This window comes from Bombina bombina, chromosome 1 (genome assembly GCF_027579735.1).
Source record: "Bombina bombina isolate aBomBom1 chromosome 1, aBomBom1.pri, whole genome shotgun sequence".
NCBI lineage: Eukaryota > Metazoa > Chordata > Amphibia > Anura > Bombinatoridae > Bombina > Bombina bombina.
In genome coordinates this window covers 446943593-447231950 of record NC_069499.1, presented here as the reverse complement: position 1 = coordinate 447231950, position 288358 = coordinate 446943593, and the positions used below count along the sequence as shown (strand labels likewise).

Below are 288358 nucleotides of genomic sequence, written 5' to 3'. Positions count from 1 at the left end.
ACAGTTTAGTGATCTCTCCTCAACCCTCTGATCCCCCAAACAGCTCTTTACCCTACCCCTCATGCTAGTGGTGGCCATCTTAGGTACTGGCAGTAACTAGTTTAAGGTTTTCTATTATAATTATTTTTAATTATTTCATAGTTTATTTTTTTATAGTGTTGTGTTGCCCCCTCCCCCCAAGCGATCATTACTTAAAACATTTTTCTGTTGCGTAGGACCCGTCCCAGAATGTCCACTATCATCTCCTCATTCTCTCTGTAAGGTTTCTGAGACACTTCTCATTCGGACAGATGTGTGAATATTCTACACTTACTCACATTTACACTTCCTGTGTTTCTCAGGTTTTATGTAATTGTTTTAACCACTTAGTAATAGGTTCTCTTTTTGTAGCAAGCTTTCTATGTATTGGGAACTTAACACAATTTATAGATGTTAATGGTAGGAAAGCCCTTTAACAATATATTTAAAAACGTAATTGAAACAATGTTTCATTAATTATGAACAAGATCTTGTCATTTCAATGAGGTCTGTTGGCAACCGGGCACGCTTTATGGATGTCGAGCCTTGTATGTAATTTGCTAAGGCATGAATACCTTAGCTGTAACACAATATTTACTAATTGTAGCCTAGAACACCTGCTGAATTTGAAGCTTAAATGCTTTCCTGTCATGAACAGTTTCATCATGACATAAAAAATAACATAATGCCAACATTTTATTGATACATTTCTAAATATAGCAAGCGTGGTGTAAGTTGTTGCCTTAATGGAGAAATATGAAAGCTAAAACTGAATGCTCATTTTTATCTACAATATTTGTTATGGAGCAGTTTGAACTATTTTATTAAAATATTTTATTTTCTCTCAAACCAAAATGAAAGAAATCTTTTGTACTTAGGTAATCACAGAGGTAAAAGTATATTAATATAACTGTGTTGGTTATGCAAAACTGGGGAATGGGTAACAATAATGGGTTTTTATTTCCCTCTTTTCAACATGCCTTTCATCCCATGGCATATCTTGTCTGTTTACACTGCATTTTCTAATGTTTAAGTTCTTGTGCATGCACAGTATATGGATTAAAAAAACACCATTGTTTTTCAGTTTAATAAGACAATAACATTTCTATACTATAACAATTCATAAATATAATACAATTATTGGATATTTTTTTAATGGCCAGTTTGAAAATTAAAGAAATTTATATCAAATAGTAAAATACACAAATGATCACAATTCTTTAGACAACATATCTAATAATTAGCAACTAAAAATCATCATTAAAGTCTATAAGGATTTTTTTAAGATAAATAATTTTATATTTTTTCTAAACAATTGTTATAAACAATCGCCTAGATTTAGAGTTCTGCGTTAGCCATCCAAACCAGCGTTAGGGGGTCAGGAGTTAAGAGCTTTATGGGCTAACGCCGGTTCATAAAGCTCTTAACTACTGTGCTCTAAAGTACACTAACACCCATAAACTACCTATGTACCGCTAAACCAAGGTCCCCCCACATCGCCGTCACTCTAATACCGCACACCGCCGCAACCTACATTATCCCTATGTACCCCTAATCTGCTGCCCCTAACATCGCCGACCCCTATATTATATTTATTAACCCCTAATCTGCCCCCCCCCCAACGTCGCTGCTACCTACCTACACTTATTAACCCCTAATCTGCCGACCGGACCTCGCCGCCACTATAATAAATGTATTAACCCCTAAACCGCCTCACTCCCGCCTAAAAAACCCTATAATAAATAGTATTAACCCCTAATCTGCCCTCCCTAACATCGCCGACACCTAACTTCAAGTATTAACCCCTAATCTGCCGACCGGACCTCGCCGCTACTCTAATAAATGTATTAACCCCTAAAGCTAAGTCTAACCCTAACACTAACACCCCCCTAAGTTAAATATAATGTTTATCTAACGAAATAAAATAAATCTTATTAAATAAATGAATCCTATTTAAAGCTAAATGCTTACCTGTAAAATAAACCCTAATATAGCTACAATATAACGAATAATTATATTGTAGCTATTTTAAGATTTATATTTATTTTACAGGCAACTTTGTATTTATTTTAACTCGGTACAATAGCTATTAAATAGTTAATAACTATTTAATAGCTACCTAGTTAAAATAATTACAAAATTACCTCTAAAATAAATCCTAACCTAAGTTACAATTAAACCTAACACTACACTATCAATAAATGTATTAACTAAACTATCTACAATTATCTACAATTAAATCAACTAAACTAAATTACAAACCCCCCCCCCACTAAATTACAAAAAAAATTACAAGAATTTTAAACTAATTACATCTACTCTAAGCCCCCTAAAAAATAACAAAGCCCCCCAAAATAAAAAAAATGCCCTACCCTATTCTAAAATAAAAATGTAACAGCTCTTTTACCTTACCAGCCCTTAAAAGGGCCTTTTGCAGGGCATGCCCCAAAGAAAACAGCTCTTTTGCATTTAAATAAACATACAATACCCCCCCAACATTACAACCCACCACCCACATACCCCTAATCTAATCCAAACACCCCTTAAAAAACCTAACACTAAGCCCCTGAAGATCTTCCTACCTTATCTTCACCACGCCGGGTATCACCGATCCGTCCAGAAGAGGCTCCGAAGTCTTCATCCTATCCGGCAAGAAGAGGGTCCGAAGTCTTCATCCTATCCGGCAAGAAGAGGACATCCGGACCGGTAGACAGGCGGCGTCTTCTATCTTCATCCATCCGGCGTGGAGCGGGACCATCTTGAAGCAGCCAACGCGGATCCATCCTCTTTTTCCGGCGACTCCCGACAAATGAAGGTTCCTTTAAGTGACGTCATCCAAGATGGCGTCCCTCGAATTCCAATTGGCTGATAGGATTCTATCAGCCAATCGGAATTAAGGTAGGAAAAATCTGATTGGCTGATTGAATCAGCCAATCAGATTCAAGTTCAATCTGATTGGCTGATTGGATCAGCCAATCAGATTGAGCTCGCAATTCTATTGGCTGATCGGAACAGCCAATAGAATGCGAGCTCAATCTGATTGGCTAATTGGATCAACCAATCGGATTGAACTTGATCAGATTTTTCCTACCTTAATTCCGATTGGCTGATAGAATCCTATCAGCCAATCGGAATTCAAGGGACGCCTTGGAAGAAGAGTCGCCGGAAGAAGAGGATGGATCCGCGTCGGCTGCTTCAAGATGGTCCCGCTCCGCGCCGGATGGATGAAGATAGAAGACGCTGCCTGGATGAACATGTCTACCGGTCCGGATGTCCTCTTCTTGCTGGATAGGATGAAGACTTCGGACCCTCTTCTGGACCTCTTCTTACCGGATAGGATGAAGACTTCGGACCCTCTTCTGGACGGATCGGTGATACCCGGCGTGGTGAAGATAAGGTAGGAAGATCTTCAGGGGCTTAGTGTTAGGTTTTTTAAGGGGTGTTTGGGTTAGATTAGGGGTATGTGGGTGGTGGGTTGTAATGTTGGGGGGGTATTGTATGTTTATTTAAATGCAAAAGATCTGTTTTCTTTGGGGCATGCCCCGCAAAAGGCCCTTTTAAGGGCTGGTAAGGTAATAGAGCTGTTAAATTTTTATTTTAGAATAGGGTACGGCATTTTTTTATTTTGGGGGGCTTTGTTATTTTTTTAGGGGGCTTAGAGTAGGTGTAATTAGTTTAAAATTCTTGTAATCTTTTTTTTATTTTGTAATTTAGTTTAGTTGATTTAATTGTAGATAATTGTAGATAGTTTAGTTAATTAATTTATTGATTGTGTAGTGTTAGGTTTAATTGTAACTTAGGTTAGGATTTATTTTACAGGTAATTTTGTAATTATTTTAACTAGGTAGCTATTAAATAGTTATTAACTATTTAATAGCTATTGTACCTAGTTAAAATAAATACAAAGTTGCCTGTAAAATAAATATAAATCCTAAAATAGCTACAATATAATTATTATTTATATTGTAGCTATATTAGGGTTTATTTTACAGGTAAGTATTTAGCTTTAAATAGGAATACTTTAGTTAATAAGATTTATTTTGTTAGATAAAAATTATATTTAACTTAGGGGGTGTTAGTGTTAGGGTTAGACTTAGCTTTAGGGGTTAATACATTTAAAAGAGTAGCGGCGAGGTCCGGTCGGCAGATTAGGGGCTAATGCTTGAAGTTAGGTGTTGGCGATTTTAGGGAGGGCAGATTAGGGGTTAATACTATTTATTATAGGGTTTTTGAGGCGGGAGTGAAGTGGTTTAGGGGTTAATACATTTATTATAGTGGCGGCGAGGTCCGGTCGGCAGATTAGGGGTTAATAAGTGTAGGTAGGTAGCGGCGATGTTGGGGGGGGCAGATTAGGGGGTAATAAATATAATATAGGGGTCGGTGATGTTAGGGGCAGCAGATTAGGAGTACATAGGGATAATGTAGGTTGCGGCGGTGTCCGGAGCGGCAGATTAGGGGTTAATAATAAAATGCAGGGGTCAGCGATGTCGGGGCGGCAGATTAGGGGTTAATAAGTGTAAGGTTAGGGGTGTTTAGACTCGGGGTACATGTTAGGGTGTTAGGTGCAGACTTAGGAAGTGTTTCCCCATAGGAAACAATGGGGCTGCGTTAGGAGCTGAATGCTGCTTTTTTGCAGGTGTTAGGTTTTTTTTCAGCTCAAACTGCCCCATTGTTTCCTATGGGGATATCGTGCACGAGCACGTTTTTGAAGCTGGCCGCGTCCGTAAGCAACGCTGGTATTTAGAGTTGCAGTGGCGGTAAATATGCCTGTACGCTCCCTTTTTGGAGCCTAACGCAGCCCTTCAGAGAACTCTAAATACCAGCGTTGTTTAAAAGGTGCGGGGAAAAAAAACCACGCGTAGCTAACGCACCCCTTCTAACGCAAAACTCTAAATCTAGGTGAATGTTATGGCCAGATTACAAGTGGCGCGATATATATATAATTTTGCTTGTGCAAACACCGCTCAAAGTAAACTTTTATCGCGGCCGGGTTAGGATGCATATAAGTTGGAAGTAAATTGTTTGATCGTGATCGAAACCCAATGCACACTCACTTCAACTTGCGGATATTGCGACTGCATTAACTTCTTAATCTAGTCTCAGACAGAGTTGAAAGCAGATTTTAAGTGGCTAACAGTGGGTGTAAGAGCCCTTTATTCCTCAATCCTGCATGATAAGGGCCTCTTAGTTATAGCATACTTTATGAGGAGGTATCATGGTCATGATACAGACTATTGTGAATTTGTACTGAGGGTGGTTGATTTTCTTCTGAAGCACAACTATTTTGGGTTTGAGGGGGTTTTCTACCTCCAGATCTGTGGGACTGCAATGGGGGCAAAATTCACCCCCTCCTAAACCAACCTCATTATGGGGTGGTGGGAGCAACACATTTTTGTGGGGGAGGAACCCCTTCGGCTCGGGGATAGTTGTGTAAAGAAGATTTATAGATAACTTGCTATTCATTTGGAGAGGTAAACAGTCAGATTTACCATGGTTTGTACAATACTTGAATATGAATGACATGGGTATTAGTTTCACCTCAGAATGGAACCCAAACAGTATAAACTATTTGGACCTCATGCTTACTGGTATATGTGGGGAAAAAAGTCTCCACAACTGTGTATAGGAAGCCGATTTCAGGCAATACCCTCTTGCATGCTTCAAGTTGCCACCCTAATAGTGTATTCAAAGGTATAGCGAAAGGGCAATTCATCCGCCTGAGAAGAAATTGTTTATATAATGATAACTTTGAAAAAGAATCCTTAAACTTGGCAAATAAATTAGAAGCAAGGGGCTACCACAATAAAATTGTAAATACAGCTGCTAAGGTAGTCGCAAAGTTAAATCGTCAGACTTTACTAAGCCCCAAAACACAGTCCAACTCAAACCAGTACATAAATACATCTAGGGGTGACAATCGATTCTTTGTGACAGACTATTCAGAACAGTACAATGAAATATGCAATATAGTCAAACGTCATTTTTCGATCTTAAAAGCAGATGAAGAGCTTGCAAAGCTATCCCTAAAGGGGTGCAAATTTGCATACAAACGCAACAGAACTATAGGGAACATGGTTGCACCCACTAAACTTCAGCCTACTAGATTATATGAGTCCTCATGGTTAACCTCAAAGGGCATGTACAAATGTCATAATAGTAATTGTGTAGCATACGAAATGGCTGAAATAGGGGAATGGTTTAGATCCTCAACTATGGGACAAACCTACCAAAAGAGAATGTGCCTCAATTGCAGATCTACTTTTGTTATCTATTTGATAACTTGCTTGGAGTGTGACAAACAACATGTAGGATTTACCACACGTGAGGTGGTGAGGTCTAGAATTAGAGAGCATCTGTCCAGCATCAGAATAGGTTCAGCAAGTACCCCGTTAGTGCAACACTTTACACATATACATGACAAAAGTGCAGATACTTTCAGTTGGACATGTATAGGAAGGGTTCTGCCCCCCTCAGAGAAGGAGGCAGAGAAAACCTATTGGCAAGACAAGAGGTCTTCTGGATTTTCAAATTAAAAACCAGATGCCCAAAAGGGCTAAATTGAGATTATGACCTGATTATTTCTGGCAATAATTTTTCTGAATATTGGGCTAGCTCAATATTGGTTATTATGTTCTTTGGTGATTTCCTTACTATTTCCAATGTGTAATACCCATGGTGCACCAGTGGGTATATCTAGACACCCTAATATTTGGGGATAACCACAATTTGTTTTCCCATTATATGGATCAAGGTTTGAAAGATCTCTCTATATAAATATTTAACCTTCTATAAGACAGAAATATTGATGCAATAACGGTCCAACAAGTGTCTCACTTTTGATCCACGAGTTATGAATACATCACCATGTAACTTTGGTGATGTGTCAACTATGATTATATACTTTGTGTGAACTATTTTGGCAGTTAATGTAGATGGGTAGTCCAACGGCTAGATTTAGAGTTTTGTCGGTAACGACCCGCGTAGCTAACGCTGGCTTTTTTTCCCCGCACCTTTTAAATACCGCTGGAATTTAGAGTTCACAGAAGGGCTGCGTTAGGCTCCAAAAAGGGAGCATAGAGCATAATTTACCGCCACTTCAACTCTCAATACCAGCGGCGCTTACGGACGCGGCCAGCTTAAAAAACGTGCTCGTGCACGATTCCCCCATAGGAAACAATGGGGCAGTTTGAGCTGAAAAAAAACCTAACACCTGCAAAAAAGCAGCGTTCAGCTCCTAACGCAGCCCCATTGTTTCCTATGGGGAAACACTTCCTAAGTCTGCACCTAACACCCTAACATGAACCCTGAGTCTAAACACCCCTAACCTTACAATTATTAAGCCCTAATCTGCCGCCCCCGCTATCGCTGACCCCTGCATATTTTTTTAACCCCTAATCTGCCGCTCCGTACACCGCCGCAACCTACGTTATCCCTATGACCCCCTAATCTGCTGCCCCTAACACCGCCGACCCCTATATTATATTTATTAACCCCTAATCTGCCGCCCCCAACGTCGCCTCCACCTACCTACAATTATTAACCCCTAATCTGCCGACCGGACCTCGCCGCTACTCTAATAAATGTATTAACCCTTAAAGCTAAGTCTAACCCTAACCCTAACACCCCCCTAAGTTAAATATAATTTAAATCTAACGAAATAAATTAACTCTTATTAAATAAATTATTCCTATTTAAAGCTAAATACTTACCCGTAAAATAAATCCTAATATAAACAATATGAAGAACTGGGGGAACCTGATAGAAATCTCTGGTTTCACTACCTACAACTCAAATCCAGGGTACAAGAGATATTAGGAAACACAAAGAAAGAACATAACACTATATACGAGTCACTGTGCTTAACTAAAGAATATAAGAGGGGTATGGTTACCTTACTATATCCACTTTTCAACATCAAAGAGAAGGATAAAAAAAACAATAGCATGATAAAATGGGAACAGGACTTAGGTAGATCTTGGTCAGTCGAAACCTGGGCAGAGAATATCCAGAGAGGTCTTAAATTCTCCCCTAATGCTACATTAAAAGAAAATTACCTCAAGGTAATACATAGGTGGTACATTTATCCCAATAGGTGGGCTAAAGCTGAGGACCGTGAACACCGTAAATGCTACAGAGGGTGCGACGAAGCAGGGACATATCTACATATGTGGTGGCATTGTAGTAAGGTTAGGAGAGTATGGGATCGCACCTCACACTATTTAAGCTTAATACTTGAAACTGATATAGCCCTTTCTCCAGAGCAGGCCCTTCTACATTTTCCATTAGAAGGGCATCTAAAGAGGCACTCCAAGTTAGTTAACATGATATGTACTGTTACACGTATGTGCATAGCGAAGTTCTGGAACATAGATGTTCCTACCTTTGAGTATATTGAAAAGAGAATAGAATACCACTATAATATGTCAAATGCCACGGCAGAACTCCTAAATACTAGGGACCGCTTCATTGAAATGTGGGAACCATATATTATGTATGTGGAAGGGACTAGAAGGGTAAGAAGGATTGACACGTAGAAAATCAACGTTGAAGGTGATAATATATAAGAGTGTTTCTTTCTGTTGTGGATAAGATATTATGTTTATTACGATGACAAAGTTATTCGGAGTAAAATACCGACAAATATATGATGAATGTGACTCTTGAACAGACTGAACCTGTAATGTTACTTGTTTGAAGTTTATTTGTAAAATGATATTTTGATTTGAAAATTAATAAAAAATATTTAAACAAAAAAATAAATAAATCCTAATATAGCTACAATATAAATTATAATTATATTGCAGCTATTTTAGGATTAATATTTATTTTACAGGCAACTTTGTATTTATTTTAACCAGGTACAATAGCTATTAAATATTTAATAACTATTTAATAGTTACCTAGTTAAAATAATTACAAATTTACCTGTAAAATAAATCTTAACCTAAATTACAATTAAACCTAACACTACACTAACAATAAATTAATTAAATAAAATACCTACAATTATCTACAATTAAACCTAACACTACACTATCAATAAATTAATTAAATAAATACAATACCTACAAATAAATACAATTAAATAAACTAACTAAAGTACAAAAAATAAAAAAGAACTAAGTTACAAAAATAAAAAAATATTTACAAACATTAGAAAAATATTACAACAATTTTAAGCTAATTACACCTACTCTAAGCCCCCTAATAAAATAACAAAGCCCCCCAAAATAAAAAAATGCCCTACCCTATTCTAAAATAAAAATAGAAAAGCTCTTTTACCTTACCAGCCCTTAAAAGGGCCTTTTGCGGGGCATGCCCCAAAGAATTCAGCTCTTTTGCCTGGAAAAAAAACCCATACAATACCCCCCCAACATTACAACCCACCACGCACATACCCCTAATCTAACCCAAACCCCCCTTAAATAAACCTAACACTAAGCCCCTGAAGATCTTCCTACCTTATCTTCACCACCCCAGGTATCACCAATCAGTCCAGGCTCCGATGTCTTGATCCAAGCCCAAGCGGGAGCTGAAGACGTCCATCCTCCAGCTGAAGAAGTTTATCATCGGGCAGAAGTCTTCATCCTATACGGGCAGAAGAGGTGATCCGGACCGGTAGACATCTTCATCCAAGCGGCATCTTCTATCTTCTTCCATCCGACGACGAGCGGCTCCATCTTCAAGAACTCTGGCGCGGATCCAGCCTCTTCTTCCGACGTCCTAACACAGAAGGAAGGTTCCTTTAAGGGACGTCATCCAAGATGGCGTCCCTTGAATTCCGATTGGCTGATAGGATTCTATCAGCCAATCGGAATTAAGGTAGAAAAAATCTGATTGGCTGATTGAATCAGCCAATCAGATTCAAGTTCAATCCGATTGGCTGATTGGATCAGCCAATCAGATTGAGCTCGCATTCTATTGGCTGATCGGAACAGCCAATAGAATGCGAGCTCAATCTGATTGGCTGATCCAATCAGCCAATCGGATTGAACTTGATTCTGATTGGCTGATTCCATCAGCCAATCAGAATTTTCCTACCTTAATTCCGATTGGCTGATAGAATCCTAACAGCCAATCGGAATTCGAGGGACGCCATCTTGGATGACGTCCCTTAAAGGAACCTTCATTCTGTGTTAGGACGTCGGAAGAAGAGGCTGGATCCGCGCCGGAGGTCTTGAAGATGGAGCCGCTCGTCGTCGGATGGAAGAAGATAGAAGATGCCGCTTGGATGAAGATGTCTACCGGTCCGGATCTCCTCTTCTGCCCGGATAGGATGAAGACTTCTGCCCAATGATGGACTTCTTCAGCCGCCGCTTGGATCAAGACTTCAGCCGGAGGATGGACGTCTTCAGCCCCCGCTTGGGCTTGGATCAAGACTTCAGCCGGAGGATGGACGTCTTCAGCCCCCGCTTGGGCTTGGATCAAGACATCGGAGCCTGGACTGATCGGTGATACCCGGCGTGGTGAAGATAAGGTAGGAAGATCTTCAGGGGCTTAGTGTTAGGTTTATTTAAGGGGGGTTTGGGTTAGATTAGGGATATGTGGGTGGTGGGTTGTAATGTTGGGGGGGTATTGTATGTTTTTTTTTTTCCAGGCAAAAGAGCTGAATTCTTTGGGGCATGCCCCGCAAAAGGCCCTTTTAAGGGCTGGTAAGGTAAAAGAGCTTTTCTATTTTTATTTTAGAATAGGGTAGGGCATTTTTTTATTTTGGGGGGGCTTTGTTATTTTATTAGGGGGCTTAGAGTAGGTGTAATTAGCTTAAAATTGTTGTAATATTTTTAGAATGTTTGTAAATATTTTTTTATTTTTTGTAACTTAGTTCTTTTGTTATTTTTTGTACTTTAGTTAGTTTATTTAATTGTATTTATTTGTAGGTATTGTATTTAATTAATTTATTGATAGTGTAGTGTTAGGTTTAATTGTAGATAATTGTAGGTATTTTATTTAATTAATTTATTGATAGTGTAGTGTTAGGTTTAATTGTAACTTAGGTTAGGATTTATTTTACAGGTAATTTTGTAATTATTTTAACTAGGTAACTATTAAATAGTTATTAACTATTTAATAGCTATTGTACCTGGTTAAAATAAATACAAAGTTGCCTGTAAAATAAATATTAATCCTAAAATAGGGGTTAATAATAGTTGTAGGTAGGTGGAGGCGACGTTGGGGGCGGCAGATTATGTGTTAATAAATATAATATAGGGGTCGGTTAGGGGCAGCAGATTAGGGGTACATAGGGATAACGTAGGTGGCAGCGGTGTGCGGTCGGCAGATTAGGGGTTAAAAATTTTTAATAGAGTGGCGGTGATGTGGGGGGGACCTCGGTTTAGGGGTGCATAGGTAGTTTATGGGTGTTAGTGTACTTTAGAGCACAGTAGTTAAGAGCTTTATGAACCAGCGTTAGCCCAGAAAGCTCTTAACTCCTAGCTTTTTGCTGCGGCTGGAGTTTTGTCGTTAGATTTCTAACGCTCACTTCAGCCAAGACTCTAAATACCAGCGTTAGAAAGATCCCATTGAAAAGATAGGATACGCAAATGGCGTAGGGGGATCTGCGGTATGGAAAAGTTGTGGCTGCAAAGTGAGCATTAGACCCTTTCCTGACTGACTCTAAATACCAGCGGTAGCCCAAAACCAGCATTAGGAGCCTCTAACGCTGGTTTTGACGGCTAACGCCAAACTCTAAATCTAGGCGTAAGTGTGTTAAATCTTTAGAAATCTGTATTAAGGTCACAATAAATATCCCTTCTGAGATCGCTGTTATTTAACCATATCCACCTTTCTGCTAAAGTGTATTTCTCTTTTTGCCGTATTTAAGCAAAGTATCCATTCCCCCACTCCTTTTAATTCATTAGTCTTTGTCTCTATATTTAATAAAGGGACACTGAACCAAATTTTTTTCTTTCATGATTCAGATAGAGCATGCGATTTTAAGCAACTTTCTAATTTACTCCTATTATCAATTTTTCTTCGTTCTCTTGCTATCTTTATTTGAAAAAGAAGGCATCTAAGCTAAGGAGCCAGCCAATTTTTGGTTTAGGATCCTGTACAGCAATTGTTTATTGGTGGGTAAATTTATCCACCAATCAGCAAGAACAAGCCAGGTTGTTCACCAAAAATGGTCCGGCATCTAAACTTACATTCTTGCTTTTCAAATAAAGACACCAAGAGAATGAAGAAAATTTGATAATAGGAGTAAAGGAGAAATTTGCTTAAAATTGCATGCTCTATCTGAATGACGAAAGAAAAAAATTGGGTTCAGTGTCCCTTAAGGTAATTTTAGGGCATTTCTAGCCTGGAGTTAAAGGATAGTATATTCACTAAAGGTGGTATTAGTTAGCAACAAATCACATTATTCCTTTTTCTATATAGAGTAATGAAACTAATTATTTAAACATCTCTAATTTTGGGCATGTAAATTCTAATTGTTATTTTTTTAATGTATACATTCATTATATAAGTATAGTATAAGTCTACATGGGTTTACGTCAATACTGCCTTAAAGGGACAGTCAACAACATCATTTTTGTTGTTTTAAAAGATAGATAATCCCTTAATTACCCATTCCCCAGTTTTGCATAACCAACACAGTTATAATAATACATGTTTTTCCCGTGTGATTACCGTGTATCTAAGCCTCTGCAGACTGCCCCCTTATTTCAGTTATTTTAAAACACTTGCATTTTAGCCAGTGTTCACTCCTCGGTAAATTTACGTGCATGAGCTCAATATTATCTATATAAAACACATTAACTAACGCCCTCTAGTGGTGAAAAACTGTCAAATGCAGAGGCGACCTTCAAGGTCTAAGAAATTAGCATATGAACCTCCTAGGTTTAGCTTTCAACTAAGAATACCAAGAGAACAAAGCAAAATTGGTGATAAAAGTAAATTGGAAAGTTGTTTAAAATGACATACTCTGTCTGAATCATGTACTTTTTTTGGACTTGACTGTCCTTTTAAGCAGAATCGTACCTGCAGGCAATTAATTGTTAACATTAACCAATAGGAGTCAGTCTGTACCTTTAAATGGTGGTTCTATGTTTTTATGTATTATCAGCTTTTGACTACAGCTCTCAGCCAAACGCGTCAGCTGTTCTCTGCTAACACTCCGTTTTTATCCACTGTTTGTTGACTTTTAACAAGTTGGCAATAAAGCATTGAAGATTTTATTATCAACACTGATGCTCCAATCCATCCTTTGTTTTGCTTTAACTTCTTGCCATAGACTTTACTGTTTAAAAAACAAACACTTATCGCTCACACGCTAACCCAACATCGTGTTAGACCAACTGCGCTAAATCCCGAAGGTAGATATGCATATTTTACATTCTAATGTTCTTCACATAGAAGAAAATTTACTTTTTACTTTTACATATATACAGTATATATATATATATATATATATATATAAAATCTATCTGTGATTTTTTTTGCAAAATATGTATCTATACACCTATATATCTACATGAATATTTACAGTGTAGATATATATATATATATATATATATATATACATACACAGAAATAAATATTTAAAATACAAAGAACCTTTTCATCTTAGTGAAGAACAATGAAATGTAAAAACAAATTACATTAAATACATAGTAAAATACATTATTAAATATTAAAAAATATTTTACAAGTTTTAAGGTATTTGAGTGGAAAGGACTCCAAAGTGTATATGTTCATATATGTATATACATGTGTATATATCTGTTTATATATTTATGTATATACTTATATACATATAAACACATAAATACACACACATATATATATATATATATATATATATATATATTCACCCATACACACACATATATATATATATATATATATATTCGTTATAGTCCTTTCAAGTTAAACTCCTTGTCATATACCATATCCCTTTTAACTCTTATAATTTTTTTAAATTAATATTTATATGAATCATTTTGATCAGCAACTGTATATAAGTGTAACACTTTTATTTGATACTTGTGTTTGTAACACTAACTCGACGAGCGCAAATTATGTTTGCACTTGAGTGCATGTTTACTTTCAACTTGTAATAAACGTGCAAGTTAGTGCGTTCGCAATGTTGCTTATTGCTTTAGCGTGCCACTTGTAATCTAGCCCTTAATAGGTACATTGAAAGACTATATTTATACACAGTCAACATAAATACTGAATCTATCTATATATATATATATATATATATATATATACGCATACATACATCAATTAATTTGAGAATAGTCTTTTTCTTATAAATGTAAAAATGTTTACCCAATACAAAAAAACTGTTTAATTTCGATAGCTTAAAGGGACATTATACACTAATTTTTTCTTTGCATAAATGTTTTGTAGATGATCTATTAATATAGCCCATAAAGTTTTTTTTTTTTAAATAAATGTATAGTTTTGCTTATTTTTAAATAACATTGCTCTGATTTTCAGACTCCTAACCAAGTCCCAAAGTTTTATGTGAATACTGTCAGCTACCTTCTCCAGCTTGCTCCTGTTTGTGTAAAGGGTCTTTTCATATGCAAAAGAAGGGGGAGGGGGAGTGTCTTATTTGCCACTTGCAGTGGGCTTTCCAGCTACCTTTTCAACAGAGCCAAAGTGACAGCTTCTAAGTACGTTTTTAAACTGTTTTATACTGGATTTTTATATCAGTATCTGTGCATCTTATTCTTTATAGTAGTGCCTATTACATGCAGTTATATGAAAATTAGTGTATACTGTCCCTTTAACTAATTCAAACAGTCATGCTTATGGATGGGAAAGGCAGAAATTATGCTTTTATAGACTGACTGAAGTCTGGTGTCAAAAGCAGCTTTAAATTATGGTTCTCAAACTAGATTTACCCACGGCTTATAAAATGCAAACATAAATGTATCGTTTTTTTTTTATTTTTTTTTTTTAACTATTGTCTGTGTTTCAGTTTCTTTATTTGAATTCTATTAAATTGACATATTTCTTTGTTCTAGAAGCCATAATACTATCTAAATGTCATCTTCATGCATTGATACTTTCTGAAAGTTCATTTTCACTGTTGCCAGTCAACCACAACAGCATTACAATTTCTTCTTGCTTATTCTTCACACACACACAGCGTGTTATAAGGAATTTTCCATTTGTTTTACATAGTAAATCATTGCTGAAGTTGTCACATGCTAAGGCAATATAAAATAATTGTATTAGGACAAACACCATATGATTTTAATACTAAAACAGTATGAACAGCTGATTATCTGGAACAAAACTGTATAAGATTTAAAGTTGTTTGAAAAAGTTATACCAGGACTGTCCTTTTGATTTGGTAAGAAGCCACACTGCAGTTTTTGTGTTTTTTTACTAAAAGGACAAATAGGCAAATTGTATAAATGCAACAAAATAGAATATAAATCAAATCTATACAGTTTGTGTATGGTAACTGAAGTCCATAAAATTGATAACAAATAACCTATTTAGCTTTATTTTGTGTCAAGAATGGAGGTTATAGATGTGGACGTTGTGTAACATGCAACACATTATTAACGGGATACACTTTCCGTCATCCCAGTAAAACCAAAATGTATAAAATATGACCCAGGCTTACATGTACATCTGCAACTATGTGGTATACTACATCACTTGCCCGTGTTGCCGATATTATATTGGAAAGACATGTACCTCGTTCAGAAAGAGAATGGCAAACCACAAAATTGCCATCCGTGCAGCATTAAAAGAGGGCCACTCTAAACAACTGTTAGTGAGACATTTTTTGCAATATAATTATTCTGTCTCAATGCTTAGGGCAATGCTGATTGATAGAGTCCCCCCAGTGAGAAGGAAGGGTGACAGAGAAAGGGAATTGCTGAAGTGTGAAGCTTAATTGATTTTTAATTGATTTTAAGATTGAATACGTTGGTACCTAATGGGCTAAATATACCGCCCCTTTAGCAAACATAGGCCTAGATTTAGAGTTTGGCGGTAGCCGTGAAAACCAGCGTTAGAGGCTCCTAACGCTGGTTTTAGGCTACCTCCGGTATTTGGAGTCACTCAAAAAAGATCCCCTTACGTCAATTGCGTATCCTATCTTTTCAATGGGATTTTTCTAACTCCGGTATTTAGAGTCGTGTCTTAAGTGAGCATTAGAATTCTAATGACAAAACTCCAGCCGCAGAAAAAAGTCAGTAGTTAAGAGCTTTCTGGGCTAATGCCGGTTCATAAAGCTCTTAACTACTGTACTCTAAAGTACACTAACACCCATAAACTACCTATGTACCCCTAAACCAAGGCCCCCCCACATCGCCGCCACTCGATTAAATTTTTTTAACCCCTAATCTGCCGACCACCACCTACGTTATCCTTATGTACCCCTAATCTGCTGCCCCTAACACCGCCGACCCCTATATTATATTTATTAACCCCTAACCTGCCCCCCACAACGTCGCAGCCAGCTACCTACAATAATTAACCCCTAATCTGCCGACCGCAAAGCGCCGCTACTTAAGTTATACTTATGTACCCCTAATCTGCTGCCCCTAACACCGCCGACCCCTATATTATATTTATTAACCCCTAATCTGCCCCCCTCAACGCCGCCTCCACCTGCCTACACTTATTAACCCCTAATCTGCCGAGCGACCGCACCGCTACTATAATAAAGTTATTAACCCCTAAACCGCCTCACTAACCCTATAATAAATAGTATTAACCCCTAATCTGCCCTCCCTAACATCGCCGACACCTAACTTCAAACATTAACCCCTAATCTGCCGACCGGAGCTCACCGCTATTCTAATAAATGTATTAACCCCTAAAGCTAAGTCTAACCCTAATACTAACACCCCCCTAACTTAAATATAATTTAAATCTAACGAAATTAATTAACTCTTATTAAATCAATTATTCCTATTTAAAGCTAAATACTTACCTGTAAAATAAATCCTAATATAGCTACAATATAAATTATAATTATATTATAGCTATTTTAGGATTAATATTTATTTTACAGGTAACTTTGTATTTATTTTAACCAGGTACAATAGCTATTAAATAGTTAAGAACTATTTAATAGCTAAAATAGTTAAAATAATTACAAAATTACCTGTAAAATAAATCCTACCCTAAGTTACAATTAAACCTAACACTATCATTAAATTAATTAAATAAAATACCTACAATTACCTACAATTAAACCTAACACTACACTATCAATACATTAATTAAATACAATACCTACAAATAACTACAATGAAATAAACTAACTAAAGTACAAAAAATAAAAAAGAACTAAGTTACAAAAAATAAAAAAATATTTACAAACATAAGAAAAATATTACAACAATTTTAAACTAATTACACCTACTCTAAGCCACCTAATAAAATAACAAAGCCCCCCAAAATAAAAAATGCCCTACCCTATTCTAAATTACTAAAGTTCAAAGCACTTTTACCTTACCAGCCCTGAACAGGGCCCTTTGCGGGGCATGCCCCAAGAAGTTCAGCTCTTTTGCCTGTAAAAAAAAAAACATACAATACCCCCCCCAACATTACAACCCACCACCCACATACCCCTAATCTAACCCAAACCCCCCTTAAATAAACCTAACACTAAGCCCCTGAAGATCATCCTACCTTGTCTTCACCTCACCGGGTATCACCGATCAGTCCTGGCTCCAAAATCTTCATCCAACCCAAGCGTGGGCTGGCGATCCATCATCCGGTGGCTGAAGAGGTCCAGAAGAGGCTCCATAGTCTTCATCCTATCCGGGAAGAAGAGTAGATCCGGACCGGCAACCATCATCTTCCAAGCGGCATCTTCTATCTTCATCCGATGAGGACCGGCTCCATCCTGAAGACCTCCACCGCGGACCCATCTTCATCCGGCGACGTCCAACTGAAGAATGACGGTTCCTTTAAGGGACGTCATCCAAGATGGCGTCCCTCGAATTCCGATTGGCTGATAGGATTCTATCAGCCAATCGGAATTAAGGTAGGAATATTCTGATTGGCTGATGGAATCAGCCAATCAGAATCAAGTTAAATCCGATTGGCTGATCCAATCAGCCAATCAGATTGAGCTCGCATTCTATTGGCTGTTCCGATCAGCCAATAGAATGCGAGCTCAATCTGATTGGCTGATTGGATCAGCCAATCGGATTGATCTTGATTCTGATTGGCAGATTCCATCAGCCAATCAGAATATTCCTACCTTAATTCCGATTGGCTGATAGAATCCTATCAGCCAATCGGAATTCGAGGGACGCCATCTTGGATGACGTCCCTTAAAGGAACCGTCATTCTTCAGTTGGACGTCGCCGGATGAAGATGGGTCCGCGGTGGAGGTCTTCAGGATGGAGCCGGTCCTCATCGGATGAAGATAGAAGATGCCGCTTGGAAGATGATGGTTGCCGGTCCGGATCTACTCTTCTTCCCGGATAGGATGAAGACTTTGGAGCCTCTTCTGGACCTCTTCAGCCACCGGATGATGGATCGCCAGCCCCCGCTTGGGTTGGATGATGATTTTGGAGCCTGGACCGATCGGTGAACCTGGTATGGTGAAGACAAGGTAGGATGATCTTCAGGGGCTTAGTGTTAGGTTTATTTAAGGGGGGTTTGGGTTAGATTAGGGGTATGTGGGTGGTGGGTTGTAATGTTGGGGGGGGTATTGTATGTTTTTTTTTACAGGCAAAAGAGCTGAACTTCTTGGGGCATGCCCCGCAAAGGGCCCTGTTCAGGGCTGGTAAGGTAAAAGAGCTTTGAACTTTAGTAATTTAGAATAGGGTAGGGCATTTTTTATTTTGGGGGGCTTTGTTATTTTATTAGGGGGCTTAGAGTAGGTGTAATTAGTTTAAAATTGTTGTAATATTTTTCTTATGTTTGTAAATATTTTTTTATTTTTTGTAACTTAGTTCTTTTTTATTTTTTGTACTTTAGTTAGTTTATTTCATTGTAGTTATTTGTAGGTATTGTATTTAATTAATGTATTGATAGTGTAGTGTTAGGTTTAATTGTAGGTAATTGTAGGTATTTTATTTAATTAATTTAATGATAGTATAGTGTTAGGTTTAATTGTAACTTAGGGTAGGATTTATTTTACAGGTAATTTTGTAATTATTTTAACTATTTTAGCTATTAAATAGTTCTTAACTATTTAATAGCTATTGTACCTGGTTAAAATAAATACAAAATTACCTGTAAAATAAATATTAATCCTAAAATAGCTATAATATAATTATAATTTATATTGTAGCTATATTAGGATTAATTTTACAGGTAAGTATTTAGCTTTAAATAGGAATAATTGATTTAATAAGAGTTAATTAATTTCGTTAGATTTAAATTATATTTAAGTTAGGGGGGTGTTAGTGTTAGGGTTATACTTAGCTTTAGGGGTTAATACATTTATTAGAATAGCGGTGAGCTCCGGTCAGCAGATTAGGGGTTAATAATTGAAGTTAGGTGTCGGCGATGTTAGGGAGGGCAGATTAGGGGTTAATACTATTTATTATAGGGTTAGTGAGGCGGATTAGGGGTTAATAACTTTATTATGATAACGGGGCGGTCCGCTCGGCAGATTAGGGGTTAATAAGTGTAGGCAGGTGGAGGCGACGTTGTGGGGGCAGATTAGGGATTAATAAATATAATATAGGGGTTGGCGGTGTTAGGGGCAGCAGATTAGGGGTACATAAGGATAATGTAAATAGCGGCGGTTTACGGAGCGTCAGATTAGGGGTTAAAAATAATATATGCAGGGGTCAGCGATAGCGGGGGCGGCAGATTAGGGGTTAATAGGCTAGGGGTGTTTAGACTCGGGGTACATGTTAGGGTGTTAGGTGCAGACGTAGGAAGTGTTTCCCCATAGCAAACAATGGGGCTGCGTTAGGAGCTGAACGCGGCTTTTTTGCAGGTGTTAGGTTTTTTTTCAGCTCAAACAGCCCCATTGTTTCCTATGGGGGAATCGTGCATGAGCACGTTTTTGAGGCTGGCCGCGTCCGTAAGCAACTCTGGTATCGAGAGTTGAAGCTGCGTTAAATATGCTCTACGCTCCTTTTTTGGAGCCTAACGCAGCCTTTATGTGGACTCTCAATACCAGAGTTATTTTTATGGTGCGGCCAGAAAAAAGCCAGCGTTAGCTACGCGGGTCGTTACCGACAAAACTCTAAATCTAGCCGATAGTGATGTATATAAGCCTCATTTTGGTCACACTCAGCTAATAGCTGAACTGCTGACATGCCGGAAGAGCGGTGGTGATGCCGTGAGATGGAAACATAGATCTTACTTAACAAGTAAGTTTGCATTACACTTATGCTTTAAGATAGTTTCTTTGCCCTACAAAATTGGTTGATATGTACACGTTTGGGAAGTAAACAGTAACTGTTAACCTGTTTTTCTAGCATTCAGCGATTTAAAGAAACAGTCTAGTCCAAAATAAACTTTCATGATTCAGATAGGGCATGTAAGGGCATGTAATTTTATGATTAAGTGCTCAACTGAGCACGAAACTAGTCAGGGAGTTTGTGTGCCCTGTACTGCCTATATTTTAAATGATGTAATAAAGATTTAATTTTTTTAACTTATTTAGTCAGCCCTTGTTTTCACTCCTTATAGAGCAGCTGCCTGCTCTCTTTCTTCAGTGTTCATTCACGGCTGCACCGGCCGTTTTTTTAGGCAGCTTGCACCCCTGCAGCCTGTGTACATTGGTGTGCTCTGTTTTTTCTCACCGGATCAAGCTAACACTTCTGCTTTTGCAGCGGCTGGATTCTTGGGAAGCATGTAATTTTAAACAACTTTCCAATTTACTTTTATCCCCAATTTTGCTTTGTTCTCTTGGTATTCTTAGCTGAAACCTAAACCTATGTAGGCTCATATGCTAATTTCTTAGACCTTGAAGGCCGCCTCTTATCTGAATGCATTTTGACAGTTTTTTTTACCACTAGAGGGCATTAGTTCATATGTGTCACTTAGATAACATTGTGCTCACACACGTGGAGTTACCTAGGAGTCAGCAATGATTGGCAAAAATGCTAGTTTGTCAAATGAACTGAAAAAGAGGGCAGTGTGCAGAGGCTTAGATACAAGGTAATCACAGAGGTAAAAAGTATATTAATATAACTGTGTTGGTTATGCACAAATGGGGAATGGGTAATAAAGGGATTATCTATCTTTTTAAACAATACAAATTCTAGTGTAGACTGTCCCTTTAATACAATGTGCTACATTTAAGTGAAGTGGATAACAAAATGTATGCTTACCTGATAAATTTCTTTCTTTCCAGATATGGTGAGTCCATGGAGTCCTCAATTACTGATGGGAATATCACTCCTGGCCAGCAGGAGGAGGCAATAAGCACCACAGCAAAGCTGTTAAGCATCATTCCCCTTCCCACAATCCCCAGTCATTCAACCGAAAGAAAAATGAGTGACACAAGGTGTAGAGGTGCCTGAAGTTTAGTAAAAAAAACTGTCTTAACAATACAGGGTGGGCCGTGGACTCACCATATACGGAAAGAAAGAAATTTATCAGGTAAGCATAAATTTTGTTTTCTTTCCTAAGATATGGTGAGTCCATGGAATCCTCAATTACTGATGGGAACCAATACCCAAGCTAAAGGACACGGAGGACTAGGGAGGGACAAGACAGGTATACCTAAACAGAAGGCACCACTGCTTGAAGAACCTTTCTCCCAAAAGAAGCCTCAGCCGAGGCAAAAGTGTCAAATTTATAAAATTTGGAAAAAGTACGCAAAGAAGACCAAGTTGCAGCCTTGCAAATCTGCTCAACAGAAGCTTCATTTTTTAAAGCCCAAGAAGAAGAAACAGCCCTGGTGGAATGAGCTGTAATTCTCTCCGGAGGCTGCTGACCAGCAGTCTCATAAGCCAAACGAATAATACTTCTCAACCAGAAACAAAGAGAAGAAGCAGTAGCTTTCTGACCTTTACATTTCCCAGAAAAACACACAAACAATGCAAAAGACTGACGAAAATCCTTGGTTGCCTGCAAATAAAATTTAAGAGCACGCACGACATGTGTAACAACCGTTCCTTATGAGAAGAAGGATTAGGACACAGAGAAGGAAAAACAATCTCCTGATTAATATTTCTGTCTGACACAACCTTCGGAAGAAAACCAAACTTAGTACGAAAGACTACCTTATCTGCATGAAATATAAGATAAGGCGAATCACACTGCAAAGCTGGAAGTTCAGAAACTCTCCGAGCAGAAGAGATAGCTATAAGAAACAAAACCTTCAACAATGACAACTTAATATCTATGGAATGCATAGGCTCAAACGGAGCCTGTTGCAAAACTTTAAGAACAAGATTAAGGCTCCATGGAGGAGCAACAGATTTAAACACAGGCCTGATCCTGACCAAAGCCTGACAAAAAGACTGCACATCTGGTGCATCAGATAGACGCTTGTGCAGCAAAACAGATAGAGCAAAAATCCGACCCTTCAAAGTACTAACAGATAAACCCTTCTCCAGACCCTCCTGGAGAAAAGCTAAAATTCTAGGAATCCTGACCCTACTCTAAACGAAACCCTTGAATTCACACCAATAAATATATTTACGTCATATCTTATGGTAAATCTTTCTAGTAACAGACTTACGAGCCTGAATCATGGTCTCAATGGCCGACTAAAAAAATCCACGCTTGGATAAAATTAAGCGTTCAATCTCCAGGCAGTCAGCTTCAGAGAAACGAGATTTGAATGAAGAAAAGGACCCTGAAGTAGAAGGTCCTTCCTCAGATGAAGTCTCCACTGTGGTAGAGATGACATTTCCACCAGGTCTGCATACCAGATCCTGCGAGGCCACACAGGAGCTATTAGAATCACAGACACCCTCTCCTGCTTGATACGAGGAATGACTCTCGGAAGGAGAGCAAACAGAGCAAATAGGTATGCCAACCTGAAGCTCCAAGGAACTGCCAGAGCATCTATCAGGAAGGCCTGAGGATCCCTCAACCTCGAACCGTACTTTGGGAGCTTGGCATTCTGATGAGACGCCATCAGATCCAATTCTGGTACTCCCTATTGGATAGTTACCCTGTAAAACACCTCCGAATGGAGTTCCTACTCCCCGGGATGAACCAGTTGTCCACTCCTGGAAAATTTCTCTCTACTCCAAAATGTTGGGTAGAGCAGATTCCTCCTGAGACCAAAGTCCTTGCGCTTTCAAAAAGTCTTAGACTGCTCCCCAGCCCACCAGGCTGGCATCCGTGGTCACAATCACCCATGAGGGTCTCCGGAAACATGTCCCCTGAGACAGATGTTCTTGAGACAACCACCATGGAAGAGAGTCTCTTGTCTTCTGATCTAGAACTATCTTCTGAGACAGATCTGCATAATCCCCATTCCATTGACTGAGCATTCATAACTGTAGAGCTCTCAGATGGAATCGGGCAAAAGGAACTATGTCCATAGAAGCCACCATCAGACCAATTACCTCCATACATTGGGCCACTGATGGCTGTACAGCAGACTGTAGAGATAGGCAAGAGGAAAGAATGAAAGGCAATCTATAATTGTTCCCAGAAAAAAAAAACTTGTGACCTGAACAAGGGAACTTTTTTCCCAAATTCACCTTCCAACTGTGAGCGGGAAAAAAAGACAAGATCTCTGTGTGAGATTTTGCAAGTTGAAAAGATGGCGCCTGTACCAGAATGTCATCCAGATAAGGCGCCACAGCTATTCCCCCGAGACCTAATTACTGCCAATAGAGCCCCCAGGACCTTTGAGAAAATTCTGGGAGCTGTGGCAAGGCCAAAAGTGTCTGTCAAGAAAGGCAAATCTTAGGAATTTGTGATGATCCCTGTGAATGGGAACATGGAGGTACGCATCCTTCAGGTCTATGGTGGTCAAAAACTGACCCTCTTGTACTAAAGGAAGAATAGAACGAATAGTCTCCATTTTGAAGGATGGCACTCTGAGAAACTTGTTTAGACACTTCAGATCTAGATCAGAATAGGCCTGAAAGTTCCCTCTTTTTTTGGGAACCATGAACAGATTGGAATAGAACGCTAGACCCTGTTCTTGTATTGGACTATCACTCCCATAAGGGAAAGGTCCTGTACACATTTCAAGAAGGCCTCTCTCTTTATTTGGTCTGCAGATAATCTTGAGAGGTGAAGCCTGCCTCTTGGAAGAACGGTCTTGAATTCCAGTTTGTAACCCTGGGATACTATGCCCACGGCCCACGGATCTGGCACATCCTGTGTCCATGCTTGAGAAAACAGAGAGAGTCTGCCCCCTACTTGATCTGGTCCCGGATCGGGGGCGAACCCTTCATGCTGACTTAGCTGCGGGCTTCTTGGATTGCTTCCCCTTGTTCCAAGACTGACTGGGTTTCCTTTACCACCAGTGATATCGGAAATAATTTCTGCCAAACCCGGCCCAAAGAAGGTCTTACCCTTGTAAGGAATCGCCAAAAGTTTAGACTTAGAGGAAACATCTGCTGACCATGACTTCAGCCATAATGCTCTGCGTGCCAAAATCACAAAAAAACAGATGATATTTTGGCCCCCAACTTGATTACCTGCAAAGAGGCATCAGTCAAAAAGGAATTGGCTAACTTAAGAGCCTTAATCCTATCTTGTATCTCCTTCAAAGGAATCTCTGCTTGAAGAGACTCAGACAATGCATCAAACCAATAGGCTGCAGCACTTGTCACGGTAGCAATAAACAACGCCGGTTGCCATTGAAGGTCCTGATGAATATACATCTTTTTCAAGTAAGCCTCCAGCTTCTTGTCCATTTGATCCTTGAAAGAGCAACTATCCTCAATAGGAATAGTGGTTCTCTTAGCCAAGGTAGAAATCACCCCTTCCACCTTGGGTACCGTCTGCCATGATTCCTTAATGGAGTCAGCCAACGGAAACATCTTTTTGAATACCGGAGATGGGGAAAAAGGGATTCCAGGTCTCTCCCATTCCTTGGCAATAATCTCCATAGCAAGGTCTGGAACAGAAACACCTCCACAGAGGAGGGAACATCAAAATATCTATTTAATTTACTAGATTTTTTTAGGATTGACAATGACAGGAGTATCAGAGTCGTCCAAAGTAGCTAAAACTTCCTTAAACAAAACACAAAGGTGTTCAAGCTTACATCTGAAGGAAACAACTTCAGCATCAGAAGAAGGAATTATACTATCCGAATCTGAGATCTCACCCTCAGAGGCTACCGAAGTATCTTCCTCTTTAGACTTATGAGAAAGAGCAGTTTGGTTAGCCTGAACTGGATCAGAAACCTTACAATCTGAGTCTTTAACTGATAACGCCTCAGATAAAAATCGACAGCTCCATTGAAGAACTTGATGCGGCAGCACTTCCGTTATTAACTGAGCTGCAAAAAATGAAAGCGCACGAGTAGGGAAAGTTTACCGCCACAGAAAACAGACCCGCCTCCCTAAGCATCATAGAGGTGGTCCCAGCGGCCATTATCCGAAAAGATCAAATTCCCACAAAAATGATCCATGAACATGTCTAAACTGAGACATGTCAAAAGTTATCCAACACATTAACTACACTGAACCATCTAGTTAAAGAGCCTGGGTTATCCCCATACGTTTAACCTCTCAAAGCCCCAGTGCCTGCTTCCTGCCAAATGAACCTGTCTAACAACAGGAGCTTAAGTCCCCAATAAAATGCAGATACCAAATTTAGTGCCAAATTCCTATGTCTTTTATATAAAACAACAAAATGGCACTTACTTGCACCTCAAGCTGTCTGGCAGGAGGACATCTCACCCGGTATGAGAGGATGCCACTCCTCACAGAGACCTGTGAATACAAGAGAGGACAGAGTAAACCTACTCTGGCTTTCAATGTAAGGGCAGCAACCTGTTAGGAAAACGCCGTCAGGCTCACCTCACAAGTTCCTAATTGTTTGAAAGCTACCACAGCCCTACTGAAGAGACGAATGTGGAGTACAGCTATATTAATTGAAGAAAACAAATCATTAACAGACACCTAGCTTTACCTCCTCCTTGCACTGAAGGCAAAGAGAATGACTGGGGATTGTGGGAAAGGGAGTGATACTTAACAGCTTTGCTATGGTGCTCTTTGGCTCCTCCTGCTGGCCAGGAGTAATATTCCCATCAGTCATATCTTAGGAAAGAAAAGTGGGATACAGATAATTTGTTCCTCAATACAAGCAAAATGTAGTGATAAAAGAAATAATGCTCCATTTGTTGATCATTAAGAAACAGTTAGTCCCTAATGTGAAAACTTTTTGATGGTATGTTCTCCTAGGTATGTTTATACGAAACATTTTTAAAAGCAATTTTATACACTATGTATAAAGATATATATATATATATATATATATATATATATATATATATATACACACAGGTTTATGTTTAGGTGATTGGATGTGAACTTAATTATTATTATTGTTATTCACATGGCTAGAGTGGGTCTATTCTTGTTTATTGAAACACTATGTATGTATGTTTAACAGAAGTTGAATTCTTGAAAAGCGGAAATGTCAACACTGAATTTGAATGGATTTGGATTTTTTAAATAAAACAAATACTTTTTATCACAAGACCTAAGAGTGCCCTTCAGTTGTTCAGTTTCATGTATTTGGAATAAGGATGCACCCGGGCTAAGAGTTGAAGGAACTGGAGTGGGTGCATGGCTATATATAATCTAATCAATTAATCAATCAATCTATATATATGACACATATTAATTGTCAAAAAACTCATGTTAAAGTTAGAGTTTAAGTTTTCTATGAAATGTTAAAAAGCAAGGAAATTCCTTAATTAAACTGCCTACACTCCCCTTTGGAAGCTTTGCATGACATAATCGATGACATTACACATGACCTCGTTGATGACATTATCAACATCATTAGTGACATCACCTATAATATATAGTATAATCTGCACCATGTAAGATCATTCTCCCTCACTCCCTCCCTCTCAATCTAACTAACCCTCACATGCCAGCTTCTGTTCATCCTTTTAGTCCACCCTCCTCAAACACAACCATCTCCTCAACCTATCTTCTCACCTCCGGTCAGGTTTTTTTTCCCTGCTTTGTTTGCCATGTGCTGATGGCAGCCATTTTACTCACCTCTCTTGCGGACTCTGGTGCATAGTGTGTGATGCTGCTCATTTCCTGCATGCCCTTTTATGGCCAGACTGGTGTACATCATCCATGTGAGACAGGTTGCAGTCTCGGAATTGTGATGTCATTATTATTTAAAGAGCCTCTGTTCAGTATGATTTTTTCCCTTGCGTTGTCTCAGACCTGTTTGTGAGAGTTCCAGTTCCTGTGTATTACCTGGCTGTCTGATGTCCCTCCTGGTTCCTGATCCCTGGCTTGCTCCTGACTCTGCTGTTCTCCTTGTTCCTGATTCCGGCTCGTCTGACTATTCGCTTTGGCTCCTGACTCGGCTCGTCTGACTACCTGCTCTGGTTTTGACTCCTGGCTTGTTATTTGACCTGTGGACTTTTTATTATTTTTTGCTATTAATAAAGGTGTGATTATTTTTGCACTTCTCGTCTCAGTCTGATTCCTGGCACCCTGACATTACGCAAGGGTCATGAATCCTGATGGTGCTAATAATGCACCTTTACCTACCATCATTTCCAGGATGGATGAACAGGATCACCGCTTGGATCAATTTGCACTAGCCCTGCAAACCCTGCTGACTCGCACTGCACATTTGGACCAAAGTGTTTTGCAAGTTATGGCTGCTCCTGTTTCCACTGCTGCACCTAGTCCTACCAGGAGCATGTCCGGTTCTGCACCTCTACCTCAGCAATATGGAGGTGATCCTATTCAGTGCAGAGGGTTTTTGAACCAGGTGGGCATTTACTTTGAGATGTTACCTCAGGCGTTTCCCTCTGACAGAGCTAAGGTGGGATTTCTCATCTCGTTACTCTCTGACACAGCTCTTGCCTGGGCTAATCCCTTGTGGGAGACTAATAAACCTGTGATTTCAAATTACCCTGAATTTGTGGCCTCCTTTCGAAGGGTATTTCATGTTCCAGCTCGCTCCTCCTCTGCTGCTAAACGACTCATGTCCAGGTACGAGATCTATTGCTCAGTATGCCATTGAGTTCCATATACTTGCCGCAGAGGTAGGTTGAAACAATAAAGCCCTTGTTGCCACCTTCTTTCATGGGCTCTCTGATGCGATTAAAGAAAAAGTTCCTGCCAGAGATTTACCAGAGGATCTCGAGGCTTTGGTGTCTTTTTTGATCCTAATTGACATCAAACTCAGAGAGAGGCCCTCTTTAAAGGAGCGCTTGTGGAAGCCTCCTGTTCCGTTGTCTCCTACGTGTTTATTCCCACTTATGCCTCCCTCTCCTTCCATGCCACCTGGTCCCGAGTCACCAAGTACTGCTGAGCCGATGCAGTTGAGATTCACGCATCTCTCCGCAGTGGAGAGGGCCTTAAAGAGGAGGGAGGGGCTCTGCCTCTATTGTGGGTTACAGGGCCACCTTTTGAAGTCTTGTCCTACACGGCCGGAAAAACTATCACACCTAAGGTCCTGTCAGGGGCAGACCTTGGGTGGTTTATCCTCGTCCCCGGAAACGCTAAAGGAGAAACCTTTGGTCACGGTTGTCCTTTCCTGGGTGGACTCCTCCATAGTCACCCAGGCTCTTGTTGACTCCGGTGCTGCGGGCTATTTCATTGACAGTGCTTTTGTATCAAAGCACTCCATTCCTGTTTTGCCTCGGTCCATTCCGCTTGCTATTGAGGCCATTGATGGCAGGCCCCTTCAGCCTGCACTTGTTACTAACGAGACCGCTCCATTATCCATAGCTGTTAGGGATCTCCATTTTGAAACCCTCCAGTTCCAGGTGATAAATTCTCTGCATTTTCCAGTTGTTCTGGGTTATCCCTGGCTCCAAAAGCACAATCCCAATTTCGACTGGCACAGGTCCAAATTTTGTTGTGGTCTCCGCAATGTATTTCCACTTGTCTTTGGAAACCAGTTAAAGTCTTGTGCACTTCTTCGGTATCTCAATTGCCAGAGGAGTACCGAGAGTTCCTAGACGTTTTTGACAAGGTGTGTGCCGGTACGTTGCCTCCTCACCGGTCTTACGATTGTGCCATAGACCTGCAACCCAGAGCCATTCCTCCTCAGGGCCGGGTTTAACCTCTGTCTGTTGCGGAGAATTGTGCTATGGAGGAGTATGTTGCAGATACTCTGTCACTGGGGATAATCCGCAAATCCTGATTTCCTGCAGGGGCTGGCTTCTTCTTTGTGAACAAAAAAGGTGGCAAGTTAAGACCATGCATCGATTATAGGGGTCTTAATCGTCTTACCATTAAGAATGCTTACCCTATTCCACTCATTACGGAACTCTTTGACCGCCTCAAGGGCGCTATGGTCTTTCCTAAACTTGATTTGAGAGGAGCGTACAATCTTGTTAGGATCAAGGAGGGCCACGAATGGAAAACATCATTTCTCACCAGGAGCGCGCATTATGAGTATCTTGTAATGCCCTTTGGCCTATGTAATGCTCCTGCTGTTTTCTAGGAATTAATTAATGATGTCCTACAAGATATGTTGCAACAGTGTGTTGTGGTGTATTAAGACAACATCTTCATACACTCACCCACGCTTGAAGCTCATCGTTCTGATGTTACATGGGTTCTTCAGAGACTACGTGAGAACGGCCTGTTTTGTAAACTCAAGAAATGTGCGTTCCATCAGACTCAAGTAACCTTCCTAGGTTATGTTATCTCCGTTGCAGGGTTCTCCATGGATCCTGACAAGTTGTCTGCTGTTCTGCAGTGGCCTCACCCAGTTGGTCTTCGGTCTATTCAACGTTTTATGAGATCCAGCTTTCCTTCTCCTTTGCATATCACCCTCAATCCAATGGGGCTGCGGAACGGTCTAATACAAGCTCTGGAACAGTTCCTCTGTTGCTATGTCTCAGATCACCACAATAATTGGTCTGAACTGTTACCTTGGGCAGAGTTTGCTCGTAATAGTGCTATTAATGCTTTCTCCAAGTTATCCCCGTTCATGGCGAATTATGCGTTTCAACCATCCTTGTTGCCCGATTCATTCATGTCTCAGGGTATTCCGGCTTTGGAGGAGCATCTCCAGCAACTCCACGTGGGTGCAAATTCAGGATTGCCTTCATCGTTCTATGCAGCGCCAAATGTTCCAGACTGATCGTAAGCGTCTGCCCGTGCCTTCCTACCAGATTGGTGACAGGGTTTGCCTGTCCTCCCGCAACTTGAACCTTTGTGTGCCTTCCAATAAACTGGCTCCCCGTTATGTTGGTCCTTTTCGAATACTGCGTCGGGTCAATCCAGTGGCCTACGCTCTTGACCTTCCTCCTGCAATGCGCATCTCCAATGTTTTTCATGTCTCCCTCTTGAAACCATTGGTTTGTAATCGGTTTACCACTGTGTTGCCTCGTCCCCGTCCTATCTTTGTTGACAACCATGAAGAATATGAGGTCAGCAGCATTATTGACTCTCGTATGTCCAGGGGACACGTACAGTGTTTGGTTCACTGGAGGGGTTACGGTCCGGAGGAGCGTTCATGGGTTCTCTCCTCTGATGTTCATGCTCCCGCCCTCCTCCGTACCTTCCATGCCAGTTTCCCCAATAAGCCTTTTGTCCTCCCGCGGGGGAGGGGTCGTTGAGGGGAGGGTACTGTCAGGGTTTTTTCCCTGCTTTGTTTGCCATGTGCTGCTGGCAGCCATTTTACTCACCTCTCTTGCTGACTCTGGTGCATAGTGTGTGATGCTGCTCATTTCCTGCATGCCCTTTTATGGCCAGACTGGTGTACATCATCCATGTGAGACAGGTTGCAGTCTCAGAATTTTTATGTCATCACTTATTATTTAAAGGGCCTCTGTTCAGTGTGCTTTGCCCTTGCATTGTCTCAGACCTGTTTGTGAGAGTTACAGTTCCTGTGTATTACCTGGCTGTCTGACGTCCCTCCTGGTTCCTGATCCCTGGCTTGTTCCTGACTCTGCTGTTCTCCTTGTTCCGGCTCGTCTGACTACTCACTTTGGCTCCTGACTCGTCTCGTCTGACTATTCGCTTTGGCTCCTGACTGGGCTTGTCTGACTACCTGCTCTGGTTTTGACTCCTGGCTTGTTATTTGACTTGTGGACTTTTCATTATTTTTTGCTATTGATAAAGGTGTGATTATTTTTGCACTTCTCATCTCAGTCTGATTCCTGGCACCCTGACACCTACCTCATATTGACTGTCCTCACACTCTCACGCAGCTTCCAGTTCACTTTTTTTTAAATATATGCTGTAAAATAAGAATGCTTTAAAAAATAGAAACATTAATAGTTTGTTTTTTTTATCAAATAACAAAATACAAAGTGATTGAACAGAAGAAAAGTCTAAATCAAATCAATATTTTGAGTGACTACTCTTTGCCTTCAAAACAGCATTAATTCTTCTAGGTACACTTGCACGGTCAGGGATTTTGTAGGCATATAGTCAAGTGAATGATTAAACAATTATACCAAACAGGTGCTAAAGGTCATCAATTTAATATGTAGGTTGAAACACAATCCTTAACTGAAATAGAAACAGCTGTGTAAGGAGGACAAAAACTGGGCGAGGTACAGCCATACTCTGCGAACAAGGTAAGGTTGCAGAAGACAGTTTAATGTCAAAACTCATGCACAATAAAAAGTCTGAGAACAAGACACAAGGTCTAGGCAGAAATTTCAAAGCAGACAAGGGTTTCAAAATGTGCTGTTCTACTGAAGAAGCACGAAGAAAAGTGCAAAGATAAGGACCGTAGATGTCTTGGTTGACCAATCAAAATGCAAAAGATGAAATAAATATCATGCCTCCCTTTGTAAGCGTAAAGGAGTCCTGGAATTGATGTTATGGCCCCCATAGAGCCCTGATCTCAACATAATCGTGTCTGTGTGATATTACATGAAGAGAAAGAAGCAACTTAGCCTGCATAAATCCATATAACAACTGTGGTTAGATCTCCAAGATGTTTGGAAGAACCTACCTGACGAGTTAATTAAAAAACAAAACAAAAAAAACGGTGTGAAAGTGTACCTAGAATTAATGCTATTTTGAAGGCAGATATTAATTTGATTTTTCTTCTGTTCACTCACTTTGCATTTTGTTAATTGATAAAAATAAGTTATTAAAATTTATTTTTTTGAAAGCATTTACTTTACAGTATTTTTTCACACCTGCCTAAAACATTTGCACAGTACTGTATCTATAATTTTCAATAGTGATGATGATGTCATCAATAATGTAATGTGTAGTGTCATCATATTATCATTGATGATGTCATGCAAAGCTCCCAATGGAGAAGTGGGGCAGTTTAATTTAGGAATTGACTTGCTTTTAAATTTGATAGAAAACAAACTCTGGCTTTAACGTTTTTGTCAATTAATTTCCTTATTTTTCTTGAAGAAATTAAAAAAATAAATTTTTATGCTTATTATTATTATTATTATCGGTTATTTGTAGAGCGCCAACAGATTCCGCAGCGCTATAAACAAAGGGGGAGTACAACAAAACAATTATATGGTAGAGGGCCCTGCCAAGATTTGCACTGTTGTAGTCATCTCTTAAGAAGGTGATCCACAAACAGCTGGACTATTAGGCTTACATGCTAAGAGGGTTCAGGGGATTGCAGTGGAGGAGAGGAACTGGTATTAGGAAAGGTTAGCATAGGTTGTATGCGTCCCTGAACAGTAGAGTCTTTAGGGAGCACTTGAAGCTTTTAAAACTAGAAGAGAGTCTTATGGAGCGAGGCAGAGAGTTCCACAAGATGGGAGCCAGTCTGGAGAAGTCCTGTAAACGGGAGTGTGATGAGGTGACAAGAGAGGAGGAGAGTAGGAGGTCATGAGCAGAGCGAAGGGGACGGGAGGGAGAGTATCTGGAGACAAGGTCTGAGATGTAGGGGGGAGCAGTGCAGTTGAGTGCTTTGTATGTCAGAGTGAGGGTTTTGTGTTTGATCCTAGAGGCAAGAGGAAGCCAGTGAAGGGATTGGCAGAGAGGCGCAGCAGATGAAGAGCGACGTGTAAGGAAGATGAGTCTGGCAGAGGCATTTATTATGGATTGTAAAGGAGCTAGGCGGCAGGTGGGGAGACCAGAGAGGACAGAGTTGCAGTAATCAAGGCGGGAAAGAATAAGAGAGTGGATTAAAATCTTAGTTGTGTCTTGTGTAAGGAAGTGTCTAATTTTAGAGATGTTTTTAAGGTGAAAGCGGCAGGCTTTAGCCAATGACTGAATGTGAGGAGTGAAGGAAAGATCTGAGTCGAATGTGACCCCGAGACATCGGGCGTGCGGGGTAGGGGTGATGATGGAGTTGTCGACAGTTATAGAGATATTGGGGGTGGAGATTTTGGAAGAAGGGGGGAAAATGAGGAGCTCAGTTTTGGAGAGATTTAGCTTGAGGTAGTGAGAGGACATCCAGGAAGAGATGTGAGAAAGACAGTTAGTGACACGGGTTAGCAAGGAAGGAGATAGTTCTGGTGCAGAGAAGTAGATTTGGGTGTCATCGGCATACAAATGATATTGGAAACCGTGGGACTTAATTAGGGAACCTAGTGATGACGTATAGATAGAGAAGAGAAGGGGACCGAGGACAGAGCCCTGCTTACCTGATAAATTTATTTCTCTTGTGGTGTATCCAGTCCACATGTTCATCCATTACTTGTGGGATATTCTCCTTCCCAACAGGAAGCTGCAAGAGGACACCCACAGCAGAGCTGTCTATATAGCTCCTCCCCTAACTGCCACCCCCAGTCATTCGACCAAAGACAAGCAAGAAAAAAAGGAGAAACTATAGGGTGCAGTGGTGACTGTAGTTTAAAGATAAAAAACACCTGCCTTAAAATGAGAGGGCGGGCCGTGGACTGGGGGTTCACGGGTTCATCCATTACTTCTGGGATACCAATACCAAAGCTTTAGGACACGGATGAAGGGAGGGACAATGCAGGAAACTAAACGGAAGGCACCACTGCCTGTAAGACCTTTCTCCCAAAAATAGCCTCCGAAGAAGCAAAAGTATCAATTTATAGAATTTAGAAAAGGTATGAAGCGAAGACCAAGTCGCCGCCTTACAAATCTGTTCAACAGAGGCCTCATGTTTAAAAGCCCATGTGGAAGCTACTGCTCTAGTAGAATGAGCTGTAATTCTTTCAGGAGGCTGCTGGCCAGCAGTCTCATAAGCTAAGCAAATTTTGCTTCTTAGCCAAAACGAAAGAGAAGTTGCCGAAGCCTTTTGGCCTCTCCTCTGTCCAGAGTAGACAACAAACAAAGCAGATGTTTGATGAAAATCTTTTGTAGCTTGTAAATAAAACTTTAAAGCACGAACCACATCAAGATTGTGTAATAGACGTTCCTTCTTTGAAAAAGGATTAAGACATAGGGAAGGAACAACAATCTCCTGATTGAAATTCTTATTAGATACCACCTTAGGCAGAAACCCAGGTTTGGTACGTAACACTACCTTATCTGCATGGAAAATCAGATAAGGGGAATCACACTGTAAAGCAGATAACTCCGAAACTCTTCGAGCCGAAGAGATAGCTACTAAAAATAGAACTTTCCAAGATAAAAGCTTAAAGGGACAGTAAACCTTAAAATTAATGATATATAATTCTGCACATAGTGCAGAATTATATAACATTATATTAGCCAACCATTATTTAACATAATATTGCCTTTTTTATTTTTAGCAAAAAACGCTGCTTTACAGACCCGCTCTCTGGGCTCTGCTGAGCGGGTCTGTTTTTTTTCCTCAGCGCATCGGGCCAGCTGTATAGTCACAGCCCGGCCCGACCACGCCATAAGACTAAGTGCAGCTCGCTCCCGCTCTGTCTGACAGCAGGAGTGAGCTGCACTTAGTCTTATGGCACGGTCGGGCCGGGCTGTGACTATACAGCTGGCCCGATGCACGGAGGAAAAAGCAGAGCCCAGAGAGCGGGTCTGTAAAACAGCGTTTTTTGCTAAAAATAAAAAGGCAATATTATGTTAAATAATGGTTGGCTAATATAATGTTATATAATTCTGCACTATGTGCAGAATTATATAACATTAATTTTAAGGTTTACTGACCCTTTAATATCTATGGAATGCAAAGGTTCAAACGGAACCCCTTGAAGAACTTTAAGAACTAAATTTAAACTCCATGGCGGAGCAACAGGTTTAAACACAGGCTTGATTCTAACTAAAGCCTGACAAAACGCCTGAACGTCTGGAACCTCAGCCAGACGTTTGTGCAAAAGAATAGACAGAGCAGAAATCTGTCCCTTTAAGGAACTAGCTGACAATCCCTTCTCCAATCCTTCTTGGAGAAAAGATAATATCCTAGGAATCCTGACCTTACTCCATGAGTAACCCTTGGATTCACACCAATGAAGATATTTACACCATATCTTATGATAGATTTTCCTGGTGACAGACTTTCAAGCCTGAATTAAGGTATCAATGACTGATTCGGAAAAACCACGCTTTGATAGAATCAAGCGTTCAATCTCCAAGCAGTCAGACGTGGAGAAATTAGATTTGGATGTTTGAAGGAACCTTGAAGTAGAAGGTCCTGCCTTAGCGGCAGAGTCCATGGTGGAAAGGATGACATGTCCACCAGATCTGAATACCAAGTCCTGCGTGGCCACGCAGGGGCTATCAAGATCACCGAAGCTCTCTCCTGCTTGATCTTGGTAATCAGACGAGGGAGCAGAGGAAACAGTGGAAACACATAAGCCAGGCTGAAGGACCAGGGCGCTGCTAGAGCATCTATCAGCGCTGCCTTGGGATCCCTGGACCTGGACCCGTAACAAGGAAGCTTGGCATTCTGACGAGACGCCATGAGATCCAGTTCTGGTTTGCCCCAAAGTTGGATCAACTGGGCAAATACCTCCGGATGGAGCTCCCACTCCCCCGGATGAAAAGTCTGCTGACTTAGAAAATCCGCCTCCCAGTTCTCTACTCCTGGGATATGGATAGCTGAGAGATGGCAAGAGTGAACCTCTGCCCATAGAATTATCTTTGAAACCTCCAACATTGCCAGGGGCTCCTTGTTCCCCCCTGATGGTTGATATAGGCTACAGTCGTGATGTTGTCCGACTGAAATCTGATGAACCTGACCGCAGCTAGCTGAGGCCAAGCCTGAAGAGCATTGAATATCGCTCTTAGTTCCAGAATGTTTATCGTAAGGAGGGCCTCCTCCTGAGTCCATGAACCCTGAGCCTTCAGGGAGTTCCAGACTGCACCCCAGCCCAGAAGGCTGGCATCTGTCGTTACTATAGTCCATTCTGGCCTGCGGAAACTCATTCCCTTGGACAGATGGACCTAAGATAGCCACCAGAGAAGAGAATCCCTCGTCTCTTGATCCAGATTTAGTAGAGGGGACAAATCTGTGTAATCCCCATTCCACTGATTGAGCATGCAAAGTTGCAGTGGTCTGAGATGTAGGCGGGCAAACGGAACTATGTCCATTGCCACTACCATTAATCCGATTACCTCCATACACTGAGCCACTGACGGACGAGAAATGGAATAAAGAGCACGGCAGGAAGTTAGAAGTTTTGACAACCTGACCTCTGTCAGATAAATCTTCATTTCTACTGAATCTATCAGAGTTCCTAGGAAGGAAACTCTTGTGAGAGGTGAGAGAGAACTCTTTCCTTCATTCACCTTCCACCCGTGAGACCTTAGGAATGCCAGAACAATGTCCGTATGGGACCTGGCGATATGAAAAGTTGATGCCTGTATTAGGATGTCGTCGTCTAGGTAAGGGGCTACTGCTATACCCCGCGGTCTTAGAACCGCCAGAAGGGACCCTAAAACCTTCGTAAAGATTCTTGGTGCCGTGGCTAACCCGAAGGGAAGAGCCACAAACTGGTAATGCCTGTCTAGGAAGGCGAACCTGAGAAACTGATGATGATCCCTGTGTATCGGAATATGTAGATAAGCATCCTTTAAATCCACGGTAGTCATATATTGACCCTCCTGGATCATAGGTAGGATGGTTCGAATAGTCTCCATCTTGAAGGATGGGACCCTGAGAAATTTGTTTAGGATCTTGAGATCCAAGATTGGTCTGAAAGTTCCCTCTTTCTTGGGAACTATAAACAGATTTGAATAGAAGCCCAGCCCCTGTTCCTCCTTTGGAACTGGGTGGATCACTCCCATAACTAGTAGGTCTTGAACGCAATGTAAGAATGCCTCTCTCTTTATCTGGTTTGCAGATAATTGTGAGAGATGAAATCTCCCCTTTGGAGATGAAGCTTTGAAATCCAGAAGATATCCCTGGGAAACAATCTCCAGAGCCCAGGGATCCTGGACGTCTCTTGCCCAAGCCTGGGTGAAGAGAGAAAGTCTGCCCCCCACTAGATCCGGTCCCGGATTGGGGGCTACTCCTTCATGCTGTCTTAGAGGCAGCAGCAGGCTTTTTGGCTTGTTTCCCCTTGTTCCAAGCCTGGTTAGGTCTCCAGACTGGCTTGGACTGAGCAAAATTTCCCTCTTGTTTTGTAGAAGAGGAAGATGAAGCTGCGCCACTCTTGAATATTTGAAAGGAATGAAAATTAGTCTGTTTGGTCCTTAACTTGTTGGACCTATCCTGGGGAAGGGCGTGGCCTTTTCCTCCAGTAATATCAGAAATGATCTCTTTCAGTCCAGGCCCAAATAGGGTCTGCCCTTTGAAGGGGATCTTGAAAAGTTTAGACTTTGAAGTGACATCAGCTGACCAGGATTTAAGCCATAGCGCCCTACGTGCCTCAATGGCAAAACCTGAATTTTTAGCCGTTAGCTTGGTTAAATGAAAAACGGCGTCAGAAATAAATGAATTGGCTAACTTAAGAGCTTTAAGCCTGTCAAGGAAATCATCCAACGGGGTCTCTACCTGTAAAGCCTCCTCCAGAGACTCGAACCAGAAAGCCGCTGCAGCAGTGACTGGGGAAATGCATGCAAGAGGCTGGAGAATAAAACCTTGTTGTATAAAGAGGAAACCCTCTAATTTCTTATCCATAGGATCTAGGAAAGCACAACTGTCCTCAACAGGAATAGTTGTACGCTTAGCTAGGGTAGAGACTGCTCCCTCCACCTTAGGGACCGTCTGCCACAAGTCCTGTGTAGCGGAATCTATAGGAAACATTTTCTTAAAAGCAGGAGGGGGAGATAACGGCACACCTGGTCTATCCCATTCCTTAGTAATAATTTCTGAAAACCTCTTAGGGATTGGAAAAACATCAGTGTAAACAGGCACTACAAAGTATTTGTCCATTTTACACAATTTCTCTGGGACTACAATGGTGTCACAGTCATCCAGAGTCGCTAAAACCTCCCTGAGCAACACGCCGAGGTGTTCAATCTTAAATTTAAATGCTGTCATTTCAGAGTCAGACTGAAGTAACGCCTTCCCTGAATCAGAGAAGTCACCCACAGATAGAAGCTCTCCTGCTTCAACTTCTGCACATTGTGAGGGTATATCAGACATAGCTACTAAAGCGTCAGAGAGCTCTGTATTTGTTCTAGCCCCAGAGCTGTCCCGCTTTTCTTGTAACCCTGGCAGTTTGGACAATACCTCTGTGAGGGTAAGATTCATAACTGCCGCCATGTCTTGTAAAGTAAACGCATTGGACGCGCTAGATGTACTTGGCGTCCCTTGAGCGGGAGTTATAGGTTCTGACACGTGGGGAGAGCTAGATGGCATAACCTCCCTTTTGTCAGTCTCAGAAACCTCAGGTGATAAATCTTTAAAAGCCATAATATGGTCTTTATAACTTATAGAAAGGTCAGTGCATTTGGTACACATTCTAAGAGGGGTTTCCACAATGGCTTCTAAACATAATGAACAAGGAGTTTCCTCTATGTCAGACATGTTTAACAGACTAGTAATGAGACCAGCAAGCTTGGAAAACACTTTAATAAATATGAAAAAAGCAATAATAAAAAACGGTACTGTGCCTTTAAGAGAAAAAAACTACCACATAAACTACAAAACAGTGAAAAAAAGTAGTAAACTCTACGAATTTTTTACAGTGTGTATAAGGGACTAAAGCAGCATTGCACCCACTTGCAAATGGATGATTAACCCCTCAGGCCCAAAAACGAATTAGAAAAACATTAAACCTGTTAACAAACAGTCAAACACACTGCCACAGCTCTGCTGTTACTCCTACCTGCCCTTAAAAACAATTTTTGCAGGAACAAAACCCTCCTATAAGCCAGAGGACTCCTTCAGGAAAGCTAGATGTCTCAGACTGAAAATGAAAATAGGCCCCTCCCACCATGCACTCAAAGTCAGAGGGCCTTAAAAAAGTACTCCTAGGAGTAATCTAACAAGCCATGTGGAAACTAGGCCCCAAATAAAGATTTATCACCCTCAGAGAAAAAACGTTTTTATTTATAAATCATGCAAACGTTTTTACACTAAGTAATATAGGTTTTAACATGAATATTATCCCTTTCTGCAAGCATGATCCCAGTTGTTGTTAAATCACTGTATCAGGCTTACCTTAAATATACCAGGCACTGTCAGCATTTTCTAGACCTTATCATCTCTCTAGAAAAAAATATACTGAACATATTATGTGTGAGAACAGCAATGGACCTTAGTTACAAACCGCTAAGATCATCAAACCTCCAGGCAGAAGTCTTCTTCCAATTTCTGCCTGAGAGTAAAAACAGTACAACGCCGGTACCGTTTAAAAATAACAAACTTTTGATTGAAGGTAAAAACTACACTAAGTCACCACATCTCTCTTGATACTTCCTTTCTTGTCGAGAGCTGCAAGAGAATGACTGGGGGTGGCAGTTAGGGGAGGAGCTATATAGACAGCTCTGCTGGGGGTGTCCTCTTGCAGCTTCCTGTTGGGAAGGAGAATATCCCACAAGTAATGGATGAACCCGTGGACTGGATACACCTTTACAAGAGAAATATATAATGATATAGGTTTTAGAAAAAAAAAGACTGTTTAAAGGGACACAACACCAAAATAAATTATTTTGTATTTCAGACAGAGCATACAAAATAAAAAAAATAAAAAGGTTTCTTATTTACCTCTATTATCAAATTTAGGGATAGACCAATATATCGGAGCGGGCAATTATTAGGGCCGATATTTGGAATTTCTGAAATATTGGTATCAGACAGAAACTTACCGATATTACTGATATGGAGCAAATCAAAAGATATTTAGCTCTGCGTACTTCAGGGAAACTATGTAGTTTTAAGTGATACCAATCATCACACAAATCATCTATAGTACATATAAGCTGGACATAGCATAGCATCTAATAATAAATAGCACTGATAACAGAGTCCAAGCCCAGGTGTTCCTGGAAGCTTAGTTACCAACTACCATTCCACCAATGGCAGGCCTGTAGATGGACTTCCATAAACAAACATATCTGATTTGTGAAATGGAAAATGTGATCTTTAAGTGGCACTTAAAGCTACATATTTTCCCTGAAGTACACAGAGCTAAATTACTTTTGATTTGCTCATAGGGGTCAGCAATACATAAAATCAATCTGCTTGCTAATTGCTGTCACAAATAGAATATTATTTGTTTCATTCTGAAAAAGTTTACACATATGCCCATAAGTGACATAATAAAGAAACTTATAGTCCACTCCTCTGTACCAAGGAAGGTATTTGCAATCCAGTAAATATATGAGCATATTAAAAATTAAAGCAAATAAATAAATCTAGCACTGATATTCCAGCATGTCCTTTCTTTCTCTGTCAAGTGGCAGTATATATATATATATATATATATATATATATATACTTTACTTTTAACCCTTATCTGTAAAGTATACCAAGTGAGCGTGTTTTTAGTGAAGTGGCAGCAATATATGAAAAAAAGCAGAAGCTGTTTATCTACTTAACTGGGAGTACTGAAGAAATCGTGTAGTTTCTAGCTTTGCAGTAGTGATTTAAAGCTATTTAAAGCTAGAGCTATCACATATACGGCGCCGGCAGTTGCTAAAGTGCCGTAAGTCTGGCAAACTAGCGATGTCCAGAAATCAGCGTAAGTAAAAATTTCTGGAGTCACCAGTGACTTACGGCACTTTAGAAACTGCCGCCGCCTAAAAAACTAACTAAAATATTAAATCTCCCGTTACTGTCTAACACGCCTCCCAAAAATAGCCCGACACGTATACCCCTCTATCCGCAATCCCCCCTCTCACTCCTAACAATAAATGTATTAACCCCTAAACCGCCGCTCCCAGACCCCGCTGCCACCTATATTATATGTATTACCCCCTAATCTAATCCCCCTACACCGCCACCACCTATATTATATGTATTACCCCCTAATCTGACCCCCTCACACCGCCGCCACCTATATTAAATTTATTAAACCCTAATCTGAGCCCCCTACACTGCCGCCACCTATTTTAAATATATTAACCCCTAATCTAATCCCCCTACACCGCCGCCACCTATTTTAAATATATTAACCCCTAATATGATCCCCCTGAGTAAAGAACCCTTCTGAGCGCTACTATAATAAAGTTATTAACCCCTAATCCGCATCACTAACCCTATAATAAATAGTATTAACCCCTAATCTGCCCTTCCTAACATCGCCGACACCTAACTTCAAACATTAACCCCTAATCTGCCGACCGGAGCTCACCGCTACTATAATAAATGTATTAACCCCTAAAGCTAAGTCTAACCCTAACACTAACACCCCCCTAAGTTAAATATAATTTTAAACTAACAAAATTAATTAACTCTTATTAAATAAATTATTCCTATTTAAAGCTAAATACTTACCTGTAAAATAAATCCTAAAATAGCTACAATATAAATTATAATTACATTGTAGCTATTTTAGGATTAATATTTATTTTACATGCAACTTTGTAATTATTTTAACCAGGTACAATAGCTATTAAATAGTTAAGAACTATTTAATAGTTACCTAGTTAAAATAATAACAAAATTACCTGTAAAATAAATCCTAACCTAAGTTACAATTAAACCTAACACTACACTATCAATAAATTAATTAAATAAAATACCTATAATTATCTACAATTAAACCTACCACTACACTATCAATAAATAAATTAAATACCTACAAATAACTACAATGAAATAAACTATCTAAAGTATAAAAAATAAAATAGAACTAAGTTACAAAAAATAAAAAAATATTTACAAACATAAGAAAAATATTACAACAATTTTAAACTAATTACACCTACTCTAAGCCCCCTAATAAAATAACAAAGACCCCCAAAATAACAAAATGCCCTACCCTATTCTAAATTACTACATTTCAAAGCTCTTTTACCTTACCAGCCCTGAACAGGGCCCTTTGCGGGGCATGCCCCAAGAAATTCAGCTCTTTTGCCTGTAAAAAAAACAATACAATACCCCCCCCCCCAACATTACAACCCACCACCCACATACCCCTAATCTAACCCAAACCCCCCTTAAATAAACCTAACACTAAGCCCCTGAAGATCTTCCTACCTTGTCTTCACCCTACCAGGTTCACCGATCCGTCCTGAAGAGCTCCTCCGATGTCCTGATCCAAGCCCAAGCGGGGGCTGAAGAGGTCCATGATCCGGCTGAAGTCTTCATCCAAGCGGGAGCTGAAGAGGTCCATGATCCGGATGAAGTCTTCATCCAAGCGGGAGCTGAAGAGGTCCATGATCCGGATGAAGTCTTCTATCAACGGCATCTTCAATCTTCTTTCTTCCGGATCCATCTTGCAGACCTCTGACGCGGAACATCCTCTTCTCCCGACGCCTACTAGCCGAATGACGGTTCCTTTAAGGGACGTCATCCAAGATGGCGTCCCTTTAATTCCGATTGGCTGATAGGATTCTATCAGCCAATCGGAATTAAGGTAGGAATATTCTGATTGGCTGATGGAATCAGCCAATCAGAATCAAGTTCAATCCGATTGGCTGATTCGATCAGCCAATCAGATTGAGCTTGCATTCTATTGGCTGTTCCGATCAGCCAATAGAATGCGAGCTCAATCTGATTGGCTGATTGGATCAGCCAATCGGATTGATCTTGATTCTGATTGGCTGATTCCATCAGCCAATCAGAATATTCCTACCTTAATTCCGATTGGCTGATAGAATCCTATGAGCCAATCAGAATTCGAGGGACGCCATCTTGGATGACGTCCCTTAAAGGAACCGTCATTCAGCTAGTAGGCGTTGGGAGAAGAGGATGTTCCACGTCGGAGGTCTGCAAGATGGATCCGGAAGAAAGAAGATTGAAGATGCCGTTGATAGAAGACTTCATCCGGATCATGGACCTCTTCAGCTCCCGCTTGGATGAAGACTTCATCCGGATCATGGACCTCTTCAGCTCCCGCTTGGATGAAGACTTCAGCCGGATCATGGACCTCTTCAGCCCCCCGCTTGGGCTTGGATCAGGACATCGGAGGAGCTCTTCAGGACGGATCGGTGAACCTGGTAGGGTGAAGACAAGGTAGGAAGATCTTCAGGGGCTTAGTGTTAGGTTTATTTAAAGGGGGTTTGGGTTAGATTAGGGGTATGTGGGTGGTGGGTTGTAATGTTGGGGGGGGGTATTGTATGTTTTTTTTTACAGGCAAATAAGCTGAATTTCTTGGGGCATGCCCCGCAAAGGGCCCTGTTCAGGGCTGGTAAGGTAAAAGAGCTTTGAAATGTAGTAATTTAGAATAGGGTAGGGCATTTTGTTATTTTGGGGCTCTTTGTTATTTTATTAGGGGGCTTAGAGTAGGTGTAATTAGTTTAAAATTGTTGTAATATTTTTCTTATGTTTGTATATATTTTTTTATTTTTTGTAACTTAGTTCTTTTTTATTTTTTGTACTTTAGATAGTTTATTTCATTGTAGTTATTTGTAGGTATTTAATTTATTTATTGATAGTGTAGTGGTAGGTTTAATTGTAGATAATTATAGGTATTTTATTTAATTAATTTATTGATAGTGTAGTGTTAGGTTTAATTGTAACTTAGGTTAGGATTTATTTTACAGGTAATTTTGTTATTATTTTAACTAGGTAACTATTAAATAGTTCTTAACTATTTAATAGCTATTGTACCTGGTTAAAATAATTACAAAGTTGCACGTAAAATAAATATTAATCCTAAAATAGCTACAATGTAATTATAATTTATATTGTAGCTATATTAGGATTTATTTTACAGGTAAGTATTTAGCTTTAAATAGGAATAATTTATTTAATAAGAGTTAATTAATTTCGTTAGATTAAAATTATATTTAACTTAGGGGGGTGTTAGTGTTAGGGTTAGACTTAGCTTTAGGGGTTAATACATTTATTAGAATAGCGGTGAGCTCCGGTTGGCAGATTAGGGGTTAATAATTGAAGTTAGGTGTTAGCAATGTTAGGGAGGGCAGATTAGGGGTTAATACTATTTATTATAGGGTTAGTGAGGCGGATTAGGGGTTAATAACTTTATTATAGTAGCGGTGCGGTCCGCTCGGCAGATTAGGGGTTAATAAGTGTAGGCAGGTGGAGGCGACGTTGTGGGGGGCAGATTAGGGGTTAATAAATATAATATAGGGGTCGGCGGTGTTAGGGGCAGCAGATTAGGGGTACATAGCTATAATGTAGGTGGCGGCGCTTTGCGGTCGGCAGATTAGGGGTTAATTATTGTAGGTAGCTGGCGGCGACGTTGTGGGGGGCAGATTAGGGGTTAATAAATATAATACAGGGGTCGGCGGTGTTAGGGGCAGCAGATTAGGGGTACATAAGTATAACGTAGGTGGCGGTCGGCAGATTAGGGGTTAAAAAAATTTAATCGAGTGGCGGCGATGTGGGGGGGGGGCCTCAGTTTAGGGGTACATAGGTAGTTTATGGGTGTTAGTGTACTTTAGAGTACAGTAGTTAAGAGCTTTATGAACCGGCGTTAGCCCAGAAAGCTCTTAACTACTGACTTTTTTCCTGCGGCTGGAGTTTTGTCGTTAGATGTCTAACGCTCACTTCAGACACGACTCTAAATACCGGAGTTAGAAAGATCCCATTGAAAAGATAGGATACGCAATTGACGTAAGGGGATCTGCGGTATGGAAAAGTTGCGGCTGAAAAGTGAGCGTTAGACCCTATTTTGAGTGACTCCAAATACCGGAGTTAGCCTAAAACCAGCGTTAGGAGCCTCTAACGCTGGTTTTCACGGCTAACGCCAAACTCCAAATCTAGGCCTTAGGGTTTATTTTATAGGTAAGTATTTAGTTTTAAATAGGAATAATTTAGTTAATATTAATATTATTTAGATTTATTTCAATAATAATTAAGTTAGGGGGAGTTAGGGTTAGACTTAGGTTTAGGGGTTAATATATTTAAAATAGGTGGCGGCGGTGTAGGGGGCTCATATTAGGGGGTAATACATATAATATAGGTGGTGGCGGAGTCCGGGAGCGGCGGTTTAGGGGTTAAACACTTTATTATGTATTGCGGTGGGGGATTGCGGCTGACAGGTAGATAGACATTGCGCATGTGTTAGGTTTTAGGTGTTATTTTGAAGGTAGTTTAGGGAGTTACGGGGCTCCAATACTCAGCGTAAGGCTTACTACGCCTGCATTGTGTGGCGAGGTGAAAATTGAGTAAGATTTCTCCATTTTCACCAGGTAAGTCCTTACGCTGTATATTGGATACCAAACTGCGCGAGTTTGGTATATCACTCTATGGACCAAAAAACTACGGCCGAAGGGTGAAATATTCGAGCGTAACTTCTATGTTACGCCGTATATAGGATACCAAACCAGCGCAAAATTTGGCGTCGCCGGCTTTTGCGGGCGACGCTGCATATCAGATCGGGCCCTTTATTTTTACCAGTTGTTTACTTTTAATGTTTAAAATTTTAATAGTGATATAAGGTAATTTAGGAAGTTCTCTTCTAATATGCAAACCAGGTGCAAACAAAAGTGCAAATAAATTAGTACTGTTGTGTCCGGGACTTACCCCAAGGGAGCATGACCGCCCCCGGAATTTGTATATGCCGTGCAGTGCCTCAGACAGGAGTTCTATGCAGCCGGGGGACCTCCGTGGTCAAACCAAAAGCAAATCGCTGGGCTAACAGCTCAAAACCAGCCGGCAATGAAGAAAATCTCCAACAGCACTTCAGGCTGTTCACAGGTGCACTGGGGCATCCGTCGTGACGTAGCGGGATCTCCGGTCAGGGGGCGGTGCTCTTTCTTCACCCGGGCTTCACAACAGGTAGATCTAATGTACAGGGGCTTAAAGCTGATCCAAAACTGGTGCAGATATAAGCAATCACAAAAGAGAGGTAGGATCCAGCTTGATGCAAATAAAATCCATGTTTATTGGCAAAGTTAAAATGCCAAGGCAGGCTAAATGAACAGCAAACAGTGATAGCAAGCAAATCGGGTGTGTGAGCGTGACACCAAGGCTTACATGTTTCGGCACTCAGCCGTAATCATAGCCATAGGTGTCATGCAGGTGAATGCAAGTTTAAAAAATCAGTGTTACAGTGTGATTGGATAAAAACAATAAATACAAAACACGCCCACACACCAGGTAAGAAAAAACTTAACCCTTAGTACCCTGGACCTGTTACAGCAGGAGTACACACATTAATGAGTATATACATGCAATCGCTAAATGTTTAATGGAAATATATCCTAATGTGTATTATAAACTATAATTCAAGAAAAGAAAAAACATATGATTTGGTAAAAAGAAAACTTAGCGAACATACTGAAAGGAGAATATTTAGCTATAATAACCTTAGTGCTGTCTATGATAAATCCATTCAGTATGACAAATGTATGGAGAATATACCACATTTATATAAAACATAATGATGCAATGTACACCAGATGGATTAATGTTAGTCAAGGATATTTAGCCAACATGTGCATATTGGTTGATTAGTGGTAAAATCTTACCTGAAAAACATATATAATATAAAATACAATATGTATGTAGAAAAACTATATGCACATGTGTGACCAATATCCAGACCTGTGAATATGAACCCGCTGTTTGGAGAAGAATATAAGAATCCCTTAAGGGAGGATCATATAGGACGGAATTCACCCACAATGCTTGGTTCACTATTCAGCAAGCACTAAAGCAAAATGTATATAGACTAAATATATCAAATCGACATTATAGAAGTGTATTATCAATTGTTGGCTAGAGATATACTCCCATTACAGAGTAATATCTCAAAAAGGGTATAACACTTAAAAGAAGCGAATACATACTTATATACATAAACATATATGTACACATATATACAGATACATATACATGTATATATACATACACATACATACATATGGGACAGTCTAGTATGTAGCCACATATCAATGCACATTTAAGTGTATTTAAAGGAGAAGGTTCAGAAAATATATTGGAATATCGGAGAGAGTTATAGCAAAATGGATAATTCCTACAGTAGAATGTGATTTGAAGAAAATGTGTAAATGATCAGTGTTGGTTATCACTGATCATTCCCAGAAATTAATCAAATTGTATCTTGAGTTTAAACCCAAAGGTAGTCTGGTTTTGAGGGTGTATATCCAATACACCTCCCTTTTGGCAAGTATGTTTTCAAGGTTGCCACCTCTCTTGGGCACCTTGGCTTGTTCTATTGCCGCCCATTTAAAGGAATTCAAACTGCTGTGATGTTTGGTGGAAAAATGTTGAACAAGTGGTGTGCTTGATGTATCCTTTGTAATAGTCGAGAAATGTTCTCTAATGCGGGAATTTATATCCCTTGAGGTTAACCCTACATATTGAATATTGCATAAGGTACATGTAATAATATATATGACGTTAGTGCTCTGGCAATTTAGACAGGTTTTGATTGGGTATGTCTGTCCCGTTATTGCTGAAGTGAATTCTTTAGTAACCCAAACAAAATCGCAGGGTTTACATTTTTTGTGGCCACATTTAAACATGCCCAGATGTTGTAACCATGAGCTAGTGTAACAAGAGGTCTGTTTTAATTCTGTGGGAGACAGAATAGATGCCAATGTGGGGCTTTTCTTGTATGAACACCTAACACCTTGTTTTACAGTTTCAACCAACTTATCATCGGCTGCCAGTAACGGGAAATGTTTCCTGACTATGTTACAGATTTGGGGGTATTGTGTACTGAAGGTAGTCACAAAATGTATACCTTGGAAGTCTCTGTGTGTATTTCTGGGTTTATCCACCAAAAGTGTGTCCATATCCAGTAGGTCAACAGCTAATCTAGCCTGTCTAATATGTCCACGGGTATATTTTCTCTCTTTTAGTCTCTTCTCCAGACAACCTGCCTCCTGCACGTAATCCTCCGTGTTGCTGCAATTCCTTTTAAGTCTTGTGAACTGGCCTTTTGCAAAAGCATATGACGTATTTTTTGGATGGCAACTGGAGGCGTGCAGGAGGGTGTTGCCAGAGATAGGTTTTCGGTACACTTTTGATACAATTTTGCCACTTCTCTCTCCTGTAAGGCATAAGTCTAAATAGTTAATAGAGTAATTATCAGTGGTGTATGTGAAACTTAAGTTCAAATTATTTTTATTGATCATGTCAATGAAGTTCATAATGTCTGCTGGAGGACCTGACCAGATAAGAAGGAGATCGTCGATATAACGTTTAAAGAAACAAATGTGTGATCTAAATGGGTTGCTATGGTCAAAGATGTTTTCTAGCTCCCATTTGCCAAGGAATAGATTCGCATAGGAGGGGGCATATTTCGCCCCCATGGCTGTACCACATCTTTGCACATAGTATTTCCCTTCAAAAGTAAAAAAATTGTGAGTCAATAAGAACTCAAGAATTCTTAGAATATAGTTTTGAAAATCCAATGTATATTCTGTATGTGTTGTCAAAAAATAAACTTGCATTCACCTGTATGACACCTATGGCTATGATTACGGCTGAGTGCCGAAACATGTAAGCCTTGGTGTCACGCTCACACACCCGATTTGCTTGCTATCACTGTTTGCTGTTCATTTAGCCTGCCTTGGCGTTTTAACTTTGCCAATAAACATGGATTTTATTTGCATCAAGCTGGATCCTACCTCTCTTCTGTGATTGCTTATATCTGCACCAGTTTTGGATCAGCTTTAAGCCCCTGTACATTAGATCTACATGTTGTGAAGCCCGGGTGAAGAAAGAGCACCGCCCCCTGACCGGAGATCCCGCTACGTCACGACGGATGCCCCAGTGCACCTGTGAACAGCCTGAAGCGCTGTTGGAGATTTTCTTCATTGCCGGCTGGTTTGGAGCTGTTAGCCCACCGATTTGCTTTTGGTTTGACCACGGAGGTCCCCCGGCTGCATAGAACTCCTGTCTGAGGCACTGCACGGCATATACAAATTCCGGGGGCAGTCATGCTCCCTTGGGGTAAGTCCCGGACACAACAGTACTAATTTATTTGCACTTTTGTTTGCACCTGGTTTGCATATTAGAAGAGAACTTCCTAAATTACCTTATATCACTGTTATTTGGGTATTACTGGTGATACCCAGGGAAACTCTTTGCTGCTATTAACTAATACAGGGGCTTTTCTCTATATATTGAGCATCCATTTGGCAAGGAACATTTAACCATTAATATAATGGAAGAAACAGCACAACAATATTTTTCCCTGAGACCTGCTACGGCACGTAGTAACTTTTACACAGAATGTGAAAAAATATTTTCTGAAGATAAGGGGACACTCTCACTTAGCACTTTATTTGATACAGTGGAGACTTTGTTATTTAAGGAGACCAAAGCACAGTGGGACATTTGGACATTTCAATCATATCTCAAAGCCCAAATGATCCCAAGAGGATTAAGGATCTTTAAATTCCCTACTTTTGATGTTGATACAACGGACATTGAGTTTGTTGATAAATGGAATGCAGTACTATCTGAATGTTCATGTCAATTAATGCTGTTATTAATACAATATAGAACTCAGCAACTTAATGAAATTAAACAAGAGATAGATACCCTTCAGATAGAGTTAAACAACCACAGTGTTGACCCAGATTTTGCCAAATTTGATAAAATATTACAAGAGTCTTTGGCCCGTGGTAAGCAAGTTATAATGGAAAACAAACATATCAAGTTTATCCGTGATAAGACTGATTATCAGAAAAATTCAGTATATATTTGGAACAAAAAACAACGTTCCAACTATAGAAGAAGCTTACCACAGAACAAAAACAAAAACCACAGGGGTAACCGCAGGCATAGAAGGGGTAACCAAAAAAAAGTCAGCTTTTCTGATAGCGATACAGACAGATCGTCTGATGAATATACATCAGGTGGTGAAATAGACAGAGTAACCCAGATTAACACTATCTCCAATACACAACAAGGTATTCTAAAGGCTCCCATTGTCTCTAACACTTCTAACATCTCTAACATTCCCGTTGTACCCAATTTTATAGCCACAAGTTCAGCACCTCAAGTAGTGAAATCTAAAGATAAAAACATTGTCTCTAAATATATCTCTACTAATAGTTCAGATGAACAAATGAGTACATATGCTGCAAACACAGGAGCACATGAAATGTCATTATTGAATCAGGTTTTTCCCATGGACCCTCCACCACAGGGTATAGGGGGGAGTCAGGCCAACAGCCAAGAGAGATATCCAGTACGGGGCAACCGCACGCAGACCAAATACAAATAAATAGTGTGGTAAATCTATCTTCAGCTACACTGACTAAAGACCAAATAGATGTACTTTCTTTAGGTTTGGGTTTTGCACCTACTACAAACTTTGATATCTTTCAGACACTTATAGATATTAACAAATTCATCAGGAATATTACATTAAAGAAATATTTAGCAGATACCCCACAGGAGACAATCACTTTAGAACCAGATAGTCTCCATACTACATCTATTACAGGTATAAACACCTTTTCAGAAACTTGTGACCTTATATCCCTTCAAAATTTGGCTATTGAGAGCAACACAGTATCAGGAACACTCAATAGGGCATACTCATTTAAAAATAAATCTACTTTTTACCCGATACAAAACAGAGGGCCAATAATAGAGACATTTCATGCACGAGTAGAATCTGATTTGCAGAAACTTAAGGAGACCACTGAACAAACAACTCAAAATTTGACCAAAAGACAGACAGAGGCACTTAGGTCATTACAACAAAGATCAGACCTAGTAATCCGTCCATCGGATAAGGGAGGTACTGTTGTAGTACTTGATAGGAAGGATTACATATCAGAGGCACTCAGACAATTAAATATCCCCACAGATTATTCGATCTTACCCAGAAATCCAACTAATGAGTACAAGAAGCTACTATTTGATATTTTAGATGACGGTGTTGAACACGGTTTCTTAGATGAAAATACAGCAGACTACCCTTATGTTAAGTACCCTAGAACCCCAGTCTTCCATATGTTCCCTAAGGTTCATAAGTCTCTCACTAACGTACAAGGCTGCCCAATAGTCAGCGGTATTGATTCTATTTTTGAAAGGTTGTCCCAGTGGTTGGATGCCATCTTGCAGCCATTGGTTAACCAACTACCTTCATACACGAGAGATTCAAAGCATATACTGAATCTTTTAACCAATATAAACTGGCAAACCAACTGGGATGGGGCCTCCCAAGTATTAAGTATTATAACTGGGCGGCTCTAGCTAGATATAACTTAGAATGGTTAACGGGTATAGAAAAATATACCAATATGGAAATTGAGCAAGCAATGATTAAACCTATGGCAACTGCTTATCTGGTACATGCAGATATGGCCGAAATCCCTAAAGAAATTAAAAGCCATATTATATTTCGAGATTCATTGATAATATGTAAATTAATGAGTAGAACATTAGGGGTGAATTATAAGTACACCCGATATCTACCAATTAATGGTAATCTTAAATTTCAAAGGGGAAATGCTTATCCATTCAGGAATTGGGGGCAACAGGGAATCAGTAAAATTGGGGACATACTACATAGTCATAATAATAAGATCTATTCGAGTCAAGAGATATATGAAAAAAAGCTAAAAGCGATAATTACATCTATTACCATCAGATAAAAACATATATAAAAAAAGTACAGAGAAATTCAAAAAATAACTGCTGTAAAAATCAATTAACTGATTTATGTGAGAACTATGAGAAAGGGAACTATAAAATGACCTTTATTTATAATAAACTAGTAAATATGTCTTCTGAGAGAAATTGTAATAAAATTATAGAGGGAAATAACTGGGGGTTAGATAAAGACAATTTAAAGGAACAACTAATATATAGCATAAAACTAGCAAAACAAACCACCAAGGCGAGTGAGCTAAGAGAATCCCAGTATAGAATAATACACAAAGACTACATAACAGTGACTAAAAGACATAAATGGTCGAAGGGAGAGCTGCCACTATGCCCAAAATGCTCATTTCCATCCCCAGACTTGACACATTATTTTTGGAACTGCCCAAAGATTAACCAATATTGGAATCAGATAGCATTCTGGATCTCGAAAACAATTGGCTTTGACTATAAAATAGATCAACAAACAATTTTCCTTTTACACAACCCTAGGCTTGAGAAGAGAAAACTTAAACTATATATAGCTATGGTGATATTATTAGCAAGAAATTTAATTGCAAAATTGTGGATAGAGAAAAAATCCCTGGGGATTGCCACTCTTAAGAACAAAGTTTGGCAGCAATTAGTAATAGAAAAGTTTGATGTATTTGGTGATACAAAGAATAGGAAGGTGGCATTCCTAAATAAATGGGATATTTATATAAAAAGCCTTAATAGGGAAACGCAAAACCAAATATATGAAGGGTTAGTTTAGAAGGAGAAGAAGGGAGAAGAAAAATAGAGAGTTGTAAAGTACAAGCTGAGACCCCAGCTGACTCCCCACCAATAGGGAGGACCTGAGAATAACGGTTGCATAGAGTTCTATTTGTTCATTAGATGCCTTTTTTTTCTTTTTCCTCTTTTATTAGTATATTCAACAAGCCCTAGAAAATATGATTGTATAGTTTCGTACTAAAACCGAGCTCACCTTATTACACTATGAAAAAATTATCATTCTGAGTATATGTATTTTTTATGAAAATGTATTGTTTGTGAATAAACCAATAAAGATAATTAAAAAAAAAATAAAAAAATAAATAAACTGGCAAACCAACTACCATTGGCTTTCGGTTGATGTGGTTTCTTTATATTCTAGGATTCCACACAACAGGGGTATCGAAGCTGTAAGATATTTTTTGACAACACATACAGAATATACATTGGATTTTCAAAACTATATTCTAAGAGTTCTTGAGTTCTTATTGACTCACAATTTTTTTACTTTTGAAGGGAAATACTATGTGCAAAGATGTGGTACAGCCATGGGGGCGAAATATGCCCCCTCCTATGCGAATCTATTCCTTGGCAAATGGGAGCTAGAAAACATCTTTGACCATAGCAACCCATTTAGATCACACATTTGTTTCTTTAAATGTTATATCGACGATCTCCTTCTTATCTGGTCAGGTCCTCCAGCAGACATTATGAACTTCATTAACATGATCAATAAAAATAATTTGAACTTAAGTTTCACATACACCACTGATAATTACTCTATTAACTATTTAGACTTATGCCTTACAGGAGAGAGAAGTGGCAAAATTGTATCAAAAGTGTACCGAAAACCTATCTCGGGCAACACCCTCCTGCACGCCTCCAGTTGCCATCCAAAAAATACATCATATGCTGTTGCAAAAGGCCAGTTCACAAGGCTTAAAAGGAATTGCAGCAACACGGAGGATTACGTGCAGGAGGCAGGTTGTCTGGAGAAGAGACTAAAAGAGAGAAAATACACCCGTGGACATATTAGACAGGCTAGATTAGCTGTTGACCAACTGGATAGGGACACACTTTTGGTGGATAAACCCAGAAATACACACAGAGACTTCCAAGGTATACATTTTGTGACTACCTTCAGTACACAATACCCCCAAATCTATAACATAGTCAGGAAACATTTCCCGTTACTGGCAGCCGATGATAAGTTGGTTGAAACTGTAAAACAAGGTGTTAGGTGTTCATACAAGAAAAGCCCCACATTGGCATCTATTCTGTCTCCCACAGAATTAAAACATACCTCTTGTTACACTAGCTCATGGTTATAACATCTGGGCATGTTTAAATGTGGCCACAAAAAATGTAAACCCTGCGATTTTGTTTGGGTTACTAAAGAATTCACTTCAGCAATAACGGGACAGACATACCCAATCAAAACCTGTCTAAATTGCCAGAGCACTAACTTCATATATATTATTACATGTACCTTATGCAATATTCAATATGTAGGGTTAACCTCAAGGGATATAAATTCCCGCATTAGAGAACATTTCTCGACTATTACAAAGGGTACATCAAGCACACCACTTGTTCAACATTTTTCCACCAAACATCACAGCAGTTTGAATTCCTTTAAATGGGCGGCAATAGAACAAGCCAAGGTGCCCAAGAGAGGTGGCAACCTTGAAAACATACTTGCCAAAAGGGAGGTGTATTGGATATACACCCTCAAAACCAGACTACCTTTGGGTTTAAACTCAAGATACGATTTGATTAATTTCTGGGAATGATCAGTGATAACCAACACTGATCATTTACACATTTTCTTCAAATCACATTCTACTGTAGGAATTATCCATTTTGCTATAACTCTCTCCGATATTCCAATATATATTCTGAACCTTCTCCTTTAAATACACTTAAATGTGCATTGATATGTGGCTACATACTAGACTGTCCCATATGTATGTATGTGTATGTATATATACATGTATATGTATATATGTGTATATATATATGTTTATGTATATATGTATGTATTCGCTTCTTTTAAGTGTTATACCCTTTTTGAGATATTACTCTGTAATGGGAGTATATCTCTAGCCAACAATTGATAATACACTTCGATAATGTCGATTTGATATATTTAGTCTATATACATTTTGCTTTAGTGCTTGCTGAATAGTGAACCAAGCATTGTGGGTGAATTCCGTCCTATATGATCCTCCCTTAAGGGATTCTTATATTCTTCTCCAAACAGCGGGTTCATATTCACAGGTCTGGATATTGGTCACACATGTGCATACAGTTTTTCTACATACATATTGTATTTTATATTATATATGTTTTTCAGGTAAGATTTTACCACTAATCAACCAATATGCACATGTTGACTAAATATCCTTGACTAACATTAATCCATCTGGTGTACATTGCATCATTATGTTTTATATAAATGTGGTATATTCTCCATACATTTGTCATACTGAATGGATTTATCATAGACAGCACTAAGGTTATTATAGCTAAATATTCTCCTTTCAGTGTTTTTATCCAATCACACTGTAACACTGATTTTTTAAACTTGCATTCACCTGCATGACACCTATGGCTATGATTACGGCTGAGTGACGAAACATGTAAGCCTTGGTGTCACGCTCACACACCCGATTTGCTTGCTATCACTGTTTGCTGTTCATTTAGCCTGCCTTGGCGTTTTAACTTTGCCAATAAACATGGATTTTATTTGCATCAAGCTGGATCCTACCTCTCTTTTGTGATTGCTTATATCTGCACCAGTTTTGGATAAGCTTTAAGCCCCTGTACATTAGATCTACCTGCTGTGAAGCCCGGGTAAAGAAAGAGCACCGCCCCCCTGACCGGAGATCCCGCTACGTAACGACGGACGCCCCAGTGCACCTGCGAACAGCCTGAAGCGCTGTTGGAGATTTTCTTAATTGCCGGCTGGTTTGGGGCTGTTAGCCCACCGGTTTGCTTTCGGTTTGACCACGGAGGTCCCCCGGCTGCATAGAACTCCTGTCTGAGGCACTGCACAGCATATACAAATTCCGGGGGCGGTCATGCTCCCTTGGGGTAAGTCCCGGACACAACAGTACTAATTTATTTGCACTTTTGTTTGCACCTGGTTTGCATATTAGAATTGAACTTCCTAAATTACCTTATATCACTGTTATTTGGGTATTACTGGTGATACCCAGGGAAACTCTTTGCTGCTATTAACTAATACAGGGGATTTTCTCTATATATTGAGCATCCATTTGGCAAGGAACCTTTAACCATTAATATAATGGAAGAAACAGCACAACAATATTTTTCCCTGAGACCTGCTACGGCACGTAGTAACTTTTCCACAGAATGTGAAAAAATATTTTCTGAAGATAAGGGGACACTCTCACTTAGCACTTTATTTGATACAGTGGAGACTTTGTTATTTAAGAAGACCAAAGCACAATGGGACATTTGGACATTTCAATCATATCTCAAAGCCCAAATGATCCCAAGAGGATTAAGGATCTTTAAATTCCCTACTTTTGATGTTGATACAACGGACATTGAGTTTGTTGATAAATGGAATGCAGTACTATCTGAATGTTCATGCCAATTAATGCTGTTATTAATACAATATAGAACTCAGCAACTTAATGAAACTAAACAAGAGATAGATACCCTTCAGATAGAGTTAAACAACCGCAGTGTTGACCCAGATTTTGCCAAATTTGATAAAATATTACAAGAGTCTTTGGCCCGTGGTAAGCAAGTTATAATGGAAAACAAACATATCAAGTTTATCCGTGATAAGACTGATTATCAGAAAAATTCAGTATATATTTGGAACAAAAAACAACGTTCCAACTATAGAAGAAGCTTACCACAGAACAAAAACAAAAACCACAGGGGTAACCGCAGACATAGAAGGGGTAACCAAAAACAGGTCAGCTTTTCTGATAGCGATACAGACAGATCGACTGATGAATATACATCAGGTGGTGAAATAGACAGAGTAACCCAGATTAACACTATCTCCAATACACAACAAGGTATTTTAAAGGCTCCCATTGTCTCTAACACTTCTAACATCTCTAACATTCCCGTTGTACCCAATTTTATAGCCACAAGTTCAGCACCTCAAGTAGTGAAATCTAAAGATAAAAACATTGTCTCTAAATATATCTCTACTAATAGTTCAGATGAACAAATGAGTACATATGCTGCAAACACAGGAGCACATGAAATGTCATTATTGAATCAGGTTTTTCCCATGGACCCTCCACCACAGGGTATAGGGGGGAGTCAGGCCAACAGCCAAGAGAGATATCCAGTACGGGGCAACCGCACACAGACCAAATACAAATAAATAGTGTGGTAAATCTATGTTCAGCTACACTGACTAAAGACCAAATAGATGTACTTTCTTTAGGTTTGGGTTTTGCACCTACTACAAACTTTGATATCTTTCAGACACTTACAGATATTAACAAATTCGTCAGGAATATTACATTAAAGAAATATTTTGCAGATACCCCACAGGAGACAATCACTTTAGAACCAGATAGTCTCCATACTACATCTATTACAGGTATAAACCCCTTTTCAGAAACTTGTGACCTTATATCCCTTCAAAATTTGGCTATTGAGAGCAACACAGTATCAGGAACACTCAATAGGGCATACTCATTTAAAAATAAATCTACTTTTTACCCGATACAAAACAGAGGGCCAATAATAGAGACATTTCATGCACGAGTAGAATCTGATTTGCAGACACTTAAGGAGACCACTGAACAAACAACTAAAAATTTGACCAAAAGACAGACAGAGGCACTTAGGTCATTACAACAAAGATCAGACCTAGTAATCCGTCCATCGGATAAGGGAGGTACTGTTGTAGTACTTGATAGGAAGGATTACATATCAGAGGCACTCAGACAATTAAATATCCCCACAGATTATTCGATCTTACCCAGAAATCCAACTAATGAGTACAAGAAGCTACTATTTGATATCTTAGATGACGGTGTTGAACACGGTTTCTTAGATGAAAATACAGCAGACTATCTTTATGTTAAGTACCCTAGAACCCCAGTCTTCCATATGTTCCCTAAGGTTCATAAGTCTCTCACTAACGTACAAGGCCGCCCAATAGTCAGCGGTATTGATTCTATTTTTGAAAGGTTGTCCCAGTGGTTGGATGCCATCTTGCAGCCATTGGTTAACCAACTACCTTCATACACAAGAGATTCAAAGCATATACTGAATCTTTTAACCAATATAAACTGGCAAACCAACTACCATTGGCTTTCGGTTGATGTGGTTTCTTTATATTCTAGGATTCCACACAACAGGGGTATCGAAGCTGTAAGATATTTTTTGACAACACATACAGAATATACATTGGATTTTCAAAACTATATTCTAAGAATTCTTGAGTTCTTATTGACTCACAATTGTTTTACTTTTGAAGGGAAATACTATGTGCAAAGATGTGGTACAGCCATGGGGGCGAAATATGCCCCCTCCTATGCGAATCTATTCCTTGGCAAATGGGAGCTAGAAAACATCTTTGACCATAGCAACCCATTTAGATCACACATTTGTTTCTTTAAACGTTATATCGACGATCTCCTTCTTATCTGGTCAGGTCCTCCAACAGACATTATGAACTTCATTCACATGATCAATAAAAATAATTTGAACTTAAGTTTCACATACACCACTGATAATTACTCTATTAACTATTTAGACTTATGCCTTACAGGAGAGAGAAGTGGCAAAATTGTATCAAAAGTGTTCTGAAAACCTATCTCCTGATCTTACTCCATGAGTAGCCTTTGGATTCGCACCAAAAAAGATATTTAAGCCATATCTTATGATAGATCTTCCTGGTGACAGGCTTTCGAGCCTGAATCAAGGTATCTATGACCGACTCAGAGAAACCCTGCTTTGATAAAATCAAGCGTTCAATCTCCAAGCAGTCAGTTGCAGAGAAATTAGATTTGGATGCTTGAATGAACCTTGAATCAAAAGGTCCCGTCTCAGAGTCCATGGTGGCAGAGATGACATGTCCACCAGGTCTGCATACCAAGTCCTGCGTGGCCACGCAGGCGCTATCAAAATCACTGAAGCTCTCTCCTGTTTGATTCTGGCAATCAGACACAGAAGGAGAGGGAATGGTGGAAACACATAAGCCAGGTTGAACGACCAGGGTACTGCTAGAGCATCTATCAGTACTGCCTGAGGATCCCTTGACCTGGGTTCGGACGAGACGCCATCAGATCCAATTGTGGTATGCCCCATAGCTGAACCAGTTGAGCAAACACCTCCGGATGGAGCTCCCACTCCCCCGGATGAAAAGTCTGACGACTTAGAAAATCTGCCTCCCAGTTCTCCACCACTGGGATATAGATCGCCGATAGATGGTAAGAGTGAATCTCTGCCCATCGGATTATCCTGGAAACTTCTATCATCGCCAAGGAACTCCTTGTTCCCCCCTGATGATTGATATAAGTTACAGTCGTGATGTTGTCCGACTGAAACCTGATGAATCCGGCTGAAGCCAGCTGAGGCCATGCCGGAAGAGCATTGAATATCGCTCTTAATTCCAGAATATTTATCGGTAGGAGGGTCTCCTCCTGAGTCCGCAAACCATGTGCTTTCAGTGAATTCCAGACTGCACCCCAGCCCAGTAGGCTGGCGTCCGTCATCACAATAACCCACGCTGGCCTGCGGAAACACATTCCCCTGGACAGGTGATCCTGTGACAACCACCAAAGAAGAGCGTCTCTGGTCTCTTGATCCAGATTTATCTGGGGAGATAAATCTGCATGATCCCCATTCCACTGTTTGAGCATGCATAGTTGCAGTGGTCTGAGATGCAAGCGAGCAAACGGAACTATGTCCATTGCCGCTACCATCCGATTACCTCCATACACTGAGCCACTGACGGCCGAGGAATGGAATGAAGAGCTCAGCAGGTGGTTAAAATCTTTGATTTCCTGACCTCCGTCAGAAATATTTTCATGTCCACTGAATCTATCAGAGTTCCCTGGAATGGAACTCTTGTGAGAGGAATAAGAGAACTCTTTTTCATGTTCACCTTCCACCCATGAGATCTTAGAAAGGCCAACACTAAGTCCGTGTGAGACTTGGCAAGTTGGAAAGTCAACGCTTGAATTAAGATGTCGTCTAGATAAGGCGCCACTGCTATGCCCCTCGGCCTTAGGACCGCCAGAAGGGACCCTAGCACCTTTGTGAAGATTCTTGGCGCCGTCGCCAACCCGAAGGGAAGAGCCACAAACTGGTAATGTCTGTCCAGAAAGGCATACCTGAGGAACTGGTGATGATCTTTGTGGATAGGAATGTGTAGATATGCATCCTTTAGATCCACGGTAGTCATATATTGACCCTCCTGGATCATTGGTAAAATAGTCCGAATGGTCTCCATCTTGAAGGATGGAACTCTAAGGAATTGGTTTAGGATCTTGAAAGCTAGAATTGGTCTGAAGGTTTTGGGAACCACAAACAAATTGGAGTAGAAACTTTGCCCCTGTTCTGTTTTCCGAACTGGGCAGATCACTCCCATGGTAAAAAGGTCTTCTACACAGCGTAAGAACGCCTCTCTTTTTGTCTGGTTTACAGATAATTGAGAAAGATGGAACCACCCCCTTGGAGGAGAGTAGCTAAAACCTCCCAGAGCAATCTTTGAAATCTAGGAGATACCCCTGGGTTACAATTTCTACGGCCCAGGAGTCCTGAACGTCTCTTGCCCAGGCCTGAGTAAAGAGAGAAAGTCTGTCCCCTACTTGATCCGGTCCCGGATCGGGGGCTACCCCTTCATGCTGTCTTAGTGGCAGCAGCAGGCTTTTTGGCCTGTTTACCCTTGTTCCAAGCCTGGTTAGGTCTCCAGGTTGGCTTGGATTGAGCAAAGTTCCCCTCTTGCTTTGCAGCAGGGGAAGAGGAAGCGGGACCACCCTTGAAGTTTCGAAAGGAACGAAAATTATTTTGTTTGGTCCTTGTCTTATTTGACTTATCTTGAGGAAGGGCATGACCCTTCCCTTCAGTGATGTCTGAAATTATCTCTTTCAGTGCAGGCCCGAATAGGGTCTTACCTTTGAAAGGGATGGTCAAAAGCTTAGATTTAGATGACACATCAGCTGACCAGGACTTAAGCCATAACGCTCTTTGCGCTAAAATGGCAAAACCCGAATTCTTTGCCGCTAACTTAGCAAGATAAAAAGCGGCGTCTGTAATAAAAGAATTAGCCAACTTAAGGGCCTTAATTCTGTCCAAAATATCATCTAGTGGGGTCTCCATCTGAAGAGCCTCTTCTAGAGCCTCAAACCAACAAGCAGCTGCAGTGGTTACCGGAACAATGCATGCTATAGGTTGAAGAAGAAAACCCTGATGAAAAAAAAATTTCTTTAGGAGACCCACTAACTTTTTATCCATAAGATCAATGAAAGCACAACTGTCTTCAATAGGTATAGTTGTACGCTTAGCCAGAGTAGAAATAGCTCCCTCCACCTTAGGGACCATCTGCCATGAGTCCTTTATGGTGTCAGAAATGGGGAACATGTTCTTAAAAACAGGAGGGGGAGCGAACGGAATACCTGGTCTATCCCACTCCTTAGTAACAATGTCCGAAATCCTCTTAGGGACCGGAAAAACATCAGTGTAAACAGGAACCTCTAAATATTTGTCCATTTTACACAATTTCTCTGGAACAACAATAGGGTCACAATCATCCAGAGTAGCTAAAACCTCCCAGAGCAATAAACAGAGGTGCTCCAGCTTAAAATGTAAATGCCGGGGGGGGGTGTCCAAGCAGCGGCTGGGAACAGTCGCAAGTTTCAGGAGCTCCGGGTGATATGACAATAATCCGCCGATTATAGGTCAGAACTTACAGCATCCACATGTAAAGAGAGTGAAATAGTAATTTATCTGCTATAGCCTGCTGTGTCTATGACCCCGGGGCTGAAACCGGACAAAAGAGACCTGCAGCGGCGGCAAACTTGCAGGTAGCGCTCCCCCCTGGATCTCCGGGGTGATTTGCTGGAGTTGGTCACCTACTATAGCAAAAGCTACTTTCTCGAATCCTCACAACCTTTTTTATTTTTATTTATTGAAGAAAGCATTTAATACCAAAAGGAATACCGGCATTCAAGAGATACCAGTCACAAAAAACCCATAATGGAGAACAGTAAGCCTTGCAGTATGGCGGAAGATTGTTTTGCCAAGCTAGAAGCCATGCTGCAGGCTTTAATCGACAAAGCTCCCTCCGAGCAGGAATTACTGCTTCTTATCGATAGAGCAAAAGGAACTGACCATGTAGCACTAACGGATCTGCCGACTATAGTACAGGAGGCTGAAACGGCCCAGCAGCATGGTGAACCTGACCTAATCTATACATCTATGAAGGGGAATGCTACTTACTATAATAAGATTATATTGATGCCTGCACAACTGCAAGTCAATAACAAGCATGGGACACCTGTGATCGGACTTGAAACTAGAGATGGAAGTGAACTTTTATGGCTGATATCGGAACCTATGTGGCGGGAAAATTATGGGCGCCTATCCAAAATGGAGTTCATCTCCCGTTACAGCCAGCAGACAATCATCGGCGCCACCATGCTGCGGGATTACAGGGATGAGCAAGGACCCAGCTCTCCCCAGCAACAGAAGCAAGGACGCTTTGAGACAACGAGATTAATTATACCTGATAACTTGCTCCCAATAAATAACCTAGGTGGTGCTCCGGACCCCGCACTCTGTGAAGGAACACTTGGCAAACAGCCTAGCATTATGTCGGACCTATAAGCAGAGACGGTTCCGAGAATACATCCAGAAATGTATTATGCTGCTCAGGTGAATAGTTGCGCTGGCACTCCACTGCTCACTAAAATGGTGTATACTAGTGTCAATATATCTCCACTGCCACAATACGAAGGGGGCTAGATTTCTTATGACCAATGGTTGGGGTCGGGTAAGCAATGTTTAAAAGAAACTGTTATAGTGTTAATATACCCTCTGTTTTTTATGCTTATGTGTCTCTGTTTTAAAATAATTATCGCAAATGGTTTTGTAGGCATTAGGTTGCATGATAGATTTATGTTATATGATAGCTGTCGTTAAAGTTGACCTCCACAGAAATTGGACCAAATGTATTTTGATATAACACTCCCATTGTTTTCATCTGGAAGGTTCTGCAATGTGTGTAATTTTTGTGCGCTCTTGATGGCTCTAGGTGAGGGATAGGGGGGCCCCCCACTGGGACATTAGTAGTTGCAGAAGGAACATAAATGCAGCACAAAGCTTTGGCTCCGAAGTGATGTGACAAGACTCAGCTGGGATCCTTTTGCGGCCCGCGGCCGGGGGTGCACCTGGGTTCTCAGTAACAAATAATATATATGTAAGGATTGGAGCCAAACACGGTCAGTGCATTTTGGGACAACCACTGAATAGTTATGGTCTAATGAGAAATACCGCTTGGAACTTGGACTCAGTGACAGCACATATTTCTCCCCATGGAAAGTATTAGTAAAATGAATATAAAGCATGCAAAGTAATATGATAAAGGAGGAATATTACCGCCTATGTCTGGAACTTAAGATGCAAAAAATGCCAATTAAATGTTAAAGTGTGAGTTTGGTGATGATAAGGTGATCAGCTCTGGTTTAAGCATCTATATCAACAAAATATGTTATATTTTTTCTTTTCATATGTAACCTCAGATGCAATTTGTCTTTTGTTTGTTTTTTTTTTTTTTTCTATTTTCTTCTTTTGTGTTATTTAAGCTCAATTCAAACCCCTGGCAATTTATAAAGTTAGCATATAAGGTCCAAGAGTGGCCTGCACCAGCATTTTTAGGGGTAGAAAACTGAGGACCAGCACTTGTCATGTATATCAAATGATTCTTGTATTGCCATCTTTATAGATCTTGTACACATTTTTCTATCTATTTTTTTTTCCTCAGTAAAATAAAAAATAAAAAAAATAAAAATAAATAAATGTAAATGCCATCATATCTGAATCTGTCTGAGTGAACATCTTTCCTGAATCAGAAATCTCTCCCTCAGACAGCAAATCCCTCATATCTACCTCAGAACATTGTGAGGGAATAGGGAATATCGGATACGGCTACTAAAGCATCAGAAGGCATTTGTTCTTAACCCAGAGCTACTGCGCTTCCCTTGCAACCCTGGCAGTTTAGATAAAACCTCTGTGAGGGTAGTATTCATAACTGAAGCCATATCTTGCAAGGTGAAAGAATTAGACGCACTAGAAGTACTTGGCGATGCTTGTGCGGGCGTAACTGGTTGTGACACTTGGGGAGAACTAGATGGCGAAACCTGATTTACTTCTGTCTGAGAATCATTTAATGTCAAATTCTAATAAGTCAAAATATGCTGTTTGCAATTTATAGACATATCAGTACAATTGGGACACATTCTTAGAGGGGGTTCCACAAGGGCTTCTAAACAAATTGACCAATGAGTTTCCTCAGTGTCAGACATGTTTAACAGGCTAGTAATGAAGCAAGCAAGCTTGGAAAACACTTTATTTAATGAAAAAAACACAATTTGCAAAAACGGTACTGTACCTTTAAGAGAAAAAAAGGCATACACAAACGGCAAAACAGGTTAAAATTTAACAGTGTACCCACTAAGCCTTAGAAGGATTGCACCACAAGTAAAAAAGCAATAGACCCCCAAATGAAGAAACCGTATTGATAAGTGTCTAAAACCAGTTAAAACCCCCTAAAGCACCTTGTCACAGCTCTGCTGTGGCCCTACCTGCCCTTAGGAAGCGATAATATGGGGTTTAAAGCTTCAATTAGTCCCTCAGAAGACTCTCAGGACCTCAGGAGAAGTTGCTTGCTGCTTGTAAATGTAGGCCCCGCCCACCTCCCTCGATGTTGCTGGGGCCTACACAAAACTAACAAACCTTGCCTGAAAGCCATGTGGGTTATAAACAACCTCAAAGAACCCTCAAGCAAATGTCCCATAAAACAGAAAACGTTACTCCCAGACACAAAAACGTTAGTCCCAAATTCACATAACAAACTGAGTGCCCACAAAAAATTAACCCTTTATGCAAGCTAGTAAAAACCTCTGGTAACACTAGGATTACTGCTTCCCCTTCCCCTAATGGGGACACTGTCAGCCTTTCTGAGATAACACAGTCTCTGCAGAAAATATGACTGAACATACCTCATTGCTGTATAGCAAGAAATCATTGCTCACACTGAAGTTTTCCTGTACTCCTCAGCTCATGTGGGAACAGCAGTGGACCTTAGTTACAAATGCTAAGATCATCATCCTCCAGGCAGAAATCTTCATCTATGTCCTGCCTGAGAGTAAATAGTACAACACCGGTACCACTTAAAAATAACAAACACTTGATTGAAGATAAAATAAAACTAACAGCTTAACACCTCTTTTCTTTAGTCTTCCTGCTTAGAGCCAGCAAAGAGAATGACTGGGGGGTGGAGTTAATTTTAAATTAATAACAAACACTTTTATTATGCAAGACGGGACACTAATACAATATATGAAATAATATATAAGGCTATAGGTTAGCAGGATTGCACTTAATACAAAAGCAAAAGGCAGACCTATATCTGTAAATGTGCTACTTGCATATCCTTACATAAAAGCAATTTTGGCAACAATATACTGCATCACCTGTCATGAAACATAAATGATAAACTAAAACAAGTTTTTACCTTCTGAGAATAATCAAGAATTTAAAAAAAAATACAGGCAGAGAAAGAAGCTCTGGATTAGATTATAATCAAGCCAAAATTCACAGCAACAAGGTTGCTACAACTATTGCTATTAAATTGTGGTTTGAGTCAGAGTGAAATTGTACAATGGATCCATGACACCAAAAAAAAAAAAAAGAGTTAATTGTAGGGTTTCATTGTTATGGACAATAAATTAATATATAGTACATGGCCAATATTGTTTCTTTTGCAAGAATTTTGGGCTGACAAATATGTTCAGCAGAATGCTGAATTTACTATTGTATCAGCTGAGGTAGATATGTTGAATAAAAAATTGTCTGAAAATGAAAATAAGGTTCACTGCCAGGAAAAGACAGAACAGGAGTTGAGGTTTAAAATAAATTACTTAGAATTAGTGCTTTTAAAGATAGATTGACATCCTCTAATCGTGAGAATGATGCTTTAACACATGTTAATAACATGCTTGATAGACGAGTAGTGTATGCTGAAAATGAGTTGGAGAAACTCAAGGAAAGTTAATATAAAATATTTTTAGGCAAATCATGGACATAGCTCCAGAGAAGTTTAAATTAAAAACCTACACTGGTATTTTGCAACTGATTTAAAATAAATGGTTTATTTTTCTTGAAATTAATGATATTGGGGGGACTTCCGGGCAGCGGCCATGCTTGGAAGCAAAATTTTGAGCTGCTCCAGTAGTCCTGCTACATCAAGATAAAATCTCAAACTAGATTCTCCTTCTGGACTTCAATTTGATAGCATTTTGAACTGCAGAGGATTTCCTATTAGCAGAGACTTTTCTTTTCAGGATTGCTGTCTGCTCTCAGAATCCGGAGCTTTTCTTTGAGGTTCAGACCTCAACACAAACCCCCCCAGTGATTTTCCAAGCGGACTTCACTGTCGAGCAGTGACATATGTGCGCTGATCAGTAACAATCTCAGATACCTGCACAAAATTAAACATAGAGATCTACTATGGAGTCTGCTACATATATCTTAAAAGAATTGAGCCGGGTGCTTGAAGGCTACCGAGCCGCACTCGAGGAGAAGCTAAATATGGCGCCCAACCCTCTCAGTACCTGCACCATAGAGAGATTCCTTCAACCAGAACCTATTTGCTTAGAAAGAACGAGAGATGAAGCTTCTCATCCCCAGCGCATTTTGGCTGCTACTAGACATCCCCACACGCTCATGGAAACGAATCCTAAAACCAGAAGTAATTCAGCACAGAGAGAGACCCACGGCTGCCTCGCCGTCAAGGGACGATCTGTTCTTACAGCGGGGTCGGATGCCAGGATTTCTGTATCTACTGAAGCTGCAGCTAACATCTCTGATAGACTGACAAATAATAACTGGCTGCTAATACTTACATTACCTAGTTCAGAAGACGCACCGAGAAGGCGAGACCTCACTGCGAATTTGCTAGATTGCCCACATAAGCTTGGAGACACTGAATGCCTACTGTGACTCAGGTACTGTCCTTCTGTCTCCCCAACGGCCCTGTTTAGAGCTAGACACTACAGCACTGGCTCCTGAAGTAGCCTTGCTACTAACCAAAACTCCCTTTTTCCTCTTGGAACTGAGCTATCTGAGGGATGTCTGGTGCTGGAGATCTGCCCAGCAAGACCGCAATGGAGTGGGCTAACAGACTTCCAAATTCTCCCTCCCGCCCTAGCTTTACAGTTTCACTGTCATGCAAGACGTTTTCTTACCTCATAAGCCTTACATGACTTCAGTTATTTGCTTTCCAGGCTTAGAGTATGTAGCACGGTATGTTTACTAATGGTGCATATAAATACCATTTCCGTGAGGGAACTTTCTATGAAGACTGAGGTCTGAAGCATTAAGTTCACCGCTGAATTTAGGATCTAATGCCTAAGAGGACTGCTACACGTCGCCTGTATTTTCTTTTTCACGTTAACCCATTTTTTTTTTCAGTTAAAAGTTTGCATTAAACTAATATGTTTGTTTTTGCTCTCTTTTGGAAAGTACTATTATATACGGGTAAGTAATAATCCCTGGCATAAGCTCACTTGTGCTGTGGTCATTATTACGCCTATTTAAGTTGTTTTATTGTTTACCTGTAAGTACAGTGCTCTAGTGTCTGCTCATTTGTGTCTTGTATTATATTAGGTCAGTTTAGAGCAGTTTTATTATTATATGCTTGTAAACACTGTTCATAACACCTGCTCATTGATGTCTTGTGCATTACTATGTCTGTCTGGGACACTCTTACTGGTATATAAGTAAGTACTGTTTATTAGCATCTGCTCATGTGTGTGTTGTTTATTTTGTTGTCTAGAATAGGCTAATGATTCTGCTAGCACGTTTCTCCTATTTGGGTTGTGTATTAATGCAAAGTTCAAACTTCCCACAGTTTAGTAGCAAGCACTATAGATATAGGGAAGGCTCTGTAGTATCTAAAATTGATGAACATAAGTGGCCTGGACAGAGATCTAGTGTAGTGTCAGATTTTTACCACTAGAAGGCAGTTTAGATTGTCCCAAAGGCCATATAGGTTTCATATGTTCAGATAGATTAGACAACAAAGTTGATCTTTACTAGGTATAGTAACGAGTGCCCCTTTTTGTCTTACCCCCCAGTTCCCCGTTTTTTAGCTTCTCTATTCTTGATTGCCCATCAATAGTCATTATTTATGATAGGGGGAGCTCATATTGCACCCAATGTTTAGCTTTTCATTGGGGACTTCTACCTATATTAATTTAGAAAACTTGAGGTTTAGACCACCTTATGGCCCATAAGTTTATGATATTTCATTGTCAACTGATATTGCTCAATAGATGCCTCTGAAACTGTATGCTAACAATAACACGTGTACACCACCTTACCGCTAGATGGCTCTGAAATTGTATGCTATCAATAACATGTAACAAGGTATACGCAATAACAAGGTAGATGCACATTAATTTACGCTGTATTTCATTGTATGTGAGCCTATGTTTATGGCACTCTGTATTATCCTGTTCTTAACCTCAATAAAAAATATTTTTTTTAATGATAATGGAAGGATAAAACATGCACAACTTGCCCTTAATAGAGAGCATAGTTACATTAGTAGTTGCTTATTAAGACAATTAGAGAATCCAATAATAATTAGGAATCTTCCACCTTATGATCAGTGGGTACATGATATTGATGGTGATGTTACAGACATAGCTGTTGTAGCTAAATGTCTGTTGTCTGTCTCTCTTGGAAAAAAGACTGCCAGACATTTATTTTTGGTTTTGGATGAGCCAAAATATCAAATGTATATTGGAAATGATTTGTTACATCGCTTTTCTGTTCAAATTGATTTTACCAATCATATTTTATGGTCAAGATTAAAGAGTAACCCTCTAAACTATATGGATGACCTAAAGGTTTTGAGATCTGCTTAACAATTGCCATATGCAATGATTGTACAAGTTCAAAATAAAGTAACTATTCCAGGGGGTGGAAATCAATTCCCTCTTTCTCTAGAAGTTCAAGGCTCTGATAAACATATGTCAAAAGATCCAACAATTGGGCATAACTGTTACTCATATGCCATTGGTCAATATTCACCAGATGCCATTTACCATTTTGGTAAATAATGTGATGCCCCATAGTATATGCTTGGAGAGGAGTACTATAGTGGGGTATGCAATAGATTCTGAGTATTTCACATCTGATCCTACTAATTCTGTTATAGGTCTTATCCCTGAGGGATATTTTAACAGAAAAGCAGTTAGTGGAGCAATGTTTCCATTCCCAACCTGATGGATTGTTCACAGTGCAATCTGTATACCCTTTCAAGGAAAAAGAAGGCATATGTTAGATTACGGAATCTGAGATTATCTTCGATCAAAAACTCTCTGATGAAGAATCAGAAGGGTATATAAAGGAAGAGAAGGGGGTAAATATGATTACTAAAGACTTATCTGTACAGCATGAAAAGACATATGAGATAGCTAAACCTGAATTTTTTTCTGGATTTAATGAAATGGTGGAGAAACAGATTTCTTTGGCAGATGGGTGTTCTAATGAAAGGGAATGCCAGCAATAAAGAGAAATCTTAATGGAATTTCAGGAGATATTTGCCAAAGATTCTTATGACTGTGGTTCAGCAGATCTACATATTCTTAGGATTCAAACTGATCCTAAAGCATCTCCAGTATATGTGAGACAATATTGTCTGCCATTGGCTTCCTATTAATCTTTAGCAGATATTTTTAAGAACTTGGGATCAAGAGGTATTATTAAACCAATACATAGTCCCTTTAATACTCCCATTCTGGGAGTATTGAAACCAAATGGGCAATGGCAGTTGTGTGCTGACTTGAGACAGCTTAATGGGCGTGTGCCTATGACAGGATGGCCAGTCCCATACATAGATCAATGTCTTGCACAGATACAAGGTTCTGAAATCTTTACAACCTTAGACTGTGCACAAGGTTATTGGACTGTCAAGGTGTGTGACCAACCTAAACTTGTATTTTCATTTGGTGGAGAACAGTTTACCTGGGTCAGGATGCCTTTTGGATATATTAATTCAGGACAGGAGTTTGGTATTTTTATGCAGAAGGCTATGCCTGATGCTGCTGAGAGGGGGACATTATGTTATGTGGATGATGTATTAATCAAAAACTCTACTTTTGATGAACAGTTGGAAGAAGTCAGGCATGTACTTAATCAATTGAAAAGGGCAGGTGTAAAACTCTCACTTCAAAAAGCTCAATGGTGTAGAACTAAGGTGAATTTCCTTGGTCATGAAATAACTGCTGATGGTTTGAATCCACAGAAAAAGAAGGTTGAAGCTTTATTGAAAACAAAAAATACAAGAAGTATTAAATAACTAAGAGCCTTCCTAGGTATATCAAATTACTCTAGGAAATGTATTGACCACTATGTTGAAATGACTAAACCTTTGATTAGGCTGTTAAAGAAAGGGGAGCCTTGGACTTGAACAGTAGAACAAGACCAGGCAGTTCAAGAGTTAAAGCTAAGGCTTACTCAAGCCCCTTGTTTAGAATATCCAATAAAGGGAGAACCATTTTACTTGGAGACAGGATATAGAGATCTTACCTTAAGTGTGGTTCTTTATAAGCAATATGATAAACAGAATAAGATCATTGCATATGCAAGTAAGGCCTCATCTCCAGTGGAGATCAAATTTAATGATTGTGAAAAAGCATTGTTTGCAACAGTTTGGGCCTTACAATATTTTCAGAGTTACATCCAAGGAGAAAAAATGATTGTGGACACTGCTCATAAATCTTTACAGTATTTACAGAGTGATAAAATAAAGGCAGGACATCTATCTAACAGTCACATTACATCCTGGACCTTGTCTTTGCAGGGTTGGCCTTTGGAGGGTTCATTATGCGCAGAATAAGAAAAATTATGTTGCACAAGGACTAGCTGAACTCCATGATTGCTCTGAACAGGATATAAAGAAGGAAATTTGTGAGGACGATTATATGGATGATTACATATTCTCACGACATAAGGTTTATGAGGAAATGTATTGTCCACCATTAACTAAGGCAGTGATTTGCAACCTTTTTTTTTGCTGTGACACACTTTTTTACATTAAAAAATCCTGTGGCACACCACCATTCCAACATTTTACAAAATCACACATTGTAGCCTAATACTGTACTGTGCCGTCATGCCATGCCTCCTACAAACTATACATGACATATTGACATTCATTCACAAACAATCATAATGATTGTCTGTGAATGAATGTCAATGTCATGGTTGTAAATGATGCCTGATGAGCCTGTCACATACATCCCAATATTTAAAAATTTGAAAGAGGGACACCCCTGCACTGTTGTCAGTCTTCCGCGGCACACCTGAGGATCTCTCACGGCACACTAGTGTGCCACGGCACACTGGATGAAAAACACTGACCTAAGGTATATGTTGATGGTTGTGCTTTTTATACCACTGAAAATGGTGAAAAGAAACTTGTAGCTAGAGCAGGTATTGTGTGGGGTAGTGATTATCACATACAACCTGTTGGTTATTGTTTGGGCCCTAAAAGTAACCAAATGGCTGAATTAGGTGCTGTGTATAAGGCCATTCAGATGGCAGTAAATCAGGGATTTAAAGAATTTGTCATCATTACAGATACAGATTATGTCCGTAACAGTTTTGTTGAATACCTTCCTGTTTGGAAGCGTAATCAGATGATGTGAGCCCGTAACAAGCCAGTTAAACATGGAAAGATGATACTTGCAATTGATGATATAGTTATCTCTAATGACCTGATTGTCTTTTGGAAGAAGACAAAGGGTCATTCAAAGATGCATGGTATTGACAAAGAAGGAAATGATTTAGCTGATAAAATGGCTAAACAAGGTGCCCTAGAGGGGGAAATATTTGACATTGAACACCTTCTTGGTGTATGTCAAATTGCAGTGGTAACCCGTCAGCAAATAAAGAAGGATCAAGAACTATCTGCAGTGCAATGGAGTCAGGATGCACCTAACGAAGATTTGATTACCAGTCAAAAGGAGGATCTGTTGTGGGTAAATTATATCTTTTTAAGGAGAATCCTACAGTGTATCCAATCCAGGAGAAAAATTGCACTGAAAATGAGGACCTTAGGATCTATAGGAAGACCGTAGGAAGTATAAGGGGCCCATTTATGCTCAAATGGAGTTCGCCAGAAACACCAGTTATGAAGCAGCGGTCTAAAGACATCGCCACAATTTAACCCGATCGAATACGATCGGGTTGATTGACAGAATCTGCAGGGGGCGGCTTTGCACCAGCAGCTCACAAGAGCTGCTGGTGCAATGCTGAATACGGAGAGCGTATTGCTCTACGCATTCAGCGAGATCTGTCGGACCTGATCCGCACTGTCGAACTTTGTTTTCTAATAAAGGTGCCACATATGTCATTTAATGATATTTAGTAATTGAAAACTGTACATAATGTGGGTAATTGGACAAATAATATACATGTCAATTTTTGATATATTCTTTGTAGTTTGGAATTGTGGGTTAACATTTTTATGGAATAAGAATTTAAAGAGGGGAAAATATTCTCCCCTCTTTCATGACACAAAGACTCCATGTTGGGGGGTTTTAAGCCTACTCGTAGCTCGTCTATTATGACATAAAATTTTGTTTTTCTCAGTCTTGCTGACTGAGAAGTTTTTCTATCAATATATTTTTCATTATTCAAGGTAGTTCTGCTCAGTTTACTTGCTTAGGCTCCAGCTTGTCGCTTATTTCAGTGCAATTTATAACCTTGATTATAGCCTAGGAATGTTGGGGTAAACATAAATAAAATAAATATTTTTCTTGAATTTTTATCCTGTATACGAGAGCCATCTACTGTCAGAACAATAATATTTCATCTAATTAATTTTATGTTAATTAATGATTGAATATTATAATGAAAGACTCCTCCTAGAATAGAGAATGGTGATATATAGGGTCTATCCCAATGGGAGGGGGTTCATTTTTCCTGTACTTTGGAACTGGTCACATCATATATGGAGTTGGTAATTTGCTAATCAACTACAGAGGTCCGAGATTGGATATAACTGCTGTCAGGTTCCCTGTCCTTGTATATACCTTTAAATCCTGCATGACCTATCACGTTACCACACCCCCTTTATAACACCTGTAATAGCCTCATTCTTTGCTTAGTAATTTGGTTGACTGCCTGGATAGTTCTGCTGCAGCTAAGCTCCTGGTCTGTGATACTAACTACAATTCCAAGTTTGTATGTTGGATCTTGTATATTTGTATACCTGAAGTTCTTCTGCAATTAACTCTCTCTGCTTTTCACTTGACTAACAGTGCCTCTGCAAGTTTCTCCTAAGCCTGCTTACTACGCATAAAAGTTCTGTGACAAAGGACTGTTTCATTCAACTCTCTCAGGTTTATTTCTCAAGACATGCTGTAAGTGTTTAAACTGGTGCCTTACTCACTGTTTATTTGTCACGCTAACACTTTTCAGTGTGAAGTCCCTGAATCGGCTCTGTGCCGCAACCAGTCTTCTGACGTCAGACGCCATCCTCCCTGCTAAGCAGAGACCGGAAGTGAATTCCACTTCTCTAACTTCGTTTGCCGCAACAGTGAAAGGCTCCGGTAACGAACCTAACTACTTTGAAAGGTACAATTTCCTTCATGTAACAACTACTGTATACAAGTAACGACTTTACAAATATCTAAAGATTTACCTGGATTTCTCTATACGGATTGAATATCTTTTGCTTTGCTTGTATTATTAACATCACTTGCCTCAAACAAGCTTATTGCTTTCCATAAACCGCTATAAGAATTCTACTAATACTTAACATCTTGCTTGACGCTTAAAGAGATTACTGCATTACATCTTCATTGCATAATCAAGTACTGTGCAGCAGGCTTTGTTCTCTGAAGATCTTTTTTCGCTTACACTGTTGACATTAGTATTGTCTTGTCCTAAATTAACCTATCATATTCTGGCATATAGTGACTTGTTCTCCTCTACCTTTATATATCTTATGAAGTTAATAAGATAAGCTGTTTTTTTTTACTTCATTCTTTAATTTGCATTGGCTGTTACTTGGTAAAGCTTAGTCTTACTAAAGTTATATTAATTACACTTGCTGTATTGGTTACTACTTCCACATAGTAGTGATAATCAAATAGTGTATACATATCTACATATTCTCATATAGTAGAGAGTCAGTGGACAACAGTTACAACTGCTGAGGCTGGTTGAGCCTACTCGGACAGACCTACGACTTGACAGCTTGATTCCTGCTTACAAAAGGGGAATTTATTTACTTTGGTGATGTATGAAATTAAGTCATCTTAAATGTTAATGTCATTAAGATTTAAACCTTACATTTATTTAAAATGTCTTTGTCTATTTAATCAGGCAAATTAATTAATTGTTTTATAGCTTTGTGTTTTTCTTTTGATAATTCCTACCACCTGGTCTAATTAGTCGACAATAACGCCAGGTGAATTAGGAATTTGTGATAAATTATTATCTGACGATTTGTCATGATTATTAATTTGCCTGATTCTTTGCAATTACCTTAAAGGGTTTATAATCAAATATTTAGTTCCCATCATCAAGCCAATTTTTGTGTTATTTTGATAATATGATTTGATTATTTTATAGTTTAGTTTCTGCGTTATTCTGTTTTTCTTGCTAGTTATTATGTTATCGCTTTAATTATTATAGGATTGTAGTTTATTTTTTTATATATATTTTGATTGCTTAGGTTACCATTAAATGCTGATTATTTTTCCAATCGAAATCTTTTAATAAAGTTATTTTTTTTTTTATTCATCTGGTGTTGATATAATTGACTGATAGAAACCAAAAGGATTCAGGTTTTGTGTTTATTATCTTTAATCTTTAACAAGTTAAAAGAAAGTGTCTCATTAAAAGTTACACGCATTACTCCTATCACATAATATACTTCTATACATAAAGGTAATATTCATAACACTAAATAGTACCAGAAATTTATCCGTGGCTAGTCATATGTATCGAAAAGTTAAATTATTATTTTTTTTTTCAAATTAAAACCATAAAAATGTGATAGTTGCCACACAAAAACAAGGTTTAAATAGTTATGAAAGAGATTCAAGCAATGTGCAATTAATATAAATGCAGAGAAAAAGTTATCAGGATTAGATAAACATTTAAAAAATCATTGAAGATGACAAAGCAACAATAACCTTCTAACCAACTCACCTGTTGATAATTAGAATTACATTAGCCATAAAAAAATAATAATTCCATATTCTAAAACATCTGCTTTAGTTAGCAAAAATAGCCCTTTAACATGTCTAGACGTTTACCATAGATGGGCTTTCTATTGAATATATCAAGCTCAAATATAAAAGATGTTTAAGAGAAAAGTCCCATATTTGTCATTATTATATTATCTATAGTGGGAGGAAAAACACAAAATAATGTCTAATTCCCAGAAAATAACACTGCATTAAGGCAAAACAGAATGGTTTTTTTTGTTAATATTATTTACACTTGTTTTATCACATCTGTTATAACTTGACACTGAGGTAGAGGTAGATTATCATCCCTTGTGCGAGTATAATAGTAACAGTCTTCAGTAGCACCACCTAGTCCTCAGATTCCTCATCACTTGTTTCATCTGAAGTTCCATCAGAATCTCCAGTATCACTATCATTACTTTCACTGCTCTCTACATCTGAATCTTCACTACTGTCTTCAGAGTCATCACTCTCAGTGCTTAGTTCAGCTTCTACAAAAGAAATCCCATTAAATAAATTATTATTAAATAAGATAAGTAACTCTTGAGACATAAATTGTGATTGTAAAAAAAAATGAAAAGCTTTAAGCAATGGAAGTCCAACTGATTCATATAAACATAATAACAATTAGTTTTTAGAGGATCAATGAAAATCATTTTCAGTAGCATTATTCAGTGTACTGTCAGCAAACATTAGTCCAGCATTCTCTCCAACGCTCCAACACAGCTTCATATACTTTAGATAACTTCATAGGTGTTTTATAAGCTTAGTATCTATGAAGATATTCTATACTATTCATAATAATGGTTTACTTCAGGTCTTAAAAAGCTCTAATTTTTAGAGTGGTATTTTGGATTGAGCTGAATCGCTACACTTAAGCTTCATACTTGTAATTCAAGTGCAATGAGCACTCTAATAGAGCTCCCTGCGTTATCCATTAAATGTATAGAGCCTGCTAAAAACAGAATTTATGCTTACCTGATAAATTACTTTCTCTTGCGGTGTATCCAGTCCACGGATTCATCCTTACTTGTGGGATATTCTCATTCCCTACAGGAAGTGGCAAAGAGAACACACAGCAGAGCTGTCCATATAGCTCCCCCTCTGGCTCCGCCCCCCCCAGTCATTCGACCGACGGTTAGGAGAAACCATAGGGTGCAGTGGTGACTGTAGTTTAAACAATAAATTTTAACCTGACTTAATTGCCAGGGCGGGCCGTGGACTGGATACACCGCAAGAGAAAGTAATTTATCAGGTAAGCATAAATTCTGTTTTCTCTTGCAAGGTGTATCCAGTCCACAGATTCATCCTTACTTGTGGGATACCAATAACAAAGCTTTAGGACACGGATGAAGGGAGGGAACAAGGCAGGTAACCTAAACGGAAGGCACCACTGCTTGCAAAACCTTTCTCCCAAAAATAGCCTCCGAAGAAGCAAAAGTATCGCATTTGTCAAATTTGGCAAAAGTATGCAGTGAAGACCAAGTCGCTGCTTTACAAATCTGTTCAACAGAAGCCTCATTCTTGAAGGCCCAAGTGGAAGCCACAGCTCTGGTGGAATGAGCTGTAATTCGTTCAGGAGGCTGCTGCCCAGCATTCTCATAAGCCAATCGGATGATGCTTTTCAACCAGAATGAAAGAGAGGTAGCAGTCGCTTACTGACCTCTCCTCTTACCAGAATAAACACCAAACAAGGATGATGTTTGTCTGAAATCCTCAGTTGCTTGTAAATAGAATTTCAAAGCACGAACCACATAAAGATTGTGCAAAAGCCGTTCCTTCTTAGAAGCTGGATTAGGGCACAGGGAAGGAACAATGATTTCCTGGTTAATGTTCTTATTCGAAACTTTAGAAAGAAAACCAGGTTTGGTACGCAAAACTACCTTACCTGCATGGAACACCAGATAGGGTGAATTACACTGCAAAGCAGACAATTCTGAAACTCTTCGAGCAGAAGATATAGCTACCAAAAACAAAACTTTCCAAGATAATAACTTAATATCTATGGAATGTAAAGGTTCAAACGGAACCCCTTGAAGAACTGAAAGAACTAAATTTAGACTCCATGGAGGAGCCACAGGTTTATAGACAGGCTTGATTCTAACTAACGCCTGTGCAAACGCCTGAACATCTGGTACTTCTGCCAGACGCTTGTGCAAAAGGATAGACAGAGCTGATATCTGCCCCTTTAAGGAACTAGCTGATAGACCTTTCTCCAATCCTTCTTGGAGAAAAGACAATATCCTTGGAATCCTAACTTTATTCCACGAGTAACCTTTGGATTCACACCAACAAAGATATTTCCACCATATCTTATGGTAAATTTTCCTGGTGACAGGTTTTCTAGCTTGGATCAGAGTATCTATGACTGATTCAGAGAAGCCACGCTTGGATAGAATTAAGCGTTCAATCTCCAAGCAGTCAGCTGCAGAGAAACTAGATTTGGATGCTTGAATGGACCCTGTATTAGAAGATCCTGCCTCATTGGCAGTGTCCATGGTGGAACAGATGACATGTCCACTAGGTCTGCATACCAAGTCCTGCGTGGCCACGCAGGCGCTATCAGAATTACCGAGGCCTTCTCCTGTTTGATTCTGGCTACCAGCCGAGGGAGAAGGGGAAACGGTGGAAAGACATAGGCCAGATTGAAAGACGAAGGCGCTACTAGAGCATCTATCAGAGCCGCCTTGGGGTCCCTGGACCTGGATCCGTAAAGAGGAAGTTTGGTGTTCTGACGGGACGCCATCAGATCCAACTCTGGAATGCCCCAAAGCTGAGTCAGCTGAGCAAATACCTCCGGGTGGAGTTCCCACTCCCCCGGGTGAAAAGTGAAAAGTCTGACGACTTAGGAAATCCGCTTGCCAGTTGTCTACTCCTGGGATATGAATTGCAGATAGGTGGCAAGAGTGATCCTCCGCCCACCTGATTATCTTGGTTACTTCCTTCATCGCTAAGGAACTCTTTGTTCCTCCCTGATGATTGATGTATGCTACAGTCGTGATGTTGTCCGACTGAAACCTGATGAACTTGGCCGCCGCTAGCTGAGGCCAAGCCTGGAGCGTATTGAATATCGCTCTCAGTTCCAAAATGTTTATCGGGAGAAGAGACTCTTCCCGAGACCATAGGCCCTGAGCTTTAAGGGAGTCCCAAACCGCACCCCAGCCCAACAGACTGGCGTCGGTCATTAAGATGATCCACTCCGGTCTGCGGAAGCACATTCCCTGAGACAGGTGATCCTGAGACAACCACCAGAGAAGAGAATCTCTGGTTTTCTGGTCTAATTGGATTTGAGGAGACAAATCTGCATAATCCCCATTCCACTGTTTGAGCATGCACAATTGCAGTGGCCTGAGATGAATTAGAGCAAATGGAACTACGTCCATTGCTGCTACCATTAATCCGATTACCTCCATGTACTGAGCTACAGATGGCTGAGGAATGGAATGAAGAGCTCGGCAAGTGTTTAGAAGCTTTAACTTTCTGACCTCCGTCAGAAATATTTTCATTTCTACCGAGTCTATTAATGTTCCCAGGAAGGGAACCCTTGTGAGTGGGGACAGAGAACTTTTTTTCGGTGTTCACCTTCCACCCGTGAGACGTTAGAAAGGCCAGAACAATATCCGTATGAGCCTTGGCTCTGGGAAAAGACGACGCCTGAATTAAGATGTCGTCCAGATAGGGTGCTACTGCAATGCCCCGCGGTCTTAGTACCGCTAGAAGGGACCCTAGCACCTTTGTGAAAATTCTTGGAGCAGTGGCCAACCCGAAGGGAAGGGCCACGAACTGTTAATGCTTGTCCAGAAAAGCAAACCTTAGGAACTGATGGTGATCTTTGTGGATAGGAATATGAAGGTACGCATCTTTTAGATCCACGGTAGTCATATATTGACCTTCCTGGATCATCGGTAAGATTGTCCGAATGGTCTCCATCTTGAAGGATGGAACTCTGAGGAATTTGTTTAGAATTTTTAGATCCAGGATTGGTCTGAAAGTTCCTTCCTTTTTGGGAACCACAAACAGGTTTGAGTAAAAACCCAGTCCTTGTTCTGTAATTGGAACTGGACATATCACTGCCATCTTGATTAGATCTTTTACACAGCATAAGAACGCCTCTTTCTTTGTCTGGTCTGTAGACAGACGAGAAATGTGGAACCTTCCCCTTGGAGGAAAGTCCTTGAATTCTAGAAGATATCCCTGAGCAACTATCTCTAATGCCCTGGGATCGGGAACATCTCTTGCCCAAGCCTGAGCAAAGAGAGAGAGTCTGCCCCCTACCAGATCCGGTCCCGAATCGGGGGCTACCCCTTCATGCTGTCTTAGTAGCAGCTGCAGACTTCTTGGCCTGTTTACCCTTGTTCCAGCCCTGCAAAGGCTTCCAGGTTGCCTTGGGCTGTGAAGTGTTACCCTCTTGCTTTGTGGTTGCAGAGGTTGAAGCAGGACCGCTCCTGAAGTTGCGAAAGGAACGAAAATTAGCCTTGTTTTTAGCCTTAAAAGGCCTATCTTGCGGGAGGGCATGGCCCTTTCCCCCTGTGATATCCGAAATAATCTCTTTCAACTCTGGCCCGAAAAGGGTCTTTCCCTTGAAAGGGATATTCAGTAACTTGGTTTTAGACGACACATCGGCCGACCATGATTTCAGCCAGAGCGCTCTGCGCGCCATGATGGCAAAGCCAGAATTTTTCGCCGCTAACTTAGCTAATTGCAAAGCGGCATCTGTTATAAAATAATTAGCCAGCTTTAGAGCCTTAATTCTATCCATAATTTCGTCATATGAGGTCTCCGACTGGAGCGACTCCTCCAGCGCCTCAAACCAGAAAGCCGCTGCAGTAGTCACAGGAATAACGCAGGCAATAGGTTGGAGAAGGAAACCTTGTTGAACAAATATTTTCTTTAGTAAACCTTCCAATTTTTTATCCATAGGATCTTTGAAAGCACAACTGTCTTCAATTGGTATGGTTGTGCGCTTGGCAAGTGTTGAAATTGCCCCCTCTACCTTAGGGATCGTCTGCCATGCGTCCCGCCTGGGATCAGTTATAGGGAACATTTTCTTAAAGATAGGGGGGGGGGGGGAACAAAGGGTACACCTGGTCTCTCCCACTCCCTATCCACAATATCCGCCACCCTCTTCGGGATCGGAAACACATCAGTGTATACAGGGACTTCTAGGAATTTGTCAATTTTACACAATTTCTCTGGGACCACCATGGGGTCGCAAACATCCAGCGTAGCTAATACCTCCTTAAGCAGTACGCAGAGGTGTTCCAGCTTAAATTTAAACGCTAAGGAATCTGATTCTGCCCGCTGAGAAACCTTTCCTGTATCAGAAATTTCTCCGTCGGACAGCACATCCCTCACCGCCACTTCAGAGTGTTGTGAGGGTACAACAGATAAACCTTCCAAAGCTTCTGATTGCTCATACTCTGTTCTTAAAACCGAGCTATCATGCTTTTTAGGAAAAACTGGCAGTTTGGATAAAAATGCAGCAAGGGAAATATCCATGACTGCTGCTAGTTGTTGTAATGTAATAGGGGCCAATGCGCTAGAGGTACTAGGCATCGCTTGCGCGGGCGTGACTGGTGTCGACACATGGGGAGAGGAAGGTGGGCTATCCTCGTTACCTTCTGTTAAAGAATCATCTTGGGCTACATTTTTAAGTGAAACAACGTTATCTTTAAAATGCATAGATACATTAGCACACTTAAAACACAAATGTAAAGGGGGTTCCACCATGGCTACTAAACACATAGAGCAACGCCTATCTGTAGGCTCAGACATGTTAAACAGACTTAGACAGCACTCAAAGACTGAAAAATACAATTTGAGAAAAAACGGTACTGTGCCTTTAAATAATAAAAGCGCACACTTTTTTACTAAATGTTCAAAAATGATCTTAATGCTTTGTAATGATTGCACAGCAAATATCAAGTCAATTAACCCCTTAATGCCCGAACCGGAGCAACCTAAAGCTGACAACCGGTTAGCAAACTACAGCACCATGCCACAGCAATCTGCTGTGGCCCTACCTTGCCCCTGGGGATTAGTTTGATGAGAAATAAGCCTCTATGAAGTCCTCAAGAAGTTTTAGGACCCTCCACGTGAAGCTGCATGAAGCTGTCTGCAATATGAAGTGCGCAACTGAGGCGCGAAATTTAGGCCCCATCCCTCTCCACTCCGGAGTTGTGGGGCCTTCAAAACCCTAAATAGGTGTCTAAAATTCTGCCATGTGGAATAAAACCCCAAATAACACTCCAAAAGTGATAAAAACTTGTATAGTGATTATATTTTTACTATAAAATAATCGATTGCCCTTAAACAGTGTCCACCAGTCATTTAGCCCTGTTAAATAAGCCTTCTTTCTATACTGAGTCTCAGAATATGGCTTACCTTCCCCACATGGGGATTCTTGTCAGTCTTCTAGCATTACTAAGTCTTGACTAGAAAAAGATGACTGAACATACCTTATAGCAGTTAAGCCTGCAAACTGTTCCCCCCAACTGAAGTTTTCTGGTACTCCTCAGTCCTACGTGGGAACAGCAGTGGATTTTAGTTACAACATGCTAAAATAATATTCCTCTCAGCAGAATTCTTCATCACTTTCTGCTAGAGAGTAAATAGTACAAACCGGCACTATTTAAAAATAACAAACTTTTGATTGAAAATATAAAAAACTACAAACTAACACCACATTCACTTTACCCTCCCGTGGAGATGCTACTTGTTAGAGCGGCAAAGAGAATGACTGGGGGGGTGGAGCCAGAGGGGGAGCTATATGGACAGCTCTGCTGTGTGTTCTCTTTGCCACTTCCTGTAGGGAATGAGAATATCCCACAAGTAAGGATGAATCTGTGGACTGGATACACCTTGCAAGAGAAAAAGTTTCAGCCATGTTAAAATGCTTTGGTTAAAATGTTTAACAATGCACCTGTAATAACAGATTGTGAGTTTTTCTTTGCAAAAGATAATGAAAGTACCCTGTGTTATAGACTGCGCTACACTAGCTTTCATAATTTATTTTATTTGCTTTTTCTCTATTTTAAAAGGGACATGAAACCCAAAATGTTTCTTTCATTATTTAGAGCATATAGTTCCAATTTATTTCTATTATCAAAATGTGCTTTGTTCTTATGTTAGTCTTTGTTGAAGAGATGTCTAGATAGGTAGTGTACACGTCAGGAGCTCTATGTGACAGGAAATCGTGCTGCCATCTAGTGCTAATGATAATGTAGAACATTTCTTACATTCCTGTTTTCAAAAAAGAATAACTCGAAAACTAAGAAAATTTAATAATAGAAGTAAATTGAAAAGTTGTTTACAATTGTTTGTTCTATCTGAATCATGAAAGACAAATTGGGGTTTTATGTCCCTTTAACTTGGAAAATGTAGAGTTTCCACTCCCCAAAGAGAGGCTGGAATGCATTCTATGCAACACAGAACCCTCCATGTTGTACAGTGACTGCTTGATATGTGCAGGAGCTCATGTATGTCTGTCACTAAATAGCACAGTAAAGAAAGATAAACAACATTCAAAGGCTTTTCAGCCGATGTATCTTGGGGCTGCAAAACAATAGATATTTTTCTAGCAATAGAATAGGATTTAAATGCTTTTAAAACATGTATCATGTATGCAGATATGTTTAAATTCAGTGAACAAAAGTATAATGCTTAAGTAAATGAACTTTAAATTTCCATTTAAGAGACATACGGCTAGATTTAGAGTTTTGTCGGTAAGGACCCGCGTAGCTAACGCCGGCTTTTTTCTGGCCGCACCATAAAAACAACTCTGGTATTGAGAGTCCACATAAAGGCTGCGTTAGGCTCCAAAAAAGGAGCGTAGAGCATATTTAACGCAGCTTCAACTCTCGATACCAGAGTTGCTTACGGACGTGGCCAGCCTCAAAAACGTGCTCGTGCACGATTCCCCCATAGGAAACAATGGGGCTGTTTGAGCTGAAAAAAAACCTAACACCTGCAAAAAAGCCGCGTTCAGCTCCTAACGCAGCCCCATTGTTTGCTATGCGGAAACACTTCCTACGTCTGCACCTAACACTCTAACATGTACCCCGAGTCTAAACACCCCTAACCTTACACTTATTAACCCCTAATCTGCCGCCCCCGCTATCGCTGACCCCTGCATATTATTATTAACCCCTAATCTGCTGCTCCGTAAACCGCCGCTACTTACATTATCCCTATGTACCCCTAATCTGCTGCCCTAACATCGCCGACCCCTATATTATATTTATTAACCCCTAATCTGCCCCCCACAACGTCGCCTCCACCTGCCTACACTTATTAACCCCTAATCTGCCGACCGGACCTGAGCGCTACTATAATAAAGTTATTAACCCCTAATCCGCCTCACTAACCCTATAATAAATAGTATTAACCCCTAATCTGCCCTCCCTAACATCGCCGACACCTAACTTCAATTATTAACCCCTAATCTGCCGACTGGAGCTCACCGCTATTCTAATAAATGTATTAACCCCTAAAGCTAAGTCTAACCCTAACACTAACACCCCCCTAAGTTAAATATAATTTACATCTAACGAAATTAATTATCTCTTATTAAATAAATTATTCCTATTTAAAGCTAAATACTTACCTGTAAAATAAATCCTAATATAGCTACACTATAAATTATAATTATATTATAGCTATTTTAGGATTAATATTTATTTTACAGGTAACTTTGTAATTATTTTAACCAGGTACAATAGCTATTAAATAGTTAATAACTATTTAATAGTTACCTAGTTAAAATAATAACAAAATTACCTGTAAAATAAATCCTAACCTAAGTTACAATTAAACCTAACACTACACTATCATTAAATTAAATATACAATTACCTACAATTAAACCTAACACTACACTATCAATACATTAATTAAATACAATATCTACAAATAACTACAATGAAATAAACTAACTAAAGTACAAAAAATAAAAAAGAACTAAGTTACAAAAAATAAAAAAATATTTACAAACATAAGGAAAATCTTACAACAATTTTAAACTAATTACACCTACTCTAAGCCCCCTAATAAAATAACAAAGCCCCCCAAAATAAAAAATGCCCTACCCTATTCTAAATTACTAAAGTTCAAAGCTCTTTTACCTTACCAGCCCTGAACAGGGCCCTTTGCGGGGCATGCCCCAAGAAGTTCAGCTCTTTTGCCGGGAAAAAAAAACATACAATAACCCCCCCCAACATTACAACCCACCACCCACATACCCCTAATCTAACCCAAACCCCCCTTAAATAAACCTAACACTAAGCCCCTGAAGATCATCCTACCTTGTCTTCACCATACCAGGTTCACCGATCTGTCCTGGCTCCAAAATCTTCATCCAACCCAAGCGGGGGCTGGCAATCCATCTTCCGGCGGCTGAAGAGGTCCAGAAGAGGCTCCAAAGTCTTCATCCTATCCGGGAAGAAGAGTAGATCCGGACCGGTAACCATCATCTTCCAAGCGGCATCTTCTATCTTCATCCGATGAGGACCAGCGCCATCCTGAAGACCTCCACCGCGGACCCATCTTCATCCGGCGACGTCCAACTGAAGAATGACGGTTCCTTTAAGGGACGTCATCCAAGATGGCGTCCCTCGAATTCCGATTGGCTGATAGGATTCTATCAGCCAATCGGAATTAAGGTAGGAATATTCTGATTGGCTGATGGAATCAGCCAATCAGAATCAAGTTCAATCCGATTGGCTGATTGGATCAGCCAATCAGATTGAGCTCGCATTCTATTGGCTGTTCCGATCAGCCAATAGAATGCGAGCTCAATCTGATTGGCTGATTGGATCAGCCAATCGGATTGATCTTGATTCTGATTGGCTGATTCCATCAGCCAATCAGAATATTCCTACCTTAATTCCGATTGGCTGATAGAATCCTATCAGCCAATCGGAATTCGAGGGACGCCATCTTGGATGACGTTCCTTAAAGGAACCGTCATTCTTCAGTTGGACGTCGCCGGATGAAGATGGGTCCGCGGTGGAAGTCTTCAGGATGGAGCCGGTCCTCATCGGATGAAGATAGAAGATGCCGCTTGGAAGATGATGGTTGCCGGTCCGGATCTACTCTTCTTCCCGGATAGGATGAAGACTTTGGAGCCTCTTCTGGACCTCTTCAGCCGCCGGAAGATGGATCGCCAGCCCTCGCTTGGGTTGGATGAAGATTTTGGAGCCAGGATGGATCGGTGAACCTGGTATGGTGAAGACAAGGTAGGATGATCTTCAGGGGCTTAGTGTTAGGTTTATTTAAGGGGGGTTTGGGTTAGATTAGGGGTATGTGGGTGGTGGGTTGTAATGTTGGGGCGGGGGGTATTGTATGTTTTTTTTTACAGGCAAAAGAGCTGAACTTCTTGGGGCATGCCCCGCAAAGGGCCCTGTTCAGGGCTGGTAAGGTAAAAGAGCTTTGAACTTTAGTAATTTAGAATAGGGTAGGGCATTTTTTTATTTTGGGGGGCTTTGTTATTTTATTAGGGGGCTTAGAGTAGGTGTAATTAGTTTAAAATTGTTGTAATATTTTTCTTATGTTTGTAAATATTTTTTTATTTTTTGTAACTTAGTTCTTTTTTATTTTTTGTACTTTAGTTAGTTTATTTCATTGTAGTTATTTGTAGGTATTGTATTTAATTTATTTATTGATAGTGTAGTGTTAGGTTTAATTGTAGGTAATTGTAGATATTTTATTTAATTAATTTATTGATAGTGTAGTGTTAGGTTTAATTGTAACTTAGGTTAGGATTTATTTTACAGGTAAATTTGTAATTATTTTAACTATTTTAGCTATTAAATAGTTCTTAACTATTTAATAGCTATTGTACCTGGTTAAAATAAATACAAAGTTACCTGTAAAATAAATATAAATCCTAAAATAGCTATAATATAATTATAATTTATGTTGTAGCTATATTAGGATTTATTTTACAGGTAAGTATTTAGCTTTAAATAGGAATAATTTATTTAATAAGAGTGAATTAATTTCGTTAGATTAAAATTATATTTAACTTAGGGGGGTGTTAGTGTTAGGGTTAGACTTAGCTTTAGGGGTTAATACATTTATTAGAATAGCGGCGAGATTCGGTCGGTAGATTAGGGGTTAATAATTGAAGTTAGGTGTCGGCGATGTTAGGGAGGGCAGGTTAGGGGTTAATAAATATAATATAGGGGTTGGCGGTGTTAGGGGCAGCAGATTAGGGGTACATAGGGATAATGTAGCTGGTGGCTCTTTGCGGTCGGCAGATTAGGGGTTAATTATTGTAGGTAGGTGGTGGCGGCGACGTTGTGGGGGGCAGGTTAGGGGTTAATAAATATAATATAGGGGTCGGCGATGTTAGGGCAGCAGATTAGGGGTACATAGGGATAATGTAGCTGGCGGCGGCGTGCGGACGGCAGATTAGGGGTTAATAAGTGTAGGTAGCTGGCGGCGACGTTGTGGGGGGCAGATTAGGGGTTAATAAATATAATATAGGGGTCGGCGGTGTTAGGGGCAGCAGATTAGGGGTACATAAGGATAACGTAGGTGGCGGTCGGCAGATTAGGGGTTAAAAAAAATTAATCGAGTTGCGGCGATGTGGGGGGACCTCGGTTTAGGGGTACATAGGTAGTTTATGGGTGTTAGTGTACTTTAGAGTACAGTAGTTAAGAGCTTTATGAACCGGCGTTAGCCCAGAAAGCTCTTAACTACTGACTTTTTTCTGCGGCTGGAGTTTTGTCGTTAGATTTCTAACGCTCACTTCAGACACGACTCTAAATACCGGAGTTAGAAAAATCCCATTGAAAAGATAGGATACGCAATTTACGTAAGGGGATCTGCGGTATGGAAAAGTCGCGGCTGAAAAGTGAGCGTTAGACCCTTTTTTGAGTGACTCCAAATACCGGAGGTAGCCTAAAACCAGCGTTAGGAGCCTCTAACGCTGGTTTTCACGGCTACCGCCCAACTCTAAATCTAGGCCCAAGTGACTTATTCAAAATCAAATGAACCTGCCAATTTGCGCCAAAACTCAACATGATTAACGTCACCTATTACCGGCTGTGTATAGATCCACTCAGCTAAGACAGAACAAAAGCTAGAATAACTTCCATGCCTGTTCATTTTCATTGTCACTCAGGGTGCATACTCTTCTAGCACACTATGGCCTAGATTTGGAGTTCGGCGGTAAAAGGGCTGTTAACGCCACGCGTGTTAATGTCTAACGCACGTCATTGTTTGACTCCGGTATTTAGAGTTAAAATAAGACCATCTAACGATGCTCCTAACGCGTGTATGTCACACGCGTAATACTGCCCGCGTAAGACAGTCTCCCATAGAGATCAATGGGAAAGGCAAAAAATTGCTTTTTTCACCTAACACTCGATCTCGCGAGAATACGTACAGCTCGGTCATATGACGCATACCACATCATGCACAACAATAACACGCCGCAAATGTCACAACAACAATCAATCAACAAAGCACACAAGCATTACACATTCACAAGCGGGGGATGTTTTAATAAAATTTTATACGGGGAATACGCATATACTTTAAGATGCGGAAAATCGCTAAATAACAACAAGGATTAAAAATGATATACATACACTAGAAAAAAGATCGTATTCAATATCACTATATATTATGACAAACATACATATACAACACTTCACAAAGAACACACCATCGCAAAATCACATTTAAAAAGAATACTATTGGACAATGTTAGAGAAAACGACCACTATGACATCATCGCATTCTACACATTCCACAAATACCAACTCAAAATGAGCATGCGCAAATTCACACACCTAATACACATTGCACTAATATTAATTGCTAATAAAGCACACCTGAACACTATTTACAACGCAAATAGGTACATCATTAAACATTTACACAGGGTATATAAGCACCACACAAGCATGGCTTCTTTGACTGTGTTGCTGTTGGGTCTTTGGAGATTGGAGGTTTAAGAATAGAGAGTTTGAGAATTTTTGAGAGTTAGTGTTAGCGTGAGAGAGTCAGTTGGTAGTGTTAGCGTGAGAGAGTGAGTGAGTTAGTGGTAGTTAGTGGGAGTGGGAGAGAGTCTGTTAGTGGGAGCGTGAGTGAGTTAGTGGGAGTTATTAGTGAGAGTTGTTAGTGGGAGCGTCAGTTAGTGGTAGTTATTGAGCGTTAGTGGGAGTGTTTGTTAGTGAGAATTAGAAGTAGTGTGAGTTAGCGAGCGAGTGATTTTTCTGTACACTTAACACATTTACACGCAAACACATTCAATACATACATACACTTATCAATAACACTACATACACTCCATACCCCCTACCCCCTCATACTACACTCCATACCCCATTCCTTGTAGTCCCATTCCCTTTCATCCCATTTACTCTTATCCCATACCCCATACCCATCCCATACCCATCCCCTAGTTACATTTAGTTTACATATCCTCCTTTTAGTCTTATTCTTTTCGTTTATTTAAATACTCCTTACCCTCTTTGTTTTTTACATCCCTCTCACACTTTAAGCACCTTTTTTGTCTTTTTAGTTCTTTATTTTGACCCCCTTTAATTTCATCACACTCACTTTTTGTTTGATTATTTGGGGTTTAGTTTAGGGAAGAGATGGAGGCCAGGCAGGGGACAGGTAGAGGGGGGAGTAGAGGGAGGGGGAGAGGAACAGGGCAGGAAGGGGGGCAGGAAGCGGGGGTGGAAGCGGTGGGTGGACCCAGCCACTTTGTTCAAGATGACCAAGTGGCTGGGCCCAGTGGCGGTCAGAGTAGGGCTTCACAGTCCGGGAAACAGAGGGCATCATCACAGGGGAAGGCCAAGGCGACTAGGGAGGCGAGGTTTTCGATGGAGGAGAAGGAGGCCCTCGTAGAGGCCTATATGGCCAGGCATAGGATGCTGCAGCACCAAAAGACCACCCCGACTGACAGGAGGAGGCTCTGGAACGAGATCAGGAATGCAGTCAATGCAGTGGGTGGCCGGAACCGCGATATGGATTCTATCAAACATCGGTACCGGGACTGTAAACTTGAACTGAAAAAAAAGTTAAGCCTGGAGGCCCGACATGCCGCAGGGACCGGTGGCGGCCCTGCCATTGAAATGGAGTACTGCCGATGGGAGGAAATGTTGCGGCCCAGCATCTCCGAGGTGGAAGTAGTCGGTATCGGAGGAATCGATACCGGGAACCTGCCACTCTCATCTGACGGTAAGCTTATTGAACAATAATTTCACATACAAATGTATTTCAAGGGACACTATACGCAAACATTTACTTTCATGATTGAGGTAGCGAATACAATTTGACAAAACATTCAAATGTACTTATATTACCTAATTTGATTCATTCTTGAGATATATTTTAATGAAGAAATAGCCATGCACACGGTGAAACAATCACAGGAGGCAGCTATATTCAGCTAACAATCAGCATCTTATAAGCATATTTAGATATGCTTTTCAGCAAAGAATATCCAGAGAATTAAGCGAATTAGATAAGAAAAGTACATTCGAAAGTTGATACAAAATGTATGCTTCTAAATCATGAAAGATAAAACATTGGGTTTCATGTGTTAAGGATCAGATTAATGCTATAACGTTGTTTACACGCATTCTATTACTTTGCGGTTACATCAGTATCTAGGCTATAGGTTAGGTGTGCATTTAAACAGACTGAAAAAAAAGCAAAAACATTCACATTGACCACAGATATCACAAACACGGTTTAGAAAAAGCGGAAATAGTATTGATTGTTTGTTAGATTTCAAAGTGGATTAATGATTCTGCATTTGTAATTGTATCGTAAGCTAAGTCATTTAAACCTTTATTTGCAAATATGCTAATATATACATTTTTTTTTTTATTTATTTTTTTTATATACAGAGTCTGGGGACGAGGCAGCACAGCCTCCTGCATCTCCCCGGGATGAGAGTGGTGGTGAGGAATTTCCACTTCGGAGGGAAGAGGCCCCCCGTGACGAACAGCGCACGGGAGATGATGAAGAGGCCCCGGAAGCACAGGAGGAACCCGCGGAACCCGAGGTCCCTCAAAGACCCGCACTCCGCCGTGCACGGGCACCCCGCCGTGCACGGGTTCAACATGCACAACAAGAGGAAATAGCGGAGGTGCGGGTTCTACTGGAGTACATAGACCAGATGCGTACCTCCCGGATAGAAAATATAGAAGGACGACACAGAATACTTGATGGCCAAAATCAGATTATTCAAGGACAAAATGAAATCATCAACATACTGAATCGAATAGAAGAAGGCCAAACAAGAATATTTCAGCTTCATCAAGAAATGTTCACTTTTTTCCGGGAGGCGCATGCTGGTCTACCTCCTGTTGCTGTGCCTCTTGTTGCTGGGCCTCTTGCTGCTGGGCCATCTCCTCCTGCCGGCCCATCTCATCCTCCTCAGCCATCTACTCCTCCTCCTCAGCCATCTACTCCTCCTCAGCCATCTACTCATCCTCCTCAGCCATCTTCTCCTCCTCATCCATCTTCTCCTCCCCAGCCATCTACTCCTCACCTTGGTCGTCCCAGTACTCTTCCTTCCACTCCTCCCACAACAGCTCCAAGGAGGACTCTTCGGAGTCGGCAGTTGCCTCTCCCAGAGCCTCAGCCCCGTGGGAAGAGTGGAAGGAAGAGGAAGTAAGTATTTTTTTCATCTTCACTGCTTTTTTTAATTTAATGTGTAATGGATAGGTATGTGATGATGTGGTTTTCATACACTTGTGGACCACACTCTGTATATAATCGACTTCTATGGGACCGGGTCCATGGAGGCAGATTGTTTGCAGAGTGTGGGTTATAAGTGTGTGAAAACCACATCATCACATACCTATCCTTGTTCATGATATTGATTGGTTTCTGTGATGTGATGTCCAAACTGTTTCCCGAATCGCTAACTAAATTACCATAACAATTTTCCATGATGGCATATTACTGTTTGAATGCCAATAACACAGCTTAAAGGGACAGTCAGAAAATTATTGATTACAAAGAAAACACTGTATTACGCATTATAAAGTTGGAAACAACAAAACATGGAGAAATACATGTGTGACTTATGTGCTTACCCTTGTATCTATGACTATGAAAAATGACCACTTATTTGTTGTTCTGACATAACAACATTTTAGATATCAATGATCAATACATGGTCAATAATATGCTGTATGAGCACAAGGTTTTACATATACAAATGCTATCAAAATGCCCTCTAGTGCTCAAATTGTATAATGATTACAAGCACTCTTCAAGATCGAAGAAATGAGCACACCAACCTCATAAGTTTAGATAGCAAATTTAAATAAACCCAGACAAATGTTCAATTGTTGAGAAACATTTGATATCCTTGATATTACAGAATTGACTTTTAGAATAATGACAAACATTATATATTTTCTAAACTGTCCCTTTAACAACATTACATATGCTAACACATATTTTAAGCTTGTTGGTATATCTACATGTACTTTGTCAAATAAAAAAAATTTGAAATCACATTTATATTGACGTGTTAAATAAAGTCTATTTTCTTTAAGAGACATTATTGTGTTAATATTTTATTGTAAAGACATTTTTATTTAACAATGAATATGGTTTAAAGTCCTTTTAGGAGTGGGGGGGGGGGTGAAAATATGCTAACAATAATATATTTGAAGATTAAACTATGTGGATCTCATACATGATACAAAAAACAACATTTGCATTCAAGGGACAGTATCCTATATTTTTAACATAACTGTATGTAATAGAACAACTGTGCAGAAATGTGTGTAGCAAACAAAAAGATGTTAACAAAGAATATGCTCAACACAATGTACTAAAAACAATACTCTCCTTGTTAAATAAAGTGACCGTTGCCCTTCCTCAGTCTCTCCCCAAGGACTGTATAAGCAATAGACAAAACGAAATGGATGGCGCTGGTCTTGCAGAATGTTAAGTTTCTGATAATAGATAGAAATGGACTTGATGTGCAAGTTAAAATCTGTTGCAATAATGTGCAATATACTCACTCCTTAAGTAACGTGAGTCCTGCTTCTATGGTATATCCCTCTGTAATATGTCCCTCTCCAAAGGCAACAACAGGGAGGTTTTCAACAAAGGGCTGGAAAAGGATTGGAACCTCATCAGCAGTAAAATGAAACTTTAAATTGAAGAAACAAGTAGTAACTTACTTATCCAAAATAGCAAGTCCGGCTCGTCACAGCGAAATGATTGCCAAGTAGTGAGATAAAAAATGTTTTATTGTAGCTCTACGCGTTTCAACGCTTAAGCGTCTTTTTCAAGAGCAATAAAAGACAATAAAAACAAGTAACAGTTTGTATGATGCTGTGACAAAGTAGCCGGCTTTTATACAAATGTATCCATGTTCCAATTTCCTGTCTGTGGCAGGAAATTGGACTCACATAATAGAAACAGAATAAAAAGTACAAATTCCTACTAAATGTTTAGGCCCAACCTTGTTTTTTAAAATGTTGAATCTTTTTATGTCGCTCATTTAACTTTTAAATATTAACTTTATATTAGGTTCGGCATAAACATGAACAATAAGAATAAAAGTGACCAATCAGTGCATTACTTAGCATTTTTATCCAATGAGAAGACAGAGTTAGATAAAGTCCCCATTCGAGTATTTCTTGAATTTCAGTTCCCTTTAAGGTCCGCTTAAAGTTCACGTGCTATTTTTAGCCAATCCCATGATGTTAGAAGATTTTCCGTGGATTTATGACGTCGTATGGGCTCGTTAGTCACGTGTTCTTTCTGACGAATCAGTGAGGACGTTTTTCCTTTGTGGCTTTAACCAAATATTCCGTTATAGGGAATTGCGATTATACATTTCTATGAATAGAAAATAGAACAGCGGCAGTATCCATTCTAAACACCAATACAATTGAAAATTATCTATGACAATTTTATATATAATTTGATAGTATGAGAAATATGTGCAAAGATGTTTTGCGCTGTGCGGACTTTAATGTATGTGAATACATGTGAATGAGAATTTAATTCTAATCACTAAATGGTACTTTCCAAAGTTTTCCTTCTATGAAGGATACTTTTACGGCAACCTTAAATTACATATAACTCAGTAACATCGACATTTATGCAATGGTATATCCAGAAAAATACTTTGCAAACACATTAAAGACTGTATTATCAATTTGAATCGTATGAAAAGGGAATTTAAAAAATTTCTCTTTATATTATTAAACCCTTTGAGGAAATTTAGAGAGGGCAACATTTATCCGTTCAACTCATATAGGGATAAAAAATATAGTGCCTTTATATTTTATCATAACCTTATAGCTTTCCTACGTTAAAAAATGAATGAAAAGAGAAGTTATGTGTGCTAGTTAAAGGTATTTCATATTTTATGTTACCTAATTTAAATATGAATACATTTGTGAAATAGATACAATTTTTATGTAACCTTAATTTTGTGTTATCTAATATAAATGTGCTAAATACATTTAGTATAATAATACCAGTGGCGTGACTAATAAATTGGCTTTCTAAATTGTGTACAATAAGGAAACAAAAATAAAAATAAAATAAAAATAATAATAAAATATTATTAATAAAAATGAAAAATATTGTGTAAACTCAATAAAGTGATATTATATGTGACTAAATAAATTACCTTAACAGTAGTAAATAATTACTTCATATATTAAAAGAATTCTCTATCTCTAATGGAATTAGTTTAAATAAAAGCTGCTATTCGAATATCTTTGTTGAGCCCCCAATGATTGTAAGTTCTTAGTGTGTGAATCCACCATAGTTCCCTCCTGTTTAACTCATCATCCAAATTCCCTCCTCTCCAATGAGTGGTTACCTTTTCTATCCCTATCCATGAAAAATTCTTAAAATCAAATTTGGTGCAAGTGTTGCAATGTGAAGGGACACCATGATCTTCATGCCTCTTATCTATTTTGTTAAGGTGTTCTAAAATACGAGTCTTGAGAAATCTGGTTGTTTGTCCTAAATATTGGATCTGACAATTGCATTGTAATAGATAGATCACGTTCTGAGTCTTACATGTAATAAAATGTTTAATTATATAGGTCTTTCCCGTTACAGAGGAAGTAAAAGTTTTATGGGTTCTTTTTGTGTAATTGCATCCTTTACATTTTCCACAAGTATAGAATCCTTGTAAGTTAGATATACTCAAAGGTGGTTTGGGGGCCATGCCTTTAATTAAAGAAGGGGCCAACTTTTGTTTAAAATTACTACCTCTTCTATATGTGATCTGGGGTTTATTGGGTATGATATTACTTAACAATTCGTCATTCTGTAAAATATGCCAGTGTTTTTTGATTATTTTATTGATTTGATGGTGCCCTGAATTAAAAGTTGTAACAAATCTGGGGAAGGAGGATTGTTGATTTATTGTAGTTTTATTTTTTGCCAAAATTAGATTGCGATCCTGATTTTTAATTAACTGTCTATCTATCTCAAGACTACTTGAAGAGTAGCCTTTTTGTAAAAATCTCTTTTTAAGTAATAATGATTGTTCTTCGTAATCTTCTATTTGATCACAATTTCTCCTGATGCGTTTGAATTGTCCTCTAGGAATAGCCTTTAACCATGATGGGTGGTGTTGACTGTCATGCTGGATGTATGTGTTTGCATCACATTCCTTGAAGTGTGTTTTCGTGTGTATATGTCCATCAACCGTTGTGATGGACAAATCTAAAAAAATAGCTTTGGTGTTATTTATTTCTGGGGTCAAAATAATATTCATATTGTTTTTGTTTAAATCATTAACAAATTGTTGGCAATTTTCTATATTTCCCCTCCAAATGCAGAGGACATCGTCGATGTACCTCCGCCATGTCACCAGGTTCGCCCCAGCCACGTCATTGGACCATACATATAGGTGTTCAAAATGGTCCATGTAAATATTGGCGTAGCTGGGGGCGAACCTGGTGCCCATGGCGGTACCGCAAACTTGTAAATATTGTGAATCATTGAACCAGAAAAAATTGTGAGTTAGCATGAAATCTATAGCTACCAAAATAAAATCTAACATTTTTTCAGATAAATTAGGATCTTGAGTTAGTTTCCATTTGATGGCTGTTAATCCTTTTTGATGGTCTATTATGGAATATAATGATGTAACATCCATGGCAGCCCATAAAAAATCCGGTTTCCATTCTAATTGTTTAATAATGTTGAGTACATTGGTGGTATCTTTTAAATATGATTTTGAATTTTGTGCATAAGGCTGTAAAAAATAATCTATAAATGCAGATAAATTAGAAGTTAATGAATCTATGCCACTAATGATTGGGCGACCTGGGGGTTGTAGAGGATTTTTGTGTAATTTTGGCAAGAAATAAAAAATTGGAGTTTTTGAGTTGGTTTTAAACAAAAAATCATATTCTTTTTCATTGATAACTTCTCTGTCTAAAGCTGTTGTCAATAATTCTTGTAATTCCTGACTGAATTCTTTTTTGGGAGAGTGGTTTAGAATATGATAAGTGTTAGTGTCTGAAAGAATTCTGTTAGCTTCTTGTAAATAAAAGGCTCTATCCATAATGACTACCCCTCCCCCCTTATCGGCTTCCTTTATAACGATGTCCTCTCTCTTGTTAAGTGCTTTTAAAATTTCAGATTCTGTTTTAGATAAATTGTAATGTTTTGGTTGGTGTCTCAAATTTTCTATGTCTTTCATAATTAGTTTCCCAAAGACATCTATACAAGGCCCTTTAAAATGGCTGGGATAGAACTTTGATGGATTTTTAAATTTGCTCCTCGGGTCGCTCTCAGGAGGTGTATAATTTAAAGTTTCTTTTTTAACAAAGAAACGTTTAATAGTTAAATTTCTGATGAATTTCTGGGCGTCTATGAATAATTGAAAAGTATTTACTCCTTGGGTTGGGACAAATTTAAGTCCTTTGGCTAATACCCGTGTTTCTTGTTCACTGATTGGCTGTGATGACAGATTATATATCTTACTTAAAAATGTCTTGTTCTCATGTGTCTTGCCTCCACCTCCCCTTCTCCCCCTGACTGATTTGGTGTTCTTTCTCGTTTTCTTGGGTTGGCTCTGTTGTCCTGATTCCTGAAATGTGGGGTGTATCTTTCTGTTGATGCGGTGGGGCTGTCTTGATTCCTGAACTGTGGGGTATGTCTGTCTACTGGTGTGTTGGGACTGTCCTTCTGTAGAGGGGCAAATCTGTTGTTTTGGGGCCAATGTTGGTTGGTGTGAGATGTTGCTTTGTGTTTGTCCCAATTTTGATTGGATGGAAAAGGGTAAGAATCTTTATGATGTACTCTATTATCATAATTGTATGTATTTCTATTTTCTTGTTTAGCATCGTAATTCCTGTATGAATTGCTGTAAGTATGTCTATTATAGGTTTCCCTATCTCCATTGTGTTGATCATAATTCTGGTCATAATGATTAGACTGTCTGTTTGATCCCTGTTGGGTCCTATAATTAACTCTATTTTTTTCCCATGGTTTATTACCAATATGCTGTTTATCTCCGCTATAGGAGTGTTTATTGTGGGGACCTTTGGAAAAATTATTTTGTATATTAGAATTTTCTTCTTGCATTTGGACATATTGTATGCCTTTATCAAAATCATCTTTGTCCCTGAGATATTTTTTGTATTTGGAGTTCCCAATTTGGTCATCTAATTGTTTGGCATTACTTTTTATTTCTTCAAATTTATCTACACAACGTTTATCTGACAAAAAAGTATCCAATTCATTTTCAAGAGCTATAATTTCTTTCTCTATGTTTTTTAAGCTAATGTCTTGTGATTCGTATAGTAAACTAACCAACTCTGTTGAGCATTTGTGTAATGCAGCATTCCATTTATCTAGAAAAATTTTGTCATTCATACCAAAAGCTGGAATTTTGTAAACTCTTAATCCCCTAGGGACTAGGTTTTCATTTAAATAACGGCTAAGAAAGGTGGTTTCCCACCATTTTTTTGTTTCTTTAACATATAATTTCTCTAGTTTAGATATAATGACTTCCCAGTTGGAAATAGGGTGTGTATTTTCTTTAAAAGCATTATTGTATTTATTTTGTCTTGCCGCTCTCCAGTCATTGAGAGTGTTTTTAGCCATGTGGGAGAAAAATAAATGAACAACTGTGCAGAAATGTGTGTAGCAAACAAAAAGATGTTAACAAAGAATATGCTCAACACAATGTACTAAAAACAATACTCTCCTTGTTAAATAAAGTGACCGCTGCCCTTCCTCAGTCTCTCCCCAAGGACTGTATAAGCAATAGACAAAACGAAATGGATGGCGCTGGTCTTGCAGAATGTTAAGTTTCTGATAATAGATAGAAATGGACTTGATGTGCAAGTTAAAATCTGTTGCAATAATGTGCAATATACTCACTCCTTAAGTAACGTGAGTCCTGCTTCTATGGTATATCCCTCTGTAATATGTCCCTCTCCAAAGGCAACAACAGGGAGGTTTTCAACAAAGGGCTGGAAAAGGATTGGAACCTCATCAGCAGTAAAATGAAACTTTAAATTGAAGAAACAAGTAGTAACTTACTTATCCAAAATAGCAAGTCCGGCTCGTCACAGCGAAATGATTGCCAAGTAGTGAGATAAAAAATGTTTTATTGTAGCTCTACGCGTTTCAACGCTTAAGCGTCTTTTTCAAGAGCAATAAAAGACAATAAAAACAAGTAACAGTTTGTATGATGCTGTGACAAAGTAGCCGGCTTTTATACAAATGTATCCATGTTCCAATTTCCTGTCTGTGGCAGGAAATTGGACTCACATAATAGAAACAGAATAAAAAGTACAAATTCCTACTAAATGTTTAGGCCCAACCTTGTTTTTTAAAATGTTGAATCTTTTTATGTCGCTCATTTAACTTTTAAATATTAACTTTATATTAGGTTCGGCATAAACATGAACAATAAGAATAAAAGTGACCAATCAGTGCATTACTTAGCATTTTTATCCAATGAGAAGACAGAGTTAGATAAAGTCCCCATTCGAGTATTTCTTGAATTTCAGTTCCCTTTAAGGTCCGCTTAAAGTTCACGTGCTTTTTTTAGCCAATCCCATGATGTTAGAAGATTTTCCGTGGATTTATGACGTCGTATGGGCTCGTTAGTCACGTGTTCTTTCTGACGAATCAGTGAGGACGTTTTTCCTTTGTGGCTTTAACCAAATATTCCGTTATAGGGAATTGCGATTATACATTTCTATGAATAGAAAATAGAACAGCGGCAGTATCCATTCTAAACACCAATACAATTGAAAATTATCTATGACAATTTTATATATAATTTGATAGTATGAGAAATATGTGCAAAGATGTTTTGCGCTGTGCGGACTTTAATGTATGTGAATACATGTGAATGAGAATTTAATTCTAATCACTAAATGGTACTTTCCAAAGTTTTCCTTTCATACGATTCAAATTGATAATACAGTCTTTAATGTGTTTGCAAAGTATTTTTCTGGATATACCATTGCATAAATGTCGATGTTACTGAGTTATATGTAATTTAAGGTTGCCGTAAAAGTATCCTTCATAGAAGGAAAACTTTGGAAAGTACCATTTAGTGATTAGAATTAAATTCTCATTCACATGTATTCACATACATTAAAGTCCGCACAGCGCAAAACATCTTTGCACATATTTCTCATACTATCAAATTATATATAAAATTGTCATAGATAATTTTCAATTGTATTGGTGTTTAGAATGGATACTGCCGCTGTTCTATTTTCTATTCATAGAAATGTATAATCGCAATTCCCTATAACGGAATATTTGGTTAAAGCCACAAAGGAAAAACGTCCTCACTGATTCGTCAGAAAGAACACGTGACTAACGAGCCCATACGACGTCATAAATCCACGGAAAATCTTCTAACATCATGGGATTGGCTAAAAATAGCACGTGAACTTTAAGCGGACCTTAAAGGGAACTGAAATTCAAGAAATACTCGAATGGGGACTTTATCTAACTCTGTCTTCTCATTGGATAAAAATGCTAAGTAATGCACTGATTGGTCACTTTTATTCTTATTGTTCATGTTTATGCCGAACCTAATATAAAGTTAATATTTAAAAGTTAAATGAGCGACATAAAAAGATTCAACATTTTAAAAAACAAGGTTGGGCCTAAACATTTAGTAGGAATTTGTACTTTTTATTCTGTTTCTATTATGTGAGTCCAATTTCCTGCCACAGACAGGAAATTGGAACATGGATACATTTGTATAAAAGCCGGCTACTTTGTCACAGCATCATACAAACTGTTACTTGTTTTTATTGTCTTTTATTGCTCTTGAAAAAGACGCTTAAGCGTTGAAACGCGTAGAGCTACAATAAAACATTTTTTATCTCACTACTTGGCAATCATTTCGCTGTGACGAGCCGGACTTGCTATTTTGGATAAGTAAGTTACTACTTGTTTCTTCAATTTAAAGTTTCATTTTACTGCTGATGAGGTTCCAATCCTTTTCCAGCCCTTTGTTGAAAACCTCCCTGTTGTTGCCTTTGGAGAGGGACATATTACAGAGGGATATACCATAGAAGCAGGACTCACGTTACTTAAGGAGTGAGTATATTGCACATTATTGCAACAGATTTTAACTTGCACATCAAGTCCATTTCTATCTATTATCAGAAACTTAACATTCTGCAAGACCAGCGCCATCCATTTCGTTTTGTCTGTATGTAATAGACACTACTACAAACAACAAGATTAACATATACTGATATCAATATTAAAAAGCTTCAAACACTTGAAAATAAAATAGGGTTAGCTATATTGAAAATATAGACGAAACCCCCATTACAACCGTAAAACAACACAATACCCCATGATTAACATATGAAAAGACCCTTTACACAAACTGGAGAAAGCTGGAGAATGTACTCACATGAAACTCAGAGGCTTTGCGAGGAGTAAGAAAATTACTTACATTTTCTTAGAACAGAAGAAAAAATAAACGTATTGGTTAAACAATGGACTATCTAACTAGAGACAAAATCCAAGCTTTTGATTTATAATGTGAGTGTCTAATGAACCTTTAATAAAATATACAACGAAATTACATTTAGAAGAAGTCGGCATCATATATTTAGCATATGATAAAGATAAATGCATATTGATTACTTTATTCAAACACAATAGCGCTTATTTATTAATTAGATATATTCAACATTAAACACAACATTAATTTTTTCAGAAAAAGGAACATATTGTTGACAAACATATTAAACATGGACTGTAGAGATTTGCACTTGCCTAGAAATATCCTATGCATGAAAACATTTTTCTTTCGTTCGTTGATTCAACCAGACATACAGCAAAAGAGAATGTGGTGGTCTTTATCAGCTACGGGTCAACAATGTAACATGATGCAAATAATACATATTCGCAAGCTTTTTAAAATTGGATGCAGTCACAAACGTTTTTAACGTGCACAAATATTGCGGGACTACGTAATCCAATCAGACGTTTTTTTACCTTTACATGTGCCGTCTTAACATGGCGCTTCCTTGATCACGTAAGAACGCCATCCAATGAAAGGCACATTATTGATCACGTAAGAACGCCCAAAAAAAAAGGCGCATCCTTGATCGCGTCAAAACGCAATCCAATAAAAGGCATATTCCTGATCACGTAAGAACGTCAGTCAATACAAGGAATCATTGGACAGCCTGGCAGGTGACGTCTTAAGCAACATGGTGCATCCGAGATCGCTGAAAAACCGCAGACAATACAAGGACTCAGTGACAGCTTGGCATATCACTAAGAAACGTATTTATATTTTAGGAACTAGTATGTGTGTAGATTGCTATCTAGGAATGACAACAAATCCTGAATCATCTTTTCGGACTTGACTGTCCCTTGAACTATAGCTATGGTGTATATCTTTAACATTTAAAAGATACACATGAGAAATACATATGCCATTGATGTTTTAAGATATGTTTGGATTGTTGTTGAATAACAATAGTTATACATGTATTGATTAAACGTGTCATTTATTCAGGTTTAATTATTGTCAGCCTACCTATAGCCATATATGGGAGGAGATGTATTTTGTTAACATATTAGTTAACTAATATTCATCATCTAAATTATTTTCATTACACACAGAGATTTATTTGGTTACACTTTTACACTAATATAGATTTGAAAATGAAATACAGGTGCTGTCAACATTACAATAAGATTGTTTATTAATAAAATTATATGTCTTTGTTCTTGTAAAAAGGACAAAAACGCTTTACAAATGGAAATACATTCATTAACAATTGTGATCAACATCACTTAAAGGGACATTATTTTGTTTTTAAAAAGAGCATACACATAGTCAATACTATTTCAATAAAATGAAGACTTTACAGGGATTATATCATTTTATCAATACTCAGATCATTTGGTAAAGGTGCATCAATTCATGCAGACTTTCTAAATACACACATGGATCTGAACATTTAAATATACATATATACACAAATACCAATCTATATATACATATATAAAGAAATTACTCTGCTAATCATAATCAGGCAATGATAGAGCTAAGAGAAAATAATATAAAGACAAATAATAAGATTACATTGGAGATGTTAATCTTAAAGTCATTTACTATTGTCTTACATATATGATTTCAGTATAACAAATATATTTGGTAGGTCCCTTTAAGGATCAACAACATAAACTAGAGCTTTCAAAAAATAACAGGAAGAATGAGGACAATTATTTGTGAAATAAAATGTATTTTATTAGTATGTAAGAAAACATACACAACGTTTATAAATAATCTTGTAAAAATAAGGAATATATGAGCCATATGACAAGGTAACACAGTGCATCACAGTCCATGAAGAGAGTTGCCAAGGGCCAGCATAGCCCCATTGGAGACATATGACAAGGTAACACAGTGCATCACAGTCCATGAAGAGAGTTGCCAAGGGCCAGCATAGCCCCATTGGAGACATATGACAAGGTAAAAGAGTGCATCACAGTCCATGAAGAGAGTTGCCAAGGGCCAGCATAGCCCCATTGGAGACATATGACAAGGTAACACAGTGCATCACAGTCCATGAAGAGAGTTGCCAAGGGCCAGCATAGCCCCATTGGAGACATATGACAAGGTAACACAGTGCATCACAGTCCATGAAGAGAGTTGCCAAGGGCCAGCATAGCCCCATTGGAGACATATGACAAGGTAACACAGTGCATCACAGTCCATGAAGAGAGTTGCCAAGGGCCAGCATAGCCCCATTGGAGACATATGACAAGGTAAAAGAGTGCATCACAGTCCATGAAGAGAGTTGCCAAGGGCCAGCATAGCCCCATTGGAGACATATGACAAGGTAACACAGTGCATCACAGTCCATGAAGAGAGTTGCCAAGGGCCAGCATAGCCCCATTGGAGACATATGACAAGGTAACACAGTGCATCACAGTCCATGAAGAGAGTTGCCAAGGGCCAGCATAGCCCCATTGGAGACATATGACAAGGTAACACAGTGCATCACAGTCCATGAAGAGAGTTGCCAAGGGCCAGCATAGCCCCATTGGAGACATATGACAAGGTAACACAGTGCATCACAGTCCATGAAGAGAGTTGCCAAGGGCCAGCATAGCCCCATTGGAGACATATGACAAGGTAACACAGTGCATCACAGTCCATGAAGAGAGTTGCCAAGGGCCAGCATAGCCCCATTGGAGACATATGACAAGGTAAAAGAGTGCAACAGGCACAACAATAAACAGAAAAAAAGGCCAAATGGCAACACTAACAATAAAAATTCAACATGTGGACGGAGGATTCTTATCTGCCACCATGGAGCATATCCAGATCCTCCACTTACTGGTCATCCTCTTCATTGTCCTGTGCATGTCCAGCTCCAGATTCAGGCCTTGAACGTAATCGCATAATTTCACGCAGAGTCAAGTCCTGAACCCGGAGCTGGGCCTGCATGGTGTCGTTCATCCCTCTCAGGACAGCTGCGTTCCTCAACACGGCCTGCTCTACTCTTGCTATCCCTTCTAGCATGAGCCATGCTGAGTCACAGCCTAAAATAAAATAAAATTAAATATTAAGGATAATTACACAACAGACTAAAAATTTTTAATACATACATTGTCATCATAAAGACAAATAATTATTTACATTAATTAGTTTACATTTATTCTTTACACATGAATTAGGTTATTCAGACAGACAGAAATCATTAAAGGGACATGTTACTCAAACATGTTGTCCCCTTTAATTGGTTTTAGATGATCCACTTATACAGCTTGAGTGTATCAAATCTTGTTAAAGGATTTACATTGTACTTACATCAGAAATTTACAAATTAAATTTAGACTGTGGTAGGCACACCTATCCTTAAACATTTTTTCATTGAGGACAAGCTGTGTAAACATAGCAACCAGAAGAAATTACATTCCCACTGGGTTAGACAAGAGATAATGTATCCACATTTGTACATAACATTTTGGATCCAAGTAGTGGTGTTTGGTATATGTAGCGATATCCAATTAAAGGGACACTGAACCTAAATATTTAATGGACTCATTCAGATAGAGCATGACATGACAAATCTTTATAAATTACACATATTCATTATATGTTTTAATTCTCAAGCTATATTTTGAAAGCAAGAATGTTGCTTTTTATGGAAGCCAATATTTTTTTATCAACTTTGTTTGTGCATGCTGGTTGATGGATACATTCATCCAACAATAAAGAAATGATGGCCAGATTTATTTTATTGTTTAAACTAATTATAGGAATTACTTTTTTTAAAAAAATATATCAAGAGAATGACGAATAATTAATAAGAGTATTAAATTATAAATTTGATTAACATTGCATGCTGGATTAGAATCACAATTTAACAAATTTAACTTCACTGTACCTTTAAGTATCTTATAAAGTGTATTTAGAATGATACTTACAGCTGTGCCTGGGAAGGACAATCTGACACCCAGGACAATGAAGGTTGAGACAGGGGGGAGGGATGGGATTGGCTTGGGGAGGGATGTGAATGGCTTGGGGAGGGGTGAGCTGCCGCTCCGGGGTAGGCCGTACAGCTGGGGAGTGGTGAGTTTGGGTCTGGGCAGCTGTACGGGCCAGAATACGGGGAGAGCGGCGAAGGGGGGTGTATGGGCGTTTTTTGGGAGGGACAGGATATGAAATATGGGAAGGGCTGGCAGTGGTCTGGGCATGGTCATGAGTTTGGTCATGGGAAGGGCTCTGGGTCTGTGCAGGGGTGTGGCCATGGTCATGGGTGTGTGCATGGGGAGGGGTCTGTGACTGGGCAGGGGCGGAAACCAGATGACCAGAAGTGGTGGATCCATCTGAAAATGTAAAGAAAATATATTAACATCTCATACATCCTGACATCAAATCAACGCATTTCAAATTGATTATGTTTTCAATATACTTCGAAGTGTGTTTGAATTTTTAAACAATTCTGAAATGAGGATATGGTATGTATATAGGCACTCAGATGAATATCAATGACTGTCTGTACAATTTGAACCTTATTATTGTGTTTTGGCATGGAATATGCATGTGACATAATGATGGCATGAATTATAAATTTTTAAAAATTAATATACAAGCAGAATTTCATGCTGCCTGATATAGAAAGGGGGCAGTAGTGTATTTGAACAGACAAATAATATTCCTTTTTAAAGGGCAAAAGCTGTAGACTTTTAATGTCTTCAATAAAATGATTTCAAAAAAAGAAACATGTTGGAAACATGATAGATATATTTCACATACCATCAGACTCCAAGGCAGCCTCTTCCTCCTCCGTCCCACATGTGACAGCAATCTCTGTAAAACATAACATGTTGTGTACACGTTAAGATCAGATATTATAACATATGTTACTGTTGCTCAAATACGCACATCAATGTTGCATTAAAGATATACACACACAAAGTTATGATTTACATCATTTTGATGGAGCATACAAATGACAATAGATTTGTTATTGTCAATGAATATTAATTTTAATGTATTGTTTGTATTAATGTTAAATTCATAAAAGCATAGTACATAGAACATTTAAGATTTCTCATGTGTGTATCACTTGATGACTGTTGTCAAAAAATCTAATGGAAACAAACATATGTTATACATCTTATGAATAACAAATGTGTAGACTAATAAAGTAGAAATTATTAATCGTTCAATATGAAAAATAAATTAATATATAATCAGAAGATAAATATTTTGAATTTTTATAATGTTATGCTTCATCAGAATCATGATCATAATATTGATTAGCAATACACCTTCAATTACATATAAATGAGTCAATGGACTTACCAGGAGACCGCAAAGGCGTCTCTATGTCACTGCTGGATTCCTGTGGGCTCACCACACCAACTCTCTCTATGAATGATATAGATATATATTATTAAACACATTTGGGATATCACTAAATCACATCTGTCTAGAATTTTAACATTAATCAACTTTAAAATGTGAAGAATAGAGCAGTCATTACACCAGAAAATGCTTGATTGAATCAAGGGGATTCTGTAAAAATATCTGTATTGAACATATGTTTAATGTCAGACTACATTAGACATCAAAATCATCTCAGATGCTGCTATTGCATATCTAAATATACCCAATGATCAATGTTCTTAACCCTTTAAGGACACGGCTTTCACTTTGCTCAATTGTTTTATGACGGAATAATTCCGTCATATGTCCTTAAGAAGTTACAAGAATACACACAAACCACATATTGAGTAGCATCTGTTGACAAATCTAAACAAACACATGTGTCACATCGAGCCATTTTTGCAATGTACAGTAATCTTGTTTAGGACACAACACATATTTATCACAATACAAAACAAAATTGATTATTACAAATATGTAATCATGGTGCTGTTAGAGTATGCAGATATCTATAAAGTAACTCCAACAGAGAATGTGATTTATATATCAATAGTTTTTAATAAAAAGAATGTAAAGATGAATGAATCTATTTTGTCTTAAAGGGACACTGACATGATTAATTTAAATAATTGATTTCTATGTTCAAACTGTAAAAAATGATTTAACATTGACTCCTATTATAATTAGAATGTTGCTCGATATTAATCTTAAAGGCAGATAAGGAATATTGGATTCAATAAATATTGTTTGTTGAAGGTATCCACCAATCATCAATAAAAACCCAGGTTGGTCAACCAAAATTTAGATGCACATAAACGTACTTTCTTTATTTTACAATACATTTAGCAATAGAATATGTCACATATGATGATAGTATTATATTTTTATGTTTATTAATATTGCATACTGTATCTGAATGACAATATTAATAAGTGTAGCTCAGTATCCCTTTAATGTAAAATTAAATTGATTCCACAATGTTGTTGTTAATGAATTATCTACTCCATATGTTGATGTCATGAATGGTATTGAGCATGCAATTAAAATGTAATATGTTATTTAAGGATATCCGAATAATTATTTAATTTTCATCTATTAAATAGACATTACATATAAATATTGAACAATGTGTATTTAGTATGTAATGTTCAGTCCATGTTTCTAAGACAAATGTCAATTAAAAAGAGACATACCATACTGTGACAAGCCCTGGCTTGAGGATCCAGCAGCCACATCCATATCTGTAATATATTAAATGAGGATTGCATATCATTAATACTAATCATGCCATGTTTAAAAAATTTACATTAATAACAAATCAATTGAAAAATATTAATCCTTTGGTAGTCCCATGAGTTAATAGTTTCCTCAATTAAATTAATTAAAAATATATCCTGGACTCTTATTTTCAATCAGTTGTGTTGTTTACTGTATCTTTAAGAATATCTGCTTGTTATTACATAATCATCAATTGATGGCCATATGTTATAATTGTTTTGTATTATTCGTTTTTTATTAGCTATAATATTGAAAATAAGAATACTGTATTCTTCACTAATCTAAGAATTCCCATTTAATTTTTAACAACATGTATAAAGCAATGCCACTTTCCGCAAACCCATGTTAACGTGGATGAGAAATGCCATTTTCGCGATCATTGCGCAATGATTCCAAGCGGAATTACGCATCCGTCATTTGAACAACATGTATAAAGCAATGCCACTTTCCGCAAACCCATGTTAACGTGGATGAGAAATGCCATTTTCGCGATCATTGCGCAATGATTCCAAGCGGAATTACGCATCCGTCATTTCACCAATATGTATAAAGCAATGCCACTTTCCGCAAACCCATGTTAACGTGGATGAGAAATTACATTTCCGCTCTGTGACGCATATTCTGTAGAGCGCAAGAAACATCATTCCTATTTCATGTGTCAATAATCTAAAATCAGATATCTAAACATCATATGTAGTGTATGTTGTGAGATCTGTATAGGTTTAGTATCTGACTATATACACATATTTTGATTATAAAAAAAAAAAAAATATATATTATATGAAGTTGGATAATTACCTGGTTCAGATTCTCTATCATCTCCTCCCAGGCCACCGGACGGAGAAGCATCTGCCCTGTCCCCCGCGTCAGGACTTTCAGATCCCGTAGCTGGGAGGGAAGAAGAGGAGGCCGAGGATGGCGAGGATCTAAATCTTTTGGGGACCCGGAGATTGAGGAGCTCGCATAAAGTCACCTCATAAGGGAGTAGGTACAGTTTCCGCGGGGCCTTTCTTTGGCCCCCTCTTTTACGGGCTTGTACCCAGTCCCTTATGAGGTTTACTTTTTTCGATAAACGCAACCTCATATCTCCGAATCTCCTCATGATCTGATCCTGGGTCCTCTGGACGTCACACACCAATCTAACCGCATTGGTGATAGACTCCCAGAGGGCCTTCTTAACAGGCGCATCTGTTGAACTCCTCTTGTTCCCAAACAGCTGGGGATAAAAGTCCTTGACGGCGTGGACCAGTGCAGCGCTCTCCTCCTTGGTGAACCTGGGAACTGACATGCCTGCTGGGTTGTATAATTATAATAATAATAATATATATTGCCTGCAGGCATTAGAGAACTGACAAAGATGGCAACGTGTAATGGACTTTTATATGGTGAAGTAAACATGAGATGCACCATGGGACAATTTATCTGTACATCTGATTGGATAAAAGTTTGAAATATTGTTATAATGTCTGTGAGACCATCCTGACTCAAGTTGTGTTTGTGTGATGAACTCTGATTGGCCGTTCCTTAATGTTTCATATCTTAGTAACTTCCTTACACATACCGCTTGGTGGTGCTGTTACTTCATTTTTCATGTAGACTTATTTGTAACTCATGGGCCTGTCATGCGGATATGTGTGACGCAGATTTAATATCCGTGATCCGTTAAATATTAATTATTAAATACTCTTTAAAATCTAATACTGTCACATTATTAATGTTGTCGACATTTCTCGGTTTAATAACGGTCTGTTTCTTTAATACAAATACACATTTCATATTGTATGTCTTTATTGTTCTTTAAATACATTTATTGTGAAGTATTGACATTGCTCTATTAAATGTCTTTATAATGCACATTGATTGTGTGCTATTGCGTGACATTAGACTCTAATGTTTAAAGATGCTAATCTGGTGTTTCAAGATGCGTTTCCCACGCAATATTTATTAATGTTAAAATTCAGTTTAGAATGTCAGTAACTTGGATAATCTGTTTATAAATATTAAACTACAGCTTTGTTATTCGCAAATAAACCTCGAGCTTGTATTTGTCTGAAGTGCTCATATATGTTATTGTGCAATGGCGTCTTTAGTTTTAAAGAGACATTACAAACAATTGTATCAAATGATCTGTAGAGATAGAAGATTGTTTAGACTTTAAAATGTGAATCATTTTCCATTAGTATTTATATATCCTCAACAGAAGAAATTTAAATGCACATGGTTGAGACAATCACATAAGGCATCTCTGTGCATCCACCAATCTTCATCTACTGAGCCGATCTCGATATGCTTTTCAAGCAAAGTATGTCAAGATAGCAAGATAAGTAAATACACTCTTTAAATCTCTTAAAGGGACACTGTCCAAACAAATTTAGCATTGGTGATTGAGCATGAAATGTTAATCAACTTTATTCTTTAATCAGATTATCAAATGTTAACAGTTATCTTGTTATGTTTCTTTGCAAATCAATAATGATATTTTATATTACGGACAATTGTTTTATAAAAACATGGGTTGTCCTTGACGATTGTTGCATCAATTATTCCAAACAATCAAGTTCTGTCCAGAGTACTGAAGCAAATAAATTAGCTATTTACTGCCTTATTTTTAAAGTAATGATAGCAACATCACAATGAGCATTCATAATATGAGACAAGTTTTAAAGTTGATTCCAATAGAATACTCATTCAGAATGTATAAATCATTAATTTTTTAACTGTCTACCTTTAAGTATATTTTGAGTTCATGTCCCTTTAAATAAACATTTCACAATAATGCTTAAAATATCATAAACCTAGGCACCTTCCTTTTGCTAAATGAGTCTAACATATGAGTAAAGCAAATTTAGATTAAATTCTAGATTGTTTTACACACTGACTGAAATATATTTATTAAATGAGGTCTTTTTTAGCCTTCAGCGTAGAGGGACATTAAGCTATATGTTATGTATGCATTTTGTATAATATTCTTATATTTGAACAACTTAATATGTTTTGTTATTCTATCATTATATTGTAATTATATATATTCTTGGATTAAATACATCTCTACATAGGCTATTTTGATGCTGATTGTTGTTTGCATATAGATGCCTTATATCATTGACTAAGATATGTGCATTGTTTTTTTTATTTTAATAAGTATATTTAAAGACTGAATGTAATTCTATAGTACTTTCTAAATATGTTTAAATTCTTGTATGATATTTTTAAAAATCTATACAAAATATATTTTGTGAATGTCCCTTTAAGGACCCAAACATTTTGTATTTTTATTTAACATTGACAAAATAAACAAAAGGGGAATTTACATTCTATATAGATATTTGATGTCTAACCCAAGAGGTAAGATTGTAATAAATACATAATATTACTAAGTATAGTTAAATGACTCCACTAGAAAATTACATAGATTAACCTGGCATCCAATAACTAATTTTTAAAAAATATCAAGTTAAATGACCTACCATTTATAAATGTAATAATTTAAATAATTTTTCAATTAATTTTTTGAGATACCTAAGGAAGATACATGATCTTATACAATTATTTTTACATTCAACAACACTGTCACTTTCATGTAATTGAACCACTTCACCTTATTAAATGTTAAAAAAATAAAAATTTTACTACATATCCTAAATAATTTTAATATATACATTTTCAATATAAAAGCATTGAAGAATCTGACTCCCCAATTAATGTTATAAAATATATTTTTATATTCTCGGAAGCATTTTATTTTCTAATATTAATGCATTATTTTATCTTATGCATGTGCTTGTCAAATAGCCAACTACCAGTCATGGGAGTCCAAGTTTGATTTATTTACAGATTATATTGATATTTAGTAGAATCTGTTCAAAATAATGTATTTAATAATAAAATGTTTAGTATTAACATGTCAAAATATATTTAATAGAAAAAAATTAAATATTCCTGGAAGTCATCAGATGCCAATCTGAAATGAAAAATAATAAAAATGGAACAAAGTTAATACACACGTTGTCAAATATTCATAAAATACATTTAAAATCATATGGTGTCTATGCTCTAACTTTGATCAACATTTTTTAAAGATAATCATTAAATTGATTTAAAATTAATGAAATACATACACCATTATATTGTTGATTAAAAATTCTATTTAAATATCCAAAATTCAAATTATACATAATAATGTATATCACATTTCAACAATATATGTATGCTGAACATAAATCTGATATTTCATGTCCATTCAAATACCTCTATATCAACTATAATATGTATTCCTTTTTCTGATTGTGATCCCTAAATATCTAATGATGAAATAAGTATGACTAATGTATGTAAGCTAACAATAATCAACATTCTTCATGTGATTCTTAACTAGCATGCACCAACCTGGATAATGCATGGTCTTTGAAAGTCAATTCAGGGGTAAACAGTTGATCTTCAATAGGTGTCTTATTCATCAGTTCATTAAATAGAGGACTGGGAAATACCATCTACAAAATAGAAAATCATCTAAGTGTCTCCAATAGGATGTCTCCACAGCCTTATTCTATCAAATAGTTTGCACTTACCATGTGAACATGTCTTTGTATGGTTTTCAAGGTCAGCAGAATTGAAAGATAATGCCAGACATGATCCCATTGGTATACTTCAATTTAAATCTTGGCTTTTTCCCCACTGTCATTCTGGGCAATCTTGACTGTCAGGCTTCAAATTGTTCCCTTTCAGTCTTTAGATTAAGTCATCTCCCTAATGTAATAAATTTAAAAAAAAAAATTCATACAAGTGTGTGAATCAGTTCTGTACCCCTCTCCCACCCCCCATTTCATAATAAATATCTGTCACTAGCTTACTAAGCCTGTGTATGAACCTGTGTTATTTTCTATCAAGTGTGAAGATGAGTCATATTGAGCATAAAAAACCTCTGTGTGACATTGAACCATAGTCATTCTAGAGTATCCCTTTCTGATTATGTACATTTTAAGTAATGTGTAAACAAAAATCTATTTTTTAAAATGTATGCCATATGATGTATTTGTGTACAAATCATGCCAGCAACAGTCCATACATTTCTACTTACCATCTGATGTCCTCTTTAAAAACCAGGTGGCAAAGACTCGCTATAGGACCCAATGCCCAGAGCATCACCTATATTATGAAAATTATAAATTATTCTAACATTTGATCAATACTAACATGTTTGCACAATTCTCTACTTGTCATTTCCCTAGAGTTCACATCTATTGAAAATACTACAGTCTAACTTCTATTCTTTACCGTCTAAAGTGGCGGTTGATGACGTCTGCTCTGACATCAAGTCCCTCGTCCTGGAATTCCCCCTCTAGAACAGGATCATCCTCCTCATCTCTGAGGAGGTCTCTGTCCACCGGGACGGCCTGCAGCATCCCAGCCCGCTGTGCAATATTATGCAGGACGCTACAGGCTACAACGATCTTCGCCACCTTCTTTGGGTTGTACTGGAGTGCTCCTCCAGAACGGTCCAGGCACCTGAATCTCATCTTCAGGAGCCCGAACATCCTTTCAACCACCGCCCTGGTTCTCTTATGAGCCCTATTGTAGCGCTCCTCAGACACATCAGTCGGGCTACGCAAGGGGGTAATGAGCCAAGGCCGGCTCATGTACCCAGAATCACCTATAAATTTTGAACAGAACATAATTCAAACAGAATACTTAAACTAGTATATTGTTGTATAAATTTTTTTAGTTAAAAACCATAATCCATATTAAAACTTGTCAGAAACATCCAAAAAATAAAATTTCTATATTATTCTGTATCTTCCCATTTCAGCTAAGACATGCTACATATGCGTATTGTTCTGAAAACAAACCTTGTGTAAAATGCTAACTACATGGTTACATTGCATTCTCTATCTGAACACTTAAGGTAAGACATGCTACATATCTGCATTTAAATAAAAATAGACATTAGCAGAAAGAGACAATGACAGGGTTAAATTGCATGAGATAATAGCTTCCCATTTCAGCTAAGACATGCTACATATGCGTATTGTTCTGAAAACAAACCTTGTGTAAAATGCTAACTACATGGTTACATTGCATTCTCTATCTGAACACTTAAGGTAAGACATGCTACATATCTGCATTTAAATAAAAATAGACATTAGCAGAAAGAGACAATGACAGGGTTAAATTGCATGAGATAATAGCTTCCCATTTCAGCTAAGACATGCTACATATGCGTATTGTTCTGAAAACAAACCTTGTGTAAAATGCTAACTACATGGTTACATTGCATTCTCTATCTGAACACTTAAGGTAAGACATGCTACATATCTGCATTTAAATAAAAATAGACATTAGCAGAAAGAGACAATGACAGGGTTAAATTGCATGAGATAATAGCTTCCCATTTCAGCTAAGACATGCTACATATGCGTATTGTTCTGAAAACAAACCTTGTGTAAAATGCTAACTACATGGTTACATTGCATTCTCTATCTGAACACTTAAGGTAAGACATGTTACATATCTGCATTTAAATAAAAATAGACATTAGCAGAAAGAGACAATGACAGGGTTAAATTGCATGAGATAATAGCTTCCCATTTCAGCTAAGACATGCTACATATGCGTATTGTTCTGAAAACAAACCTTGTGTAAAATGCTAACTACATGGTTACATTGCATTCTCTATCTGAACACTTAAGGTAAGACATGCTACATATCTGCATTTAAATAAAAATAGACATTAGCAGAAAGAGACAATGACAGGGTTAAATTGCATGAGATAATAGCTTCCCATTTCAGCTAAGACATGCTACATATGCGTATTGTTCTGAAAAACAGAATTTATGTTTACCTGATAAATTACTTTCTCCAACGGTGTGTCCGGTCCACGGCGTCATCCTTACTTGTGGGATATTCTCTTCCCCAACAGGAAATGGCAAAGAGCCCAGCAAAGCTGGTCACATGATCCCTCCTAGGCTCCGCCTACCCCAGTCATTCGACCGACGTTAAGGAGGAATATTTGCATAGGAGAAACCATATGATACCGTGGTGACTGTAGTTAAAGAAAATAAATCATCAGACCTGATTAAAAAACCAGGGCGGGCCGTGGACCGGACACACCGTTGGAGAAAGTAATTTATCAGGTAAACATAAATTCTGTTTTCTCCAACATAGGTGTGTCCGGTCCACGGCGTCATCCTTACTTGTGGGAACCAATACCAAAGCTTTAGGACACGGATGAAGGGAGGGAGCAAATCAGGTCACCTAAATGGAAGGCACCACGGCTTGCAAAACCTTTCTCCCAAAAAATAGCCTCAGAAGAAGCAAAAGTATCAAACTTGTAAAATTTGGTAAAAGTGTGCAGTGAAGACCAAGTCGCTGCCCTACATATCTGATCAACAGAAGCCTCGTTCTTGAAGGCCCATGTGGAAGCCACAGCCCTAGTGGAATGAGCTGTGATTCTTTCAGGAGGCTGCCGTCCGGCAGTCTCGTAAGCCAATCTGATGATGCTTTTAATCCAAAAAGAGAGAGAGGTAGAAGTTGCTTTTTGACCTCTCCTGTTACCAGAATAAACAACAAACAAGGAAGATGTTTGTCTAAAATCCTTTGTAGCATCTAAATAGAATTTTAGAGCGCGAACAACATCCAAATTGTGCAACAAACGTTCCTTCTTCGAAACTGGTTTCGGACCCAAAGAAGGCACGACTATCTCCTGGTTAATGTTTTTGTTAGAAACAACTTTTGGAAGAAAACCAGGTTTAGTACGTAAAACCACCTTATCTGCATGGAACACCAGATAAGGAGGAGAACACTGCAGAGCAGATAATTCTGAAACTCTTCTAGCGGAAGAAATTGCAGCCAAAAACAAAACTTTCCAAGATAATAACTTAATATCAACGGAATGTAAGGGTTCAAACGGAACCCCCTGAAGAACTGAAAGAACTAAGTTGAGACTCCAAGGAGGAGTCAAAGGTTTGTAAACAGGCTTGATTCTAACCAGAGCCTGAACAAAGGCTTGAACATCTGGCACAGCTGCCAGCTCTTTGTGAAGTAACACAGACAAGGCAGAAATCTGTCCCTTCAAGGAACTTGCAGATAATCCTTTCTCCAATCCTTCTTGAAGAAAGGATAGAATCCTAGGAATCTTTACCTTGTCCCAAGGGAATCCTTTAGATTCACACCAACAGATACATTTTTTCCATATTTTGTGGTAAATTTTTCTAGTTACAGGCTTTCTGGCCTGAACAAGAGTATCAATAACAGAATCTGAGAACCCTCGCTTTGATAAGATCAAGCGTTCAATCTCCAAGCAGTCAGCTGGAGTAGGACCAGATTCGGATGTTCGAACGGACCTTGAACAAGAAGGTCTCGTCTCAAAGGTAGCTTCCATGGTGAAGCCGATGACATATTCACCAGATCTGCCTACCAAGTCCTGCGTGGTTACGCAGGAGCTATCAAGATCACCTACGCCCTCTCCTGATTGATCCTGGCTACCAGCCTGGGGATGAGAGGAAACGGCGGGAATACATAAGCTAGGTTGAAGGTCCAAGGTGCTACTAGTGCATCTACTAGAGTCGCCTTGGGATCCCTGGATCTGGACCCGTAGCAAGGAACCTTGAAGTTCTGACGAGAGGCCATCAGATCCATGTCTGGAATGCCCCACAGTTGAGTGATTTGGGCAAAGATTTCCGGATGGAGTTCCCACACCCCCGGATGCAATGTCTGACGAATCAGAAAATCCGCTTCCCAAGTTTCCACTCCTGGGATGTGGATTGCAGACAGGTGGCAGGAGCGAGTCTCCGCCCATTGAATGATTTTGGTCACTTCTTCCATCGCCAGGGAACTCCTTGTTCCCCCCTGATGGTTGATGTACGCAACAGTCGTCATGTTGTCTGATTGAAACCGTATGAACTTGGCCCTCGCTAGCTGAGGCCAAGCCTTGAGAGCATTGAATATCGCTCTCAGTTCCAGAATATTTATCGGTAGAAGAGATTCTTCCCGAGACCAAAGACCCTGAGCTTTCAGGGATCCCCAGACCGCGCCCCAGCCCATCAGACTGGCGTCGGTCGTGACAATGACCCACTCTGGTCTGCGGGAGGTCACCCCTAGCGACAGGTTGTCCAGGGACAGCCACCAACGGAGTGAGTCTCTGGTCCTCTGATTTACTTGTATCTTCGGAGACAAGTCTGTATAGTCCCCATTCCACTGACTGAGCATACACAATTGAAATGGTCTTAGATGAATGCGCGCAAAAGGCACTATGTCCATTGCCGCTACCATCAAACCTATCACTTCCATGCACTGTGCTATGGAAGGAAGAGGAACGGAAGGAAGTATCCGACAAGAGTTTAGAAGTTTTGTTTTTCTGGTCTCTGTCAGAAAAATCCTCATTTCTAAGGAGTCTATTATTGTTCCCAAGAAGGGAACTCTTGTCGACGGAGATAGAGAACTCTTTTCCACGTTCACTTACCATCCGTGAGATCTGAGAAAGGCCAGGACTATGTCCGTGTGAGCCTTTGCTTGAGGAAGGGACGACGCTTGAATCAGAATGTCGTCCAAGTAAGGTACTACAGCAATGCCCCTTGGTCTTAGCACCGCCAGAAGGGACCCTAGTACCTTTGTGAAAATCCTTGGAACAGTGGCTAATCCGAAAGGAAGCGCCACGAACTGGTAATGCTTGTCCAGGAATGCGAACCTTAGGAACCGATGATGTTCCTTGTGGACAGGAATATGTAGATACGCATCCTTTAAATCCACCGTGGTCAAGAATTGACCTTTCTGGATGGAAGGATTGTTCGAATGGTTTCCATTTTGACGATGGAACCTTGAGAAACTTGTTTAGGATCTTGAGATCTAAGATTGGTCTGAACGTTCCCTCTTTTTTGGGAACTACGAACAGATTGGAGTAGAACCCCATCCCTCGTTCTTTTAATGGAACAGGATGAATCACTTCCAGAAGATAACCTTGGAAGACTATTTCTAGCGCCCAAGGATCCAGAACATCTCTTGCCCAAGCCTGAGTGAAGAGAGAGAGTCTGCCCCCCACCAAATCCGGTCCCGGATCGGGGGCCCGCATCTCATGCTGTCTTGGGAGCAGTGGCAGGTTTCTTGGCCTGCTTTCCTTTGTTCCAGCCTTGCCTTGGTCTCCAGGCTGGATTGGCTTGAGAAGTATTACCCTCCTGCTTAGAGGACGTAGCACTTGGGGCTGGTCCGCTTCTGCGAAAGGGACGAAAATTAGGTTTATTTTTGGCCTTGAAAGACCTATTCTGAGGAAGGGCGTGGCCCTTGCCCCCAGTGATATCAGAGATAAACTCTTTCAAGTCAGGGCCAAACAGTGTTTTCCCCTTGAAAGGAATGTCAAACAATTTGTTCTTGGAAGACGCATCCGCTGACCAAGATTTTAACCAAAGCGCTCTGCGCGCCACAATAGCAAACCCAGAATTTTTCGCCGCTAACCTAGCCAATTGCAAGGTGGCGTCTAGGGTGAAAGAATTAGCCAATTTAAGAGCACGAATTCTGTCCATAATCTCCTCATAAGAAGAAGAATTACTAATAATCGCCTTTTCTAGCTCATCGCACCAGAAACACGCGGCTGTAGTGACAGGGACAATGCATGCAATTGGTTGTAGAAGGTAACCTTGCTGAACAAACATCTTTTTTAGCAAACCTTCTAATTTTTTATCCATAGGATCTTGGAAAGCACAACTATCTTCTATGGGTATAGTGGTGCGCTTGTTTAGAGTAGAAACCGCCCCCTCGACCTTGGGGACTGTCTGCCATAAGTCCTTTCTGGGGTCGACTATAGGAAACAATTTTTTAAATATGGGGGGAGGTACGAAAGGTACACCGGGCCTGTCCCATTCTTTATTAACAATGTACGCCACCCGCTTGAGTATAGGAAAAGCTTCGGGGGGCCCCGGGGCCTCTAGGAACTTGTCCATTTTACATAGTGTTTCTGGAATGACCAGATAATCACAATCATCCAAATTGGATAACACCTCCTTAAGCAGAGCGCGGAGATGTTCCAACTTAAATTTAAAAGTAATCACATCAGGTTCAGCTTGTTGAGAAATTTTTCCTGAATCTGACATTTCTCCCTCAGACAAAACCTCCCTGGCCCCCTCAGACTGGTGTAGGGGCCCTTCAGAAACAATATCATCAGCGGCCTCATGCTCTTCAGTATTTTCTAAAACAGAGCAGTCGCGCTTTCGCTGATAAGTGGGCATATTGGCTAAAATGTTTTTGATAGAATTATCCATTACAGCCGTTAATTGTTGCATAGTAAGGAGTATTGGCGCGCTAGATGTACTAGGGGCCTCCTGTATGGGCAAAACTGGTGTAGACGAAGGAGGGGATGATGCAGTACCATGCTTACTCCCCTCACTTGAGGAATCATCTTGGGCATCATTTTTACTAAATTTATTATGACATAAATCACATCTATTTAAATGAGAAGGAACCTTGGCTTCCCCACAGTCAGAACACAATCTATCTGGTAGTTCAGACATGTTAAACAGGCATAAACTTGATAACAAAGCACAAAAAACGTTTTAAAATAAAACCGTTACTGTCACTTTAAATTTTAAACTGAACACACTTTATTACTGCAATTGCGAAAAAGTATGAAGGAATTGTTCAAAATTCACCAAAATTTCACCACAGTGTCTTAAAGCCTTAAAAGTATTGCACACCAAATTTGGAAGCTTTAACCCTTAAAATAACGGAACCGGAGCCGTTTTTATATTTAACCCCTTTACAGTCCCTGGAATCTGCTTTGCTGAGACCCAACCAAGCCCAAAGGGGAATACGATACCAAATAATGCCTTCAGAAAGACTTTTCTATGTATCAGAGCTCCACACACATGCAGCTGCATGTCATGCTGTTCTCAAAAACAAGTGCGCCATACCGGCGCGAAAATGAGGCTCTGACTATGATTAGGGAAAGCCCCAATAGAATAAAGTGTCTAAAACAGTGCCTGCCGATATTATTTTACAAAAAATACCCAGATTAAATGATTCCTCAAGGCTAAATATGTGTAAATATGATCGATTTAGCCCAGAAAATGTCTACAGTCTTAATAAGCCCTTGTGAAGCCCTTATTTACTGTGTGAATAAAAATGGCTTACCGGATCCCATAGGGAAAATGACAGCTTCCAGCATTACATCGTCTTGTTAGAATGTGTCATACCTCAAGCAGCAAAAGACTGCTCACTGTTCCCCCAACTGAAGTTAATTCCTCTCAACAGTTCTGTGTGGAACAGCCATGGATTTTAGTAACGGTTGCTAAAATCATTTTCCTCATACAAACAGAAATCTTCATCTCTTTTCTGTTTCAGAGTAAATAGTACATACCAGCACTATTTTAAAATAACAAACTCTTGATTGAATAATAAAAACTACAGTTAAACACTAAAAAACTCTAAGCCATCTCCGTGGAGATGTTGCCTGTACAACGGCAAAGAGAATGACTGGGGTAGGCGGAGCCTAGGAGGGATCATGTGACCAGCTTTGCTGGGCTCTTTGCCATTTCCTGTTGGGGAAGAGAATATCCCACAAGTAAGGATGACGCCGTGGACCGGACACACCTATGTTGGAGAAACAAACCTTGTGTAAAATGCTAACTACATGGTTACATTGCATTCTCTATCTGAACACTTAAGGTAAGACATGCTACATATCTGCATTTAAATAAAAATAGACATTAGCAGAAAGAGACAATGACAGGGTTAAATTGCATGAGATAATAGCTTCCCATTTCAGCTAAGACATGCTACATATGCGTATTGTTCTGAAAACAAACCTTGTGTAAAATGCTAACTACATGGTTACATTGCATTCTCTATCTGAACACTTAAGGTAAGACATGCTACATATCTGCATTTAAATAAAAATAGACATTAGCAGAAAGAGACAATGACAGGGTTAAATTGCATGAGATAATAGCTTCCCATTTCAGCTAAGACATGCTACATATGCGTATTGTTCTGAAAACAAACCTTGTGTAAAATGCTAACTACATGGTTACATTGCATTCTCTATCTGAACACTTAAGGTAAGACATGCTACATATCTGCATTTAAATAAAAATAGACATTAGCAGAAAGAGACAATGACAGGGTTAAATTGCATGAGATAATAGCTTCCCATTTCAGCTAAGACATGCTACATATGCGTATTGTTCTGAAAACAAACCTTGTGTAAAATGCTAACTACATGGTTACATTGCATTCTCTATCTGAACACTTAAGGTAAGACATGCTACATATCTGCATTTAAATAAAAATAGACATTAGCAGAAAGAGACAATGACAGGGTTAAATTGCATGAGATAATAGCTTCCCATTTCAGCTAAGACATGCTACATATGCGTATTGTTCTGAAAACAAACCTTGTGTAAAATGCTAACTACATGGTTACATTGCATTCTCTATCTGAACACTTAAGGTAAGACATGCTACATATCTGCATTTAAATAAAAATAGACATTAGCGTCGGTAAATAACAAATGGTTAAATTTAATCCTATAGCTGAACATGACGCTAACAGTTAAAAAATACAGGGCCAATTGTCAACATTATTAACCATGTTGAGCACAAATACTCACCAACGAGATAACCAGGGGGCATTTGTCTTTCCTCAAACTGGCTCCACAGGGACGACAGAGAGAGGATGCGGGCATCATGACAAGCCCCTCCAAAATTCGCATACACATGCATAATCCTCATCCGTGCGTCACAAACATACTGCACGTTGAGGCTATGAAAATGTTTGCGATTTCTGAAGGGCAAGTCATCAATTGGAGCACGCAGCGCAATGTGGGTACAATCTATGGCTCCCAAGACATTGGGCAATTGAGCAATATCAAAGAATTCCCGCTTCAGGCGCCTCCAATCACCATCATTCTGTGGGAATCCTATGTATTGCTTACTGATACGTACCATGGCGTCCAGAAAGTTATCAAACACCACAGAGAATGTACCTTGAGCCAGGCCATGCATGTACAGTTGTCCGGATTGAAAACTCCCGGAGGCCAGGACGTATAGACAGCTTAGCATCTTACTCATGGGGGGAACAGCAGTCCTTATTTGTATACGTGGCTCCAAATGAGGTTTAAGAAGATCGTAAAGGCCAATGAGCTGTTCGCGATCGAGCCGATACTTATCAAAAACCTCAAAGTCGCTCATGTTTTCCAAGGTGGGTCTCACCCTGTAGACACGAGGACCTCGAACCAGACGACCCCTTCGTCTCGGTCTGAGCCGCCGAGGCTGCCTGATTCGACCAACAGCTAGTTCGCCAATAGCAGCACCAGCAGTGTCTACCATGTCATCGTCATCCATCTTTCAAAACAGCGTAACAAGGTATGCACTTGATCTGATGTGGATCACAAGTGATGCTTTGGCCATGTTGTTTGGGGGATTTATAGTACGATTAGTCCAATGGCATTGAGTTTGTAATGATTGCTGATTGTATTCACTTGTTTGTATGTGAGCGGCGCAAATGCTTTCAAAGTGGGCGTTGTATTTTTTTGGCTGAAATGTTGTTTTCCGCAAATAAATCTCAATGTGAAAGTGTCAAATATCACACATACAGTGCATGTTTGTAATGTTTGTTCATATGCGTAATCAATATTTCTTAAACGCGATCTTATAGTAACAAGCACACGTCCAGGCTAACATGAATGAAAGTGCATAGTTGTGTATAATGTGCATCGAATGTGATCGATCAATGTTGCTGCAACATTGTTTGTAAACGATAAAGTAACATCTGCCATCTGTAGTATTGTATATCTAAGTGATTGCCGAGCAGTCAATATTGTATGCGTCCCTTTAAAATCGCAATAATAATTCCGAACTTCCCGTCTGCCATCTGTAGTATTGTATATATAAGTAATTGCCGAGCTGTCAATATTGTATGCGTCCCTTTAAAATCGCAATAATAATTCCGAACTTCCCGTCTGCCATCTGTAGTATTGTATATATAAGTGATTGCCGAGATGTCAATATTGTATGCGTCCCTTTAAAATCGCAATAATAATTCAGAACTTCCGGCTGTCATCTGTAGTATTGTATATATAAGTGATTGCCGAGATGTCAATATTGTATGCGTCCCTTTAAAATCGCAATAATAATTCCGAACTTCCCGTCTGCCATCTGTAGTATTGTATATATAAGTGATTGCCGAGCTGTCAATATTGTATGCGTCCCATTAAAATGGCACTAATACTGAATAACTTCCGGCTGTCATCTGTAGTATTATATATATAAGTGATTGCCGAGCTGTCAATATTGTATGCGTCCCATTAAAATGGCACTAATACTGAATAACTTCCGGCTGTCATCTGTAGTATTGTATATATAAGTGATTGCCGAGCTGTCAATATTGTATGCGTCCCATTAAAATCGCAATAATACTGAATCACTTCCGGCTGTCATCTGTAGTATTGTATATATAAGTGATTTGCGATCTGACAATATTTCTTAATTGTCCCATTGAAATCTCCATAATAATGCTGTTCAAAAGTGTGGTTTACGTATATGTTGTATTGTAGTATTGAGTGTTAAAGTTCCTAAAGGGGCGGTACAGTGGTGAATCTGTGATGTGTATGGTTGAATCTTCTAATGACGTCATGATATTATTAACCTGCCTATGTAGTTGTGAAATCCTCATTGTGTTGTTGTATTGTGCTACATTGTTATTGTGTGCTGAATAAAATCTAAATGTGTGCTTTGTGGTTGCGTGATGGGTGATGCGTGTTATGTACATGTACGTATATATTGTGATTGTGTCCCACATATGCTGACTTGTATATAGCGGTCTGGCATTGTTGTTCCTTCCCATAAAGGGACATCTGTAATCTGGTGTATGATGTTTTTTTTGTAGGTAATTTCTAATGGTTTATTGTGATGGAATCATGATGTTAAAAGTACAGTAAAATCCATATGTTGTGTTTTGTGATTCCTGTAGAGAATGTAATGTGTTTTTCCCCCATCATTTGAATGCACATGTATGAGTGAATGTTAAAAGTAATATATGTGCATCCATGAGTGATTATGTGTTAAGCCTATGTAAATATGCAGTTGCTGCAAGCATATGAGTTGAATAACTGAAATGCAATAATAAAGGTAAATGAGAGGTGTTTCCCATTGTGTAGTGTTTGTGAATCCAGAAATGTGTATTGAATTTTATTTTAATTTTAAATGTAATTTTATTGAAATAATAATGTGTTACTAGTGATGTGGATTTGTAGTTGATGTAATCTAAAAGTGTGAAACAAATTTATGGTGTTGTGAATATTTAATAATTAAAAACCATAAGTCCACCATAGGGAAATAGTCATTTCTTGATCTATTTATCATAGCTGTGTCTAACGCATGAAATCATGTATTTTCTAGCGCTGGTATTTGGAGTTTTTCAGTCTACGCTATTTGCGTGCGTTAGGGAAATGAGGGTTTCGCGTGCACGAGCACGTCTTCCCAATAGAAGTCAATGGAGGCTCTAAAGATTTCTAATTTTTTTTTCTAAGACTGGTTTTCCTCGTAAAGTGAGTGACGTCATGAGCTTGTGTGAAAAAGTCACTAAATCGTGTTCTTTTTGTAATAAATAAATATTTTGTGTATGTCATGTGGTGTATATTGTTTGTATGCATTGATGAGTGTATGTTTGTGATAATGTTATTAGTTAGATGTAGGTATATGAGGGTCTTTTCCCGTATGTCCATGTAAGTCAATGGGAAAATGGATTTTTGTGGATTTATTTCAAACACCCGAGATCTCGCAACTTTAATCCTTTGTATTTTACCGAAAACAAAATAAATATGAAAAATAAAGATAGTGTAGTGTTTGTATGAGTGTAAGTGTACTTTGTGTAATATTTTTTTTGTGATTCGTGGATGTTGTTTTTGTCGGTATATGTTTACTACTGGGTCTGAGGTGGCGGTAGAAAGGTGAGCGTTAGGTGTATTTTGAGTCGCGGTAAATAAACTCTAAATACCGGAGTGCGTAAGAAACCAGCGTTAGGAGCCTCTAACGCTGGTTTTCACGGCTAACGCCGAACTCCAAATCTAGGCCTATGCCTTTTCACAGAGAAAAAAATATCCTGTAGTATATCAGTCTGATCCTGCCCAATGACAGTCCAGTGCTGAACTACCAGCCAATTCTTCTCTGAACAAGAGAAACAACAACCCCAGACGATCGTTTCGGCTTTCTGTGGGCCTCTTCAGTGAGGTGCAGTTGCATCTCTCTAAGAGCATGTGTGCAAGGAGTCCACGTCTGGTTTCCCCCATTACTCTTAGGGAGACCTAAGAGCAATTTGCATAAATAAAATAAAGAGAGAGAGAGAGACGCACTCAGCTAAAACAGAACAAAAGCTAGAATAACTTCCATGCCTGTTTATTTTCATTGACACTCAGGGTGCACACTCTTTTAGCACACTATGCCTTTTCACAGAGAAAAATTATCCTGTAGCATATCAGTCTGACCCTGCCCAATGCCAGTCCAGCACCAAAATACCAGGCAATTCTTCTCTGAACAAGAAAAACCACAACAACTCCAGACGATCATTTCGGCCTTCTGTGGGCCTCTTCAGTGAGGTGCAGTTGCATCTCTAAGGGCATGTGCAGATTGCTCTTGGGTCTCCCTAAGAGTAATGGGGGAAACCAGACGTGGACTCCTTGCACACATGCCCTTAGAGAGATGCAACTGTACCTTACTGACGAGGCCGAAACAATCATCTGGGGTTGTTGTTTCTCTTGTTCAGAGAAGAATTGCCTGATATTTCCACGTTGGACTGTCATTGGGCAGGGTAAGACTGATATGCTACAGGATATTTTTTCCCTGTGAAAAGGCATAGTGTGCTAAAAGAGTATGCACCCTGAGTGGCAGTGATTGGATATAAAATTTTGCCAGAGATTGGGATTGTTTTGTGGGGTTCTTTTCACAAGCTACCTTTAATAATTAAAGGGACAGTCTAGGCCAAGATAAACGTTCATGATTCAGATAGGGCATGTAATTTTAAACAATTTTCCAATTTACTGTTATCACCAATTTTGCTTTGTTCTCTTGGTATTCTTAGTTGAAAGCTTAACCTAGGAGGTTCATATGCTAATTTCTTAGACCTTGAAGCCCACCTCTTTCAGATTGCATTTTAACAGTTTTTCACCACTAGAGGGTGTTAGTTCACATATTTCATATAGATAACACTGTGCTCGTGCACGTGAAGTTATCTGGGAGCAGGCACTGATTGGCTAGACTGCAAGTCTGTCAAAAGAACTGAAAAAAGGGGCAGTTTGCAGAGGCTTAGATACAAGATAATCACAGAGGTTAAAAGTATATTATTATAACTGTGCTGGTTATGCAAAACTGGGAAATGGTTAATAAAGGGATTATCTATCTTTTAAAACAATAAAAATTCTGGTGTAGACTGTCCCTTTAAGGTTTTTCTCCGGCTCCGGTAACTGATGTAATGCAGCCTCTGTCACAGTTGTTTAAGCCAATCAGAGCCTCACCATGGGCCCCATGTAAAGTATTGACAGCACGCTCCCGTGCTTGTAACTCTGACTGCAAGAAGAACGCTGTTTGCGCATCAGAAATTCTGTGACAGAGGCTGCATTACAGCAGTTACAGGAGAAAAACCTTAATTATTAAAGGTAAATTGGACTTTTTAATGCTAAAATCAGATCAATATGCTAGTTAGCACAGGAGCTTTCGTTATATATGTGACTTTATGCTGGAGAATTTACCATCACTTTAACTCTCATATCAGTTTTGTGGCAATACAATCTACACTATAAACACATATCTTGTTCTCACATATGCACGTTTGGAGTTCTTCATCTGGAAGCGCTGTTCAAACAAAAAACAATAACCAAGATTTCTATGTAACTTTCTCACTGAGGTGAAAGTGAGAAAATCAGAACAGCAGCACCTGAGAATACCTTATATAGCATTGATTTTATTTTTAGTAAAGTTAGGTGCAATTTCAACAACCAGTTTCTCAAAAAATATATAAAAAAATGTATATAAGAATCATGAAGACACAGCTCCTTCTTTTGCAAACATTATGTGTTTATTCCAAAGTTTTGGCCTCCATAAGGGGGTTATGGGAAATGTCTGTAACAAAGGCCCAAATAGGGGCGGAAACGTTGGAATAAAACACACACGGCTAGATTTAGAGTTTGGCGGTAGCCATCAAAACCAGCGTTAGGGGGTCCTAACGCTGGTTTTTACCGCCCGCTGGTATTTAGAGTCAGTCAGGAAAGGGTCTAATGCTCACTTTCCAGCCGCAACTTTTCATTACCGCAGATCCCCTTACGTCAATTGCGTATCCTCTCCAGCCGCAGAAAAAACCCAGAAGTTAAGAGCATTTTGGGATAACGCCGGTTCATAAAGCTCTTAACTACTGTGCTCTAAAGTACACTAACACCCATAAACTACCTATGTACCCCTAAACCGAGGTCCCCCCACATCGCCGCCACTCTATTAAAGTTTTTTAACCCCTAATCTGCCGACCGCACACCGCCGCCAGCTGCGTTATACTTATGTACCCCTAATCTGCTGCCCCTAACATTGCCGACCCCTATATTATATTTATTAACCCCTAATCTGCCCCCCTTAAAGTCGCCGACACCTACCTACACTTATTAACCTCTAATCTGCCGACCGGACCTCACCGCTACTATAATAAATGTATTAACCCCTAAAGCTAAGTCTAACCCTAACACCCCCCCTAAGTTAAATATAATTTAAATCTAACGAAATAAATTAACTCTTATTAAATAAATTATTCCTATTTAAAGCTAAATACTTACCTGTAAAATAAACCCTAATATAGCTACAATATAAATTATAATTATATTGTAGCTATTTTAGGATTAATATTTATTTTACAGGCAACTTTGTAATTATATTAACCAGGTACAATAGCTATTAAATAGTTAATAACTATTTAATAGCTACCTAGTTAAAATAATTACAAAATTACCTGTAAAATAAATCCTAACCTAAGTTACAATTAAATCTAACACTACACTAGCAATAAATTAATTAAATAAATACCTACAATTATCTACAATTAAACCTAACACTACACTATCAATTAATTAATTAAATAAAATACCTACAATTAAATACAATTAAATAAACTAACTAAAGTACAAAAAATAAAAAAGAACTAAGTTACAAAAAAATAAAAAAATATTTACAAACATTATAAAAAATATTACAACAATTTTAAACTAATTACACCTACTCTAAGCCCCCTAATAAAATAACAAAGCCCCCCAAAATAAAAAAATGCCCTACCCTATTCTAAAATTAAAATAGAAAAGCTCTTTTAGCTTACCAGCCCTTAAAAGGGCCCTTTGCGGGGCATGCCCCAAAGAATTCAGCTCTTTTGCCTGGAAAAAAAACCTACAATACCCCCCCAACATTACAACCCACCACCCACATACCCCTAATCTAACCCAAACCCCCCTTAAATAAACCTAACACTAAGCCCCTGAAGATCTTCCTACCTTATCTTCACCACGCTGGGTATCAGCGATCCGTCCAGGCTCCGATGTCTTGATCCAAGCCCAAGCGGGGGGCGGAAGACATCCATCCTCCGGCTGAAGTCTTGATCCAAGCGGGCAGAAGAGGACAACCGGACCGGCAAACATCTTCATCCAAGCGGCATCTTCTACGTTCTTCCATCCGATGACGACAGGCTGATCTTCAAGACCTCCAGCGCGGATCCATCCTCTTCTTCCGATGACTAGACGACGAATGAAGGTTCCTTTAAGGGACGTCATCCAAGATGGCGTCCCTCGAATTCCGATTGGCTGATAGGATTCTATCAGGCAATCGGAATTAAGGTAGGAAAATTCAATCGGAATTCGAGGAACGCCATCTTGGATGATGTCCCTTAAAGGAACCGTCATTCGTCGGGAAGTCGTCGGTGAAGATGGATGTTCCACGTCGGCGGGATGAACTACATGGATCCGGAAGAAAGAAGATTGAAGATGCTGCTTGATAGAAGACTTCAGTCGGATCATGGACCTCTTCAGCTCCCGCTTGGATGAAGACTTCAGCCGGATCATGGACATCTTCAGCCCCTCGCTTGGGCTTGGATCAAGACATCGGAGGCTCTTCTGGATCGATCGGTGAACCCGGCGTGGTGAAGACAAGGTAGGGAGATCTTCAGGGGCTAAGTGTTAGGTTTATTTAAGGGGGGTTTGGGTTAGATTAGGGGTATGTGGGTGGTGGGTTGTAATGTTGGGGGGGGGTTATTGTATGTTTTTTTTTACAGGCAAAAGAGCTGAACTTCTTGTGGCATGCCCCGCAAAGGGCCCTGTTCAGGGCTGGTAAGGTAAAAGAGCTTTTCTATTTTAATTTTAGAATAGGGTAGGACATTTTTTTATTTTGGTGGTCTTTGTTATTTTATTAGGGGGCTTAGAGTAGGTTTAATTAGTTTAAAATTGTTGTAATATTTTTCTAATGTTTGTAAATATTTTTTTATTTTTTGTAACTTAGTTCTTTTTTTATTTTTTGTACTTTAGTTAGTTTATTTCATTGTATTTATTTGTAGGTATTGTATTTAATTAATTTATTGATAGTGTAGTGTTAGGTTTAATTGTAGATAATTGTAGGTATTTTATTTAATTAATTTATTGCTAGTGTAGTGTTAGGTTTAATTGTAACTTAGGTTAGGATTTATTTTACAGGTAATTTTGTAATTATTTTAACTAGGTAACTATTAAATAGTTCTTAACTATTTAATAGCTATTGTACCTGGTTAAAATAATTACAAAGTTGCTTGTAAAATAAATATTAATCCTAAAATAGCTACAATATAATTATAATTTTTATTGTAGCTATATTAGGATTTATTTTACAGGTAAGTATTTAGCTTTAAAGGAATACTTTATCTAATAAGAGTTAATTTATTACGTTAGATTTAAATTATATTTAACTTAGGGGGGTGTTAGTGTTAGACTTAGCTTTAGGGGTTAATACATTTATTAGAGTAGCGGTGAGGTCCGGTCGGCAGATTAGGGGTTAATTATTGTAGGTAGGTGGAGGCGACGTTGGGGGCGGCAGATTAGGGGTTAATAAATATAATATAGGGGTCGGCGGTGTTAGGGGCAGCAGATTAGGGGTACATAGGGATAACGTAGGTTGCGGCGGTGTACGGAGCGGCAAATTAGGGGTTAATAGTATAATGCAGGTGTCAGCGATAGCGGGGGCGGCAGATTAGGGGTTAATAAATATAATATAGGGGTCGGCGGTGTTATGGGCAGCAGAGTAGGGGTACATAGGGATAATGTAGGTTGCGGCAGTGTACGGAGCGGCAGATTAGGGGTTAATAATAATATGCAGGGGTCAGCGATAGCGGGGGCGGCAGATTAGGGGTTAATAAGTGTAAGGTTAGGGGTGTTTAGACTCGGGGTTCATGTTAGGGTGTTAGGTGCAGACTTAGGAAGTGTTTCCCCATAGGAAACAATGGGGCTGCGTTAGGAGCTTAACGCTGCTTTTTTGCAGGTGTTGGGTTTTTTAAAAGGTGCGGGGGAAAAAAAGCATGCGTTAGCTACGCAGGTCGTTACCGACAAAACTCTAAATCTAGCCGACAATGTTTACAAAAGAAGGAGCTGTGTCTTATAAATGTTTGGAATGACTACAGCAGAAAAGTTTGTGAAGGTGTACTGACCCTTTATGGATGTATATATATGTATGTATGTATGTATATATATATATATATATATATATATATACAGGGAGAATTATTAGGCAAGTTGTATTTTTGAGGATTAATTTTATTATTGAACAACAACCATGTTCTCAATGAACCCAAAAAACTCATTAATATCAAAGCTGAATAGTTTTGGAAGTAGTTTTTAGTTTGTTTTTAGTTATAGCTATTTTAGGGGGATATCTGTGTGTGCAGGTGACTATTACTGTGCATAATTATTAGGCAACTTAACAAAAAACAAATATATACCCATTTCAATTATTTATTTTTACCAGTGAAACCAATATAACATCTCAACATTCACAAATATACATTTCTGACATTCAAAAACAAAACAAAAACAAATCAGTGACCAATATAGCCACCTTTCTTTGCAAGGACACTCAAAAAGCCTGCCATCCATGGATTCTGTCAGTGTTTTGATCTGTTCACCATCAACATTGCGTGCAGCAGCAACCACAGCCTCCCAGACACTGTTCAGAGAGGTGTACTGTTTTCCATCCTTGTAAATCTCACATTTGATAATGGACCACAGGTTCTCAATGGGGTTCAGATCAGGTGAACAAGGAGGCCATGTCATTAGATTTTCTTCTTTTATACCCTTTCTTGCCAGCCACGCTGTGGAGTACTTGGACGCGTGTGATGGAGCATTGTCCTGCATGAAAATCATGTTTTTCTTGAAGGATGCAGACTTCTTCCTGTACCACTGCTTAAAGAAGGTGTCTTCCAGAAACTGGCAGTAGGAATGGGAGTTGAGCTTGACTCCATCCTCAACCCGAAAAGGCCCCACAAGCTCATCTTTGATGATACCAGCCCAAACCAGTACTCCACCTCCACCTTGCTGGAGTCTGAGTCGGACTGGCGCTCTCTGCCCTTTACCAATCCAGCCACGGGCCCATCCATCTGGCCCATCAAGACTCACTCTCATTTCATCAGTCCATAAAACCTTAGAAAAATCAGTCTTGAGATATTTCTTGGCCAAGTCTTGACGTTTCAGCTTGTGTGTCTTGTTCAGTGGTGGTCGTCTTTCAGCCTTTCTTACCTTGGCCATGTCTCTGAGTATTGCACACCTTGTGCTTTTGGGCACTCCAGTGATGTTGCAGCTCTGAAATATGGCCAAACTGGTGGCAAGTGGCATCTTGGCAGCTGCATGCTTGACTTTTCTCAGTTCATGGGCAGTTATTTTGCGCCTTGGTTTTTCCACACGCTTCTTGCGACCCTGTTGACTATTTTGAATGAAACGCTTGATTGTTCGATGATCACGCTTCAGAAGCTTTGCAATTTTAAGAGTGCTGCATCCCTCTGCAAGATATCTCACTATTTTTGACTTTTCTGAGCCTGTCAAGTCCTTCTTTTGACCCATTTTGCCAAAGGAAAGGAAGTTGCCTAATAATTATGCACACCTGATATAGGGTGTTGATGTCATTAGACCACACCCCTTCTCATTACAGAGATGCACATCACTTAATATGCTTAATTGGTAGTAGGCTTTCGAGCCTATACAGCTTGGAGTAAGACAACATGCATAAAGAGGATGATGTGGTCAAAATAATAATTTGCCTAATAATTCTGCACTCCCTGTGTATATATATATATATATATATATATATATACACACACACTGTATATACATATATATATATATATATATATATATATATATATATATATATATACAGACTAGCAAGAAATAAGCACTTTCTGGTTTTGTAAAACCAATAGTATATTTAACTAGCGTGTTGTTTCAAAGTATTCACCCCTTCCCTTATATATTAAGGGGCAACCAGAGACGTGGACTCCTTGCTCAATGTGCTTAGAGGAATATGGCTAAAATTCACTTATGAAGCCAAAACAATAGTCTGGGGTTGCTGTGTTACTTGTTCAGAGAGGATTTGCCTGGTATTTCGGCACTGGACTGACCGTAATAGGCGGGATGAGACTGATATACTACAGAAAAGCAGGTGGTAAATCACCATAGAACAGGCTAACAATGTTATTGAACTGGATGTTCGTTCATGTGAGTGCGTTTCTCTGTGTGTATAAATTCAGTAGGTGTTGTTCTCTAGTTTTATCTGCTGTGAGTGGAACTAGACCAATCAATAAGGTGTCATGACCCACAAAAGAGATTCACACCAGCCACCTACTTGGTATTTTGTGTACACCCTGTCTGATGGTCTAATGAAAGTCTGATGTAATTGTAAGTTTAAAATTATGTTAATAGACAATTTTAAGCCAATATATTGTGGTGGTTCCCACCTTTTCACTTATAATGTTTTAGTAAATAGTTATTGAGATGAGGTCAAGGTTCCAGCAAATGGGCAATGGTAACAAACAGATGCTTACAGCAATTAATGAAACTTTGAATATGACTCAGGAACAGGCGTTAGCTAAAAAGATTAAGGAAACAAGTTCAGGTTGTCTGATCTTTTCCACCACATTTAATCCTGAAAAAGAGACCTCATATATTAAGGGAACTTTGGAACATTGTGTCAACAGATACACCAATTGCTGGCTTTAGGAGAGAACATTGTTTGATGGACATGCTTTTATGTCCTGACTTTAAACCCAGCTATATGCAAAAAACATGGTTAAACACCACCAAGTTGGGTTGTTTCTGTTGTAGTGGATGTACAACCATTGGTGGTTTAACCAAGAGTAAATCATTTACACATCCTTGGAGAAATAAAAAGTATGACATTAGATATTGGGTAACATGTACCACTTTGTATATTGTTTATATGCTGCATTGCCCATGTTATAAATTATTTGTGGATAAGACCAAAGATGACTTGCATACTTGGATGGCTAACCACCTGTCTGCTATCTGGGCTGCCATTATATCTGGCGAGCAACCGGGGGCTAGACATTTTGCACAATTTCACCATTCAGTGTTAGATTTGAGGTTTATTATTGACTATAAATTATAGAAAGAGACAAGGTGTATTTATAACCTTGAAACAAAAAGGACTAAATACCCAGTTGAATATCCAGTGTTTTCTATAGGCAACATGATATCTAAAATCTAATTGATATAGCTGGTAGAATATATAAGAATTTTGAGATCTTCTAGGGATTAAGTATTATTTATTTAATAATGAAATAAAGAGATTTATTTCCATATATAAGTTTTGCGAGATAGCTCTATTATAGGTATTAGCCCTTTAAGTTTGATGTGCTAATATGAAATTTGATGGAGGAAACATATGTGCTGGGTTTGAGTGGCTAGATATTATAGATGTTCATATTTGTACTTTGAATGTTTAATATAGCTTACACTAACAGTGATTGAATATATTAAAATAGTTGTATAAGATAGAATATTTACATTTTTCTAGTGCTGTTTTTAGATTACTTTTCACTTTGATTTAGTTTGGCCACCTGGGGCTCCATACTTTGAGGCGCATGCACAGTTGCACACTGGGGACGCTGTGGAGCTCAGGGGTGGGATGCTCTTGACACAAAGGAATGGAGAGCACATAAATATAAGCAAGTAGTTTGTTTTTATTATGTCTGAGGACAGGGGGGACATTATATATACACACAGAAAAAGTCCAGCAGTCACTCACAAGCTCTCAACTAAGATAAAAAGCAGCAATGGAAGAATTAGTTACCGCATCTGGCCAAATGGGAAAAGCCCAGGTACCTCGTCAAGGTTTCTTCCAAATAAACCTGGGTCCCTAAACAGCCACACAATGCAGGCTCACAATCAAACAAATCAGCCAAATAAAGACAAACTTTTTTTACTGAATCTGTGATATTGTCTTTTCATATTGGGAAGGAGCCGGTAACCTGCAATATACACTGTGAGTAGATATTCACCTTTGTATGGTGTATTGTCTGATATTTCAGCACCACTATTTTGCACCTAGAGTTATACAACCGAGAAAGGAAAGGAAGATACCAAAGACTGATACAAGCTGAACCAGCGCCTCCAGCTAGCACAGCTCACAATCAAACAACTGTGAAAAAAACAACTGTGAAAAAATGGAGGGTGCACAGGCTTATGTAATTTCCCCAAACATATACAAAACATGGGTGGGGTCAGCACTCTCAGGCCGGACCGGGTACACATCCTATGACCCTGCAACATGCACAGCCCTGGGTACAAACCAGCACTCTCAGGAAGCTGCACTGTCACCAGAGTCACATAAGCCTGTGCACCCTCCATTTTTTCACAATTGCTTTTTTCACAGTTGTTTGATTGTGAGCCTGCATTGTGTGGTTGTTTAGGGACCCAGGTTTACTTGGAAGAAACCTTGACGAGGTACCTGGGCTTTTCCCATTTGGCCAGATGCGGTAACTAATTATTCCATTGCTGCTTTTTATCTTAGTTGAGAGCTTGTTAGTGAGTGCTGGACTTTTTCTGTGTGTTTATATTAAAATATTTTTTTGTAATTTTCCCTGTTTGGGCCTTGCACCCAGGCCTGACTGGGGTTAACTGCCTGTGACTCTGGTGACAGTGCAGCTTCCTGAGAGTGCTGGTTTGCACCCAGGGCTGTGCATGTTGCAGGGTCATAGGATGTGTACCCGGTCCGGCCTGAGACTGCTGATCCCACCCGTGTTTTAAATATATAAATATATAAATATATAATATGTTAGTACTTGAAATTGTGCAGACTATATTCATTATCATAATTATGTGTAAATAAGTTTTGCATTTTGTAAAAGAAATTGGCAGCAAATCCATAAAATAATATATAATATAATAAAAAAAGAGAGGGGCAATAATTTCTTATAAATAATTTATAAACCCCCAACAACCCCCACCCCCAAAATAAAACCCCCCAACAACCTACCCACACCACCACCAAATTTAAAAGTAAAAAATCAGACAGGACCTGAGCTTAAAAATTCACACTAGTTATGGTAAAAATGTTCCCACTGTCTGCGTACATTTTTAGACACTGAAAGTATAATCTAAGAACATTTGCGTCCATACGCCATAATTATAAGCGGAGTAATTTCTTTGCGTTTCTCTTTGAATAAGCGAAAAAATACACTGACATCAGGCATATGGATTTGTATTTCTAAGCGAAACCATCTTAAAATATGCTGAAAGCCTTTTTGAATAGAGGCAATAGTAATTGTGTATAGAAAGAAGTGGTGCATGTGGAGAGTCTCATATGTACACCTTATTTTTAATTATTGCACTTCGAGTTCTATGTACTTACCTAATTTCAGCACCTGGTCAATAAGAGGAGAAAACTCTTTGGCTTCTGGATTATCTGGTTCATACAGAAGTACTAAAATGTACAAAGATAAGTTTTACAGTGTGTATACATATTACTGTACAAGCAACATTATATGCATTTAAGTATGAGTTTGAGAATTTTCAAAGACAGACTCGCTGATGCTACACAAAAATAGGGGCAAATTAGTCAACACATATAATTACATCAGTTTCTAGGTGCTTTCAACTCCAAGCTAGGCCATAAATCTATTCTCTTCCCGCCAAACCTACACCCTTCTTGATTCATCACAAGCCCATTAAAATCATTTGAAGATTAAAGTAACAGGAATATGAATTATAGAATTTTCACTGCACACAAAGAATATATATCATTAGATCAGTAGAATTTTACAGACAAACTGACACACAATCAAAAAAATGAGAATTTTAGAAAGATACAGTGGAAGAAATGTAATTATGATTTAGGAAACAAATACAGGAAATATCTGATCTGTGTAAGAGATTTCAAAGGGTACAGAAATGAAGGACTCCAGTGTTAAAAACGGTCTAGTAAAAAAAGCTACCATTTACATTAAAGGGACAGTGTACTGTAACATAGTTTTCCCTTTAAATGGACATTGTACTATAAAACTTGTTTCCCCTTAATTTGTTCCCAATGACTTCTTAAACTTACTGCAGTGAATTAAATGCATGAGAAATTGTTTTGTCATATATATTTCTGTATTTTTTTTCCTCTCATTTAGACCATCCACTAAGAAATACCTATTGCAATGGGCTGAGCATCCAAGTTAAGCAGACCTGCTAATGTTATTTATGTTAGCTATTGAGATAGTAATTATGGGGGGGGGGGGTGAATAAACACAAACAGCTATTTCACAAATAAAATCTGTCTCCCTCATATCCCCACTGGGAGATTAATCGGTGCTATCATCTCCTATTTACATAGCTTTTCTATAAAGAAAACATTTGTTACTCATATTTCACTGTAGGTTGGGATGCAACAGGCAAAAGTAGCTGTTTCAAATAACAAACAAAGGCAAAGTAGCTGTTTCAAATAACAAACAAAGGCAAAGTAGCTGTTTGTAGACAATTAAATACACTCCTGCAGGTAAAATGGACCATTGGGAACACATTAAAAGGGGAGAAAATGTTAGAGCACAATGTCCCCTTAATGTGCTTCTAAGGACTTGTTATACCATGTTGCAGAGTATTATTTGTATGGAAAATTTGGTTTATTTTTCACAAAACATAATGTACACGCTAATTTTATAAAGCTTTGGCACTTCCTAGATAGATTTATTAGCTTTACAAGGGATACATCACTAATAAATAATACATACTCATCTGGCAAAGTTTTTGTGCAACTTTAAAATCTTCATCCATCACAGATTTCAGAAACTGTGGGGGATAAAAACATGTTTATATTTTAGAAAACATTTTATTGTTATTGTAAAATTGTTATATTGCACAATACAAATACAATAAATATACATCTCTGACATTGGTGTGATAAATTTAATACACATGATTCAGATAGTGTGTGCTATTAAAATAATGTACTTTATGGCCACTTTGTATGGAGTGTGCACATGAGCACTATGTGGCAGCGGTGTGTGTAGCAAGGTTATAAAGCAAACTTGCGTGTGCACTTCCTTCATCCACACTATGGTAAACTAAAGGCTGTGACACACTGCAAGCGATGCGGCGCGAGGCAAAGCAGCTGCTTCTACACACTGCGCGTCGCTCTGCTTGCAGTGTGTCACAGCCTTAACACTAAGACCTGTGCAAATCCAAGCTTAGTGTGCTGAACTTTCTCAAGAAGAAATATGACTCCAAAAAGAGCCGAATGCTACGAGCAGCCGCCACCTTCTGTATTCAGCTGCCGAATGCACAAGTCTAGTGAAAAGGCCCACCTAAGATGGAGGGTATTCCTTTTAATATTAGAAACTTGTGCAATGTTACCCCATTGAAATACAATTACTCCCATGGAGCATCAAATTTTATCCTATGTATGCAATCATTTTTAAACAAGGAACAAAAAAAAAAAAAACAAAAAAAACCCCACCTTGATAATAAACCTATAGGAGCTGGGGGATTGTGAGTATATTGAACATGTGTATGCAAATTATTATATGTATGTAGCAGTAGCAGACCTGCTCAACAGAGACCCCTGGAGCAAAAAAATGTTTGGCTCCCCTAAAGATAACTCAGTAGAAAGCAACAGTAATACTAATTATATAACATGTACTAATACTTACTTATATAATAAATAATAATATACATGCTCCTCTGTATAATGATTTTGAGGATAGATGCACTTGCAACCTGCACTAATAAAAGGTTCCCCTGAATTAGGACACATTCTGTACATGCCTATTGTATAGACTGGCTGCATTGCACCGCGCCCCAAGCACTTGGGCCCTGTAGCAACTGCACCTGCTACACCAATGGTAGTTATGCCCCTTGTATGTAGTACACTGATAAATACTACAATGTGTGCATTTTGTCTGCATTGCACTATGTAGAATGTGCTTTTTTATTGACAGCTTCTCAATACTTCTACTTTTATAGCAGATGTAAGTTTAAATGACAGCATTTAAAAATGTCTGTTTGATACCTGGTATAAATTATGTTTTTTACTTCTAATATTGCAACCACATTGTAACAAGCATGTTCTATATGAATTACAAGTTTGTTACAGTGTTGTCGCATTATTAAAACATGTTCATTACAGTGTGAATTTACATCGGCTATAAAAGTAGAATTATTGACAAGCTGTCAATACACACATTTTACATAGTGCAAAGCTGAAAAAACACACGGCTAGATTACGAGTTTTTGTCGGTAATGGGTGCTAACAAGCCTCTTTTTCTCAACGCTCACTTAAGACAACGCTGGTATTACGAGTTTTCTGCAAGCCGGCGTTAGCCTCAGAAAAGTGAGTGTTGAGCAAAATTTAGCTCCACATCTCACCTCAATACCAGCGTTGCTTAAATCAGCGGTAAGCTGGCTGAACGTGCTCGTGCACGATATCCCCATAGGAAACAATGGGGCTGAGCTGGCTGAAAAAAAACCTAACACCTGCAAAAAAGCAGTGTTCAGCTCCTAACGCAGCCCCATTGTTTCCTATGGGGAAATACACGTTATGTCTACACCTAACACCCTAACATGAACCCCGAGTCTAAACACCCCTAATCTTACACTTATAAACCCCTAATCTGCCACCCCCTGACATCGTTGCCACCTGCATTATATTATTATCCCTTATTCTGCCGCTCCGGACACCGCCGCCACCTACATTATACTAATGAACCAACAAAATCTACTGCCCCAAACATCAGCGAACCCTACATTATATTTATTAACCCCTAATCTGCCCCCCCCATGTCGCCGCAACTATATTAAATTTATTAACCCCTAATCTGCCCTCCCAACGTCGCTGCAACTATATTAAATTTATTAACCCCTAATCTGCCGCCGCCAACGTCGTCGCCACTATACTAAATGTATTAACCCCTAAACCTAAGTCTAACCCTAACCCCCCTAACTTTAATATAATTTAAATAAAACGAAATAAACTAACTACAATTAAATAAATTATTCCTATTTAAAACTAAATACTTACCTATAAAATAAACCATAAGATAGCTACAATATAACTAATAATTACATTATAGCTTAGGGTTTATTTTTATTTTACAGGCAACTTTGTATTTATTTTAACTAGGTACAATAGTTATTAAATAGATATTAGCTATTTAATAACTACCTAGTTAAAATAAAGACACATTTACCTGTAAAATAAATCCTAACCTAAGTTACAATTACACCTAACACTACACTATAATTAAATTAATTCCCTAAACTACCTACAATTAAATACAATTAAATTAAAGAAACTAAAGTACAAAAAACAACAAACACTAAATTACAGAAAATAAAAAAAGAATTACAATTTTTTTAAACTAATTACACCTAATCTAATCCCCCTAATAAAATAAAAAAGCCCCCCAAAATAATAAAAATCCCTACCCTACACTAAATTACAAATAGCCCTTAAAAGGGCCTTTTGCGGGGCATTGCCCCAAAGTAATCAGCTCTTTTACCTGTAAGAAAAAATATACAATACCCCCCCAACATTAAAACCCACCACCCACACACCCAACCCTACTCTAAAACCCACCCTATCCCTCCTTAATAAAACCTAACACTACCCCCTTGAAGATCACCCTACCTTAAGACGTCTTCACTCAGTCGGGCACAGAAGTGGACCTCCAGAGGGGCAGAAGTCTTCATCCGATCCGGCAAGAAGAGGACATCTAGACCGGCAGAAGTCTTCAGCAATCAGCCAACAGAATTGAGCTTGCATTCTATTGGCCGATTGGATCAGCCAATAGAATGGGAGCTCAATCCTACTGGCTGATTGCATCAGCCAATAGGATTTTTCCTACCTCAATTCCGATTGGCTGATAGGATTCTGGAAGAAGATAGAAGATTCCGCCTGGATGAAGATTTCTGCCGGTCTGGATGTCCTCTTTTTGCCGGATCGGATGAAGACTTCTGCCCCTCTGGAGGTCCACTTCTGTGCCCGGCTGGGTGAAGACGGCTCAAGGTAGGGTGATCTTCAGGGGGTTAGTGTTAGGTTTTATTAAGGGGGGATTGGGTGTTTTTTTTTTAGAGTAGGGTTGGGTGTGTGGTTGGTGGGTTTTAATGTTGGGGGGGTATTGTATTTTTTTTTACATGTAAAAGAGCTGATTACTTTGGGGCAATGCCCCGCAAAGGCCCTTTTAAGGACTATTTTTAATTTAGTGTAGGGTAGGGAATTTTATTATTTTGGGGGGCTTTTTTATTTTATTAGGGGGATTAGATTAGGTGTAATTAGTTTTAAAAATTTTTAATTCTTTTTTTATTTTCTGTAATTTAGTGTTTGTTTTTCGTACTTTAGTTTCTTTAATTTAATTGTATTTAATTGTAGGTAGTTTAGGGAATTAATTTAATGATAGTGTAGTGTTAGGTGCAATTGTAACTTAGGTTAGGATTTATTTTTAATTTTATTATAGTGTGCGATTGGGGGGGGCCTCGGTTTAGGGGTTAATAGGTAGTTTATGGGTGTTAGTGTACTTTTTAGCACTTTAGTTAAGAGCTTTATGTTCCGGCGTTAGCCCATAAAACTCTTAACTACTGACTTTTAAATGTGGTAGGAGTCTTGGAGGTAGAGGGTCTACCGCTCACTTTTTCCAGCGATCGCAATACCGGCGTTAGGCAAATCCCATTAAAAAACATAATTTATGTAAGAACTTACCTGATAAATTCATTTCTTTCATATTAGCAAGAGTCCATGAGCTAGTGACGTATGGGATATACATTCCTACCAGGAGGGGCAAAGTTTCCCAAACCTTAAAATGCCTATAAATACACCCCTCACCACACCCACAATTCAGTTTAACGAATAGCCAAGAAGTGGGGTGATAAGAAAAAAGTGCGAAAGCATATAAAATAAGGAATTGGAATAATTGTGCTTTATACAAAAAAATCATAACCACCACAAAAAAGGGCGGGCCTCATGGACTCTTGCTAATATGAAAGAAATGAATTTATCAGGTAAGTTCTTACATAAATTATGTTTTCTTTCATGTAATTAGCAAGAGTCCATGAGCTAGTGACGTATGGGATAATGACTACCCAAGATGTGGATCTTTCCACACAAGAGTCACTAGAGAGGGAGGGATAAAATAAAGACAGCCAATTCCTGCTGAAAATAATCCACACCCAAAATAAAGTTTAATGAAAAACATAAGCAGAAGATTCAAACTGAAACCACTGCCTGAAGTACTTTTCTACCAAAAACTGCTTCAGCAGAAGAAAACACATCAAAATGGTAGAATTTAGAAAAAGTATGCAAAGAGGACCAAGTTGCTGCTTTGCAAATCTTGATCAATCGAAGCTTCATTCCTAAACGCCCAGGAAGTAGAAACTGACCTAGTAGAATGAACTGTAATCCTTAGAGGCGGAGTTTTACCCGACTCGACATAAGCATGATGAAATAAAGATTTCAACCAAGATGCCAAAGAAATGGCAGAAGCTCTCTGGCCTTTTCTAGAACCGGAAAAGATGACAAATAGACTAGAAGTCTTTCGGAAAGACTTAGTAGCTTAAACATAATAATACAAAGCTCTAACAGCATCCAAAGAACGCAATGATTTCTCCTTAGAATTCATAGGATTAGGACATAATGAAGGAACCACAATTTCTCTACTAAGGTTGTTAGAATTCACAACCTTAGGTAAAAAATTCAAAAGAAGTTCGCAGCACCGCCTTATCCTGATGAAAAATCAGAAAAGGAGACTCACAAGAAAGAGCAGATAATTCAGAGACTTCTGGCAGAAGAGATGGCCAAAAGAAACAAAACTTTCCAAGAAAGTAATATAACGACCAAAGAATGCATGGGTTCAAAAGGAGGAGCTTGAAAAGCCCCCAGAACCAAATTCAAACTCCAAGGAGGAGAAATTGACTTAATAACAGGTTTTATACGAACCAAAGCTTGTACAAAACAATGAAATATCAGGAAGATTAGCAATCCTTCTGTGAAAAAAGAACAGAAAGAGCAGAGATTTGTCCTTTCAAGGAACTTGCGGACAAACCTTTATCTAAACCATCCTGAAGAAACTGAAAAGTTCTCGGTATTCAAAAAGAATGCCAAGAAAAAATGATGAGAAAGACACTAAGAAATATAAGTCTTCCAGACTCTATAATATATCTCTCTAGATACAGATTTACGAGCCTGTCACATAGTATTAATCACAGAGTCAGAGAAACCTTCTTTGACCAAGAATCAAGCGTTCAAACTCCATACCTTAAAATTTAAGGATTTGAGATCCTGATGGAAAAAAGGACCTTGCGACAGAAAGTCTGGTCTTAACGGAAGAGTCCACAGCTGGCAAGAGGCCATCCGGACAAGATCCGCATACCAAAACCTGTGAGGCCATGCTGGAGCTACCAGCAGGACAAACGAGCATTCCTTTAGAATCTTGGAGAATACTCTTGGAAGAAGAACTAGAGGCGGAAAGATATAGGCAGGATGATACTTCCAAGGAAGTGATAATGTATCCACTGCTTCCGCCCGAGGATCCCGGGATCTGGACAGATACCAGGGAAGTTTCTTGTTTAGATGAGAAGCCATCAAATCTATTTCTGGGAGTTCCCACATTTGAACAATCTGAAGAAATACCTCTGGGTGAAGAGACCATTTGCCCGGATGCAACGTTTGGCGACTGAGATAATCCGCTTCCCAATTGACTATACCTGGGATATGAACCGCAGAGATTAGACAGGAGCTGGATTCCGCCCAAACCAAAATTCGAGATACTTCTTTCATAGCCAGAGGACTGTGAGTCCCTCCTTGATGATTGATGTATGCCACAGCTGTGACATTGTCTATCTGAAAACAAATTAACAACTCTCTCTTCAGAAGAGGCCAAGACTGAAGAGCTCTGAAAATTGCACGGAGTTCAAAAATATTGATCGGTAATCTCACCTCCTGAGATTCCCAAACCCCTTGTGCCGTCAGAGACCCCCACACAGCTCCCCAACCTGTAAGACTTGCATCTGTTGAGATTATAGTCCAGGTCGGAAGAACAAAGAAGCCCCCTGAACTAAACGATGGTGAACTGTCCACCATGTCAGAGAGTGTTGTATAATCGGTTTAAAGATATTAATTGAGATATCTTTGTGTAATCCCTGCACCACTGGTTCAGCATACAGAGCTGAAGAGGTCGCATGTGAAAACGAGCAAAGGAGATCGCATCCGATGCGGCAGTCCTAAGACCTAAAATTTCCATGCATAAGGCTACCAAAGGGAATGATTGTGACTGAAGGTTTTGACAAGCTGATATCAATGTTAAACTTCTCTTATCTGACAAGGACAGAGTCATAGACACTGAATCTATCTGGAAACCTAAAAACAGAATTTATGTTTACCTGATAAATTACTTTCTCCAACGGTGTGTCCGGTCCACGGCGTCATCCTTACTTGTGGGATATTCTCTTCCCCAACAGGAAATGGCAAAGAGCCCAGCAAAGCTGGTCACATGATCCCTCCTAGGCTCCGCCTACCCCAGTCATTCGACCGACGTTAAGGAGGAATATTTGCATAGGAGAAACCATATGGTACCGTGGTGACTGTAGTTAAAGAAAATAAAATATCAGACCTGATTAAAAAAACCAGGGCGGGCCGTGGACCGGACACACCGTTGGAGAAAGTAATTTATCAGGTAAACATAAATTCTGTTTTCTCCAACATAGGTGTGTCCGGTCCACGGCGTCATCCTTACTTGTGGGAACCAATACCAAAGCTTTAGGACACGGATGAAGGGAGGGAGCAAATCAGGTCACCTAAATGGAAGGCACCACGGCTTGCAAAACCTTTCTCCCAAAAATAGCCTCAGAAGAAGCAAAAGTATCAAACTTGTAAAATTTGGTAAAAGTGTGCAGTGAAGACCAAGTCGCTGCCCTACATATCTGATCAACAGAAGCCTCGTTCTTGAAGGCCCATGTGGAAGCCACAGCCCTAGTGGAATGAGCTGTGATTCTTTCGGGAGGCTGCCGTCCTGCAGTCTCGTAAGCCAATCTGATGATGCTTTTAATCCAAAAGGAGAGAGAGGTAGAAGTTGCTTTTTGACCTCTCCTTTTACCGGAGTAAACAACAAACAAGGAAGATGTTTGTCTAAAATCCTTTGTAGCATCTAAATAGAATTTTAGAGCGCGAACAACATCCAAATTGTGCAACAAACGTTCCTTCTTTGAAACTGGTTTCGGACACAGAGAAGGTACGATAATCTCCTGGTTAATGTTTTTGTTAGAAACAACTTTTGGAAGAAAACCAGGTTTAGTACGTAAAACCACCTTATCTGCATGGAACACCAGATAAGGAGGAGAACACTGCAGAGCAGATAATTCTGAAACTCTTCTAGCAGAAGAAATTGCAACTAAAAACAAAACTTTCCAAGATAATAACTTAATATCAACGGAATGTAAGGGTTCAAACGGAACCCCCTGAAGAACTGAAAGAACTAAATTGAGACTCCAAGGAGGAGTCAAAGGTTTGTAAACAGGCTTAATTCTAACCAGAGCCTGAACAAAAGCTTGAACATCTGGCACAGCTGCCAGCTTTTTGTGAAGTAACACAGACAAGGCAGAAATCTGTCCCTTCAGGGAACTTGCAGATAATCCTTTTTCTAATCCGTCTTGAAGGAAGGATAAAATCTTAGGAATCTTAACCTTGTCCCAAGGGAATCCTTTAGATTCACACCAACAGATATATTTTTTCCAAATCTTGTGGTAAATCTTTCTAGTTACAGGCTTTCTGGCCTGAACAAGAGTATCAATAACAGAATCTGAGAATCCTCGCTTCGATAGAATCAAGCGTTCAATCTCCAAGCAGTCAGCTGGAGTGAAACCAGATTCGGATGTTCGAACGGACCCTGAACAAGAAGGTCTCGTCTCAAAGGTAGCTTCCAAGGTGGAGCCGATGACATATTCACCAGATCTGCATACCAAGTCCTGCGTGGCCACGCAGGAGCTATCAAGATCACCGACGCCCTCTCCTGATTGATCCTGGCTACCAGCCTGGGGATGAGAGGAAACGGCGGGAACACATAAGCTAGTTTGAAGGTCCAAGGTGCTACTAGTGCATCCACTAGAGCCGCCTTGGGATCCCTGGATCTGGACCCGTAGCAAGGAACTTTGCAGTTCTGACGAGAGGCCATTAGATCCATGTCTGGAATGCCCCACCGCTGGGTGACTTGGGCAAAGATTTCCGGATGGAGTTCCCACTCCCCCGGATGCAATGTCTGACGACTCAGAAAATCCGCTTCCCAATTTTCCACTCCTGGGATGTGGATAGCAGACAGGTGGCAGGAGTGAGACTCCGCCCATAGAATGATTTTGGTCACTTCTTCCATCGCTAGGGAACTCCTTGTTCCCCCCTGATGGTTGATGTACGCAACAGTCGTCATGTTGTCTGATTGAAACCGTATGAACTTGGTCCTCGCTAGCTGAGGCCAAGCCTTGAGAGCATTGAATATCGCTCTCAGCTCCAGAATATTTATCGGTAGAAGAGATTCTTCCCGAGACCAAAGACCCTGAGCTTTCAGGGATCCCCAGACCGCGCCCCAGCCCATCAGACTGGCGTCGGTCGTGACAATGACCCACTCTGGTCTGCGGAACGTCATCCCTTGTGACAGATTGTCCAGGGACAGCCACCAACGGAGTGAGTCTCTGGTCCTCTGATTTACTTGTATCTTCGGAGACAAGTCTGTATAGTCCCCATTCCACTGACTGAGCATGCACAGTTGTAATGGTCTTAGATGAATGCGCGCAAAAGGAACTATGTCCATTGCCGCTACCATCAACCCGATCACTTCCATGCACTGAGCTATGGAAGGAAGAGGAACGGAATGAAGTATCCGACAAGAGTCTAGAAGTTTTGTTTTTCTGGCCTCTGTTAGAAAGATCCTCATTTCTAAGGAGTCTATAATTGTTCCCAAGAAGGGAACCCTTGTTGACGGGGATAGAGAACTCTTTTCCACGTTCACTTTCCAGCCGTGAGATCTGAGAAAGGCCAGGACGATGTCCGTGTGAGCCTTTGCTTGAGGAAGGGACGACGCTTGAATCAGAATGTCGTCCAGGTAAGGTACTACTGCAATGCCCCTTGGTCTTAGCACCGCTAGAAGGGACCCTAGTACCTTTGTGAAAATCCTTGGAGCAGTGGCTAATCCGAAAGGAAGCGCCACGAACTGGTAATGTTTGTCCAGGAATGCGAACCTTAGGAACCGATGATGTTCCTTGTGGATAGGAATATGTAGATACGCATCCTTTAAATCCACCGTGGTCATGAATTGACCTTCCTGGATGGAAGGAAGAATAGTTCGAATGGTTTCCATCTTGAACGATGGAACCTTGAGAAACTTGTTTAAGATCTTGAGATCTAAGATTGGTCTGAACGTTCCCTCTTTTTTGGGAACTATGAACAGATTGGAGTAGAACCCTATCCCTTGTTCTCTTAGTGGAACAGGATGAATCACTCCCATTTTTAACAGGTCTTCTACACAATGTAAGAACGCCTGTCTTTTTATGTGGTCTGAAGACAACTGAGACCTGTGGAACCTCCCCCTTGGGGGAAGTCCCTTGAATTCCAGAAGATAACCCTGGGAGACTATTTCTAGCGCCCAAGGATCCAGAACATCTCTTGCCCAAGCCTGAGCGAAGAGAGAGAGTCTGCCCCCCACCAGATCCGGTCCCGGATCGGGGGCCAATATTTCATGCTGTCTTGGTAGCAGTGGCAGGTTTCTTGGCCTGCTTTCCCTTATTCCAGCCTTGCATTGGTCTCCAAGCTGGCTTGGCTTGAGAAGTATTACCCTCTTGCTTAGAGGACGTAGCACTTTGGGCTGGTCCGTTTTTACGAAAGGGACGAAAATTAGGTCTATTTTTCGCCTTGAAAGGCCGATCCTGAGGAAGGGCGTGGCCCTTACCCCCAGTGATATCAGAGATAATCTCTTTCAAGTCAGGGCCAAACAGCGTTTTCCCCTTGAAAGGAATGTTTAGTAGCTTGTTCTTGGAAGACGCATCAGCCGACCAAGATTTCAACTAAAGTGCTCTGCGCGCCACAATAGCAAACCCAGAATTCTTAGCCGCTAACCTAGCCAATTGCAAAGTGGCGTCTAGGGTGAAAGAATTAGCCAATTTGAGAGCATTGATTCTGTCCATAATCTCCTCATAAGGAGGAGAATCACTATCGAGCGCCTTTATCAGCTCATCAAACCAGAAACATGCGGCTGTAGTGACAGGGACAATGCATGAAATTGGTTGTAGAAGGTAACCCTGCTGAACAAACATCTTTTTAAGCAAACCTTCTAATTTTTTATCCATAGGATCTTTGAAAGCACAACTATCCTCTATGGGTATAGTGGTGCGTTTGTTTAAGTAGAAACCGCTCCCTCGACCTTGGGGACTGTCTGCCATAAGTCCTTTCTGGGGTCGACCATAGGAAACAATTTTTTAAATATGGGGGGAGGGACGAAAGGAATACCGGGCCTTTCCCATTCTTTATTAACAATGTCCGCCACCCGCTTGGGTATAGGAAAAGCTTCTGGGAGCCCCGGCACCTCTAGGAACTTGTCCATTTTACATAGTTTCTCTGGGATGACCAACTTTTCACAATCATCCAGAGTGGATAATACCTCCTTAAGCAGAATGCGGAGATGTTCCAACTTAAATTTAAATGCAATTACATCAGGTTCAGCCTGTTGAGAAATGTTCCCTGAATCAGTAATTTCTCCCTCAGACAAAACCTCCCTGGCCCCCTCAGATTGGGTTAGGGGCCCTTCAGAGATATTAATATCAGCGTCGTCATGCTCTTCAGTAACTAAAACAGAGCAGCCACGCTTACGCTGACAAGGGTTCATTTTGGCTAAAATGTTTTTGACAGAATTATCCATTACAGCCGTTAATTGTTGCATAGTAAGGAGTATTGGCGCGCTAGATGTACTAGGGGCCTCCTGAGTGGGCAAGACTCGTGTAGACGAAGGAGGGAATGATGCAGTACCATGCTTACTCCCCTCACTTGAGGAATCATCTTGGGCATCATTGTCATTATCACATAAATCACATTTATTTAAATGAACAGGAATTCTGGCTTCCCCACATTCAGAACACAGTCTATCTGGTAGTTCAGACATGTTAAACAGGCATAAACTTGATAATAAAGTACAAAAAACGTTTTAAAATAAAACCGTTACTGTCACTTTAAATTTTAAACTGAACACACTTTATTACTGCAATTGCGAAAAAACATGAAGGAATTGTACAAAATTCACCAAATTTTCACCACAGTGTCTTAAAGCCTTAAAAGTATTGCACACCAAATTTGGAAGCTTTAACCCTTAAAATAACGGAACCGTAGCCGTTTTAACACTTTAACCCCTTTACAGTCCCTGGTATCTGCTTTGCTGAGACCCAACCAAACCCAAAGGGGAATACGATACCAAATGACGCCTTCAGAAAGTCTTTTCTAAGTATCAGAGCTCCTCTCACATGCGACTGCATGCCATGCTTCTCAAAAACAAGTGCGCCACACCGGCGCGAAAATGAGGCTCTGCTTATGCTTTGGGAAAGCCCCTAAGAAATAAGGTGTCTAATACAGTGCCTGCCGATATTATAATATCAATATACCCAGATAAAATGATTCCTCAAGGCTAAATATGTGTTAATAATGAATCGATTTAGCCCAGAAAAGTCTACAGTCTTAATAAGCCCTTGTGAAGCCCTTATTTACCATCGTAATAAACATGGCTTACCGGATCCCATAGGGAAAATGACAGCTTCCAGCATTACATCGTCTTGTTAGAATGTGTCATACCTCAAGCAGCAAGAGACTGCACACTGTTCCCCCAACTGAAGTTAATTGCTCTCAACAGTCCTGTGTGGAACAGCCATGGATTTTAGTTACGGTTGCTAAAATCATTTTCCTCATACAAACAGAAATCTTCATCTCTTTTCTGTTTCTGAGTAAATAGTACATACCAGCACTATTTCAAAATAACAAACTCTTGATTGAATAATAAAAACTACAGTTAAACACTAAAAAACTCTAAGCCATCTCCGTGGAGATGTTGCCTGTACAACGGCAAAGAGAATGACTGGGGTAGGCGGAGCCTAGGAGGGATCATGTGACCAGCTTTGCTGGGCTCTTTGCCATTTCCTGTTGGGGAAGAGAATATCCCACAAGTAAGGATGACGCCGTGGACCGGACACACCTATGTTGGAGAAAAGGTTACCCTTGTCTGAGGAAACAATGAACTGATTGGTAAATTGATCCTCCAACCATGATCTTGAAGAAACAACACAAGTCGATTCGTATGAGATTCTGCGAAAATGTGAAGACTGAGCAAGTACCAAGATATCGTCCAAATAAGGAAATACCAAAACCCTGTTCTCTGATTACAGACAGAAGGGCACCGAGAACCTTTGAAAAAAATTCTTGGAGCTGACGCTAGGCCAAACGGTAGAGCCACAAAACTGGTAATGCTTGTCTAAAAAGAGAATCTCAGAAACTAAAAGTGATCTGGATGAATCGGAATATGCAGATATGCATCCTGTAAATCTATTGTAGACATATAATGCCCTTGCTAAACAAAAGGCAGGATAGTCCTACAGTTACCATCTTGAATGTTGGTATGCTTACATAACGATTCAATATAGATAGATCCGGAACTGGTCTGAAGGAATTGACCTTCTTTGGTACAATGAAGAGATAGAATAAAACCCCAGCCCCTGTTCCAGAACTGGAACTGGCATAATTACTCCAGCCAACTCTAGATCTGAAACACATTTCAGAAATGCTGAGCCTTTGCTGTGTTTACTGGGACACGGGAAAGAAAAAAATCTCTTTGCAGGAGGCCTTAACTTGAAGCCAATTCTGTACCTTTCTGAAACAATGTTCTGAAACCAGAGATTGTGAACGGAATTGATCCAAATTTCCTTGAAGAAAACGTAAACTGCCCCATACCAGCTGAGCTGGAATGAGGGCCGCACCGTCATGGGTATTTAGGAGCTGGCTATAGGTTTCTATAAGGCTTGGATATATTCCAAACTGGAAATGGTTTCCAAACTGATACCGCTCCTGAGGATGAAGGATCAGGCTTTTGTTCCTTGTTGTGAGGAAAGGAACGAAAATGATTATTAGACCTAAATTTACCTTAGATTTTTTATCCTTTGGTAAAAAAGTTCCCTTCCCTCCAGTAACAGTTGAGATAATAGAATCCAACTGAAAATCGAATAATTTATTACCCTGGAAAGAAAGGGAAAGCAAAGTTGACTTAGAAGACATATCAGCATTCCAAGTTTTAAGCCATAAAGCTTTTCTAGCTAAAATAGCTAGAGACATATACCTGACATCAACTCTAATGATATCAAAGATGGTATCACAAATAAAATTATTAGCATGTTATAGAATAATAATAATGCTATAAAATTATGATCTGTTACTTGTTGCGCTAAAGCTTCTAACCAAAAAGTTGAAGCTGCAGCAACATCCGCTAAAAATATAGCAGGTCTAAGAAGATTACCTGAACATAAGTAAGCTTTTCTTAGAAAGGATTCAATTTTCCTATCTAAAGGATCCTTAAATGAAGTACTATCTGCCATAGGAATAGTAGTACGTTTAGCAGGAGTAGAGACAGCCCCATTAACCTTAGAGATTTTGTCCCAAAACTCTAATCTGTCAGATGGCACAGGATATAATTGCTTAAACGTTTAGAAGGAGTAAATGAATTACCCAAATTATTCCATTCCCTGGAAATTACTTCAGAAATAGCATCAGGGAGAGAAAACACTTCTGGAATAACTACAGGAGATTTAAAAACCTTATTTAAACGTTTAGATTTAGTATCAAGAGGACCAGAATCCTCTATTTCTAATGCAATTAATACTTCTTTAAGTAAAGAACGAATAAATTCCATCTTGAACAAATACAAAGATTTATCAGCATCAACCTCTGAGACAGAAACCTCTGAACCAGAAGAACCATTATCAGTATCAGAATGATGATGTTCATTTAAAAATTCATCTGAAAAAAGAGAAGTTTTAAAAGACTTTTATGTATACTAGAAGGAGAAATAACAGACATAGCCTTCTTAATGGATTTAAAAAATAAAATCTCTTATGTTATCAGGAACACTCTGAAAATTAGATGTTGACGGAACAGCAACAGGTAATGTAACAGTACTAAAGGAAATTTTATCTGCATTAATAAGTTTGTCATGACATGCAATACAAACAACAGCTGGAGAAACAGATACCAAAAGTTTATAGCAGATACACTTAGCTTGGTAGCTCCAGCACTGGGCAGCGATTTTCCTGAAGTATCTTCTGACTCAGTTGCAACGTGGAACATCTTGCAATATGTAAAAGAAAAAACAACATATAAAGCAAAATTGATCAAATTCCTTAAATGACAGTTTCAGGAATGGGAAAAAATGCCAGTGAACAAGCTTCTAGCAACCAGAAGCAATAAATAATGAGACTTAAATAATGTGGAGACAAAAATGACGCCCATATTTTTTAGCGCCAAAAAAAGACATCCACATTATTTGGCGCCTAAATGCTTTTGGCGCCAAAAATGACGCCACATCCGGAACGCCGACACTTTTGACGCAAAAAAACGTCAAAAAATTACGCAACTTCCGGAGACACGTATGACGCCGGAAACAGAAAAAAAATTTTGCGCCAAAAAAGTCCGCGCCAAGAATGACGCAATAAAATGAAGCATTTTCAGCCCCCGCGAGCCTAACAGCCCACAGGGAAAAAGTCAAATTTTTTAAGGTAAGAAAAAATGATTGAAACAAATGCATTTATCCCAAGTATGAAACTGACTGTCTGAAAATAAGGAATGTTGAACATCCTGAGTCAAGGCAAATAAATGTTTGAATACATATATTTAGAACTTTAAAAAAAGTGCCTAACCATAGCTTAGAGTGTCACAGAAAATAAGCTTACTTACTTACCCCAGGACACTCATCTACATGTTGTAGAAAGCCAAACCAGTACTGAAACGAAAATCAGCAGAGGTAATGGTATATATATAAGAGTATATCGTCGATCTGAAAAGGGAGGTAAGAGATGAATCTCTACGACCGATAACAGAGAACCTATGAAATAGACCCCGTAGAAGGAGATCATTGCATTCAAATAGGCAATACTCTCCTCACATCCCTCTGACATTCACTGCACGCTGAGAGGAAAACCGGGCTCCAACCTGCTGCGGAGCGCATATCAACGTAGAATCTAGCACAAACTTACTTCACCACCTCCATAGGAGGCAAAGTTTGTAAAACTGAATTGTGGGCGTGGTGAGGGGTGTATTTATAGGCATTTTAAGGTTTGGGAAACTTTGCACCTCCTGGTAGGAATGTATATCCCATACGTCACTAGCTCATGGACTCTTGCTAATTACATGAAAGAAAGATAGGATACGCAATTGACGTAAGGGGATTTGTGGTATGCTAAAATTGCGGAAAAAAAGTGAGCGATACACTTGTACCTGCCAGACTCGTAATACCAGCGGGCATTAAAAAAGCAGCATTAGGACCCCTTAACGCTGCTTTTTAACCCTAACGCAAGACTCGTAATCTAGGCGACAGTTTGGTAAAACAATCTTTTATGGAATATTGAAGGGACATTCCAGTCAAAATTGGAATCCACATGAATGTATTTCAGCTTTGAATAGGAGCATTTTTGTAATATACATGTATTAGTAAAAATGTTTCTAATAAAAGCTATAGCCATTTCCAAAGTGTATTCAAGTATGCTTCATGCACCAGCACAGCACTTGCTCAGGAGCTTGTATCATCTGGTAATTGCTGACATGATACAATTAGCATTTTTGATCAGCTGCAGTATTTAAAATGCCGGTGCCCTGAGAATATCTAGCTACTATGCTTCACATGCACATGCAGAGAAAAATGCAAACACTAAAACAGTTACTAAAAGCATTTTTGCCACTACATATATATTGCAACTATGTTTTTATTCAAAGATGTAATTTGTCTATGTGCATTTCAGTTTTGACTGGAATGTCCCTTTAATATCCTATGCACTAAATCTTCTTCTTAAAAACAAAAGAACTTTCCAAAATTTAAAAACAGTTTATTTAAACATCAAAAAAGCTTTACATATATATTATAGTATTAAACAGTATAAAACATATATATCATAAAGTGCAAACACATGTTCTCAGCGCTATCACTAGAGCGCACTGTGGATTTGGCGCTCTTTTAATTTCATTTTACCGGTCGCCATCTAAATGAGGAGCTTTGAGGCGTTTTCTGACTTTTGTTGCCTCTCATCTACACAAGAGGGAACTTGCTAAGGAATCTGTGAGCAGGCTTTGGAAAGGCGAAAACAGTGACCACAGTGGACCCCAGTGGGCTGCAGTAAGAACGAGGGATAGTCAGCTGTGCGCCTATAAGTGCTCAGCCTGCGCTTGTGGCACTTATCAAGTGCTGTGTATCTCGTAAGTAGAACAAGAGTCTGAGAGGGGCAAGTGGTGACACCATTGATACGGCACTATTGCAGTGCTTTTTTCTTTCTTGTATCCCTCCTTATATACTGCGAGAGATCAACAGTGGATATCCTGTCGAGAGGAAGAGACGGAGACCTTTGATAGAGCTGGAGGACAGTCAGCTGTACGACTGAATAGTACAGTCTGCGCTTGTGGCACTTATCAAGTGCTTTTGATTTTGTAAGTAGAACAGAGGGATTTTTGGGGAAGTGCGTGTTACCATTGATGCTGCACTATTGTGGCGCCTTCTTTTTTCTTTTCTTTTACATGTTCAATATGCCCACAATCCTCCAGCTCTAAAAGCTTTATTATTCATGTCCTAGTTTCACTATTGTATTGTAACAAAAGGGTGGGGTTGTATTGCTATTCAATAGTCTAAATAGATGATTTACATTACACCTTCAATGCAGATGGAGATGCTGGTTTTACAATTCTAACAGTGTCAGAAGCAGCACCTCCCACACAGTACAGTAAAGCGCCTCTTTGCGAGACTGCCTTCATACACCAATTTCAGCAATCTATAACATTTCACCAGCAATTTCTATGGCAAGAAGGATCCCTTTTTAAAATAATGCGATCACAAAGCTTTTAGCATCAAGGCCTAACTGGGAGTGCATCTATTAGTGGAGGAGTGTGTGAGAGTAGTAGTATGTGAAGGCAAAGCTGTGGGTGTTCCCGGCTGTCTCTGCTGGAACAATGTCAGTCATATCACAAACCGGTTAAACATATTGCATATTTAAAAATGGTCAGCTGTCATATTTGAATAGCTAAGAAATTATCTCAGGAAATTTGATTTCATACATAGGGCTGGTTGTAGAACAGATTCTGTCCCACAAGCTCCCCTAATATACATTTTTGACATGTGATATTAAAGGGACATAAAACCCACATTTTTTTCTTTCATGATTTAGAAAGCGCATGCAATTGTTAACAACTTTCTAATTTACTTCTATTATCTAATTTGCTTCATTCTCTTGATATCCTTTGCTAAAAAGCAATATCTAGATAGGATTAGTAGCTGCTGATTGGCTGCTGCAAATAGATGCCTTGTGTGATTGGCTCACCCATGTGCATTGCTATTTCTTCAACAAATTATATCTAAAGAATAAAGCAAATTAGATAATAGAAATAAATTGGAATGTTGTTTAAAATGGTATTCTCTATGTGAATCATGAAAGAACATTTTTGGGTTTAATGTCCCTTTATGGTGAAAATAAACTAAATAAATCTCATGGTCACTCCCAAGGAAATAGCAACTATGGGGTTGATCCCAATCTATTGTTTGATAATTATCTGCATGTTAAAGGGACAGTAAATTCAAAATTAAACATCTGTGATTTAGCTAGAACATGCAAGTTTAAACAGCTTACTTCTTTATCAAATTTGATTTGTTCTCTTTGTATCCTTTGTTGAGTGTAAACCTAGGTAAGCAGACAGGAGCACTCTACTGCAGCAGTGTTTGCAAATATTTATAAATATTGTTATAAACATTGTTGCAAACACTGCTTCTAAATGGCTACAGCAAAGTTAACACTACTAAGCTCACTTAGGATTACTCTTTAACAAAGGATATCAAGAGAAATAAGCAATATTGATAACAGAAGTAAATCAGAAAGTTGTTTTAAATGTTCCTGCTCTGTCCCATAGTGCTAAGTTTAATTTTAATGGCTGCCAATGAGCCGTTTTCAATGTGATCACAATCAGCTATTTTTATTGAAGGTACTTTTTTATCATAAAACAACCATATACTTAAAATGTGCCAGTCCTGTTTTGTTGATCACAATTCAAATCATCGATACTTAATGACACAAAACAGGACCATTTTAAATGCATCAAATACCACAGCTATTGGACTTGCTCACACACTAAACAACATTTTTCCACTTATTACGAGTACAACCTCAAATGTTTTATGATGTAACAATGGTTTTGCGCATGATCAAAACAAACCGACATTATCCCCACCATATTGGATGACAACATAACTAAATGCATACAAACATGTTATGCTCCCAGAATTAAATTTAAAAAAACATAAAAAGGCAGATAATGATTTTATGTTGTTTTTGGGAGGTATTAACAGCAGAAGCATTTTAAGATTGTGATCACTATAAAAATCACACAATTGCCCAATATTTAGAAATTGTTATCTGCCTAAACAAGGGCAAGATTCTTATCAACCCCTAAATTAAGAGCTAAATGTTAAAAAACAGACAAGGGACATTAAAAGGGCAGAGGTCAAAAGTGCTGTATGCTCAGTAAGTGCAATTATCATTAAAAAAAAAAAAGACAAATAATGATTTGTTTTAACCGATTTTTAAAACTCTCTCATCCGTTCTACTTAACTAATGATAACAATGAAAGTTGCCATTCCAAAACAAGCCTGGGCCATATTGATATTTCTAGAGCACTGTCTCTCAACTCAGATTTTTTTTCCCTTTGCTACTCAGCTTTTTTATAGACATGTGCTAGAACTGTTTTTGTCCTTTGACATTTATTGTAACTAACCCATCAGTTTTAATGCTTTTTCTGCACTGTACCCACACAGCAGTCAAAAACTAATTTGAAAGCCCCTCTATGAATTGCACAAGTAAAGAGAGAGGTAAACCCCCACATCATGTTTGCTACACATCTTGTGATCACTGATGACATGATGATCATCTAATAAAGAGGTATTTAAACCCATCATTTCAGTGCAAATGTCGAGATCACATTTTACAGCCAAGAATACCCTCAAAAGGCATCTAGTAGACAGAGGATTCCAAATTCTATGGAAATAACCTTCCAAATAAAAATTTGAAACAGGGCAATCCCCTCTTTCGTATGAGAGGTATCGTGTGTGTGTGTGTTTATGGGGTATGCTGTCTTTAAGGGCTAATACACTTATAATAACTGAAGTGTGAGATCTCACATTAGAATTAAAATATTACTTACTGGGGGCACTAGGTGTACCGTATGTGTGTTTGCATATTGTCTGTGTTTGCTTTTTGAACTTGTTTGCATATTTTTCTCTCTCTTATATTAAATAGCATTCATTGTGCTTGCAAATTCATAGGCTTGTTAATTATGGAGTGTAAGAATCAACGTCAAAGACGGTTAGTACAAAAAATATTGTATACGCAAATACTATGTCTCCCAAAAATATAGTGATTTGTATAAGCTGTAACATAGTGAATGTAATGTAAATTAGAAGGTGAGAATTTAATATAAATACTAGGAATCAGACAGGGACGTCTCTAGAAAAGCTTTCTGTTTTAGTGATGGGAGTACAATATGATCCTGGGTACTAAAAGTATTTACATAGCACAAGTGCTATCATTACATTAACATTCAAGGTGCCATTGTGTTAAATCCAAAATAATTTAAAAAAAATTACCTCTGTAATCAGTTCTAAGGGTGCTCCTTCTGCTTCATCATCGCTATCATCTTCTCCACTAGAACCCACTTGTTTGTCTTTGACATGGTTATTTTGCCCTTGTGAGAGAAAAAATAAAGACAAGACACATAAGCAGTTTTAGTCAGAAGGAATGAAGACCCTTGCCTGCCATTCAGTTTACCATTTAAGATACTGTGGGGAAGTCCATAAGATGGGAGTGGGAGGAGGTGATGGCAGAGAGACATACATCAGAATCAGAAAGAGAACTAGGAAAAAAAGGCTTTGTAAGGGTTATAATTTTGAATGTGATCCTAAAGGCTAATGGTACAGAGTATTATAAAAAGGAGGAGAAGGAACTGTGGGCAAGGGAACTAAATCTGATAGAGGCATTTAAGATTAAAACAGTGATGACCTGCTAAGAAATATACCAATTAGAAAAGTGTTTTAAAAGGGACATAAAACCCATTTTTTTCTTTCATGATTCAGATAGAGCATACAATTTTAACAACTGTTAAAGGGACAGTAAACTCAAACATTTTCTTTCATTATTTAGATCAAAAATACCATTTTTAAAAAGTTTCCAATTTACTTCTATTATCAAATTTTCTTCATTTTCTTGTTATTCTTTGTTGAAAAGCTGGGATGTAAGCTCATGAGTGTGCATGTATTCACAACACTATATGGCAGCAGTTTTGCAACAATGTTATACATTAGCAAGAGCACTAGATGGCAGCACTATTTCCTGTGATGTAGTTACCTACCTAGGTATCCCATCAACAAAGAATAACATGAGAAAGAAACAAATTTGATAATAGAAGTAAATTGGGAACTTTTTAAAAATTGTATTTTCTATCTAAATAATGAAAGAAAATGTTTTAGTTTACTGTCCCTTTAACAGTCAAGATCTTACATAAAGATCATATTTCTAAATTGGATGTAATAGGATTTGATGATAACGTGGATATTGGAAAAAGAGAGTTCATGCTGAAGCCTGCAAAGTCATTTTGAAGGGAGGGGATAAGTTGACAGATATATACAGATATGGGTGTTACTAGCATCGAGGTGGGTCTACAACTCTAATAGATTATGAGTTTTAATGAAGAACAGGAGGCACAGGACTGACTCTAGTGGTACACAGACAGTGATAAAGTTAGTATCAAAAAATGAAATGCTGGAGGGGCATTTATAAAAATCTGATTCAAGCCATGACAGTGCCATGAAAGGCTAGGGTGGACAACATTATAGAAAGTAGCAGAAAGGTTGGAAAGAAAATTGACTACTGGCATTAAGCAAGTTGTTTGCCACTTCAGTGAGTGTAGTTTTGACACAGTGTTGTGGTCAAAAACCAGATTGTATCTAAAAAATTAAAAAGGTTATTGACCAGCGCAGAAGATTAACCACGCAAGCAATCAAGATACAAAGGTTCTCCCAAAAAACCTTAGATAAATAAATGTAAAACAGGGTGAGATTTGTATATTAAATGGCACCAGAAAAGGATGCCCTTTATCACCCCTGTTATTCGTACTTTCAATGGAAGTACTAGCTGCTAAGCTACGCGATAATCTTGCCATCACGGGACTTCCCATAAACAATACCCACCATAAATTAGCACTTTATGCCGACGACCTACTATTGACTTTGACTCACCCGACCTCATCTCTCTCTGCGGTGCAGAGCACCCTGGAAGAATTTGGCGTGTGTTCTAATTATCTAGTTAACAAAAATAAATCCGAATTACTCCCCATTAATCTAACCGAAGCGGAGATCCACACACTCAGTACACAGGTGCCATACTCAATACAGAAGTCCTCACTGAAATACTTGGGTATTAACCTAGCAAATAGTACACAGCAGTTACAGGAACTGAATTATGAACCACTCTTAGCAATTATTACCAAAGACACATCGAGGTGGCTAAACAAAAATATTTCCTGGTTGGGTAGGATAGGGGTAGCTAAAATGACTATCCTCCCTAAGATCCTATATGTATTTCAAAGAACTCCCTATACCATTATCTGAAACTTACCTTAACAAATTGCAATCAGTGATGAACTCATACATCTGGAGGAAGAGACCTCCCAGAATAGCTAGGTCCACTCTTTTTCTATCAAAAAAATATGGAGGTCTAGGTGTACCAGATCTGAGGGGATACCGAACAGCTGTCTTTTTACGTAGAATAGTAGACTGGTGCACACTTCCCTCAGTACACGACAAAATATGGTTGACATTGGAACACGACCTGACTAATCAGGCACAACTCGGGGTATACTGCTGGCAACCTAAAGGACACCAGCAGGCCATAACAAAAACGTACCCTATAATTGGGGAGACGTTCTATGTGTGGTCTAAGGTTCTAACCTCGTTTCCACATCTTTCTACAGTCCCCTCTCCCTTGACGACAGTCCTTGCCAACCCTGACTTTATAAGCGGAATGTCGGTTACACCTAGCGTACAGGGCTGCTTGGATAGATTTCTTCCTCTATATACAATACTGGACTCAGACAAACTGATGCCTAGACAGCAATTATCAGACCTAGGAATCACACAATTCACTAACTGGTTCGGATATTTGCAACTTAAGCACTTTGTGCACACCCACAAACTTAGATACCTGACCACTAGAGAACGCTCTCCATTAGAAAGATTATGCACCCTTGATTCGCCACCACCACATGCTATTTCCACCTTATACCAATTATTAATCACACCCTCTGACTTCAAACAAACCTCGACTATACTTTCTTGGCATAAAGAACTCCCTTATACACTCTCGGAAGACGAATGGTACACCATATTTATGCAGACCAGCAAATGCGCACACTCAGCAGCATTATTAGAAACTAACTATAAATTTCTACTTCGCTGGTACCTCACCCCCCATAGACTAAAATATATTTTCCCAGAAGCATCGGATAGATGCTGGAGGAAATGCTCAGGAGAGGGCACGCCTTACCATATCTGGTGGGAATGCCCCAAGGTTCAGAAGTTCTGGACAGAGGTAAACCAGGAGATGAGCAGGATACTGAATCACGATCTTCCCCTAGACCCCTTAGTGTACCTGTTCCATGTCTTACCTAAACTCCCATTTAAACACTACTCATCCCTCCTTCAGTTAGCTATCTGTAGCGCCAAACAAGTACTTCCCAGACTATGGAAATCTGAAGTTACTCCCACTCTTCAGATGTGGAGATCACAAATGGAAACAAACCTGTCACTGGAGAGGTATTTTTATTACACTACAGGTAAACTGGATTTCTATGCAGAAATTATGTTCTTTTGGGAATCATGCCAATGCCCTAGACAGAGGTGATCCTCCCCATATGGATACCCTGGGCTTATACAATAGAAGAGCTTAGCATGGAACTAGTTAGAAAGGGATTTAAAGTTTGGCGCTAGTACAGTAGTGGGAGATGACACCCCTTGACAGTTGAGGGCACAAATGTACCCCTAGGGATGTTTAACATGATTTAGGTTGCTGGGAACAAAATATATGAATAAAGGATGACAACACAGTAGTAATCACCTATACAAAGTATTATGGATACAGACCTTTCGATTTTAATACGGAGTTTATAGATTGTTATATAGGTTTTCACAGACCAGGTGGGAGGAAGAAGTCTTATCATGTTGAAATCTGCATACATATGAGACTCGTTATCACTGGAAAAGGGAAGTAGTCATATGCCCCCCTTTTACGTGTATGTTTTGCATGTATGTTCTATAAAAGTGTCATGGAATCACCGACTGTTAGGCTATATATGAGATAACTCTGCGTCATGCTGAAGTCCTGTTATTGATGTTATTGATGTATTGATATATTGATGTATTGCAATTTTTACTGTACTGTGAAATTTGATATAAATAAAAAGATTGAACTAAATAAAAAAACAAATATATTTAAAAAAAAAAAAAAAACAGGGCGAGATTGATTGCGCAAATGAATGCTTAAGGTGGATAGTATCAGGCAAAAAAAAAAAAAAAAAGTTAAAAAGTCTAGTAGTTAACCTCTTTAGGCCACACACTAAGGTGAAATATCTATGTGTATGGGTTAAAAGTATAACAATTTAATCATACATATAGCTATTAAAAAATTGGTGCTTGAAAAAGAAATTTGAAACGCATCGCTCAGATCTAAACGCTTCCGTAGTGAAGCACACCTGTTTGAATCAGCTCGCATATGGCGTGGCAACGGCTGAATTAAGCCCAATCTGAGGTCTGTTTTTTGTGTTTTAAAAACCTGCCGGCAAGTCTCTACTTTGTTATACATCCTGAAAGCTGGTTCCAGACTGCCGACACAATATTCGAGTGTAATACAGTCGATACAGGACATTTGCTGAGCCGGACAACACTATCTCATGTAACCGGACCATGGTCTCTGAGGGAATACAGTCCTAAAGCGATTGTTTGGACTTGGATATAACCATCTGGTCGAACGGCCATCCCTGTCTACGAACTATATCTCATATGTGATTACAAAGCACTTTGAATCTAAATTTTGAATTTCGTATTTCTTGTAATAGTGTCACTTTTAACAGTATATCGAATTGTATCAATTCATGTTTTAACCTTGTTTGATGTATCTTGTTCGTTGTAATTTTTGATAGTTATATGTATGATTAAATTGTTATACTTTGAAACCCATACACGAAGATATTTCACTTTAGTCTGTGGCCTAAAGAGGTTAACTACTAGACTTTTTTTTTTTTTGCCGGATACTATCCACTTTAAACATTTGTTTGTGCAATCAATTTGACCTTGTTTCACAAAAGCCAGATTGTGCAGCTTTGTGTAGGAAGAGTGAAGAAAGAAAGTCCAAAATACGGTTACAGATTAGCTGTTCAAGTAGAAAGACTGAGCAGTAGTTATTGATAGAGGCAGGGCAAGATTTTACACACACACACATATACATACACACATATATATATATATATATATATATATATATATATATATATATATATATATATATATATATATATATATATATATATATATATATATATATATATTATATATCTATATATCTATCTTACACACACACACATATACATACATATATATATTATATATCTATATATTTATCTTAAAAACACACACACACACACACACATACATATATATATATACATATATATATATATATTATATATCTATATATCTATCTTACACACACACACACACACATATACATACACATATATATATTATATATCTATCTTACACACACACACATGCATACACATATACATACATATATATATATTATATATCTATATATCTATCTTACACACACACGCACACACATATACATACATATATATATATATATTATATATCTATATATCTATCTTACAAACACACACACCGTGGAGCACAGTAAACTCTTTATTTTTCAAAATGTAATATTTTCCTTATTGCTTTCCTAGAGCAGGGCTACCCAAACTACAGCCTGGGGGCCAAATCTGGCTTGCCAAGAGATTTTGTGTGGTCCTCAGCACAACCAAGCAGACATCTGTAATTTAGCAAGCAGTTCCACTGTTCTCATTAAGAATTTAAGCATGTTTACTTTTACTAAATTGTGAACAATTTTAATAAGTATATGCCACTAAATTAATAAATAATAACTCATTTGCAATATAAGTTTAACTGCAAATGTGATAATATCATTTTACTGTTAGGCAATGTCTTTAGCACAAGTGTGACATACCTGCCAACAATTGCATGCTACCTTCTGAAACTGGGAGGCTTAGGCAAAGTGAGGAAAGCAGTGAGTAAATGTATTCCAGGTAGGGGTGAATTTGCTGGTGTCCAGTGGGCATGATTGAGAAAACATTGGGCAGAGTCTGGTTGGGCTTTAGGCTGTTGTTTGGGATAGTCCAGGATTTATCTGCAGGAAGCAGGACATTTCTAGGAAGAAGAAAGCTGTGGAAAGGACAGTAGGGCACAGCACCCAAACTGCAATAATCTTGCAACATGTTGGAATTCTAGTTTGAGTATAACGTAATGCATACCCCAGCCAAATCTTCCATTTGTGATCAGCCATATAAAACAGCCATTAGCAACTGTCCATCCATATACCAAACGTTTGGTCATCTCTGTCCAATAGATATTGTGCTTATCTTGTTTAAACATGCAAGAATAGTTTCACAAGGTATCTTTAGCATGTTTAAACTGATGATAAAGTGTAGCTACTTGAAAATAACATTTATACACTATGCAGTTTCAAAACTAATCACAACCCTATACAATATCTATTGATCTAAAAGCATTAGTGTTAGTTGCTAAGAGAGCGTAAAATAAGCTTATAACTAACAAGCTGGTTACACTGAGCACAAAGTCAGTCTCCTATCACTTACACTATGCAACTCTCAAAGTAATCCAAGGAATTAAATGTGACTGTTCAGTATTTCTGCAATATTTATAAAACTTTTTAAACTCTTTAAACAAGTAAGCTAGAATGTGAGACAGATCATTGAGACTTAGGGTGAGATACTCTTAAAGGGACAGTTTACTCAAAAACAATTTATCCCCTTTAATTTCTTCCCAAATATCCACTTTACCTGCTGGAGTGTATTAAATTGATTACAGGTATTTCCATTACCCTTATATTGGCATTTAAAATAGTTTATTTAGCCTGTGGTATCCCCACCCATTCTGAAAGTTTTGGGGCCTTAAGACAAGCTGTGCAAACACAGCCAGTAGAAGAAATTACACTTCCAGTGGGGTACAGAAGAGATACGGTAATACAATGTAAATTTTCCATTGTTCTCTCCAAAGTATTGGTGATTAGTTTATGGACAGCTATAAGATTAAGAAGCATGTATATGTACAAAAAGTGATAAAGAAATGAGATCTGATTATACCTACAAGCTCAACCCATTTTATTAGGTTGTGGCTTCAAAACACAAAATTAGCTTCTTTATATACACAAATAAACCTTAAAAAGCAAATATCATATTTTATACTCTGCAGCTGTTAAAAAAAGTAATTGGAAACACATTAATGGAAAAACAATGTTATAGTATACTGTCCCTTTAAGCTCTCTGATCTGGTGAGATTATCTAAGAAGTCTTGTCGCTACTGTGAGGTCTCTCAAATACTTTTAGAGGGCAAATGCTAGCTTGGGAGTTGTTTAGTTGTGGATGTGAAGTAGGTACACCTGCATTACATGCCGCCAAGTGTTTGATCATTTGGCCAAAGTGAGCTGTTTCTGGACAAACACCCTCTTCCTATTAGTTTTAAAATTCAAATAATGTGTCCATGGGATATATTGCTCACTAGATGAGAACAACTCCCACAGCTATATTAGTGAACGGGATAGGTTTCCACAAACATAAAAACAATCAATCAATCATTCAATTTTTAGAAAACAAACTGACAGACATAAATGCAGCACATTTTAAAATACTATCTATTATATACAACAAAGAAAATAATTTGCTTTAACATTTGTTTTATCGGACAATAACTACCTTTGTTTGCTGGCAATGATTTACTTGGTATAATACTGGCTTGCAGCTTTTTTGGTGCTCCATTTTCAGTAAGACCCTTAGATGGAATGTTGACTCTAAGAAGAAGAAAAAAGGAAACCAGTTATGAACTTGCTATTTCTTAATCCACATTTCCAGGACTCACTAAATCAGTTTTAAGACTATAACTGCTATTCACCAGTGCTAAAAAACGAATAAATAAAAAAAGATTTACGGGGACATAGAACCGAAGTTTAAAAAGTGCCGACCTTGACATCAGCATAACATTATACATAACTTTGCCATATGTTTAATTAAAAAAATATTATGGATCTGACTTTACTGTAACATCAGTAACACTTCCACAACCCCAATGTTGATCTAGGAACAAGCTCAGAAGCAGATTGATGTGCAGATTGTTATTTCACAAAATGTTTAATGTTCATTTAATTCTTCGGTCGCCAACAAGAGCTGCCACACATTGAAGCCATCATTTATTTCGAATTACTCTAAGAACTGCCATAGTTGGCAGGTTTGTTTACATTTTATTTGCAAATTTGGGGTAAAGCAAATAAATTGGGATTACTTTTAATTAGAAAATGTATATTGCAGTCACAAAATAAGACATTGATATACAAAGGGTCAGAATAAATAAATAATTATAGATAGATACTCTGGCGTTTACCATACTCGCACCCTAATCATGCAATTGCAAGGTAAGGTGCCACTACAGACACTCATATATACAAAAAAAATTTGCAAAAACGCAACACAGCTGTCATTAAATTGAGACATAAATTTGTGTGGGCCCTGCAATCACAAAACGAGTCCACACCATAATATTTGGTTAACCCCTTAAGAGCAAAGCCATTTTTCAATTCTTACCCTTAAGGATCAGGGCTATTTTTACATTTCTGCCATGTTGGTGTTTAGCTGTAATTTTCCTCTTACTCATTTACTGTACCCACACATATTATATACCGTTTTTCTCGCCATTAAATTGACTTTTTAAAGATACCCTTATTTTCATCATATCTTATAATTTACTATAATTTTGTTTTAGAAAATATGATGAAAAAAATGGGGGGAAAAAACACACACTTTTTCTAACTTTGACCCCCAAAATCTGTTACACATCTACAACCACCAAAAAACAACCATGCTAAAAAGTATCTAAATTTTGTCCTGAGTTTAGAAATACCCAATGTTTACATGTTCTTTGCAAGTTATAGTGCAATAAATACAAGTAGCACTTTGCTATTTCCAAACCATTTTTTTTTTTCAAAATTAGCGATAGTTACGTTGTAACACTGATATCTGTCAGGAATCCCTGAATATCCCTTTACATGTATGTAATTTTTTTAAGTAGACAACCCGAAGTATTGATCTAGGCCCATTTTGGTATATTTCATGACACCATTTCAAATGCGATCAAATTAAAAAAAAAAACGCTAACTTTTTCACTAACTTTAGGTTTCTCACTGAAATTATTTACAAACAGCTTGTGCAGCTATGGCACAAATGGTTGTAAATGCTTCTCTGGGATCCCCTTTCTTCAGAAATAGCAGACATATATGGCTTTGGCATTGCTTTTTGGTAATAAGAAGGCCGCTAAATGCCGCTGTGCGCCACACTTGTATTTATGCCCAGCAGTGAAGGGGTTAATTAGGTAGCTTGTAGGGTTAATTTTAACTTTAGTGTAGTAGTATATAACCCAAAGTATTGATCTAGGCCCATTTTGGTATATTTCATGCCACCATTTCACCGCCAAATGCGATCAAATAAAAAAAACTTTCACTTTTTCACTAACTTTAGGTTTTTCACTGAAATTATTTACAAACAGCTTGTGCAATTATGGCACAAATGGTTGTAAATGCTTCTCTGGGATCCCATTTGTTCAGAAAAAGCAGACATATATGGCTTTGGCATTGCTTTTTGGTAATTAGAAGGCTGCTAAATGTAGCTGCGCATCACACTTGTATTATGCCCAGCAGTGACAAGGTTAATTAGGTAGCTTGTAGGGAACTTGAAGGGTTAATTTTAGCTATAGTGTAGAGATCAGTCTCCCACCTGACACATCCCACGCATTGATCCCTCCCTGACCACTCTCAAACAGCTCTCTTGCCTCCCCCACCTAATTATTGTCACTGCCATCTTTAGTACTGGCAGAAAGTCTGCCAGTATAAAAATATATATATATATATATATATATATATATATATATATATATATATATATATTTTTAAAATTATATATTTTCTGCAGTGTAGGATCCCCCCTTACCACCCAACAGCCCTGAGCCCCTCCAAAGAGCTCTCTAACCCTCCCCCCACTAACTTTTTGCCACTATTTTGGGTATTGGCAGCTGTCTGCCAGTACCCACTTTGCAAACAAATTTGGGGTTTTTAAACATAAACCCCACTTTTTCTGTAGTGTAGCAGCCCCCCTCAATACCCAGTCCCCACCCCCTCCCAGATCCAAATATTATTCCCCTTCTCCTCTTCTACAACCACCATCTCCCACCACCCTCTTCCTGACTTTAACAAGATTGTGATTGCGGGCTCGCGTGCACACACGCCCCCTGCACGCACTTCTGCGCGCACCCGGGAGTGATTTTTTGCACTGCTGACCGGAAACTCGCCAGCGACAGGCCGCCCACACGCCTCCCTGCAATGGCTCCAACTCACCAACGATCGGCACAATCGCTGGCCGATGCAGAGGGGGCCACAGAGTGGCTCTCTCTGCTTCGGTGTGCCAAAAAAGGTATTGCAGTGATGCCTCAATATCGAGGCATCACAGCAATACCTTGAAAGTGGCTTGAAGCGGTCAGGATCGCTTCCAGACGCTTTAAACCCTAACGACTTGCAGGGTACGTCGTTGGTCTTTAACGACCAGTTTGGGTATGACGTACCCTGCACAATGTGTGTCATTAAGGGGTTAAAGGGATACTAAACCCATTTTTTTTCCTTTCAATATTCAGATAGAGCATGCAATTTTAAGCTTTCTAATTTACTCCTATTATGAATTTTTATTTGTTCTCTTGCTATCTTTACTTGAAAAGCATTAATTTAAAGCTTAGGAGCCAGCCCGTTTTAGGTCCAGTACCCTGGATAGCGCTTGCTTATTGGTGGCTACATTTAGCTGATTCATTGAATAAAAATGTGGGTATAGTATTAGATAAGTTTGTGTTTTTATCGAACACAATGAAAAAAATAGGCTACTAAGGACACGTGAATGTATCTGAGCTACTGCAAGATCACCATGTTTTTAATTAAATAGCATTCAAATATATTTCCTTTCTCCTGGGCAGTAGCAGAAAACAATCTTAGATATATACTTTAAATTGCTAAGTACCGTGTTAAATAAAATGGACCCCTGATATGATATGGTAATGTCTGCACTTGCTAAGAGTGTAAACTTTTCTTTTTAAGAAGTCACACTGTGATCCTTTGTTTATAGTAAATCTCACTTGTATTTAGACTAAAATGACTATTAAATCAGGTGGAATGCAGAACTGGAAGGTGATGACAGTGTATCTCTATTGCTAAGACAGTCGTTACACTGTGGCATAATGCAATGATTTCTAAACAAATAAAGAAACCATGTAACATCTAAAGGAAGAGAACACATCAAGGAGAACTACCCATAAATTATGTTAGAATAAACCTGTGAAGAAAGGTGGTAAACTAACCAGCTGGTAATGTTATATCCCTTCCAGTCTGCCACTAATGATAGACTTAAAAGGAAAAAACAGATCAATTGTTCCTTGCATTGTGTCCAGTACAGGTTATGCTCCATTGAACAGGAAATAAAGTTGAATAAAGGCATATGAAAACCTGCAAATAAGCAAATGCTATGCAAACAATGTTTCTTTTTTTCAAAAAAGAAGTTATCCGTGTAAAAATTAGATTCAAATAAAAAGGATAGAAGAAACCCTACAAAAAAATGTGTTCTGACATATCATGAACATGATTCTGAGCAGCCCAAAAAAGCAGTAGTTTTCCATAGTGTGACTGAAACAATTATATGCACCTCATCAACAGCCACCTCTAATGATACTTTTATTTACAACTTCCATTACTGTTCCACCCCACATCCCTGAATTAAAAACAAACAGGGCATCAATACTCACTAGCAGAGAAATAATATATTATGGTCCATTAGATAAAGTTAAAGACCATAGGATCTTGCTACAATTTCCGGGTTAATACTCTTGAAACCACTTTAGGACTGACACCTTTAACAGCTAATGACAGCCTGATGAAAGCATCCTGAAAACTTGACATCACTGTTCCTCTCTGTTAGCTGCTATTAAAGCTATCCCTCCTGTATTTGCTTTGTTATTTGTAATCACAAAAAGAATGTATGCGATCATCATATGGATTATATAAAATAAAACTTACCTGAGTTCCTAAGTTACAAACTAAATGTTACATAGAAAAGAATGTTTCATACCGTGAATTTGAGCATTCAGGAGCAATTACCAACTTTTCTGAAATAAAAAAAATAAATAAGTTAACACACAAGCAAAACTGCAGTATTGTGAGATGCTCTTATGCAGTGAGGAGTAATACACTGCATAGAAAGCTACAAGTAAGGTGCTAATGATTTTCTGTCTACTAGCTGATCATTACACAGCTTCTCACTATAAGTATGAGCTGAAATTAGGTAACGGTGAGTAAAAGATCACTTAAGTGTGGTATGGGAACAATATTACGCTTCATCCCAAAGGAACAATGACCACAGCACTAATGACTCAACAAGGTGGAAAACAAAATTCACATTGTAAGACTGAAGTATCAATCAACTGACTAAGAAAAACAAATGAAGCATACACGGTCTGCTCGGTATGATAAATGTGTGAAATGAGCAAGTAATCATTTAGTGCCATGTTTTGCATTTCTGTAGAATAATGGAAATATTACAGTATTCTAAGAAAAACGTCTGATTATTTGAATCTAGAGAATTTGCAGTTTATACCTGATGTGTAGATGTTTATCAGAACTCCACAGTTAATTACTAGTAAACTGTTCATTATAAAGTATTTTTTTAATACTTTGCTGACTGTTGCGGTATCTTTTAGTGGCCTATACACACATATATACATGTAAAGTGATTGCTGACTGGTGTTATACAAAATAAACTGTATTAAAAAAAAAGGAACAATAAGTGTCTAAATTGGTTACAATTAAACAATCATTTGTTATACAATGATTAATATATTACCTTTTGGAGCAAGCATTTGTATTTTTTCATTTTTCTCATCAACTTTGCTCTGCAAAAAGTATAAATTGTAATTTAAAAGCAATTACTTAACCATTAAATATCTGTTAAGCAGAAAGTGATATAGTTATTGTTAAGATTCAAATGCCCCAGAAAAACTATTGATACAGTAGATACATTTAAAAGGAAATGTAAACACCTTGAGAATGTAATATAAAATGTTGATTATGTGCAGTCAAACAAACTTTGCAACATAATTGTATTATTTATTGTGCCCCCTTTTCGTGTAATTTAAAGTAAAAGTAAATCCTAATCCTAGCGTTTTACAAACGCTAGGATTTACTATTGAAATAAATAAAGGGCACTTTCATTCATGAAGTATAAGACACTTCATGTAGAAAGCTCCTTTATTTGATTCAATCGATCGCTGCTCTTAGTTCTTACAGCAGCCCATGGCTAAAAAAATATTTGGCTAAGAGGTGACGTTTTCATTTAGGTTTGTCGAGCTCTGCACTAAAGGGTGAATCGCTGCCTTATATCTACCAAATGTTAAAAACATATTTATTTAAAGGAACAGTCAACACCAGCATTTTTGCTGTTTTAAAAGATAGATAATTCCCCAGTTTTGCATAACCAACACAGTTATAATTGCACACGTTTTACCTCTGTAATTACCTTGTATCTAACCCTCAGCAGACTGCCCCTTTATTTCAGTTGTTTTTACAGACTTGGGCCTCCATTACATATAGAGCGTCGCCGGCAAAAGCCAGCGACGCCGGTTTTTGAGCGTTTTTGGTATCCTATATACAGCGCTGCATATAAATGCGGCACATATATTTTACGTCGCCCGCAATTTTTACTCCCATAAGCTAACATGGGACCACGTCGTAAATCGGTATCCAATATCCAGCGCAAGGACTTACGTGGCGAAAATGAAGAAATCTTACTCTATTTTCACCTCGCCATAAAATGCAGCCGTAGCAAACCTTGAGCTGAGTATGGGAGCACCGTAACTCCCTAAAATGCCTGCAAAAATAAACTAACACCTAACGCATGCGCAATGTCTATCTACCTGTCAACCGCAATCCCCCACCGCAATAACTAATAAAGTGTATTAACCCCTAAACCGCCATAGCCCACAACGCCATAAACCTATTCAAGTATTAACCCCTAAACCGCCATAGCCCACATAGCCTATTAAATGTATTAACCCCTATCCTGCCCCCCACACCGCCGCCACTATATTAAAGTTATTAACCCCTAAACCTAAGTCTAACCCTAACACCCCCATAACTTAAATATTATTTAAAGAAATCTAAATATATTTAATATTATTAACTAAAATATTCCTATTTAAAACTAAATACTTACCTCTAAAATAAACCCTAAGATAGCTACAATATAATTAATAATTACATTGTAGCTATTTTAGGTTTTATTTTTATTTTACAGACAAGTTTGTATTTATTTTAACTATTTAATAACTACCTAGTTAAAATAAGTACAAATTTACCTGTAAAATAAATCCTAACCTAAGTTACAATTACACCTAACACTACACTATCATTAAATAAATTAAATTAATTAACTACAATTAGCTAAAATTAAATACAATTAAATTAAATAAACTAAAGTACCAAAAAAAACACTAAATTACTGAAAATAAAAAAATTACAAGAAGTTTAAACTAATTACACCTAATTTAAGCCCCCTAATAAAATAAAAAAGCCCCCCAAAATAATAAAATTCCCTACCCTATACTAAATTACAAATAGCCCTTAAAAGGGCTTTTTGCGGGGCATTGCCCCAAAGTAATCAGCTCTTTTACCTGTAAAAAAAGAAATACAACCCCCCCAACATTAAAACCGACCATCCACACACCCACCCTACTCTAAAACCCACCCAATCCCCTCTTAATAAAACCTAACACTAACCCTACCTTGAGCCGTCTTCACCCAGCCGGGCCGAAGTCCTCCAAGAAGCCGGGCACAAGTGATCCTCCAAACGGCAGAAGTCTTCATCCGATCGGGGCAGAAGAGGTCCTCCAGACGGCAGAAGTCTTCATCCAAGCGGCATTTTGTATCTTCATCCTTCCGGAGTGGGTCCATCTTGAAGACATCCGACGCGGAGAATCCTCTTCTTCCGACGGCCGACGACTGAATGAAGGTTCCTTTAAGTGACGTCATCCAAGATGGCGTCCCTTGAATTCCGATTGGCTGATAGAATCTTATCAGCCAATCGGAATTAAGGTAGGAAAAAAGGAAATTTATGCTTACCTGATAAATTGATTTCTTCTACGATACGACGAGTCCACGGATTTCATCCTTATTTGTGGGATATTAGCCTACTGCTAACAGGACGTTACAAAGAGCACCACAGCAGAGCTGTATATATAGCTCCTCCCTTCCCTCCACCCCCAGTCATTCGACCGAAGGCTTAGGAAGAGAAAGGAAAAGCTAAAGGTGCAGAGGTGACTGAAGTTGAAAAAAAATAAATATATATATATATATATATATATATATAAAATCTGTCTGAAAAAAGACAGGGAGGGCCGTGGACTCGTATCGTAGAAGAAATAAATTTATCAGGTAAGCATAAATTTACTTTTCTTCTACAAGATACGAGTCCACGGATTTCATCCTTGCTTGTGGGATACAATACCAAAGCTACAGTACACGGATGAAACGGGAGGGACAAGACAGAGACCTAAACGGAAGGCACCACTGCTTGAAGAACCTTTCTCCCAAAAACAGCCTCAGAAGAAGCAAAAGTATAAAGAGACGACCAAGTCGCAGCCTTGCAAATCTGTTGAACAGAAGCATTGTTTTTAAAGGCCCATGTAGAAGCCACAGCCCTAGTAGAATGAGCCGTAATTCTTTCAGGAGGCTGCTGTCCAGCAGTCTCATATGCCAGGCGAATGATACTCTTCAGCCAAAAAGAAAGAGAGGTAGCCGTAGCTTTCTGACCCCTTAGTTTTCCAGAATAAACAATGAATAACATAATTTATGCTTACCTGATAAATTTATTTCTCTTGTAGTGTGTTCAGTCCACGGGTCATCCATTACTTATGGGATATATTCTCCTTCCCAACAGGAAGTTGCAAGAGGATCACCCAAGCAGAGCTGCTATATAGCTCCACCCCTCACATGTCATATCCAGTCATTTGACCGAAACAAGACGAGAAAGGAGAAACTATAGGGTGCAGTGGTGACTGGAGTTTTAATTAAAATTTAGAACTGCCTCAAAAAAAGACAGGGCGGGTCGTGGACTGAACACACTACAAGAGAATTAAATTTATCAGGTAAGCATAAATTATGTTTTCTCTTGTTAAGTGTGTTCAGTCCACGGGTCATCCATTACTTATGGGATACCAATACCAAAGCTAAAGTACACGGATGATGGGAGGGACAAGGCAGGAACATTAAACAGAAGGAACCACTGCCTGTAGAACCTTTCTCCCAAAACCAGCCTCCGAAGAAGCAAAAGTGTCAAATTTGTAAAATTTTGAAAAGGTATGAAGTGAAGACCAAGTTGCAGCCTTGCAAATCTGTTCAACAGAGGCCTCATTCTTAAAGGCCCAGGTGGAAGCCACAGCTCTAGTGGAATGAGCTGTAATTCTTTCAGGGGGCTGCTGTCCAGCAGTCTCATATGCTAAACGTATTATGCTACGAAGCCAAAAAGAGAGAGAGGCGGCCGAAGCCTTTTGACCTCTCCTCTGTCCAGAATAAACGACAAACAGAGAAGAAGTTTGCCGAAAATCCTTAGTTGCCTGTAAGTAGAACTTCAGGGCACGGACTACGTCCAGATTATGCAAAAGACGTTCCTTCTTTGAAGAAGGGTTAGGACATAATGATGGAACAACAATCTCCTGATTGATATTCCTATTAGAAACAACCTTAGGTAAAAATCCAGGTTTAGTACGCAAAACTACCTTGTCTGAATGAAAAATCAGATAAGGAGAATCGCAATGTAAGGCAGATAACTCAGAGACTCTTCGAGCCGAGGAAATAGCCATCAAAAACAGAACTTTCCAAGATAAAAGCTTAATATCAATGGAATGAAGGGGTTCAAACGGAACACCCTGAAGAACTTTAAGAACCAAGTTTAAGCTCCACGGAGGAGCAACAGTTTTAAACACAGGCTTAATCCTAGCCAAAGCCTGAAAAAAAGCCTGAACGTCTGGATTCTCTGCCAGACGTTTGTGTAAAAGAATAGACAGAGCAGAAATCTGTCCCTTTAACGAACTAGCGGATAAACCGTTTTCTAAACCCTCTTGTAGAAAAGACAATATCCTAGGAATCCTAACCTTACTCCATGAGTAACTCTTGGATTCACACCAATGTAAATATTTACGCCATATCTTATGGTAAATTTTTCTGGTAACCGGTTTCCGAGCCTGTATCAATGTATCAATAACCAACTCCGAGAAACCACGCTTTGATAGAATCAAGCGTTCAATCTCCATGCACTCAGAGAAATTAAGGCTTGGATGGTTGAAAGGACCCTGAAGTAGAAGGTCCTGCCTCAGAGGCAGAGACCATGGTGGACAGGACGACATGTCCACTAGGTCTGCATACCAGGTCCTGCGTGGCCACGCAGGCGCTATCAGAATCACCAATGCTCTCTCCCGTTTGATCCTGGCAATCAGACGAGGCAGCAACGGAAACGGTGGGAACACATAAGCCATGTTGAAAATCCAAGGGGCTGCTAGTGCATCTACCAGCACCGCTCCCGGGTCCCTGGACCTGGATCCGTAACAAGGAAGCTTGGCGTTCTGGCAAGAAGCCATGAGATCCAGTTCCGGTTCGCCCCAATGAAGAATCAGTTGAGCAAATACCTCCGGGTGAAGTTCCCACTCCCCTGGGTGAAAGGTCTGGCGGCTTAGAAAGTCTGCCTCCCAGTTCTCCACGCCTGGGATGTAGATCGCTGACAGATGGCAAGAGTGAGACTCTGCCCAGCGAATTATCTTTGAGACTTCTAACATCGCTAGGGAACTCCTGGTTCCCCCTTGATGATTGATGTAAGCCACAGTCGTGATGTTGTCCGACTGAAATCTGATGAACCTCAGTGTTGCTAACTGAGGCCAAGCTAGAAGAGCATTGAATATCGCTCTTAATTCCAGAATGTTTATTGGAAGGAGTTTCTCCTCCTGAGTCCATGATCCCTGATTCCAGACTGCGCCCCAGCCTAGCAGGCTGGCATCTGTTGTTACAATCGTCCAATCTGGTCTGCGAAAAGTCATTCCCTTGGACAGATGAATCCGAGACAACCACCAGAGAAGAGAATCTCTGGTCTCCTGGTCCAGATTTAGTAAAGGGGACAGATCTGAGTAATCCCCATTCCACTGACTCAGCATGCATAATTGCAGCGGTCTGAGATGCAGGCGCGCAAATGGCACTATGTCCATTGCCGCGACCATTAAGCCGATTACTTCCATGCACTGAGCTACTGATGGGCTTGGAATGGAATGAAGGACACGGCAAGCATTTAGGATTTTTGATAACCTGGACTCCGTCAGGTAAATCTTCATCTCTACAGAATCTATAAGAGTCCCTAGAAAGGGAACCCTTGTGAGTGGTAACAGAGAACTCTTTTCCATGTTCACTTTCCACCCATGCGATCTCAGAAATGCTAGAACTATCTCTGTATGAGACTATGAAACTTGACGCTTGTATCAGAATGTCGTCTAAGTACGGAGCCACCGCTATGCCTCGCGGTCTTAGTACCGCCAGAAGCGAGCCCAGAACCTTTGTAAAAATTCTCTGGGCCGTAGCTAACCCGAAGGGAAGAGCTACAAACTGGTAATGCCTGTCTAGAAAGGCAAACCTTAGGTACCGATAATGATCTTTGTGAATCGGTATGTGAAGGTAGGCATCCTTTAAGTCCACTGTGGTCATATACTGACCCTCTTGGATCATGGGTAGGATGGTTCGAATAGTCTCCATTTTGAATGATGGAACTCTTAGGAACTTGTTTAAGATCTTTAGGTCCAAGATTGGTCTGAAGGTTCCCTCTTTCTTGGGAACCACAAACAGATTTGAGTAAAATCCTTGCCCTTGTTCCGTCCGCGGAACTGGGTGGATCACCCCCATTACTAGGAGGTCTTGTACACAGTGAAGAAAAGCCTCTTTCTTTATTTGGTTTGCTGATAACCTTGAAAGATGAAATCTCCCTTGTGGAGGAGAAGCTTTGAAGTCCAGAAGGTATCCCTGAGATATAATCTCCAACGCCCAGGGATCCTGGACATCTCTTGCCCAAGCCTGGGCGAAGAGAGAAAGTCTGCCCCCCACTAGATCCGTTTCCGGATAGGGGGCCCTCTCTTCATGCTGCCTTAGGGGCAGAAGTAGGCTTTCTGGCCTGCTTGCCCTTGTTCCAGGACTGGTTGCTTTTCCAACCCTGTCTGTAACGAGCAGCAGTTCCTTCCTGTTTTGGAGCGGAGAAAGTTGATGCTGCTCCTGCCTTGAAATTACGAAAGGCATGAAAACTAGACCGTTTGGCCTTTGATTTGGCCCTGTCCTGAGGAAGGGTGTGACCCTTACCTCCAGTAATGTCAGCAATAATTTCTTTCAAGCCGGGCCCGAATAAGGTTTGCCCTTTGAAAGGAATATTAAGCAATTTAGATTTAGAGGTTACATCTGCTGACCAGGATTTAAGCCATAGCGCTCTGCGCGCCTGAATGGCGAATCCGAAGTTCTTAGCCGTTAGTTTGGTTAAATGCACAACGGCATCCAAAACAAATGCATTAGCTAGCTTAAGGGCTTTAAGCTTGTTCAAAGTCTCATCCAATGGTGCTGTGCGAATAGCCTCTTCCAGAGACTCAAACCAGAAAGCCGCTGCAGCAGTGACGGGCGCAATGCATGCAAGGGGCTGTAATATAAAACCTTGTTGAACAAACATTTTCTTAAGGTAACCTTCTAATTTTTTATCCATTGGATCTGAGAAAGCACAACTATCCTCCACCGGAATAGTGGTACGCTTGGCTAAAGTAGAAACTGCTCCCTCCACCTTAGGGACCGTCTGCCATAAGTCTCGTGTGGTGGCGTCTATTGGGAACATTTTTCTAAATATCGGAGGAGGGGAAAAAGGCACACCGGGTTTATCCCACTCCTTGTTAATAATCTCTGTAAGCCTTTAAGGTATAGGAAAAACGTCAGTACACACCGGCACCGCATAGTAGTTATCCAGCCTACATAATTTCTCTGGGATTGCAACCGTGTCGCAATCATTCAGAGCCGCTAATACCTCCCCTAGTAATACTCATTACTAGCTTAAATTTAAAATTTGAAATGTCTGAATCCGGTCTCCCTGGATCAGATCCGTCACCCACAGAATGAAGCTCTCCGTCCTCATGTTCTGCAAATTGTGACGCAGTGTCAGACATGGCCCTCATATCATCAGCGCGCTCTGTCCTTAACCCAGAGCTATCGCACTTGCCTCTTAACTCAGGTAAATTAGATAATACTTCTTTCATAACATTAGCCATATCTTGTAAAGTGATTTGTAAGTGCCTTGATGTGCTTGGCGCCACAATCTCACGCACCTCCTGAGCGGGAGGCAAAGGTACTGACACGTGAGGAGAGTTAGGCGGCATAACTTCCCCCTCGTTGTCTGGTGATAATCTCTTTACCGGTAAAGACAGACTTTTATTTAAAGTAACATCAATACAATTGGTACACATATTTCTATTGGGCTCCACATTGGCCTTTAAACATAATGAGCAAGCAGATTCATCTGTGTCAGACATGTTTAAACAGACTAGCAATGAAGCTATCAAGCTTGGAAATTTCTTTCAATAAGTTTACAAGCAATATAAAAAACGCTGCAGCGCTTTTAAAAACACAAAAAAACTGTCACAGTTGAAATAACAACGAACTAATACGGTTATAGCAACCAATTTTAAACAGTAAATGTATGAAATTAGCAGAGGATTGCACCCATTAGCAAAAGGATGATTAACCCCTCAATACCCAAAACGGATAATCAATTTAAGATTTAACGCTTTTCTCACAGTCAAACACACTGTCACAGGTCTGCTGTGACTGATTACCTCCCTCAAAAATGAATTTTGAAGACCCCTGAGCTCTCTGGAGACGTCCTGGATCAAAGAGGAAGAAGCAGGAAGACTGTGTTAGAATTTTAACTGCGCAACAAGGCGCTAAAAAAAGGTCCCTCCCACTCATATCACAACAGTGGGAGACCTGATATAACGGTGTCTATGCAATACGTTAGCCATGTGGAAAAAAATCATGCCCAAAAAGATTTATCACCAAAGTACCTCACAAAACGAATAACATGCCAGAAAACGTTTTAAAAAAAAAAACAACTTTCCAGTGTTATGCAAAGTTATCACTAAGCCTGCTACCAGTCGCTTCTACTGCAGTTAAGGCTCATACATTTATTTCAGTACTAACAGTATTTAAAGTTAAATTCTAGTCCCTAGAAAATAACTCAACTGCGCATACATTTATCAGCCTGATACCAGTCGCTACTACTGCATTAAAGGCTGTACTTACGTCATATGGGTAACAGCAGTGTTTTCATAGTCAATTCCATTCCTAGAAAATATTTTACTGCACATACCTCATTTGCGGGGGACCCCGCATGCTATTCCCTTCTCTGAAAGTACCCCACTCCTCAGAATGTGCGAGAACAGCCAGTGGATCTTAGTTACGTCTGCTAAGATCACAGAAAAAACGCAGGCAGATTCTTCTTCTAAATACTGCCTGAGAGAACAAACAGCACACTCCGGTGCTATTTTAAAATAATAATTGATTGAAGAATGTTACTCCTGTCTCCTCTCACAACCTCCTTTGTTGAGACTTGCAAGAGAATGACTGGATATGACATGTGAGGGGTGGAGCTATATAGCAGCTCTGCTTGGGTGATCCTCTTGCAACTTCCTGTTGGGAAGGAGAATATATCCCATAAGTAATGGATGACCCGTGGACTGAACACACTTAACAAGAGAAAATATATTTTATTGAAAAAAATTACCCCTGCACCTCGCCACAGCTCTGCTGTTGCGCCTACCTGCCACAAGGATACTGCAAAATGACTCAACAATGATCCGGTGAACAGAACACAAGTGTAGGCCCCACCGGAGCTAATGCCTGCTGCTTTCTCAGTCAGAGTACACTGCGCGTCCTAGCAAGCGAAAATAGGACCGGCCCATCATGGACGTCGATCATATCAGACTGTATAACCGCATGGGAAGCGGTTTGCAAAATAAGCCATGTGGTCCCCTAAAAACATTACTGTAACACTGCAGCCATAATGATTATTTGCTATGTAATCAAATAAAAAACGTCAAGCTGCCTCTCCCAGTGTCCTATTGATTATTGTTTCCAGCCCAAATACAAATATAAACACAGGATTTTCAGTAACACCCTTTATGTACAGGTCTACTGCTTACCCCTTCCCTTGCAGGGAAAAATGTCAGCCAATTCTGATATACCAAGTTTCCTCAGAAATAAAAGACTGAACATACCTCAATGCTGCTTGTAGCATGAAACCGTTTTCCACATTGAAGATTTCTCTTGCACTATCTTCAGAACTCTGTGGGAACCAACGTGGATCTTAGTTACAACTGCTAAGATCATCCACCTCAGGACAGAAATCTTCATCTTCAAAGCTCCCTGAGAAAAATAGTACTCACCGGTACCATTTAAAATAAAAAACTTCTTGATTGAAGAATCTAAAACTAACACCTCACTTTACCTCTTCCTATTACTAACACAGGCAAAGAGAATGACTGGGGGTGGAGGGAAGGGAGGAGCTATATATACAGCTCTGCTGTGGTGATCTTTGCCACTTCCTGTTAGCAGGAGATTAATATCCCACAAGTAAGGATGAAATCCGTGGACTCGTCGTATCTTGTAGAAGAAATCGTATTGGCTGATCCAATCAGCCAATCGGATTGAGCTCGCATTCTATTAACTGTTCCAATCAGCCAATAGAATGCGAGCTCAATCCGATTGGCTGATTGGATCAGCCAATAGGATTTTTCCTACCTTAATTCCGATTGGCTGATAGGATTCTATCAGCCAATCGGAATTCAAGGGACACCATCTTGGATGACGTCACTTAAAGGAACCTTCATTCAGTCGTCGGCCGTGTTAGGTTTTATTAAGGGGGAAATGGGTGGGTTTTAGAGTAGGGTTGGGTGTGTGGGTGGTCGGTTTTAATGTTGGGGGGGTTGTATTTCTTTTTTTACAGGTAAAAGAGCTGATTACTTTGGGGCAATGTCCCGCAAAAAGCCCTTTTAAGGAATATTTGTAATTTAGTATAGGGTAGGGAATTTTATTATTTTGGGGGGCTTTTTTATTTTATTAGGGGGCTTAGATTAGGTGTAATTAGTTTAAACTTCTTTTTCTTTTTTCTTTTCAGTAATTTAGTGGGGGGGTTTTGGTACTTTAGTTTATTTAATTTAATTGTATTTAATTTTAGCTAATTGTAGTTAATTAATTTAATTTATTTATTGATATTGTAGTGTTAGGTGTAATTGTAACTTAGGTTAGGATTTATTTTACAGGTACATTTGTACTTATTTTAACTAGGTAGTTATTAAATAGTTAATAACTATTAAATAACTATTGTACCTAGTTAAAATAAATACAAACTTGCCTGTAAAATAAAAATAAATCCTAAAATAGCTACAATGTAATTATTAATTATATTGTAGCTATCTTAGGGTTTATTTTAGAGGTAAGTATTTTGTTTTAAATAGAAATAATTTAGTTAATAATAGTAAATATATTTAGATTTAAATAATATTTAAGTTATGGGGGTGTTAGGGTTAGACTTAGGTTTAGGGGTTAATAACTTTATTATAGTGGCGGCGGTGTGGGGGGGCAGGATAGGGGTTAATACATTTAATAGGCTATGTGGGCAATGGCGGTTTAGGGGTTACTACTAGAATAGGTTTATTGCGTTGTGGGCTATGGCGGTTTAGGGGTTAATACATTTATTAGTAGTACTGAGAGGGGAGGATTGCGGATATAGGGGTATAGGTGTCGGGCTTATTTTTTGGAGGCGTGTTAGACAGTTACGGGAGATTTAAAATTTTCTTTACTTTTCTTAGGCGCCGGCAGTTTCTAAAGTGCCGTAAGTCACTGGCGACTCCAGAAATTTGTACTTACGCTCATTTCTGGACATCGCTAGTTTATCCGACTTACGGCACTTAGGAAATGCCGGCACCCTATATGTAATACCCCGATGTGCGAGGTGAATTACGGGCGAAGCAGGTTTCCACGCTTGCGCCGAAACCTGCGCCGTATATTTGATCGCGCCCTTGCATTTTAGCCAATCAGAGCTGTCTCCATGGTAAATTCACATGCATGAGCTCAATGTTATCTATATGAAACACGTGGACTAATGCCCTCTAGAGGTGAAAAATGATCAAAATGAATTTAGATTAGAGGCAGCCTTCAAGGTCTAAGAAATTAGCATATGAACCTCCTACGTTTAGCTTTCAACTAAGAATGCCAAGAGAACAAAGCAAAATTGGTGATAAAAGTAAACTGGGAAGTTGTTTAAAATTAAATGCCCTATTTGAAACATGAAAGTTTTTTTTGGACACACACAACCACATTGTATGACATGCTCTAATGCACTGCAGTGCCCAAGCAGAAAACGATGAGGGAGCCAACCAAAATTGGTTCTCACTTAAATCAATTAATCACTGGAGGTTTTCTGTACGGAAACTGTAGTCTTTACTGGTTACGAATGTAATCTATGTGTTTAACCACTACAAACAATACAAACTAGGATCAATAATGCAAAAAGATCATGCCCTAATAATTTAGAACATGTATTTTATGCTAAAGCATGTCCCTGTAAGAGCAAATGTGTTCCAATGCTTTGTTTTTAAACTCCTGTGTAGAACCAAGTTTTTTCTGTGATAGCTATCCCAGTGAGCAATAAGATATCTAGGTGTTGGTTTCACTTCCTGTTAGTTTTCCTTTTAACAGCTATTACCACTGCCATGCCAACAAAATATTTTAACAAGTTTAACTGCTTTACAAATACATATTATTAATTATTATTATTAGTATCAAGGAAAGAGTAGAATTCCCTTCATTTACTACTTTCATTCAAATGTATTCCAATTTGGAATGAAATTAAACTCATGTTCTAATATGATGTCTTCAACAATTTAGTTAGAGTTACTAAAATAACATTTGTTAGCAAATTATGGACAATACAATTTTGTATGTTTACTTAAGAAATAAGTTTTGTTTTTAAGATATTTTTTTTTCCCTTTTAGATACAGTATGTGCATAGGTCTATTATATGAGAATTCTGCTTCTAGTGCCATACAGCAAGTTCAAGAGATCTCATTCCCCAGAGTAGAAGTGGACAAAGCATAACTATAATCATGGTATAATAGCGCCACAAAATTACACAAGACAAAAAAGGGAAAGACACTAAAAGGTGATGATCCTGAAATTCTGTATGTGTAGGCTGGTGATTTTATGTACCTATGATCTGTGCATCATTTTGTTGCCATACTGCATCACAGTCAGTAGAACAAAATATTATGCTTTTACATGCGAGCACGATGCACAGCATTCTTCTTATAAGTTTACGAATATTAATACAAAAGTAAAATAATTTTAGCATCTATTTACCTTTATAGTAAACGTTGAGTCTTTAGAATTACACTTTCTACTGGAAAAAAAACAGACATTAATAAGAAATTTAAAAATGTTTAAACTTGTGCACTGGTAATTAGTGGAAAACCCACCCAGAAAAAAAAAGAATTTAATTTGATAAAAAATGCAGCCTTTGGTTTTAATTATGAATGATATGTAATGAATTTCTTAACATATGATTGCAAATTATATTTAATGTGACATCTTATTACAAAATTCTATTTTTAAGCAAATACCCTTCTTCAACTATGTGTTTAACAGCTTCATAAGGGTTAAATACAAAGGTAAAATTGCACTCCTGGAATAGTCATTCTATTCCAGTGATTGGACCATATGCATGCAGCTGTATCCTCATCTGGAGTGGAACAGAACAACACCTTACTATATATGCTAAATATTTTATTTAATAATATTGAGGCTAAATAAGGTTGAAGAGATATAAAAGCTATATGTAAAGTGCTTCATATAGCAATAGAACTCATCCATAAAATATAAGTGATTGCTAACAGATCATCTGATCTATAACTAGAAGTTGCAGCAAATACTGGGTGCTAGAGCGCTATGATGCCTACAAAATGGGCCCTGGGATTATACCTGGGGACAGATGGGAGGATCACAATCGCCCCCCTAAGATTTAGCATAATGTTCCTTTAAGTTACTGAGGGCCCAATGTTCAAAAGCTTGCTGGCATGAACAGAAATCATGCAAAATCTTTGAGAATGATTTTTTTAGACATATTGTAAAGCAGCTGCCTCTTCTTCACATCCAGAGCCTTACATAGCAAGATAATCAACTTCTTAGATCATCTTGCCTGAGCAGATAGCTTTAGATCGCTGGGCCCTGAGTTAGCTGCAAACAAACACACCACAGGTGTGGGTGTTCAGGTCCCATGACAAAAGTTAAGGAGCTACTGAATGTGTTATGGACAACTAAGGGTTAGATCTGTGATGTGAGTGAGTATGTTATACAGCAAGGATTGAGTTTCTTGATTGTCTGAGTGTGTTCCAGAAAATAAAGGTTTAATCATTGGTAGATGTGAGCAGGGCAAACAATAACTAAAAATGACATATACACAGACACACAGGTGTCTGGAAAAAGCAAGTGATTCAAGACTAGTAAGTTATTGCAGAGGATTATTCCTGTGTAATATGGTGCAGGCACACTAGTAACTTTTCTCCAGACTAAAGTGATATATTCCAGCTTTGTATACATACATATATTATATGTGTGTATACACATATACATACATAGTGTTCTCCCCAGGACCTCTTTAGCAGATGCTGATTAAACTGACCCCCAGGCTAAAATTTTAGCCAATATTAAAGGGATACTAAACCCAAATTTTTTTTCTTTAATGATTCAGATAGAGCATGTAATTTTAAGCATCTTTCTAATTTACTCCTATTATAATATTTTCTTTGTTCTCTTGCTATCTTTATTTAAAAAGCCGTAATGTAAAGCTTAGGAGCCGACCCATTTTTGGTTCAGAACCTGGGTTACGCTTCCTTATTGGTGGCTAAATGTAGCCACCAATAAGACAGCTCTACCCAGGATCCTAAGCTTTACATTCCTGCTTTTTAAATATTGCAAGAAAACAAAGAAAATTTGATAATAGGAGTACATTAAAAAGTTGCTTAAAATTGCATGCTCTATCTGAATCATGAAAGAAAAAAATTGGGTTTAGTATCCCTTTAAGCTTTGCGAATATTAAAAATGTTAAATTTGTATTATACAAATTATCATTAAATACATTTATGTTAAATGATGCAATTAATTTGTGCTTTTGGACAGCAGAAAATTATATAATATTAGATAATATTATACTGCCCCCATCGGCTACTTCATAATGCCGCCTGGCTGGCAACATTTTCTGTGGAGAACACTATATATATATTATTGTAAATATAGGTGCCGAGCTGCCCTTTTAAGTTGCGTTGCATGAACATTACTGCGATCTGTCCCTTTAAGATGGTGAGCGTGTGCTAGTTGACCCTTTCAAGGCTATGTGTTTTTTTTGTCTGTCCCTTTAAGACTGTGTGACCAGGTGCTATACTGCCATTTAAGGCCGTGCATTATTTTCTCAGCAGTTTGTACAGTAGGTAATGACAGGGCTGCTTTAAGTGTCTGTGTACAGTAAACAGTTACAAATCTATAAAAACCTGTAGGCTGAGGGTTTGATACAATGGGGCCTATTTATTAATGTGCGAGCAGGCATGATCCGATATTGCAGATCATGTCCGCTGCACATTGATAAATGCCGACAGCATACGCTGTCTGAGCAGGGGGTGTCAATCAACCTGATCGCAATGGATCGGGTTGATTTCCGGCGATGTCTGTCCGCCACCTCAGAGCATACGGAGCTTGATAAATATGCCCCAATGTATCCATGTAGGTGAGCAGAGGTGGCTGGCTGCGGAAAGTCTATGGGGAGAACAGGGGCTTTACACCCCAAAATATGGCTCCCCTTTTTGTTAGTGGAGACACAAACACTGCAGTATTGTTGGTAGCCCTCATCTGAACCCCCAAACCAATTTATGAATTAAAATAGTGCGATATAGCTGAGAAAATAATTTAGAACGCTAAACTCCGATTTTACGATAATTATTTAGGGTCAATTTATCAAAACAATAAAGAAAATACATAAACTGAAGATAACTGTTTATCAGTTTATTACAGTTGTTGAAAACCTTGTATGGCTTTCTATAAAAACAGATCTAGGCAGATTTTATTACATTTGAAAGGTTCATCAACATTCTTATATAAAATGATATACTAAAGTACATATGGGTTAATATATGCTTTCCAGCTGACATACAAAAAAAGAAGTATAAATCTGTATATTACTGAATGTAATTGCAAGCGTTCACCTGTTCATTGCTGGTTTAGCAGTAGAGACCTTCTGGTATTTTCATATATCTCTCCACCTGTGTATATAAAAATAAATAACTAAATCTGTGTGCAAAAAGAAACTATTGAAGCTAAATACGAAACCATCTTAGTTAATTACTTTTATAGTAAGCTTATGCATTTCTCCGATTTAAAAAAATAATGCGAACTAAAAAGTAACATATTTGGAACTTTTTTTTTTGCCAGTTGTATAACGTATTTTTACCTGCAGTTCCAGTTAATCGAAGATAAAATGATCGTGTCCGGGTACCCAAATTAAGTAAGCAAAACTATGTTAAAGTAAAACGATTAAATATATATTTTTTAAAGTTCTTCGAGCAAAGAAGAAATACGCAACTTCCAGTCGTTTCCATGGCAACAGAAGCCTTGGCAGCTGTAGGATGTGACGAAAATTAAGCTCGGCTAGGCACACATAACCATAGATAATGGTTCCGTGATCAACATTTTTTACCATGTGGTTAGAGTTGTTTATTTTAGTTAGTGCGGAGATTTCTTGCTATTTGTTTTTAACCATTTCCCTGACTTACTGAATGGAAATATACTTTTTGTATATTTCCTGAGCGTGAACAAAGTGTAAACCGACGAACTCTTCTAGAATAATTTGTGGAATTGTTCTCGATTAAAAGGTTCATTTTTTACTACGTAGATGCTGGTTTTAGAATATAAACACGCATAACCTTAAAATACAGTTTCAATGCTTAGAAAACATTTATTTTAGTGCACATAAGTGGCAATGCACTGGGAATATACACTTATACAAATATTTTTTTGGGGGAAGAGGACGGTATAGGAGGCATGTTCTGGTAAACAGCTGCCCCTGTGGTTGTTTTCCTGTGTTTAAAAGGGACACTGAACCCACATTTTTCTTTCATGATTCATAGTTTTAACCAACTTTCTAATTTACTCCTATTATAAGTTTTTCTTTGTTCTCTTGATATCTTTATTTGAAAAAGAAAGTCTAGAACCCTGGACAGCACTTGTTTATTGGTGGATGAATTTATCCACCAATCAGCAAGAACAACCCAGGTTGTTCACCAAAAATGGGCCGGCATCTAAACTTACATTCTTGCTTTTCAAATAAAGATACCAACAGAATGAAGAACATTTGCTAATAGGAGAAAATTAGAAAGTTGCTTAAAATTGCATGCTCTATATGAATCACAAAATAAAAAAATTGGGTTCAGTGTCCCTTTAAGTCCCACACCCAAAAAGTAGATGTTAATTTCTCATTTCAGCAATTTTACCAAAGTTTTTTATGCATTCAGCTGCCACATATGGACCTGACTTGCAGAAATAAATCACTGTAAACCTATTAGCTTATTTTTGTGTGTTGAAAAAATCTTTTCAGTTGCCCATTTTTTTTTTACGGTGTCCAGTTCTTTCTGCAGACATGCGCATTTTCTCTGCAATAACATCTCAGATCACAGCATGTTCTGTCTTGGGGGTTGTGTTTATACCAGAGGGTGCTACAGCAGAGTGCTATTGAGTGTGGGAAATTTCATTACAAGGAGTAAAGCATTAGCATTTGAGAGGATTTCTGAGTGTGCACTAAACAGTGTGAGACAGACTTGGCACTTCAGTTTGTACAGTGTGTGCCAGTCAGGCGGCACATCACTTTCATTTGCAGAGTAGGTAGGACTTACTTAGTAAATGTTTTTTTTTATTTGTTCAATTTCAGATGGTAACTTCAGTGTGGTAGTTGTGTGGTGGGGCCAGGGGTCCATAAAAACACATTTTTTAGCAATATGCAGCAGTATATTTATGATTATTTGACACTGCTGTAGATATTCTATATTTGAAAAAAAAAAACATACAGAAATGTTTCCTCCTCAATACAGAAATGGTAGGTGCCCTTTTGGCAGATATGATTTTTTTTTATTTATATGTATATTTTTATTACATTCCAGTTTACTGCCCCTTTATGCAAGGACTTTCCAGATGTCAGGAGGCATTTTATCTAAGATGTATACATCTGCATAAAATGTTATATTTAACACTGTTCAGTTTACACTACAGCTGACTTAATTTTGAAATACATACAAACAAGCCTAAATCCTGCATTTAACCAGATTTTATGGTATGAGACTTAGTGCCACAGCTTATGGTTCTACCAAGACCATATAGAGTACAGTATTTTCAAAATCGATAAGTACAGCTGACAGATGGGAACATTTGTAAACCAGATTTGAAGTGGTATTCTTGGTTAGGGAAAATGGGGGGGGGGGAACCCCAAACATATGTCAACCTTTAAAAAGTACTTTTCTTCATCTACCCATTCTGACAGATCAATAATGTACAATTTTGAATTCACAGAAGTATTTTTGTTTACTCATTTACAAATATGATTCTTTAAAAAGTGATCTCTTAATTTCTGCTATTTTTTTTATCATGCATGTCACACACTGTTGATTTAGGGGATGGCAATGTGCAGAAATGTTAGCTCCTGTGAGTGTTTCTGTGGGTGTCTGTGTTTATGTCTTTGTGCATTTTTTTTTTCTGTGGATCTCTCTCTAAGGATTTGTGTGTCTGTCTTTGTGCATTTTCTTTGGGTGTCTCTGTGAGGGTTTGTGTGTCTGTCTTTGTGCATTTTCTGTGATGTCTCTGTGAGTGTGTGTGTATGTATGTCTTTGTGTGTTTTCTGTGGGTGTCTCTGTGTGTGTATGTCTTTGTGCATTTTCTTTTGGTGTCTCTGTGAGGGTTTGTGTGTCTGTCTTTGTGCATTTTCTGTGGATGTCTCTCTGTGTGTGTGTGTGTGTGTGTATGTCTTTATGTGTTTTCTGTGGGTTTCTGTAAGTGTGTATGTCTGTGTGTTTTCTGAGGCTGTCTCTGTGGGTGTATGTGCAAGTTTGTGTTTGAGTTTGTGTGTGTGTCCATTGTCTGTTCCTTTTTAGGGCATTTTGAATTAATACTGAATATTCACAACTTTCTACAGACCTTGAGACTAATGAGACCTTTCTGGACAATCCACCACTTAACCTTTAAATTATTGTTTAGGCAGTTCAGGGCCCTTCATTTCAGCCACTGCATGCTGTTGTCATCATATAGTTGGCATCTTCCTTGACAAAAAGATAATCAGAATTCCATATTTTGTCTTGTAAATCTCCTTTTTTGACAAAACTTTAGTCTACCTCATTAATTGTCAGTACAATGTAAACAAGTGCTGAGTGTCTGTGTCTGAGTTTCTTTGTGTGTTTCTTTGCGTGTCTGCTAGAGTGTCTATATGTAAATCCTTATGCGTGTCTGTGTGTTTCTGTGTGTGTTTGTTACTACCTTTATAACGTTTCCAAGTTTGACTACACTTAAGAATAAAGTGCATATACGTTTTAGTCACTTGGTCAAAAATTGCACGTCAAAAGGGGGGTGGGGTGGCCCTGATCAATGGTTAAGGGGCCCCAAAATTTCTAGTGGCGGCCCTGACTGTATATCGCCCCTCTGGGTCCTCAACTTAATTTCAACTTAATTTCTTGATCATTTTGTGGCCTGTCTAGCTTATTTCACCTTTTTAATCCTTCTCTTGTTGCAAACCCTCCAATCCTTAAGCATCTGCGACACAGCCCACTCATGGTTCTCTTCCTACCTGTCTAATCATACTTTTAATGTAGACTTCTCTGGGGCATCCTCTATCCCTTTACCACTTTCTGTTGGGATACCAAAAGACTCTGTCCCTGGTCCCCTTCTCTACTCAATTTATACGTTATCCTTAAAGGGATATGAAACACAACATTTTTCTTTCATGATTTAGGTATATTAGTACATCTCAGGAGTGTCCTCCAGATTGTTATTAGGGTTATTAGAATATTAATAAATAATAATAATAATAACAAATTATCACCAGCAATACCTCCAAATAATATAGTAGGATCTCAGCAGAGCACTTCAGTAAAATGTTATATAATCTCTGCAGTGCACTCCAAGATAGCAATATTAGGGATGTTCAGTAATTAATGACTATAAAATTATTATTAAATATTAATATTTAATCCCAAATTATAATAATATTTCCTAAAATCTGATCAGGTAAATTATTAAAACACTGCAACTATATTTATGCAGTAAACAGGATATTAATTATGACCAGATATATATTATTATTATCGGTTATTTGTAGAGCGCCAACAGATTCTGCAGCGCTAATATATATATGATAGATTATTACAATATTAAAATATAATTAAGCTATAGAAATATTTAGATTAATTAATATTCAATTAAACCGTCTGTTACCCTGGATATGGACACAACATTATTTAGAAATGAACCTTAAAAGGGACATTAAACCCAAAATGTTTCTTTCATGATTCAGACAGAGAATACAATTTTAAACAAAATTCCAATTTACTTCTATTATCTAATGTGCTTCATTATTTAGATATCCTTTGTTAAAGAAATAGCAATGCACATGGGTGAGCCAAGCACATGAGGCAAATATGTGCAGCCACCAATCAGAAGCTACTGAGTCTATCTAGATATGCTTTTCAGGAAGGAATATCAAAAGAATGAAGCAAATAGGATAACAGAAGTATATTAAAAAGTTGTCTAAAAACAGAATTTATGCTTACCTGATAAATTACTTTCTCCAACGGTGTGTCCGGTCCACGGCGTCATCCTTACTTGTGGGAATATCTCTTCCCCAACAGGAAATGGCAAAGAGTCCCAGCAAAGCTGGCCATATAGTCCCTCCTAGGCTCCGCCCACCCCAGTCATTCGACCGACGGACAGGAGGAAATATATATAGGAGAAACCATATGGTACCATGGTGACTGTAGTTAGAGAAAATAATTCATCAGACCTGATTAAAAAACCAGGGCGGGCCGTGGACCGGACACACCGTTGGAGAAAGTAATTTATCAGGTAAGCATAAATTCTGTTTTCTCCAACATTGGTGTGTCCGGTCCACGGCGTCATCCTTACTTGTGGGAACCAATACCAAAGCTTTAGGACACGGATGAAGGGAGGGAGCAAATCAGGTTACCTAAACGGAAGGCACCACGGCTTGCAAAACCTTTCTCCCAAAAATAGCCTCTCGTAAGCCAATCGGATGATGCTTTTAAGCCAAAAGGAAAGAGAGGTAGAAGTCGCTTTTTGACCTCTCCTTTTACCAGAATATACGACAAACAGAGAAGATGTTTGTCTGAAATCTTTTGTAGCTTCTAAATAGAATTTTAGAGCAAGGACTACGTCCAAATTGTGTAACAAACGTTCCTTCTTTGAAACTGGATTCGGACACAAAGAAGGTACAACTATCTCCTGGTTAATATTTTTGTTAGAAACAACCTTTGGCTTAGATGAATTCGCGCAAAAGGAACTATGTCCATTGCTGCAACCATCAACCCTACTACTTCCATGCACTGAGCTATGGAAGGACGTGGAACAGAATGAAGAACTTGACAAGCGCTTAGAAGTTTTGACTTTCTGACATCTGTCAGAAAGATCCTCATTTCTAAGGAATCTATTATTGTTCCCAGGAAGGGAACTCTTGTTGACGGAGACAGACAACTTTTTTCTATGTTCACCTTCCATCCGTGAGATCTGAGAAAGGCGAGAACGATGTCTGTATGAGCCTTTGCTTTTGAAAGGGACGACGCTTGTATTAGAATGTCGTCCAAGTATGGTACTACTGCAATGCCCCTCGGTCTTAGAACCGCTAGAAGGGACCCGAGTACCTTTGTGAAAATCCTTGGAGCAGTGGATAATCCGAATGGGAGGGCCACAAACTGGTAATGTTTGTCTAGAAAGGTGAACCTTAGGAACTGATGATGTTCTTTGTGGATAGGAATATGTAGGTACGCATCCTTTAGATCCACGGTAGTCATAAATTGACCTTCCTGGATAGTGGGTAGTATCGTTCGAATGGTTTCCATTTTGAACGATGGTACCCTGAGAAATTTGTTTAGGATCTTTAAATCCAGAATTAGTCTGAAGGTTCCCTCTTTTTTGGGAACTACGAACAGATTTGAGTAAAATCCCATTCCTTGTTCCGTCATTGGAACTGGGTGTATCACTCCCATCTTTAGCAGGTCTTCTACACAATGTAAGAACGCCTGTCTCTTTATTTGGTTTGAGGATAAGTGAGACATGTGGAACCTTCCCCTTGGGGGTAGTTCCTTGAATTCCAGAAGATAACCCTGAGAAACTATTTCTAGCGTCCAGGGATCCTGAACATCTCTTGCCCAAGCCTGAGCAAAGAGAGAGAGTCTGCCCCCCACTAGATCCAGTCCCGGATCGGGGGCTACTCCTTCATGCTGTTTTGTTAGCGGTAGCAGGCTTCTTGGTCTGCTTACCCTTGTTCCAGCCTTGCATCGGTTTCCAGGCTGGTTTGGACTGTGAGGCATTACCCTCTTGCTTAGAGGATGCAGAATTAGAGGCCGGTCCGTTCCTGAAATTATGAAAGGAACGAAAATTAGACTTATTCTTGGCCTTGAAAGGCCTATCTTGTGGGAGGGCGTGGCCCTTTCCCCCAGTGATGTCTGAGATAATCTCTTTCAATTCTGGTCCAAAGAGAGTTTTCCCCTTAAAGGGGATGTTAAGCAATTTTGTCTTGGATGATACATCCGCTGACCAAGACTTTAGCCAAAGCGCTCTGCGCGCCACAATTGCAAACCCTGAATTTTTCGCCGCTAATCTAGCTAATTGCAAAGCAGCATCTAAAATAAAAGAGTTAGCCAACTTAAGTGCGTGAACTCTGTCCATAACCTCCTCATATGGAGTCTCTCTACTGAGCGACTTTTCTAGTTCCTCGAACCAGAACCACGCTGCTGTAGTGACAGGAACAATGCACGAAATGGGTTGTAGAAGGTAACCTTGCTGTACAAAAATCTTTTTAAGCAAACCTTCCAATTTTTTATCCATAGGATCTTTGAAAGCACAACTATCCTCGATAGGAATAGTAGTGAGCTTGTTTAGAGTAGAAACTGCCCCCTCGACCTTAGGGACTGTCTGCCATAAGTCCTTTCTGGGGTCGACCATAGGAAATAATTTCTTAAATATAGGAGGGGGAACAAAAGGTATGCCGGGCTTCTCCCACTCCTTATTCACTATGTCCGCCACCCGCTTGGGTATAGGAAAAGCGTCGGGGTGCACCGGAACCTCTAGGAACTTGTCCATCTTGCATAATTTTTCTGGAATGACCAAGTTGTCACAATCATCCAGAGTAGATAACACCTCCTTAAGCAGTGAGCGGAGATGTTCTAATTTAAATGTCACAACATCAGATTCAGCCTGTTGAGAATTTTTTCCTGAATCTGAAATTTCCCCATCTGACAAAACCTCCCTCACGGCCCCTTCAGATTGGTGTGAGGGTATGACAGAACAATTATCATCAGCGCCCTCCTGCTCTTCAGTGTTTAAAACAGAGCAATCGCACTTTCTCTGATATTCAGGCATTTTGGATAAAATATTTGCTATGGAGTTATCCATTACAGCCGTCAATTGTTGCATGGTAATAAGCATTGGCGCGCTAGAAGTACTAGGGGCCTCCTGCGTGGGCAAAACTGGCGTAGACACAGAAGGAGATGATGTAGAACCATGTCTACTCCCTTCATCTAAGGAATCATCTTGGGCAATTTCATTATCTGTGGCAGTACTGTCCTTACTTTGTTTGGACGCTATGGCACAATTATCACATAATTTTGAAGGGGGAGACACATTGGCTTTCATACATATAGAACATAGCTTATCTGAAGGCACAGACATGTTAAACAGGCTTAAACTTGTCAATAAAGCACAAAAACCGTTTTAAAACAAAACCGTTACTGTCTCTTTAAATTTTAAACAGAGCACACTTTATTACTGAATATGTGAAAATATATGAAGGAATTGTTCAAAAAATTTCACCACAGTGTCTTAAAGCATTAGAAGTATTGCACACCAATTTTCAGAGCTTTAACCCTTAAAATAACGAAACCGGAGCCGGTTACAGATTTAACCCCTATACAGTCCCAGCTACAGCCTTTGCTGTGACTTTACCAAGCCCAGAGGGGAATACGATACCAAATGACGCCTTCTAGGAACTTTTCCAACTACTTTCAGGTCCTCACACATGCATCTGCATGTCTTGCACTCAAAAACAACTGCGCAGTAATGGCGCGAAAATGAGGCTCAGCCTACAACTGGGAAGGCCCTTCCTGACTGGAAAAGGTGTCTAACATAGTGCCTGACGTTAAAAAACGTTCCCCAAGTTTATAAGTGTGAATTATCAGCATAAACATGTATAAAATGTCCAAATAAAGCAATCGATTTAGCCCATAAAAGTGTCTACCAGTTTTATAGCCCATATTAAGCCCTTTATTCTGTTTGAGACTAAGAAAATGGCTTACCGGTCCCCATGAGGGGAAATGACAGCCTTCCAGCATTACACAGTCTTGTTAGAAATATGGCTAGTCATACCTTAAGCAGAAAAGTCTGCTAACTGTTTCCCCCAACTGAAGTTACTTCATCTCAACAGTCCTATGTGGAAACAGCAATCGATTTTAGTTACTGTCTGCTAAAATCATCTTCCTCTCACAAACAGAAATCTTCATCTTTTTCTGTTTCAGAGTAAATAGTACATACCAGCACTATTTTAAAATAACAAACTCTTGATAGTAGAATAAAAAAACTACAACTAAACACCACATACTCTTAACCATCTCTGTGGAGATGTTTACTGTGCAATGGCAAAGAGAATGACTGGGGTGGGCGGAGCCTAGGAGGGACTATATGGCCAGCTTTGCTGGGACTCTTTGCCATTTCCTGTTGGGGAAGAGATATTCCCACAAGTAAGGATGACGCCGTGGACCGGACACACCAATGTTGGAGAAATGGTATTCTCTATCGGAATCATGAAAGAGAAAATTTGGGTTTAATGTCCCTTTAACTCAAAATAAATTAAATATCAAATATCACAATTGAATTTTACTAGAACAATTTATAATTAGCCAATAACATTAATCAAATAAACAATATGGATTATTTAACGTTTGGATAGCAAATATATCCAAATATTACAATAAAATCTTACCAAATCTCAATAAATCTAATAAAATTTCCAGAAAGTATAATTTAACTATCTAGTCCAAAAATAGTCTTCTATAAGTTCAATTTATCAACCACTTTATACACTTTTAATAAATCAATATATTATTATTAAAATAGCAATAAAGTACCAAGCCAATTTTAAATCCAATTTCTAAGATATTTTTCAGTAACTAAAAAGTAACTTCTGAATATTAAATAACAAACCCCTTTTTCGTCAATAGTAAATTTACTTAATGCTAATATAATTATAATCTAGAAAATACTGGTCTATGAAATACTAAATTATAAATATAAGACACACATTTCAATCACAACTTCAGCTATTACACTACTGCTATAAAAAAAAACAAAAAAAAAAAACAGAATTTATGCTTACCTGATAAATTACTTTCTCCAACGGTGTGTCCGGTCCACGGTGTCATCCATTACTTGTGGGATATTCTCCTCCCCCACAGGGAAAGGCAAGGAGAGCACACAGCAAGAGCTGTCCATATAGTCCCTCCCAGGCTCCGCCCCCCCAGTCATTCCACCGAAGGTTAGGAGAAAAAAAGGAGAAACTATAGTGTGCCTTGGTGACTGTAGTGTATAGAGAAAGAAATTCTTCAAACCTGATTAAAAAACCAGGGCGGGCCGTGGACCGGACACACCGTTGGAGAAAGTAATTTATCAGGTAAGCATAAATTCTGTTTTCTCCAACATTGGTGTGTCCGGTCCACGGTGTCATCCATTACTTGTGGGAACCAATACCAAAGCTTTAGGACACGGATGAAGGGAGGGAGCAAATCAGGTTACCTAAACAGAAGGCACCACGGCTTGCAAAACCTCTCTCCCAAAAATAGCCTCCGAAGAAGCAAAAGTATCAAATTTGTAGAATTTGGACAAAGTGTGCAGAGAAGACCAGGTCGCTGCCTTACATATCTGATCAACAGAAGCCTCGTTCTTGAAGGCCCATGTGGAAGCCACAGCCCTAGTAGAGTGAGCTGTGATTCGTTCAGGAGGCTGCCGTCCGGCAGTCTCGTAAGCCAATCGTATAATGCTTTTCAGCCAAAAGGAAAGAGAGGTAACAGTAGCTTTTTTTGACCTCTCCTCTTGCCAGAATAAACTACAAACAGAGAAGACGTTTGTCTGAAATCCTTTGTTGCTTCTAAATAGAACCTTAAAGCACGGACTACATCTAAATTGTGTAACAAGCGTTCCTTCTTTGAAAACTGGATTCGGACACAAAGAAGGAACAACTATTTCCTGGTTAATATTCTTGTTGGAAACAACCTTTGGAAGGAAACCAGGTTTAGTACGCAAAACAACCTTATCTGAATGGAACACCAGATAGGGCGGATTACACTGCAGAGCAGATAATTCAGAAACTCTTCTAGCAGAAGAATAGCAACCAAAAACAGAACTTTCCAAGATAACAACTTGATATCTATGGAATGTAAGGGTTCAAACGGAACCCCTTGAAGAACTGAAAGAACCAAATTTAGACTCCAGGGAGGAGTCAAGGGTCTGTAAACAGGCTTGATCCTGACCAAAGCCTGAACAAAAGCTTGAACATCTGGCACAGCTGCCAGTCGTTTGTGTAACAAGACAGATAAAGCAGAAATCTGTCCTTTTAGAGAACTCGCTGATAATCCCTTATCCAAACCTTCTTGGAGAAAGGAAAGGATCCTAGGAATTTTAATCTTACTCCATGAGAATCCCTTGGATTCACACCAACAGATATATCTTTTCCATATTTTATGGTAATCTTTCTAGTCACAGGTTTTCTGGCTTGTACCAGAGTATCTATCACAGAATCCGAAAACCCACGCTTAGACAAAATCAAGCGTTCAATTTCCAAGCAGTCAGCTGGAGAGAAACTAGATTTGGATGTTCGAATGGACCTTGTACTAGAAGATCCTGTCTCAAAGGTAGCTTCCATGGTGGAGCCGATGACATATTCACCAGGTCTGCATACCAAGTCCTGCGTGGCCACGCAGGAGCTATCAAAATCACCGAGGCCTTCTCCTGTTTGATCCTGGCTACCAGCCTGGGAATGAGAAGGAACGGTGGAAACGCATAAGCTAGGTTGAAAGTCCAAGGCGCCACTAATGCATCCACTAGAGTCGCCTTGGGATCCCTGGATCTGGACCCGTAGCAAGGAACCTTGAATTTCTGACGAGACGCCATCAGATCCATGTCTGGAATGCCCCATAATTGGGTCAACTGGGCAAACACCTCCGGGTGGAGTTCCCACTCCCCCGGATGAAAGGTCTGACGACTCAGATAATCCGCCTCACAGTTTTCCACTCCTGGGATGTGGATCGCAGACAGGTGGTAGGAGTGATCCTCCGCCCATTTGATGATCTTGGTCACCTCTCTCATCGCCAGGGAACTCCTTGTTCCCCCCTGATGGTTGAAGTAAGCAACAGTCGTCATGTTGTCTGATTGGAATCTTATGAATCTGGCCTTTGCTAGTTGAGGCCAAGCCCGAAGAGCATTGAATATCGCTCTCAGTTCCAGGATGTTTATCGGGAGAAGAGACTCTTCCCAAGACCATAGACCCTGAGCTTTCAGGGAATCCCAGACCGCGCCCCAGCCTAATAGACTGGCGTCGGTCGTGACAATGACCCACTCTGGTCTGCGGAAGCTCATTCCCTGGGACAGGTGATTCTATTATTGTTCCCAAGAAAGGGACTCTTGTTGACGGAGATGGGGAACTTTTTTCTATGTTCACCTACCACCCGTGAGATCTGAGAAAGGCTAGAACAATGTCTGTGTGAGCCTTTGTCTTTGAAAGAGACGAAGCTTGAATTAGGATGTCGTCCAAGTAAGGTGCCACTGCAATGCCCCTGGGTCTTAGAACCGCTAGAAGGGACCCGAGCACCTTTGTGAAAATCCTTGGAGCAGTGGCTAGTCCGAATGGGAGAGCCACAATAGGTAATGTTTGTCCAGAAAGGCGAACCTTAGGAACTGATGATGATCTTTGTGGATAGGAATATGCAGATACGCATCCTTTAGATCCACGGTAGTCATAAATTGACCCTCCTGGATTGTAGGTAAAATCGTTCGAATAGTTTCCATTTTGAACGATGGCACTCTGAGAAATTTGTTTAGAATTTTTAAATCCAGAATTGGTCTGAAAGTTCCCTCTTTTTTTGGGAACTACAAACAGATTTGAGTAAAACCCCTGACCTTGTTCCACAGTTGGAACTGGGAGTATCACTCCCATCTTTAACAGGTCTTCTACACAATGCAAGAATGCCTGTCTCTTTACTTGGTTTGAAGATAAGTGAGACATGTGGAACCTTCCCCTTGGGGGTAGTTCCTTGAATTCTAGAAGATAACCCTGAGAGACTATTTCTAGTGCCCAGGGATCCTGAACATCTCTTGCCCAAGCAAAGAGAGAGAGTCTGCCCCCTACTAGATCCGGTTCCGGATCGGGGGCTACCTCTTCATGCTGTCTTGGTAGCAGCAGCAGGTTTCTTGGCCTGTTTACCCTTGTTCCAGCCTTGCATTGATTTCCAAGCTGGTTTAGTCTGGGAAGCGTTACCCTCTTGTCTAGAGGCTGCCGAGTTGGAAGCCGGTCCGTTCCTGAAATTGCGAAAGGAACGAAAATTGGACTTATTCTTAGCCTTGAAAGGTTTATCTTGTGGGAGGGCATGGCCCTTTCCCCCAGTGATGACTGAAATAATCTCTTTCAATTATGGCCCAAAAGGGGTCTTACCTTTGAAAGGGGTATTAAGCAATTTTGTCTTGGAAGATACATCCGCCGACCAAGACTTTAGCCAGAGCGCTCTGCGCGCCACAATTGTAAACCCTGAATTTTTTGCCGCTAACCTCGCTAACTGCAAAGCGGCGTCTAAAATAAAGGAATTAGCTAACTTAAGTGCGTAAATTCTGTCCATGACTTCCTCATACGGAGTCTCCCTACTGAGCGACTTTTCCAGTTCCTCGAACCAGAACCATGCCGCTGTAGTGACAGGAATAATGCACGAAATAGGTTGAAGGAGGTAACCTTGCTGTACAAAAATCTTTTTAAGCAAACCCTCCAATTTTTTATCCATAGGATCTTTGAAAGCACAATTGTCCTCAATAGGAATGGTCGTGCGCTTGGCTAGAGTAGAAAACTCCCCCTCGACCTTAGGGACTGTTTGCCATGTGTCCTTCCTGGGGTCGACCATAGGGAACAATTTCTTAAATATAGGAGGAGGGACAAAAGGTATGCCTGGCTTCTCCCACTCCTTATTCACTATGTCCGCCACCCGTTTAGGTATCGGAAAAGCATCAGGGTGCACCGGGACCTCAAGGAACTGTCCATCTTGCACAATTTTTCTGGGTTGACCAGATTGTCACAATCATCCAGAGTAGATAGCACCTCCTTAAGTAATGCGCGGAGATGCTCTAATTTAAATTTAAATGTCACAACATCAGGTTCTGCCTGCTGAGAAATTCTTCCTGTATCAGAAATTTCCCCATCTGACAAACCCTCCCTCACTGCCACTTCAGATTGGTGTGAGGGTATGACAGAAAAATTATCAGCGCCCTCCTGCTCTACAGTGTTTAAAACAGAGCAATCGCGCTTTCTCTGAAATGCTGGCATTTTGGATAAAATATTAGCTATGGAGTTATCCATTACTGCCGTCAATTACTGCATAGTAACAAGCATTGGCGCGCTAGAAGTACTAGGGGTCGCCTGCGCGGGCATAACTGGTATAGACACAGAAGGAGATGATGTAGAACTATGTCTACTCCCTTCATCTGATGAATCATCTTGGGCAACTTTATTATCTGTGGCAGTACTGTCCTTACTTTGTTTGGACGCTATGGCACAATTATCACACATATTTGAAGGGGGAACCACATTGGCTACCATACATATAGAACATGATCTATCTGAAGGTACAGACATGTTAAACAGGCTTAAACTGGTTAATAAAGCACAAAAACCGTTTTAAAACAAAACCGTTACTGTCTCTTTAAATGTTAAACAGGGCACACTTTATTACTGAATATGTGAAAAACTATGAAGGAATTATCCAATCTTTACCAAATTTTCACCACAGTGTCTTAATACATTCAAAGTATTGCACCCCAAGCTGTTAACCCTTAAAATGTGGAAACCGGAGCCGTTTTTAATTTTAACCCCCTTACAGTCCCAGCCACAGCCTTTGCTGCAACTTCACCAATCCCAGGGGGGTATATGATACCAAATGAAGCCTTCTAGGAACGTTTTTAGTGGATTCCAGACCCTCACACATGCAGCTGCATGTACTGAACTCAAAATTAACTGCACAGTAATGGCGCGAAAATGAGGCTCTGCCTACTACAGAGAAAGGCCCTTCCTGACTGGGAAGGTGTCTCAACAAGTGCCTGGTGCTAAAAACGTTCCCCAATGTTATAAAAGTGTGAAATACAACTTCAAACTGCATATAATACTTAAATAAAGCAAACGATTTAGCCCCTAAAAGTGTCTACCAGTTTATAGCCCATAATAAGCCCTTTATTCTGTTTGAGACTAAGAAAATGGCTTACCGATCCCCATGAGGGGAAATGACAGCCTTCCAGCATTACACAGTCTTGTTAGAAATATGGCTAGTCATACCTTGAGCAGAAGAGTCTGCTAACTGTTTCCCCCAACTGAAGTTACTTCATCTCAACAGTCCTATGTGGAAACAGCAATCGATTTTAGTTACTGTCTGCTAAAATCATCTTCCTCTCACAAACAGAAATCTTCATCTCTTTCTGTTTCAGAGTAAATAGTACATACCAGCACTATTTTAAAATAACAAACTCTTGATAGAAGAATAAAAAACTACAACTAAACACCACAAACTCCTCACCATCCCCGAGGAGATGCTACTTGTTCAGAGCGGCAAGGAGAATGACTGGGGGGGCGGAGCCTGGGAGGGACTATATGGACAGCTCTTGCTGTGTGCTCTCCTTGCCTTTCCCTGTGGGGGAGGAGAATATCCCACAAGTAATGGATGACACCGTGGACCGGACACACCAATGTTGGAGAAACATAATTTATCCAGTCCACGGATCATCCATTACTTGTGGGATATTCTCCTTCCCAACAGGAAGTTGCAAGAGGATCACCCACAGCAGAGCTGCTATATAGCTCCTCCCCTCACTGCCATATCCAGTCATTCGACCGAAAGACGAGAAAGGAGAAACCATAGGGTGCAGTGGTGACTGTAGTTTAATTAAAATTTAGACCTGCCTTAAAAGGACAGGGCGGCCGTGGACTGGATACACTACAAGATAAATAAATTTATCAGGTAAGCATAAATTATGTTTTCTCTTGTTAAGTGTATCCAGTCCACGGATCATCCATTACTTGTGGGATACCAATACCAAAGCTAAAGTACACGGATGATGGGAGGGACAAGGCAGGAACTTAAACAGAAGGAACCACTGCCTGTAGAACCTGTCTCCCAAAAACAGCCTCAGAAGAAGCAAAAGTGTCAAATTTGTAAAATTTTGAAAAGGTGTGAAGCGAAGACCAAGTCGCAGCCTTGCAAATCTGTTCAACAGAGGCCTCATTTTTAAAGGCCCAGGTGGTAGCCACAGCTCTAGTAGAATGAGCTGTAATACTTTCAGGGGGCTGCTGTCCAGCAGTCTCATAGGCTAAGCGTATTATGCTCCGAAGCCAAAAGGAGAGAGAGGTTGCCGAAGCTTTTTGACCTCTCCTCTGTCCAGAGTAAACGACAAACAGGGCAGATGTTTGACAAAAATCTTTAGTAGCCTGTAAGTAAAACTTGATCCAGATTTAGTAGAGGGGACAAATCTGAGTAATCCCCATTCCACTGACTTAGCATGCATAATTGCAGCGGTCTGAGATGCAGGCGCGCAAATGGCACTATGTCCATTGCCGCTACCATTAAGCCGATTACTTCCATGCACTGAGCCACTGACGGGCGTGGAATGGAATGAAGGACACGGCAAGCATTTAGAAGTTTTGATAACCTGGACTCTGTCAGGTAAATTTTCATCTCTACAGAATCTATAAGAGTCCCTAGGAAGGAGACTCTTGTGAGTGGTGATAGGGAACTCTTTTCCACGTTCACTTTCCACCCATGCGACCTCAGAAATGCCAGAACTATCTCTGTATGAAACTTGGCAATTTGAAAGCTTGACGCCTGTATCAGGATGTCGTCTAGATACGGAGCCACCGCTATGCCTCGCGGTCTTAGAACCGCCAGAAGTGAGCCCAGAACTTTTGTAAAAATTCTCGGGGCAGTGGCCAACCCGAAGGGAAGAGCTACAAATTGGTAATGCCTGTCTAGAAAGGCAAACCTTAGGAACTGATGATGATCTTTGTGAATCGGTATGTGAAGGTAGGCATCCTTTAAGTCCACTGTGGTCATGTACTGACCCTCTTGGATCATGGGTAGGATGGTCCGAATAGTTTCCATTTTGCACCTAATTTAATTTTGATGCATATTGCACATTTTCTGTTAATCCAATAAACCTAATTTCACTACTGAAATATTACTGCGTCCTTCAGTTATTTGATAGATCAAAATGAAATTGCTGATTCAAACACCCAATTATTTATAAATGAAAATCATGGAAATTGTCAGGGGTGCCTAAACTTTTGCATACAACTGTATATGCAGCCACCAATCAGCAGCTATAACCTAGGTTCTTTGCTGCTCCTTAGCTTACCTAGCTAAACCTTTCAGCAAAGGGGAAACAAGAAAATGTGTATGCTCTGTCTAAATCATGAATGTCTTATTATGACTTTACTGTTCCTTTAAGTTCCTTAATAAAGTCCCACAGGTCTCAATATAATTTGTTTTCTGATGATACCCAAATCTACCTCTTTGCACCAAACCTATTCCCTTCCTTGCTAGCTTGTCACTAACGGTCTTTCTAATATTTCATCCTGGATATCCTCTCACTACTTTAAGATAAATGCCCCTGCCAGACTAATCTTCCTTGCATGTTGCTCCTGTTCTGCTGCACCTCTCTGCAAGTCCCTTCAATGGCTTCCTCTAACCTCCAGAATAAAACACAAAATCCTAACTCATTCAAGAACGTGTCTCCAGATACTCTCCCTCCCATCCTCCTCTACAAATAACTGATAATAATAATAGATTAGTCTGAAAGGACCTTTCCTGCAGAAAAACTATGTTGTCTTTGAACTCTTTTTTTTTTTTTTTTTTTCTTTATGTAAGAGACAATTCTATTCTTTAAAAATATTTGCATACATTTTACTAGAGTCTTCCCCACTTCCTCTTTTTGGAAGATGTATTACATTGGCAATTGTTCCATCATCTGGAATTACTCCTGTCAGTAATGATTCATTAAATAAATAAGCACAGATCAAATTTCCCTTAAAGGGGCAGTATACACCAATTTTAATTTAGCTGCATGTAGTAGACACTACTATAAAGAATAATATGCAAAGATACTGATATAAATATCCAGTGTAAAACCTTTAAAAAATTTACTTAGAAGCTTACAATTTAACACTGTTAATGAGATAAGCCTGTAACACCCACTGAAAGAACCCCCTTCTCCAGCATATAAAAAGACCCATTATACAAGCAGAAGCAGTCTGAAATTTGTATATATCAGTATACATCTAAAACTTTGGGGCTTGGTAAGGAGTCTGAAAATCGGCACAATGTTATTTAAAAATAAGCAAAACTATACATTTTTATAAAAACAAACCTAAATGGATCATCTACAAAACATTTATGCAAAGAAAAATCTAGTGTATAATGTTCCTTTAAAACCCACAAATTTATTCACATGGTTTTTCTCTTTTATTTTTGATAAATCTATTTATAAATCTATTTATTTTATCTTTTGATAAATCTAATAAATTATATTCCTTTGCAAAACATTCCTTTTGATAAAACAAAAAGGCACGCGAAACCAAATTTGTGGGATGGTCTAGTCGCTCACAATAAATTGAGGTACTTGAGACCCTTCTATTTTTTTGGGGGGCGGGGCTCTGGCAAGACTAAATAAACCCTCTTTTTCTCTATTTATTTGTAAAAAAAAAAAATCAGTAGATGATTTTTAGTATTTTAAGTTTTCTTTTCAAAACAAAAAACAAGTTACCCCTTTAATGAATAAATGAAGGAACAAATGATGGTGCAGCAAAAGATTAGTTCTGTTGTTTGTGTCTGTAAAACTGTTACTTAAATTGATGTTTAAGGGAACATTACAAATCGAGATAGAAATATAAAACTTTGCATAATACTATTTTTATTATTTATTTTCTTCCCCTTTTCTATAATTTAAGTTAGAAAATTGTGCAATTTCCAAATCCCACAAATTTCTATAAGTAATGGGCACTACCATGTTGAAACTGAGTTCTCTCTTATCTAATATCTTCTGCTGATGTAAATTAGGGACATACAAATTGATCTAACAATTGTTAAGTAATGTTAAGGGGATTTTAAACCCCCGACTTCCCAAATGTCCTGATTTGTGCGGAATAATCCTGGATTCTGAGCTCTGTGTTTGCTGTCCTACTGAGGCAGCCATATGTCTCGAGTTACATCATTTTGCTTAGTCACACCCATGTCCACCAACCAGACAGACATTCCCTCCGACTACACAGACACGCCCACTATCCCACATAACATCCACCAGTGACTCTTCCCTCTTTATTCAACCCGATCATAAAATGACGGGGTCCTATTTGACCTCCTGAGTCTCGGAGAGCCCTAATATATAAAAATACTTTAATATCGGTATATTCAAGACAGACATTGTTTGCACTCTTTATCTATGCCTAATTGTCCTCAGTAGAAGGTTACATAAAGGCAGACCTAGACTGGGAATAAAAAGTAGCCCTGGAAAAATGAATAACTAGCCCAATATTCTGTTGAGTCCATAGCATGCACACAGCAGATTTTCCTCAAGAGGATGATTGGGAGACTCCTTCCAATATTTGTTTTCAGAATGTATATAAACTTTGTGAGGAATATGATGCATAACATAATGGATACATTATTTAACAGCGCAAAGTTTGTGAAATAAGGGAAACAACATTATGCATCTAAGTGTGGTATCATAAATCATTATTAATGATTTATGATATGATTATTAAATTATTTTTAAAACATTTATGTTGTACATAGATCTTTAGTAATTCAAGTACTTAAAGGGACATGAAACCCCAAAAAAATCTTTCATGATTCAGATAGAGAATACAATTGTAAAGAACTTTCTAATTTACTTCTATTATCTAATATGTTTCATTCTCCTGGTATCATTTGTTGAAGGAGCAGCTATGCACTAATGGTTTCTAACTGAACACATGGATGAGCCAATCACAATCAATATATATATGCAGCAAATAATCAACAGCTATAACCTAGGTTCACTGCTGCTCCTGAGCTTGCCTAGATAAACCTTTCAGCAAAGGATAACAAGAGAAGGAAGCAAATTTAATGATAGAAGTAAATTGGAAAAAAGTGTTTAAAATTGTATTCTCTATCTGAATCATGAAATAATTTTTTGGGGTTTCATGTCCCTTTAAGGGTTGATAGATACTATGTATATTAAAATGACTTTATTATTGTCTCTTTAAATTTGGCAGTTTCCTTTCACATAGCCCAGGAATAAATTCCTAAGACCCCACTAGAAGTCCCGGACTAGGAGTTAAAGTTGCAAATTACATACTGGGCTTGGCAGTCCATCTTGTTATAAGAATAAGTCAGAACCACAAACTTGTTTTATAATCTGTGCCCAATGATATGAACACATGTATAGATGTCAGAGCTGCCCTAAAATCAGTGCACAAAAAGACCCAACATTATCAAAGCCTTATAATTATGCAAACATTTTTTTTTCTTGGAGTAAACAATGAAAATTTGTTGGTTTCTGAATTCTAAGTGAATGGGCAACCCTAATTTAGTATTTGCACATTTAATCATGTCTGTGAAATCTCAGACCATAATCTCACAGCCAGGATGTCACAGGGGAAAACTCTTCAGTATGCAGATATTTCACCAATAGTTCTTTGTCATCTCATTATGGCTGATGATCTCATTCTAAGATAAGTTTAGGGATTGTGGTTAGGGTTAATGTTGGGGTTACGGTTATGGTTAGGTTTAAGGCTATCCCCTCTCTTGGACGCAAGAGGTTAACAGAAGTTTCCAGCACCACAGTAGTCATGAGGGACTCCTGCACTGATGACATTGCTGCAGCCATAATCAAACCCCATATGCTACAAGCACCTTGTTTCTAAGTATATATTAACCCCTTAAAGGGACATTATACACTCATTTTTTCTTTGCATAAATGTTTTGTAGATGATCTATTTATATAGCCCATAAAGTTTTATTTTTAAATAAATGTATAGCTTTGCTTATTTTTAAATAACATTGTTTTATGTGAATACTGTCAGCTACCTTCTCCAGCTTGCTCCTGTTTGTGTAAATGGTCTTTTCATATGTAAAAGAAGGGGGAGGGGGGGAGTGTCTTATTTCCCACTTGCAGTGGGCTTTCCAGCTGCCTTTTCAACAGAGCCAAACTGACAGCTTCTAAGTAAGTTTTTAAACAGTTTTATACTGGATTTTTATATCAGTATCTGTGCATCTTATTCTTTATAGTAGTGTCTGTTACATGCAGTTATATGAAAATGAGTGTATACTGTTCCTTTAATGACCAGAAGAATTTTGTACTAACTAAAACTTTGGTCCTAGATGTGCTGTATTTATAACAGCTTGCTGATTGACATGACATAATAACACTGAAATCCAGCTTGCTCCCTGTAGAAGTCTAGGTCTTCTAAAAATCTGTTCACAAAGAAGCGATCAGATCTTTAGACAATCTCTATGTTTAAACATGTCAACACGTTTCCTAGAACCCAGAAATATCTGGCGTATATCGAGTTAGAAATTGGAGCTAACCAGTTACATTTACAGTACATTGCTTTCCTAGCCTGTAATATATACTACAATTGGAAGCATTTAATGGGATGTAAAGTGTATTGCTTCCTTAGTATAGATGATAATGCTTAATATTAGCAGGGTTTTATCCGAAGAAAGGGCTATTGAATCTTAGATAAGGGCTATACTAATGTATATTTTAGGTATGATAACAATTTAAAGAATGATTCAGAGGTAATGTTCTGGGATTAGCCAGCTATCTGTTCATACATCACATTCGAAATGTGTAGTCTTTATGTGTTGCACAAATTATTCTCAGTACACATGCAGGCTACAGTACATTAATTAATTCTGTTCTATAGGCATTGTTCCATATTAAAGGGACATGAAACCCAAAAATGTTCTTTCATGATTCAGATACAGCACACAATTTGAAACAACTTTCCAATTGAATTCTGTTTTCTAATTTGCTTTGTTTTCTTGATATTCTTTGTTGAAAAGCATAGCTAGGTAGGTGCAGGAGCTGGGAGCTAGCTGCTGGTTGGTGGCTGCACATATATACCTCTTATCATTGGCTTATCAATGTTTTTCCCCTAGCTCCTAGTAGTGCATTGCTGCTCCTTCATAAAGGATACCAAGATAATGAAGCAAAATTGATAAAAGAAATAAATTGTAAAGTTGTTTAAAATTGTATGCTCTATATGAATGATGAAAACAGAATTTATGCTTACCTGATAAATTACTTTCTCCAACGGTGTGTCCGGTCCACGGCGTCATCCTTACTCGTGGGATATTCTCTTCCCCAACAGGAAATGGCAAAGAGTCCCAGCAAAGCTGGCCATATAGTCCCTCCTAGGCTCCGCCCACCCCAGTCATTCGACCGACGGACAGGAGGAAATATATATAGGAGAAACCATATGGTACCGTGGTGACTGTAGTTAGAGAAAATAATTCATCAGACCTGATTAAAAAACCAGGGCGGGCCGTGGACCGGACACACCGTTGGAGAAAGTAATTTATCAGGTAAGCATAAATTCTGTTTTCTCCAACATTGGTGTGTCCGGTCCACGGCGTCATCCTTACTTGTGGGAACCAATACCAAAGCTTTAGGACACGGATGAAGGGAGGGAGCAAATCAGGTAACCTAAACGGAAGGCACCACAGCTTGCAAAACCTTTCTCCCAAAAATAGCCTCCGAAGAAGCAAAAGTATCAAATTTGTAAAATTTGGCAAAAGTGTGCAGTGAAGACCAAGTCGCTGCCTTACATATCTGGTCAACAGAAGCCTCGTTCTTGAAGGCCCATGTGGAAGCCACAGCCCTAGTGGAGTGAGCTGTGATTCTTTCAGGAGGCTGCCGTCCGGCAGTCTCATAAGCCAATCGGATGATGCTTTTAAGCCAAAAGGAAAGAGAGGTAGAAGTCGCTTTTTGACCTCTCCTTTTACCAGAATAAACAACAAAACAAGGAAGATGTTTGTCTGAAATCTTTTGTAGCCTCTAAATAGAATTTTAGAGCACGGACTACGTCCAAATTGTGTAACAAACGTTCCTTCTTTGAAACTGGATTCGGACATAAAGAAGGTACAACTATCTCCTGGTTAATATTTTTGTTAGAAACACCTTAGGAAGAAAACCAGGCTTAGTACGCAAAACCACCTTATCTGCATGGAACACCAGATAGGGCGGAGAACACTGCAGAGCAGATAACTCTGAAACTCTTCTAGTAGAAGAAATTGCAACCAAAAACAAAACTTTCCAAGATAGTAACTTAATATCTATGGAATGTAAAGGTTCAAACGGAACCCCTTGAAGAACTGAAAGAACTAGATTTAGACTCCAGGGGGGAGTCAAAGGTCTGTAAACAGGCTTGATCCTAACCAGAGCCTGAACAAATGCTTGAACATCTGGCACAGCTGCCAGTCTTTTGTGTAGTAAGACAGATAAAGCAGAGATCTGTCCCTTTAGAGAACTTGCAGATAATCCTTTCTCCAAACCTTCTTGTAGAAAGGAGAGAATCTTAGGAATTTTTATCTTATTCCATGGGAATCCTTTGGATTCACACCAACAGATATATCTTTTCCATATTTTATGGTAAATCTTTCTAGTTACCGGTTTTCTGGCCTGAACCAGAGTATCTATCACAGAATCTGAAAACCCACGCTTTGATAGAATCAAGCGTTCAATCTCCAAGCCGTCAGCTGGAGGGAGACCAGATTTGGATGTTCGAATGGACCCTGAACAAGAAGGTCCTGTCTCAAAGGTAGCTTCCATGGTGGAGCCGATGACATATTCACCAGGTCTGCATACCAAGTCCTGCGTGGCCACGCAGGAGCTATCAAGATCACCGAGGCTACCAGCCTGGGAATGAGAGGAAACGGTGGAAATACATAAGCTAGGTTGAAGGTCCAAGGTGCTACTAGTGCATCTACTAGAGTCGCCTTGGGATCCCTGGATCTGGACCCGTAGCAAGGAACCTTGAAGTTCTGACGAGACGCCATCAGATCCATGTCTGGAATGCCCCATAATTGAGTTATTTGGGCAAAGATCTCCGGATGGAGTTCCCACTCCCCCGGATGGAATGTCTGACGACTCAGAAAATCCGCCTCCCAGTTTTCCACACCTGGGATGTGGATCGCAGACAGGTGGCAGGAGTGATCCTCCGCCCATTGAATTATTTTGGTCACTTCTTTCATCGCCAGGGAACTCCTTGTTCCCCCCTGATGATTGATATACGCAACAGTCGTCATGTTGTCTGATTGGAACCTTATGAATCTGGCCTTTGCTAGCTGAGGCCAAGCCCTGAGAGCATTGAATATCACTCTCAGTTCCAGAATGTTTATCGGGAGAAGAGACTCTTCCCGAGACCATAGACCCTGAGCTTTCAGGGATTCCCAGACCGCGCCCCAGCCCACTAGACTGGCGTCGGTCGTGACAATGACCCACTCTGGTCTGCAGAAGCTCATTCCCTGGGACAGATGGTCCAGGGTCAGCCACCAACGGAGTGAATCTCTGGTCTTCTGATCTACTTGAATCATTGGAGACAAGTCTGTATAGTCCCCATTCCACTGTTTGAGCATGCACAGTTGTAATGGTCTTAGATGAATTCGTGCAAAAGGAACTATGTCCATTGCTGCAACCATCAACCCTACTACTTCCATGCACTGCGCTATGGAAGGACGAGGAACAGAATGAAGCACTTGACAAGAGCTTAGAAGTTTTGATTTTCTGACCTCTGTCAGAAAAATCCTCATTTCTAAGGAATCTATTATTCCCAAGAAGGGAACTCTTGTCGACGGAGACAGAGAACTTTTTTCTATGTTCACCTTCCATCCGTGTGATCTGAGAAAGGCTAGAACGATGTCTGTATGAGCCTTTGCTTTTGACAGGGACGACGCTTGTATTAGAATGTCGTCCAAGTAAGGTACTACTGCAATGCCCCTCGGTCTTAGAACCGCTAGAAGGGACCCTAGCACCTTTGTGAAAATCCTTGGAGCAGTTGCTAACCCGAATGGGAGGGCCACAAACTGGTAATGCTTGTCCAGAAAATCGAACCTTAGGAACTGATGATGTTCTTTGTGGATAGGAATATGTAGGTACGCATCCTTTAGATCCACGGTAGTCATAAATTGACTTTCCTGGATAGTAGGTAGAAATTTGTTTAGGATCTTCAAATCCAAAATTGGTCTGAAAGTTCCCTCTTTTTTGGGAACTACGAACAGATTGGAATAAAATCCCATTCCTTGTTCCTTTATTGGAACTGGGTGTATCACTCCCATCTTTAACAGGTCTTCTACACAATGTAAGAATGCCTGTCTCTTTATTTGGTTTGAGGATAATTGAGATATGTGGAACCTTCCCCTTGGGGGTAGTTCCTTGATTTCCAGGAGATAACCTTGAGAAACTATTTCTAGCGCCCAGGGATCCTGAACATCTCTTGCCCAAGCCTGAGCAAAGAGAGAGAGTCTGCCCCCCACTAGATCCGGTCCCGGATCGGGGGCTACTCCTTCATGCTGTTTTGTTAGCAGCGGCAGGCTTCTTGGCCTGCTTACCCTTGTTCCAGCCTTGCATCGGTTTCCAGGCTGGTTTGGGTTGTGAGGCATTACCCTCTTGCTTAGAGGATGCAGAATTAGAGGCCGGTCCGTTCCTGAAATTGCGAAAGGAACGAAAATTAGACTTATTTTTAGCCTTGAAAGACCTATCTTGTGGAAGGGCGTGGCCCTTTCCCCCAGTGATGTCTGAAATAATCTCTTTCAATTCTGGTCCAAATAGAGTTTTACCTTTGAAAGGGATGGTAAGCAATTTTGTCTTGGATGACACATCCGCTGACCAAGACTTTAGCCAAAGCGCTCTGCGCGCCACGATAGCAAACCCTGAATTTTTCGCCGCTAATCTAGCCAATTGCAAAGCGGCATCTAAAATAAAAGAGTTAGCCAACTTAAGTGCGTGAACTCTGTCCATAACCTCCTCATATGGAGTCTCTCTACTGAGCGACTTTTCTAGTTCCTCGAACCAGAACCACGCTGCTGTAGTGACAGGAACAATGCACGAAATTGGTTGTAGAAGGTAACCTTGCTGTACAAAAATCTTTTTAAGCAAACCTTCCAATTTTTTATCCATAGGATCTTTGAAAGCACAACTATCTTCGATAGGAATAGTAGTGCGTTTGTTTAGAGTAGAAACTGCCCCCTCGACCTTAGGGACTGTCTGCCATAAGTCCTTTCTGGGGTCGACCATAGGAAATAATTTCTTAAATATAGGGGGGGGGGAACAAAAAGGTATGCCGGGCTTTTCCCACTCCTTATTTACTATGTCCGCCACCCGCTTGGGTATAGGAAAAGCGTCCGGGTGCACCGGAACCTCTAGGAACTGTCCATCTTGCATAATTTCTCTGGAATGACCAAGTTGTCACAATCATCCAGAGTAGATAACACCTCCTTAAGCAGTGCGCGGAGATGTTCTAATTTAAATTTAAATGTCACAACATCAGGTTCAGCTTGTTGAGAAATTTTTCCTGAATCTGAAATTTCCCCATCTGACAAAACCTCCCTCATGGCCCCTTCAGATTGGTGTGAGGGTATGACAGAACAATTATCATCAGCGCCCTCCTGCTCTTCAGTGTTTAAAACAGAGCAATCGCGCTTTCTCTGATAAGTAGGCATTTTGGATAAAATATTTGCTATGGAGTTATCCATTACAGCCGTTAATTGTTGCATGGTAATAAGCATTGGCGCACTAGATGTACTAGGGGCCTCCTGCGTGGGCAAAAGTGGTGTAGACACAGTAGGAGATGATGTAGTATCATGTTTACTCCCCTCATCTGAGGAATCATCTTGGGCAATTTCATTATCTGTGGCAGTACTGTCCTTACTTTGTTTGGACGCTATGGCACAATTATCACATAAATTTAAATGGGGAGACACATTGGCTTTCATACATATAGAACATAGCTTATCTGAAGGTACAGACATGTTAAACAGGCTTAAACTAGTCAACAAAGCACAAAAAACGTTTTAAAACAAAACCGTTACTGTCTCTTTAAATTTTAAACAGAAAACACTTTATTACTGAATATGTGAAAAAGTATGAAGGAATTGTTCAAAAATTACCAAATTTCACCACAGTGTCTTAAAGCATTAATAGTATTGCACACCAAATTTCAGAGCTTTAACCCTTAAAATAACGGAACCGGAGCCGTTTATAAATTTAACCCTTATACAGTCCCAGCTATAGTCTTTGCTGAGACCCAACCAAGCCCAGAGGGGAATACGATACCAATTGACGCCTTCTAGAAGCTTTTCCAGCAATTTTTAGATCCTCACACATGCATCTGCATGCCCTGCTCTCAAAAAACAACTGCGCAGTAATGGCGCGAAAATGAGGCTCAGTCTACAACTAGGAAGGCCCCCTGACTGGAAAAGGTGTCTAACACAGTGCCTGCCGTTTAATAAACGTTCCCCAAGTTTATAAATGCAAATTGTCAGCATAAATATGAATAAAATGCCCAAATAAAGCAATCGATTTAGCCCATAAAAATGTCTACCAGTTTTTTAGCCCATAATAAGCCCTTTATTCTGTTTGTTTGACTAAGAAAATGGCTTACCGGTCCCCATGAGGGGAAATGACAGCCTTCCAGCATTACATCGTCTTGTTAGAAATATGGCTAGTCATACCTTAAGCAGAAAAGTCTGCTAACTGCTTCCCCCAACTGAAGTTACTTCATCTCAACAGTCCTATGTGGAAACAGCAATCGATTTTAGTTACTGTCTGCTAAGATCATCTTCCTCTCACAAACAGAAATCTTCATCCTTTTCTGTTTCAGAGTAAATAGTACATACCAGCACTATTTTAAAATAACAAACACTTGATAGAAGAATAAAAACTACATTTAAACACCAAAAAACTCTTAACCATCTCCGTGGAGATGTTGCCTGTGCAACGGCAAAGAGAATGACTGGGGTGGGCGGAGCCTAGGAGGGACTATATGGCCAGCTTTGCTGGGACTCTTTGCCATTTCCTGTTGGGGAAGAGAATATCCCACAAGTAAGGATGACGCCGTGGACCGGACACACCAATGTTGGAGAAAGAACAATTAGAGGTTTCACATCCCTTTAATTTATTTTCTAATGTATGTACCTATAGCAGTTACATAATTTCCCCCCTCAACCAGATTTTAACCCAGAGAATGTTTTTACTCTGAGTAGAAGCATCAAGCAGACAAAAATTGGTCCCGGGCAGGGTTCTGTTTTCCCATTGCTGTAGTGAAGGTAAGGCCCAGGGAGCTGGGTGTTTTGCAGGCCTTTTGTGTGCGTCTGCTTATAGTCAGGGAAGGCCTGATTTTCAGACTGAAAGTCATTACACTGACAATGCTTTACAACCAATTAAAGGGACATGAGGATACAGTTTTAAACAACTTTTTAGTTACTTATGTTATATAATTTGCTTCATTCACTTTATATCCTACATAGCATACATAGGTAGGCTAAGGATCTAGAGCTAGCTGCTAATTGGTGACTGCACTTATATGCCTCTTGTCATTGGCTTACTGATGTGTTTAGCAATCTCCCAGTAGTGCATTGCTGCTCCTTCAAAAACGGATAAAGAAAATTAAGCAAAATTGGTAATAGAATCAAATTGGAAACTTGATTAGAAATTATTGTATATTCTATTTGAGTCATGAAAGAAAAAACTTTCGGCTTTATGTCCCTTTAAAAATGTCATTACAGACTTTCTGGCTGTGTGTGTGTGTGTGTATATATATATATATATATATATATATATATATATATGTGTGTGGTGTGCTTGCGTATGTGTATATGTGGTATGTGGTGTGTGTGTGCGTATGGTGTGTGCATGTGTGGTGTGTGCGTATGAGTGCGTGTATGTGTGGTGTGTGTGCGTATGAGTGTGTGTATGTGTGGTGTGCGTGTGTATGTGTGGTGTGCGTGCGTATGAGTGGTGTGTGTGTGTGCACATGCATGTATGTGTGATGTGCGTTCATCTGCGTGAGTGTATGTGCGGTGTGCATGCGTATGAGTGTGTATGTGTGCGTAGGCGTGTGTGTATGTGTGATGTATGTATGCGTGTGTATGTGCGGTGTGTGCGTGCATATGTGTGTTTGTATGTTTGTGCGTGTATGTTTGGTGTGCGTGTGTATGAGTGGGTGCATGTGTAGGGTGTGTGCGTATGAGTGTGTGTAAAATAAAAAATGGGGGGGGGGGGCAGCTTATCCTTAAAATGCCCGGGCTGCTGGGGCCAGTTGCCATATGATAGGCCTGCTCTACCTCTAGCGCACAAGTGTTGCACAAAGCATTTTTTTTTATATTTTTTTTAACAGTTTAGTAGACTGTAGGAGCCAGCGTAGGACTGTAGAAGCCAGAAGTGGAAAAGATTGCTATACATCGTGTACCCGCTACACTAAAGAACCCCAGACTGACTGACTGAGCTCTAAGCAGTGGCGGTCAGGGCTTTCAGTGCAGTTTCAGTCAGGATCGGTTTAACGATGGGACCACATGGGTCCAACGATGGGACCACATGGGTCCAACGATGGGACCACATGGGTCCAACGATGGGACCACATGGGTCCAAAGATAAAAAACAAACCAGAAATTGTATGCAATTGCATAACGAAACAAGCTTAAAAAAAGTGTATAATCTTTGAGATAGGAAACGTAATCTATAGTCAAACATATTTTATGGCTAATTAATAAATTAATCTATATATTGGAAATGTGTGAGCTTTCTAGTAATTAAAATTTCTTCAAAATTATGCCTCCAGTCTATTTCTAACATACTACCCACTAATTGTCTCATGTATCCTCCACCACCGAGCTGATATTTTATTGCCATATACATTAAAAAAAAAACAAGTAAGGGCAGGGGTAATTAAATATTTTTTCACCAAGACTTTATTTTTTTGCAGTTTCAAAAATACCTAAATATTATACATAAAATGCGTTCAAATGTTTGCAAATTATTCATATATTTCCACAAAAATTGCAACATTTCATAAATTTAAAGAAATGGCACATATGTACACCTATATGAAGTTGGCACCCCATGTTTGTAAAAACTGAATTAAAATATACCATTCGTTTGTGCTGATTTGTGCCACAAAAAACAACGTTTGTGCCGGTTTGGTTTAGGAGATATTGCACATTATTTTTTTATGAAACCCTGCCCACTTTGCACCCCATGTTATGCAATTTTAAAAACAAATATACCATTTGTTTGTGCTGCAAAAACGAACGTTGGTACCAGTTTGGTTTCGGAGATATTACGCATTATATTTTCTGAAACTCCGCCCACTTTGCACCCCATGTTATGCAATTTTAAAAACAAATATACCATTTGTTTGTGCTGCGTTTGTGCTGATTTGTGCAGCAAAAACGAACGTTTGTGCCGTTTTGGTTTCTGAGATATAGTGCATTATTTTTTATGAAACCCTGCCCACTTTGCACCCCATGTTATTCAATTTTAAAAACAAATATACAGATTGTTTGTGCTGTGTTTGCGCTGATTTTTGCCGCAAAAACATAATTTATGCTTACCTGATAAATTCCTTTCTTCTGTAGTGTGATCAGTCCACGGGTCATCATTACTTCTGGGATATTACTCCTCCCCAACAGGAAGTGCAAGAGGATTCACCCAGCAGAGCTGCATATAGCTCCTCCCCTCTACGTCACTCCCAGTCATTCGACCAAGGACCAACGAGAAAGGAAAAGCCAAGGGTGAAGTGGTGACTGGAGTATAAATTAAAAAATATTTACCTGCCTTAAAAACAGGGCGGGCCGTGGACTGATCACACTACAGAAGAAAGGAATTTATCAGGTAAGCATAAATTATGTTTTCTTCTGTTAAGTGTGATCAGTCCACGGGTCATCATTATTTCTGGGATACCAATACCAAAGCAAAAGTACACGGATGACGGGAGGGATAGGCAGGCTCTTTATACAGAAGGAACCACTGCCTGAAGAACCTTTCTCCCAAAAATAGACTCCGATGAAGCAAAAGTGTCAAATTTGTAAAATTTGGAAAAAGTATGAAGCGAAGACCAAGTTGCAGCCTTGCAAATCTGTTCAACAGAGGCCTCATTCTTGAAGGCCCAAGTGGAAGCCACAGCTCTAGTAGAATGAGCTGTAATTCTTTCAGGAGGCTGCTGTCCAGCAGTCTCATAAGCTAAACGAATTATGCTACGAAGCCAAAAAGAAAGAGAGGTAGCGGAAGCTTTTTGACCTCTCCTCTGCCCAGAGTAAATGACAAACAGAGAAGACGTTTGTCGAAATTCCTTAGTTGCCTGTAAGTAAAATTTTAGAGCACGGACTACATCCAGGTTGTGCAGTAGACGTTCCTTCTTTGAAGAAGGATTTGGGCATAAAGAAGGAACAACAATCTCTTGATTGATATTCCTGTTAGTAACTACCTTAGGTAAGAACCCAGGTTTAGTACGCAGGACTACCTTATCCGAATGAAAAATCAAATAAGGAGAATCACAATGTAAGGCTGATAATTCAGAGACTCTTCGAGCTGAGGAAATAGCCATTAAAAATAGAACTTTCCAAGATAACAACTTTATATCAATGGAATGAAGGGGTTCAAACGGAACGCCCTGTAAAACATTAAGAACAAGGTTTAAACTCCATGGTGGAGCAACAGTTTTAAACACAGGCTTAATTCTGGCCAAAGCCTGACAAAAAGCCTGGACGTCAGGAACTTCTGACAGACGTTTGTGTAACAGAATGGACAGAGCTGAGATCTGTCCCTTTAATGAACTAGCAGATAAACCCTTTTCTAAACCTTCTTGTAGAAAAGACAATATCCTAGGAATCCTAACCTTACTCCAAGAGTAACCTTTGGATTCACACCAATATAGGTATTTACGCCATATCTTATGGTAAATCTTTCTGGTAACAGGTTTCCTAGCCTGTATTAAGGTATCAATAACTGACTCAGAAAATCCACGTCTTGATAAAATCAAGCGTTCAATTTCCAAGCAGTCAGCTTCAGAGAAGTTAGATTTTGATGTTTGAAGGGACCCTGTATCAGAAGGTCCTGTTTCAGAGGTAGAGACCAAGGTGGACAGGATGACATGTCCACCAGGTCTGCATACCAAGTCCTGCGTGGCCACGCAGGTGCTATTAGAATCACTGATGCTCTCTCTTCTTTGATTCTGGCAATCAATCGAGGAAGCAACGGGAAGGGTGGAAACACGTAAGCCATCCTGAAGTCCCAAGGTGCTGTCAGAGCATCTATCAGGACTGCTCCTGGATCCCTGGATCTGGACCCGTAACGAGGAAGCTTGGCGTTCTGTCGAGACGCCATGAGATCTATCTCTGGTTTGCCCCAACGTCGAAGTATTTGGGCAAAGACCTCCGGATGAAGTTCCCACTCCCCCGGATGAAAAGTCTGACGACTTAAGAAATCCGCCTCCCAGTTCTCCACTCCCGGGATGTGGATTGCTGACAGGTGGCAAGAGTGAGACTCTGCCCAGCAAATTATCTTTGATACTTCCATCATAGCTAGGGAGCTTCTTGTCCCTCCCTGATGGTTGATGTAAGCTACAGTCGTGATGTTGTCCGACTGAAACCTGATGAACCCCCGAGTTGTCAACTGGGGCCAAGCCAGGAGGGCATTGAGAACTGCTCTCAAGTCCAGAATGTTTATTGGCAGGAGACTCTCCTCCTGACTCCATTGTCCCTGAGCCTTCAGAGAATTCCAGACGGCACCCCAACCTAGAAGGCTGGCGTCTGTTGTTACCATTGTCCAGTCTGGTCTGCTGAATGGCATCCCCCTGGACAGATGTGGCCGAGAAAGCCACCATAGAAGAGAATTTCTGGTCTCTTGATCCAGATTCAGAGAAGGGGATAAGTCTGAGTAATCCCCATTCCACTGACTTAGCATGCACAGTTGCAGTGGTCTGAGGTGTAAGCGTGCAAAGGGTACTATGTCCATTGCCGCTACCATTAAGCCGATTACCTCCATGCATTGAGCCACTGACGGGTGTTGAATGGAATGAAGGGTGCGGCAAGCACTTTGAAGTCTTGTTAGCCTGTCCTCTGTCAGGTAAATATTCATTTCTACAGAATCTATAAGAGTCCCCAGGAAGGGAACTCTTGTGAGTGGAACGAGTGAACTTTTCTTTTCGTTCACCTTCCATCCATGTGACCTTAGAAATGCCAGCACTAACTCTGTATGAGACTTGGCAGTTTGAAAGATTGAAGCTTGTATCAGAATGTCGAGATTCCCCGCGGTCTTAGTACCGCCAGAAGAGCACCCAGAACCTTTGTGAAGATTCTTGGAGCTGTAGCCAATCCGAATGGAAGAGCCACAAACTGGTAATGCCTGTCTAGGAAGGCAAACCTTAGGTACCGATAATGATCTTTGTGAATCGATATGTGAAGGTAAGCATCTTTTAAATCTACAGTGGTCATGTATTGACCCTCTTGGATCATAGGTAAAATTGTCCGAATAGTCTCCATCTTGAACGATGGAACTCTTAGGAATTTGTTTAGGATCTTTAAGTCCAGGATTGGTCTGAAAGTTCCCTCTTTTTTGGGAACCACAAACAGATTTGAGTAAAACCCCTGTCCCTGTTCCGATCGTGGAACTGGATGGATTACTCCCATTAACAAGAGCTCTTGTACGCAGCGTAGAAACGCCTCTTTCTTTGTCTGGATTGTTGACAATCTTGACAGATGAAATCTCTCTCTTGGAGGAGAGTATTTGAAGTCCAGAAGGTATCCCTGAGATATTATCTCTAGCGCCCAGGGATCCTGAACATCTCTTGCCCAAGCCTGGGCGAAGAGAGAAAGTCTGCCCCCCACTAGATCCGATCCCGGATCGGGGGCCCTCAATTCATGCTGTTTTAGGGGCAGCAGCAGGTTTCCTAGTCTGCTTGCCCTTGTTCCAGGACTGGTTAGGTTTCCAGCCTTGTCTGTAGCGAGCAACAGCTCCTTCCTGTTTTGGTGCAGAGGAAGTTGATGCTGCTCCTGCTTTGAAATTACGAAAGGAACGAAAATTAGACTGTCTAGTCTTGGCTTTGGCTTTGTCCTGAGGCAGGGCATGGCCTTTACCTCCTGTAATGACAGCGATAATCTCTTTCAACCCGGGACCGAATAAGGTCTGCCCTTTGAAAGGTATATTAAGCAATTTAGACTTAGAAGTAACATCAGCTGACCAGGATTTTAGCCACAGCGCCCTGCGTGCCTGAATGGCGAATCCTGAATTCTTCGCCGTAAGTTTAGTAAGATGTACTACGGCCTCCGAAATGAATGAATTAGCTAGTTTAAGGACTCTAAGCCTGTCCGTAATGTCGTCCAGAGTAGCTGAACCAATGTTCTCTTCCAGAGACTCAATCCAGAATGCCGCTGCAGCCGTGATCGGCGCAATGCATGCAAGGGGTTGCAATATAAAACCTTGTTGAACAAACATTTTCTTAAGGTAACCCTCTAACTTTTTATCCATTGGATCTGAAAAAGCACAGCTATCCTCCACCGGGATAGTGGTACGCTTAGCTAAGGTAGAAACTGCTCCCTCCACCTTAGGGACTGTTTGCCATAAGTCCCTTGTGGTGGCGTCTATTGGAAACATTTTTCTAAATATCGGAGGGGGTGAGAACGGCACACCGGGTCTATCCCACTCCTTAGTAACAATTTCAGTAAGTCTCTTAGGTATAGGAAAAACCTCAGTACTCGTCGGTACCGCAAAATATTTATCCAACCTACACATTTTCTCTGGTATTGCAACTGTGTTACAATCATTCAGAGCCGCTAACACCTCCCCTAGTAATACACGGAGGTTTTCCAGTTTAAATTTAAAATTTGAAATATCTGAATCCAGTCTGTTTGGATCAGAACCGTCACCCACAGAATGAAGTTCTCCGTCCTCATGTTCTGCCACCTGTGACGCAGTGTCTGACATGGCCCTAATATTATCAGCGCACTCTGTTCTCACCCCAGAGTGATCACGCTTACCTCTTAGTTCTGGTAATTTAGCCAAAACCTCAGTCATAACAGTAGCCATATCCTGTAATGTGATTTGTAATGGCTGCCCAGATGTACTCGGCGCTACAATATCACGCACCTCCCTCTGAGCGGGAGATGTAGGTACTGACACGTGAGGCGAGTTAGTCGGCATAACTCTCCCCTCGTTGTTTGGTGAAATTTGTTCAATTTGTACAGATTGACTTTTATTTAAAGTAGCATCAATACAGTTAGTACATAAATTTCTATTGGGCTCCACTTTGGCATTGCAACAAATGACACAGGTATCATCCTCTGAATCAGACATGTTTAACACACTAGCAAATAAACTTGCAACTTGGAAATACAATTCAATTAGAATAATATTAAAATGTACTGTGCCTTTAAGAAGCACAGAAGATCTATGACAGTTGAAAATTAATAAATTGAAACAGTTATAGCCTCAATCCTTGTAAACAACACAACTTTAGCAAAGGTTTAATCCCATTAGCAAAGATAACAAATTCTGAAAGCAGGAAACAAATTACAGAATAAACGTTTTTTATCTCAGTCAAACTATAATTCTCACAGCTCTGCTGAGAGAAATTACCTCCCTCAAAATAAGTTCTGAAGACCCCTGAGCTCTGTAGAGATGAACCGGATCATGCAGGGAATACAATGAGTTGCTGACTGAAATATTTGATGCATAGAAAAAGCGCCAAAAAACGGCCCCTCCCCCTCACACACAGCAGTGAGGGAGAACAGAAACTGTCAGAAAAACAGATTAAGCAACTGCCAAGTGGAAAAATAGTGCCCAAACATTTATTCACACAGTACCTCAGCAAATGAAAACGATTTTACATTCCAGCAAAAACGTTAAACATAATCTCTAGTTATTAAACAGCTTTATGTATTTCTTACAGTGTAATTCTAGTGAAGTACCATTCCCCAGAATACTGAAGTGTAAAGTATACATACATGACATTATATCGGAATGGCAGGATTTTCTCATCAATTCCATTGTCAGAAAATAAAAACTGCTACATACCTCTATGCAGATTCATCTGCCCGCTGTCCCCTGATCTGAAGTTTACCTCACTCCTCAGATGGCCGAGAACAGCAATATGATCTTAACTACTCCGGCTAAAATCATAGCAAAACTCTGGTAGATTCTTCTTCAAACTCTGCCAGAGAGGTAATAACACACTCCGGTGCTATTTTAAAATAACAAACTTTTGATTGAAGATATAAAACTAAGTATAATCACCATAGTCCTCTCACACATCCTATCTAGTCGTTGGGTGCAAGAGAATGACTGGGAGTGACGTAGAGGGGAGGAGCTATATGCAGCTCTGCTGGGTGAATCCTCTTGCACTTCCTGTTGGGGAGGAGTAATATCCCAGAAGTAATGATGACCCGTGGACTGATCACACTTAACAGAAGAAAACAAACGTTTGTGTCGTGTTGTGTTAAGGGAAATATAGAACATCAGTGATTAAAGGACATTATACACTCATTTTTTCTTTGCATAAATATTTTGTAGATGATCTATTTATATAGCCCATAAAGTTGTTTTAAAAAAAAAAAAAAAAAAAAAACGATAGTTTTTGCTTATTCTTAAATAACATTGCTCTGATTTTGAGACTTCTAACCAAGCCCCAAAGTTTTAGGAGAATACCGAAGTACACCTACTCCACCTTGCTTCTGTTTGTGTAAAGGGTCTTTTCATATGCAAAGGAAGGGGGAGTGTCTGATATTTCCCACTTGCAATGGGTGCTCCAGTAACCTTTTAAACAGAGCTAAACTGGAAGCTTCTAAGTAAGTTTTTAAATGGTTTTATACCGGATTTTTATATCAGTATCTGTGCATCTTATTCTTGTAGTGTCTATTACATGCAGTTAAATGAAAATTGGTGTATACTGTCCCTTTAACACTGCACCAGAAAGGGACAGATTTGTAATGAGGCAGAGTAGGCATGTGCCTACAGGCGCCCTCCATAGAGGGGAGCCGTGCCTAATTGCTGGTGTTCTGTCAATTAATTTGACAGAACACCGGCAACAACAAGGAGGGTGCGCTCTATATAGCACACTATTCAGAGCGCACCTCCTTCTTTTCCATGACCGGTGGCTTCCGTGGGGGCAGAGAGGAACCTCGGTGTAGGCTGCCAATTAATAAGTCTGTCCAGCACAGGCAGGCGTTTCATTGGCACCACGGAAGCCGCCGGTAACAGAAAACAAGGGGGATGTGCTCTGTATAGTGCACTCTGTGCCTATGGGCGCCCGAAATGTAAATCCGGCCCTGGGCATTAAGGGATTAACATGGTAACATACCGGTTTATACGGCATACATGGGGTTATTGAAGAGTAATGGATTGGAAGAAGCCCGAACCATAGCTTAAAGGGCCACTGTAAGTAAATATTTTCTATGCCTGTTACTAACCAACTACCCCAAATACGCTTTTTATCAATAGCATTTCATTAACATATCTCTACCGTATATCAGAAATCTTGTCTGCAAATTTAATTGTTTTCCAAACCCACTCTGTGGGTATCCTTTGCTCTGTACCAATCCGTTTACAATACCTAGGTTTCAAAATGGCGCTTTAAACACAAAGTTATTGGTTTAAGTATTTTGAAGACTCAGTGCTGAAAATAGTGGGCAGGATAACGCGACATCATCGGCGAATAAAAGATATAACTTTTAGAACGTTATGAAACTTCGTTTTGGAGAAAAATATAGGTCAGTAGGTTTTAATTAATGTTTATTAACTTTAATATGTTAGTTGTTTAGCTTAAAAATTATAACAGAAAGTAATCCTTTAAGTTATTTAACTGTAAAGTGAATAAGTAGAAACCCACTACTTAATTGAAAAAGGAAATTTTCAATTAAATTGAAGTAAAACCCTCTTCAATCCCATTAGGCCTAATAAACCTCCTTTAGCCAATTTAACCTCTTTGTTGCCATATTAATCGCCTGTAATGTCATGTTAACCACAGACAGCCCAATATTAACTTGCTTAGATTTAACAAGCGCTTAAAAGCACTCAAGCAAGTTTTCTTACATGTCACTTCTTTTTTAGTCGCTTTTTTTTTTTTTAAACATTTAGGGGGCATTACATCCCTGGCGATGGTGAAAAAATTGTCTCACTAGTTTTCTATGCAGCGCAGCAGTGTAGTTACTCAGCGCAACAGTCTCGTTTCAGCATAACTAGACTGTTGCGCTGAGCAGCTACACTGCTGCGCTGCATAGAAAACTGAAACAGGTTTTTTTTCCAATTGCCAGGGATGTAATCTCCCCCATATGTTCTTGAAGGGACATTAAACCCCATTTTTTTCTTTCATGATTCAGATGAAGAATACCATTTTAAACAATTTTTTGATTTACTTCTATTACTAATTTGCTTAATTCTCTTGATATTCTTTTCTGGAAAGCATATCTAGATATGCTCAGTAGCTTCTGATTGGTAGCTGCACATATTTGCCTCATGTGATTAGCTCACCCATATGCATTGCTATTTCTTTAACAACGGATATTTAAAGAATATTATATAATAGGAGTAAACTGGAATGTTGTTTAAAATTGTATTCTCTGTCTGAATCATAAAAGAAAAAATTGGGGTTTAATGTCCCTTTAAGTATTTTTTTTCTGGTGTGGAAGTCACATCTGTTCTTTTGTATACCCCAAAGTTTTATAATTCTATTTGTACTTACAAACATTTTTAGTGTTATAATACTTTTGAATCAAAAAGTACATGCACACATAATGCACAATATCTCCGAAATCAAACCGGCATAAACGTTCATTTTTGCAGCACAAATCAGCACAAACACAGCACAAACAAATTATATATTTGTTTTTAAAATTGCATAACATGGGGTGTAAAGTGGGCGGAGTTTCACCAAATATAATGCTTAATATCTCCGAAACCAAACCGGCACAAACGTTCATTTTTTGCGGCACAAATCAGCACAAACACAGAACAAACAAATGGTATATTTGTTTTTAAAATTAAATAACATGGGGTGCAAAGTGGGCGGGGTTTCATAAAAAATTATGCGCAATATCTCCTAAACCAAACCGGCACAAACGTTTGTTTTTGCGGCACAAATCAGCACAAACACAGCACAAACAAATGATATATTTGTTTTTAAAATTGCATAACATGGGGTGTAAAGTGGGCGGAGTTTCACCAAACATAATGCTTAATATCTCCGAAACCAAACCAGCACAAACGTTCATTTTTGCGGCACAAATCAGTACAAACACAGAACAAACAAATGGTATATTTGTTTTTAAAATTGCATAACATAGGGTGCAAAGTGGGCGGGATTTCATAAAAAATTATGCGCAATATCTCCTAAACCAAACCCGCACAAACGTTCGTTTTTGCGGCACAAATCAGCACAAACGAATGATATATTTGTTTTTAAAATTGCATAACATGGGGTGCAAAGTGGGTGGGGTGTCATAAAAAATAATGCGCTATATCTCTGAAACCAAACTGGCACAAACGTTAGTTTTTGCAGCACAAATCAGCACAAATGCAGCACAAACAAATGGTATATTTGTTTTTAAAATTGCATAATATGGGGTGCAAAGTGGGCGGGTTTCATAAAAAAATAATGCGCAATATCTCCTAAACCAAACCGGCACAAACGTTCGTTTTTGTGGCACAAATCAATGGTATATTTGTTTTTAAAATTGAATAACATGGTGTGCAAAGTGGGCGGGGTTTTATAAAAAATAATGCGCTATATCTCTGAAACCAAACTGGCACAAACGTTCGTTTTTGCAGCACAAATCAGCACAAATGCAGCACAAACAAATGGTATATTTGTTTTTAAAATTGCATAATATGGGGTGCAAAGTGGGCGGGTTTCATAAAAAAATAATGCGCAATATCTATCTGAAACCAAAACGGCACAAACGTTCATTTTTGCAGCACAAATCAGCACAAACAAATGGTATATTTGTTTTTAAAATTGCATAACATGGGGTGCGATGTAGGCGGAGTTTCAGCAAATATAATGCGCTATATCTCCGAAACCAAACCGGCACAAACGTTCATTTTTGCGGCACAAATCATCACAAACAAATGGTATATTTGTCTTTAAAATTGCATAACATGGGGTGCAAAGTGGGCGGGGTTTCATTAAAAAAAAAAAGCGCAATATCTCCTAAACCAAACTGGCACAAACGTTCGTTTTTGCGGCACAAATCAGCACAAACAAATGGTATATTTTAATTCAGTTTTTACAAACATGGGGTGCCAACTTCACATAGGTCATATGTACACATACATTCATATATGTTATTAATAGAAATATAAGGCAGCTACAAAAGCATTAAATTAAATCCCTTATTTGAAGAAAGACAAAAAAAAGTACACATCACTAGCAACAGAGGGGCTGCTGTCTTTATGTACCATACATAAAATATATATATAAATCCTGAGTCCTCTTAATGCTTATAGATATCTGATCTTTTGTGAACTATTGTATATGTATAAGGGCAGGTTGATTGTGATACTACTTCTGCCCATAATAGCCTCCATGTCAATGTTTGTTTTATCAGGAAGGGGTGAAGGTCCCGAAACGTCACCACCGAATAAACTGATTTGTTGTGTTTAAATCCAGTGAGTGCTTATCTTTGGACTGATTGAATATATTGTTAAGCACCCTGGTCTGAGTTTGGGTTGGCTAGTGAGAGTGCACTTATCTGGAGTCATATATATATATATATATATATATATATATATATATATATATATATATGTATGATCTAGATTGTAAGTTCCCACAGGAATAGGGCACTCAATTCCCCCTGTATTTGTCTGTAAAACTTTGTCTTTTATTGTATTGTTTCTCTGTTGTATAGAGATATATAGTGATATACTAGGCCATGTTTGGCGCCTCTGTGTTTTCTTTTTTTCTTGTTTCTCTGTTGTACTGTTATCCTTGTACCCATGGCCAGTGCTGCAAAATCTGTTGGCGCTTTATAAACAAATAATAATAATAATAATAATAATATATATTCTAAAATAGTTGGGGGGGGCAGCAGTGGCGCTCTGTTAGCAGAGGTGAAAAGTGTCCATCTTTGGCACTTTTAAATGTTGAGAGGTGTGTATATATATATATATATATATATATATATATATACTGTATATATAAAATATTTCAAAGGCTAGGTACAGCACTGTGTATATCCCATCAAACTTTACAAAGTGCCCGTTGATCAGTGGGGTCCTGCAACCCCCCCCCCTGTATATAGAACCAAAAACACAAAGGAGATCCCAGCACTGTTTATCCAAAATTCTTCTAATTTTGGATAAACAGTACTGGGATCTCCTTTGTGTTTTTGGTTCTATATATACTGTAAATAATTTTCTTCACTATTGCCGCACATGGGCTTCTACTTATGAAAAGAAGGTGGGGACACAGTGCTGCAAGCAGGTCCGCTTTTTGGGTGGAGCGAGTGGAACACTGGCCCTGGTCCCGCGCAGTAGGCTGCGCTCATTTACACACTCGCCGGCATTTTTTCAGATCCCACAAGTTATTGGTTGTAATGCAGGTGAAAGCTTTATTTGTGAGAAACTTGTCCAGAGACAAGCTCCTACAAGGTGAGGCTAGAGAAGGAGTGCTGACGGTTTCCTGACTTTAACTGGTGGATTGAGGCTGTGGAAGGTAACAGTTAGTTATTTGTTGTCTGTGAAGTCATATTATTATATCAGAACAGTAAGTTTTAGTGTTTTAGGAATAAACTAGTTGTCAGAAGTAGCCTTTTAAACTGCAAGGGGCATAGGTGTGTTTGCAGTATTTACACAGCAGTCTGGCTTTAAGGATATATGCTTCATTGCAAAGTGATGTGTTCCTTTGGTCCCCTTAATATTGTGGTGTTTGATGAAGCTTATGTGTACATGTGTTTGTGCATATGTGTGGTGTGTGTGCATATGAGTGTGTGTATCTGGTGCATGTGTGGTGTGTGTGTATTTGAGTGTGTGTATGTGTAATGTGTGTGAATATGAGTGTGTATACAAAAAAGTCAGTCCAGGTAACGTTAAAACAGTAGCTTCTTTATTTATCAAACAAGGCAATTATCATCAAAAATAGGAGATAAATTCACACACACTCCCAAAAAGGTGCAAGCAGGGTCGGTCTTACGCGTTTCGACAGTAAAATTTGAGTGGCTATCTGTGGACGTAGTTTCCCTGTATTCTATGATTCCACATGCCTTAGGACTGAAAGCTGTGGAATATTTTCTAAATTTGGAAACTAATTTTGATCCTTACTTTCAAAGCTATATCTTGGAAGTGGTATAATTATTTTATGTTCGAGGGGGAATTCTATTTGCAAAAGAAGGGTACAGCAATGGGGGCACGGTTTGCGCCCTCATATGCAAATCTTTTCATGGGCTGGCTTGAAAGGACCCTTATTACAAATGATAACAACCCATTAAGACAGTCTATTCGCCTCTGTAAGAGGTTTGTAGACAACCTGTTGTTTGTATGGGATGGGGATAAAGAAGGGAAGAATATGTTCCTGACTTATCTTAACAGTAATAAACTGAGTATGAAGTTTACCTCTGAGTGGAGTAAAGAGAAAATAAACTATCTAGATCTTGTGCTATCAGCTGATCTAAAAAACAAAAAAGTAGAAATAGACCTCTATAGAAAGCCCATAGCAGGGAATGCGTTGCTACACGCCAAGAGCAACCATCCCAAACATGTTATAAAAGGTATAATTAAGGGGCAAATGATTCGTACAAAGAGGAACTGTTCACTAAAAGAAAGCTATTATAGAGCTAAATATGAGCTAACAGAAAGGATGGTTCATAGGGGCTATAACTCAAACCAAGTTGTGAATGTAAGCAAAAAAGTAGATCAGATGGAGAGGAAGGATCTACTAATAAACAAAATGTAAGGTTGACTGTAAAGATGATAGGCCTATGTTCATAACTCAATACTCTAACCAATATACTAAAATTTGTGGGATTATTAAAAAATACCTACCATTAATATATGGAGATGAAGTGTTAAAACCTGTGATTGAAAAAGGATGCAAATTTGTATATAGAAAGAGTAAGTCCATTGCTAACATCGTATCACCTAGTGAGCTAACGAAAAAAGATAAAAACAAAAAGGTAGTGCCTGGTTGCAAACAAATGGCACCTATAAATGTGGGAGTAAGAGATGTAGGGTCTGTGGCTTTATAAAAGTGACCAAAAAATGTCAATCCTATGTAACAGGAAAGGAATATGATATAAAGGGATGTATAAAATGTTCTACAGATCATGTTGTATATCTTATTGAGCGTAAAGAGCACAAGAAACAGTATATAGGTATGACCACTAGAGATATAAGAACTCGGATTCGAGAACATCTCATATATTGAAAATTATATTGCATGTTCTGCTCTGGCTGCTCATTTTATTGAGGAACATGATCAGGATATAAAGTCCTTTAGTTGGTCAGCTATTGAGCATATTCCAAAGCCACATAGAGGAGGTGACAGATTAAGCAGATTAAGAGGCCTATTGGATATTAATTTTTAAAACATTGGTGCCATGAGGTTATAACTCTGAACATGATGTCATTAACTGCTGGCTTTAAGTCTGTACATGCATATTTATCTATGCATTCTTTTATAGCATCTAGATCAACAGGTGTTCAGGGGGTCTTTTATATGAATATTATGGAGATACCCATGAGTAAATGTATAGCTTATGCTACAATATGAATGAACGCATTGTCTTTTATTTATATTGATTTATTCTGTAATATGCAAGCTACATTTCTCCATCATTTATTATTAACCCGTTTCTATTGTCCGTTTATATCTAAAGCTCTATTTATATATATATATATATATATGGTTATGATAAATGTGTATGAGCTCTGTTATTATATCACACTTTTTTATTGTTAAAATGTACATTCACTTGCGTTAAATATGTATCCATTCACACTGTTTAAGCACCTAGTGTCAAAGTCCCCTGGTCCGCCCCTGAGAGGTGATTTGAGTAAATAAGATGGGAGGGGTTTACCCTCTTTTTATAAATCGCAGGTGCAAGAGGTTCAGGTATGGTGAGGTCTATGATTAAGGCGTATCTTTACTGCCGAAACGTGTAAGACCGACCCTGCTTGCACCTTTTTGGGAGTGTGTGTGAATTTATCTCCTATTTTTGATGATAATTGCCTTGTTTGATAAATAAAGAAGCTACTGTTTTAACGTTACCTGGACCGAACTTTCTTTTTTGGATTTACCTTTATTTGCGGACTGGGAGGAGTTTGCTATCTGGTTCCAGTTTACCTGAGCGGCGGGGCAAGGAGGCGTGTGAAGCGCTTACAGGAAGAACCAAACTAATCAGCTGAGCACTAATCGGATTGGGCAGCGTCCGCGAATGTGGAAGAGGATAGGAGCAGAAAAGGGAACGGTTCGCTACACAGGGTAAGACCTCTGGTCTGTGTGACCAAAGCTCGCAATAGATAGAAGGCGGGCATAGGAGGCTATCGCTCGGAGAAGCGTGGTGAGTGAACCTGTGTATTCCTTTGCTCTTTTATATATCCTCTGAAGCTGCAATTTGACCTGTTCATTGATTTATCATATGTTGCTGTGTGAAGTGGTTCAATACCTAACATGTGGATTTATTGACCTCCGCTATTTTTGTGCTTTAGGATAAATCGGAGTATAACTATTGTTTTGTATTCAATATGAGTGTATGTGTAATGTGCGTGCATATGAGTGTGTGTATGTGTAATGTGTGTGCATATGAGTGGTGTGTGTGCATATGAGTGTGCGTATGTGTGGTGTGTGTGCATATGAGTGTGTGTATGTGTGGTGTGCGTGCATATGAGTGTGTGTATGTGTGGTGTGCGTGCATATGAGTGTGTGTATGTGTGGTGTGCGTGCATATGAGTGTGTGTATGTGTGGTGTGCGTGCATGCATATGAGTGTGTGTATGTGTAATGTGCGTGCATATGGGTGTGCATATGAGTAATGTGCGTGCATATGAATGTGTGTATGTGTAATGTGTGTACATGAGTGTGTGCATACGAGTGTGTGTACGTGCGGTGTGCATATGAGCGTGTGGGTGTGCATAAGAGTGTGTGTATGTGGTGTGTGTGTGTGGTGTGCGTGCAGTGTGTGTATATGTAGTGTGCATGCATCGGAATGTATCTGTGATGTGTGTGTGTATGGGAGGGACGCTTTGCCTTAAAAGGCCCGGGCCTATTTTTGGTCCCAGTCCAACCCTGACACTGCCCCCTTAAATTTGTGCTGTGGCACACTGGGAAATCTCCTGATGCCTTCTTAGGCCAGTCCGGTCCTGCCTAGGTTTCAATATGACAGTGCCCATTGCTTTATGGAAACTAAAGTACATTATGGAAACTACAACTTTACGCTTATTTCTTCAATATTTAAGCAGTTAATTTAAATTACCTGTATACTATTCTCTGGCTAATCTTTGCTTTTAATTCATCATTATATCTAGATCAACATAAGAAGATAACATTCAATATTGCATATTTCATAATCCAATGTTCTGCATTCTTAGAGATATTTAAATATATATCTGATGGAATTTTGCACAAATATATAGTTATACCTATATATATATATATATATATATATATATATATATATATATATATATATATATATATATATATATATATATATATATATATATATATATATTTCTCTTGTAAGGTGCATCCAGTCCACGGATTCATTCATTACTTTTATTCTCCTTCCCAACAGGAAGCTGCAAGAGGATCACAGCAGAGTTGTCTATATAGCTCGTCCCCTAACTGCCACTACCAGTCATTCTCTTGCAGCTCTCGACAAGAAAGGAAGTATCAAGAGAGATGTGGTGAATTAGTGTAGTTTATCTTCAATCAAAAGTTTGTTATTTTTAAATGGTACCGGCGTTGTACTGTTTTTACCTCAGGCAGAAATTAGAAGAAGAGTTTTGCCTGAGGTTTTTGATGATCTTAGCAGGTTGTAACTAAGGCCCACTGCTGTTCTCAAACATAACTGAAGAGTATGGGAAAACTTCAGCTGGGGGAACGGCCTGCAGAATTAACTGCTCTGAGGTATGTTCAGTATATTTTTTCTAGAGAGATGATAAGGTCTAGAAAATGCTGACAGTGCCTGATATATTTAAGGTAAGCCTGATTGCAGTGATTTAACAAACGACTGGCATCATGCTTGCAGTAAAGGGTAATATTCATGTTACTTGCTCTTATGGCTTAGTATGTAAAACGTTTGCATGATATATAAAGAACGTTTTTTACTGAGGGTGATAAATATTTATTTGGGCCTAGTTTTCCACATGGCTGACTAGATTTCTCCAAGGAGTAGTTATTTATGGCCTTTTCACTTTGAGTGCATGGTGGGAGGGGCCTATTTTAGCGCTCTAATTGCGCAGTCGTTTTTAAATTCTGAGACATCCAGCTTCCCTGAAGGAGTCCCCTGACATATTGGACCTCTGTAAAGGGTTTTTGTGCCTACAAAAGTCGTTTTATGGGAAGGTAGGAGCCACAGTAGAGCTGTGGCAGTTTGCTTGTGACTGTTATAACGGTTTTACCGTTTTTTTGCTTCGTTTTTGAGCCTGAGGGGTTAATCATCCATTTGCAAGTGGGTGCAAAGCTATTTTAGTCTATTATACACACTGTAAAAATTTTGTAGAGTTAAATGCTTTTTTTTCACTGTTTTGCAGTTTTTGTGTTTGTTTTTTTCCTTAAAGGCACAGTACCGTTTTTTATATTCTGATTTTTCACATTAACTAAAGTGTTTTCCAAGCTTGCTGGTCTCATTACTAGTCTGTTAAACATGTCTGACATAGAGGAAACTCCTTGTTCATTATGTTTAGACGCCATTGTGGAACCCCCTCTTAGAATGTGTACCAAATGCACTGATCTTACTATAAGTTATAAAGACCATATTCTGGCTTTAAAAGATTTATCACCAGAGGAAATTGACAAGGGGGAAGTTATGCCGACTAACTCTCCCCACGTGTCAGAGCCTATAACTCCCGCTCAAGGGACGCCAAGTACATCTAGCGTGCCCATTGCATATACTTTACAAGACATGGCAGCAGTTATGAATCATACCCTTACAGAGGTATTGTCCAAACTGCCAGGGTTACAAGGAAAGCGAGACAGCTCTGGGGCTAGAACAAATACAGAGCTCTCTGACGCTTTAGTAGCTATGTCTGATATACCCTCACAATGTGTAGAAGCCGAAGCAGGAGAGCTTCTAAATGTGGGTGATTTTTCTGACTCAGGGAAGACACTTCAACCTGATTCTGATATGTCTACATTTAAATTTAAGCTTGAACACCTCCGCATGTTGCTCAGGGAGGTTTTAGCAACTCTGGATGACTGTGACGCCATTGTAGTCCCAGAGAAATTGTGTAAATTGGATAAATACTATGCAGTGCCTGTTTACACTGATGTTTTTCCAATACCTAAGAGGTTTTCAGAAATTATTACTAAGCAGGTGTACCGTTCTCTCCCCCTCCTGTTTTTAAAAAGACAATTCCTATAGATGCCGCTACACGGGACTTGTGGCAAACGGTCCCTAAGGTGGAGGGAGCAGTCTCTACCCTAGCGAAGCGTACAACTATCCCTGTCGAGGACAGTTGTGCTTTTCTAGATCCAATGGACAAAAAAATTAGAGGGTTACCTTAAGAAAATTTTTATTCAACAAGGTTTTATTCTCCAGCCCCTTGCATGCATTGCCCCTGTCACTGCTGCTGCGGCCTTCTGGTTTGAGTCTCTAGAAGAGGCTCTACAGGTAGAAACCCCATTGGATGATATCCTTGACAAGCTTAAAGCTCTTAAGCTAGCCAATTCATTTGTTTCTGACGCCGTTGTTCATTTAACCAAGCTAACGGCTAAAAACTCAGGTTTTGCTATTCAGGCGCGTAGGGCGCTATAGCTTAAATCCTGGTCAGCTGACGTTACTTCAAAGTCTAAGCTTCTCAACATTCCCTTCAAGGGGCAGACCCTATTCGGGCCTGGACTGAAGGAGATCATTTCTGATATTACTGGAGGAAAAGGTCACGCCATTCCTCAGGATAGGTCCAACAAATTAAGGACCAAACAGACAAATTTTTGTTCCTTTCGAAACTTCAAGAGTGGCGCAGCTTCAACTTCCTCTAATACAAAACAAGAGGGAAATTTTGCCCAGTCCAAGCCGGTCTGGAGACCTAACCAGGCTTGGAACAAAGGAAAGCAGGCCAAAAAACCTGCTGCTGCCTCTAAGACAGCATGAAAGATCAGCCCCCGATCCGGAAACGGATCTAGTAGGGGGCAGACTTTCTATCTTCGCCCAGGCTTGGGCAAGAGATGTCCAGGATCCCTGGGCGTTGGAAATTGTGTCCCAGGGATATCTTCTGGACTTCAAAGCTTCTTCCTCAAAAGGGAGATTTCATCTCTCACCAGGGGCGTATTTAGGTTTTGTGCTGCCCTAGGCACTCAAAATTCTACTGCCCCCCCACCCCCCTCCCCATCCCAGGTTTAAGGCCTTTTTTTAGACATCATATTTTTGGGGCAGGGTGTAAAAAATAAAAATGTATTTTTAAGTAGATGTTCGCCAGGGCTTGCATTCACTCTGGTCACACACACACACACACATATATATATATATATATATATATATATATATATATATATATATATATATAGACATTATTTTGCAAGTCAGATGATTAAAGTGTTTATATCAGAAAAAAATATCCTTCACTGTTTGATAGTTTGTCAGTAGGTAGTTGTTTAACCTTAAACATCTTCTTTGGTGATTGACAGTTATTTAAGCAAAATATCTGCTTGGATAAATATGTAATGAATATACAAACTGGCCTTTAAAAGTACTTAAAAAATACAACAGTAGTTATGATAGGTTTAGGAATTGTATCCTAGGGAATAAAGTCACATAATACAATCATAATAATGTATATACTTGTATTGTTTCTGAATGTATTAAATGCATACAACATATTTTTAGTTGTGTTTTAAGTCACATGGTTGTATAGATTCAGCAATAAATACTTATTCTTTGCATGTATGACAGATAGACAAACAGTAAATGTACAAGTATTTAGTGACTAATCCGTTTAAGTATTTGAATGCCTAATGAAGATGAATTGAAGGGAGAAAGGCATATGCTGTTTCACAGTGGTCACGGTGTAGTGCACACTGCACTGTGTCGTCTGTGTGAGTCTCAATCACCCGGTGGAGCCAGGAAGAATACCGCATTCCCTCTCAGTCCAGGCCAGGCTGCGCAAGTGAGCTCCGCTTCCACTGTCACCACGTCATGCGCACCCACATACAATCCCATAGGATAGCAATAGCCGGGCCCTGGTTGATTTAGCCTCCCGGCCCTCAGTTCAGTAGAGTGGCCCTAGGGACTCAACATTCTGCTGCCCCTTAAAAATCTGCTGCCCTAGGCACCGGCCTTGTTGGCCTATGCCTTAACACGCCTCGACTCTCACAATTATCTGCAAACCAGATAAAGAGAGAGGCATTCTTACATTGTGTTCAAGACCTCCTAGTTATGGGAGTGATCCACCCAGTTACAAAGGAGGAACAGGTGCAAGGCTTCTATTCAAATCTGTTTCTAGTTCCCAAGAAAGAGGGAACATTCAGACCAATCTTAGATCTCAAGATCCTAAACAAATTTCTCAGGGTCCCATCCTTCAAGATGGAGACTATTCGAACCATCCTACCTATGATCCAGGAGGGTCAATATATGACTACCGTGGACTTAAAGGATGCTTATCTTCACATTCCGATAAACAGAGATCATCATCGGTTTCTCAGGTTCGCCTTCCTAAACAGGCATTACCAGTTTGTGGCTCTTCCCTTTGGGTTAGCTACGGCACCAATAATCTTTTTACGAAGGTTCTAGGGTCACTCCTAGCGGTCCTAAGGCCGCGGGGTATAGCAGTAGCCCCTTACCTAGACGACATTCTGATACAGGCGTCGAATTTTCAAATCGCCAGGTCCCATACGGACATTGTTCTGGCATTCCTGAGGTCTCATGGGTGGAAAGTGAACGAAGAAAATAGTTCTCTATCCCCTCTCACAAGAGTTTCCTTCCTAGGAACTCTGATAGATTCTGTAGAAATTAAGATTTACCTGAAAGGGGCCAGGTTGTCAAAACTTCTAAATTCCTGCCGTGTTCTTTTATTCTACTTCTCGCCCTTCAGTGGCTCAGTGTATGGAAGTAATCGGCTTAATGGTAGCGGCAATGGACATAGTGCCGTTTGCCCGCCTACATCTCAGACCGCTGCAACTCTGCATGCTCAGTCAGTGGAATGGGGATTACACAGATTTGTCCCCTCTACTAAATCTGGATCAAGAGACCAGGGATTCTCTTATCTGGTGGCTATCTCAGGGCCATCTGTCCAAGGGTATGACCATTGGCCAGATTGGACAATAGTAACGACAGATGCCAGCCTTTTGGGCTGGGGTGCAGTCTGGAACTCCCTGAAGGCTCAGGGCTCATGGACTCAGGAGGAGGCACTCCTTCCGATAAACATTCTGGAACTAAGAGCGATATTCAATGCTCTTCAGGCTTGGCCTCAGCTAGCTGCGGTCAGGTTCATCAGATTTCAGTCGGACAATATCACAACTGTAGCCTACATCAACCATCAAGGGGGAACAAGGAGTTCCCTAGCAATGTTGGAGCTTTTCAAAAATAATTCTATGGGCAGAGGTTCACTCTTGCCATCTATCAGCTATCCATATCCCATGAGTAGAGAACTGGGAGGCGGATTTTCTAAGTCGGCAGACTTTTCATCTGGGGGTGTGGGAACTCTATCCGGAGGTGTTTGCACAGTTGATTCAACTTTGGGGCAAACCAGAACTGGATCTCATGGCGTCTCGTGATAACGCCAAGCTTCCTTGTTACGGATCCAGGTCCAGGGATCCCAAAGCAGCGCTGATAGATGCTCTAGCAGCGCCTTGGTCCTTCAACCTGGCTTATGTGTTTCCACCGTTTCCTCTGCTCCCTCGTCTGATTGCCAAGATCAAGCAGGAGAGAGCTTTGGTGATTTTGATAGCACCTGCGTGGCCACGCAGGACTTGGTATGCAGATCTGGTGGACATGTCATCCCTTCCACCATGGACTCTACCGCTGAGGCAGGACCTTCTACTTCAGGGTCCTTTCAACCATCCAAATCTAATTTCTCTGCGTCTGACTGCTTTGAGATTGAACGCTTGATTTTATCAAAACGTGGTTTCTCCGAGTCGGTCATTGATACCTTAATTCAGGCTCGAAAGCCTGTCACCAGGAAAATCTATCATAAGATATGGTGTAAATATCTTCATTGGTGTGAATCCAAGGGTTACTCATGGAGTAAGGTCAGGATTCCTAGGATATTATCTTTTCTCCAAGAAGGATTGGAGAAGGGATTGTCAGCTAGTTCCTTAAAGGGACAGATTTCTGCTCTGTCTATTCTTTTGCACAAGCGTCTGGCGGATGTTCCAGACGTTCAGGCGTTTTGTCATACTTTAGTTAGAATTAAGCCTGTGTTTAAACCTGTTGCTCCGCCATGGAATTTAAATTTAGTTCTTAAAGTTCTTCAAGGGGTTCCGTTTGAACCTCTGCATTCCATAGATATCAAGCTTTTATCTTGGAAAGTTCTGTTCTTGGTAGCTATCTCTTCGGCTCGAAGAGTTTCAGGGTTATCTGCCTTACAGTGTGATTCCCCTTATCTGATCTTCCATGCAGATAAGGTAGTTTTGCGTACCGAACCTGGGTTTCTTCCTAAGGTGGTATCTAATAAGAATATCAATCAGGAGATTGTTGTTCCGTCACTGTGTCCTAATCCTTCTTCAAAGAAGGAACGTCTATTACATAATCTTGACGTGGTTCGTGCTTTAAAGTTTTATTTACAAGCTACTAAGGATTTTCGGAAAACATCTGCATTGTTTGTTGTCTACTCTGGACAGAGGAGAGGCCAAAAGGCTTCAGCAACTTCTTTCTTTTTGGTTAAGAAGTATAATCCGCTTAGCTTATGAGACTGCTGGCCAGCAGCCTCCTGAAAGAATTACAGCTCATTCCACTAGAGTGGTGGCTTCCACATGGGCTTTTAAAAACGAGGCTTCTGTTGAACAGATTTGTAAGGCGGCGACTTGGTCTTCGCTTCATACTTTTTCTAAATTCTACAAATTTGATACTTTTGCTTCTTCGGAGGCTATTTTTGGGAGAAAGGTCTTACAGGCAGTGGTGCCTTCCGTTTAAGCGCCTGCCTTGTCCCTCCCTTCATCCGTGTCCTATAGCTTTGGTATTGGTATCCGACAAGTAATGGATGAATCCGTGGACTGGATACACCTTACAAGAGAAAACAAAATTTATGCTTACCTGATAAATTTATTTCTCTTGTGGTGTATCCAGTCCACGGCCCGCCCTGTCATTTTAAGGCAGGTGTTTTTTATTTTTAAACTACAGTCACCACTGCACCCTATAGTTTCTCCTTTCTCTTGCTTGTCTTCGGTCGAATGACTGGTAGTGACAGTTAGGGGAGGAGCTATATAGACAGCTCTGCTGTGGGTGATCCTCTTGCAGCTTCCTGTTGGGAAGGAGAATATCCCACAAGTAATGGATGAATTCGTGGACTGGATACACCACAAGAGAAATAAATTTATCAGGTAAGCATAAATTTTGTTATACACACACACATGATTATATGTAGGTATGAATATATACAGATATATATATATATATATATATATATATATATATATAGGAATATCTATTTAAAAAACAACATATCTATGTAATACAACAAATTCTGCTACGTGCATAACATTAGAATGCATAATATTTACAGTTAATACACAATACAGGTAGCCCTCAGTTTACGCCGGGGTTAGGTTCCAGAAGAAATGGTTGTAAATCAAAACCGTTGTAAATTGAAACCCAGTTTATAATGTAAGTCAATAGGAAGTCAAAGAGTTAGGTTCCAGGCCTCTCTCAAAATTGTCATGAGTAACACCTAATACATTATTTTTAAAGCTTTGAAATGAAGACTTTAAATGCTAAACAGCATTATAAACCTAATAAAATAATCACACAACACAGAATATATAATTAAACTAAGTTAAATGAACAAAAACATTTGCTAAACAGCATTATAAACCTAATAAAATAATCACACAACACAGACTTCACTTGCATTTTTCTGCAAACAGTTCTTTCTATGCATTCCAATCTGGACTGATTTATAGACAGGAAGTTCTTGTTCCTTTGCAAGCTGCTCGATAGCTCAGGTCTGGTTAAACTGATTAATTTCAGCTTGCTTGGCTTTGCTGCAGCACAAGCGGACAGCTCCACCTACTGGCTATTTTAATAAATGCACTGCTTCTCAATGCTTTTCAATAGCAGTCACATGACTGGAAAAAAAGGTTGTTATTCTGAAACGGTGTAAATTGAACCGTTGTAAAACGAGGGCCACCTGTATAACACTTAATTAAAAATGAATATTGCATAAATATGATGTTTCATGTTTTCATCTTCTTGATTGCAAAGGGCTCCAATGCGCGTATTTCTATGTCTATATATGTATACATATGTATTTATGTGTTTATATGTGTATATGTCTGTAAATACATATATACACATATAAATACATATGTACACACATATAAAAATATCTATAGACATACATATAGCTATTTAGACGTGTATGTATGTATCTCTATGTTAAAGTGCTTTGCAGTCCTTTTTTTCTAACACCTGAGACCTCATAGCTTTGAGCCCTTATAACTTTTTATTGCAATTTTTTGTTAAAGTGAATGTAAATTTTGATGCTAAAGTGCCTGGTTTTTAAAAATTCGATTAAAAACAGGGGCACTTTAATTCATCAAAATGTACATTTCACTTGTTGTGAAAAAATACTTACCTTTTAAACTTGACAGCCGCTCCAGCTTCCCCCGGTTGTCGCAAAGCCATTTCTGATGTCAGAAATGATGGATCGGTTATCCTCCAATCATGGCTTCCCCCCCCCTGGGGGAATCAGTGTCTGATTCGAAGCCGTGATTGGAGGAAGCCGGATTCAACATTTTAGACCCAGGAAGAGGCTTTGCGACGGGCGGAGGAAGCTGGAGCGGCTGTCAAGATTAAAAGGTAAGTATTTTTCCACAATACAAGTGAAATGTAAATTTTGATGAATTAAAGTGCCCCAAAACCTGGCACTTTAGCATCAAAATTTACATTCACTTTAATAATTTGTATTAGATAGTGTTATTATACATTTTGCTGTACTTTTAAATGTTTTTTTTTATGTGTTTTGTGACACTTTTTTGACTCTCATAACTTTTAACTAGAGCTCTGAAGTCACGTAATCATTCAAACCTGTCCTCAGGCCTCCCCACCAGGTCAGATTTTACCAGTTACCTTGGATGAGAGCAGGTAAAATAACCATGCTTATTAATCAGCTGATAATTTCGCCTCTGCTATAGTTCAGATATCCTCAAAATCTGGCCTGTTAGAGAGGCCTGAGGACAGGTTTGAAAACCAATGCTCTAGTGTAAATCGCGATTGCGTTCACGCGTTAGTATTTAGTTTCAACTTGTAAAAACGGGCGGAATTTAGCTTGCAAACAAACAGCCTCAAAAACAAGATACTGCTCCACTTATAATCTAGCCCTTAGTGTCTAGCAGACCAAGATTCAGGGGTTTGAAACTAGCTCAATTAGTGAAGGAACATCAAACTTTTGAACTAATTAGAAAACACAGGCAAATTAAATAGAATAGTGTTTAAAATATTGCAAGTTCATTTGTTTATCTGACCTACCTATCTCATAATGATTGAAAAATAAAGCTTTACCCAGCCTTTCATAATAGTTGGTTTAGCGTACATAAGGACTATATAAGATTTTTGATATCCCAATCTATTGCACCTAAACCTGGGTCATTTAACTTTATATTTGTGTTTTAAACTTATGGCAAGATCAGGTTGGGAACAAATTGGAGGCAGTAACCTAAAATGTAAGCATGAGCCTCAATTTTTGTTACTAATTAGATTATATATTGCATACACTTAAAACATTCCCTGAATGCACTTCTTGGACCATTTCATTTTACTGCAACTTCAAAATATATTTACTTGGGAACATTAATGTCATAGTTTTAGTAACATGGCAATAGGAGCCAGCAAAGAAGTTATTTTAAATAGCTTGTGTGATATTGTGTATGATTAATTGAATTTTATGCATAAAGCTATCACATCTCAAACTAATTGGTTCATCAATTTATATTCTGATCTTTCTGTTTTCAGGCTCACACTTTTTTTCTGTATTGTTTTCATAAAGTATCGATACAAATTAACATTGCACAAAACAAGAAATGCTAATATATATATATATATATATATATATATATATATATATACACATACACATATACAGGGAGTGCAGAATTATTAGGCAAGTTGTATTTTTGAGGATTAATTTTATTATTGAACAACAACCATGTTCTCAATGAACCCAAAAAACTCATTAATATCAAAGCTGAATAGTTTTGGAAGTAGTTTTTAGTTTGTTTTTAGTTATAGCTATTTTAGGGGGATATCTGTGTGTGCAGGTGACTATTACTGTGCATAATTATTAAGCAACTTAACAAAAAACAAATATATACCCATTTCAATTATTTATTTTTTAACAGTGAAACCAATATAACATCTCAACATTCACAAATATACATTTCTGACATTCAAAAACAAAACAAAAACAAATCAGTGACCAATATAGCCACCTTTCTTTGCAAGAACACTCAAAAGCCTGCCATCCATGGATTCTGTCAGTGTTTTGATCTGTTCACCATCAACATTGCGTGCAGCAGCAACCACAGCCTCCCAGACACTGTTCAGAGAGGTGTACTGATTTCCCTCCTTGTAAATCTCACATTTGATGATGGACCACAGGTTCTCAATGGGGTTCAGATCAGGTGAACAAGGAGGCCATGTCATTAGATTTTCTTCTTTTATACCCTTTCTTGCCAGCCACGCTGTGGAGTACTTGGACGCGTGTGATGGAGCATTGTCCTGCATGAAAATCATGTTTTTCTTGAAGGATGCAGACTTCTTCCTGTACCACTGCTTGAAGAAGGTGTCTTCCAGAAACTGGCAGTAGGACTGGGAGTTGAGCTTTACTCCATCCTCAACCCGAAAAGGCCCCACAAGCTCATCTTTGATGATACCAGCCCAAACCAGTACTCCACCTCCACCTTGCTGGCGTCTGAGTCGGACTGGAGCTCTCTGCCCTTTACCAATCCAGCCACGGGCCCATCCATCTGACCCATCAAGACTCACTCTCATTTCATCAGTCCATAAAACCTTAGAAAAATCAGTCTTGAGATATTTCTTGGCCCAGTCTTGACGTTTCAGCTTGTGTGTCTTGTTCAGTGGTGGTCGTCTTTCAGCCTTTCTTACCTTGGCCATGTCTCTGAGTATTGCACACCTTGTGCTTTTGGGCACTCCAGTGATGTTGCAGCTCTGAAATATGGCCAAACTGGTGGCAAGTGGCATCTTGGCAGCTGCACGCTTGACTTTTCTCAGTTCATGGGCAGTTATTTTGCCCCTTGGTTTTTCCACACGCTTCTTGCGACCCTGTTGACTATTTTGAATGAAACGCTTGATTGTTCGATGATCACGCTTCAGAAGCTTTGCAATTTTAAGAGTGCTGCATCCCTCTGCAAGATATCTCACTATTTTTGACTTTTCTGAGCCTGTCAAGTCCTTCTTTTGACCCATTTTGCCAAAGGAAAGGAAGTTGCCTTAAAGAGGAGGATGTGGTCAAAATACTCATTTGCCTAATAATTCTGCACTCCCTGTATATATATATATATATATATATATATATATATATATATATATATATATATATATATATATATATATATATACACACACACCCACCGGTAGCTCTCAGTTTACGCCGGGGTTAGGTTCCAGAAGGAATGGTTGTAAATTGAAACCCAGTTTATAATGAAAGTCAATGAGAAGTGAGGGAGTTAGGTTCCAGGCCCCTCTCAAAATTGTCATAAGTAACACCTAATACATTATTTTTAAAGCTTTGAAATGAAGACTTTAAATGCTAAACAGCATTATAAACCTAATAAAATTATCACACAACACAGAATATATAATTAAACTAAGTTAAATGAACAAAAAACAGAATTTATGCTTACCTGATAAATTACTTTCTCTTGTGGTGTATCCAGTCCACAGATTCATCCTTTACTTGTGGGATATTCTCATTCCCTACAGGAAGTGGCAAAGAGAGCACACAGCAGAGCTGTCCATATAGCTCCCCCTCTAGCTCCACCCCCCAGTCATTCGACCAAAGGTTAGGAAGAAAAAGGAGAAACCATAGGGTGCAGTGGTGACTGTAGTTTAAATCCTAGAGGCAGAACTTTTTTTCACTTTCTGCAATGAGATTTTTTTAGTGAAAAATTTTATGCTGATCATTTTTTTAAATAAAATTCAATTTTAAATTAGGCAGTTACACTAAAGCACTAGTTAAATTGTAATGTGTTAACTGGAGAATAAAGCAATATTTAAAGTTTTATAATATAGTGCATTAGTTGAAAATTGCATTGCAAATTAGGTGCTTTGCTCATACGAACGTCTTACGTTTAGAAAAAAACAGCTTTCCAAACTGTGAAAGGCTACGGGACGGGCTTGAAACAATCTCTGAGAGACAGTAAATTAATGCCCTACTGCTTGGCAGCGCTACTGAATAATTGACTGTTCACTTCAAACAGCACTTTGCTCTGTATGAACTGTGGTAAGGAAAACTTACACAGTGCAGCCAGAGAACAGCTCTATTTGAAGAGAACAGCCTAATATGGAGCAGCGATTAAAACTTAAATGAACAGTTCCTGCAAGTGTCCTGTTCTTTCTGCAGACCTGCTGCATTTTCTGCGATGACATCTCAGATCACTGTATGTTCTGCCTTGGGGGTTTAAATAAAAAAAATTTACCTGACTTAAATGCCAGGGCGGGCCGTGGACTGGATACACCGCAAGAGAAAGTAATTTATCAGGTAAGCATAAATTCTGTTTTCTCTTGCAAGGTGTATCCAGTCCACGGATTCATCCTTTACTTGTGGGATAACAATACCAAAGCTTTAGGACACGGATGAAGGGAGGGAACAAGACAGGTACCTTAAACGGAAGGCACCACTGCTTGCAAAACCTTTCTCCCAAAAATAGCCTCCGAAGAAGCAAAAGTATCGAATTTGTAAAATTTGGCAAGTATGCAGTGAAGACCAAGTCGCTGCTTTACAAATCTGTTCAACAGAAGCCTCATTTTTGAAAGCCCATGTGGAAGCCACTGCTCTGGTAGAATGAGCAGTAATTCTTTCAGGAGGCTGCTGGCCAGCAGTCTCATAGGCCAAACGGATGATGCTTTTCAGCCAAAAGGAAAGAGAGGTAGCAGTCGCTTTCTGACCTCTCCTCTTACCAGAATAGATAACAAACAAGGAAGATGTTTGTCTGAAATCCTTAGTTGCTTGTAAATAGAACTTTAAAGCACGAACTACATCAAGATTGTGTACAAGACGTTCCTTCTTCGAAGATGGATTAGGACACAGAGAAGGAACAACTATTTCCTGGTTAATATTCTTGTTAGAAACAACTTTAGGAAGAAAACCAGGCTTGGTACGCAAAACCACCTTATCTGCGTGGAACACCAGGTAAGGTGAATCACACTGTAAGGCAGATAATTCTGAGACTCTTCTAGCAGAAGAAATCGCAACTAAAAACAAAACTTTCCAAGATAATAACTTAATATCAACGGAATGTAAGGGTTCAAACGGAACCCCCTGAAGAACTGAAAGAACTAAATTGAGACTCCAAGGAGGAGTCAAAGGTTTGTAAACAGGCTTGATTCTAACCAGAGCCTGAACAAAGGCTTGAACATCTGGCACAGCTGCCAGCTTTTTGTGAAGTAATACCGACAAGGCAGAAATCTGTCCCTTCAGGGAACTAGCAGATAATCCTTTTTCCAATCCTTCTTGAAGGAAGGATAGAATCCTAGGAATCTTAACCTTGTCCCAAGGGAATCCTTTAGATTCACACCAACAGATATATTTTTTCCAAATTTTGTGGTAAATCTTTCTAGTTACAGGCTTTCTGGCCTAAACAAGAGTATCGATAACAGAATCTGAGAATCCTCGCTTCGATAAAATCAAGCGTTCAATCTCCAAGCAGTCAGCTGGAGTGAAACCAGATTCGGATGTTCGAACGGACCCTGAACAAGAAGGTCTCGTCTCAAAGGTAGCTTCCAAGGTGGAGCCGATGACATATTCACCAGATCTGCATACCAAGTCCTGCGTGGCCACGCAGGAGCTATCAAGATCACCGACGCCCTCTCCTGATTGATCCTAGCTACCAGCCTGGGGATGAGAGGAAATGGCGGGAACACATAAGCTAGTTTGAAGGTCCAAGGTGCTACTAGTGCATCCACTAGAGCCGCCTTGGGATCCTTGGATCTGGCCCCGTAGCAAGGAACTTTGAAGTTCTGACGAGAGGCCATCAGATCCATGTCTGGAATGCCCCACAGGTGAGTGACTTGGGCAAAGATTTCCGGATGGAGTTCCCACTCCCCCAGATGCAATGTCTGACGACTCAGAAAATCCGCTTCCCAATTTTCCACTCCTGGGATGTGGATAGCAGACAGGTGGCAGGAGTGAGACTCCGCCCATAGAATGATTTTGGTCACTTCTTCCATCGCTAGGGAACTCCTTGTTCCCCCCTGATGGTTGATGTACGCAACAGTTGTCATGTTGTCTGATTGAAACCGTATGAACTTGGTCCTCGCTAGCCGAGGCCAGGCCTTGAGAGCATTGAATATCGCTCTCAGTTCCAGAATATTTATCGGTAGAAGAGATTCTTCCCGAGACCAAAGACCCTGAGCTTTCAGGGATCCCCAGACCGCGCCCCAGCCCATCAGACTGGCGTCGGTCGTGACAATGACCCACTCTGGTCTGCGGAACGTCATCCCTTGAGACAGATTGTCCAGGGACAGCCACCAACGGAGTGAGTCTCTGGTCCTCTGATTTACTTGTATCTTCGGAGACAAGTCTGTATAGTCCCCATTCCACTGACTGAGCATGCACAGTTGTAATGGTCTTAGATGAATGCGCGCAAAAGGAACTATGTCCATCGCCGCTACCATCAACCCGATCACTTCCATGCACTGAGCTATGGAAGGAAGAGGAACGGAATGAAGTATCCGACAAGAGTCTAGAAGTTTTGTTTTTCTGGCCTCTGTTAGAAAGATCCTCATTTCTAAAGAGTCTATAATTGTTCCCAAGAAGGGAACCCTTGTTGACGGGGATAGAGAACTCTTTTCCACGTTCACTTTCCAGCCGTGAGATCTGAGAAAGGCCAGGACAATGTCCGTGTGAGCCTTTGCTTGAGGAAGGGACGACGCTTGAATCAGAATGTCGTCCAGGTAAGGTACTACTGCAATGCCCCTTGGTCTTAGCACCGCTAGAAGGGAGCCTAGTACCTTTGTGAAAATCCTTGGAGCAGTGGCTAATCCGAAAGGAAGCGCCACGAACTGGTAATGTTTGTCCAGGAATGCAAACCTTAGGAACCGATGATGTTCCTTGTGGATAGGAATATGTAGATACGCATCCTTTAAATCCACCGTGGTCATGAATTGACCCTCCTGGATGGAAGGAAGAATAGTTCGAATGGTTTCCATCTTGAAAGATGGAACCTTGAGAAACTTGTTTAAGATCTTGAGATCTAAGATTGGTCTGAACGTTCCCTCTTTTTTGGGAACTATGAACAGATTGGAGTAGAACCCCATCCCTTGTTCTCTTAGTGGAACAGGATGAATCACTCCCATTTTTAACAGGTCTTCTACACAATGTAAGAACGCCTGTCTTTTTATGTGGTCTGAAGACAACTGAGACCTGTGGAACCTCCCCCTTGGGGGAAGTCCCTTGAATTCCAGAAGATAACCCTGGGAGACTATTTCTAGCGCCCAAGGATCCAGAACATCTCTTGCCCAAGCCTGAGCGAAGAGAGAGAGTCTGCCCCCCACCAGATCCGGTCCCGGATCGGGGGCCAATATTTCATGCTGTCTTGGTAGCAGTGGCAGGCTTCTTGGCCTGCTTTCCCTTGTTCCAGCCTTGCATTGGTCTCCAAGCTGGCTTGGCTTGAGAAGTATTACCCTCTTGCTTAGAGGACGTAGCACTTTGGGCTGGTCCGTTTTTACGAAAGGGACGAAAATTGGGTCTATTTTTCGCCTTGAAAGGCCGATCCTGAGGAAGGGCGTGGCCCTTACCCCCAGTGATATCCGAGATAATCTCTTTCAAGTCAGGGCCAAACAGCGTTTTCCCCTTGAAAGGAATGTTTAGTAGCTTGTTCTTGGAAGACGCGTCAGCCGACCAAGATTTCAACCAAAGCGCTCTGCGCGCCACAATAGCAAACCCAGAATTCTTAGCCGCTAACCTAGCCAATTGCAAAGTGGCGTCTAGGGTGAAAGAATTAGCCAATTTGAGAGCATTGATTCTGTCCATAATCTCCTCATAAGGAGGAGAATCACTATCGAGCGCCTTTATCAGTTCATCAAACCAGAAACATGCGGCTGTAGTGACAGGGACAATGCATGAAATTGGTTGTAGAAGGTAACCCTGCTGAACAAACATCTTTTTAAGCAAACCTTCTAATTTTTTATCCATAGGATCTTTGAAAGCACAACTATCCTCTATGGGTATAGTGGTGCGTTTGTTTAAAGTAGAAACCGCTCCCTCGACCTTGGGGACTGTCTGCCATAAGTCCTTTCTGGGGTCGACCATAGGAAACAATTTTTTAAATATGGGGGGAGGGACGAAAGGAATACCGGGCCTTTCCCATTCTTTATTAACAATGTCCGCCACCCGCTTGGGTATAGGAAAAGCTTCTGGGAGCTCCGGCACCTCTAGGAACTTGTCCATTTTACATAGTTTCTCTGGGATGACCAACTTTTCACAATCATCCAGAGTGGATAATACCTCCTTAAGCAGAATGCGGAGATGTTCCAACTTAAATTTAAATGCAATTACATCAGGTTCAGCCTGTTGAGAAATGTTCCCTGAATCAGTAATTTCTCCCTCAGACAAAACCTCCCTGGCCCCCTCAGATTGGGTTAGGGGCCCTTCAGAGATATTAATATCAGCGTCGTCATGCTCTTCAGTAACTAAAACAGAGCAGCCACGCTTACGCTGACAAGGGTTCATTTTGGCTAAAATGTTTTTGACAGAATTATCCATTACAGCCGTTAATTGTTGCATAGTAAGCAGTATTGGCGCGCTAGATGTACTAGGGGCCTCCTGAGTGGGCAAGACTCGTGTAGACGAAGGAGGGAATGATGCAGTACCATGCTTACTCCCCTCACTTGAGGAATCATCTTGGGCATCATTGTCATTATCACATAAATCACATTTATTTAAATGAACAGGAATTCTGGCTTCCCCACATTCAGAACACAGTCTATCTGGTAGTTCAGACATGTTAAACAGGCATAAACTTGATAATAAAGTACAAAAAACGTTTTAAAATAAAACCGTTACTGTCACTTTAAATTTTAAACTGAACACACTTTATTACTGCAATTGCGAAAAAACATGAAGGAATTGTACAAAATTCACCAAATTTTCACCACAGTGTCTTAAAGCCTTAAAAGTATTGCACACCAAATTTGGAAGCTTTAACCCTTAAAATAACGGAACCGGAGCCGTTTTAACACTTTAACCCCTTTACAGTCCCTGGTATCTGCTTTGCTGAGACCCAACCAAGCCCAAAGGGGAATACGATACCAAATGACGCCTTCAGAAAGTCTTTTCTAAGTATCAGAGCTCCTCTCACATGCGACTGCATGCCATGCCTCTCAAAAACAAGTGCGCCACACCGGCGCGAAAATGAGACTCTGCTTATGCTTTGGGAAAGCCCCAGAGAAATAAGGTGTCTAATACAGATAAAATGATTCCTCAAAGCTAAATATGTTTTAAAACTGAATCGATTTAGCCCAGAAAAGTCTACAATCTTAATAAGCCCTTGTGAAGCCCTTATTTACCATCGTAATAAACATGGCTTACCGGATCCCATAGGGAAAAATGACAGCTTCCAGCATTACATCGTCTTGTTAGAATGTGTCATACCTCAAGCAGCAAGAGACTGCACACTGTTCCCCCAACTGAAGTTAATTGCTCTCAACAGTCCTGTGTGGAACAGCCATGGATTTTAGTTACGGTGCTAAAATCATTTTCCTCATACAAACAGAAATCTTCATCTCTTTTCTGTTTCTGAGTAAATAGTACATACCAGCACTATTTTAAAATAACAAACTCTTGATTGAATAATAAAAACTACAGTTAAACACTAAAAAACTCTAAGCCATCTCCGTGGAGATGTTGCCTGTACAACGGCAAAGAGAATGACTGGGGTAGGCGGAGCCTAGGAGGGATCATGTGACCAGCTTTGCTGGGCTCTTTGCCATTTCCTGTTGGGGAAGAGAATATCCCACAAGTAAGGATGACGCCGTGGACCGGACACACCTATGTTGGAGAAAAGGAAGAGGGTTTTTATATTAATACAGTATACCCCACATAGTTTATGACCATCTCTGAAGGTGATGACTGCCCCGTATTCAGTCCTCAAATACACCTTATAGTCCACATAAGCTGATAGATCTCTCAATAAGCTTCACAAGGGGACCAATGCGTTATGTGTTACCGCTACCAGAAACACTTAGGCAGTCTGTGCGTCTGTAATAAGCAAAGTCAAAGTACTTTGTACCCCTGCGGTATACCCATACTCCGGCCTGGATACGATACCTCAGTGTCCGTGACTGCCCTCTCGACAGGTGCCTTGCCACTTCGATCGTCTCCACTTGTGATTTACTGCTGCGGGAGAACCTGGAAATGTAGTCAGGATAAGGTGGCAGGAGTACAGCAGAGCCGTCCGCACGCTTCAAGGAGAGCAGTAATCTAGTCGGTCTCACAAGCCACTATCTCCCGGCTTGTACGCGGGCCAAAAAAGAAAAGAGCCGGACCAAACAGCAGCAGAGCCGGTGGACGATGACACCCCCAGCGTCTCACGCTGGGGGGAGGCGGGATCACCTATTGGCTGTCTGCCCGACCAGGGGGCGCAGATCTCCTGCGTACGACTCACCGCTAATTTCAGTCCACTCTCAGCCCGGGAGAGGGACTCCGCTGTTTGCACTGCAGGGCTTTCCAAGCAAACCCGCACAATTTGAGCCCAGCTGCAATCGGGGCAGACACGCCAGAGGATGGAGGGGACTGTCGCCTAGATATCCAGTAGTCTCAACCAGGTGAGTGGTATCGGCGTCTCTCCTATTGAAGTATCTCGGCTTATCGTTGTTTCTCTTCAGACGTCTGCACTTATATAGGCGAGCCTCACAGCTTTCTTTTGGAAAGACAGGTACGATAAGTGAAAGGACTGATATCATTGATGCAATAGCCCTATATATAGTTAGAGGGCTTTGTTTGAAGGAGTCTTTATTCCAGGACTTAGAAGCCCCTGTAGAAATGGTGTGCACCAGCCACCGTGCACATCTAGGCTGCTGTTATCGACTTCCCATGCTGGATCGCAATCCTTACTCCCGAGCCTATGCGTGGCCAAGGGAGACAAAGCATATGTTGGCGTGGTATTAGGCCTCTCACAGAGGCACGGAGCATCCACCGCACCTGCACAGCACCTGCAGCTACCTGCAGTTACCTGTCTGCCCCGCCTCCAACAGGAAGTCAATCCCACATATGCGTCACTGTGTCCTAACGTGGTTCGTGCTTTAAAGTTTTATTTACAAGCTACTAAGGATTTTCGGAAAACATCTGCATTGTTTGTTGTCTACTCTGGACAGAGGAGAGGCCAAAAGGCTTCAGCAACTTCTTTCTTTTTGGTTAAGAAGTATAATCCGCTTAGCTTATGAGACTGCTGACCAGCAGCCTCCTGAAAGAATTACAGCTCATTCCACTAGAGTGGTGGCTTCCACATGGGCTTTTAAAAATGAGGCTTCTGTTGAACAGATTTGTAAGGCTGCGACTTGGTCGTCTTCGCTTCATACTTTTTCTAAATTCTACAAATTTGATACTTTTGCTTCTTCTGAGTCTATTTTTGGGAGAAAGGTCTTACAGGCAGTGGTGCCTTCCGTTTAAGCGCCTGCCTTGTCCCTCCCTTCATCCGTGTCCTATAGCTTTGGTATTGGTATCCGACAAGTAATGGATGAATCCGTGGACTGGATACACCTTACAAGAGAAAACAAAATTTATGCTTACCTGATAAATTTATTTCTCTTGTGGTGTATCCAGTCCACGGCCCGCCCTGTCATTTTAAGGCAGGTGTTTTTTATTTTCAAACTACAGTCACCACTGCACCCTATAGTTTCTCCTTTCTCTTGCTTGTCTTCGGTCGAATGACTGGTAGTGACAGTTAGGGGAGGAGCTATATAGACAGCTCTGCTGTGGGTGATCCTCTTGCAGCTTCCTGTTGGGAAGGAGAATATCCCACAAGTAATGGATGAATCCGTGGACTGGATACACCACAAGAGAAATAAATTTATCAGGTAAGCATAAATTTTGTTATACACACACACACATGATTATATGTAGGTATGAATATATACAGATATATATATATATATAGGAATATCTATTTAAAAAACAACATATCTATGTAATACAACAAATTCTGCTACATGCATAACATTAGAATGCGTAATATTTACAGTTAATACACAATACAGGTAGCCCTCAGTTTACGCCGGGGTTAGGTTCCAGAAGAAATGGTTGTAAATCAAAACCGTTGTAAATTCAAACCCAGTTTATAATGTAAGTCAATAGGAAGTCAAAGAGTTAGGTTCCAGGCCCCTCTCAAAATTGTCATGAGTAACACCTAATACATTATTTTTAAAGCTTTGAAATGAAGACTTTAAATGCTAAACAGCATTATAAACCTAATAAAATAATCACACAACACAGAATATATAATTAAACTAAGTTAAATGAACAAAAACATTTGCTAAACAGCATTATAAACCTAATAAAATAATCACACAACACAGACTTCACTTGCATTTTTCTGCAAACAGTTCTTTCTATGCATTCCAATCTGGACTGATTTATAGACAGGAAGTTCTTGTTCCTTTGCAAGCTGCTCGATAGCTCAGGTCTAGTTAAACTGATTAATTTCAGCTTGCTTGGCTTTGCTGCAGCACAAGCGGACAGCTCCACCTACTGGCTATTTTAATAAATGCACTGCTTCTCAATGCTTTTCAATAGCAGTCACATGACTGGAAAAAAAGGTTGTTATTCTGAAACGGTGTAAATTGAACCGTTGTAAAACGAGGGCCACCTGTATAACACTTAATTAAAAATGAATATTGCATAAATATGATGTTTCATGTTTTCATCTACTTGACTGCAAAGGGCTCCAATGCGCGTATTTCTATGTCTATATATGTATACATATGTATTTATGTGTTTATATGTGTATATGTCTGTAAATACATATATACACATATAAATACATATGTACACACATATAAAAATATCTATATACATACATATAGCTATTTAGACGTGTATGTATGTATCTCTATGTTAAAGTGCTTTGCAGTCCTTTTTTTCTAACACCTGAGACCTCATAGCTTTGAGCCCTTATAACTTTTTATTGCAATTTTTTGTTAAAGTGAATGTAAATTTTGATGCTAAAGTGCCTGGTTTTTAAAAATTCGATTAAAAACAGGGGCACTTTAATTCATCAAAATGTACATTTCACTCGTTGTGAAAAAATACTTACCTTTTAAACTTGACAGCCGCTCCAGCTTCCCCCGGTTGTCGCAAAGCCATTTCTGATGTCAGAAATGATGGATCGGTTATCCTCCAATCATGGCTTCCCCCCCCCCGGGGGAATCAGTGTCTGATTCAAAGCCGTGATTGGAGGAAGCCGGATTCAACATTTTAGACCCAGGAAGAGGCTTTGCGACGGGCGGAGGAAGCTGGAGCGGCTGTCAAGATTAAAAGGTAAGTATTTTTCCCACAATACAAGTGAAATGTAAATTTTGATGAATTAAAGTGCCCCAAAACCTGGCACTTTAGCATCAAAATTTACATTCACTTTAATAATTTGTATTAGATAGTGTTATTATACATTTTGCTGTACTTTTAAATGTTTTTTTTATGTGTTTTGTGACACTTTTTTGACTCTCATAACTTTTAACTAGAGCTCTGAAGTCACGTAATCATTCAAACCTGTCCTCAGGCCTCCCCACCAGGTCAGATTTTACCAGTTACCTTGGATGAGAGCAGGTAAAATAACCATGCTTATTAATCAGCTGATAATTTCGCCTCTGCTATAGTTCAGATATCCTCAAAATCTGGCCTGTTAGAGAGGCCTGAGGACAGGTTTGAAAACCAATGCTCTAGTGTAAATCGCGATTGCGTTCACGCGTTAGTATTTAGTTTCAACTTGTAAAAACGGGCGGAATTTAGCTTGCAAACAAACAGCCTCAAAAACAAGATACTGCTCCACTTATAATCTAGCCCTTAGTGTCTAGCAGACCAAGATTCAGGGGTTTGAAACTAGCTCAATTAGTGAAGGAACATCAAACTTTTGAACTAATTAGAAAACACAGGCAAATTAAATAGAATAGTGTTTAAAATATTGCAAGTTCATTTGTTTATCTGACCTACCTATCTCATAATGATTGAAAAATAAAGCTTTACCCAGCCTTTCATAATAGTTGGTTTAGCGTACATAAGGACTATATAAGATTTTTGATATCCCAATCTATTGCACCTAAACCTGGGTCATTTAACTTTATATTTGTGTTTTAAACTTATGGCAAGATCAGGTTGGGAACAAATTGGAGGCAGTAACCTAAAATGTAAGCATGAGCCTCAATTTTTGTTACTAATTAGATTATATATTGCATACACTTAAAACATTCCCTGAATGCACTTCTTGGACCATTTCATTTTACTGCAACTTCAAAATATATTTACTTGGGAACATTAATGTCATAGTTTTAGTAACATGGCAATAGGAGCCAGCAAAGAAGTTATTTTAAATAGCTTGTGTGATATTGTGTATGATTAATTGAATTTTATGCATAAAGCTATCACATCTCAAACTAATTGGTTCATCAATTTATATTCTGATCTTTCTGTTTTCAGGCTCACACTTTTTTTCTGTATTGTTTTCATAAAGTATCGATACAAATTAACATTGCACAAAACAAGAAATGCTAATATATATATATATATATATATATATATACACACACATATACAGGGAGTGCAGAATTATTAGGCAAGTTGTATTTTTGAGGATTAATCTTATTATTGAACAACAACCATGTTCTCAATGAACCCAAAAAACTCATTAATATCAAAGCTGAATAGTTTTGGAAGTAGTTTTTAGTTATAGCTATTTTAGGGGGATATCTGTGTGTGCAGGTGACTATTACTGTGCATAATTATTAAGCAACTTAACAAAAAACAAATATATACCCATTTCAATTATTTATTTTTTAACAGTGAAACCAATATAACATCTCAACATTCACAAATATACATTTCTGACATTCAAAAACAAAACAAAAACAAATCAGTGACCAATATAGCCACCTTTCTTTGCAAGGACACTCAAAAGCCTGCCATCCATGGATTCTGTCAGTGTTTTGATCTGTTCACCATCAACATTGCGTGCAGCAGCAACCACAGCCTCCCAGACACTGTTCAGAGAGGTGTACTGATTTCCCTCCTTGTAAATCTCACATTTGATGATGGACCACAGGTTCTCAATGGGGTTCAGATCAGGTGAACAAGGAGGCCATGTCATTAGATTTTCTTCTTTTATACCCTTTCTTGCCAGCCACGCTGTGGAGTACTTGGACGCGTGTGATGGAGCATTGTCCTGCATGAAAATCATGTTTTTCTTGAAGGATGCAGACTTCTTCCTGTACCACTGCTTGAAGAAGGTGTCTTCCAGAAACTGGCAGTAGGACTGGGAGTTGAGCTTTACTCCATCCTCAACCCGAAAAGGCCCCACAAGCTCATCTTTGATGATACCAGCCCAAACCAGTACTCCACCTCTACCTTGCTGGCATCTGAGTCGGACTGGAGCTCTCTGCCCTTTACCAATCCAGCCACGGGCCCATCCATCTGACCCATCAAGACTCACTCTCATTTCATCAGTCCATAAAACCTTAGAAAAATCAGTCTTGAGATATTTCTTGGCCCAGTCTTGACGTTTCAGCTTGTGTGTCTTGTTCAGTGGTGGTCGTCTTTCAGCCTTTCTTACCTTGGCCATGTCTCTGAGTATTGCACACCTTGTGCTTTTGGGCACTCCAGTGATGTTGCAGCTCTGAAATATGGCCAAACTGGTGGCAAGTGGCATCTTAGCAGCTGCACGCTTGACTTTTCTCAGTTCATGGGCAGTTATTTTGCCCCTTGGTTTTTCCACACGCTTCTTGCGACCCTGTTGACTATTTTGAATGAAACGCTTGATTGTTCGATGATCACGCTTCAGAAGCTTTGCAATTTTAAGAGTGCTGCATCCCTCTGCAAGATATCTCACTATTTTTGACTTTTCTGAGCCTGTCAAGTCCTTCTTTTGACCCATTTTGCCAAAGGAAAGGAAGTTGCCTAATAATTATGCACACCTGATATAGGGTGTTGATGTCATTAGACCACACCCCTTCTCATTACAGAGATGCACATCACCTAATATGCTTAATTGGTAGTAGGCTTTGGAGCCTATACAGCTTGGAGTAAGACAACATGCATAAAGAGGATGATGTGGTCAAAATACTAATTTGCCTAATAATTCTGCACTCCATATATATATATATATATATATATATATATATATACACACACACACACACACCCACCGGTAGCTCTCAGTTTACGCCGGGGTTAGGTTCCAGAAGGAATGGTTGTAAATTGAAACCCAGTTTATAATGAAAGTCAATGAGAAGTGAGGGAGTTAGGTTCCAGGCCCCTCTCAAAATTGTCATAAGTAACACCTAATACATTATTTTTAAAGCTTTGAAATGAAGACTTTAAATGCTAAACAGCATTATAAACCTAATAAAATTATCACACAACACAGAATATATAATTAAACTAAGTTAAATGAACAAAAAACAGAATTTATGCTTACCTGATAAATTACTTTCTCTTGTGGTGTATCCAGTCCACAGATTCATCCTTTACTTGTGGGATATTCTCATTCCCTACAGGAAGTGGCAAAGAGAGCACACAGCAGAGCTGTCCATATAGCTCCCCCTCTAGCTCCACCCCCCAGTCATTCGACCAAAGGTTAGGAAGAAAAAGGAGAAACCATAGGGTGCAGTGGTGACTGTAGTTTAAATAAAAAAAATTTACCTGACTTAAATGCCAGGGCGGGCCGTGGACTGGATACACCGCAAGAGAAAGTAATTTATCAGGTAAGCATAAATTCTGTTTTCTCTTGCAAGGTGTATCCAGTCCACGGATTCATCCTTTACTTGTGGGATAACAATACCAAAGCTTTAGGACACGGATGAAGGGAGGGAACAAGACAGGTACCTTAAACGGAAGGCACCACTGCTTGCAAAACCTTTCTCCCAAAAATAGCCTCCGAAGAAGCAAAAGTATCGAATTTGTAAAATTTGGCAAGTATGCAGTGAAGACCAAGTCGCTGCTTTACAAATCTGTTCAACAGAAGCCTCATTTTTGAAAGCCCATGTGGAAGCCACTGCTCTGGTAGAATGAGCAGTAATTCTTTCAGGAGGCTGCTGGCCAGCAGTCTCATAGGCCAAACGGATGATGCTTTTCAGCCAAAAGGAAAGAGAGGTAGCAGTCGCTTTCTGACCTCTCCTCTTACCAGAATAGATAACAAACAAGGAAGATGTTTGTCTGAAATCCTTAGTTGCTTGTAAATAGAACTTTAAAGCACGAACTACATCAAGATTGTGTACAAGACGTTCCTTCTTCGAAGATGGATTAGGACACAGAGAAGGAACAACTATTTCCTGGTTAATATTCTTGTTAGAAACAACTTTAGGAAGAAAACCAGGCTTGGTACGCAAAACCACCTTATCTGCGTGGAACACCAGGTAAGGTGAATCACACTGTAAGGCAGATAATTCTGAAACTCTTCGAGCAGAAGAGATAGCTATCAAAAACAAAACTTTCCAAGATAACAACTTAATGTCTATGGAATGTAAAGGTTCAAACGGAACCCCTTGAAGAACTGAAAGAACTAGATTCAAACTCCATGGCGGAGCCACAGGTTTATAGACAGGCTTGATTCTGACTAAAGCCTGAGCAAATGCTTGAACGTCTGGTACTTCTGCCAGACGCTTGTGTAACAGGATAGACAAAGCAGATATTTGTCCCTTTAAGGAACTAGCTGACAATCCTTTCTCCAATCCTTCTTGGAGAAAGGACAATATCCTGGGAATCCTAATCTTACACCATGAGTAACCCTCGGATTCACACCAACAAAGATATTTCCGCCATATCTTATGGTAGATTTTCCTGGTGACAGGCTTTCTAGCCTGAATCAGAGTATCTATAACTGACTCAGAGAACCCACGCTTTGATAGAATTAAGCGTTCAATCTCCAAGCAGTCAGACGTAGAGAAACTAAATTTGGATGCTTGAACGGACCCTGTATTAGGAGATCCTGCCTCATTGGCAGTGTCCATGGTGGGACAGATGACATGTCCACTAGGTCTGCATACCAAGTCCTGCGTGGCCACGCAGGTGCTATCAGAATCACCGAAGCCTTCTCCTGCTTGATTCTGGCGACCAGACGCGGGAGGAGAGGAAACGGTGGAAAAACATAAGCCAGATTGAAGGACCAAGGCGCTGCTAGAGCATCTATCAATAGCGCCTTGGGGTCCCGGGACCTGGACCCGTAGAGAGGAAGTTTGGCGTTCTGACGGGACGCCATCAGATCCAATTCTGGAGTGCCCCATAGCTGAGTCAGCTGAGCAAATACCTCCGGGTGGAGTTCCCACTCCCCCGGGTGAAAAGTTTGACGACTTAGAAAATCCGCCTCCCAGTTGTCTACTCCTGGGATGTGAATTGCTGAGAGATGGTAGGAGTGGTCTTCCGCCCACCTGATTATTTTGGTTACTTCCGTCATCGCTAGGGAACTCTTTGTTCCCCCCTGATGATTGACGTAAGCTACAGTCGTGATGTTGTCCGACTGAAATTTGATGAATTTGGCCGCAGCTAGTTGAGGCCATGCCTGAAGAAAGTTGAATATCGCCCTCAGTTCTAGAATGTTTATCGGGAGAAGCGTTTCTTCTCGAGACCATAAGCCCTGAGCTTTCAGGGAGTCCCAGACCGCACCCCTGCCTAACAGACTGGCGTCGGTCGTTACAATGACCCACTCTGGCCTGCGGAAACATATTCCCTGAGACAGGTGGTCCTGAGACAACCACCAGAGAAGAGAATCTCTGGTCTCCTGGTCCAACTGAATTTGAGGAGATAAATCTGCATAATCCCCATTCCACTGTTTGAGCATGCATAGTTGCAGTGGTCTGAGGTGTATCCGAGCAAAAGGGACTATGTCCATTGCCGCTACCATTAATCCGATTGTCTCCATGCACTGAGCCACAGATGGCCGGGGAATGGAATGAAGAACTCGACAAATAGTTAAGAGTATTAATTTTCTGACCTCCGTCAGAAATATTTTCATTTCTACCTAGTCTATTAGAGTCCCTAGGAAGGGAACCCTTGTGAGAGGGGAAAGAGAACTCTTTTTGATGTTCACCTTCCACCCGTGAGACCTCAGAAAGGCCAACACAATCTCCGTGTGAGACTTGGCTCTTTGGAAAGACGGCGCTCTAACACCACATTCACTTTACCCTCCCGAGAGAGACCCTAGTGCTTAGAGCCGGCAAAGAGAATGACTGGGGGGTGGAGCTAGAGGGGAAGCTATATGGACAGCTCTGCTGTGTGCTCTCTTTGCCACTTCCTGTAGGGAATGAGAATATCCCACAAGTAAAGGATGAATCCGTGGACTGGATAAACCTTGCAAGAGAAACATTTGCTAAACAGCATTATAAACCTAATAAAATAATCACAAAACACAGACTTCACTTGCATTTTTCTGCAAACAGTTCTTTCTATGCATTCCAATCTGGACTGATTTATAGACAGGAAGATCTTCTTCCTTTGAAATCTGCTCGATAGCTCAGGTCTGGTTAAACTGATTAATTTCAGCTTGCTGGGCTTTGCGGAAACACAAGTGGACAGCTCCACGTACTGGCTATTTTAATAAATGCACTGCTTCTCAATGCTTTTCAATAGCAGACACATGACTGGGGAAAAAAGTTGTTATTCTGAAACAGTGTAAATTGAACCGTTGTAAAACGAGGGCCACCTGTGTATATATATATATATATATATATATATATATATATATATATACACATACATTAAAAATCAAATTTTTTATACAGGGTTGCTGGGAGAAATTAAAAAAAGGCTACAGCCAAAACAAGAGTAACAATCATTGAAATGTTTTAAATTTTGCAGAAGATGGATGCAATTGGGTAGAGTATTTTTAGCTTTGTTTGTAAAAAACAAATAAACTAAAACTGGCAAATAAAAAAATTGTATTTAATGGTATGCATATATTAATTTTTCTGTACTGTATACTGCATTATAACTTTTATATCAGTGTTTGGGTTGTTATTTTTTTTTTATCAACTATCCTAGACTGTCATAAATTTCATATTAATTTATATTTGGCATACAGCAAAATTAGATTTTTAGTCATACAGCAATTTTGCATATCCTGGGAGAATGGGGGACACTTCAAATCTGGTACCCCATTCCTCCCAGAAGGTAGCACCCCCAAACAAGTAGTATCCCTAGGTGCCTCATCAAATTGCTGACAACATACTAGAAGAAAGACTTGATCCCTTGCACCCTACTCGATCGACACCCCTTTTAAAGTAGCAGCGTACTGGGGCTCAATTCCGGTCCAACACTAAGTTCCAGGAGCCTGGATAAGCCAGAGAAGTTTTGCCGGTTATCCGGCGTTTACCTCATCTACATGACAAAATATGCATTGTCTTGTACAATGCAGATTATTTATAGTATTTAAGTATTGGGATATTTTTAAAGGGATTTAGTAATTGCATGCTATTATTTAAAACAAAAAATATATATTTGAAAATATATGTTTGTTTAAAATAATATTAAGCAAACATTAAATCCCTTTTAAGATATCTACAATATTTTAAACAATATGCATTGTCATTGTACATGCATATTATTTAAACATTGAACCCTAATCTGCTAAAACTAACTGTAGAAACTAAGGCCCTAAACATAAATATTCAATATTTAAATGATGCATTGTTATGCAGAATGCATAATGTTTAAAGTGAATGTAAATTTTGATGCTAAAGTGCCCGGTTTTTAAATTTTTTATTAAAAAACAGGGGCACTTTAATTCATCAAAATTTACATTTCACTCCTGTTGTGAAGAAAAAGAAAAAAAAAAACTTACCTTTAAATCTTGACAGCAGCTCCAGCTTCCTCCACCATTCGCAAAGCCTCTTCTTGGGTCAAAAATGAGGAATCCGGCTTCCTCCAATCACGGCATTGAATAAAACACAGATTCCCCCGGGGGGGAAGCCGTGATTGGAGGATGACCTATCCATTTCTGACATCAGAAATGGCTTGTGAAGACCGGAGGAAGCTGGAGCTGCTGTCAAGTTTAAAAAGGTAAGTATTTCTTCACAAGTGAAATGTAAATTTTGATTAATTAAAGTGCCACTGTTATAAATCGAATTTTTAAAAACCGGGCACTTTAGCATCAAAATTTACATTCACTTTAAATATTTGCATATAAATTAAAATAGGGACAATTTTAGTATAAGTTTGTGTGTGAAGCGCTAAGGTTAGTCCCACTTAGCCAATCTACGATAACTGCCTCCTTCCCTGGCAGTAATTAAAAATAGGAGTTTTCTTTAAATATAGTTTGTAGATGGCGCTAAAAAGCTGTGGGGGATAATTCTCAAACTAAAATATAGATGTATACAGGTTGACCCTTAATTTTGAGGGGACCACTGATAATAAAATACAAATCTTTTTCTTAGTGAATGAAAACACTTCACTTTAAAGTGAATAATAACTATTTTATTCTTAATGATTAAGAACACTTCACTTTAAAGTAAATAATAACTATTTTATTCCTAATTTATAAGGTTTTAGCACAATCTTAAAATATACAATGGATAATCTTCATTCAAACTGCCTCATTCATAACATTCATCCACCAAATTCATCAGTGTGAAAAATTCATCAATATAAAACATATATAAACTTTTTTTTAAAAAACAATTTGATATTTCTTAGGATAAAATATAGCTTTAAATAACCCTCAAACAATCTTTAAAAAAACAGCCGTTAATTAATTGAATACAATCTGACAGTTGCACGTCAGATACTCAAAACAGTCATTTGTACAAAGTGTCCTTATGGATCCAAATAAATAAAGGACAAAAATGGCAAGTTGTAGCTCTAAGTAGCAGAATGTATTTATAAGTTTTAGGGTGAATTCCCTTATAATTTCCTTTATGCTTCATTTTATTGTGTGTGTATATATGTATATATATATATATATATATATATATATATACAGGGAGTGCAGAATTATTAGGCAAGTTGTATTTTTGAGGATTAATTTTATTATTGAACAACCATGTTCTCAATGAACCCAAAAAACTCATTAATATCAAAGCTGAATAGTTTTGGAAGTAGTTTTTAGTTTGTTTTTAGTTATAGCTATTTTAGGGGGATATCTGTGTGTGCAGGTGACTATTACTGTGCATAATTATTAGGGAACTTAACAAAAAACAAATATATACCCATTTCAATTATTTATTTTTACCAGTGAAACCAATATAACATCTCAACATTCACAAATATACATTTCTGACATTCAAAAACAAAACAAAAACAAATCAGTGACCAATATAGCCACCTTTCTTTGCAAGGACACTCAAAAGCCTGCCATCCATGGATTCTGTCTGCGACCCTGTTGACTATTTTGAATGAAACGCTTGATTGTTCGATGATCACTCTTCAGAAGCTTTGCAATTTTAAGAGTGCTGCATCCCTCTGCAAGATATCTCACTATTTTTAGATCAGGTGAACAAGGAGGCCATGTCATTAGATTTTCTTCTTTTATACCCTTTCTTGCCAGCCACGCTGTGGAGTACTTGGACGCGTGTGATGGAGCATTGTCCTGCATGAAAATCATGTTTTTCTTGAAGGATGCAGACTACTTCCTGTACCACTGCTTGAAGAAGGTGTCTTCCAGAAACTGGCAGTAGGACTGGGAGTTGAGCTTGACTCCATCCTCAACCCGAAAAGTCCCCACAAGCTCATCTTTGATGATACCAGCCCAAACCAGTACTCCACCTCCACCTTGCTGGTGTCTGAGTCGGACTGGAGCTCTCTGCCCTTTACCAATCCAGCCACGGGCCCATCCATCTGGCCCATCAAGACTCACTCTCATTTCATCAGTCCATAAAACCTTAGAAAAATCAGTCTTGAGATATTTCTTGGCCCAGTCTTGACGTTTCAGCTTGTGTGTCTTGTTCAGTGGTGGTCGTCTTTCAGCCTTTCTTACCTTGGCCATAGTCCTTCTTTTGACCCATTTTGCCAAAGGAAAGGAAGTTGCCTAATAATTATGCACACCTGATATAGGGTGTTGATGTCATTAGACCACACCCCTTCTCATTACAGAGATGCACATCACCTAATATGCTTAATTGGTAGTAGGCTTTCGAGCCTATACAGCTTGGAGTAAGACAACATGCATAAAGAGGATGATGTGGTCAAAATACTCATTTGCCTAATAATTCTGCACATATATATATATATATATATATATATATATATATATATATATATATGAGAACACAAACGCTGCTCCTTATTCAGGCATATTTTTCCAGAGTCTCCGTATAATGTGTTTTTTGTAGTACCGCAAACAAGTGTGCGTTAAGTTTGCATTAAGATTTTGCTTATCACAGTCTCAAAGGCAATGCTGTTAAGATAGTTCAAATTACATGCATATGGGATCCAAATAGCTTTTTAGCTTTACTAAAGTCAGTCTTACCGCCAAGGTGTATGAGCTGGCTTCTGTGTATATCGCTCTCACCTGCAGTACCTCAGACTATTCCAGTTAGTACTCTGCCGGAAAGTCCTCACGATGCTAGCCTCGCTTCTGACGTCACCGGTCTCGATCAGCTGTAAAGTGATCATCAAAGCCCGGACAAGCTATATCTCTGCGTACAAAGTACTAAAGTGCAGAGGTGGCGGATAGAGGGCGGCCAAAAAGAAAAAATCCAACTTGTAATACTTGCGCAAGTATCATACAACATCTACAAGTCTTCACTTTACAGCTGATCGAATCCGGTGATGTCAGACGCGAGGCTAGCAGCGTGAGGACTTCGCGGCAGAGTACTAACTGGAATAGTCAGAGGTACTGCAGGTGAGAGCGATATACACAGAAGCCAGCTCATACACCTTGGCGGTAAGACTGACTTTAGTAAAGCTAAAAAGCTATTTGGATCCCATATGCATGTAATTTGAACCATCTTAACAGCATTGCCTTTGAGACTGTGATAAGTAAAATCTTAATGCAAACTTAACGCACACTTGTTTGCGGTACTACAAAAAACACATTATACGGAGACTCTGGATATATATATATACACAATAAAACGAAGCATAAAGGAAATTATAAGGGAATTCACCCTAAAACTTATAAATACATTCTGCTACTTAGAGCTACAACTTGCCATTTTTGTCCTTTATTTATTTGGATCCATAAGAACACTTTGTACAAATGACTGTTTTGAGTATCTGACGTGCAACTGTCAGATTGTATTCAATTAATTAACGGCTGTTTTTTAAAGATTGTTTGAGGGTTATTTAAAGCTATATTTTATCCTAAGAAATATCAAATTGTTTTTAAAAAAAAGTTTATATATGTTTTATATTGATGAATTTTTCACACTGATGAATTTGATGGATGAATGTTATGAATGAGGCAGTTTGAATGAAGATTATCCATTGTATATTTTAAGATTGTGCTAAAACCTTATAAATTAGGAATAAAATAGTTATTATTTACTTTAAAGTTAAAGGGACAGTCTAGGCCAAAATAAACTTTCATGATTCAGATAGAGCATCTAATTTTAAATAATTTTCCAATTTACTTTTATCACCAATTTTGCTTTGTTCACTTGGTATTCTTAGTTGAAAGCTTAACCTAGGAGGTTCATATGCTAATTTCTTAGACCTTGAAGCCCACCTCTTTCAGATTGCATTTTAACAGTTTTTCACAACTAGAGGGTGTTAGTTCACGTATTTCATATAGATAACACTGTGCTCGTGCACAAGAAGTTATCTGGGAGCCAGCACTGATTGGCTAGACTGCAAGTCTGTCAAAAGAACTGAAAAAAGGGGCAGTTTGCAGAGGCTTAGATACAAGATAATCACAGAGGTTAAAAGTATATTAATATAACTGTGTTGGTTATGCAAAACTGGGAAATGGGTAATAAAGGGATTATCTATCTTTTAAAACAATAACAATTCTGGTGTAGACTGTCCCTTTAAGTGTTTTTAATCATTAAGAATAAAATTGTTATTATTCACTTTAAAGTGAAGTGTTTTCATTCACTAAGAAAAAGATTTGTATTTTACTATCAGTGGTCCCCTCAAAATTAATGGTCAACCTGTATACATCTATAATTTTAGTTTGAGAATTATCCCCCACAGCTTTTTAGCGCCATCTACAAACTATATTTAAATATAAATTAAAATGTAAATAATGTTGCTTGTTGTGTTTTTTATTTCTAAATAAAGACAGCATGATTAGAAGACAGTATAATTAATATTATAGGGCTACATAACTGCATGCTTGTTATGTAAAAATATAATTTAATCCTACTGACTACTATAACATAAATATATATTAACATATATATCTATGTTATTACTAATAAACACAACAAGCTAACAAATACATTTTAATGTATATGCAATCCTTAAACCATTATGCAATATACATGCATAACTGTTTAAATATTGAATATCAATGCAAGGCCTGACTACATTATATCTACAATCTTTGAAATTAAACTAATATGAATTATACATGGCCATGCATTTAAGTACTGGATATATAAATTAAAACAACAGAATTTATGCTTACCTGATAAATTACTTTCTCCAATGGTGTGTCCGGTCCACGGCGTCATCCTTACTTGTGGGATATCTCTTCCCCAACAGGAAATGGCAAAGAGTCCCAGCAAAGCTGGCCATATAGTCCCTCCTAGGCTCCGCCCACCCCAGTCATTCGACCGACGGACAGGAGGAAATATATATAGGAGAAACCATATGGTACCGTGGTGACTGTAGTTAGAGAAAATAATTCATCAGACCTGATTAAAAAACCAGGGCGGGCCGTGGACCGGACACACCGTTGGAGAAAGTAATTTATCAGGTAAGCATAAATTCTGTTTTCTCCAACATTGGTGTGTCCGGTCCACGGCGTCATCCTTACTTGTGGGAACCAATACCAAAGCTTTAGGACACGGATGAAGGGAGGGAGCAAATCAGGTTACCTAAACGGAAGGCACCACAGCTTGCAAAACCTTTCTCCCAAAAATAGCCTCCGAAGAAGCAAAAGTATCAAATTTGTAAAATTTGGCAAAAGTGTGCAGTGAAGACCAAGTCGCTGCCTTACATATCTGGTCAACAGAAGCCTCGTTCTTGAAGGCCCATGTGGAAGCCACAGCCCTAGTGGAGTGAGCTGTGATTCTTTCAGGAGGCTGCCGTCCGGCAGTCTCATAAGCCAATCGGATGATGCTTTTAAGCCAAAAGGAAAGAGGTAGAAGTCGCTTTTTGACCTCTCCTTTTACCAGAATAAACAACAAACAAGGAAGATGTTTGTCTGAAATCTTTTGTAGCCTCTAAATAGAATTTTAGAGCACGGACTACGTCCAAATTGTGTAACAAACGTTCCTTCTTTGAAACTGGATTCGGACATAAAGAAGGTACAACTATCTCCTGGTTAATATTTTTGTTAGAAACAACCTTAGGAAGAAAACCAGGCTTAGTACGCAAAACCACCTTATCTGCATGGAACACCAGATAGGGCGGAGAACACTGCAGAGCAGATAACTCTGAAACTCTTCTAGCAGAAGAAATTGCAACCAAAAACAAAACTTTCCAAGATAGTAACTTAATATCTATGGAATGTAAAGGTTCAAACGGAACCCCTTGAAGAACTGAAAGAACTAGATTTAGACTCCAGGGAGGAGTCAAAGGTCTGTAAACAGGCTTGATCCTAACCAGAGCCTGAACAAATGCTTGAACATCTGGCACGGCTGCCAGTCTTTTGTGTAGTAAGACAGATAAAGCAGAGATCTGTCCCTTTAGAGAACTTGCAGATAATCCTTTCTCCAAACCTTCTTGTAGAAAGGAGAGAATCTTAGGAATTTGTATCTTATTCCATGGGAATCCTTTGGATTCACACCAACAGATATATATTTTCCATATTTTATGGTAAATCTTTCTAGTTACCGGTTTTCTGGCCTGAACCAGAGTATCTATCACAGAATATGAAAACCCACGCTTTGATAGAATCAAGCGTTCAATCTCCAAGCCGTCAGCTGGAGGGAGACCAGATTTGGATGTTCGAATGGACCCTGAACAAGAAGGTCCTGTCTCAAAGGTAGCTTCCATGGTGGAACCGATGACATATTCACCAGGTCTGCATACCAAGTCCTGCGTGGCCACGCAGGAGCTATCAAGATCACCGAGGCCCTCTCCTGATTGATCCTGGCTACCAGCCTGGGAATGAGAGGAAACGGTGGAAATACATAAGCTAGGTTGAAGGTCCAAGGTGCTACTAGTGCATCTACTAGAGTCGCCTTGGGATCCCTGGATCTGGACCCGTAGCAAGGAACCTTGAAGTTCTGACGAGACGCCATCAGATCCATGTCTGGAATGCCCCATAATTGAGTTATTTGGGCAAAGATCTCCGGATGGAGTTCCCACTCCCCCGGATGGAATGTCTGACGACTCAGAAAATCCGCCTCCCAGTTTTCCACACCTGGGATGTGGATCGCAGACAAGTGGCAGGAGTGATCCTCCGCCCATTGAATTATTTTGGTCACTTCTTTCATCGCCAGGGAACTCCTTGTTCCCCCCTGATGATTGATATATGCAACGGTCGTCATGTTGTCTGATTGGAACCTTATGAATCTGGCCTTTGCTAGTTGAGGCCAAGCCCTGAGAGCATTGAATATCGCTCTCAGTTCCAGAATGTTTAATCGGGAGAAGAGACTCTTCCCGAGACCATAGACCCTGAGCTTTCAGGGATTCCCAGACCGCGCCCCAGCCCACTAGACTGGCGTCGGTCGTGACAATGACCCACTCTGGTCTGCGGAAGCTCATTCCCTGGGACAGATGGTCCAGGGTCAGACACCAACGGAGTGAATCTCTGGTCTTCTGATCTACTTGAATCATTGGAGACAAGTCTGTATAGTCCCCATTCCACTGTTTGAGCATGCACAGTTGTAATGGTCTTAGATGAATTCGTGCAAAAGGAACTATGTCCATTGCTGCAACCATCAACCCTACTACTTCCATGCACTGCCCTATGGAAGGACGAGGAACAGAATGAAGAACTTGACAAGTGCTTAGAAGTTTTGACTTTCTGACCTCTGTCAGAAAAATCCTCATTTCTAAGGAATCTATTATTGTTCCCAAGAAGGGAACTCTTGTCGACGGAGACAGAGAACTTTTTTCTATGTTCACCTTCCATCCGTGTGATCTGAATCCGAAGGCACAGACATGTTAAACAGGCTTAAACTTGTCAACAAAGCACAAAAAACGTTTTAAAACAAAACCGTTACTGTCTCTTTAAATTTTAAACAGAAAACACTTTATTACTGAATATGTGAAAAAGTATGAAGGAATTGTTCAAAAATTACCAAAATTTCACCACAGTGTCTTAAAGCATTAAGAGTATTGCACACCAAATTTCAGAGCTTTAACCCTTAAAATAACGGAACCGGAGCCGTTTACAAATTTAACCCCTATACAGTCCCAGCTATAGCCTTTGCTGAGACCTAACCAAGCCCAGAGGGGAATACGATACCAATTGACGCCTTCTAGAAGCTTTTCCAGCAAATTTCAGATCCTCACACATGCATCTGCATGCCCTGCTCTCAAAAAACAACTGTGCAGTAATGGCGCGAAAATGAGGCTCAGTCTACAACTAGGAAGGCCCCCTGACTGGAAAAGGTGTCTAACATAGTGCCTGCCGTTTAATAAACGTTCCCCAAGTTTATAAATGCGAATTGTCAGCATAAATATGAATAAAATGCCCAAATAAAGCAATCGATTTAGCCCATAAAAATGTCTACCAGTTTTTTAGCCCATATTAAGCCCTTTATTCTGTTTGTTTGACTAAGAAAATGGCTTACCGGTCCCAATGAGGGGAAATGACAGCCTTCCAGCATTACATGGTCTTGTTAGAAATATGGCTAGTCATACCTTAAGCAGAAAAGTCTGCTAACTGTTTCCCCCAACTGAAGTTACTTCATCTCAACAGTCCTATGTGGAAACAGCAATCGATTTTAGTTACTGTCTGCTAAAATCATCTTCCTCTCACAAACAGAAATCTTCATCCTTTTCTGTTTCAGAGTAAATAGTACATACCAGCACTATTTTAAAATAACAAACACTTGATAGAAGAATAAAAACTACATTTAAACACCAAAAAACTCTTAACCATCTCCGTGGAGATGTTGCCTGTGCAACGGCAAAGAGAATGACTGGGGTGGGCGGAGCCTAGGAGGGACTATATGGCCAGCTTTGCTGGGACTCTTTGCCATTTCCTGTTGGGGAAGAGATATCCCACAATTAAGGATGACGCCGTGGACCGGACACACCAATGTTGGAGAAATATTATTGCTTGATGCATTTATTATTGTAAATACAAATATATTTTTAAAATAGATATGTATGTTAAAAAGGCAGTTGCATTATATAGTTTCACATAACTGCATGCCTGTTGTAACATGAATATACATTTTAAAATATATATTTATATTTAAAATAAAAAGCACAACAAGAAAAAATAAATGCATACTAATTTATATGCAATAGTTAAAATAATATGCATCATACATAAGAATGCATAATATTTTAAAAATTGTAGATAAATGCACTATTAACCCCTAAGCTACCCTAACCTAATCACCTTATCAACCCCCATACAGGTATGGGGTGGTTAGGCAATTAAGGCCTAATAAATGGTAACCATCAATAATCACCTAATCAACCCCCATACAAGTATGAGGGGTGGTTAGTTGATTAAGGCCTAATAAATGGTAACCATCAATAATTACCTAATCAACCCCCATACAGGTATTGGGGGGTGGTTAGGAGATTAAGGCTTAAACTGTCACCTCCCAATGCAAACTAGAACTACACTAACACCTAACCCCCCTCTAAACTACCACCCTAAACTAAGCCCCCTCTAAAGTAACCCCAAAAAGTTACAAAAAAATAAATAAAGATTGTTACAAAAAAAGAAAAAAAGCTTATAGTTACAAAAAATAAACTCCATTATCCAAAATAAAAAATCTAACCCCAAAAAGTGTTCCTCACAGTTGATAGGGACTCCGGCTCCTCTTGATCAGACTTTGGGCCCTCTTCATCCAAAGTCCAGGCACTGAGGCCCCTCTTCACGGTGGCGGAGGTGGACTCCGCTGCCTCTTCCACCATCTTTATCAACGACGGGGCCCTATTCATCGAAGGGCAATGCGCTGGGGGTTAATTTTCACAGAGTCAGACTTCGGTGACCTCTTCCACTGCCTCCACTCCACAATCTTCATTTCTTTGGCTCTCTTCAGGAAGTCCAACTCTTCATGCGGTCACATGATAGTGATAATGGAGTTTATTTTTTTTGTAACATAGCTTTTTTTTTATTTTTTGTAACAGCTTTTTTGTTTTGTTTTGTAACTTAGTGGGGTTAGTTTAGAGGGGGGGTAGTTGTAGAGTAGGGTTAGATTTCATTGGCAGTCTAGGTTCTTTTAATTTTTATTTTTTAATTAGATTTTTTAAATACTTCTAACTTAGAGGGCTTAGTTTAGAGGGGGGTTAGGTGTTAGGTAGAGTAGATATTTTGATTGGGGTTTGGCAGTTTCGTTTTTTTTATTTTTTTTAAATTTTCAAACTAGTTTAGTTTAGAGGGATGTTAGGTAAGTTTGCATTTGGGGTTTATGGCGGCTTAGGGGTTAATGGTTAGTTAATTGTGGCGGGTATATGGCGGCATAGGGTTTTATAGCTAGTGACATAGGGGTAATAGTTGATTGTGCTGGGTATATGATGGCATAGGGGTTTATAGTTAGGTGATTGCAGTGGGTATATGGCAACATAGGGGTTAATAGTAGATTGCGGTGGATATGTGGTGGCATAGGGGTTAATAGTTAGATAATTGAGGTGGGTATGTGGCGTCATAGGGGTTAATAGTTAGATACTTGCAGTGGGTAAATGGTGGTCTAGAGGTTAGTAATTAGCGTTTTTTCGGTGGGTATGTGGCATCTTAGATTTTTATTAGTTCAGTGTTAGTTTGCGATTGTGGGGTACTTCGGTTTAGGGTTATTAGGATTAGCGGTTAGGCAGACAGCAGTCATATTCTAGGGCTCCTTTTACTATACATTACCAATATGGTCGGTGATGATGGGTGTTGCCAAAGCAAGCATCGCGACTAATGGCGTGTATGCCGCTATGTTGAGAGCTTGGAATGTTCCTACAAGCTTGCTCGACATATCGGTGGATCCCTTAGAATATTTTGCCACATCTTAGAACTTTCGATCATCAGGGCCTAAGTGATATTGCATTGTCTTTTTATCATGCATGTGTTGATTATGCAAATCTACTGTATTTACTGGTCCTTTAAGGCAGCATTATTGTGGAAAGAAATGACATGCACTAATTTAATAGTGGATGAAGTTTTAGCACTAATGACTCTGCAACTGTGCAAAGGAGTTAAACTGATTGAAACTTCTGCTGACCCAATTAGCCTGTAGAGTAGGTTATGTTTTACTGTAATGGCCCTTTAACCACAAGATGTACCACATTCACTCTTCCACCCAGAGTCACCACCCTCCACCCTTAAATATCAGTGTAACACTTTTTGGTGCTGCACCTATTCTAGGACACGCTTTTCTTCTCATAGTGACCCCCATACTGCAAGGCCACCCACCTTGAGCCCATGCACCTTAAGACCCATGCCATAACTACCGAACTGCAAGCATACCCACCGGGGCGTGTCTCTGGGCAGCACCACGAAAGGTCGCAAATTTGGTTGATTTGAGCAGACTATTGTTAAACCGTCCATTATCAACAGATATCAGACTTATTCCCAGTCAAATTTTAAATATTCTACTTTAAGAGAGGGAGATGAATCGTTTGACACTAAATTCTGTGGAGATCATCTCCTTCTAACCGAACCGGAGCGTTGAGGTCTGTGGCGGCCCTTCAAGGGAGAGGCTTTCAACACCTCCCCCCTGGTAATCAGGGTAAAATGGTGCAGTGTCACTGACGTCTACTTATTTTACCTTATTAAGCTATGTAGATTCTCACTACACTTGCAGCCTTAAGGAGCAGAAAAACAAGCTCATCTATGATACAGACCAAGCATTTTTTATTAAATCTACCTACACATGTGGGGACTCGGGAGAAGGAAATCACAGAACCCTGGGGTGGGAGTCGATGCTACCTAATTTGGCTGCAGCGCTAAACACAGAGGAGAGAGTTTTAGATGCAACACTGGGTCTGCGGTCAGACTGGCAGTCTTATCTTGCAGAATGTAACAGAATGTACACCAGCTCCCTCTCCTAAGAGTGCGCCCATCCTCAGTGTTACCATGGAAATTTCTAAGTGGTGATCAGACGAGAGGTTCATGTGGGGTGCCTTCACTGAGTGCTTTACCAATCTCAGATACACTACTAGTGAGAGCACAGCTTCTGGAAAGTCCTACCTTACCACTCCAAGCAGCATATAAGGAGAACCCGGAGTTCATCATATCATGTCCATTAGACGGCCATGGGAAGTCCACAGTTTAATCCATATTGACTACGATCTTTATCCAACAAGGATTGGAGGTTAGTATTGCACGTATCTATGCCCCTATGTCAGCTCCTATGATTCCTATGATGCACTGACTCCCAAGGAGAAATAGCTACATGTTAACCCCTTAATGACCGAGGACGTGCAGGGTACGTCCTCTAAAAAAAGGCAGTTAACGCCTGAGGACGTACCCTGCACGTCCTCAGTCTGGAAAGCAGCTGGAAGCGATCCTGCTCGCTTCCAGCTGCTTTCCGGTTATTGCAGTGATGCCTCGACATCGAGGCATCCTGCAATAACACTTTCTGGCCATCCGATGCAGAGAGAGCCACTCTGTGGCCCTCTCTGCACCGGACATCGATGGCCGGTATCGTTGGTGGGTGGGAGCCGACTTGGGAGGCGGGTGGGCGGCCATCGGTGTGATCTGGAAGGTGGAGGGGGGCGGGATCGGGGGCGGAGCCTTCGGGGGCGCGCGCGGGCGCGCGCGCGTGGGCACGGTGGGTGGCGGGCGGGCGCGTGCACGGGGCGGGAGCGGGTGGGAACCGCTACACTACAGAAAAAAAGTAAAGAGTAAGTGTATTAAAAAAATGAAATAAACATTTTAAAAATAAAGCATTTAAGCGATCTGGAAGGGGTGGGGGGTTGGTATTGGGGGGCGGGGAAGCTACACTACAGAAAAAGGAAATTTTTTAAATAAAAACACATATTTTCACTAAAATGGGTACTGGCAGACAGCTGCCAGTACCCAAGATGGCGCACATTAAGTCAGAGGGGGAGGGTTAGAGAGCTGTTGGGTGGGGGGATCAGTGAGGTTGGGGGCTAAGGGGGATCCTACACAGAAGCATATGTAAATATGCTAAAACAAAATGCACAAAAATGCACAAATTTTCCTTTTATTTTAGTACTGGCAGAGTTTCTGCCAGTACTTAAGATGGCGGGGACATTTGTGGGGTAGGGGAGGGAAGAGAGATGTTTGGGAGGGATCAGGGGGTCTGATGTTTCAGGTGGGAGGCTGATCTCTACACTAAAGCTAAAATTAACCCTGCAAGCTCCCTACAAGCTACCTAATTAACCCCTTCACTGCTAGCCATAATACACGTGTGATGCGCAGCGCCATTTAGCAGCATTCTAATTACCAAAAAGCAACGCCAAAGTCATATATGTCTGCTATTTCTGAACAAAGGGGATCCCAGAGAAGCATTTACAACCATTTGTGCCATAATTGCACAAGCTGTTTGTAAATGATTTCAGTGACAAACCTAAAATTGTGAAAAATGTAATGTTTTTTTTAATTTGATCGCATTTGGCGGTGAAATGGTGGCATGAAATATACTAAAATGGGCCTAGATCAATACTTGGGGTTGTCTACTACACTACACTAAAGCTAAAAATACCCCAAAAAGCTCCTTACATGCTCCCTAATTAACCCCTTCACTGCTGGGCATAATACACGTGTGGTGCGCAGTGGCATTTAGCGGCCTTCTAATTACCAAAAAGCAATGCCAAAGCCATATATGTCTGCTATTTCTGAACAAAGGGGATCCCAGAGAAGAATTTACAACCATTTATGCCATAATTGCACAAGCAGTTTGTAAATAATTTCAGTGAGAAACTGAAAGTTTGTGAAAAAATTTGTGAAAAAGTGAACAATTTTTTGTATTTGATCGCATTTGGCGGTGAAATGGTGGCATGAAATATACCAAAATGGGCCTAGATCAATACTTTGGGATGTCTTCTAAAAAAAAATATATATATGTCAATGGATATTCAGGGATTCCTGAAAGATATCAGTGTCCCAATGTAACTAGCGCTAATTTTGAAAAAAATATGTTTTGAAAATAGCAAAGTGCTACTTGTATTTATGGCCCTATAAGTTACAAAAAAAGCAAAGAAGATGTAAACATTGGGTATTTCTAAACTGAGGACAAAATTTAGAAACTATTTAGCATGGGTGTTTTTTGGTGGTTGTAGATATGTAACAGATTTTGGGGTTCAAAGTTAGAAAAAGTGTGTTTTTTTCCATTTTTCCTCATATTTTATAATTTTTTTATAGTAAATGATAAGATATGATGAAAATAATGGTATTTTTAGAAAGTCCATTTAATGGCGAGAAAAACGGTATATAATATGTGTGGGTACAGTAAATGAGTAAGAGGAAAATTTCAGCTAAACACAAACACTGCAGAAATGTAAAAATAGCCTTGGTCCCAAACGGACAGAAAATGGAAAAGTGCTCTGGTCACTAAGGGGTTAAAAATTGACACCCCCCCCGATGCAGAGGGAATGACACTTCAGGAGCTTGCATTTAGACCTATGGCCAGCCTTCTCACAAAGAAACTCCACTTAAGAATAATACAACCCAAAAAAACACTTCACCCTAAGAGCAGCCATCCATGATACCCTCCAATGTGAACCTTGCTACAAGGATCATTCACATGAATGTAACTCCATCCATACCATGACACTCTTTCTGTCATTTCCCCCAAAAAAGGATGATTATAATTGTCAGTTTTTGGCTGCCACTGGCCACAGAAGGCTAGATTACAAGTGGCACGCTAATGTTAGCGCAGTACGATATTGAAATATTGCAGGCATGTGACTAATAAAGGTAAATATGTACAAGCCTTTAACCCGGATTTTCATCTTAAAATGTAGGCGACTTAGCCCAGTCCTGTTATTACAACACGTGTGCAGTCTGATGCAATATGAGCACCCAGTCCCAAAAACAAAGTCTCTCCTTATTCCTTCCTTCTGTGTATATATGTTTTCAATTAATCAAATCTTGGTGTCTGCTGAGCTGCTGTATGTAAATGGATCTGACCAGCAGTAGAGCAGCAGTAGACCCAATGTAAAAGTTATAATGACTGTGAAAAAACAAAAGCCTGTATCTGTGATTTATAGTAGTATTTATTACACCACAAATAAGACTTAACAGATTGCACTCACAAGAATAATGCACTCACAAGAATAATTATTAAAATCAGCATATACACTTAAATTGGAGTAACACCTTGTAAATTAAAAAAAATGTTTGCAGCCAAACAATAAATTAACATATTAGGTGAATGTGAACTTTTTTTTTACTGTAACACATTGTTTGCTGCAATAGTTTTTCAAAAGCCAAACTCCACCCACTACTTGCCTTATTTGGATGAGTCAATCCTGACTTGTTACTGGAGTAGACAAGACTAGCCACTGTCAATTGTGTTACCTAAACCATAAATGTATTGCAGTTTTTAATCTGACTCCCCCTGCTGAGTTAGGAATAAATGTGTGTCAGGGCTTGTGAATCCTGCAATGTAAGGTTCTCAGAATTGGAAAATTCTTAATTTGTATAGTTAAAGTACAGGGAAAGGGAGCCAAATAAAAAATGAACTTTACTGGCAAAGTTGTTTTACTACATGTAATTAAGCATTTTGGGCCAGATTACAAGTCGATTGGTACTTAACGCTCCCGCTCGCTAACTCCACTAGAAGTAAGCTTTTTGCACATGTTGGGTAGAGCTCGTATTACAAGTTGAAAGTAAACTGTTTTCACATGAGCGTTAACCCAATGTGCACAAAAAGTCGAATTTAGGATATCGCATGTGCGTTAACGTATCCCCCCATAGAAGTCAATGGAGCAAAAAAAGTGGAAATAACCCTGATATTTCACATTCCAATGTTCTTCACTTATCAGAATACATTCTATTTATTCATAAATACATATTTCTATATATGTAAGATTTTTTTTGGTACATTATATATATTTTTACATGGTTGTATATAGGTATAGATATATACAGGTATAAATATACTTTTTCATGTTTTCATCTACTTAACTGCAAAGGGCTCCAATGCACTAATATATATGTCTATATATGTATACAGTACATATGTATTTATGTGTGAATTTGTCTGTAAATACCAATATACACATAAATACATATGTACACATATTACATGCTTTACTACTTTTAATGAACATAATAAAATATCTGTTTAACATATGATCTGTGAGAAATATATATATATTTAAATATAATTTTACATAAAATAGGATACTCTGTGGAAAAAAACAAGGTGATACTTTATGAATTTTGAAATCTATTAAACATGTTTTGCAGTTGCTAGTAAATTATCTTTGTTTATAATCTTTATTGAGACTTTGCATAGTTTGTCTACATTATAAGTTGTCTATTTTTAACAATGTTTGGGAAACTATATTTATTCAGGTGCCAAATTAAGGTGGCACTTTAAGAAATTAGTTGGCAAATTACCAGTAATTAACTAAATTATATTGTCTCCCTTTAGAGTTTGATGTGGCAAGTACATCAAACTTCTAATCTTACTACATTAAATTGCTCTAATTTGACAGTACAGACACTTAAAGAATTACTGTTTACTGCCCTAAATTTGCAACTAGAAAATTGATCCCCTCCAGAAAAACAAGATCACAATAATAAGACATCTTAGATTTAAAGTGGTCTAATACATAACCCGTAATTCTTTATGTTTTATTTTATGAAAAATTGTCTTTGTTCCCTTCTAGATTTTACGTTCCCACGGGAATAGGGTCCTTAATTCCTCCTGTATGTGTTTGTAAAATTTTGTCTGGTCTCTTACAAGTTTTATAACATTGTTTTATCTAAATGAATTGTACGCATGGACAGCGCTGCGGAATATGCTGGCGCTTTATAAAGTATAATACAGGGAGTGCAGAATTATTAGGCAAAGGAGTATTTTGACCACATCATCCTCTTTATGCATGTTGTCTTACTCCAAGCTGTATAGGCTCGAAAGCCTACTACCAATTAAGCATATTAGGTGATGTGCATCTCTGTAATGAGAAGGGGTGTGGTCTAATGACATCAACACCCTATATCAGGTGTGCATAATTATTAGGCAACTTCCTTTCCTTTGGCAAAATGGGTCAAAAGAAGGACTTGACAGGCTCAGAAAAGTCAAAAATAGTGAGATATCTTGCAGAGGGATGCAGCACTCTTAAAATTGCAAAGCTTCTGATCATCGAACAATCAAGCGTTTCATTCAAAATAGTCAACAGGGTCGCAAGAAGCGCGTGGAAAAACCAAGGCGCAAAATAACTGCCCATGAACTGAGAAAAGTCAAGCGTGCAGCTGCCAAAATGCCACTTGCCACCAGTTTGGCCATATTTCAGAGCTGCAACATCACTGGAGTGCCCAAAAGCACAAGGTGTGCAATACTCAGAGACATGGCCAAGGTAAGAAAGGCTGAAAGACGACCACCACTGAACAAGACACACAAGCTGAAACGTCAAGACTGGGCCAAGAAATATCTCAAGACTGATTTTTCTAAGGTTTTATGGACTGATGAAATGAGAGTGAGTCTTGGTGGGCCAGATGGATGGGCCCGTGGCTGGATTGGTAAAGGGCAGAGAGCTCCAGTCCGACTCAGACGCCAGCAAGGTGGAGGTGGAATACTGGTTTGGGCTGGTATCATCAAAGATGAGCTTGTGGGGCCTTTTCGGGTTGAGGATGGAGTCAAGCTCAACTCCCAGTCCTACTGCCAGTTTCTGGAAGACACCTTCTTCAAGCAGTGGTACAGGAAGAAGTCTGCATCCTTCAAGAAAAACATGATTTTCATGCAGGACAATGCTCCATCACACGCGTCCAAGTACTCCACAGTGTGGCTGGCAAGAAAGGGTATAAAAGAAGAAAATCTAATGACATGGCCTCCTTGTTCACCTGATCTGAACCCCATTGAGAACCTGTGGTCCATCATCAAATGTGAGATTTACAAGGAGGGAAAACAGTACACCTCTCTGAACAGTGTCCGGGAGGCTGTGGTTGCTGCTGCACGCAATGTTGATGGTGAACAGATCAAAACACTGACAGAATCCATGGATGGCAGGCTTTTGAGTGTCCTTGCAAAGAAAGTTGGCTATATTGGTCACTGATTTGTTTTTGTTTTGTTTTTGAATGTCAGAAATGTATATTTGTGAATGTTGAGATGTTATATTGGTTTCACTGGTAAAAATAAATAATTGAAATGGGTATATATTTGTTTTTTGTTAAGTTGCCTAATAATTATGCACAGTAATAGTCACCTGCACACACAGATATCCCCCTAAAATAGCTAACTAAATAACTAAAAACAAACTAAAAACTACTTCCAAAACTATTCAGCTTTGATATTAATGAGTTTTTTGGGTTCATTGAGAACATGGTTGTTGTTCAATAATAAAATTAATCCTCAAAAATACAACTTGCCTAATAATTCTGCACTCCCTGTAATGCTCAGTTTCCATAAGAAAATGCATAGTAAAGTTATTTCAGGATCTACAATTCCCTCTAATCATTCAGTGTATGGAGTGTGTAGATGTTTAAATGAGGTTCCAGATCACAACATATACACACAGCAGGTCTGTTCCTGCTCTCTGCTTTGCCTAGACTTATTGCAATATATAGGACCTTTCATGTTGAAACAAGTCAAGGCAGTAGACTGCAGTTTTATATGTATAATGGCAGTAATTTAAATGTAACCCATTTTCTTTTGGCTCCATAATTTAGGCTGATGGCACCTCCTGCATCCAAATCCCATTAATCTATCTATATATCTAGATCTGTATAATCTGTCTGTCTATCTATCTGTCTATTTGTGATTTTTATTTATACCAATCTTATGTGGGCATTGTAGCAAATTCACATCCTGTATACTTGTTAATTATTCTTATGTATGTGGATAAAAACATAGCGCTAGATTACAAGTCGAGCGTTAACTGCGCTGCATTGTGTTCAAATTACATGTTGAAAGTAAACAGTTTTTGCTTGTGCGCTAATCTGATGTGTGTAAAAAGTTGAGCTTAGAATATTGCGTGCGCGATAACCTGTTCCGCCATAGAAGTCAATAAAGCAAAAACATATATATAAAGGAACGTCACCACCGCTAAACCTACTTATATAATGATTTGTTATGTGTAATATATGTTTATTACTATAACCAAGGGGCAAGTTTTCTTTTGTATAGACAATTATTACTCACTTCCTATGGTATAAATTCACCATAACATATTTTACAATAATAAAACAGTATATAATTAATTTATAATTTGATCGTAATCGTGCTGCCTAAATATTGATGTAGTGTACCCGTGTCACTATTGAAAATATTTGGATGAAAGGGAAAATCAATAATAAACAAATGGCGCACAGATATGTATTGTCTCTTTAACAAAGTCAATGAATACTTTGAACTCCAATCGCTAACAATTGAGAGACGCAGTTATCCTAATTTAGCGTCTCTCAATTGCTAGCGATTGGAGTTGAATGCTCTCATTGATTTATGCTCAACTTTGAGTTTAACCCCTTAATGACCACAGCACTTTTCCATTTTCTGTCCGTTTGGGACCAAGGCTATTTTTACATTTTTTGCGGTGTTTGTGTTTAGCTGTAATTTTCCACTTACTCATTTACTCTACCCACACATATTATATACCGTTTTTCTTGCCATTAAATGGACTTTCTAAAGATACCATTATTTTCATCATATCTTATAAGTTACTATAAAAAAAATTATAAAATATGAGGAAAAAAAAAAACACACTTTTTCTAACTTTGACCCCCAAAATCTGTTACACATCTACAACCACCAAAAAACACCCATGCTAAATAGTTTCTAAATTTTGTCCTGAGTTTAGAAATACCCAAGGTTTACATGTTCTTTGCTTTTTTTGCAAGTTATAGGGAAATAAATAAAAGTAGCACTTTCCAAACCACTTTTGTTTCAAAATTAGCGCTAGTTACATTGGAACACTAATATCTTTCAGGAATCCCTGAATATCCATTGACATGTATATATTTTTTTTTAGAAGACATCCCAAAGTATTGATCTACGCCCATTTTGGTATATTCCATGCCACCATTTCACCGCCAAATGCGATCAAATAAAAAAAATTGTTCACTTTCTCACAATTTTTTTCACAAACTTTAGGTTTCTCACTGAAATTATTTACAAACAACTTATGCAATTATGGAATAAATGGTTGTAAATGCTTCTCTTGGATCCCCTTTGTTCATAAATAGCAGACATATATGGCTTTGCTTTTTGGTAATTAGTAGGCTGCTAAATGCCACTGCGCACCACAAGTGTATTATGCCCAGCAGTGAAGGGGTTAATTAGGGAGCATGTAGGGAGCTTTTAGGGTTAATTTTAGCTTTAGTGTAGTAGAGAACCCCAAGTATTGATCTAGGCCCATTTTGGTATATTTCATGCCACCATTTCACCGCCAAATGCGATCAAATTAAAAAAAACTTAAATTTTTTCACAATTTTAGGTTTCTCACTGAAATTATTTACAAACAGCTTGTGCAATGATGGCACAAATGGTTGTAAATGCTTCTCTGGGATCCCCTTTGTTCAGAAATAGCAGACATATATGACTTTGGCGTTGCTTTTTGGTAATTAGAAGGCCGCTAAATGCTGCTGCGCATCACACATGTATTATGGCTAGCAGTGAAGGGGTTAATTAGGTAGTTTGTAGGGAGCTTGCAGGGTTAATTTTAGCTTTAAAGTAGAGATCAGCCTCCCACCTGACACATCACACCCCCTGATCCCTCCCAAACAGCTTCCTTCCCTCCCCCACCCCACAATTGTCCCTGACATCTTAAGTACTGGCAGAAAGTCTGCCAGTACTAAAATAAAAAGGTATCTTTTTTTTTTCTTTTCTTTTTTGGCATATTTACATATGCTGCTTTGTAGAATACCCCCATAGCCCCCAACCTCCCTGATCCCCCCCAAACAGCTCTCTAACCCTCCTCCTCTGCCTTATTGGGGGCCATCTTGGGTACTGGCAGCTGTCTGCCAGTACCCAGTTTGCAGAAAAAAAATGGTTTTTTTTTTTTTTTTCTCACGTTTTTTTTCTGTAGTGTAGCTTCCCTCCCTCCACAGAGCACCCAACACCCGCTGATGACCCTTATTTTTTACATTTATTAACATGTTCCTTATATTATTTTCTGTAGAGTAGCGGTTCACACCCGCTCGCTCCCCGTGCACGCGCCCGCCCCCGCCTCCCCGTGCGCGCCCCCGGGCATCCCCGCCCACGATCCCGCCCCCTCCACATCACCTGGGCCATCGATGGCTGCCACCCGCCTCCCACACACGCTCCCACCCACCAACGATGGAAGCCATAGATGTCCGGTGCAGAGAGGGCCTCTCTGCATCGGATGGCTACTAAGGGTTATTGCAGGATGCCTCGATATCGAGGCATCACTGCAATAACCAGAAAGCAGCTGGAAGCGAGCAGGATCGCTTCCAGCTGCTTTCTAGACCGAGGACGTGCAGGGTACGTCCTTGGTCGTTAAGGGTATTTTTTTAGAGGACGTACCCTGCACGTCCTCGGTCGTTAAGGGGTTAAGCATTAACTTGTATGCACTGGGCCTAAACAGGGAGTTGATAATACTCGGCTACTGTGGGCTTTCAACCAGTGCCAACATCTATTAACTACAAAGATATATATATATATATATATATATATATATATATATATATATATATATATATATATATATATATATATATATATATATATATATATATATATATATATATATATATATATATATATATATATATTAGACTGACTCTTTATACAACACTAATTTATTAATGACATGCAGTGACTTGCTATCACTACTAGTATTATACATAAGAACGGACACTGAAATATATGGTCCCTATATATCAGGGACGGACTGAGACCAACAAGGGCCCCCCGGGCAAAAGTGTGGCAGGGCCCCCCACCTCCCCTTTGCTCCACCTACCTACCTCCTCATCTCCTCCTCCTACCCTATTGCCCCTCCCATTTCCTGTGCCCCTCCCGCCTCCTATGCCCCTCCCCCACCATGTTTTTACTTGCCATATAAAGAGACAATTTTTTCCTTAAAGTCATTACACACACACCTGACTCACACAAGCACGGCACACACACACACCTGACTCACACAAACACTGCACCCACACACACACACATACACATCTGACTCACACAAATACTGCACACACACACACCTGACTCACAAAAACACTGCGCACACACACACACACCTGACTCACACAAACACTACACACACACACCTGACTCACACAAACACTGCGCATACACATCTGACTCACACAAACACTGCACACACACATCTGACTCACACAAATACTGCACATACACACACACCTGACTCACACAAACACTACACACACATGATTCACATAAACACTGCACACACAAATATCTGACTCACAAACACTGCACACACACATCTGACTTACACAAACACTGCACACACATCTGACTCACACAAACACACACATCTGACTCACACAAACACTGCACACACACACACACATCTGACACACAAACACTGCACACACACACATCTGACTTACACAAACACACACATCTGACTCACACAAACACTGTGCGCACACACACACATATCTGACTCACACAAACACTACACACATCTGACTCACACAAACACTACACACACACACCTGACTCACACAAACACTACACACACACACCTGACTCACACAAACACTACACACACACACATCTGACTCACACAAACACTACACACACATCTGACTCACACAAACACATCTGACTCACACAAACACTGAGCATATACACATCTGTCTCACACACCACAAACTCTGTAACACCCCCCACACAAACACTACACACACCTGACTCGCACAAATACTACACATACACACCTGACTCACACAATGCACACACACACCTGACTCACACAAACACTGCACACACACACACATCTGACTCAAACACTGCACACACACATCTTACTCACACAAACACTACACACATCTGACTCACACAAACACTACACACATCTGTCTCACACAAACACCACACACACACCTGACTCACACACCTGTCTCACACAAACACTGCACACACACATCTGACTCACAAACACTGCACACACATATCTCACTCACACACCTGACTCACACACATCTGACTCACACAGATCTGACTCACACAAACACTGCGCACATACACATCTGTCTCACACACCACAAACTCTGTAACACCCCCCACACAAACACTACACACACCTGAATCACACACCAAACAAACACTACCCTACATGCACTGAAACAGATATTTGACTACAGAACAAGATCCATACTCTGCATCATCTTAAATTACTTATTTATTTAATTTGTTTGTCCTATTTTATAGGTACTTTCCCAAGAGTAGACAGAGGCAAGCAAGTAGGGGTTAAAGCCCTGAATCAAGTGTGTGATAAAAGTTATAACAATCATGCTAAAAGAGATGAAAGATTAAAATGACTTTTACTAGCCAGCTGTAGTCAGCCCTCTGTCTGATGAAAGAATCTGCCTTCTCTTCTATGTGAGATAGCATCAATCATAGGCAAAGTACTTTGCAGTGATGGTCCATGTGGAACTTTACTTAGTGAGCTGTGAAACTACTGGTGCTGCCCTATTTATTGGCCCCCTTATACAAAATAATTGCTTAACTTTAACCCCTGCAAAGCAGAAAAAAAATTGTACCAATGCCTGACAGAAATCTGGAACTAGCCTGCATTTGTTTATAGGAGCAACTTTAAAGCAGTGTTCAAGTTGTTCCCTAAAAAGTTATTGCAATTAGCAGAGCTGCATGAAGTGAGCTTCGTTTTTAAACTGTGAAATAAGCAACAGTTTACATTAGACTTTTTTAAAACAAAGATAAACAAAGCTGAGGCTCTTACCCTAAAGCAGTTCAGATGATAACCTGCAGACACGGACAGCTGCCTTTTGAACTACAGGGTGGACGCTTTCTGGTTGACTAGGCAACAACCAAGCCTCCTCCCCCATCTGCGACTCACAACAGAAACGTGCAAAGTAGTCTAGCTGCAGGCTGGAGCTCCACTCTAGACAGGAAACATGTGACCTCCACTGACTCTAGACAGGAAACATGTGACCTCCACTCAAAGCTTTTTTTTGTTTATTTTTAATCAACTTTAATGTAACAAACAACCTATAGACAATCATTCTGAAAACGAAACATTTTGCAGCTTCCTTGTTCTTAAAGGGACATGAAACCCAAATTTTTTCTTTCATGATTTAGAAAGAGCATGTCATTTTAAACAACTTTCTAATTTACTTCTATTATCTCATTTGCTTCATTCTATTAATATCACTTGCTGAAAATCATATCTAGATATGCTCAGTAGCTGCTGATTGGTTGCTGCACATAGAGGCCTTGTGTGATTGGCTCACACATGTGCATTGCTATTTCTTCAACAAATGATATCTAAAGAACTGAGCAAATTAGATAATAGAAGTAAATTGGAAAGTTGTTTAAAATTGCATGCCCTGTCTGAATCATGAAAGTTTAATTTTGACTAGACTGCCCCTTTAATGTTCATTCACAGTGGTTTATGCTGATTGTCATTTATAAGGTAGCCACTGTGACTGTCATTTATAAGGTAACCACTGTGAATGAACATTAAGAACAAGAAAGCTGCAAAATGTACAAGGCTGAAGCTGGATTCTTATTCAGTCAGCTTCTTATTCTGCAACTGATTACAATTTGCAAAATAAAGATATCTAGCATTATTTTTATTTTAAATAAAATACACTTTCCAAAAACCTAAACAAACCTACATTTTATAAAAAAACAACTTATATTGCAATAATCAGATGACAAACGGCATAATTTTGATTGTTTCTAATATGTAACTGATATTATAAAAGGGTTAAAATCTTTTGCGCCACTCATTTATGTGTGGATATATACAAGGCGTGAGCCTCTTCATGGGACAGACATGTTGGCTGCGTTCGGGCAGCGCTCCAAGCGAACTGGAACTTGCTTGGAGCGTTTTTCTCACACTTGCAAGTGAGATGGCTGGCGTTTTTTGAGCGCTCTGGTGACGTAAGTCCCAGCACTTCCAGTGTGCTGGAAAAGCTGGGACTTTTCAGAGCAAGCTCAGACGCTTGGAAACATGGCAGCCTCCACACACGTGTTGCTGTGGAGGCTGCCATGTTTTTATACATATAATATGATTTTTCGTGTGCTCTAGAGAATGTAACCCATTTCTTTTCACTTCATACGTAGCGTATGAAGTGAAAAGAAATGGACTACATTATCTAGAGCACACGAAAAATCATATTATATGTATAAACACAAAGACCTGACGTTCAATCATTGTGTAGTGTATTTCCCTCACGGGGTGGGCTGGCGAGCGTTGTGTGTTAGCACTTAGCAAACTAGATGTGTGGGCGGGTTAGAGATGTGTAGGCGGGGTTCCGGGAATTGCCGATTTTGATCCCCAGAGCCGAGAATGATTTCCCCAGTCTCACTCTCTTGGCAAACATCGCAACTCTGACCCACCTCTATTCAGTGCAGGATAAGCTACAGGGGCTGAGCTGAGAGCAGCTGAATGGAGGTGAGTCAGAGTTCCGATGTTTGCGAAGAGACTGGGGAAATCATTCTCGGCACAACAGTATTGTGTAACAGTAACAGGCAGCACAAGGGAGCTTAGTAAAAACGTTCGCATGCGCAGTCCATTATTGTGCAGCAGATCCCTTTGCGCATGCGAACGTTTTTTCGAAGCTCCCTTGCTTGTGACGTCACCTAGCACCACGTCATCGCTGGGAGTGAAGCGCCTCCACTAGCTCCTAAGCGCTGCCCGAACGCAGCCGTTATCAGCCTTGTCCAATGCTCTTTATGGCAAACAAATTGGTGCCAACCTTGCCACTTTATATATTTTACCTTTTCTAAATAAAACATTGATAATTAAAAAAGGGTTAAAATTATTTGGGTCACTCATTTCTGTGTAGATATATACAGGGCTTTAACCCCATTTATAGAATAGACATATTTTCAGCCTAACTCAATGCTTTTTAAGGCAAACAATCTGGTGCCATCCTTGCCACTTCATACATTTTACCTTTTCTGAAATAAAAGGTATTTTAAAAGGGTTAAAATCCTTTGGGCCACTAATTTTTGTGTGGGTACATACATGGCGTGAAGCCCTTCATAGGATAAGCATGTTTTTAGCCTGGCCCAATGATTTTTATAGCAAACAAACTTGTGCCAAACTTGCCATCTCATATATTTTACCTTTTCTGAATAAGTAACTGGTCATTTGAAAAGGTTAAAATATTTTCGGTCACTCATTTATGTGTGGAATATACAAGGCATGAATAGGGTTGCCACCTGTCCCGGTCTCACCGGGACAGTCCCGGTCTGGGACTGTATGTCCCGGAACTAGCCTCCAATGTCCCGGCCTGCCCAGCTACCTGACACTCACGCAACATTTTTTTTAAAAAACTTAGGTGGCCATGTGAGTTGTGAGTCTGAAATGTGTGAGTAAGTGAACTGGGCGCCTCCCCCCCATACTGTGAGTACAGCACAGGAAGTGACGAATGGCTCGGTACTGGCCTGGTGGGTTACTGACATCGGCGACTGAATCCAGCCTGCTGCCTGCCTAGTACTGATCTGTGTTCCGTGCAAGCCTGTCAGACTGTCTGCGGCAGGAGAGCCCAGGCAGGGAGGAGCTGATGCTGCAGCTAAATATGTGAAAGGCTTTAGGCTGTCGGTGCAGACGGAGGTTAGAGAGGCGGCGCGGAGTAAGGTGAGCTGGGGGCATGCTGTGTGTAACTGTAAATAGTTACTATATACACAATCAGTGATATATCGACTACATGCATTGCACTCATTTGTGCCGACTTTATCACCCACTGTCTGTCACTGAAGGCTGGTGCCCGCAATGCACTGTAAGCACTCCTGCCAAGAACAGCGCGTATCTTACTTTTTTTATGTCATTCACGCACCCTATCAGTGACACAAGGGACTAGTAGTACCCCACCCACTATATCATTCCCTCCTTGTCACTGACAGGAAGGGACTTGTACTTGTACCTCACAATATGACCCTCTGTCATAGGAAGGGATTAGTACCCCACTATATGTATCACCCTCTGTCACTGACAGCAACAGACTTTTGTACCCCACTATATATATTTTATATATATATATATATAATATATATACAGGGAGTGCAGAATTATTAGGCAAATGAGTATTTTGACCACATCATCCTCTTTATGCATGTTGTCTTACTCCAAGCTGTATAGGCTCGAAAGCCTACTACCAATTAAGCATATTAGGTGATGTGCATCTCTGTAATGAGAAGGGGTGTGGTCTAATGACATCAACACCCTATATCAGGTGTGCATAATTATTAGGCAACTTCCTTTCCTTTGGCAAAATGGGTCAAAAGAAGGACTTGACAGGCTCAGAAAAGTAAAAAATAGTGAGATATCTTGCAGAGGGATGCAGCACTCTTAAAATTGCAAAGCTTCTGAAGCGTGTTCATCGAACAATCAAGCGTTTCATTCAAAATAGTCAACAGGGTCGCAAGAAGCGTGTGGAAAAACCAAGGCGCAAAATAACTGCCCATGAACTGAGAAAAGTCAAGCGTGCAGCTGCCAAGATGCCACTTGCCACCAGTTTGGCCATATTTCAGAGCTGCAACATCACTGGAGTGCCCAAAAGCACAAGGTGTGCAATACACAGAGACATGGCCAAGGTAAGAAAGGCTGAAAGACGACCACCACTGAACAAGACACACAAGCTGAAACGTCAAGACTGGGCCAAGAAATATCTAAGGTTTTACGGACTGATGAAATGAGAGTGAGTCTTGATGGGCCAGATGGATGGGCCCGTGGCTGGATTGGTAAAGGGCAGAGAGCTCCAGTCCGACTCAGACGCCAGCAAGGTGGAGGTGGAGTACTGGTTTGGGCTGGTATCATCAAAGATGAGCTTGTGGGGCCTTTTCGGGTTGAGGATGGAGTCAAGCTCAACTCCCAGTCCTACTGCCAGTTTCTGGAAGACACCTTCTTCAAGCAGTGGTACAGGAAGAAGTCTGCATCCTTCAAGAAAAACATGATTTTCATGCAGGACAATGCTCCATCACACGCGTCCAAGTACTCCACAGCGTGGCTGAAAGAAAGGGTATAAAAGAAGAAAATCTAATGACATGGCCTCCTTGTTCACCTGATCTGAACCCCATTGAGAACCTGTGGTCCATCATCAAATGTGAGATTTACAAGGAGGGAAAACAGTACACCTCTCTGAACAGTGTCTGGGAGGCTGTAGTTGCTGCTGCACGCAATGTTGATGGTGAACAGATCAAAACACTGACAAAATCAATGGATGGCAGGCTTTTGAGTGTCCTTGCAAAGAAAGGTGGCTATATTGGTCACTGATTTGTTTTTGTTTTGTTTTTGAATGTCAGAAATGTATATTTGTGAATGTTGAGATGTTATATTGGTTTCACTGGTAAAAATAAATAATTGAAATGGGTATATATTTGTTTTTTGTTAAGTTGCCTAATAATTATGCACAGTAATAGTCACCTGCACACACAGATATCCCCCTAAAATAGCTATAACTAAAAACAAACTAAAAACTACTTCCAAAACTATTCAGCTTTGATATTAATGAGTTTTTTGGGTTCATTGAGAACATGGTTGTTGTTCAATAATAAAATTAATCCTCAAAAATACAACTTGCCTAATAATTCTGCACTCCCTGTATATATATATATATACACAGTATATATATATATATATATTTCATAATGAATTTGAGGCAGCGAGAAGCCACGCCCCCAGTCACGCCCAGAGACACACCCTCTCCACGCCCACTTAAAAAGTGTCCAGGAATTGTCTCGGCAAAAGGTGGCAACCCTAGGCATGAACCCTTCATAGGACAGATATGTTGTCAGCCTGGCCCAACGCTCTTTATGGCAAACAAATTGGTGACAACCTTGCCACTTCATATATTTTACCTTTTCTGAATAAGTAGTATTTTAAAAAGGTTAAAATCCTGTGGGCCACTCATTTTTGTGTGGATATATACAGGGCATGAGCCCCTTTATAGCACAGACATGATTTTATGGTTCAACGCTTTTTATGACAAACAAACTGGTGCCGACCTTGTCAAATCACATATTTTATCTTTTTCTAAATAAGTTACTGCTATTGAAAGGGTTTCTTTGCCATATAAATCTTTGGGACAGTCTGAAAACACTTGGATTGTACAAAGGGGTTCACGCCCTATATAACCACACAGAAATCAGTGGCCCAAAGGATTTTAACCGTTTTAAAATACTATTTACTTACTTAGAAAAGGTAAAATATATAAAGTGGCAAGGTTGGCACCAGTTTATTTGCCATAAATAGCGTTGGGCCAGGCTGAGAACATGTCTCTCCTATGATGGGGCTCACATTCTGTATATATCCACTCAGAAATGAGTGGCCCAAAGTATTTTACCCTTTCAAAATACCAGTTACTTATTCAGAAAAGGTAAATGTATGAGATGACCACGTTGGCACAAGTTTGTTTTCTACAAAAAACTTTGGGCCAGGATGAAAACATGTTTATTCTATGAAGGGGCTCACTCCTTGTATATGAAGGGGCTCACTCCTTGTATATATCCACACAGTAATGAGGGCCCAAAGGATTTTAACAATTATAAAATATTGGATTCCTTTTTAGAAAAAGGTAAAATATATGGGGTGACAAGGTTGTCACCAGTTTGCTTCAAAAGGGTTGGGCCAGGGTGAGAACATGTTTATTCTATGGAGAGGTTCACGCGCTGATTTGGTGCTACCCACATAGGTGGGTGAAGGGTGGGGGTTATAAGATTATCTCTTGGTAGGCAGCTGCTTACAATTATTGTGAAAAAGATACGGCTTGCAGTGACTAAGGAATGACCAGAATTACCTGTATATCAATCACAGAGAGCACGCAAATAAAGTATAACCATGTCCAGATTACTCACAGACAGGCGAACACCTAATGCACATAGTTGCCAACATTTCAAAAAAAATTCCAGGGACACTTTGTAGCAGAGCAAGCAAGCGGGTTACTGGAGTATTGCCAACCTACTGTTCAACTGCTCCGCCCACTCAGTTTTGTAATCAAAACACACCCATTTGAAAGTAATAGTATAATTTAGACTTATCCATAGTTTATTATACAGATTACAGCACCAATCTCTTACACCTACCCAGTCTCTGGAACACATTCTGGGCACATGGTTATTTTTACAACACAGCATCAAAATTAGAAAGACAAATAATATGTGAACCCATTCAATAATAATAACAATATTCCATTAGGAATGAATTATATTTAAATAATACACTATATCTATTTATCATCTATCTATCTGTATATATGTATGTGTGTGTATGTGTATATATATATATATATATATATATATATATATAT

The 288358-nt window shown here is 39.3% G+C and overlaps 1 protein-coding gene across 1 annotated transcript; it reads right to left on the bottom strand.

Annotated features, from left to right (window-relative positions):
- Positions 1-74844: 74844 nt before the first annotated feature.
- ERICH2 (glutamate rich 2) lies at positions 74845-281933 on the bottom strand. The gene is made up of 10 exons (XM_053698424.1): positions 281821-281933; positions 184510-184566; positions 181619-181655; positions 168993-169041; positions 168222-168258; positions 163770-163864; positions 156298-156395; positions 136147-136204; positions 134787-134858; positions 74845-75721 (listed from the first exon to the last, which is right to left on the bottom strand). The coding sequence occupies exons 2-10, from the start codon at positions 184515-184517 to the stop codon at positions 75579-75581; spliced, it is 597 nt and encodes a 198-aa protein (XP_053554399.1). The 5' UTR covers positions 184518-184566; positions 281821-281933; the 3' UTR covers positions 74845-75578.
- Positions 281934-288358: the final 6425 nt, after the last annotated feature.

Coding starts and splice junctions, on each gene's coding strand:
- ERICH2 (XM_053698424.1), bottom strand. Junction 169,042..181,618: donor ACTCAACGTTTACTATAAAG/GTAAATAGATGC, acceptor TACTTTTTGCAG/AGCAAAGTTGATGAGAAAAA. Junction 134,859..136,146: donor ACAAAAACTTTGCCAGATGA/GTATGTATTATT, acceptor TGTACATTTTAG/TACTTCTGTATGAACCAGAT.